This window comes from Chiloscyllium punctatum, chromosome 12, assembly GCF_047496795.1.
Source record: "Chiloscyllium punctatum isolate Juve2018m chromosome 12, sChiPun1.3, whole genome shotgun sequence".
Lineage (NCBI taxonomy): Eukaryota > Metazoa > Chordata > Chondrichthyes > Orectolobiformes > Hemiscylliidae > Chiloscyllium > Chiloscyllium punctatum.
Genome location: NC_092750.1, coordinates 64,582,497 through 64,870,854, shown reverse-complemented (window position 1 = coordinate 64,870,854; position 288,358 = coordinate 64,582,497). Strand labels below are relative to the sequence as shown.

The 288,358-nt window shown below is 44.4% G+C and overlaps 3 protein-coding genes across 4 annotated transcripts; all 3 read right to left on the bottom strand.

Moving 5' to 3' along the window:
- Positions 1–59,212: 59,212 nt before the first annotated feature.
- LOC140483882 (tumor suppressor candidate 2-like) lies at positions 59,213–70,993 on the bottom strand. The gene is made up of 3 exons (XM_072582674.1): positions 70,727–70,993; positions 62,001–62,121; positions 59,213–59,796 (listed from the first exon to the last, which is right to left on the bottom strand). Exons 1-3 carry the CDS (start codon positions 70,873–70,875, stop codon positions 59,731–59,733), a joined length of 336 nt encoding a protein of 111 aa, XP_072438775.1. The 5' UTR covers positions 70,876–70,993; the 3' UTR covers positions 59,213–59,730.
- A 16,474-nt stretch (positions 70,994–87,467) lies between these two features.
- rassf1 (Ras association domain family member 1) lies at positions 87,468–174,244 on the bottom strand. 2 transcript variants are annotated; one of them, XM_072582672.1, is made up of 7 exons: positions 173,614–174,241; positions 121,187–121,302; positions 107,398–107,511; positions 96,648–96,752; positions 94,318–94,621; positions 92,039–92,154; positions 87,468–90,038 (listed from the first exon to the last, which is right to left on the bottom strand). In XM_072582672.1, the coding sequence occupies exons 1-7, from the start codon at positions 173,945–173,947 to the stop codon at positions 89,892–89,894; spliced, it is 1,236 nt and encodes a 411-aa protein (XP_072438773.1). In that variant the 5' UTR covers positions 173,948–174,241; the 3' UTR covers positions 87,468–89,891. The 2 variants fall into 2 exon arrangements, with proteins under 2 accessions (XP_072438773.1, XP_072438774.1); XM_072582673.1 differs by lacking the exon at positions 107,398–107,511 and having other exon boundaries at positions 173,614–174,244.
- Positions 174,245–199,814: 25,570 nt separating this feature from the next.
- zmynd10 (zinc finger, MYND-type containing 10) lies at positions 199,815–287,544 on the bottom strand. The gene is made up of 12 exons (XM_072582671.1): positions 287,409–287,544; positions 253,680–253,788; positions 251,960–252,076; positions 250,142–250,195; positions 241,930–242,064; positions 224,177–224,265; positions 220,640–220,743; positions 210,643–210,815; positions 206,744–206,869; positions 205,321–205,442; positions 202,875–203,000; positions 199,815–201,266 (listed from the first exon to the last, which is right to left on the bottom strand). Exons 1-12 carry the CDS (start codon positions 287,519–287,521, stop codon positions 201,188–201,190), a joined length of 1,347 nt encoding a protein of 448 aa, XP_072438772.1. The 5' UTR covers positions 287,522–287,544; the 3' UTR covers positions 199,815–201,187.
- Between the last annotated feature and the right edge of the window lie 814 nt (positions 287,545–288,358).

The window sequence follows — 288,358 nt, the reverse complement described above, 5'->3', positions numbered from 1 at the left end:
CCCAAAAAGGGTCTCTGCACCTACCGTCTATGTCTCCTCTCTCCTCACCCCCACCCCCCCCCCAACCTTAGTCTTGCAACAGGGCACTTCTGTGTCCTCCGTGAGACAGCAGACCAACGCTGGCTGCCCTTCTCAGTGAGACAAGACAAACCTGTCCCCTGGGGCAGCCTTTCTCTGGCATTTCAGAGTTTCAGCCCAGCGTACTGTAAGCAGACAAACCAGAAACAAAGAACACACAACAACACAAAACCCACACAGACAGCACTAAACACTGGCACACTGGTCAATTGTTTTAATGCAATCGCAATTAAAAGTCATAGTTTTGGAATCAATTCACCATTTAAATGAAAGCTTTCACCACACATACTATCGCAATCACTCAAAATATTCAAACTGGATATCCTTTAATTTGTATATGAAAATTTAGCAAAATGACCAATCTCTGAGGGGCCTAAAATCCCTATAACCAATATCCTGATCAGGTATTTTCTCACAGATTGTCCCCCTTCCCAATTACATGGAGGGACTGTCCCATTTTAACCTTATGATTCCTTGCTCTGATATAAACAATTTCCACTGGCCATATCAATACTGAGGGGTGAAGAATTTACCGAGCCTGCCCTCTTTCCTTATTATACATTAATTTCCACCGGCCACATCTGAAAGAGGCAGCTCCCTGAACCAAATCCGTCAGGTAGTGACCGGGGTCCCCTGTCCTGATCTTTTTTCCTACAGGAACAATACAGAGGAGCCAATGTCACCCCGCAGCAATACAGAACAATCTGACAAAACTTTCCTACCTTACAAGCTGGGTCCGGGTGGTTCATTCAACCTCTTCAAGGTACCAGTTCCACTGAGCGAGGGACAGATTGTCTGGCTGAACACAAGGAACAATCTGGAGTAAAATACCCCGGGACACCCTTCAATTCAGACATTCGTGTCACTTACTCAGCCCAGTGGGACATTCCCTATGTTGAGGTCCAAGTCACAGTACCAAATGTTGGTATATATTTTGTTCCACAAATCCGGACGACACAAGTATCTATACAATGGCAGATGCTTTATTATTGGACAGCCAGCGAGAGAGTCTCAATGTCCCCAAAGTAGCCGTGTGTCTACTTGTGGTGGCACGTCTCCACGAATCTCTGCCCTACACACAGAGACAGTGTATTTTATAGGAATTAAACAAAAGGTTTATCAGTCAAATGGGCTATTGTCATCACATCGTTTAAAGTAGGTAATTATAAATTTACAAAGCCTGATGAATGTTGATGCCCTGTGATAATATGTAAATGGTTACAGAAACTGATTATCGTACTCTTCATTATTATGTATTGATGGGAAGAGATTAAGGCAGAAGGGTTTTGCCTGCTGTAAATGAGGGATTCACATACTTATGCTATAATATGGAGGAGAGATTAAACATGAGGCAGTTTAACAGGGTTGTGGCCAAGGCTATTAGTATTGTCTGGAAAGGCAATACCCCTGTCTGGAGCTACAGGGGGAATCCACATGTGTGGGTCCAATAGGCTCTATTTCTGAGATACAGTCAGCCTCCCCCTATTGAGATGTTCTGTCTGTATTGTAAGAGTACAGGCTTAAAGTTGATACCGCGATAAGTCCTTTGGTAGTGGAATGTTTAACCTTTGAGTCCGCAATGTGTCCCGAAAGAGAAGCAAAGCATGGAACTGCTCCTTCTGTGTCATTTTAACTTCCTCACTGGGATTGGAATGTTGCAAATGTGACAGCCTTGTTTTAAAAGGGTGTCAGGGCCTTTCTGATAACTGCAGTTTAACATCAGTGGTGGGTAACAGAGTCATAGAGTCAGCTAGATGTACAGCATAGAAACAGACCCTTCGGTCCAACCCGTCCATGCCGACCAGATATACCAACCCAATCTAGTCCCACCTGCCAGCACCCAGCCCATATCCCTCCAAACCCTTCCTATTCATATACCCATCCAAATGCTTCTTAAATGTTGCAATTGTACCAGCCTCCACTACATCCTCTGGCAGCTCATTCCATACACGTACCACTCTCTGCATTTAAAAAGTTGCCCCTTAGGTCTCTTTTATATCTTTTCCCTCTCACCCTAAACCTATGCCCTCTAGTTCTGGACTCCCTGACCCCAGGGAAAAGACTTTGCCCTATTTATCCTATCCATGCCCCTCATAATTTTGTAAACCTCTATAAGGTCACCCCTCAGCCTCCGACGCTGCAGGGAAAACAGTCCCAACCTGTTCAGCCTCTCCCTGTAGCTCAAATCCCCCAAACCTGGCAAGATCCTTGTAAATCTTTTCTGAACCCTTTCAAGTTTCACAACATCTTTCCGATAGGAAGGAGACCAGAATTGCACACAATATTCCAACAGTGGCCTAATGAATGTCCTGTAAAGTCGCAACATGACCTCGCAACTCCTGTACTCCATACTCTGACCAATAAAGGAAAGCATATCAAACGCCTTCTTCGTTTAGCCGAACTGGTCCTCACCCTTAACAACTTCTCCTTTGAATCCTCCCACTTCCTCCAGACCAAAGGGGTAGCCATGGGCACACGTATGGGCCCCAGCTATGCCTGTCTCTTTGTTGGCTACGTAGAGCAGTTGATCTTCCGTAATTACACCAGCACCACTCCCCACCTCTTCCTCCGCTACATTGATGACTGCATTGGCGCCACCTCGTGCCCCCGCGAGGAGGGTGACCAATTCATCAACTTCACTAACACATTCCACCCTGACCTTAAATTTACTTGGACCATCTCTGATACCTCCCTCCCCTTCCTGGACCTCTCCATCTCCATTAATGACGACTGACTTGACACTGACATTTTTTACAAACCCACCGACTCCCACAGCTACCTGGATTACACTTCTTCCCACCCTACCTCTTGCAAAAATGCCATCCCGTATTCCCAATTCCTCCGCCTCCGCCGTATCTGCTCCTAGGAGGACCAGTTCCACCACAGAACACACCAGATGGCCTCCTTCTTTAGAGACTGCAATTTCACTTCCCACGTGGTTAAAGATGCCCTCCAATGCATCTCGTCCACATCCCGCACCTCCGCCCTCAGACCCCACCCCTCCAACCGTAACAAGGACAGAATGCCCCTGGTGCTCACCTTCCACCCTACCAACCTTCGCATAAACCAAATCATCCGCCGACATTTCCACCACCTCCAAACAGACCCCACCACCAGGGATATATTTCCCTCCCCACCCCTTACCGCCTTCCGCAAAGACCGTTCCCTCCGTGACTACCTGGTCAGGTCCACGCCCCCCTACAACCCACCTTCCCATCCTGGCACTTTCCCCTGCCACCGCAGGAACTGTAAAACCTGGACCCACACCTCCTCCCTCACCTCTATCCAAGGCCCTAAAGGAGCCTTCCACATCCATCAAAGTTTTACTTGCACATCCACTAATATCATTTATTGTATCCATTGCTCCCGATACGGTCTCCTCTACATTGGGGAGACTGGGCGCCTCCTAGCAGAGCGCTTTAGGGAACATCTCCGGGACACCCGCACCAATCAACCACACCGCCCCGTGGCCCAACATTTCAACTCCCCCTCCAACTCTGCCGAGGGCATGGAGGTCCTGGGCCTCCTTCACTGCCGCTCCCTCACCACCAGACGCCTGGAGGAAGAACGCCTCATCTTCCGCCTCGGAACACTTCAACCCCAGGGCATCAATGTGGACTTCAACAGTTTCCTCATTTCCCCTTCCCCCACCTCACCCTAGTTCTAAACTTGCAGCTCAGCACTGTCCCCATGACTTGTCCGGACTTGTCCTACCTGCCTATCTCCTTTTCCACCTATCCACTCCACCCTCTCCTCCTTGACCTATCACCTTCATCCCCTCCCCCACTCACCCATTGTACTGTATGCTACTGTCTCCCCACCCCCACCCTCCTCGAGCTTATCTCTCCACGCTTCAGGCTCACTGCCTTTATTCCTGATGAAGGGCTTTTGCCCGAAACGTCGATTTCGAAGCTACCTGGATGCTGCCTGAACTGCTGTGCTCTTCCAACACCACTAATCCAGAATCTGGTTTCCAGCATCTGCAGTCATTGTTTTTGCCTTCCTCACTATCCTATCTACCTGCGACTTCAATTTCAAGGAGCTATCAACCTGCACTCCAAGGTCTCTTTGTTCAGCAACACTCCCTAGGACCTTACCATTACGTCCTGCTAAGAGTTGCTAAGAGTTGCTTTCCCAAAATGCAGCACCTCGCATTTATCTGAAGTAAACTCCATCTGCCACTTCTCAGCCCATTGGCATGTGGGAAAAAAAATGAACAGTCACTTGGAGAAGTTGGAGTAAATTCAGGAGAGTCAGCACAGATTTGTAAAAGGTAGACATTCTTCTTAAAATGTTTACCAGGAGTATCGAAAGGCAAAATAGACTGCTAAACAACATCAGAGACACATTTTTTAAGGCAGCAGGATATATGGAGAGTGTAGTTAGCAAAGTATATCAGACCTTGGGCTCCATAAATAAACGTATTGAGTACAAAAGCAGGAAGATTTTACTGAAACTTTACAAAGTTCTGGTAATGCCAGAGGACAATTGAGAGTTAACCAAATTGCTGTGGGTCTGGAGTCACATGTAGGCCAGACCAGGTAGGGATGGCAGTTTCCTTCCCTGAAAGACATCAGTGAATCAGATGGGCTCTTCTGGCAATCGACACTAGTCATCATTCAAGTCCTAATTCCAGATTCCTACTAGAGTACTGCATCCAATTCTGGGCACCACAATTTATGATGGATGGGGTGGTTCTTGAAAGGGTGTAGAGGAGAATAACCTAAATACTTCCAGAAATGGAGGAATTTGACTGTAAGGTTGGTTGAGAGAAACTGTTGCCCTCCATGTTGCAAGCTGGAGAGCTGTTGGGTGTAAAAGATTGTGGTAAGTTTATGTTGCATAAGGGTCTGCAAGAGTTAATATTGACAGCAATACGTACTGCCCATTGTGACTATGTTATATGGATTTGTGGGCAGAGACAGCTTAGCACCTTAGAAAAGTGAGACCAGCGTGTGGTCCTGCTCCGTAACACCGTCTTTCACATCAATGTAACTATATAACATGTCAGCAACATGTTACATCTTGTTAACTACAAGAAATTCTTCTGTTTAGACTAGGAAGCGGTTTTCCCCTCGCACGCTTAGAATAAGGCAGCTCTTATAGGCAACGATTGCAGCAGATATAATACAGTGAGGTGCAGGCTTGATTTAACTGCACAGACAGCACGAAGTGAACAAAGAAAATCTGTCCTCAGTGTCTTATGATAGAAGGATTAGGGGCAAGGATTTAGGAATAAAGATGCAGGGAGATGTGAGGGAGAATATCTTTCCACAGTGAGTGACAATGATGAGGAACTCACTGCCCACACGACAGGTGGAAGTGGAGATGTGAACCATTTCAAAAGGGCCCTTACGTGAAGTAGACCCACACAGCTGTGGGATAGAGCAGGAGAACAGGACAGAAAGCTACAGAAAACTGACATGGAATTGATAGGCCGAATGGTTTCTTGTAAGCTATGAAAACACATTAATTGATTGAGTTTCTGTGGATTGCTGATTTTGTGACTGGTAACTTCATTCACTCATAGACAAATTATGCAAATCAGTAAGGCATATTTGACAGATAAGAATTATTCAAGACAAATGGATGGAATTATGCATGCGTAACATTTTGAATGATATTATAAAATAATGCATCCTCATACAATATAGGTGTGCATTAGGTACAAGCTTTCTAATTATACTTGTGTATATATAGATGTAGTGAAAACAGTGGTGACTAATCTTTCAGTGCTCCTGGTGCTAATATACCATACACAGAGTGCATTCAGACCTCTGGTGCTGGCTAGCGCAATGGAGAGAAGGCAGATTGTATCACCGGTCAGGAGGTGACACTGGTTTGATACCAGCACTGTTCTTTCGGAGCTCAACACTCCAGGTGACTTCCTACCCCATGTAGTTCAAGATACAGAAGGAAGGATCCCACAGTAAGGTTTAACAATTTTGTTGGTTAGATGTTCATTGATTTCTGCCTGTCCTTATTAGTTAGATGTTTGGTCCTTTTTCGAGCTATCTTTTGAAGTTGCAGGGAATGACGTGGCACATACAGACAACTTCAGCTCTTACCTTAAGGACTTGCTCAGTGCTCTTGCTTCCAGGCAAGGGGATATAGTTGTTGTGGTTCTGTTTGCCGAGCTGGGAATTTGTCTTGCAAACGTTTCGTTCCCTGTCTAGGTGACATCCTCAGTGCTTGGGAGCCTCCTGTGAAGCGCTTCTGTGCTGTTTCCTCCGGCATTTATAGTGGCCACTATAAATGCCGGAGGAAACAGCACAGAAGCACTTCACAGGAGGCTCCCAAGCACTGAGGATGTCACCTAGACAGGGAACGAAACGTTTGCAAGACAAATTCCCAGCTCGGCAAACAGAACCACAACAACGAGCACCCGAGCTACAAATCTTCTCCCAAACTTTGAAGGGGATATAGTATCTTATATTGCCCCAGTATAGCAGAGGGGACTGAGGAGGACAAGTTCTTCAAAGAGGGAGTGAAGGGAACCATATTGTATTTTAGCCTCACTGATGAACAGTGTGTTGGAGGCCTCTGTTACACCAAGGAGATAGTCAATGAAATCTGCCCCCTTTTGTAGATAGACCTAAATGCTTTCCACAGGATGAGGATGGCAGTGTCCCTGACTGTGATGGTGGCCTTTACCTTTCTTTCATTTGGCTGGACCTGGAATTATTTTGTAACTTCTCCCAGTTCTCCATCCATCCACAGCTGCATAAGGAAGACCATTATTAACTCTCCCTGCAGTACGAGCTGCAAACATTTAATCTTCTCTTGCCAAAGAGAACCAGGCAGATAGGCACATAGCTTTGTGAGGGTGGAAGGCATCTCTCTGGTACTGGGTGCCACTGAATGTACACATATGATGCCTCACTGGTACCACCTTCCCAATCTGAGATGTGCCAGAATGTGATGGGTTTCTGAGCCTTACTGTCCAGTAGATTCAGCACACTATGAAGCTCAGCACCATATATCCTGGCAGCAGTCTCACTGCCTTCATATGACAGCAGACTACTGCACCATCTGCAATTGAATCAATGCAACAAAACAAAGCAAAACTCTTGGACTGGAAGGACTATCAGCTAATCACAGAGCTGTAGTACCAGTGTGCAACTCGCGCGCACATGGGGAGGAGGACATATCTCAAACCATGCTACTACACAAAATGCCATTGAGCAGACCATTGGTGTGTCTAAACATTGCTTCTGCTCTCTGGTTTACACAAGAGGAGACCTGCAGTGGAGGGGAGGCTGCAGCCCTGTGGTGGAGGAGAGGCTGTGGTCTCACAGTGGAGGAGAGGCTGTAGCCCTGTGGTGGAGGAGAGGCTGTGGCCTCACAGTGGAGGAGAGGCTGCAGCCCTGTGGTGGAGGAGAGGTTGTGGCCTCACAGTGGAGGAGAGGCTGCAGCCCTGTGGTGGAGGAGAGGCTGTGGCCTCACAGTGGAGGAGAGGCTGCAGCCCTGTGGTGGAGGAGAGGCTGTGGCCTCACAGTGGAGGAGAGGCTGCAGCCCAGTGATGGAGGTGAGGCTGTGGTCCTGCAGTGGAGAAGAGTTTGCAGCCCAGTGATGGAGGAGAGGCTGTGGATGTGTAGGCTAAGTGGGTTAGCCATGGGGGAATGCAGAGTTACAGGGATACGGGATCGGTTTGGGTGGGATGCTCTTCGGAAGGTGGGTATGGACTCGATGGGCCGTATGGCCTGCTTCCACAGTGTAGGGATCCTATAATGAAAAATAAATGGTCAGTGACTGTGCATCACAGTTCCTTGTGGTCTACTGAATGACATCCTGAAGCACAGTCTTTGACATCAGGTACGTGGCAAACAGAGTTGTCCTGGACAATTGTCCAGTACCGGTGAATACAACCTCAAATCCTCCATTCACTGACAGTCCCACAACCTCCCCCCCTTATTAAGTACTCCAGTCTCGATGCAGAAATCAAATCCAACACCAACAAGATATTCCAAACCAACCTAAATTAGTTCTTAATAAAAACCAAAACAGCTGCAAGATGCTGGAAATCAGGAACAAAACCAGAATTTACTAGAAAACTCAGCAGGTCTGGCAGCATCTGTGGAGAGAAATCAGAGTTAACATTTTGGGTCCAGTGACCCTTCCTCAGAACTGAGCTAGCTAGGAAACGGTTGTTTTTTTATGGAGAAGATAAGGTCGGGGAGAGGGGGTAAGGAGAAAATTCCAGGGCAGTTGTGAAGCAGTGAAGAGTTTGAGATATAAAATAGATCACTGTAAACATTGGAACTGTAAAAGAATAACATAGATTGACCTGACCCTCGAAGGAGGCAGAACACAGAGTTCCAGTGACTGCCGAAATCAATCCTCAAGTATGTAACTTAATTCAGACTGATTAAGAGCCAAATTTAAACTCATGAAGGATCTCTTATTAGGGACTATATGAAAGTTCATCATTATTTGTTTACTTCATCATTCACTGGTTAAATGTACATTTCACAGACTATGAAATGCGTATTTCATAGGGAATAAGTCACTTTTGACTTTCTCCCTGTCATACGCTGCGATTAAAACTGAAGCAGGATTATCACTGTGAGTTAGTCTGTGATGGAGCATAATTTACTCCCTATTTTTGAGCTTGGTTTGCTTGACTTCGTAAGATGCTAAAATGAGCCATATGCCCCACAAAACTTGAGGAAGTTCTACTGGAGGTGAACGAGTATGAGGCAGGAGACTGAGCGCTGATAGGGAAATATGAGGAAGATGAAGAAGCAGGGTTTTCAAAGCCGATTAGTGAATTATCTGAGTAGAGTGAAGATTCTCTTCAACATGGAATTTGGCGAAATCAGGACAGGAGCTTAAGTAAGTTGGCTAATGACAAAGAAGACAATGGCTGATGGATAATGGAGCACCATCTCCCACATGGTGATTCAATGCTATTCAAGTTTTTTTTTCCAAATCTCAGGGGGGCAGCCTATGTATTTTGGACATAAATGCTTCATCGTCCTCCGTCATTAAAACAATGGTTCTAACTGCGGGCAACATTGATTAGTCTTTAGTATTTCACACTGATACCCATTTCCCACAGTGAGAGTCTAGGTGGCTGTCCAATGATGCAGTAGCATCATATTAAAGTAAATTTACTTGTATTTTCTATCAGAGGCTTCTGACGGAATTCCCCTTTCCAAACATGAGCTGAATTTCCCAATTTTTCAGGCCCCAACATTGTTTTTGTTTCAAATGAGATTCATGGTGCCCGGTCCAGCTGTGGCCCAATGTGACTTTTCTCATGCAGTCTTCCAACCTTCCTCTCAGTTAATACTCAGCCATCCTCTTCAGCCCCTACCTCATAGTGGTTAGAGTCCAAAATGGCTCTTCTTCAAATGAAGAATCATATGAAACTCAAAACATTTCTCTCTCCACCAGATTCTGCTTGACCTGCTGAGTATCTTTGTTCTACATCTATCTCAGCATTTCTTAAAGGTGGCATCAGCCTTGTTTTGGAGGGAGTAACATAAAAGCATAGGGCCTAGAAGCAGAAGTTAGCTATACTGCTCTTCAGTAAGATCATCACTGATCTGGTCATTGTCTCAACTCCACTTTCCCGACCATATCTCAGAAACTCTTGATTCCCATCTCTATCATAAATCTAACTCCACCTTGAACGAGTGTACAAATCCAGTCTCCACTATCTTCAGGCAAGAAAATTCCATGTTCAAATGACCCTCAGAGAAAAAAAAAACTCCTCTTAGTTTCATAATGAGGTCTTCCCTTTCAGACAGTGTCCCCTAGTCTTAGTCTAACTCCTACAAAAGGAACCATCCATCTGCTAACCACCCCTATACAGTACCCTCAAGATTAAGATACTTCCAATCTCTACTGGTTATAGACGTAAGCTGCTCAACAGGTAAGTCCCTCATCCCAGTACTACGTCAAATCAACCTTCTCTGAACTTCTCCAGCACTTTGTGTTTTAATTTCACAATTTTCATAGAAGTTTGTTACTGATTTGAAAATGTGGATTTCATCCGATTTTATGTTTTAACAACAAAAAATGGATTTAAAAAAGACTAGTATTCTAAAATCCACAGCAAATTCAGTGAAGTTTAAGAAAAACAATTTATTTAATGGGGAATGTCATTAATGCTGAAAAAAAAACAATCAAGGGACTAACAGGCACAGTTTAGCTAAATGGATCATTAAAGAATCATCAAAGACATGGATGAAGAATAAGTTTAAATGCTCATATTTATTCGGGCTTTAATGCATGTAGAATTGGATTTTACAAAATGAATCCTTTAACCTAAATGTCCACAATCTGTGAGACCATAACTCTACTCTTGGGGCTTGCAGCAAGTGATTCCAGACAACAGGTTGGTGATGTCTGTGCCACCAATATTCAGTGTGTGATTTGTAAAAGAAGACAACAGTTCTGAATTTGTTGTATTGGAAAAAACTGACTCAATGTTAGTCAGAAAGATCATTGTTGGACTGCAGCATCAGTACTAGCAGGAGGGTGTGATTACAGCATGGTATTTCCGTTATGAATATGGAGGTAGGAATTTATAATGGAGACATTGACAGCAAGTGTAGCAGACATAAATTCTAAATATATAATAATTAGGAAGCAGAGGAAACAGGCTCTGCAGTCCATGAGGAAACAGACTCATAGCCATTTGCATATGTAGCTGGAGTCCAGATACAAATTCTTTCTCAACCAAGATCAGCCAAAGCAGAAAGCCCTCCCAATGGACCAACAGGAGCTTAGAAACAAATTAGGTTACTCAGTGGAATGTGGGCTATGTCAGCGATGCACAAAATCATGACACATCTCCTGATGCTGCATCTAGTTATTGATAACAGAATGCAATGTCAATACTGGATAGAGCAGGGTCAGGAATGGATGTTGCAGGTTCCAGGGTTTAGATCTTTCATTAAGATCAGGGAAAGTGGTCAAAGAGGGGGAGGCGTGGCTTTGTTTGTCAAGGACATTTTAACGGTGGCTGAAAGAACTTTTGACGAAGACTCGTCTACTGAGGTGGCATGGGCTGAGGTTAAAACAGGAGAAGAGAGGTCACACTGATGGGAGTTTTTTTATGGGCCTCCATAAAGTTCCAGGGATGTGGAGGAGACGATTGGCAAAATGATTCTGGGTAGGAGTGAAAGGAACAGGGTAGTCATTAGGGGGGCTTTGACTGGAAATGCTATAACTCTAGTAGATCGGATGGATCAGTTTTTGTCCAATGTATGCAGGAGGGTTTCCTGACACAGTATACCATAGGGCTGACAAAAGGGGAGGTCATACTGGATCTGGTACTTGGTAACGAGCCAGACCAGGTGTTTGATTTTAGTGGTAGTTGAGCACTTTGGAGAGAGTGACCATAATTCAGTTACGTTTAATTTAGCGATGGAAAGGAATAGGTACGAGCCACAGGGCAATAGTTATGGATGGGGGAAGGGCAATTATAATGCGATTGGGCAAGACTTAGGAGGCATAGAATGGAGCAGCAAAATGCAGAGGATGGGGACAATTGAAATGTGGAGCTGGTTTAAGAAACAGATATTGCGTGTCCTTGATAAGTATGTCCTTGTCAGGCAGGGAGGAAGTGATAAGGTCAGGGAACCGTGGTGTACTAAAGAAATTGTATCTCTTGCTAAGCGGAAGAGGGGGTCTTATGTGATGTCGAGATGAGATGGTTCAGATGAGGCGATGGGGAGTTACAGATTAGCTAGGAAGGACTTAAAGAGAGAGTTAAGAAGAGCAAAGAGAGGACCTAAGCAAAATGTAGAATGAAGGAGAACCCTAATGCTTTCTATAGATACTTGAGGAATAAAAGGATGACTAGGGTAGGAATAGGGCCAGTCAAAAACAGAAATGGGAAGTTGTGTGTGGAACCCGTGGAGATTGGAGAGGTGCTAAATGAGCATTTTTCAACTGTTTTCACTCAAGAAAAGGAGAATATTGTAGAAGGGAAGACTGAGATATGGGCTTTTAGACTTGAAAGGATTGAGGTTAGTACGGAGGAGGTATTATCAATTCTAGAATGTGTGAAAGTAGGTAAGTCCCTTGGGTCGGATGGGATTTTTCCGAGGATTCTCTGGGAAGCTAGGGAAGAGATGGTGGAGCCTTTGGCCTTGATCTTTGAGTCATCATTGTCTGCAGGTTTAGTACCAGAGGACTGGAGGATTGCAAATGTTGTGCCCTTGTTCAAGAAGGACAGCAGAGATGACCCTGGTAATTATAGACCAGTAAGCATGACATCTGTTGTAAGAAAAGTTTTGGAAAGGATTATAAGAAATAGGATTTATAATCATCTAGCAAGCAACAATTTGATTGGAGATAGTCAACATGGTTTTGTCAAGGGCAGGTCGTGCCTCCCAAACCTCATTGAAGTTTTTGAGAAGGTGACCAAGCATGTGGATGAGGGTAGGACAGTTGACATGGTATACATGGACTTCAGTAAAGCCTTTGATAGGCAATTGGAGAAAATGCGGAGGCATGGGATTGAGGGTGATTTAGCAGTTTGGATCAGAAACTGGCTTTCTGTAAGAAGGCAACGAGTGGAAAATACTCAGCCTGAAGTCCGGTTGCTAGTGGTGTGCCACAAGGATCTGTTTTAAGAACACTGCTGTTTATCATTTTTATAAATGGCTTGGACACAGGCATAGGTGGATGGGTCAGTAAGTTTGTTGATGACACTAAAGTCGGTGGAGTAGTGGACAATGTGGAAGAATGTTGCAGGTTGCAGGGGGACTTGGATAAACTGCAGAATTGGGCTGAGAGGTGGCAAATGGAGTTCAATGCAGATAAATGTGAGGTGATGCACTTTGGGAAGAATAACAGAAAGATGGAATACTGGGTTAATGGAAAGATTCTTGGTTGTGTGGATGTGCAGAGGGATCTTGGTGTCCATGTACATAGATCCCTGAAAGTTGCCATGCAGGTTGATAGAGCTGTTAACAAGATATATGGTGTGTTAGGTTTTATTAATAGAGGGATTGAGTTCCGGAGCTGTGATGTCATGCTGCAACTGTACAAAATGCTTGTGTGGCCTCACATGGAATATTGTGTACAGTTCTGGTTGCCCCATTACAGGAAGGATGTGGAAGCATTGGAAAAGTTGCAGAGGAGATTTACCAGGATGTTGCCTGGTCTGGAGTGAAGGTCTTATGAGGAAAGGCTGAGGGACTTGGGTCTGTACTCATTGGAAAGAAGAAGGCTACTAGGGGATTTAATAAAGACATGCAAGATGATCGGAGGATTAGATAGGGCGGACAGTGAGAGTCTTTTTTTTCCGAGGATAATTATGTCGGCTTGTATGAGGAGGCATAGCTGCAAATTGAGGGGCGGTAGATTTAAGACTGATGTCAGAGGCAGGTTCTTTATTCAGAGAGTAGTAAGGGGGTGTAATGACCTGCCTGCCAATGTCGTTAACTGAACCACATTAGGGGCATTGGATATAAATGAGAATGGGATAGTGTGGGGGATGGGCTTAGATTAGTTCGCAAGTCGATGCAACATCGAGGGCCTGTTTTGCGCTGTATTGTTCTATGTTCTATCAGTTCAATTCTAGGTGAATCAGGGCATCTCACGTTAGCAAGACCTTTGGCTGTGTGGAATGCTCTGCCCCAGAGGGCAGTGGAGGCCCAGTCTCTGGATTCATTTAAGAAAGAGTTGGATAGAGCTCTCAAAGATAGTGGAATCAAGGGTTATGGAGATAAGGCAGGAAGAGGATACTGATTAGGAATGATCAGCCATGATCATATTGAATGGCGGTGCAGGCTCGAAGGGCTGAATGGCCTACTCCTGCACCTATTGTCTATTGTCTTTTTTTTCTGCAATGCACAGCTTAAATACAATTTGTAACATAATTTGCTGGATGCATGACCTGATAATGGCATGGTGAGGGCAATTGAGCAATTGGCATCTTAGTCAATGATGGAACTAACAGTGTGACTCCTTTACAAATGGGATTTAAGGACTAGAGGCAGAAATAGGGAGTGGTGGAAAAGGGGTGAATCAAAATTTCAATCAATTCAGATGCAGAGAGAGTAATAAAGAGGGAGAAAAGTTTGACAGGAAATGTGGGGTTCAAAACACTAAGAGATCATATTGAATGGTTGAGCAGATTCAAAGGGTTCTGATTGGACTAATGTGTATATTTGGAGGAACTGAAATAGAGAGAGGAAATTAGAAAGAAAGCAAATTTGGCATTTTAAATCCTCTAACAGCTATTTCCTATGGACAGAAATGTGATTGAATAACTGAAACCAACAATTATCACCAGTTACAAGCCCAGCTAATTTAATGGCCAAATAGTGTGCAAATCTGGAAGATTATTTAAATGAATGGAGAAGCTAAGATGATGTATATAATAGGGGTAAATCAAACAGCAAATTCTGGAGATTCACATCTCAGAGCAATGATGGTATAGTTCTTCACTCACTGAACCTTCTGGTCATTCCTCCATCAATAACAGTGTGGGCTGTTAAGTTTTTTTTTCTAGAAATAATTTGACCATTATTTCTGTATTGATTTTTTGATACCCAAGGACTTTCGTAAAATCGGCCTTTTCTTTATATTCAAAATGCTCATGGCAACTGATTGTGCTTTAGTTCAGCAATGCATCAGGTATTAATCTAACAATCCATCAATGACTTTCAAACAGTGAGAATGCAAAATGCGTTTACTTTGGTGTGAATGGGGTCGTAGCTTTGATATGAAATCTTCCTAACTAATAGGATATAATCTTGAGGTTCCCCCTGTAGTTTCTCCATCTATTCTATCGGAGGGTAAGAATATCTAGCCCTCCCAAAATAACATTTCCTTGTTTACCAAACAAATACAGAAAATGTTGGAGAAACTCAGGTCTGGTAGCACCTGTGGAGAGAAAACAGAGTTGATGTTTCAAGATCGTCAGGTACTGGATTTGAAATGTTAACTGCTTTTCTCTCTCTACAGGTGTTGCCAGACCTGCTGAGTTTCTCCAACATTTTCTGTATTTGTTTCAGAATTACAGCGTCCGCAGTATTTTGCTTTGATTTAAATCCTAGCGTCTTCCCGACTTCTGTTCGAGGGAGTGAAAACATCCTTAAATCAGGACTGATTAATGTTGCTAGAGAACGTCGGCAGTCTGGGAATTTCAATTAGTCAGCCACTGGCTGCTTCAATGCAGATTGACAGCAGCGGCTGCAGTATTAATGTATTAGACAGTGATGAGGATAGTACCTGTCGGACAAAGTCAACCCAATGGATCAGAGACCACAAATGAGGATCGTGGTGAAACTGACAAGTGGTTTGTTAAACAAAGCAATATCGTGGAAGAGAAATTGACCACACTGACACAGAATTGATTCTCTGCAGAGATGGCCAGAAAGCTCTTCTCAGAACAGAAAGTGCAGACATGTTTTGTAGGGGTACAACACAAAGGTGATCATTGTAAAGCAGTTACAGTACATTGGTGAAAATTGTAAAGTGATTAAAACAAGAACAAATTGAATAGCAGTAGCAATTCATTTGTAATTGACACAGGAGATTACAGCCATCTCAGTTGAGTGGGTGAGAATGTCTTTTAGAAGATTTTTCATTGCATTTTCCATCCACGTGAAATATGTGCAAATGTCCCTTCTCCTGGCATTCAGGTGTGTCCATTGTGTTCCTCCTGCGAGCGAAGCCTTCCGGGTCTCTTGGTCTGCCTCTTTTTTTATGCAGTATCGATTTCAATAGGAAACCTTAGGGTGTTGGGACGGCAGTGCTAATCAGGGCTGGAAGCTTTAGTGTGAAAATTGTTTGTTTGGGAAGTGTATTTTCTGGTCTGGGAATAGCTTGGCCATGTCTGGTTTCTTTGTTAGCCTATTTGGCCAAGACTGGGGCATTGTGGGTGCGTTCTGTATGTGTCGGCAGGCTTGATCTCTGTGTTTGAGCTGAAAATGTGTTGCTGGAAAAGCGCAGCAGGTCAGGCAGCATCCAAGGAGCAGGAGAATTGACGTTTCGGGCATGAGCCCTTCTTCAGGAATGAGGAAAGTGTGTCCAGCAGGCGAAGATAAAAGGGAGGGAGGAAGGACTTGGGGGAGGTGTGTTGGAAATTGGAAAAGGTGGAAGGAGGTCAAGGTGAGGGTGATAGGCCGGAGTGGGGGTGGGGGCGGAGAGGTCAGGAAGAAGATTGCAGGTTAGGAAGGCGGTGCTGAGTTCGAGGGATTTGACTGAGACAAGGTGGGGGGAGGGGAAATGAGGAAACTGGAGAAATCTGAGTTCATCCCTTGTGGTTGGAGGGTTCCTAGGCGGAAGATGAGGCGCTCTTCCTCCAACCGTCGTGTTGCTATGGTCTGGCTATGGAGGAGTCCAAGGACCTGCATGTCCTTGGTGGAGTGGGAGGGGGAGTTGAAGTGTTGAGCCACGGGGTGGTTGGGTTGGTTGGTGCGGGTGTCCCAGAGGTGTTCTCTGAAACGTTCCGCAAGTAGGCAGCCTGTCTCCCCAATATAGAGGAGGGCATATCGGGTGTAGCGGATGCAATAAATGATGTGTGTGGAGGTGCAGGTGAATTTGTGGCGGATATGGAAGGATCCCTTGGGGCCTTGGAGGGAAGTAAGGGGGGAGGTATGGGCGCAAGTTTTGCATTTCTTGCAGTTGCAGGGGAAGGTGCCGGGAGTGGAGGTTGGGTTGGTGGGGGGATCTCTGTGTTTTGCAGGCCAGCTTCTGTGTTTCTTATGTGGCCATACTGTGGGTGGGCAGGGTGGCAGATCTTTTTGCCACAAGTACCAGACATCAGGAGGACCTGGATGATGAATCGGCCAATATCATTTAATTCGGGGAAAGGTGAATTGATGCACTTTGGCAGGAAGGGCTCCAGGAACAAACGAATCTGTGAATGGACTTAAACAAATCCTTGAAGGTTGCGGAGACAATGTGGCAGTGGGATCAGAGTAACCGGAAAACATAACTCAAAGTAAAACAAAGAACTGAATAATCTGGAGACTTGAAACTAAAACAGAAATTGCTGGAGAAGCTCAGCAGGTCTGGCAGCATCTATAGGGAGAAAACAATGTTAATGTTTCCGGTCCAATGACTGTTCATCAGAATTGCTACTTTAGATTTAAAGTATTTTGAACAGAAACTGGATGTGAAAAAAATTGCAATGTGTTTTTACGACCTGGAATAGGTGATGGAAGCAGATTCAATAGCCGCATTTTAAAGGGTGAATACTTGAGAATTTTACAGGTTTATGGAGAAAGAGCTGGGGAGTGGGTGACACAGTGGCTCAGCTTATAGCAGTGCTGCCAGGGACCCAGGCTCAATCCCAGCCAGTCTGTGTGTGGAGTCTGCGCATTCTCCCCATGTCTACATGAGTTTTGTCTGGGTACTCCAGTTTCCTCCCATAGGTCAAAGATGTGCAGCTTAGGTGGATTGGCCAGGCTAAATTGTCGATAGGTCCAGATTGATGCAGGCTAAATGCCATGGGGAATGCAGGGTTGGGTCTGAGTGGGATGCTCTGAGGGTCGATGTGGACTTGATGGGCCGGATGACCTACTTCCACACTATAGAGATTCTATGTGTGAGGCTAAATGGATAACTTTCAAAGAACTAGCACAGTCATAATAAGCCCATCTAATGTGCTGTATGGTCAGAAGACTCGCTGTAAGAATATTTACCAAAGACACAATCAAGTTGCCTTTGATTCACATCATTGGGGAGATAATGGGTATTCAGACTTTTGCAGAATGTGTACATAGTAACACTGGAAATCCAAATGAAATTTAACTGGTGTGTGTAGGTTCAAAATCAGGATAGTATTGGACAACAGTCGGGAATGAGGAATTTCATCATGATGACGTCACAGGTTAACAGAAAGAAAAGCAACTTTCATGACCTCATCGTATCTCCGAGCATTTAACTAATTAAATATTTCTATTGTGAGGGAAGTGCTTTCCTTTCGATAGGATAGATTCTGAATTTGCCTCTCCCCATACCTACAATTTTTTTAAAATGGGAAAGCTAACATTGCAAAATTGATATAAATATTGTCGATGCCTTCTGATCAGTAGATCTGAGTAAACGCATTGTCATGGGATTGAATTGGAATGAGGGTACCAATGTAAAACGAGCATCCGTCAAATGCAGGAAATCCCTGCTGGTAAACTTTTAAAAATCCCTTGCTAAAATGTCTAAAAGATAAAAATTACTTTATTGTTACACCATTATTAATTTGCGAATCATTATAATCATTGTCTCATTGTGTACATTGGCATTAGGAGTATCAATGTTAAATGTATTTTACTGCATGCTTTGAATTCACCTCCACTATAGCATTCTTTCCAAAAAAGGATTTATTGTTAAAGTAAGGATTTAAGAGGGAGCTCAGAGTTCAAACCACAATTAGTCATAGCAATCCAATCCTTGGATCCATCTCACTATTGCATTGTTCCTTCAGCAGTCTTCAATAATTACTTGATTCCCCTGTGAGCGGGGGAACTGTTCCAACATCCATCACATTCCTTTCTAGAAGACCATAAAGTGACATTCTCATAAAGTTGCCTGTGTCCATTCTCATGACGTCAGATTGAATATTGTTCTGTCCCAAGTTGGCTGGGTGAAAGAAATCCAATGTTTTAACAAATGAACATCCATAATGCAGATTTTGAAAACTCTTCACACCAAAGGCCAATCATCCTCTGACTATGGGATCTGTTTCCCCAAAATACAGTCTTTCTACTTTATACTTGTTCAGCTCCCCCTTGGCATAGTAAGTGAGAGTGACAGGAGGTGACCCACTGCACAATTTTCACCAGCTATTCGGAAGCTGGCAATATGGTGGGGGAAGGTAAGACCAGCATCTTTCCATCACCACAGGGTATTTCTGAAAGCAGGAAAAGCTGTGGCCTAGCTCCCTGCCAACTGAAATGGGTGCTAATTAATCCCATTCCCTATTTTTAAAATTATGTCTCTGGGCCACACTGACAGGGCCATCATTTATTGCTGATCCTTCATTGTCGTTGAGAAGGTGTCGGTGAGCTGCCTTCTTGAACCATTGTTTTCCGTGTAATGCAGGAGCTTCCGCAATGCCATTAGGGAAGGAATTCCAGGATTTTCGCCCAGCGACACTGAAGGAATGGTGATATATTTCCAAGTCCGGATGGTGGGTGGCTTGGAGGGGAATTTGAAAGTTGGTAATGATGCCAAGTATCCGTTGCCTCTGTCCTTGTAGATGGTAAAGGTCATGAGTTTGGAAGATGCTGTTGGAGGAGCCTTGGTGAATTTCTACTCTGCATCTTGTGAAAGGTCCACATTGCTGCAACTCTGCGGCAGTAGTGAAGAGAGAAAATGTGTAACCTGGAAGATAGCGTGCCACTCAGTAAGTGGTTTTGTCCTGAATTTTATTGACCTTCATGAATAGTGTTGGAGTTGTACCCATCGATGTAAATGAGGAGTATTCCCTCACACTCCTGACTTGTGCCTTTCATATAGTGGACAGGCTTTAGGAAGACAGGAGGTGACCCACTGCACAATTCCCAGTCTCTAAAATGCTGTTGTGGCTACAGAATTGAAATGGCCAGTCCCAGTTTGAGTTACTGGTAACCCCTGGGATGTTGATACTGAGGGACTCACTGATAATGCCATTGAGAGTCACTGGGTGATAGTTAGATTCACTTCTGTTGGAGTGCTATTGTCTGCTATTTGTGTGGCACGAATATTACTTACCACTATCACCCCAAGTCTGGATGTTGTCCAGTATTGCTGCATATGTACAAAGACTACATCAGTTTGAGGAGAACTTTCCTGTTCTGATCCTGTGATGGAGGGAAGCTGATTGCTTGAGCAGCTGAAGATGGTTGGGAATCCAAAGGTATGAATTAAGAGCATGATTATGGCATGTTGCCCGTCGAATAAGATCATGGCTGTCTTGCTTACTCCAAAATTCTGCCTACCCCTAATAATCTTGCAACCCATTGAGACACTACCCCAAGGAACTCCTTCAATGAAAACCCAGGAATAAGAACTAATCTCCAACAACTATATGTCTGCCTTTGTACTAGGTATAACTCCCACCATTGGAGTTTTCCCCATGCTTCCTATGGATTCCAGTTATGCCAAGGCTCCTTGAATAAGGCAGACATATTATGCTTTTATTCCTGATGAAGGGCTTTTGCCCGAAGCGTCGATTTCGCTGCTCGTTGGATGCTGCCTGAACTGCTGTGCTCTTCCAGCACCACTAATCCAGTATATTGTTTACCTTGCCAACTGCTTGCTGCACCCACATACTGGCTTTCAGTGACTGGTGCATCAGTAGCATTTACTCAGCAATAATCCCTTGGGGAATTTAGAGCAAAGGGCTATGGTCTTGGAATACAGGGTGAGCCATTGAGAACTGAGATTTGGAGAAATTTCTTCACTTAATGGGTGGTGAACTGATGGAATTCTCTGCCACTCATGGCTCAGGAGGCCAATTCACTGAACATATTTAAAACAGAAATTGATAGGTTTCTAGATACTAAATGTATCAATGGGTAAGAGGAAGGATTGGGCAAATGGTTTTGAGATAGAGGATCATCTGTGTTTCCATTGAATGGTGAAGTAGGATCAATGGGCTGATTGGCTTACTCCTATGTTCTATGTTCCCAAACTTACCTCACTTTTCTGAACCATTTTATTGCCCTGTCACTTGAAGGTACTTGCTCATACTGTGCTATGATTCCACAAATGCTACTCCGCCTCCAAAATCTCAGTCAGTTCTCTGATCTTCTGATATTAAATGGCAAGTTCAACACTACCAGAAAGGATCAAAATTTGATGGGAGAGCTGATCCAAAGATGAATGCCTATCGACCGGCTGATAGCAAGTCTAGACGAGTGGACTCTGATCCTGTCCTCACTAGAAACCTACGCAGCGTGACTCCATAATTAAAAAGTTGGCATCATGACCATGAGCATAGAGTGTCACAAAAGCACAACTATTTCACTGATGTTCCTGGCAAAGGGAAATCTGTTGTATTTACCCGGTCTGGTCTACATGTGACTTCAGTCCCACAGAAGGTTGCCTCATAATAGCCACCTGAAATGCCCGAGCAAGATATTCCTTAAGGATAGACATTAAATGCTGGCTTTGAAACCCAAATGAATTGAATAAAAGAACAAATACTTTCAGCCAGTGACTGTGAATAGCAGTCCAGAGTAGGTTCATGATTTTGCCTTCTCTAAACTAACAGTGCAACAGCCAACTGTGATCATGTTAATCTGTGCTCAGGATGAAAACAATGGTTCAGGCTCCTTTTCTCCTCCCCACTGTCGTCGTGCTCTTTGTGTGTAAAACAATGAGAAGACGTTAACTTCATCTGTCCCAGTCTAGCATCAGTCTATTCAAGTGAGGCAGATCTTTTCCTTCCATTGCTTTAAGTCTAAACAATTGTGGTATGGTCACTCTGTAAAAAGAAGTCTACCAGACACCAGTCCTAAACATGCCAATTACCAGTTTGTATCAATGGACCTTTATCTTGCTATTAGAACAGTTTTCCATTTTATTATTTTACTTAGTTTCTCATTTAATGGTAACTCCTGGGATGTTGATAATGAGGGACTCACTGCTGATAATGGTTTAATTTATTTATTGTCATGTGTATTTTATTATAAAATTTGGTGAAAAGCCTTGTATAGTGTCACTACTCTCCGGCACCACTTTAAAACAGAGAAATAGACTAAAACATAGTCTGTAAAGGCAGAAAAATAAACAAGTAAAGAAAAAAGTGTTCAATTCTACAGTTCTTCTTGCTAAGTGCTTCGCCATGGGCCATGGGCCTGGTGAACAGGCATAAGTCCCTTTCACCGTACTGCTGCTGCTGGAACAAAAGTCATCACTCTTCAGCACCATCTCACCTCCACCGATACCCTCGCCACTATGAGTCCTTGCTCGACCTCACCAGTGCAGACACCACTGATCTAAACTCAACTCCACGCCATGAGTCCATTTCAGGCCCACCTCACCAATGCAGGCACTGTTGATGCTGCCAGGTTTCATACTGGACCCAAACTCAACCTCCATCACCACCTCCTACATGAAAATGCACTAGACGCAGCCACCACCAGAAACCTAAACTCATCTCCACTGCAGCAGCCATGAGTCAGCACTGGCCACCACCAATGCCATCACTGCAACCAAGGTCAAGAGTCACAGGATGATTGTTGGAAATGGAACATTGCCCTTTCATTCTCTTTCATTCACATGTGAAGATTTTTATATAACCTTTCCACAAAGGTTAAAGAAAAGGAAAGATCTTCCAATTATTCAGCACACTTCACCACCTCAGAATGTCTCCAAGTGTTTTGCAACCGATTAATTTTTTTTCAAATATAGCCGCTATTGCAACATAGGAAATATGGCAGCCAGTTTGCATAGAGTATCATGAACAACAGTGTGATAGGAACTAGCTATTCTAATTCCAGGAGTTTCTTGGGAGATCAGTACTGGATCATATACTGGGGAAAGGGAGTGCCATGAAATCTTTTAGGCTTACCTCTGCTGTGTTACAACACAGGGTAAACCCCTCTGCTAATTTAAACCAACACAGAGAAGCTCATCTCGTGCTGTAATTTGTTAAATTTTGACAGGCAAAGAACTATCCCAGAGGTCACTATTTAAAGTAAAAATCAACCATTTTATTCTTTAAGTCCAATAGAGAATATTAAAACCAACAACTATTTATAACTAATTTCTCTTAAACCTATTGTTTACCTCCCACTGTACAATACTGGTCTGATTTAAAAAAAACCCTGATTAAGATTTACAAAATAAATTCAAATTTCAAACCAGCCAGCTGTCAAATCTTCTCTTTTGTACCTTCCTTTGTAGATTTTCCTCGTTTGTCCTTTCTTCAGTATTCTGCTTCATAGGTCTTCCATATTAGAGAGCTTTTTAGAGAGCTATTCGGATAGCAGTCTATACTTATAGAGTCATAGAGTCATAGAGATGTACGGCATGGAAACAGACCCTTCGGTCCAACTCGTCCATGCCGACCAGATATCCCAACCCAATCTAGTCCCACCTGCCAGCACCCGGCCCATATCCCTCCAAACCCTTCCTATTCATATACCCATCCAAATGCCTCTTAAATGTTTCAATTGTACCAGTCTCCACCACATCCTCTGGCAACTCATTCCATACACATACCACCCTCTGCGTGAAAAAGTTGCGCCTTAGGTCTCTTTTATATCTTTTATATCTTTCCCCTCTCACCCTAAACCTATGCCCTCTAGTTCTGGACTCCCCAACCCCAGGGAAAAAACTTTGCCTATTTATCCTATCCATGCCCCTCATAATTTTGTAAACCTCCATAAGCCTCTGACGCTCCAGGGAAAACAGCCCCAGCCTGTTCAACCTCTCCCTGTAGCTTAGATTCCCCAACCCTGGCAACACCCTTGTAAATCTTTTCTGAACCCTTTCAAGTTTCACAACATCTTTCCGATAGGAAGGAGACCAGAATTGCACGCAATATTCCAACAATGGCCTAACCAATGTCCTGTACAGCCGCAACATGACCTCCCAACTCCTGTAGTCAATACTCTGACTAATAAAGGAAAGCATACCAAACGCCGCCTTCACTATCCTATCTACCTGCGACACAACTTTCAAGGAGCTATGAACCTGCACTCCAAGGTCTCTTTGTTCAGCCACACTCCCTAGGACCTTACCATTAAGTGTATAAGTCCTGCTAAGATTTGCTTGTTGGTTTTCTTGGTAGTTCTCCCCCTAACTGTTTAAATGTCTGGTTTTATACCCCAAAAACATCTGATCACTTCATTGGTTTGATGTCATCGAAATACTAAATTCAAATTTGATTGGATTTTGGTATCTGGAGCATAATTTAAACTGATTGGCTGAACTTGAATTTGTTTTTGTTCCATGGCAACGCAAGTCCAGGTATTTCTTTCAGCTAAGTGTTACATTTTTACCTTGTTCAGGACACTCTGTGCTTTCAGTCAGTCCTTGCTAGCTTCCTCTCTCTCTCTTGAAGGTACAGTACACCTCTTCACCTTCATCACATTTCTTTTTCAGAATCATTACCATTTTCTGAAATTAGAATCAATAAGCTGCTGCCATTAAGATATAAAAAGGCCAGAGTACCTCATATTTGCTGCCCTAAACCTAGCAGCATACTTCCCTCAGCATGTCATGCTTCACCTGGGCCAAGTGAGGACGGAGACTGAGATCTTTATACCCTGGGGTCACATGCAATGGGATGGTGACTGTATCATTAGTATATGTCTTAAAGATATACTGCATTCTAGCTATGAGATATATCACAAAAACCTTTAATCAATTGTTTATCTTCCTCCTGATTTATCTTTATCATTGGCTTTTTGGAAGTCTGGGTACACCACATCGTAAAAATTTCCAGGTGGTTGCTTGGGATGAAATGTTTATTTGTATCTTTCTTCCTGCCCTCATTAATCTATCTCCCTCTCTCACTCACTATGTTTCCCTCCGTCTCACAGCTGCCTTCGTGCACTATGCCCCTTATTTATGTCTTTCTCTCTCTAATGTTCAACTCTTCCCAATGTGACCTAATTCCTTTAATACCTGATCTTTCTGCGCTTTCTAAAGGATTTTCACAAATGGGATCTGACTCTACTCACAGTGACACCAATCCCACAGTTTCTCTGCTTGCCTCACAATAACTGAAACGAAGACACCCATTATCTCTGAAGCTAAATGGGAATCTGGATAAGCCAGTTTCTTCCTAAATTCCCCATGGATTCCCATCTTCTGACCAAATATGGCCCCAAGTGAAGTTTCTTATGCATTTCTATTGAAATCTTTTCCCAGGGAATAGAGCTGGGTCAGATGTTGTGGTGTCACACTCTGTGGACTTGATCCTATCATCTATGCTAATTCTCTAATGCAATACCTAGAGAGTACTGCGCTATTAGAGGTGCTATCTTCTGCTGAATCTTTAAACCAAGATCACGTTTACCTTATAAAGGTGAAGGTAAAAAGTCCACTGACACTGTGTCTAGGAAGAGCTGACTGACTGACTTATCTCCCAACCAACACCAGTAAAATAAATCATCTGTTGTTTTATTTCATGATTGTTTGAGGAGACTCCGTGTGCACAAATTTACCATCAATTTTCTTTGAATTTTAATCGTGACAGTCCTTCAAAAATAATTAATTGACTTTCAAGTTCTTTAGATTGTCTTAAGGCTGTTATATAAATATTATAGTTCTGATTAGGACTGGATAATCACAATTAATCTGGACAAAGAGAGGTGAGGAAGATACAAGTGGTTCAATACATGAAGGATAACTCTTAAATGAAGATCCCTGAATAGTTTCTCAGGACTGAATCTAATTCCTATGAAATAAAGTAAAGAGATAACAGTCTGGTTTGAAGATGGTCCACCCCATGTCCAACACCAGCACCTCCTGATCATGGTTTGAAGATGGCAGACAGCACAATGTGAGCTGGCCTTTTAATTTAGACTGTGCATGTAGAAACAAAGAGCACAAATCTAAAAGCACCAATCAACCACACAGCCCTGTGGCCCAACATTTCAACTCCCCCTCCCACTCTGCCGAGGACATGGAGGTCCTGGGCCTCCTTCACCGCCGCTCCCTCACCACCAGACGCCTGGAGGAAGAACGCCTCATCTTCCGCCTTGGAACACTTCAACCCCAGGGCATCAATGTGGACTTCAACAGTTTCCTCATTTCCCCTTCCCCCACCTCACCCCACTTCCAAACTTCCAACTCAGCACTGTCCCTATGACTTGTCCTACCTTCCTATCTTCTTTTCCACCTATCCACTTCACCCTCCCCCCCACCCCCCACCCCCGATCTATCACCTTCATCCCCTCCCCCACTCACCTATTGTACTCTATGCTACTTTCTCCCCATCCCCACCCTCCTCTAGCTTATCTCTCCCCCCTTCAGGCTCTCTGCCTGTATTCCTGATGAAGGGCTTTTGCCCGAAACGCCGATTTTACTGCTCCTCGGATGCTGCCTGAACTGCTGTGCTCTTCCAGCACCACTAATCCAGAATCTGGGTTCCAGCATCTGCAGTCATTGTTTTTACCTAAAAGGAACAAGCCTTGAGTGCAGGATTAAGCCTTTTGCTTGGAATAACAGTTACTGGAATAAATTCCCAGCACACTAGTTGGTGTCATGTCACACTGACTCCTTCAAGAAGTTGCTGGACAACTTTGTAGATGGGATTAGAATTGGAGGATGTAAAGATAAATTGTGGTGATTGATATAACTCTGAGAAAGATTGTGCACTGCTGGGATGGAGGCACTATCCTTGTGAGGAATGCAGGCTTAATCAGGAGGATATGAGGGCTGATGAATATTCTACAGATTTGAACAAATCTGGGGTTAGGGTTAACCTAGATTAGTTTAGGGGAGCAGGGAGCATCGATGCAGAACATTACCTCAGGAAACTAAATGGGGTAGACTCCACAATCAGCTGGTTGCATTTAGTTATTGGAAGCAACAGGGAGCCAAACCGTCCTTTTGTCTTCTATGGTTTCTTGATACGATAGATTGGAACAAAGATGAATGAGAAAGAAAATGAAAGGATTGATTTAATGTCAATTTGAGAATGACTGAAAGCATTTTACAAACAAGGCAGAACTGCTGTGGGCACTGTAGGAAAAGTAGCAATCAATAGAGACAAAGCAAGTTTCCAAAACAGCAATATGATCATAATCTGTTTTTGGTTGAGGACATGAATATTGAACAGGACATCTGAAAGAGATGCACTATCCCAATTGGAGTATCATTGTGTTCCTTCTACCGTTACTCAATTTGTGTGAATGTATAACTCACAGAGTTCAGCAAGATAAATGACACCTTAATGTACTTCTTATAAGGTTACAATTACAGTGTTACATTTTGATTTTCAGGCTCTGCTCCTTCCCCCCTACTAAATGTATTGACCATTTCTATATTTATACAACCAGTCGGATGTGGAGGCCTTGGAGAGGGTACAGTTTAACAGGATGTTGCCTAGTTTGGAGGGTATTAGCTATGAGGAGAGATTGGACAAATTTGGTTTGTCCAATCTCTGAGGCTGAGGGGCGACCTGGCAGAAGTTTACAAAGTTATGAGAGGCATGGATAGATTGGAAAGTCGGAGTCTTTTTCCCAGGTTAGAAATATCATTTATTAGAGGACAGAGGTTTAAGATGAAAGGGGAAGTTTAAAGGAGGTAAAAGGGACAAGTTCTTTACACAGAGGTGGTGAACTGCTGGAATGCATTGTCAGAGGAAGTGATAGGAGCAGATACATTAGCAACATTCAAGAGGCATCTTGACAGATTTAAGAACAGGCAGGGAATTGTGGGATATGGACCATGTGGAGGTGTCATGTGTCAGCACAGGCTTGGTGGGCCGAAGGGCCTGTTCGGTGTTGCATTATTCTTTCTTTCTTTGTTCTTCTTTCTCACATTTAAGTGTGGAATTGAACACAGGGCAAAAAAAAAACCCTCAGCAGAAACATGGATGGGTTACACCACTGTACCATGAATAGCCTGCCCTATCAGAATTCAACAGAGAAGTAAACACACAAACAATCCTGAAAAATAAAGATTAAAGCAATACATCTGCATAAATCAATCCCAAATATGAATTCATCTTTCAGAACAGTTAGACCAACCAGGGGATAATGGAATTCAGTACAAAGGGACAGAGAACGAGTGATTATAATCACTCTTCAAATAATCAGACCTGCATTTGTGTTAAATCAGTTCTTATGAGTTTAGACAGAATTGGGATTTATTCCCTCTGCTGATATGGAAATGGATATCCTTCTCCACATGGTCCCAGTAACTTAGAAAAATGGCAATTAAAAAGGACTGGGGGCAGCAGATCTGATCAAGACATCCCAGATGGTATCCGTAACTTTACAATACTCTGCTGATTACACTTACACCTGTCTAATCGAGAAACACGTTGAATAACACTAATGTCATTGCTGTTGAACAGATTAGTTAGGGTTGTCATTTAACATAAGTCTGATCACTACTCTCAAGGTCAACGGTCCTTAGACATGTTCTTTGTCATCATCAACTTCCATATTATTCTGGGTAAAGATTAGCCAAGGGAAAGCCACCTTTAAAGGAGCATTCATTATGAATGGTGAATGTGTTTTTTGCACTGAATACAGATAAATGTTGGCATACAGAATGATTGCCTAAAGTAATAAATCTATTGCCTCTCTGCTGCTTTAAGCCCTTTGGTACTATAAACTGTGGTGCTTTGCATCATTCCATGTGGTTTCTAAGGTCTGTTAGAAGCTCTCTCCTGCTCTTCCAAGTTTTTAAAAGCTTTTCAAAATAGGGAAAGATCTTTTGACCCAACAGTCTGTTCCTTTTCAATAAAAATGTAACGCTGTTCATTGTGGGCTGGGAGTCTCATTGGCTAGGCTACCACTTAATTCCCAAGACTAATTACCCTGGGGAAGGTGGTATGAGCTTCAGTATTCAATTATGACAACAAGGGCCAAGTTTATCTTAAGAACCAACATCCAGTTGAACCATGTAAGTTTGTTCAATTAGATTTTGTACCTTTTAGCTGGGGAAGGCTTGCTGTAAAATAATGCTCATTGTGTCTTTCCAACCCGGTTACACAACCACTTATTGACTCAAAGCTTTTTACAGCTTCACTTTCCTGCCTGTCTCCAAGGTTACAAATCCTATTTCTCCACCTGAATGAGCTCAGAGAAGAGTTAATAACATAACAACAATAACATGATCACCAGCATCACTTCAGACCAATACAATTATTAGTGTAGGTGGGTCAAGCATAGTAACAGTGACTTGCCTTTCTACAGCACTTTTACTGAGAAACATGGCCCCTAGAAGAATATAATCAGACAAAAATTGACTCTGATCCAAGGATGGGGGCATCAGGAAAAGGTGAGGATTTTCAGTAAAGTCTGTAAAGCAGGAAGCTGAGTTGGATATGGGACAGGAGCAGGCAGGTGGGACTAGTTTAGTTTGGGATTATTTTCAGTATGGACTGGTTGGGCCGAATGGTCTGTTTCCATTCTTCATGCCTCTATGACTCGATGGTGAGTCATCAATGTTTAAGGAAGGCATTCCAAACAATGGAACCTTGATGATAAAAGAGATAGGAAGCAATGAAGCCATAAATGTACTCCAATACAATTAGATTTTTAAGTTAGAGGTATTAAGGAACTATGAAGGGTCAATGCAGGTTCAACAAGGACAGAAGTCCAAAGATGTGCAGGTTGGGTGGATCAGCCATACTTAATTACCCATCATGCTAAGGGATGTGCAGGCTAGGTGGGTTAGCCATGGGAAATATAGGCTAGGGGAATGGGTCTGAGTGGGATGCTCTTTGGAGGGTTGGTTTGGACCAGTTGGGTCAAATGGTCTGTTTCCACAGTGTTGGGAGTCTATGATTCTCTGACTCTGTGAATTGGAATGGGTGAGGAGTTCGATGTAGGCACTGGATGTTTGGATCAGATGAAGCTTACAGGTTGGCAAGTAACCACAGTAATAGTCTGAAAATATGTTATAATCATGTTAGTGCTTCTAATTACAGCCCTTTAAAAGTATGACTCATTTCTGAAATGAGCAATTAAAAGTGATTGCTTAAGATGCTTAACTTTGGCCTGATCTGCATATAGCCAAGTGACAGTAAACAATTCTGAGTGTGATAGTTTAGTAATTATAAGGCTTGATTGATTGATTATTCAGAGAGATGTTCAAATTACACTAAGTCAACTGGGACATTTGAATTCTGTTAGTTAAGAAATCTGAAACAAAAGCTTGATTCAAGTAATGGTGGTTTTGAAATGACTGTCACAAAAAGCCCATTGATTCATTAATGTCCATGAGGGAAGGATATCCGTCACCCTTCCCTGGTCAGGTCTACATGTGACTCCAGAATCCCAGAATTGCAGTTGGCACGTATATACCCTATGTGATGGTCTAGCAATTGCAATAAAAAAGTTGAATAAGACCAACATTGTCTTGAGTATGCACAAAACACAACAAAGGCACATCCAATTGACTCTATAAAATCCTTCTGATTAACATCAGATAATGTCCCAAAATTGGGAGAGAACTGTCCTACAGACTCATCAAGCATTAGCTTGGCTTAGTCATACTCACCAACTCTGATTTCACAGACAAAATCTCACCAACCACATGACCCTACATGCTCCGTCAGCCCTACCTCGCAGTGGCACTGTGATATATAAAAGAAAGGCTGTACTCATATTGTGTCTGTCATAACCATTTGACAGCCCAGAGAGTTTTGCAGCCACGAAGTACCTTTTAAAGTGAAGTCATTGTTGTGATGCAGGAATATCACAGTAGCCAGTTTACACAAAGCAATATACCCCACATTCTGCAAAGTGATAGCAACAAGTGTTGATGAAATCCTAAATATTGGCCAAGACACTGGGGACAAATCCCCTCCCTTTCTTCAAAAGAGTGGCACGTGTTCTTTATTTCTTCCCAACAGGGCCTCAAATTGAAGTCCCTCTGAATAGACAGCTTGGACCTTTGTGCTTGTGCAGCTGTGTGGCAGTTGAATCCATGATCTTCTGACTCTTGGGCAACAGCGCCAACTGAGCAATGGGTGACAATGGAGACAAAACTGTGATGGCACTACACTGGGCAGGAAAGTAGAGGTGGCGACAGGCAGGCGTAGAGTTTCCTGGTGCCAGTTTGTTGGGCTCTCTGTCACATTCTTCACTCCTGACTATTGCTGTGGAAGGAACAGCAAGGAACACTCGGCTCCCGCAAAAAGCAGGTACCCATTAAAACCATGAAGAAACTAATTAAGGCTGTTGATCATAGATCAATGGGAGGTTTCCTGATGGTCCAAGGACCCCCTGAGGGGCAAGAAACTTGGCAGGTACCTGAAGATTGCCTCCTGACGGCAAAGGAAGGGGTCCACTGCACCAGGATGACCCTGCTGTTCACCCTCCCATCCCTCTGCCCTTCCATACCTCACTCTTGCAGTAGCCAGAGCTTGCCCCTTGGAAGGCTTTACCCTCTATCCCCAGTATCCATTGAGCATGTCCCAATTCAACAAAGTTGCAAAGCAAACCTCAGAATTACCATGGAAACGACACTGGCAATGGCAATGCGAAAACATTGAGGGCCAAGACAGTGCTGAGGTCACTAAGTTCCAGGAATGATTTTAATTCAATAAATTTAAATAGGAACAAACTGCCCAAAAATATTCTTGCCAACAACAGCACAAAAAATATCTCACAGGAACATCATTAATTAATAACTTAACCAATAACGTCCAACTGAACATCAGACTTCACAAAACTATAATGTGTCCAATCCAGATTTTCAAGTATTCAAGGCTGCAGGCTTATTTGTGACCAATTAGTTGAAAACCTGTTTGCTTAGAATTAATTTTTCTCTTCCAATTCTGGTCGCCCTTCTATAGGAAAGATGTTGTTAAACTTGAGAGGGGTGCAGAAAGGCTTTACAAGGATATTGCTGGGACTGGAAGGTTTGAGTTATAGGGAGAGGCTGAATAAGCTTTTTACCCTGGAAAGTCAGAGGCCGTAGGGTGACGTTATAGAGGTTTATAAAATCATGAGGGGCATAGATAGGGTAAATAGCCAAGGTCTTTTTCTGAGAATGGGGGAGTTCAAAGATAGAGGGCATAGCTTTAAGTTGAGAGGGGAAAGGTCTAAAAGGGACCTGAGGAGCAACTTTTTCACACAGAGGGTGGTGCGTGTATTGAACAAGCTGCCAGTAGAAGTGGTGGAGGCTAGTACAATTACAACATTTAAAAGGCACTGGATGGGTAAATGAATAGAAAGGGTTTAGAGGGATATGGGACTAGATTAGATTAGGATATCTGGTCGGCATGGATGAATTGGACCGAAGGATCTTTTTCCGTGTTGTGTGAATCCATGACATTGTATTTATACTTGCCTTTATACTTTGTTTCAGTTCCACATAGGGACAATTTCTCAGTCCTTCAAATGTTTTGCCATATAACCCCCAAGTCACCGTCCTCTGCTCTGCCACTGTTTTTCTCAGTGTGATGAGCATTAAAATCTGGTGAATTGTGCCAAAAATGCACCTTTGCCAACAACCCAAGAGGCTGGAACTGTTTTGAAACCAAAGCCTCAATTTGAACTTCAGAACCGCCTGGCAACATAGTTGTCCAAGAGCAGCTTGTCGCGTTCATCACGGTGAGGTATGATTTGGCCTGACAGCAAGGTTAGGTATTATGTCAAGCTCCAATGCAGGGTCAGAGCACTGTCAGAGGTCATACCCTCTCTGTTAGTTGAGACTTTAATCCATGACCTCCCTGCAAAGCCAAGCAAGATTTGTACAGTTTTCTCTCAACCAATCCAAACAAAACAAATGGATTGTCTTTTATTTTGGATTAGTGGTGCTGGAAGAGCACAGCAGTTCAGGCAGCATCCAAGGAGCAGCAAAATCAACGTTTCGGGCAAAAGCCCTTCATCGAAATGTCGATTTTGCTGTTCCTTGGATGCTGCCTGAAGAGCACCACTAATCCAGAATCTGATTTCCAGCATCTGCAGTCATTGTTTTTACCTTGTCTTTTATTGTGTCTATTGTTCATGCTGAATAGTGATGGCACCTCGGAATAAATTAATTTTCTCTTTCACACTTCCAGAGGAAATGATAAATTCTTGTATAAATATAAACTCTTGCATCCCTTCTGTATTTTTCTGTCTCCTGTGGCTGTTCTGATTCATTTTAAAATCAAGTTTCTGGCTACCAGGAAACTCTGGCTCACCAAAATGCTCCACGTTCTGTTTTAAAAACAGAGAAAAACATTGCAACGGACAAGGTGTAGAGAACAGTGAAAGAAGGAAGAGGAAAAAAAATTTAAGAATCGATGGATAATCTGATCAGGCATCAGCAAGGTAAGACCTGGAATCCGTAGCAAATGCTTTTCAACGGAAGGAATAAGGCTGGATATGTCATGTTGCACTTATTTCATAATTACTAGGTTGGCTTGATTTATATGCAGGTTCCTGGAGAGAAGTGGGATAATTGAAAGTGGAGAAACCACTGGGCGAAATAATTTCAACTATTAGATTAATCGGCATCTTTGAATGAACACGGCCAGCGAATTAACAGTGACAGGGTCTAATGAGGAATGAAAGGTCAATTATAGGGTAGGGTGAGCAAACAGCGCACTGTGCCCCTCAAACTAATCCTGGAGACTTACAATCTCCAACAGTTGCAGAACAAGGCAGTGCCAGAGCTGTGGCTCAAAGCCTGAGATCTTTTGCTGAAAATTCATCGAAAGAATTTGACTTCTGCTCTTTTTAAAGATTGAATTGTGGTATTCAATTTTTGGATTTCCACATGGCACATCCTGAAATGTCCAATTTTCATCAGTTTTTCTCAGCGTGCAGGTGTTGCTGGAAGGTCGACCAATAAGCGTCAGCCCATTATTCATCTGATGGGGTGGTTTGGCTCGGTCATTTCAGAGGATAGAATGGCATTGGTGAGAGATGCAGATCATCTATAGTCTAGACCATGTTAGTGAATCACCTGGTTCTTCACAATAATCCAACAATTTCACGGATACATTGTTGGTGTCACACACAGTGGATTCAAAATTCTCAGACTGCTGACTTCTGAATGACTAGATTTGCGATTGCTATGTAACCACTCCATTACTGTACTTGGCTGTTGGAGGTAGTACAGGCAATCAATTCCAATGCATCAATAAGCAAGACTACCAGAATCAAGAGTAGAGTGGTGCTGGAAAAGCACAGCAGGTCAAGCAGCATCCGAGGAACAGGAAAAGTCAACGTTTCGGGCAAAAGCAATTTGTCAGGATGCTGCCTGACCTGCTGTGCTTTTCCAGCACCACTCTAATCTTGACTCTGATCTCCAGCATCTACGGTCCCACTCCTGCCTATTTAAGTTGCCTATGGGACAGGGAGGAAATGAAGAAGCACAACAGCAGCAACATGTGCTGACATAGAAATTGCTGGAGGAACTCAGTAAGTCTGGCAGATTTTCAGAGAGAAAACAATCTTGGTCATGGAAACTCAATTACTGAGCATATTTAATCCAGAAATTGATAGAGTTCTGGAGGCTAACATTGTCTAAGGATGTGGAGCTAGTGGGAGGAAAGTGGAATTGAGGTAAATGATGTAATTGATGGATGGAGCATCCTCAATGAGTTGAACGCCTACTGTAGGCATAATGTTCCAGTGTACTGCGATTACATGAGTGCAGGTATCTAAGACATCAGATGTAGGGAATGATGAGTTCATGGATAGATTTGAAACAAAGGCGGGATTTTTAATGTCAAGGTGAGCCAAGGGGTGATGGTGACAAGGAAATGGGGGATTTGGTTTGAGTGAGGACACCGTGGCAGGGTTTTGGACAACCTGGAGTTTACACAAGGTAGAATCTGGGAGACTTGCCAGAATAGTCAAGTCAAGACATAACAAATACCTGGATGAGTGTTGCGGGGAAGGTGAACTGAGGCAGACATGGAGTCAGGTGATGGTACGAGCATGGAAATATGCTGTCTTAGTCTTGGAGGTATTAAATATCAGTCTGGGCTTGTGAACCAACTGGTCCCATCTCTAACAGTTGTCAGGGAATGGGATGAATTTACTAGAAAGGAAACAGATTTGGATTGGAGGATAGAAACAATGTCTTCTGTCTTCCCACCATTTAATTGGAGGAAAGATCTGTCTAGCCAATTACTGGACATTTACAAACTTACAAATGATGCGTAATAGGAGAAAAAGTAGCCAGTTCCACCATTCGATAATGCCTCAGAGTAGTCTGACAAAACTTACCAAGTCAGAGCATCATGAGAAGTGGTGAACCATCTAATGAGAAAACGACCAATCATCCTATGAAGACCCAGATATCAAGATCTTCAACTTCTTCCAGATCAAAGTGCAGACATGTTTTCTTTTAATTTGATCAAATTAGCCAGGACAAAATGTATTTAATATCAATCATAATGACCATAACAAGTTGACAATTTTATCAGCAGCTCTCTGAACACAGCCTTTTTGAATATGCAGCCAACCTCCCCATCCTCATCCTTATGGAGTCACTGCTGCACCTTCCTACATCCTCGTCTTTAAGCATCCTTGCAGCTCCATCAAGCCTAATCTTTGCACAGACCAAAGACAATCGTCCCCTCTTGACTCCTGGGAGAATATTCCTGGGAGAACTTCCTATTGTTAAGAGATTATCAGGAAAAGATTAGATTTCCTACAGTGTGGAAACAGGCCCTTCGGCCCAACAAGTCCACGCTGACTCTCCGAAGAGCAACCCACCCAGACCCATTCCCCTATACCTAACATTGTGGACAATTTAGCATGGCCAATTCACCTTACCTGCACATCTTTGGACTGTGAGAGGAAACCGGAGCACCCAGAGGAAACCCATGCAGACATGGGGAGAACATGCAAACTCCACACAGACAGTTGCCCAAGGCAGGAATTGAACCCGGGTCCCTGTCATTGTGAGGCAGCAGTGCTAACCACTGAGCCAAACTTCATCATAGTTCCAGATCTCCACCACCCAAGTTTCCACTGCCCTCAAAATTCAAGCACCGCCATTTGGCAGTGCAGGAGCAATTGTACTCCCACACTAACATTTCAAACCACATTTTTGTCTAATTCTGGAACTAGTGCAGGGTGAACTGTTGATGAAGGAAAAATCCTTCCAATCTCTCATCTCAACCGAATGTAGCTTGAAGCAAGTCCTTCCAGCATGAAGATTCTAAGCCATAAAAACAGAAGTTGCTCAAAAAGCTCAGCAGGTCTGGCAGCATAGAACATCAAACATTGAACATAGAACATAGAACAGTACAAGCCCTTCGGCCCTCAATGTTGTGCCGGCCTTCTGTCCTACTCTAAGATCAGAGTTACATCCCCTTCGCTGTAAACTTCCAGGTGCCTATCCAAGAGTCACTTAAATGTCCCTAATGCATCTGACTCTACTGCCACTGCTGGCAGTGCGTTCCACGCACTCACCACTCTCTGAGTAAGCATCTATGGAGTGAAATCAGTTAATCTTTCAGGTCCGATGACCCTTCCCAGAACCCAAAATCTAAGTCCTGCCACAAAGCTTACATACACGTTTGTTACCAATGTGTCCTTTGCCGTGGTCCAGTTGCTATCACTGAGCCAAGGGTTCAAATCCCATTCCAGGACTCAGGTTATACGTATCAAGGCTAAAACTCCAGCATAGTTCTGAAGGAGGGTTATGCAGATGGGGCTATTGTCTTGTGGATGAGAAATTAATCTGGGCCCCAACCTGTCACTCAGACACATGTAAAAGATCCGATAGCCCTATTTTGAAGAAGGCCTGGGAAATTGCCCTGTCTTTCCACAAAAGACTTGTCTAGTCATTCTCAGTCTAGTCCTGTTTGCAAAAGGTTACCCCGCACAAATTGGTTACTGCTTTTCTCACATTGCAAAGAATGACCGCACTTCAAAAGTTCTGTACTGGCTGTAAAATGTTTTGAGATGCCTGGTGCTTGTCAAAAGTGCGATACAAATGCATGTCTTTTACTGTATTTTCTTTCGTTGGTGTTTACTGGAGTTCCAAGCTGTATTAAATGCAGCTAGAAATCACACAACACCAGGTTATAGTCCAACAGATTTAATTGGAAGCAGACTAGCTTTCGGAGCGACGCTCCTTCATCAGGTAATTGTCGCTCCGAAAGCTACTGTGCTTCCAATTAAACCTGTTGGACTATAGCCTGGTGTTGTGTGATTTTTAACTTTGTACACCCCAGTCCAACGCCGGCATCTCCAAATCATAAATGCAGCTATGATGCCATCTACTGGAAAAGCTGAGATTTAAAACTTTAAATTAATCAGCTGCATTCAAGTAGTCACCCTGTACCTGCGGGGGAAACGTTCCAAGACCTACAGCAGAAACCAAAAACCGCGGATAGGAGAGAACTCATTCATTTAAATCGGAAATTTACCTTCCTGGCAGCCCCCTGGTCCCAGGTGCTGGAACGTTCTCTATAATATGTTTGGGCCGTGGGTAACTGAGACCGTGGAAAACAATTCTGCAGATACGGCAGTCAGCCTGCAATTCATTTGTAGCTGTTATAAAAGAAAGGCTAAGGTTTTTTTTAAGACTTGGTTTTATATTGCAGTGTTCACAACCTCAGGAAATCTCAAAGCACTTTATAGCAAATAAGGTGCTTTGGAAGTGTTGATGGACACTCCCGTCACTGAGTGTTCTGTGAGAAAGGCAACTGCTCATTATTAAGGCTGCCATCTTCTTGGTGATGTTATATAGGGCTCTTGTCCCTACCTCTGAGGACAAGAGGCCTGGGCACCGAAGGGTCTGTTTCCTTGCTGCATGACTCAATACCTCTATGTCCCACCAACTCTGAATAGATTAATTTAAAAAGTCAAGAAAGCTAGGCGTAATGATGACCATAAAAGTTATGAGGGCTCTTGAGGTGCAGTGGTAGTGTCCCTGCCTCTGAGACAGGAGACCTGAGTTCAAGTCCCACCTGCTTCAGATGTGTCTACACAGGTTGACTTTAAAATATCTGTATTTGATGTTAAGACAAATCTTGATTCTCAGATCCAGCTACAAGTGTCATTGCTGAAGAGCTGGATGACAGCATTGACTTTGTGATGTGCTTGTGTGTCCTGTTGGGATCTGACTCTTTTCCCCATAAACATTGCTCTGACGACAAAGGTTCCTCCACTTGAGTCTATCCTGGGTTTTTTCTCTCCATATAATTGGGTCCAACTGACAGGGACTGAGACTGGTTTTCAGAAAGTCTTTGTATCTGAGTCTGGGACATTCTATTTTGTGCTCAGCTGGCTGTACAATACAGCCTCAGTGAAGCTGAGCACCAATGTACTCTTGACACTTAATATACGGCACTTTGCAAGAACTTCAGTTTTAGTGACATGTGACAACGCTGCTCTTTTAACAAGATTTCTTTTCAAAAGGGGTTGTAAAAAGCAGAGGTTCCAATTTGGCGAAAGTGGGGACTGCAGATGCTAGAGATTAGGGTCAAGAGTGTGGTGCTGGAAAAGTGCAGCAGGTCAGGCAGCATCCGAGGAGCAGGAAAGTCGACAAAAATGAATGGATTCCAATTTGTCTGGGGTTAGGGTTTTTCAAATAAAACACGTGTACATTGAAAGTTCTCAGGGTTCAGGGATCGTTCTAGTTTGGTTTTGATTTTAGCTGGGACCTAGTGAAAACTGCTGCTATGGGAAGAGGTTCCATGTTTCAGCAAATGATCCCTGGCTGATCTTCTCTCTCTCTCTCTGACATCTCTCCTGGAAGATCCTGTGTTTGAACTGCTTTTTTTGCCAAAGGGCGTGTTTATGGAATGTTGCAGGAAATTGGAACACCTCTATGTTAAGTTGTGGGGATATCATGTCGGTCGGGTTTTCAAATAGTTGTTTTTAAAAATTCTTTTGCTTGTTTCATTCAATAGTCTGTAAATAAATTCTGTTTTGTTTAAATGTGAGTGGTTTGACCAGCTGCATCACTCCTGGGATATTCACCTTAAGCCTGCTTAAAACAGCGAGAAAAGTTAGAGTCTGGGCTACCTTCTTGAAATGCTTTGAGAGGGTTCTGGACTGTCCCATAACAGACATCAAATTCAGGAAAAATCCCTTGAACATAAAAGGGCTTGGATAAATGTGAGATATTGCATTTTGGTAAAACAAACAAAGGCAAGACTTATACAATTAAAAGTAAGGCCTTGGGCAGTGTGCTGGAACAGAGAGACCTAAGGGTTCAAGTACATAATTCTTTGAAGTTTGTATCACAAACAGATAAGGTGGTTAGGAAGGCATTTAGCATGCTTGTCTTCATTGCTCAGACCATTGAGTATAGGAGTTGAGACATTATATTGAGATTGTACAGGACGTTGGTGAAGCCTCTTCTGCAGTACTGTGTCCAGTTTTGGCCACCCTGTTATAGGAAGGATATTATTAACCAGGAGAGGGTTCAGAGAGTACCCCAGGATGTTGCCAGAAATGGAGGGTTTGAGTTATAAGGAAAGGCCATTTTTCATTGGAACATAGGAGTTTGAGAGGTTACATTGAAGTGGTTTATAAAATAGTGAGGGGTATAGATAAGGTGAATGGCAGGTGTCTTTTCCCTAAGGTAGGGATTTCAAAACTAGGGATCATATTTTTTAAGGTGAGAGGAGAAAAGATTTAAAAAGACATGAGGGGGCAATATTTTTACACAGAGTGGTTCATGTGTGGAATGAACTTCCAGAGGAAGTGTTGGATCTGGGTATAGTTACAACCTTTAAAAACATTCAGGTAAGTACATGAATAAGAAATGTTTGGAGGGATATGGGCCAAGTGCAGGCAGGTGGGACCAGGGTAGTTTGGGATGATGGTGGGTGTAGACTAGTTGAACCGAAAGATCTTTTTCTGTGCTGTATGACTCTATGACTACACGGTGTTTGTTTTGAAGCATAAACACTATTGCAAGAACTTCAGTTTTAGTGACATGTGACAACGCTGCTCTTTTAACAAGATTTGTAGGAAATGTAGCAATCAATTTGTGTGGATGGCAAGGTCAATAAACAATAATGAAACAGAGACAATTCCTGATAATAACCTATTTCCATCATGTTTGAAAAGAGACAAATATTATCCCAGATTCCCCTATTCCATATTGCAATATTACCACGTGATCTTCTATGTGTACCTGGGAGGGCAGCTTACCTGAAAGACAGCAGCACTGGTAGTGATGCATAGCACTCACTCAGTATGGTTTTGAAAGAGTTAACCTGGTTAAGATTGGAATATTGCATGTAATTCTGGTCTCTTTCTTATCTGAAGGATGTTGTGAAACTTGAAAGGTTTCAGAAAAGGATGTTGCCAGGGTTGGAGGATTTGAGGCAAAGGGAGAGGTTGAATGGACTGGAGCTGTTTTCCCTGAAGTGTCAGAGGCTGAGGGGTTTATAAAATCATGAGGGGCATGGATAGGATAAATAGGCAAGGTCCTGTCCCTGGGGTAGGGAAGTCCAGAACTAGAGGGCATAGGTTCAGTGCTAGAGTGGAAAGATATAAAAGGAACCTAAGGGGCAACTTTTTCACGTAGAGCTGCCAGACGAAGTAATGGAAGCTGATGCAATTGCAGCATTTAAAAGGCATCTGGATGGGTACATGAATAGGAAGGGTTTAAAGGGATATGGGCCAAGTGCTGGCAAATGGGACTAGATTAGGTTAGGATATCTGGTCGGCATGGAAGAGATGGACTGAAGGGTCTGTTTCCGTGCTATACATCTCTATAACTCTATGACTCTAAGTGGTTGACACAAAAAATAGATGGGAAGGCAAATATTCAGGATGACACCAAGAGTCTGCAGAGGAATATAGACAGGTTAAGCAAATGAGCAAAACCCTGACAGACATAACATAATGTGGTGAAGTGTTGGGTTATACACCTTGGCAGCAAGATTAAAGAAACTGTATATCTAAATGGAGAGGGACTGGGGGAAACTTCAGAACAGAGAGATTTCGGAGCCCGCATCAATGAGTCACAAAATGTTAGCATCCAAATTCAGTGGGTAGTAGGGAAGGCAAGTGGAATGTTGGCCTTAATTTCAAAGGGATTGGAGTATGAAAGGAGGGAGATTTTGCTAAAGGTTTTGCTTACAATATAAATAACTCATTAAACTACAACTGGAATACTGTGAACAGTTTTGGCCCCCTAATCCAAAGCAAGATACAATAGCAGAGGAAGCAGCCCGGAGAATATTTACTCAGCGAATTAATGCCAGGTATAGACGAACTGTTTTATAAGAAGAAATTAAGTAGATTAGGTCTGTATTTGATGGAATATAAATGATTGGGAGGCAGTGCTTTTGAAATATACTAAATTCTTCGGGGACTTCCCAGGGTAAATGCACAAAGGTAGTTTCTCCGTGCGCAAGGGTCTAAGACCAGAAGACATAATCTTAGAGTAAGGGGTTGTACATTATAAAAAGGAGATGAGGAGGGATTTCTTCTCGCAAAAGGCAGTGAATCTATGGAATTCTTTACCACAGAGGGGCAGCATGGTGACTCAGTGGTGACTGTCTGTAGAGTTTGCACATTCTCCCTGTGTCTGCGTGCGTTTCCTCTGGGTGCTCCGGTTTCCTCCCACAATCCAAAGATGTGCAGTTTAGGTGAATTGGCCATGCTAAATTGCCCATAGGTATAGGTTAGGTGCATTAGTCAGGGGGAAATGCAGTAGGAGAAATGAGTCTGGGTGGGTTACTCTTCAGAGGGTTGGTGTGGACTTGCTGGGCCGAAGGGTCTGTTTCCACACTGTAGGGATTCCAATTCTAATTCAAGGGCTGCCAAAGTTGAGTTATTAAATATACTCAAGGCAGGGACAGACAGATTATTAACTAGGAAGGGAATAAAGAGTTATAGGGAAAAGGCAGGAAAGTGGAGTTGAGGGTTATCAGATCAGCCATGATTTCGCTGAATGGCAGAGCAGGCTCGATGGGCTGAATGGCCTGTTGTGAACTGCTTTTCCCCTGGAACGAGAGAGAGGAGGCATTAAGGGAGATGAAAGTGGTTGGGACAGCTATCGCTGTCCTTGGGTATGGGCAGATATCCTAAGCGAGTGGGCAGGCAGTGCAGAGGACATGCAGGATTAATGATGTCCGGGGCTAGAGTGGGTTTGAGTGAGTGAAGGTAGATGGTGAGGGGAAGAGAGAGAGTGGCTGAACATAAGGCTTGGAGGGAACTGGGTACAGCAGCAAAGGTAGAGTGAGAGTAAGGTATCCGAGAGCAAATGGTGCCATTTTTGCTGGCAGAGTGGAGAAAGTCATTCATCATCTTCTTACAATGCTGGACATTCGTCGAGACATCTGAGCCTGCTCTAATCTGGGTGGTACTATGATCAGATGCCAAGGCTTCCTCTGTTGGTCCTGGAAGAAGAAATGCCAGGAACACTGCGGGGCAGCTCTGGACTGACAGTACTTGTCTGAGTACTGCTGTCAGTCCTTTGGACACTTTGACCAATTTTTACGTAAACTCCTTTTCCTCAGATACTATAGTTTGTGAGATGAACAAAAGGGTCAGAGTCGACTTACAATTCAACATTATTTTATTTACAAAATATACTAAAGATACAAAGAGGGCTGTGTGCCCCAATATTATCTAAAATGTCTCTCTTTTGTAATAAAACTCCTGCTTCTTGTATTCATTACACTAACATCATAATGTTAAACCTGTGCTGCAATCCTTGGCTCCACTGGGTCAAGTAAAGTCTTCACTTAGGGAATGGCCACCAAAGTTCCTTCTTATTCATCCCTGCTGCATCCTTCCAGAATGTTCTCTGGCCAATTGATCTTCCAGGTCAAGGCCACAGTGTCCAATTGTACCCCCGATGTCATGTATGTACGACATTAGGGCTACATTGGGCAGCTATCCTCTGATGTGTCAATATCATAGCCACCCTCTCCATGGCGGTACCAGTGCGCATGCTCCCCATTCTCCAGTGCACAAACCAGCCTTGTTTTCCAGGGCATGTCCAGGCTTCTCCTCATCCGCCTTTGTCTTGTGTGGATGCTTTGTGCTTGAGTTGTCCTCAATATCCCATTGGGCCTGAATGCTCAAGGGTAGCTCATTTTGGCTAACGGGCCTAGTCGTTCAGGCCCTGGGCTATCTGGCCAGAGGTGCCAGTCCATTCTGACAAGTGGTGAGTTCTTCTAGGTACAGCAAGTGGTAACACAGGGCTAGTATTGGACAAGAGCAGTATCGCCACTGGGGCAGGGTAAGTACTTAATGAGTCGTGTTTGTTAAGATTCAGTGAGAAAATGCATTAGGCCTTGCAGAGAGAAATCCACCATGAAACTCAACTAAACATAAGATTCAGCCCAGCGGATTGTTATGCTTCAATGATTTTTCACCTGGTCTCCTGGTAGCTGACTGCGTTCTTCTTTCTCTTTAAATTCTGGAGACTCCCCAACAATCCTGTCTGCTTACCCATTCCTGACTGAGATTGAGGTAGGAAGTTGGGAGAGAGGCACATCTTGAGAGGTCGTTGTTGGTGGAAGTTTCTGCACAGCTGATGGGTTTGGAGATGGCTAGGCTGATGACATTGAGGAACCTTAGGAAAACCACTGCCTTCCCACCCAATCTCCAATGACAGCGTTCATGGAGAAAACTTCACAATGTTTCGTGAACAGTGCTCAGCCCTGTCATATTATGTGATCAGAAGAGGGTGCAAGACTGGGTCCATAATACCAGAAGACAATGGGAAATTGGATGTCGGCCATTCAGCCCCTCGAGCCTGCTCTACTATTCAATAGGAACGTGGCTGATCTGACATTCCTCATGTTCACTTTCCTGCCTTTTCCCCATAATCCTTGATTCTCAGTCTCAGCCTTAAATATACACATGGATCTTCTCCCACAGTTCTGTGTGGCAAGGAATTTCAAAGACATTCAACCCTCTTAGAGAAGAAGTTCTTCCTCATCTGTCTTAACTTGATGCCCCTTTATTTTGAGACTATGTCCTCTGGTCTGGTACACTCTCATCAGTGGAAACATCCTCTTAGCATTTACCTCGTCAAGCCCCAAATAATCGTTTCCAATTGAGTCAGGCCAGCTTGGAGCTCAAAACCAAGGGACTTGTACATGAATCCCTGCACATCACCACAAAACAACTAGTTTGCATTTATGTAGCACCTAAAACATCCCAGGTTGCATCATAGAGTGTTGACTGATGATATTTGACAAGAAACTTCATTTGGAGATAGTTGAGTAGATGGCTGAAGGTGGGTATTAACCAGTGTCATCAAGGAGGACAGCAGTGGACATGTGGAACACTCTGAGGGGGAAAGGCAAACCCAATGGTCCAAATAATTCTGTTACCTATCTCCTTCGACGCACTCCTCTGAAGGTTTGATATCATTATCCACGATGAGGTTGAACATTTCATCAACTTCACCAACACATTCCACCCCGACCTTAAGTTCATGTGGACCATTTCTGACACTTCTCTCCCCTTCCTGGACCTCTCCATCTCCATCAACGGTGACCAACTCAACACGGACATTTTCTACAAACCCGCCGATTCCCACAGCTACCTGGATTACACCTCCCCCCACCCTGCCTCTTGTAAAAATGCTATCCAGTATTCCCAATTCCTCTGCCTCTGCCGCATCTGCTCCCAAGAGGACCAGTTCCATCACAGAACACACCAGATAGCCTCCTTCTTTAAAGACCGCAATTTCCCCTCCCACATAGTTGAGGATGCCCTCCAACGCATCTCATCCATGTCCCGCACCTCTGCTGTCAAACCTCACCCCTCCAACTGCAACAAGGACGGAATCCCCCTGGTCCTCACCTTCCACCCCACCAACCTCTGTATACATCGCTTCATCCACCGACATTTCCACCATCTACAAACGGACTCCACCACCAGGATGTATTTCCCTCCCCACCCCTATCCGCTTTCTGTAAAGACCATTCCCTCCATGACTACCTGGTCAGGTCCACACCCCCTAAAAAGCCACCCTTCCCTCCTGGCACCTTCCACTGTTACCGCAGGAATTGCAAAACCTGGCCCACACTTTCCCCCTCACCACCATCCAAGGCCCCAAAGGAGCCTTCCACATCCATCAAAGTTTCACCTGCACACCCACCAATGTCATTTATTGTATCCGTTGTTCCCGATGCAGTCTCCTCTACATTGGGGAGACTGGACGCCTTCTCGCAGAACGCTTCAGAGAACATCTCCGGCACACCCGCGCCAATCAACCCACAAACCTGAAGCCGAACATTTCAACTCCCCCTCTCACTCTGCCGAGGACATGCAGGTCCTGGGCCTCCTCCATCGCCACTCGACGGCTGGAGAAAGAAAGCCTCATCTTCAGCGTTGGAAGCCTTTAACCCCAGGGCATCAATGTGGACTTCATCAGTTTCCTCATTTCCCCTCCCCCCACCTTACCCCAGTTCCAACCTTCCATCTCAGCACCGTCCTCACAACCCGTCCCACCTGTCCATCCTTCTTCCCACCAATCCGCTCCACCCTCCTCTCCGACCTACCACCTTTACCCCCACCTCCATCCACCTATTGCACTTTCAGCTACCTTTACCCCAGCCCCACCCCTTCCCATTTATCTCTCCACTCCCAAGGCTCCCAGTCTCATTCCTGATGAAGGGCGTTTGCCCGAAAAGTCAATTTTTCTGCTCCTCGGATGCTGCCTGACCTGCTGTGCTTTTCCAGCACCACTCTAATCTAGACTCTAATCTCCAGTACCCACTTTTGCCATCATTATCCCTGTGGTGCAGCAGACACTTTTCTGTGAGTAACCTGCAAATCCTTTCCACTTTCTGCAGAAAGCTGTCATTTGCTCCAACAGGGCCATCCCTGCCACAAATTGAATTTCCACATTGTGGAGTCCAAGCGAACACTTGGTTCCCAGTTACCATGAAGCAGAAAGAGGGTGAAGATAAGTAAGACTATGTCCCTTCTAGACCAGCTACTACACGCAAGGATGCTCTGGTTCAGAATTATCCCAGGTCCAGTACAAAGTGTGGGTGCATGCCCAAAGCTCCTGTTCACTTGGGCATTGAAATCCAAATCCAAAGCCAGAGAGAAAAAGCAAGAAGGCAAGTATTGGGCGATGTGCTGAGACCTCCACACGGTGTGTGGGCAGCTCAGAGGAGAGGGGTCAACGAAGATTAGAACTGGAAAATTGGCTCTTCCAAATGAATGTTAATCCTTTCACATGTCCTATAACTTAAAGAGGTATCTTGTGCAGACCCTGCTCAGAAACATTCAGCTTGTCACGTGACGAAGCAGTTTACAATAAACATTCCTCCTTCAACATTGCAAAGTGCAGATTATCTGGTGCAGAGAACATTTCTTTTTACTTTCCTGTTATGGACTGAAGTGGGAAATAATCTGTTTTAATACCAAGGACCGGGGGAGGCGTTACTGCACTTTTAAAAACAAGTTACGGGAACTCATTGTGAGTTGTGTTTACTGTGTTGTTTTGTAAACAGTAAGGGAGGAGAGATAAGATGGCATGATAGCTCAGTGGTTAGGACTGTGGCCTCAGAGCACTGGGGAGCAATTTCACTCTTAGGTGACTGTGTGGAGTTTGCACATTCTCTGTGGGTTCCTCTGTGTTTCCTCCCACCGTCCAAGAATGTGCACTTAGGTGGATTGATCGTGCTGAATTGTCCATAGTGGGTGCTGGAAAAACACAGCAGGTCAGGCAGCATCTGAGGAGCAGGAAAATCGATGTTTCAGGCAAAAGCCCTTTATCAGGAATGATGATGAAGGGCTTTTGCCTGAAACATCAATTTTCCTGCTCCTTGGTTGCTGCCTGACCTGCTGTGCTTTTCCAGCACCCACTTTAAAATTGCCCATGCGTTAGCCATGGGAAATGCAGGGTTACAAGAATAGGGTAGGGAGGAATGGGACTGGGTGGCATGTTCTTCAGAAGGTTGTGCAGACTCAATGGGCCAAATGGCCTGCTTCCACACTGTACACTGTAGAGATTCTATGGTGATGAAGACAGCATGGTATTGGGTTGTGTGCACACAGAGTGAGATTTGACTGGCAATAGGTCACTGATTAGTTTGCACAAATCTGATGAGTTGTGGATTAGCCTGATGACAACTGTTCCACTTGTTCATAGGTAGTTGAACAGCTTGTGTGTGTGAACAATAGAGTGGGAGAAGCTTCTAGACTGCTGGAAGAGCAGCCTCTGTGCCTATAGCTCTCTGTAGTAAAAACACCTGAAGCCTGGATCGGCTCAGGCTTGGGGGGCTGAAGGGCCTATTCCTTTCTTATTCTGTAGAACACCAATTATGTTCTCCCATCTGTTACTGTAAGCTATTGGCTTTAACCAGTAACCAAGAGACTTTGCAATTAGTGTGCTAATTACCCCGTGCCTCCCAAGAAGAAGTGAAAGAACCTTGGGAAAGTAGGTCGTAGAACAGAAGATTTTAATGTTATCACTATCTGTAAAGGACGTTGTTTAGGCCCTTTTGGAATTCCGGTCTCCCTGCGACAGGAAAGATGTTGTGAAACTTGAAAGGATTCAGATATGATTTACAAGGATGTTGCCAGGTCTGGAGGGTTTGAGCTATCGGTAGAGCCTGAATAGGATGGGGCTATTTTCTCTGGAGCATTGGAGGCCGAGGGGTGACATTATAAAGGATTACAAAATCATGAAGGGCATGGATAGGGTGAATAGTCAAGGTTGTTGCCCCAGGGTAAGGGAGTCCAAAACTAGAGGGCATAGGTTTAAGATAAGAGGGGCAACTTTTTCACGCGTATATGGAATGAGCTGCTAGAAGAGACAATTTCAACATTTAAAAGGTATCTGGATGGGTACAAATGCTGGAAAATGGACTAGATTAATTGTGGATATCTGGTCGGTGTGGACAAATTGCACCGAAGGGTCTGTTTCCATGCTGTACATCTCTATGACTCTATGTCTTGCGAAGTAAAAGGAACATTTAATCAAATCCTGCTATCGAACTGTGTTGCCCCAATAATATTCCCTTCACCCACAGCAGTTATTAAACCATGCAGTATCCTGGACTTTATCAATTGATGAAAAGTTTATATAAAAAAAGGAATTTCTGTTAATTCTGAATAAAACTTTGAACTGACTTCAAGTGGAGAATTGTGTTCAGCTCTGGGCACCACACTTTGTAAAGGCATTAGAGAGGGTTAAAAAAAAAATTCAAGAGAATGATTGTAGGGATAAGGCACATCAGTTGCGTGGAAAGATTGAAGATGTTGGGATCAGTCTACATGGAGAAAGTAGAGAGGAAATTCGATAGAGGTGTTCAAAATCATGAGAGGCCCAGGCAAAAGAGAAAAGGAACAACTGTTCTTGTTGATGGAAGGATTGAGATCGGGAAGGCTCGGTTTTATAGCAGTCGAGGAAGGGAGCAATGGAGACACAAGAAAAATCCTTTTTCACACAATGGGTGGTTAGGATCTAAAATGTGCTGTCTGACACTGTGGTACAGACAGGTTCAATTTAGACCTTCAAAAGTGATTGGATCAGTATCTGAAAAGGAAAGTATTTCAGGGTTGTAGAGAAAAGGTGGGTGAATGGCACTAGTCAATTAGTCCTTCAGGACGTTAGCATTGTCACAATGTGTTGAAACCATTCTGTGAAGTACAACTATTAAATTATAATGATTGACTTGTGCAGAGAAAATTTTGAAACACCTGTTTCACTTCAACAAAATGCAATTCTTTCCTGTAATTAAAAATTCACTAATCACCCACTCAATTTCACTACTGGAATTGTTCACAAATGGTTAACATTTAATTTTCCTAGTTGCTTTTCAGAAGGTGGTGGTAGAATGCCTTCTTGAACCACTACAGTCAAGTGCTGTACATAGGCCCATATTACGGTTAGGGAGGAACATCCAGGATTTTGACCCAGCAACATCGAAGGAATGGTGATATATTTTCAAGTCAGGATGGTGAGTGGCTTGGAAGGGAACTGGCAGTTGGTGTGATTCGCAGCTATCTTCTGTCCTTGACCTTCTAGATTGTAGAAGTCAGGCGTTTGGAAGACGCTGGCTAAGGAACCTTGCATGTTATAGATGGTACGCACCCCAGGCACAGTTACAATGTTTAAAAGACATTTAGATAAGTTCATGAACAAGAAATGTTTGGAGGGATATGGCCAAACGCAGGCAAGAGGACTAATTTACTTTGGGATTATAGTCAGCATGGACTGGTTAGACCAAAGGGTCTGATTCCATGCTGTATAACTCTAGATGATAATTCTTGATTAGTACAGAAACCCAGTCTGTGATTTCATAGAAGATCATAGAATCCCTACGGTGTGGAAACAGGCCATTTGGCCTAACAAGTCCACAAGACTCTCCGAATACCATCCCACCTAAACCCATTCTTCTACCCTATTACTTTACATTTACCCCGACCAATACACCTTGCCTACACATTCCTGAATACTAAGGGCAATTTAGCATGTCCAATTCACCTGACCTGCACATCTTTGGATTGTGGGAGGAAACCGGAGCACCTGAAGGAAACTCATGCAGACACGGGGTCAAAGTGCAAACTACACACAGTCACCTGAGGCTGGAATCAAACCTGGGTCGCTGGCACTGTGAGGCAGTAGTACTAAGCCCTGAGCCCCAATTCGATCAACCTTGTTCTGAAAGTCAGGTATATTGGGGTACTGTGCATTCCTGAAAAAACAACTTCAATGTTTGGTATGACCGTGGTAACAGTGAGGCTCAATTTATGATGCACCCAGTGTGTCATAACATCAGTATGCCCTTGTTAAACATTTTGTCCTCTGTAACTTCACGGGTGTAACTGAGGGATCTTAAATTTGTTGACCTCAGCTAGTTATGTTGTTTACGTGATCAATAATCCAAGTTGTTTTGGTTTTTTCCCCAGACAGTCCACCAGGACTTAAATCTGAACACTAAACGGGCTCATTGATGTTTGTTCATTTGTCACATACCTTGGATCGCAGCTTATAAAATCCATGAACAAAGTGTTTAATAAAGGATGGTACTTAGATATCATAAAGCATATCACATACTCAGCTCCCATCCAACCCAACTCTTCTCCATTGCACAGCTCAGTGGAAACACTTCTGTGATTAAGTGGATTGGAATCCTAGGTCCACCTATTTGAGCGCAAAATTGAGGTCAACACTGCAAAGGAGAACTGTAATGTCAGAGGGTGATCCAGTGGCTCAGTGTTTAGCTCTGCCTCTTCATTGCACCATGGACCCAGGTTCAATTCCAACACTGAGCAACTGGCTGTGTGAAGTTTGCATGTCCTTGCCATTTGCTTCCCTTGCCTTCTTTTAGAGAAGGTTGAGGGAATTCTCCATAATGCCCCGATCAATATTTGTCTCTCAATCAACACTGCATGAACAGATTATCATAGTTGGGATACTGTTTGGAGGGTTGGTGTGGATTTGTTGGGCTGAAGGGCCTGTTTCCACAATGAAGGGATTTTATGTTCTGAGTAATTTTGGGGATCTAACAGAATCCTGGTATTCAGAGGGTTCTCTGTTAGTTAAAATAGTATTGTGCACTCAGCTTATGTTACCTTCTGAAGCAATTTGAGGTAGACTGCTCTGTGCAATTTCACATAACAGATGCTCTGGATCCAATCAGGGAATGACCATTTTAGACCTGATAATATGATTGATTAATGAGCTCAAAATGAGAGACCCTTTTGGTAAGATGCAATGCAGCATGACAGAATTTAGCTTTAGGGTGAGGAATTTGGTTCTTCAACTAGTATCTAAACTTCAAGGCAGTCACAAGAGGATAAAGTAATAGTTAGCTAAACTGGAATGGGACTATAGTTAGAATGTTTAAAGCAGAAGAATATATTCAGTTATTTGTGGGAGCTTGCTTTGCACAAATGATCTGTCAAGTTTCCTACATTACAACAGTGGCTACACTTCAATGTGTATTTCATTAACTGCAAAGTGTTCATCAACTGTTTTGGGACATCCTGAGGTCCTGGAAGTTTCTATAGAAATGCAGGCCTTTGTTTTATCTTGCTGGTAAAATCAAACTCTTTATATCTCCCTGCACTTGACCTTTATCCACCAGTGCTCCAGCAACAGAGCCATCCATGATCACAACTTTGGTTATCACTCAGTGCAGCGGTGAGGAAATATTGCTTTATCAGACATGTTTGATTTAAAATGCTTCAGTCCAGTTCCTCCTTTGCTGGTCTTTCCATGAGCCCTGTCTGCAGGCTGTTTGACTCTTCATCTCTGCAGCTGCCAACTGCATGAGTATTTCTTAAAGCCATAAAGTCTTTCAAACTGTAAGTGTCTATGTTTCACTGAAATTCCCACCTTGTGGCTTGAAGCAACAACGTTGAGTCAAAGAGTCATACAGCACGGAAGCAGATGCTTTGGTCCAACCAGTTCATATTGAACATAATGCCAAACTAAACTAGTCCCATCTGCCTGGCCTATATCCCTCCAAACCTTTCCTGTTAAAGTATCTATTAAAATGTCTTTTAAACATTGTAATTGTACCCTCATCTACCACTTTCTCAGGAAGTTCATTCCACATGACCACCTTCTGTGTAAATAAATTGCCTTTTATGTCTTTTTGAAATTTCTCTCCTCTCAAAAATGTGCCCCCTAGTCTTGAAATCCCCCATCCTAGGGAAAAGACAACTATCGTTAACTCTATCTATACCTCTCATTATTTTATAAACTTCCATTAGATCGCCCCTCAATCTCCTACCCTCCAGTGAAAAATGGTCCCAGCCCATCTGGCCTTTCTCTATAACTCAAACCTTCTATACCCAGCAACATCCTGGTAAATCTTCTCTGAACCTCGTCCAGCTGAATAATGTTCTTCCTATCACTGGGTGACCAGAACTGGACACAATATTCCAGAAGAGGCCTCACAAATGTCCTGTACAACCTCAACATGACTTCCCAACTCCCATACTCAAAGGATTGAGCAATGAAGGCAACCATGCTGAATAGCCTTACTTCCACTCCTATGTCTTATGGTCTTATGATGAATGCCTTTTTAACCATCCTGTCTAAATGTGACGTAAACTTCAAACATTCTGTATATGCACCCCTCGGTCCCTCTGTTCTACAACACTACCCAGACTCCAGGGCATGGTGAATCTGAAAGTCACTTTTGTTGCCTTGAGCTATGAGTGGTCAGATCTTGGAAGCTTGGAGCACTGGTCTGCATGGCACTTAACCAATATTAAAATACTTACTTGTATGATTCTCTTCAGCAGCTGCAGGTCTTTCCATTTTGTGCATTAACGCTATAAATTGTAGGAGACCATTGCCACTCACAGCAAAATATGGCTTAAGCAGTACTCTACTGGAAGGGGGAAAGCAGCATGAATGCCAGGAGTCTGCATTAAAGATACAATTGTCCAGTGTTAGAATGGACCCAATCAGAACCAAAGTCAAAATTCATGACTGATTTGAGACCAAATGCTGTGGTTATAAATATTGCATGCAACTGTCACATGAATTATTTGCATGTTTCTAAAACAAAGGTCGAACACTGCTGTTACTGCTACCGTTGCTCCTATTTGAGACAACCGAAATTCTATTCAGAATGAGTTAGTGGTGTAGACAATCTATGCTTAACATGAGTGAGTAAAAGGCAAAAAAAACGTAGAAAGTGTTGGAAATAATTAGCAGATTTGGCAGAGTTTGATGAAAAGAAATCAATTGTTAACTCTGTTTTTCCCTCCTTAGATGTTACCAGATCTGCTAAGAGTTTCCATATTTTCTTTTATATTTAAAGCATTTGCAGTATTTTGTCTTTGTATAAAATATGTTGATTGGGGATAATTTAACAGTGGCTTATTTCGTTACATTGTTTCCAGATAAAGAAAATGCTGTCAATGTCCTATCAGACCTGCTGGTAGGGCTGCTGTCTCATCTGAAGAGAGATGGCCACCATCCCTCAGATAAGGGGGAGAGGTTGAGAATGAGATTCCTCCATGGTAATCCTCAGTCAATACAGAAATAGAACCAGTGCTGTTAGTGACAGTCTGCATGGCAAACCAGCATCCAGCAAAATCACACCATTCATGAATTCACTTTCTCCGTGCAAAACGTTATGCACACTATTTCACCCAGTGCGATTCCAGTGTTCACTTATCCGCAATTTTCAGACAAAAAAGTAGAAGCATCAGAGAAAATATCATTAGAGTTAAAATATCTCCAAAGTTAATGTATAAAAGGAGATAGAGAGGGTATCTATTGCACTGTATTTCCTGGACTAGAACATGTACACTCCACATGCATGATTTGCCATCTTGCTTACTGCAGTACTTTCTCATGGCTGTTCATTGTGGTCAGAATCATTACATTCTGCTGGATAGCCTGATTAGTGATGAAAGTTTTACATTTTTTAAAAGTTATTAAACAATTGTTCATGTAGGGCATCTTTATATGTTTTAGAAATATAGTTCTTATTGTTTTTTTATCTTTCATTGTATATTATAGATATTATATTTTTGAAACACTGGAAGCTACTCAATTAACTCCCACTATAAAGTATATCCACCATTTGCACATTAGTTATTTGCAACATTTTCCAAAACCTAAAGCCCTGCAAGCAATGAGATTTACTATATTTAAGAGACAGTTGCACAGTTGAATTGGAATTGTTAAGTAGTGTACTTTTGTATTTCTCAATGTGATTTTAACTTTATCCCAATTGAAAAGTTGATCAATTAAGACACTCTTAAAATGATCTGGCTGGCATTCATCTGGGAATTCAATTTGTAAATAAAGTAATCAGTCTTCTGCACGGAGTTTGCACATTCTCCCTGTGTCTGGGAGGGTTTCCTCCAGGTGCTCCAGTTTCCTCCCACAGTCCAAAGATGTGCAAGTCAGGTGAATTGCCCATAGTGTTAGGTGCATTCGTCAGAAGGGAAATGGGTCTGGGTGGGTTACTCTTCAGAGGGTCAGTGTGGACTGGTTGGGCCGAAGAGTCTGTTTCCACACTGTAGGGAATCTAATCTAATCTAATCTTATAGGAGCCTGATATAAATTATGTTCACTTGTACAATTGCACTGAAATATATGAAGGTAATTCAAGAATTAATAATTAAAATGAAGAATAGTGATCAGTTGTATCAAATAGAAAGCCAGAAGTGTTTTTAGAGTTATAGAGCATGGAAACAGACCCTTCAGTCTAAGTCCATGTAAACCATAATCCCAAACTAAATTCATCTCACCCACCTATACTTGGCTCATATCCTTTCAAATATTTCTTATTCACGTCCTTATCCAAATGTCTTTTAAATGTTGTAACTGTACCTGACTGTTATTATTGAAAGCAGGACAGATTTATGAAGTGAGGTACAGATAAAATCTAGATAAACAGATCATTTCTCCATTTGAGCAAGTCAGTTTTGGACAAGGGTCAGTTGACCATCATGGATGCTGTGATTTTTCTCTGAGGCAATTCCTCGGGAATGAGAATGATTTGCCTCCACTTTGAAACAGTTGGTAAGTAAAATGTGTGATAAGTCACATAATGGCCTGTATAAAGGTCCTAAAGGAAGTACTGCAAAGCTGGTGAGCACAGTGGTTATAATCTTTTCCCTTTAGCATAAAAGGATAAATGAGCTCTTGGAGGCAATGTTCAAGTGGTTACAAATGTCTAAAACAAAACTGACACACCAGGTTATAGTCCAAAGGTTTATTTGGAAGCACTAGCTTACGAAGCGCAGCTCCTTTATCAGCTTCCTGATGAAGGTGCAGTGCTCCGAAAGCTTGTGCTTCCAAATAAACCCGTTGAAGTGTAACCTAACGTTGTGTGATTTTTAACTTTGTCCACCCCAGTCCAACACTAACTCCGCCATATCATAAAACAAAACTGGAGTGAGAAGGGCCTGTACTGTTCTATGTTTTAATAGTTCAGAGATGCTAGAGGTCTGGCATTTTCCCATAAATTGCCAAGCCATTAAATGGTGTTGGATAGTTGAAAATAAACTCTGACAAGCTATCTTATCAGAACAATTATGACCCAAGGAGGATTGGGTCTGTACAAGTATATTTTGCTGATGAAAATGGGAACCTGAAACTTAGGTAAAAACTTTTATTGGAAAGGATTCCTTACTTACCCTACATGAATAAAAAACAACATATTAGATACAGGTCATCAGATCCAAGGGGCTTATTAGACAGTTAATGTTCCTAGTGCTTTTTCTGTAGTTATCATCATCGTTTTTAATTTTCTTATTCCATTTTAGTCACGACCTTTCTACAATTCTTTAGGATACTCTTTGTGTCATTTTCTGTAGACAGTTATAAAATAGCTGTTTAAAATTATTGGGATAAAATAATTGTAAATACAGAGTAACACATTTGTGCCAGAAATGACACAAATGCTTGAGATTGCAAATATATGTTTGCCTTATAGGCTCCTGTGACACAATGGTAATGTCCATATCTCTGAGCTAGAAGCTGCTCCAGAGGTGTGTCATAATGTCTGAACAGGTTGATTATGTAACAAGTGTATATGTTAAATGGGTCTTTGTGGTGTACCTACCTCTGAAACACAAACCCTGAGGTCACATCACACCTCCTCCAGTGGTCTGTACTGACATCTTTGAACAGGTTAATTAGAAAATATATTTGTTGTATTGACTATTTAAATTGAAGTATAACTTTTTAATTAATATATTGTTAACTTACTAGTTCTTGAAATTCAAAAGGCCCTTAAAGTTGAGATTTTTCTGTCAAAAGAATGGTGAGACCAATGTTTTTTTTATTTATGCAACATGCAAATTACAGCAACTTCAGGAGAGGGGTTGTTATATTTTATATCCAAAAAGCCAAGTTACCTATCACTGTGTTGTGAGCCCACTGTCAGCCTCAATTTTCATTGCATTGAGCAGTATGATCTCACATTTACACACAAAATATGAAGTAAACAGATAATAAGATCTAGTAATTACCACTATTTCCCTGCAGTGACAGAGTATGAAATCATATTCTTTCAGGTGTATCACTTTTTCCTCTCGACCTAATCTTACTATTTCATCCGCTGTTTATTTTTCAATTAGTCAAAAACGTACAGCATGGAAATGGACCCTTCCGTCCAACTCTTCCATACCAACCAGATATCCCACCCAAATCTAGCCCCACCTGCCATCACCTGACCCATATCCCTCCAAACCCTTCCTATTCATATACCCATCCAGATGCCTTTTAAATGTTGCAATTGTACTAGCCTCCACCATTCCCTCTAGCTGCCCATTCCACACACGTACCACCCTCTGCGTGAAAAAGTTGTCCCTTAAGTTTCTTTCCTATCTTATTTTTGGTAATCAATAGAATAGCTCCTTTACGAAAGTGATCAAGACAATCAGATGCTCCATTTTCTTCACAGGGTTATAATCCCCTCGCTTTCAGAAACTTAGTGAGCAAAACATTGGAGCTAAAGACTGAAGGGATCAAGGGAAACCTAACTGCAGCAGTATTAGACACCCAATGCATCAAAATCAGGCCTGTTAAATTTCACTTGACTACCAGTCAAGATTGGTAGAAAGTGAGGACTGCAGATGCTGGAGATCAGAGCTTAAAAATGTGTTGCTGGAAAAACACAGCAGGTCAGGCAGCATCAAAGGAACAGAAGAATTGATGTTTTGGGCATAAGCCCTTCTTCAGGAATGAGGGTGTGCCAAGCAGGCTAAGATAAAAGGTAGGGAGGAGGTGCATTGGGAATACGATAGGTGGAAGGAGGTTAAGGTGAGGGTGATAGGCTGGAGAGGGGGTGGGGGGTGGACAGGTTGGGAAGAAGATTGCAGGTCAAGAAGGCAGTGCTGAGTCGGAGGGTTGGGACTGAGAAAAGGTGGGGGGAGGGGAAATGAGAAAGCTGGAGAAATCTGCATTCATCCCTTGTAGTTGGAGGGTTCCTAGGCATAAGATGAGGTGTTCTTCCTCCAGGCATCATGTTGCCATGGTCTGGTGATGAAGGAGGCCAAGGACCTGCATGTCCTTGGCAGAGTAGGAGAGAGGAGTTAAAGAGCTCAGCCACAGGGCATTTGGGTTGGTTGATGCAGGCATCTCAGAAGTGTTCTCTGAAACGTTCCGCAAGTAGGCGGCCTGTCTCCCCAATGTATAGGAGGCCACATCGGGTGCAGCGGATGCAGTAAATGATGTAAACCAGTCAAAATTATAGATATCAGTAGGCATTGAACCTATAGCTTGTTGATTTGAATATACAGTCAACTGAGTCAAGCTGACAGGTACAAAAGATGTGATACCTTGGAGATCCAGTTATCAAAAGTCTGACAACCCAAAAACCTTGATTTTGTTCTAATTACTCATTCTATCAAAATTGCAACCAAATAGAAGCAGCACAGGTTAGTGGGCCTATTAGTATGTGTGCTATTGCATTGTTTAAAATGTTTAATGGCAGGCTGTTTAAACTTCCTTTGATTAAAAAGAACTACAGCACACATTTTCAATAAGAACATTTTATTTTTAATATGGGTTAGTAATTTGCTCCAGAGTCAATATATCCTTAAAGAACGGGTATGAAGCACAGCACATAAAGACCATTTTTTTCTCTTCCCCCTCCACCCCCCCAAGCATTCCTGACTAACCTCAGGCAGTTAGGGCTCAACCCAAAACAACTATTTATTAAGTCTTATCTCAGAGCTTTATAGAAGCCCAGCCAACATTTCTCAATCTTTTGTTGCCTTAACATTCACATGAAGCACAATCAACAGCTTAGCCCAAAAAGACCTATTAAGTTTTCATTGATCCAGACTTCACTTCTGGCCAGGAGAAAGTGAGGACTGCAGATGCTGGAGCTCAGAGTCAGGAGTCTGGTGCTGGAAAAGCACAGCAGGTCAGACAGCATTTGAGGAACAGGAGAATCGATGAAAATAGATCACCTATTTTCATCAGGAATGAAGGAGGGCTTATGCCCGAAATGTCAATTCTCCTGTTCCTCAGACACTGCCTGACCTGCTGTGCTTTCCCAGCACCACACTCTTCATTTCTGGCCAGAAATATTATAGCCCTCCCGTTTTCTTGTACTTCAATTAATGTTGTGCCACCTACCTTCGAAGTTTCATACACAAGTTGGAAAGTAAATAATTATCCTTTTCAAAATGAGTATTTTAACTCCTTGAGCTCAATATCACATGAGCAAAATGTTATCATAGTGAAATAGAAGAAATCTTCTTCAGTATCTTTAGGAAAAGGCATGCTCAAAAAGATCTTGTTGCATGCTCAGACTTAAACATGTTAATTGGGAATCATTTTGAAAACCTAATATTCTTTTAATGCATTTAGTGAACCTGAAGCAGATATAACATTCTGCAATGATTTGTCAAAGACTATCTAATTCTATATATTTGACTATTTGTGCTGTTACAGGTAGTGACGTTTAATTTCAGTACATAAGATATGGCACATTCTCAGTCCAAATAATAATGAACCACATGCTAGCTAAATCCATGTGTGTAAATTATAACCTTAATCTCATGTCAATCATCCAGTTTCCACCACCTTTTCCTTTCTGTATGAACTATGCTCAGCTCCTACTTCCTTATCTCTCTCCCAACCACATGCTGAAACAAAAACACCCTGGATGGTGTGGATTTCAGCTTCTCTTGGTAGTCTTATTTTTCATTAAAATAGCCAATTCTTCAATTAGCAATATTTAAAGACCATGTCATTAAAGATTAATTCTGAGGAAAATTGCATTTCATTTGCTTTACGACAACATCCATTTGATGTACAAATATTTCAGCTATCATGCTTACACATGTGCATTGAACAGTTTAAGAATAGCCAGGCTTGAACATTGATCAACAACTTTAACTATAAAAGCATCTTTTGCCTGTAGTAAAAAGGGTTGCCTGACAGTTCCTGGACTCGACCAAATGAATTGACAGGTATCCAATAGATCACCTATTTTCCTCATTTCCCCATCTAAACTTGAAGACAGCAAACAACACCATTACATATTTGGCTTAGAATTAAATGCTTTTAGGATTAAAAAAAACACTTAGTTGTGAACAGAAGTTAAACCTTGTAGCCAATGTTGAGTTTTGCAACTGTTTATCCAGTTTGGATAAATGCGCAACTATTTCGTTACCTGGATAAAGCAGTTACCAGTTTCAGCAAACAATTTAGTGACAGGGGCTCCACCAGTTCTTTTTAGATTAGATCAGTTAGAGTCACAAATAGTCCGTTAAGTCAACTGTGAAAATGCAATCTGATGAGCATACTCAAATTATGCCAGATTTCAGCTGATAATTATTCAGCACAGGACTCTCCTGCTGCTCAGTAAATCTTTCCCAATGTTTGATGATCTGCACAAAATGAACATTGTGAATAGATGAGCTAAATTGGTTTAAAGCAGCCAGGCCAGATGTAGATGCTACTAAGGCACTAGCATGGAGAGGGAGGAAAACCCATCTCCCTGACCAAGATTCTGTAGTCAAATATTGGATGTGTTATAACACCTGTGATGATGCAGCTCTTTTAACAAGGTTAAGCTGTCATTGCTATCTATTTTTCTCCATGTTTTCATTATGCTTTTGCTATTCAGTTCATGTATGGGATTGCTTCCTTAAATAAAGCTTACACTTTTGGTACAGGAAACAGTTTAAACTCCGGTTTCAGAAATATTTGTCCTCATGACAATCAAGAGTCAGTAAAAAAATTTCAAGAGACTCGCTGGGAATTTTATTACACAATGAGAAAATTAAAACATTCTCGAACAAAAAAAGTCATTGATAAATAACAAACTTTGTAACTAATCAACTTTCATGGATATGCCATTATATTTACTGCTGAACACTGTGCAGATGCATATATACAGACTCAATGTTTAAATATCCCTGATGACTGCATTAAATTAAAGCTATTTACACTGTTCGAGTACCAGTCTTAGTCATCTAGCACAATTACTTGAAACAGCACAAAAGTTCTTAGTGTATATCTGTACTGTGACTAGATTTAATTGAATTAGGATAATCTCAGATTACTCTATTGATATTCATAGAAGGGAAATGTTTGAGAGTTTGGCCTGTAGCAGAAAAAAACTACACGCAAATGAAACAGATGCCATGTGCTCACTGGGCCAGTCTCCACCACTGAAACGAAGGTCCAAGGAGAATTCAGCATCTGGCAGTCATCTATAGTGCACAAGTCTTAATCTGATGAAAACTTGCATTTCAGTCACACCTCACATAAAACCACTGGGAAATCAACATGGATTCGTGGATGGTCCAGTTTAACCATCCCCTGTAGAGAAAAAAAGATAGGTCAGGTAATTCAGGGAGTTAAAAAAAAGTGATCAGCTTGCATTTATGGGCTATTTAACATATTGCTAACAATTCTATGGTGAATGTTCTACTAAGCAGCTCCTATGATGAATAGCAAAAATTATAAATTACCCATCATAACCCACATTTGTGACTGAACAACTCAATGTCTCAATTGAACAGTTCTTTTAAACAGCTAGTACAATGGTTCAAGTGACCTTTAGCTGTATTGTATGATTTCTCAAAAGTGTTAAGATGGATAATAAAGGTTGGGTTTTCCAGTAGCACACACACCTTAATGTAGTACCCAGTGGTTTCAGTACACATAAGGAAAACTCAAGGTATCCTGATGGCCATAATGCTACTTGGGGATAGAGATACAAGACAATCAAATATTGAAACCATAGGAAGACAAAGTAGTTTCTAATGCTGACCTTTCATACTTTGCTGCTGCAGAGAAACAAATCTGTATTAAATGATTGTCCAAACTAACTTGAAAAATGATAAGCTGCATTGTTTTAGTGAAAGTTTTCACTGTAAATGTCCACTAAATTTTTTGGATGATTCAAAATATCTATTAAAACCAGCCTCTAATCTCTTTAAGAAATTGGTACATGCTGCTATTTCAGTTGAACTGCAATCAGATTTATTGGTCTTTAACCAAAGTGGTTTGGATATAATTGTGTCAAGTTTGTCTATGTTTTACATCTGAATAACAGCCAGTGACTGCTGCTTTAAGTTCACAATTTGGATGGATGGATGAAAGGAATTTGCCTGCTACTGTTCCAGATTATTTAGTGTCTCAATCTCATCCCTATTACAAGTTTACTCAATCCTTTCTGCAGCTTCCCTCTGACCGTAACATGTTTTTGCCTGAACTCTAACATTTACTGATCCATACTTATCCAAGGAGTTGTTGGTTTGGTACCATGAAGGCCATTGCAGACGCAATGGCCCAGATCTTGTAAAAGAAAAATCATTGCTGCAGCAGTTTAAATAAGGAGGGCATGACAGGATCACAGTGATGTTCTTCCACAGCTGATATCACAGAAATTGTCTAGGAAGTTGAAACTGCTAATAGGCAACTACATGACATCTGGGCCCCTGTGGGAAAGTCCACGACAGAGTTAGACTTGGAAATTTTATCAGATGGAACTAACTTTTGCTTAAGTTACTGAGGAAAGATCAGAAAATTAAAATCTATCCTGAGTAAAATACCAAAATCCAACATGCCATGGACCCCACTGCACCCTTCTACCCTGGAGAAAGCATTTTCTTTGTTTCTCCCCTCTCTTTCAACAGCATTTAATCCACCATATATCTATGCCCCTTCAGTTCTGAAAGGTTATATTTAACCCATAACATTAACTGTTTCATCCTCCACAGATACAGACTGACAGATATCAGACCTCCTGAATATTTTCAACATTGTTTTCTTATGGATTTATAGCATCTGAGTTATTTTGCTTTTAAATTGGTACTTGTTCTGTCATAGAAATTCCTTAATGAGTCATACTAGTGGCAATCCCTGGTTTTTAATGTGGGCAAGGCTCTTGCTGCCTCAGCTATCACTTACACCTAATGTGCACCAGCCAGCATACCCTGGTGCCTCATCACATCCAATAAGCTGAAATAAACAAGTGTATCAGCTTCACCTGGTGCAGAGATAAGACATCACCACTCAGAACAACAGATGAATTAGATGATCCCAGCAAGAGGGCAGAGGCTTTGGAGGCAAACAGACAGCAAACTTGTGTCCAATCACCTTGGAATATTTTAGGGACCTTGAAGAACATCACCCTCTAGTGAGCAATACAGCAAAGTCGCAAAAGTTGGTGTGGTGCAGAAGTAACCAGTATGACATTGCATTCAATCTGTGGCAATAGTAAGGAACTTGAAGGATAAGGTATGGAAATTAAGCAATAGCATTTTGCGTCCCTCATTCTCAAATGGGAACAGGTTGGAAAAAAAACTCAGGCGGACGCTCACTTATAACAAATGCTGCAGTTGAACCACTTGCACAGAATGGCTGCAGTATTTGGGTTTATAATAGGTCACTATACAATTGTTTGAAGGGTTTGCTGCTTTTGAACAGACTACATAAATGCATAATCTTTACTGGAACTCGATCCAGAGAAAACAAAAAGGATACACTAATTACAAGGCAGTATATTTGCTTCTCACCTGAGGTATTAAATTTTTATGAATTCTTTTCAGTTTAGCCTTTTTCCTTCCATTCTTTGTGACAAATGTTTCTTCATAGAATTCATGAGCCAAATCACCATCTTCATCATAATACATCGAGCTGCAAAGGCAAAAAAAACCAAAAAATGTAGTCTGTCACAAAACGGATATACAACATTAAAATGAAACTTTGTTGCCAGCTGAAAATCTAGAAAGTCTCCACAATGTATTCACAATAATTTAATGAAAAATTTAAGTGTTGTTAGGTATATTTATGAAAGTGGCTTTATATTAAAAAAAGGGCAAGGCTTTTATATATGGACATACTCTTACCAAAATTTAAACCTCCTGACCAGATTGGCCTCTGAATGCTTTAGAAAGCTTACAACCAAAAAAAAAGTGAAAAATGACTAAGCTGGCTTTAGTATTTAATGATCACTTCAAAGTCCTGTTAATTATCGTCCTTTCCCTGTACACAATCATACTTGGGGAAACCACATACTCTGCTAAATTTATGGCACACAGTCCACAGTTGCTAGTGTCAATATTTAATTTTGTCCTGCAATTGTAAGATTTTATTAGGCCACCCAGAACTTTTTCAGGGCCACTGAATGAGTTCAAAAAGTGACAGTTAGGGATTGAAGACAAGTATTTGTGGAGGCTCCATTTTTTTTTAGAATGGAACATGTGGCGGTTAACTGTATTGTTGGGAAGGCAACTGAACTACACTTATTGCTTGTGGGTGGAGTTATTGAGGGGTTAAGAGTAGGTAGATGGCTCTGTGCTGCAAGAAACTCAAGAAATTTTGGGGATTAGCTGGAGTCAAGTTTCAATCATGTTTCAGTCGAAGAAAACTAGGAAAATTACTGGTTCTGTGTCGGAGAAGTGGAAAGGGGCTTGAAAGAGGTCAGAGTAATATTTCAGTATGCATAAGAGAATGAGGTATGAACGTTTACAAGCAGTGTCTATAAATATTTCACAGTTGTGAATAATTTAGATTTCATGGAAAACATAAGAACATCAGGGTCAAGAAACAAACTATTAGCAAAAAAAAATTAGCTGCACCTGAGAAGTACTGGAGTGCAGTTTTCAGAATCCAGGACAGTGGACTCAAGACAGTTAGGTGCCAGAACAAGAATAGCCACTGAGGCAGTCTAAGATGCAGCATCTCTCAAGAAGGTGTTTCAAAGCCAGTCTCGGAAAAGTGAAGAACTGCAATTGAGTTGAATGAAATTTGATGACCCATCATGTCATTAACATCTGAATTGTGGGGGGGGGGAGCTTTACTGAGAAATCAGTTGGCTATGCCCGGACAGCATTTGTCATTAGGTATGCATTATGGGGTTTCCAATTACAGAATAATATCCATATATTCCACATGTTAACACTGGGTTAGAAATAAGTTGTACATGTTTATAGACTATAATACTGCATTAACCCTTAGTAACATGTTATTTGTATGAAATTAGAATTTTGTTGATTTGTTCAGTAAGTTACTTCACTGGAACTCATCCTTTGTTTTTAAAGTAGACAAAGATAACTGGCTCCAAACTAGATTAAGGCGAAAAGTTTTGATTTGGTTTGGGATCTAACAATACACTAGAGTTCTTGAGGTGAATACTGATGTTGAGTATAGTCCTGACCCCAAAGGAACATGACTATTTCTAAGCAGCCTTTCAGAGATGCCTGCTCCATTATAAACAAAATTTGATGTACTTGCCAGATGACTTCAAGAAGGACTTTACATTTCCAACCAGATCATCCATGAATTTTTGTGGAGGTGGTTGGTTTACTAACAGAACTTTGAATTTTATTGCAAATTTAGGTATTCTTAAAATCTAAATGCCTACTAAGTAAATAACTACCATATGCTGCTTAAGTACCTGTGCAGCAAATTTAAGTTCCCCTCTGCAACGCAAATATGGAAATGGAGGAATGAGTTACTTTGCATGAACTGAAATGTAACATGACTGTAACACATTATCCCTGTTGCCCAGCTGGATAGAACTACACTTTTTGTTCCATTCTCATCTGGTTAATCTTAATCTGATAAATACCTGCAATGGTTTCTCTTCCCACACCTGTGTTGATACCACCAGGGTCCCCAAAGAGAGTGTGCACTTGAGCAAAAGCAAGATGTCCCCTTCTCTGAAGTCATCAGCTTTGACACCAGCTGGCAGTTGGCAGAGTGGCCAGACAGCTTTCCAGTTTGGTGTAATATTTACCATTGTCTAAGTGTACCCTTCTGTTCCAAGATTTGCTTCTGAAACCCTCATCCACATCATCTGCCTCTAGATTTGACCGCTCCAATGCTCTCCTATGTCCTACCTTATATGAAAGGTGAGGTCACCTGTAACTCTGCTGCCCATGTCCTAGCATGCATTATGTTCCTTTCCACCAATATTCAAGGGCTCACTGACCCATAATTTTTAAAATTCTCAATTTCGTTTTCAACTGCTGTAGCTTCATTACATCCTCACTAATTTATTTGAGCTCCACAAGTGTCCAAAATATCTTCACTTTTCTTAATTCTGGCATCTACCTCAAAGTAGATAATTCAAATTACAGTCCTTTTAACTTGTTGCAACTCTAATTCTATAGATAAGCAGTCAACAATGTGCACTTTACTAGCATCTTTAACAAAAGGAAACATATCACAGCACTTCACAGGAATGAAAGTGATTAGCCAAGAATTGACAAGTGTAAAGAGATATGAGGACAATGGCTTGGCCAATGAGGAGAGCTGGAGACAAAATTCCAAACTTTAGGTCCAAGCTGTCTGAAGACAATTAACACCAGGATAAAGATGTGGAGTCACGAGGGGCCAAAATTGGAGGGCTGGAAGAGTCACAAAGTGGATGGGCAAAGTCATGCAGAGATTTGGACAAGAAAAAATGTTTTAGAGTCAAAGCACTGGATGGAAGGCAACATAGATAAATATAATTTAAATTATCTTAACTTAGTGGAGAGTGGAAACCCAGCTCGATCAGCTTTGGGACTAGAGGTAACACAGCAATGGATAAGGGCTCAAGTAGCAGAGGAGCTGTGACATGGGCAATACAATGGAAGTATAAGCAGAATGCTTCTGATAGAGAGGTGAAACGGTTATACTGTACTTAGGACTAGCTACAGAGGTTGTAAAGAGTTTAGCTCAGTCAAAGAATGACTGGAGACTAGCGTTTGGAGGGAGTGTACATTGTTGGAATTATAGTGAATAATTTTTGTTTGTTACCGATAGGAGGACCTGTTTGTACTGTGCAATCCATGTCTTTCAACACATTGCTTTAAATTCAGTTACAACTGAGTTCAACTTCCCTTCACTATTCTGTTGCTGCATCTCTCTCAACCATTAAAGGAATGTCACATTGATGGTGTAGTGATTCAAATGTACCCTTTTGTAAATTACAAAAGGATTAAAATAACTTGCACTCTGTATTCTAAGCTGCTAGTGATGTGGCTCACTTGACATCAACTAGGTATGTCCAAAACATGCCAGCATTAATTACATTGTATTGAACTGAGAACCCAGATACTGAGAATCACTTACAGGTTAGCATCAGAAAAAGGAAACCATTAAAGTAGTTGTGAAAATTTCAACTAACTTGCTAAATGTCAGAGAAGGAAAACTGTCACTCACATGCTGTCTGGTCAACATTTGATTCTGCTCCACTGAATGTTAGCCCTGAAGTGAGCCAGCAAGTTAATTCTTAAGCAGAGGAAGTAACCCACCATTTAATTTCAGGACAATCAGCAGGGCACGTTAAAATGTGCCTTCTCTACTGTCACCAATATTAGATAGTAATCAACAATTCACAAGCAATATGTAATGCCTATTTTTTATTTAGGTAAATCCAACTTAAAATATATACTATTAACAGTGGTGGCAGTGTGCTCTCAAGCATAAGAAACAAAAGAATAAATCAGTGTAAATAACTGCTGCTCCAATGCTCCTTGTCCTCTGTCACTGATTGAGAAATTGTGCAAGGACGCATGAATATCATGAATCAAGCCCTGGGAACTCAAAATAATGTGAATACATTTCAACATTGGAGTAATTTCATTCACTACTATTTCTTACACCCGAGCCTAAAATGCTTCATTTTAAAATGGATTCGGTAAATGATTAATAATGGAATTAACAACTAATAACCACTTTGATTGTTTATAAGTGCATTCAAGTTTGCCCTGGCAGTTAAGTATTTCTTCTTCACTTTAGAATGTTGTCAAATTATGCTCCAGCATTTGGAATGTTTCCCAACTTTGCCTACAAAATAAATGGAATCCTATATCTTAAACTATACCAGCATAATCAGATGGCTCAACAGTGCACAAAAAAAAATTACATTATATCACTGCTTCTGACAATTATCACCAACAACTTTCAAAAATGGAAACAATATTCAGAAGATGCACCTTCCAGATCCACCTAGTGCAGAAACCAAATACTAGAAGACCAAAATCTGTGCTGAGTTCTGACTTCAGCTCAGGCAGAACGCTCCAAGCACCATCCCAAGTAACTGAGAAAGTGATAGTGTTCTAGAGTGGCCAAACTGTAGAAATCCTCACTGTAGAAATGGTTACTGGGTAAAAGAGATCAGATTCAAATTCCTTCTACAGACAAATTGTCTAGGTGCATACTTTAGAATGTCCACTACAATAATGTACTCGCAGATTGCTCATGTCAATGGAACCCACCTCAGCAGAATCTGCTCTTCCAAACAAAGGGTCATTTGTTACCCTCACCTTTCCAGACAAGATCCACTTACTGTAACTATTTTCCAGGTTTTAAACTCTACTTAAAACTGGAAATTGCTTCAAATCTCATTGCTGAAACTGTCATTACTAACATTTATGGACTCCGAAATTTAAAGCACAGATGTAGGCCATTTGGGCCATCATATCTGCACCAAAGTTATGACATTAATCTTATTTTCCAACTTTTGACCCATATCCCAGAGGCTATGGGAAAGCAAGTGAATATCTAAATACTGCTTAAAATGTTTAGATTGTGACAACCTGTGAATGATATGAGTTCCAGATTCTCACTACCTTCAAAGTGATAACATTTCAATTCTCCTTCTCAATAGTCACAGCCATGGATTTAGAAAGTGCTGTTTTTGGTGAAATTTCTACATTGCATCTTGTAGCTGGTAGTCACTGCTGCTATTGAGCATCAGTGGTGGAGTGACAATGTTGGTGATGTCACTTAAGCTGGCTGCTTTGTAATGAATGGTGTAAGGTTTGTGTTGTTGGTGCTGTACTCATCCAGGTAACTGATAAGCATTTAATCATACTCCTGACTTGTGCTTTGTAGATGGTGGATAGACTCTGGGGAGTGGAGGCGGCAAATTACTCACTGCAGTATTCCTAGTTTCTGAACAGCTCTTGTAGCATTTGCAGTTGCATGGTTAATATATTTGTTTTTGGTCAATGGTCACTTCCAGGATGTTTATAGTTAGGGGATTCAGTGATGGTAATGCCACTGAATATCACAGGCCAGTGGTTAGATCGTTTTGTTGGAAATAATCACTGCCCAACATTTGTGACGCAATTGTTAATCATCCCTTTCCTGCCCAAACCAGGCTATTGTCCAGATCTTGTTGCATTTGGACATGGATTGCTTTAGTACAAAAGAAAAAGTTGTAAATGATGCCCAACTTTGTGCAAAACAGCAGTAAATACCCACACTTCTGACTTTATGAAGGGAAGGTCATTGCTGAAATAGCTGAAGATGGTTCAATTTGAACAGTATACAGATGAACTCCTGCAGCAGTGATGTCCTGGAGAGGAGCTGACCGACTAACAACTATAACCATCTTCCTACATGCAAAGTATGACTTCATTGACTCCAATTTTGCTCGGGCTTCTTGATGCCACACTCAAACACTCAGTATTTCAGGCTGAATTCCAGATGCCATTGCTGTTCCCAGCTAAGATCTTCCAGGTTACAGCAATTCCCCTCCCTAGTTGCCATGCTATCAAATTTTGTACTATGTGCAAACTTCGTAAACATATCCCTTAACTACAAGTCCAATTATTATGGACTCTAACAGGGAGAGGTTGGCATCCTGATCAATGACATCTACTCAAGTATAAAAGGCAAAGTCCATATTTTTTTAAAAAATCACAAGTGCCTGCAAATACAAAGACTGCAGAAGAATAAACCTCTTCAATATAAAATAAAATACATAAACTTAGCAGCTCACTGCCAAAAGCAGCATTATTTAGGCAGTTTACATTATACAAACATCTGCCAAGCCAGCAGAGGATACCATTCCCATTCTTCTAGTCTCGTTTGAGGTTGACCTTTCCCCCATTACAGTAAGTGATCGAAAAGGAGACTCAAAATTCAGTAAAGAGAAGAATCCATCCTTTCCCATCTGCATTATAAAGTAACAGAACTGACAGCAGATATAACCAACATACTGCACCAGGGAAAAGCAGGTTGTTGTTTGCTGCTTATGATTCCCATGACAATTTCTCAATCTTAGCTAAGTTGTAAACTACACATGCCAAGGGACACTAGTGCAGATGTGTACAGGGGTGTAGCAGCACGTAGAAACAAGAGATTAGAATTTGTCAGCCGCACAATACTGATAACCTGCTCTCAATTATGGGATTACTGTGGCTAGATACATGCCCTGAAATAGATCCCTTTCCCAAATTCTTAAAAGGTGGAATAGTGTAAATTAAATGGGGCATACAGAACATAAGAAAAAAACATTTTAAAATAAGGCTTAAAGAGAGGAAGATGCTAAACTTCAAAACCAATTAAATTTTTTAAATTTATGAATAATTTGATCTCATTAATGCAAACTTTGCCTTATATTACTGATCAAATTCAAAACATTAACGACATATCAAAGGAAGTCCATTGCAAATATCTGAGAATGTAGCTTAGTACAGCACCCAACATGAACAAATAGTGGTAAGTTATGAAAAATAAAAAAGCAAAACTATGGATGCTGGAGATCAAATGAAAACAGAAACTGCTGGAAAAATTCAGCAGGTCTAGCAGTATCTGCACAGAGAAAGCAGACTTAACGTCTAGGGTCCAGAGAGCTTTCTTCAGTTCTGATGCTACAAGGCCTGGCAGCAAGTTACTTGTTAGTCTAACTTCTCAAAGTAGCTTCATGGCATTTAACAGGTATCTGAAGTCTCAACTGCATACCATCACAATCCCTGGGATGAAACAATCCAATGATTTGTGATAATATGTTGCCCTGGAAAAGGCCCTAAGAACCTTCTCTAGAGTTTCTACACTGGCACTAAAATTCAAACTCTTATGAGAAAAAAAACTAAGCACGCCCAAGACACTTTTCTTTATATGTCAAGAGGGTTCAGCACCAGAACTTTCACCTTAAATATTACATGGGCCATCCTTAGCTCAAAAGTAGTACTGCTGAGTTAGTTAAGAGATGTGGAATTAAGCCCCACTGAAGACATGGTCACATTGCTGATCTGTAATTTGACAATACTTGGGCATGCTCTCATGTCAAAGTGCTGGAGAAACTCAGCATCTGTAGACAAAGAAACAGAATGCTTTCAACTAACTATGACATCCTCCAATGAAGATGGCAGTATGATGGGTTGATGCTAAAGGAGGAGGGAGGACAACAAACTATACTTTCAAAGTAATTTACTAGCTGCAACATGCAAGTCACAAGAGATGTTCTATTAAATGGAAGTTTTTTAAATTGATAAATATTCAAGAACCTATCAAAACTTTGCTCATTTCAGGAAAAATCTCCAGATAGTATATTTAATGGTCTGCTTGTTTATGAAATATTGACATCTTAGACCACCTTGAAATACATCATCAGTAATTACTAATGATATACTATTCAATCCACAACAATCATTCCTCTGTCATTTGCCCTAGCAGATGTGACAGTTCTGAAGTGAAGACCCACAGAGGCCTTTTTGCACAGCTAGGCATGCTCACAATTTTAAATAGAAAAATAAAAACCATTACATGAAGTGCAAGAGGAAAGTCTTTACTTGGCAGTTTGGTTGGATGCAAAGGATCTCATGAAAGAATAGCGGGGGGTTTAAGATAAATTGGCCACCTTGGTAAATATAAATGGGATAAGTCAACATACTTGCACCATAGCAAGGGATACTGAAGGAGAATGTCCGGGTCCTATTCAAATAGAACTTCCACCCCCCCCCCAGAGTGGAAACTCAGGCCCAGTCCTGTGGAGGAAAATAGACTTAACTTTGAACCTGATGTGACTCTTCTTTATGAGACATGCTTCAATTCTAAGAGTTGTACCAAACTCAAAACATTAACCATTTCTCTCCACATATGTCGCTTGATCTGCTGAACTTCTCCAGCACACTCTGCTGCACTTCAGATTTCCAGAATCTGCAGGAGCTTGCTTTTAAACAGCAATAAACTTACACAAGAGTTAAGGTGAAAAGCCAAGCCATTTCAAAAGCAGTAATGTCCTTAATCTGCACCAACCCTCCCCTGGATCTCTGCCACACACCCCCAGCCCAAACTACACCATCCCTCTCCTGGATCCCAGTTCACCTCCCTCCCTCCCCCATCCATCCCTCCCCAGGATCCCAGCTTACCTCCCACCCCCCTCATCTCTGTTTCCAAACCCCCCAACCATCCCTCCCCAGGATCCCTGTCCCCTCTCCTCAACACCCCACAGTCTGGCTGCTGCCAACTCTTCCTCCATAACCTGCCCTGAACCGCCCCATTCCCACCCTCTAACCTTCGGCGGCTGAAGACGAAAGGAGTAGCCCCGAGCCGGCCGCCTTTGTATCGCGCCAGGCTCTGCTCGCCGACGCCGTTCGCCGAGTCGCTGACGGCGCCCGACCCGAAGGGCCAAAAGGTGCGGCCTTTGGAACTGCTGCCGCCCATTATCAGCCGGAGACCATCTCCGAGCGGCGGCTCTCGGAGGGAGGTGAAAGGGGAAGGGAGTGAGGGTGGGAAGAGGGAGGCGAAGGGGGGGGGGGGGGGTGCGGTTGGTGGCGAGGCAGGGGGTGGGAGAGGGCTAGGCCTGAAGCCTGGGTCTCGCGTACCCACGCTCGAGCTGCTCAGTGACCGTTAGGAGCTGCAAATGATAAGGACCCCGCCCACGGCCGGAGTCTGTCCACACAGCCGCCTGTTTGTAACCACTTTCACGTCAGTGGCCGGGGCCAGCGGATATGACGTCGAGGAGAGGCGGCGGCAGCAGGTCGTTGGGCTGTCAGGTCAGGTGATGAGGTGTGTTAATTTGTTAGTTTAATTTGCGGCATCCTTGGTGTAAAATACCCCCCCTCTATTTTATAATTACTGTAAAAAACGTATAAATGGATGTGTGAGCAATATAGTATACAACAGAATGTTAGGTTCAACCTCAACATCGCCTTCTGCAGGAGGACCCGTGTGTTCTTTGTTGAGTCATTTACCTTGGGACAGGTGGGCTCCAACCCCCTGACACCGTTTCCAAGGTCCTGCGGACCACATTGAGGGTCGCCAGCAACCAGTTGGATGCATTCCTGGAGGTTTTTTATTTTTTTTCTCTTTTTCCCCAGCACCCATGGCGTGTGTGTGTGCAGGTGTAAAACACAGTGAAGGACACAAAGTGCACGAATCTTTATTCAATTTCCACCACCAGGAAGATATGAAAAACACCCGAGTGGCTAGTGACAAGCACTACCCTTCAAACCACAGGGCAATGCTGTGTGATCAAAACAGTGAAGGGGGGTAGGGACTAAATCACCTGGAGGTTTTTATGAAACCTCCGTCAAGCCCTTTGTCCAGTCAAACGCCTTGCCCCCACTTTTCAACCAATTAACTATCCCAAGGAATATTTGCAGTGAATTTCATTTTCTTTTCCTTGCATTTCTGTTGGGTTCCTTATGGCTGATTCATCTCCCAGTTCCAGGAAAGCGCAGGGCAATTCTACAGCAGCTTCTTCCCAAATGTTATCAGACTTATGAAAGGACCTCTCATATATCAGAGTTGATCTTTCTGTGCACCTTCTCTGGAGCTGTAATACTATATTCTGCATTCTATTCTATCATCTTGATGGATTTATGTAAGGTATGATTTGTCTGGATAGCATGCAAAACAATACTTCTCATAGTATTTCTATACAGGTGATAATAATAAATCAAATCAAATCAAATTAAGAGGGGCATGGATAGGATAAATAGAGAAAGTCTTTTTCCTGGGGTTGGGGAAGTCCAGAACTAAAGGACATAGGTTTAGGGTGAGAGAGGAAAGATATAAAAGAGACCTAAGGAGCAACCTTTTCACAGAGGGTGGCACGTATATGGAATGAGCTGCCAGAGGAAGTGGTGGAAGCTGGTACATTTGCAACATTTAAAAGGCATCTGGATGGGTATCTGAATAGGAAGGGTTTGGAGGGATATAGGCTGGGTGCTGGGAGGTGGGACTAGATTGGGTTGGGATAACTGGTCGGCATGGGCCGGGTTGCTCCTTGGCACTCATCCACAGACTCTAACAACAAACACATCGACCTGGACCCAATATACCGGCCACTACAGCGGACAGCTGGAACTGACAACCGGAAGCGGCAGAGACAGGCCACTATAAATGCCGGAGGAAACAGCACAGAAGCGCTTCACAGGAGGTTCCCAAGCACTGAGGATGTCACCTAGACAGGGGACGAAACGTTTGCAAGACAAATTCCCAGCTCGGCGAACAGAACCACAACAATGAGCACCCGAGCTACAAATCTTCTCCCAAACTTATAACATAGATACCTAAAAGCCGGGCTTGAGCTAAAATTCTAAAACCATTAGCAGAGTAGCAGCGCCAGCTCTTACTCCTGAGAGCTCTCTCAGGCTACTCCCCTTATTGCTGAAAACAAGCTGTCGTTATACAGAATTTGGTATTAAAACTACAAAAATGCCACACGCCCTTAAGCAGATAAGCAGTAACAAAATGGCAAAAGTTTGCAGAGGAAGTGAAACTCAGTGACATGTCTATGTAAGCTACATGCACAGCAAAGTGGGAAACCTTGATCCAGCCAGGCCAAATAGTCAATTTGCTTTGGCTAATACATTATTACGAGACTAGTGAAAAGGTCATGAGGTAACCTTGCTCAGGCACAGTGGTTAGCACTGCTGCCTCACAGCGCCAGAGACCTGGGTTCAATTCCCGCCTTAGGCGACTGCATGTGTGGAGTTTGCACATTCTCCCCGTGTTTGCATGGGTTTCCTCCGGGTGCTCCGGTTTCCTCCCACAGTCCAAAGATGTGCAGGTCAGGTGAATTGGCCATGCTAAATTGCCTGTAGTGTTAGGTATGGGTGGGTTGCGCTTCGGCAGGTCAGTGTGGACTTGTTGGGCCGAAGGGCCTGTTTCCACACTGTAAGTAATCTAATCTAATGTTCAGTATCATTGTCCTACAAAATGGCTTTTTCTTTTAAAATCATCTTAGATTCCCAGAATGCAAATTAAATTCATAACATTCCCGGATCTTGAGCTCCCAGGAACCACACACAAACATTCAATCCATGACAAGCCAGTGTTCACTCAAATCAGACCATAAAGGGTTAATTTTCCATCAGCTTCCGTCCTTCTCCCACCCCTCTCTCTGTCTTTTGAACTCTTCAGTCAGTAAATGTAATTTATAGAAGAATGTTTTCTTTCTCTCACTCGCACATAAACATCTTCCAACTTCCTTACTATGTCAGTTTTTTCCTAGCTGTAATGAGACATTCACATAACAGCAGTCAAGATGAGGGAACTGAGCTTCACAAATTCAAATCTGCTTAGTGTGTTATACATGAACATGTATCAGGATTGATCTATTACATGCATATTCTACTCAGCTTATTAAATTACAAGTTCTTTTCCTGTTGAGTATTGAGTTTTGTTAAGAATCAGTTTAGTTACTCTGCATCCTGTTGTAAAATATCTGCCTCCGGCGTGAACAAGTAAACATATTTTATCACCTTATTTACACTGATCCATTGACACTAAGAACAGATGTCCCCAATTCCTCTGAACAAGCACTTTCCCGCATTCTCTATAGCAAATTTGTCACATTTACATGCTTTCACATGTCACATGTGAAAGCATGTCACATGCTTTCTCAGCATGATTAGTCAGTTTGCAGATGACACTAAAATAGGCCGTGTCATGGACAATGAGGAATGTTCTCAGAAATTGTGGTAGGACCTTGATCCCCTGGGGAAGTGGGCTGAGAAATAGCAAATGGAGTTTGACATAGATGAGTGTGAGGTCTTGCATTTAGAAAGTCAAACCAAGGTAGGAGTTTCATGGTGATTGGTCGGGCCTTAAGGAATGAAGTGGAACAGAGGGACATTGGAGTTCAAGTGCACGGTTCTCTGAAAGTGGAGTCACAAGTAGACAGGGCAGTGAAGAAGGCTTTTGGGACATTGGCCTTCATCAGTCAGGGCACCATATACAGAAGTTGGGAAGACATTTACAAGGATGTTGCCAGGACTCAAAGGTCTGAGTTATATGGAGAAGTTGGACAAGCTAGGACTTTTTTCTTTAGAGCGTACGAGACTGAAGGGGGGAATCTTATAGAAGTGTATAAGATCATGAGAAGCACGGATTGGGTGAATGCACTCAGCCTTTTACCCAATGTTGGGGAATCGAGGACTCGAGGGCATCAGTTTGACATAAGAGGGAAAAGAATCAAAGGGAACCCGACGGGTAACCTTTTTACATAGAGGGTGGTCCGCACATGGAATGAGCTGTCAACGGAAGTGGTTCAAGCTCCATCAGGGTGTCTGTTGATTTACTCCCTTTGTACTTGTTAAATGCCTCTCTTTAACTTCTTATCTAATCCTGACTATTCCTAGACATCCAGGATTCTCTGTGCTTATTGCTCCTACATTTTACACTAAAGTGAAAATGTTGGGCTATACTTTCCCAATTCCTTATTGAACTCCCCCGAGTGTTCTGCTGTAGATATACTTGCAAGCAGAAGTTTGCAGTCTAATGTGGCCAAATCCTGCCTTATAATCTGCCTTATCGCAATCCAAAACACTTTTTCCTTCTCTCTGACAAACTTAAAATATACAGTTGAAAGTGTGGTGCTGGAAAAGCACAGCAGATCAGGCAGCATCCAAGAAGCAGGAGAATCAACGTTTCAGGCAGAAGCCCTTCATTAGGAATGATGCTGCCTGACCTGCTGTGCTTTTCCAGCATCTGCAGTCCTCACTTTTGCCTTAAAACATATGGTGTTGTAGCCACTAACACTAAAATGCTCCCCCACTGTCACCTTTAATACCTGTTGTGGTTCTGTTCGCCGAGCAACATGAATTCGACTGGGACAACACTACTATTATAGGGCAAGCCAAACAGAGAACAGTCAGGGAATTCCTAGAGGCATGGCACTCATCCACAGACTCTATCAACAAACACATCGACCTGGACCCAATATACCGGCCACTACAGCGGACAGCTGGAACTGACAACCGGAAGCGGCAGAGACAGGCCACTATAAATGCCGGAGGAAACAGCACAGAAGCGCTTCACAGGAGGCTCCCAAGCACTGAGGATGTCACCTAGACAGGGGACGAAACGTTTGCAAGACAAATTCCCAGCTCGTCGAACAGAACCACAACAATGAGCACCCGAGCTACGAATCTTCTCCCAAACTTTGAACTTTTAATACCTGTCTGACTTCACTTCCCAGAATTAGTCTTTTGTTGGATCATCAACATATGGATATAAAGGTTCACCTGAATACATTTCAAGAAATCTGCTCCTTCTAAGCCATTTACATCATGGCTGTCCCAGTTAATGTTGGGGAAGTCAAAATCTCCTGGTATATTTACCCTATCATTATTTTTTTACATAACTCAACAAATTGACTATAATTCCTTAATTGCTAGCTGACCGTTTGGGTAATATACTCCAAGCAATGTGATCTTTTTTGTTCCTAAGCTCAACTCATAAAGCCTCATTTGAAGACCCTTGCATTAACTGACTCCCTAATTAGTTTGACACCACCTCCACTTTTACAAACCTCATTGTCTTGCCTGAAGAGCTTATATTCCTAGAATGTTGATTTGCCAGTACTGCCCCTCTATCAACCCATGTCTCTGTGATGTCAATAGTATCATAATTCCATGTGTCAATCCTCATCCTTAAATCATCTGTTTTACATATAATATTCCTTGCATTAACATAGATGCCACAAGCCTTGCCTTACTCCCCGAAAGTCAACATGTTTGAACTCTGTCTGCCTTAATTCCTTTAATAAAGTATGTTGCATGTCATTTGAACTAACAACCTGTGTCCCTCCCCTACTGAACTATTTTAAACTACTCCTAATAGCACAAGCAAACCCACCCACAGAAATGTTGGTTCCATTCTGGTTCAGGTACAGACCGGCCTGCTTGTACATGGGAGAGGCTGGGGGTGTTTTCCTTGCTGCGTCGAAGGCTGAGGGGTGACCTTATAGAGGTTTAGAAAATGATGAGGGGCATGGATAGGATAAATGGACAAAGTCTTTTCCCCTGAGGTGGGGGAGTCCAGAACTAGAAGGCATAGGTTTAGGGTGACAGGGGAAAGATCTAAGGGGCAACTTTTTCATGCAGAGGGGTGTACGTGTATGGAATGAGCTGCCAGAGGAAGTGGTGGAGGCTAGTACAATTGCAACATTTAAAAAGCATTTGGATGGGTATATGAATAGGAATGGTGCTAGCAGGTGGGAGTAGATTGGGTTGGGATATCTGGTCGGCATAGTCGGGTTGGACCGAAGGGTTTGTTTCTGTGCTGTACATCTCTATGACTCTACAACTCTACATGTTCCACCTTCCCAGAAATGATCCAGGAATCCACTTAAACCCCCTCCTGCATTAATTCTTGAGTCTTCCCTGTTCTCCAGTCTAGTTCTAATCCTATTTCGTGATCATGTAGATTGTTGACACCACAGTGGTGTCAATTCAGAACCTTCCAACACATATAAACTATGGAACGCTGTGTGGGCCACACCAAGAGTTGCTAATGCTGCATTTCACTTTGGCAAGACAGTTGAAATTCCATACCACTTGCCATCCAATAATACAAACCCATGTTCCTGTATTGTTGGATTCCTGCTGCTGGGTGTCATGGTTTTCGAGATTTTGATGAGTAATCCGGTAGTACTGATGACTACCAGCAGGTGGCAAATTCAGTCTTGTATACCTAATAGGGCTCAGTGTGTAAAACAAGACGTAAAGTATCTAACTCAAATGCGGAAATAGTGCTCAATACTGAAAACAGCAAAAATTCATTTATTATATTTTTTATAAGTGCAAGGTGCAGTTATGTAAACATACATACCAACATAGGATTTGCGATCAGGAGTAGGTCATTCAGTCCTTGAGCCTGCCCTGCTATTTGATGAGAAAATGGATGATATAACTGAGGCCTAACTCTACTTTCTTGACTATCGCTACAATCTTTGACTCCCTTGTTAATCAAGAATTTATCAAATTAACCTTAAAAATATTCAGCAACCCTGCCTACACTGGTTTCTAAGGAAGAGAATTCCACAGACCAATGACAGAGAGAAAAAAATTATCGTCTCCATATTAAATGTGAAACTCCTTATTTTTAAACTGTGTCCATAGTTCTTATATTTCTCACAAGGGGAATCATTCCTCATTATCTACACTCTCCAGTCCCTTTAGGGTTTCATATGTCTCAATAAGATCACCTCTCATTCTTCTAAATTCTACTCTTATATCCATTCGTCATAAGATAACCCATTTGTTCCAATCGAGTGAACTTTCTCTGAACTGTTTCCAATGTTATTACATCTTTATTTAAATAAGGAAACCAAAATTGTACACAGTGCACTCCAGATGCAGTTTCACTCTTTTTACTTTCTAATCACAAGCTGAACCTGCATACCACTTTTTGAGATTCATGTACCAGCACAATCAGGTTCCTCCAATATCAGAGTTTTGCAATATTTCTCCATTTGAATAATATGCTGTTTTTCTATTCTTTCTGCCAAAGGGAATGTGTTCATAATTCCCACATTGTACTACATTTGCTAAATTTTGCCCACACACTTAAATCATTTATGTAATTTTGTAGTCCATCTGCCAAATTTTTGCCCACACACTTAACCTATCTATATCCCTTTGTAGACTCCTTGTGTACTCTTCACAATCTACTCCTATCTATCTTTGTGTCATTGGTAAACTTAGTAACAATACATTCTGTCATCAATGTATATTGTAAATACTTGAAGCCCCCAGTATTAATCGCAGTGGTATTTCTCAAATTACAATTTACCAACCTGAAAATTACCCAATTATCCCTCTTCTCTGCTTCCTGTTAAATAACTAATCCTCTGTCCATGCTAATGTTATCCTTTGCATCATAAGCTCTCCTTTTAATGATATGGATGTGTCTGTGTTGGACAGGCGTGTACAAAGTTAAAATTCACGCAGTACTAAGTTATAGTCCAACGGGTTTATTTGGAAGCACTAGTTTTTGGAGTGCTGCTCAACTGCCTGATGAAGGAGCAGTGCTCCGAAAGCTAGTGCTTCCAAATAAACCTGTTGGACTATAACTTTGTGTGCTGTGTGATTTCCAACTTCTTTTAAAGTAACTTTTGAGGTGGCACCTCATCAAATGCCTTTTTTGAAATCAAGGTTCAGTACTTCCCCCTATTGACATGCTTTTTACTTCAAAGAGTTCTAACAAATTAGTCAAGAATGATTTCCTTCAACAAAACCCACACTGACTCTGATGGATTGAATTGTGATTTTCTAAGTATCCTGCTATAACTTTCTTAATAATGGTTTCCATCATTTCCCTAAGAGAGAGATTGGATTAAATGGTCTGTAGATTCCTCCTTTCTGACTCCCTCTTTTCCTGAATGGAGGAGTCATCTTTGCTATTTTTCCAACAGCTGGGAACTTTGTAGAATCTACGGAATTTTGTAAAATTACAACCCATGCATATGCTATTTTCACAGCCAAATCTTATAAAACCCTAAAGGATGCAAACCATCAGGCCTTAGAGACTTGTCAGCCTTTAAGACCAATCATTTTCTCAGTTTCCTTTCCATGTTGATTGTAATTGTTTTTAGTGCCCTTCCCTATCTCTTAGTTATTTCTGGAATTTAGTTTTGCCTTCTCCACTAAAGGTGAAGCACAAAATATTAATGCTTTCACCACTTCCTTTATTTTCCATTATCAATTCACTGCTGCCTCACAGCGCCAGGGACCCGGGTTCAATTCCCGCCTCGGGCAACTGTCTGTGTGGAATTTGCACATTCTGCCCGTGTCTGTGTGTGTTTCCTCCAAGTGCTCCGGTTTCCCCCCACAGTCCAAAGATGTGCAGGTTAGGTGAATTGGTCATGCTAAATTGCCCATAGTGTTAGGTGCATTAGTCAGCGGTAAATGGGTCTGGGTGAGTTGCTCTTTGGAGGGTCCATGTGGACTTGTTGTGCCGAAGGGCCTGTTTCCTCATTGTAGGGAATTAATCTAATCTAAAAAAATTCCACAGACCTGTGCGCTAGAAAATCCATACTCACATTATCTATTCTTTTCCCTGTAAATAAATATGTGTAACCTTATAAACTCATCCTATCTGCTTTTATATTTCTAGCTATCTTTCCCTTATTTTCTAATTTTTCTTCCTTATTCTTATTTAGTAGTTCCTTGCTTCTTTTAAATTCTGTCCAATATCCTGACCTGCCACTAATCCTCACAATTTTAAAAAATTTGATAGAATCTTCACGTCTTTAGTTAGCCATGGATGGTATATTCCCTACAGTCCTTCTCTCCTTATAATGCATCTTTGCTGAGTGTTAGGAAATAGCTTCTTATATTTGTGAAATAGCTTCTTATATTTCTGCCACAACATCTCTACTATCCTACCCCTTAACTTTAGTTAATTTTAGTTAATTTTAACTAGGTCTGATACCATTGTAATGGCCTTTATTTAAGTATAAAACATTAGTTTGAGACATGCGCTTCTCAGCCTCAAATTGAATGTGAAATTCAATCATATTATGATCTCTTCTATTATCCTGAAGCTCCTTCATTATAAGGTTGTTAATTAATTCCAATGCACATTTGCCAGATCTGGTCTAGCCTGCTGTCTAGTTGGCACTAGAATGTGTAGTTCTATGAACTCCTTTTTAAGACTACCTTTGCCAATCTATTTCATTAAGCAACTACTGTAATGTTGGAGTTGACATCTCTCAGATGAGATATAAAATGGAGGTCCTGCCTGTCCCCTAAGATGAATGCAACATATCACTTGCTACTATTTGAAGATGATCTCTGGTGTTTTATCCAATGTTTATCCCTGAACCAACATCAGTTATTAAAAGATTATCTGGTCATTTTCACATTGTGGACAGAGTATCTATTGTGACAACTGTGTAAGCCAATAAGTTGGTGGCAGGGATGGACTTAGAGCTAAACAGTTTATTTTCCAGAAAACAAACAGCAAGTTCTATTTTGACATATTTTCTACAAAATAGCAAACTGAAAAAACATAGAAATGAAGCCTAGCCATTCCAGAGATAGTTTACAAAGGAATCACCCAATTATCTTCATTCTGTGCAGAAATGATGCCACGACTAAAATTCCTGTGGAATTTTAAACAGGCACAGGGGATGCTGGAAAAACTCGGCAGGTCTGGCTGCATCTGTGGACAGAGAAATAGAGTTAATGTTTCGAGTCAGGTTTGACAATTTTAGAAATGAAACTTGCTGTGTACAAAATGGCTGTTGTTTTTTGCTAAGTTAAAACAGCACTACAGAAAGTATATGAGGTATGTTCGGACATTCTGTGGTCATGAAAGATTAAAGTATTGCAGAAATGCACGTTCTTCTCTTTACTGCCACTGCTCCTACTTACCACCTTTAATTCTGCCCTGCCAGTGCAATGTATTATTACTGCCTAATATTGGTGCTACAGTAAGGAATAGGAACAGGAGGTCATTCAAGGAAATCATGGCTGATCTGAGGCCAAACCCCATATGCTTGTCTTTGGCCCATATCCCAAAATACTTTTTCTTAGCAAACATTTATCTATCTCAGATTTTCTATTAAGAACTGACCTAGCATCAATTCCTGTTTGTGGAAGAGAGTTGCAAACCTTCATCACCCTTTGTGTGCAGAATTGCTTCTTGACATTTCTCCTGAAAATTTTGGCCCTAATTTTTAAACTGTGTTCCCTAATTCTAGAACCACTGGAAATAGTTCATAGTTTTCTTCACTGTCTTTTCCTCTTCATGTCTAGAATACTTTGATTAGGTCACCACTTAAGCTTCTAAATTCGAGAGAAACAAACCTAATTTGTATAATTTCTCCTCATAACTTAACCACTGAAGTCCAGAGATCATCTTTGTAAACATATGTTGTATTCCTTCCAATGTCAAAATATCCTTCCTAAATTTTGATGCCAAGATCTACTCACAAAACTCAGTGGTTTTAACCAAGGTTTTGTATAACTGCAGCATAACTTCTGCATCCTTGTACTCTAGTCCTCCAGACATAAAGGCCAGCATTCCATTACCTTTCTTTATTATTTCTTGATTATTGTTTGTGCCATTTTAAAGGTGAATACGCCTAAACCTCCAATTGTCTGTGTGTGTCCACTGTATTTAATTTCATACCATCTAGAAAGTATCCTGATCTATTCTTTTCTGTCCAAAATGGATAACCTCTCACTTGCTTACAATTGAAATCCATCTGCCACCATTTTGCCCAATAACCTAGTCTATCCATAACCCTTTGTAATCTTATGCTATCTTCTGAACTCCCTACAATTTGCCTAAATTTGTGTCATCAGAAAATGTGCATATATGACTTTCTGGGTCAATATCCAAGCTGTTAATAAATAATGTGAATAACTGAGGCCCTAACATACATCCTTGTGGGACACCACTAGTCACATCCTGCTATTTGAGTACTTACCCGTATTACTCCTACTTTCTTTTGCCTTCCATTCAACCAAATTCCTAGCTATATCAGTAACTTTGCCCTCAATTCTTTGGGTTTCAACCTTAATTAACAGTCTCTTATGTGGGACTTTATCAAGTCCCTTCTGGAAGTCTGTATAAACAACCACCATAGACATTCCTCTCGGTAAAAACAATGACTGCAGATGCTGGAAACCAGATTCTGGATTAGATTGGTGCTGGAAAAGCTTTTGCCCGAAACGTCGATTTTCCTGCTCCTCGGATGCTGCCTGAACTGCTGTGCTTTTCCAGCACCACTCTAATCCATAGATATTCCTCTGTCTACTACCCAAATTCTCTCTTCAGAGGCATGGTGGCTCAGTGATTAGCACTGCTGTCTTACAGCATCAGGGACCCAGGTTCAATTCCTGCTTTGGGGACTGCCTGTGAGGAGTTTGCACATTTTCCTCTGGATGCTCTGGTTTCTTCCCATAGTGCAAAGATGTGCAGGTTAAGTAGATTGGCCATGAGAAATGCAGGATTATAGGGTTAGAGTAGAGGGCTGGAGCTGGCTCTTGATCTTAGTGGAATGCTGTTTGAGGGTAGGTGTCAACATGATGGGCTGAATGGCCTACTTCCATGATGTAGGGATTTTATGATTCTAATCTTTCCTTAACTTCAACATTCACTCTCAATGTGTCTAGTTTTTGAGCACACTGTGCAAGTAATTGTTTTAAACCAACACATTAGGGTGATGATTTTTTTTCCACATTGAAAAGATGAGTTTTTGTTTTGCTCTTCTTCTTTTCTGCAAAATCTTTTATGGCTTTCCATACATGGCATTTACCGTGTCTGACCCTCCCTGCGTAAGTATAGTTCCTGTCACACGTGGTTCAGCTCTCATTACCAATGTCTTCCCTTGAGTTGAGATTGCATGGTCCGCTACCACAAAATATCAAGCTCACCCTCAGCACTCATCTGCTGACCGACATTGATTTTTGAACCACATGATGAAGGACCAGAGCCATGCTTATAATGAATACCTGTTAAGCAAGCTAAAGAGCTGCTTATATAGACAGGTAGGAGGGTGGAAGAACACAGCAAGCCAAGCAGCATCAGGAGGTGGAGAAGTCGGTGTTCCGGGTGTAATCCTTCAGGACTATTGGTGGGTGTAGGGGGAAGCTGCAGATAAAGGGAGAGGCGGGAGTCAGGGGTTAGGGAGGGAAGTTGTTTCAATTAACCTCCCTCCCCAACCCTGACTCCCTTCCTAGCTCCTCCCTATTCCATCCACTGCTTCCTACCAGCAACCGAATTCATTCCTCCCATTGACAATAGCCTGCAATTCAAGTGTATCATAATCGGCTGCTTTGTGAATAATTGGGAAATTCGATACTGTACAGTATCACACCAACTCAGTCAAACTAAAGGGATGAGATGGCAGTGAAAATTGCCAAAATAATCAAAAAAGTCAAGCAGATTCTGCACAGACTTGTACAGAAGTTATCCTCGAGTGGAGAAATACACCTAAAAGCATAGAAATGAGTCGAGTCTAAAGACTAATGTCACAGCACTCCTGAAACTATTCACCCAACAATGAAAAAACTATTGAAACCAGAAGTAGTGACAGGCATGAGGGACAAACCAAAGGTGAGATGACAAAAAAGCAAATGTCAGTTCAGACAAACTTACAAACTCTGGCAACCACTGCCAGCATTGAGAACTGGAGAGCCTGTCAGAGTGCGAACATTTAATGCTGTCAACAAGAGTCAGCTCATGTGGCAGCTTGGGATCTATGCAGAACAATTTGGAGAAAAGAATTTGTATGTTGTGTAATGGCTGACTTATCATAGTCAAGTGACTGCTACATCTGCTGCAAGTGCTTTCTCTTTGTAGCAGCCCTTAAAAGTTTACACAAAAAAGTTATCTGAGTGGGCACTATCTGTTATCAACTGTAACATTAGCACTTACACAGCACTACCACTGGGCTGCGAAGTATGTTCTCTGAACTCTGGAATTTTTCTGAAATTGGTAGTATTAGTCCTGTTCATTATTCACATTCTGTATATGTGATAAACGTTAGTGGGAGTCAGTGGAGTTACCATGTGCGTGTTTGAACTTTTAAGTGTTCACCCTTTCTGTTTTCTTTAAAACAAGGATTTCTCATTTAAGATGAAGATGAGAATCTTTGTTCTCTTGGATGGTTGAGAGTTTGTGGAATTCTCCAGAGAATATGGAAGCTTGGTCAATGAATATTTGTAAGGGTGACAGGTAGATAAGCAGGAGGCTGGAAGAACACAGCAAGCCATGCAGCATCAGGAAGTGCAGAAGTCAACGATTCCAGCATCTATAACTGTGGAGATAAATTCCTGGCTAACAAGGGGGATAATGAGCAGGTTAGACCAAGGAGAGCCAATGGATATTATCTACCTGGATTTCCAGAAAGCCTTTGATAAGGTGCCACGCAGGAGACTGCTGAGCAAGATAAGAGCCCATGGTGTTAGAGGCAAGATACTGGTAATAGAAAGAAGATTGTCTGGCAAGAAGGCAGAATGTGGGGATAAGAGTCCTTCTCAGGATGGAAACCAGTGACTAGTAGTGTTCCATAAGGATCAGTGTTGGGACCATAATTTTTCACCTTATATGTTAAATGATCTGGATGAAGGAACTGCGGGCATTCTGGCCAAGTTTGCAAACGATACAAAGGTAGGCAGGAGGGCGACTGAAAGATTTAGACAGGTTAGGACAGTGGAGAAAAGTGGTAGATGAAATACAATGTGGGAAAGCGTGAGGTCATGCACTTTGGTTCTAAATGGGGAGAAAATTCAGAAATCTAGAGTGCCAAGGGACTTGAGAGTGCTAGTTCAGGATTCTCTTAAATTTGCAGTCGGCAGTTAGGAAGGTAAATTCAATGTTGTCATTCATCTCGTGAGGACTACAATATAAAAGCAGGGATGCACTTCTGAGGCTTTATAGGGCTGTGGTCAGACCATATTTAGAGAATTGTCATCAATTTTGGGCCCCATATATTAGTCCAGGAGCAGGGGCAGAGGAGGTCCACGAGAATGATCTCAGGAATGAAAGGCTTAACATGTGAGGAATGTTTGAGGACTCTGGGACTATACTTGATGGAGTTTAGAAGAATGATGGGAGATCTGATTGAAACTTACAGAATACTGAATGGCCTAGAGAGTGGACGTTTTCCATTGGCTGGGGAGACGAGGACCTGAGGGCACAGCCTGAGTAAAAGGAAGACCCTTTAGAACAGAGATAAGGAGAAACGTCTTTAGCCAGAGAGTGGTGAATCTGTGGAATTCATTGCCATAGAAGGCTGTGGAGGCCAGGTCATTGAGTATATTTAAAACAGAAATAGATGAGTTCTTGATTGCCAAGGGAATTAAAGGTTATGGGAAAAAAAGCAGGAAAATGGGGTTGAAAATCTTATCAGCCATGATCGAATGGTGGAGTAGATCCAATGGGCCGAATGGCCTAATTTCTGTTTCTTTTGTCTTATGGGGTCAAAGGGTATAAAAGAAAGGCAGGAATATTGTTGAAGCCACAGTCAAGTAGCCATGTTATTGTTAAGGGGTACAGCAGGCTAGAAAGGCCAAGCTTTCTAGCCCTGCTCGAAATACACTGCAGTGAATTGCAGATGTCAATGTGTTGGAATTAGCTTCCCAATCCACTGCAGACCTGCACTGGATTTAGCACTGTGTCAAGTATGCATACAATTCCAGATTAAAATGCATAGTGTTCAGAACCATACTAGTTACTGCAAGCAAACAAATGAAAAGATTCAAAAGATTCAAAAATATTTAAGCAAAGACTTCTGAAAAGGTTTGTAATTCTTTATAAATATTAATATAAGAAGACAGACATGTTTATTGTTTTTGAAATATGCATACATTGAAAGACTCTCATGGGACCATGGACCAGTAAAGGGAGCACTGGATATTTACAAACTAAAGAATTGAGATAAAAGGAAAATCCACCAGTTTGGAAATGTAGTCAAGGGAAGGAGAATTTGAGGTTCATTGGGACATTTTATTATGTTAAAGGGGATGCACAAACTCAAATTATTGGTGTAGGTCAAAGGCAGAGGTAAAGACAATGGACAAGTTAAGCAAAGAAACAAACAGGATTGTCAAACAGCCTGGCAGAAATTTCAAACCAATGTAGATAACGTAGGCTATGAAGAGGGATAATGCCTCCTGAACTGCTGGGCCCATTATAAGGAGTTGTTTAAGGAAGGCAATTGGCCAAGAAGACTAGCGTAAGGTTAGGGTGTTGTTGCAGAGTTTTACTTGTTTGGGTTAGGAAGGGAGATTTTTCCCTCTGGTTGTTCAGTTGACTTGGATTTACAATAGAGTGGATTTGCCTTGAACAGTCTTGATGAGGCCAAACAGCTTTTCTTGTTCTGTGCACCATTTATTTTAAACATCTATAATGCTTATTCCATTTGTGAATGTACCTACAAGAGAAGAAAGAACACATAACCTTCTGTAATAAGGCAGAGGTGTCAAATGGTGGAGCACTTTGTGGCAAGTGATCACAATTCTATTAGTCTTAAAATAATTATGGGTCAAAAAGGTAAAGTTCTAAATTGGAGTAAGACCAATTTTGACTGAATTCCAAATGTTGATTGGAGGAAGTTACTCACAGGTAAAGGGACAGTCAGGAAGCCTTTAAAAAAGAAATAACAGGAGTTCAGAGACAGTATGTTCTTGCTAGTGTAAGAGGCAAGGGTATTAGGTAGGTGTAGGAAATGCTGGATGACTAGAGAAATTGAGGCTCTGGTCAGGAAATAGGAGTAAGCATATATCAGTTATAGACAGCTGGAATTGAAGAAATCTCTAGAGGAGTATAAGGGCAACAGGAGTATACTTAAGAGGGAAATCAGGAAGGCAGAAAAGGGACATGAGAGCGCTTTGGCAAATGCTGGAGCCGTTTCAGGTTCCTTTTCTTGAAGACCTGAAGAATAGTAAGTTGGTGAATAATCTTGTTACTTATCCTATTTAATATCCCTCAAATATTTTCATTAGCTCAAAGTACTGGTTAGTGCTCACGCATTTGCCATTGTCCTGCGAAGGATGTCACAATGAACTAAAACTATAAAGTAACTCTTTGGCCAAACCATTTGATGAAAACTTCAAACCAACAGAAATTGATCTTATGCCTTCCATAGCAATGCTCATGATGATGGTCTTTTGACTGTGTTTTTGTAACTGACTTAGAGAGGCTACAGTGCTAAAGGAAATGTGAATAGACATACCAGCAGGACATTACAGATGTACACTTTTAAGATGGTAATTAGCACACTTCTCAAAATGTTGCCCTAGTGCATTTTCCTCCTTTGCTGTGTGAAGATGGCAGTTTGGAAATTCAATCTACACAACCACTTCGTGGCCAAAGTCTGAAACAGCAGTTTGACAACTATCAAGGCAGAACATAAATAGCATGTCAACATTTCCCACTTAAATGGTGAGTGTTGACAGAAACATAATTACAAACTCATGATAAATGGAAATGAGGGTTGCAGTGAGAAAATGGGTTTCACATTACAAACTGGACGATTGGTAATACAAAATCACTCAAAACAAAAAGGAATCCATCTTAGTTTATTGAATAAAACTTGAAGTACAAATATAAATTATGAACTGCTTTGATCAGGAGGCAAGCTCGACTCATGTCGTAGGGTAGGCTAAAGTCCATTTCTCTTCACTTTGCCCCTGCCAGTCCACAAGTCATAATTTTGCTACTTTCCATTCTACGGCATTCACTCAGGGCTGGGGGAGGAGAGGTGGGGTGAATAGAGAAAACTATGCAGCTCCACATTGCAACCACTCGTAGCATTATGCCTCTTCTCGTGGTCACAGTAACATAGGGGCACTCATTTTCCACGAGACCAGGTCGCTAGAGCCAGCAGGCTATTTAACACATAAGTGCATCACAGCTGAGTCTGACCCCTATCTCACCCAATGCTCACACAGATCTACTTGCCAGCAGAAGACACAAGCCTGCAATCAGGAGCACGGCCTCTGCTTAATATTCACCTCCCCAGCTCGAATGCTGAAAAGGTGTCCTTAGTCTCTGTGATAGAGTTGGGTTAAATCAAATCAGACTGGGGATCAAAGCTCTGATCTATAAATTTAAACCTGAGCTTTCAGTGTCTTCACTAGCAAGGCTTTCCATTCCATGAGATACTTCTCCAAATGATGCAAGCTTTAAAATTCATGTCCAAGATCTATCAGCCCAAACAGACAGAACAACACAACTTCTATTAGCTCACTTTTAGAGCAGATAGTTCACTTATAATGCACACAGATCTGAGCCTAGATCTGAACCACACCAAACCCAGCCTACCTTGTACCCACTTCAAGCTCAGCTGATGCCAAGACTGGCCCACCCTGTACCCACACCAGACCAAACAAAGCTCCATTCTTTAAATCTGGATACATTCCATTATAAAACTTAAACTGTCCCTCTTTCTTTCTTTCTCTCCCTCAATTTCTCCTCATTATCCTGACAGATAAGAAGAACTGGTGACTTGATCCCACAATATTTTTCACATGGAGTCAAAGCGCTTTTGGCAAGGCAAGTATGTTGTTGCCTTTTCTCAATTGCCATTTAAATTGAGTGGCTTAAAGCAACCATATTGTTCAGATTTGGTGTCATGTGAAGGCTGGTAAGTACAGCAGATTTTCTTCCCTGAACACCATTAGTGAATCAGATTTTTTTTTCATGACAATCTGGTAGTTTCAAAATCATTAGTACACTAGTTGATTTTTAATTCCAGATTTATTAACTTATTACATTTACACTTCTTTCAGTTTGCACGGTTAAATTCAAACTCTTGTCTTCAGAGTATTAGCCCTGGTTTGCTGATTCATAGTCCATTAACATTACCGTTTCGCTGTCATGCACGATTTTTGCTACTGCTTTCAGTCATTGTTCTGCGCAGGTGGAGAGGGCAAGTGGATAAAAGGTGGAGGACAAACTGAGCAAGGGAGCTCTGCTTCTCTTATCATACCCAGTAAAATTCAGGTTATCTTGCACCCCACTAACTGGAATCTCTGACATTCTCCCCAGCACACCCTCTGCAACTCCCCAGTTCACTGTTACTGTACAAGATACTGATGTTATCAGTCTGAAGTGATTGTAAAGGAAATTTCTGGACTATTTTTTCCTCTGTATGTACAGTGAAAAGAATTCAAGTGGAGAGGATGTAAGTCACTACAGGTTGCTGTTTATGTCAAGGCATGTTTTTGTTTGATTTTTTTACTATAAGCACAAACCTCAATGAAATAGCCAGCATTACTGATGTATGGTTCTTGCCAGATAATACAAATTTTACTGCAGTTAGTACCTTGATCTCAGCTGATCGACCTTGCTCCGGTAGCCAGGCTAAGATTATGAAATCTCTGACGAAGGAATTCCACAAGTTCTGAAATGACGTGTCTTTAAAGTTGAACTCTGAGATATGCTAACCCCTCCCATCCATAATCATACCTAAATATTCTACAGTCCCGAAGGGTTAGCCAAAGTACCAGACAGACACCTAAAATCAGACTGCCACAACAACCGTTCCAATGACCCACTTTGTGCAGAAACAGTGAATGAACCAGCCGCCTACTTCAAGAAAAGAACAAAATGAAAACAAAACAATCAACTCTCTGTCCTCTCGTCCATGTTGGTGCCTCCCGGCAAAACGTCAGTCACTGTGACAGAGGGATTTGACCCTGCAGGTCAGCACTTTCCCGCATTTAATAGTTCTGTTCAGTAACGGTTTCTCAGTCGCACTCAATAATGTCAGGAAGAGGCTGTATACCTTCCCCCTTAATATCCCACTCCATTCGCAGTAACCCCACTCATAACTTGTATTCTCCACAGTTCACACTCTGTCGCTGGCTGGCCAGCCAGGTAACATTGGTTTTAAGACCTTCTCACCGTTCATACATGTGCGCGTGCGCGTGTATTTTATGTCCCACCCTTTCTCTCTCGCGTCACAGGGTGGCGCGGGATCCCGGTCAACCCGGGGACCTGTTGGCAAGCTCCTCTTGCATTTTTTGCCTGCAGCGGGCATACTTCCCAAACATCTGTCTGACATGCTCCTCCTCCTCACGTTGAAGGATTCTCAAGAAGTTCTGCAGCTCAGGCACAGTGAAGGCATCCCACTGGAAAGGAAAAGGAGAGTTAACAGAAATGCTGAGGGACTCATTCATCTGAAACTCAACCTAACGGTCTAGCTTAATTCTTCAACTCTGAGTTCAAGTGTAATCAGCTTGGAGAGGACTAGAGTGCCAGCAAACTTTAATATTCCAAGGTCTTGAGCCTGATGGTAACCAGCCTAACTGCTCTTGTTCTCGCGATTAGACTGGAGGAAGGAACATCAACATCTTGTAAAAAAAGTCACCAGCTGCCAAAATATTGTGTGTTAAGGTACTATCATAAAGAATAAAAAAAAAGACTTTCATTTATATCAAGCGTTTCCTAACCTCAGGATGCTTTACCTTGCTTTATAACCAATAAAGTACGCTGCAATGTAATAATTGTTGAAAAGTTAGAAGTTATTTTTTGTGGAACGATTTCCCACAAGTCGTTTTGAAATAATGACCAGCCATTCTGTTCTGGCAATGTTGGTCCAGGAAAAAATATCAGGACACTGAGGAAAACTCTGTTTATTCTTTGGAATACTGTGATGGGATATGGGAGAGAGCAGACAGGAGTCCCAACTGAAATTTCAAACAAAAGACAGCACTTTCACTGGTGTGACACTCCTTCAGTACTGCGCAGGAGTACGTTAAATTTCATGAAGCACTCCACGTTGTGCAATGAGTTTGAACCCATGGCACTCTGACTCACTGGAATAATTGTTACCACTTACTCAAGGATGAAGTGGTTTTTACTGCCTGAGTCACAACACAGGGAGAATCATCAATATGAGGAGACAGTGGCAAGAAAAAACTTGAAAAATTGTAAACAGCATCCTGTCTGGTTTAAGATTATCCTAGCTGAAAATATGCTACATTAGTGAGCATTACTCAGATGGAAGTCAGAAGCCTGCAGGAGGTAAGTGGCCTGGCAGTCATCTATCCCAGAATGAAATCCTGAATTTCAGAGATAAAGATCATGATTTGTTCTCATGGTGTGGTCATTGCTGATGTTTATTGTCAGTTCCTAATTAACGTTGGTTTGACACATTTGACTATCTCATCAAGCTACTTAGAGAACATTTAAATGATCATCAAGTTGTTGTGGGACAGGAGTCATGTTTGTACCAGACTGGGAAAGGATGACAACAATGATAAAAATAATATTTTGGACAATTTCTCAATTGTGAATTCACAGTGCAGCTGATACTGGACTGTCCTGCAGGACTCTAATGTAGAATCCATGGGTGAAGTGCAACAGATGGGAGAATTACAACTGGCAGACCTTTACTCAAATTAAGATTCTATGTATTCAATTTATGGATTTGGAAGAAAAAAATCTTTCTCCCCATCCATATGTTCACTAATCTGTTAAAACACAGGAGACCTTTTTGGTTGATAAGTTTGCCTCTTTGATCTCAGCTCTCAATTTCATGACCTTTATTTACACACAATAAAGAGCTTTCAAGTGCTTATGGTTTCTTCTATTAATACTTAAAAGAGTACGGAGGAATGAGACTTTTATTGGTTTGTAATAAAAATGCTTTTAAGAAAAGTGGGAAGTAATGAATGGATGTTTTGTTTTAACAAGTTAATGTAGTCTTTTGTTATTACAAGATTCACTGGTTCTATACCATATACAGGGTCAGAGTGCATGGACGATGTCATGGAGGTGTGGATGGGATTATTGTCTGGCATGGGAGCATGAGGAGAATCTTTTAATCCTGCCTTTCAAAAGGTTCGTTCATTTAGACTATAGTTCGTAACATTTATGAAGTGCCACAAACCACGGGTCCTTAAAAGTCCAGCATGAATCCATAAAGATTATGAAAGCTAGGATATATATACTGTATATCCCTGCAATGGAACCAACAAGACCCAAACCAGCCCACATTCTTCACCATACTGGTAAAAACCCGAAAATCAGGAATGGGATAGGGAATCTCAGAATCCGGTCCTATACTTCTCTGCCTGGCATGTTACAACCAAAACAGCAGGAACCACTCAAAAATATTCCTACTTACATTCACTTCTCCTGTCTCATTCTCTTTGAGGACAAGGCTTAGCATTTTGTCATCAGGTCCAGCCAACAGTCGCAGGTATAAGGGATGCTCGTCATCGGAAATCTTACGCGTGTAAACTGTGAAAGAAATAACAAGTCTGAATTTTGAGATATTGAACTCAATTTTAATGTCTCCAAGGTTAGGCATTGAGGGAATAATCCTACTTAAGTTCTCAGTGAACCTTCTCTTCCATGGTGAGCAGTACAAGATTCTGAACCCATAACCCTGTGATTAGTGAATCAATGCTCTGAAGTGGGTGCTGGTTATGTTTTAATTTGATTAAATATTTTCGAAAAACCTAATGAAAGCAAACATTCTGTTAAACCAGAGATATTTATGCTTCAAACATACAATTCCCCGCACCTTAAAATCCATGCCACAAGTCACGGAAACTCAAGTCCTTTCAGACTATGGAGACCAATACGTACTTGGATATTTCTCCTCACATCAGCGATCATTGCTGAACTCAGCATCAGCAGCTTCATAATTGCAGGCTCAATTCCCACAGTTTGGGAGATTCAAATTTGATCCCCATAACCACACAGTCATGGAATTGGTAGTCACCAGTGTGATCTCGACTCCAGGCAGTGTCACCCAGTCGAGAGATATACTTTTAGTCCCCAAAGATGAGTGCCCCACAACTGTGACACGGAGTTTCATTTCCTGTTTAGCTCAGAGGCATTGGGAGCTGCAGGCTGCGAGTCACTAAACTGAGATTGTGACATCTCTCAGGCATAATTAATTAAATTGACCATAAGAGTAGGACTTGAGTCAGCGCTCAGAACATGCTGATTACAGGGATAGTGCTGAATGTCAGTTTGTGAAGGCCAAGTATATTTAAAAGATAATAAAAGTTGCCACAGCATTGTTTTTGTAAATTATCCACAAATAAAATCACTTGTCTGGCACATTTCGAATGCAACTTTATGAGAAAAAGCTCTACATGTTTTTCCTATAACAGAGCTTTTGAATGATTTGACAGAAATAGCTGGTAACCAGCTGGGAAAGTACAAGGCTCACACTTCCCGAGTCTGGTTGAGCTGCTTTTATTGAATGCCATTTACAAGGGAAGGGACAGGAAGCAGGACCCAGCCAAGTCCCGGGTGAGGCAGCAGATGGGACAAAAATTCACATCCTCCCATTACGGGGTTTGGCAGCAAGTGGTAAAGTGTTTATCTCAGGATTTCCTCACTGTGCAACTGATTGCGAGGGCCTCATCGCATCAGCAAACTGGATGTGGTTGATCATTCCCTGCATTATAGAACTCGAGCATTTTAAGGAACAGGAAAAGGCCCCCAAACAGGCAAGTCCTTTTTCAACTGATGAAATGCATCTAATTATCTCCTACAATCTTAGTCTACAAGTTCCATTAAAAATAAATGCTCTGTCTGCCCCACAGTCTTTCACATTAGAAAAGTTCAAAGTTCTCTCCTGCAGTTTCCTTGGCCATGGGAACACAAGTTAGAGAATGGAGCGTCTGTCTCAGCAGCACTCACGAATGTCTGGCTAATGAGTGGAAAGCTTGGCACAATTCACAAGAGTTAAGCTCTGGACATGCTTCTCCAGTTGACAGAATTCTATGCATGGAAGTGGCTAGTTACAACTTTGGGTCTTTAACTATCTCAATTATTTTATGTTTTCTGCTTGTGTCACGATAGCATTTCTCCATGGCAGATCATTTGCCTGGCTCTTGGGTCTCAGCCTTTCAAAACTTATTCTCTTTGTTAGGCCAGGACTGAGGATTAGCTGTGCCTTAAGTGGGCAGCAGTCTTTCTTTTTGGGTCTGAAGAAGACTCCCACTCCCACAACATGAGCCCTGATCTCAATAGGTCCTCTAATTTTGTATCGAGGGACAGCTGTTCTGTTGGAGGTGTGGACATTTGGTTGAGGTGTCAAAATGTGATCAACCTGCCTTCTTGGCAGATGCAAAATAATCCATATCATGATTTGAAAAACAGCAGGAGAATTCTCCCAAGTGCCCTTGCTAAATTTTAATCCCCCAAATCAACATCAAATGGGTGTAATGGTCATTGTCGTGTTGCTGTTTCTGGCAGCTTGCTGGCCATAAATACACTGCCACGTATCCTACACTAATGTGTAGGATGACTACATAACCATGACTACAATTTATGCTTTGTAGGGTGCAAAATACTTTGTGCCATCTTGAGTTAAGTTTAATATAAACGCAAGCTCTTTCTTTTTGACCCAAGAGCAGCAGTGCCTTTTTGCATTGGATTTACCTTGGTCATCTTTCTCAACCCGTTCAAACAAAGCAAACTTGCGGGGATTGTCCACCACCATGAATTTGTTGAGCAGTGCTTTGATCACCTCACTGGCCTTCGTGTGACTGCTGATGTGCAAATGCTTCACTGTGTCTTTCGGGAGGTAGAAGGATGTGCGCCGTTTTATTGGCTGCGCGCGGGGCGGTCCCATTGCTTTCTTGGCATCGTAGATTGATTGAGGCTTCATGTTTGCAGACACGGAGATAGGTCTCACCAACTTCAGCTGAACCTTAATGAACCCGGTGTACGTTCCGTCACTGTTCTGTGGAGATGGGGAAGAGACAAGTGAGAGTTGGTATTCTGCAGTCATTGTGAACACATTTACATTGGCAAAGGTAGGCCCATTTAACTCAAAGGCATTCACTGGCTGCTTGACATGTAATGTAGCTGCTTTTTATGGACGTTCCTGCTGCACACAAGCAATGGATCCATCGAAAAAAAGTCATGAAACCAGGAATAACTGATTCCCAACCCATGATTTCTACAGGGGAAATCCCAACTGTGTTGACAGAGAGAATGCCAAGAAATCCTGAGTTAAAAATCACACAATAGCAGGTTATAGTCCAACAGGTTTAATTGGAAGCACACTAGCTTTCGGAGTGTCGTTCCTTTGCAGTCCAACACCGGCATCTCCAAATCAAGAAATCCTGAGGCTGTGCAATGAGGGTGGGGGGACTTGGGGGCACTATCCTAGACTTGGGGAATGGCAGTTCCTAGCAAATAGAGGTGAGCAATCCCTCCTGATCTTGTTAACAATCGCAAGAGATATATTTATTGATTAAACAAAGTATGCTCAAATAGTGAAAAAGAATTATTCAAGGTGGGCAAAGTAAGGGACGTCTAGCTCATGTATACAGTAATGCAGCATCTGATTTCCTATATTTATTTCACGACTCTCAGTCATGCAACAGTCAACAGAAAGTTTGTATGCTGATCAACCAGCCTTGAAACAGATATTCTGTCAAAATATGGTAATAGGTAACATATAGCATTGTATTTATTCAATCTTAAAAATGTTATCGAGGATATCAACATCATTAAGAAAACTTGCATTTATTACCCAACCTTAATTACCCTTCAGAAAGCAGTAATGGGTTGCAGTCCATAATAACAGTGGGGAGACAGTAGCGACATCCATAGTGCTATTCCAACTACAGAGAGTTGTAAACACAGCCCAGTCCATCACGCAAGCCAACCTTTCATTCATTGACTCCATCTACCACTTCTTCCTGCCTCGGAAAGGCAACCAACATCAAAGACCCCTCCCATCCTGGTTACAATCTCTTCCAACCACTTCCGTCAGGCAGAAGATACAAAAGCTTAAGTACACGTATCAACAGGCTCAAGAACAGCTCTTTCCACACTGTTATTAGACTTCTGAATGGACCTCAGAAGTTTCAAGTCTAACGTTGGTCTTGCCTTTTGTGCACCTTCTCTGCAGTCATAACATTGTATTCCTTGCCTTGTTCTATGACCCTATGAATTTTGTATGGTATGATCTGCCTGTACTGCATGCAAAACAAAGCCTTTCACTGTACTGAGGTATATGTGACAATAATAAATCAGAATCGAAAAGTGTGGTGCTGGAAAAGCACAGCAGGTCAAGCAGCATCCAAGGAGCAGTAGAAGTTGGGGGTGGGGGGGGGGGGGGGGATGTTGGGGGAAAGGGGCTGAGAGCTAAATAGGAGGATAGGGGTTGGGGAAGAGTTGCTGGGAAAGCATGGTGGCACAGTGGTTCACACTACTGCTTCACAGCGCCAGGAGCCCAGGTTTGATTCCAACCTCGGGCGACTGTCTGTGTGGAGTTTGCACATTCTCCCAGAGTCTACATGGGTTCCCTCCGGGTGCTCCGGTTTCCTCTGACAGTCCACCCATAGGTCAGGTGAATTGGCCATGCTAAATTGCCCATAGTTTTCAGGGATGTGTAGATTAGGTGTGTTAGTCAGGAGTAAGTATAGGATAGAGGAATGGGTCTGAGTAGGTTACTCTTTGGAGGGTCAGTGTGGACTTGTTGGGCCAAAGGGCCTGTTTCCAGATTTTCAGGCAGTGCATTTCAGGTCCTAACCACACTGAGTATAAAAGCCAACTGGTTACCTCACTATTGCATTCCTGGTTGCTGCCACACTGGTGGAGTGAATTGTTATGGTAGTGAATAGGCTACCAAATAGGCTACTTTGCCCTGATGATATTGGGTTTTTCAAAACTTTCTGACTAAATCCATTTTATGATAAGATGTTAATGAGAGGGTCCATTACCATAACCCTCCACCATTTGGGTCTGCTACTCACCAGCGTCATCAAGAGATCATTATTGATCTGAGAGTTGTACTCTCGAATCTTGGGTTCAATTTCATCTCGTGAAAGAACTTGCTTCTTCCAATCAACGCACTCATCCTGCAAAGCAACAAAAATGTTGATAAGTACCCTTAGCAATGACCCACAGAGCTTCTAAGAGTTTGTCTTGGGATGTTGAATGGTAGCAGACACACACAGCTGGTGAGGGTCAGATGTTTCTTTATTTTCCACTTTACAATACCAATTTTCTCCAACTGCTACTTGATCCTATTGGTTCAAAGTCTTTGCCAGTATAAACTCGGGCACTTTGCTCAGGTGGCCAATTCCAAGAATGAGACGATCAGAAGATTAGATTAGATTACATTACATTACAGTGTGGAAACAGGCCCTTCGGCCCAACAAGTACACACTGACCCGCTGAAGCGCAACCCACCCATACCCCTACATTTGCCCCTTACCTAACACTACGGGCAATTTAGCATGGCCAATTCACCTGACCTGCACATCTTTGGACTGTGGGAGGAAACCGGAGCACCCAGAGGAAACCCACGCAGACACGGGGAGAATGTGCAAACTCCACACAGAGAGTCGCCTGAGGCAGGAATTGAACCCAGGTCTCTGGCGCTGCGAGGCAGCAGTGCTAACCACTGTGCCACCGTGCCACCCTGAAAGTAGTCTGAAAAGCCTTGAGTGATTCTAAAGCAAAGGCTGATCCTGTCCATAACCTGAACCCACCACTATATGGTGATTAGAAGCAGGAGCATCAGCAAATTCTATCACATTTTACTGAAATCAGTTCATTCAACAGAGACAGGGGATTGACGCTGGGCCAGTGTGTTCTATGGTTGTGCACCAGATCACATAATACCCTGCAGGGAGCTTTCTTTTTCCTCACTTTTAACATGCACTTTGGTAAGCGTTTTCTATCTAAATTCAATATTTACTGAAAGATGTTTGTTTTACTTTGTATGTCTATTGTCAACAAAAACTTGCATTTATATAGCATCTTTAACATGATAAAACATTCCAAGATCCTTCACAGCATTGTCATCAGACAAACACCAACCTGAGCCAAAGTACAAGACATGAGGGTGTGCAACCAGAAGCTTGAAAAATGTGGTGCTAGAAAAACACAGCAGGCCAGGCAGCATCCGAGGAGCTGGAGAATTAACGTTTCGGGCATAAGCCCTTCTTCAGGAATGAGGCTCATTCCTGAAGAAGGGCTTATGCCCGAAATGTTGATTCTCCTGCTCCTCGGATGCTGCCTGGCCTGCTGTGTTTTTCCAGCACATTTTTCAACTCTGGTCTCCAATATCTGCAGTCTTCACTTTCTCCAACCAGAAGCTTGGTCAAATAGTTAAATCTTAAAGGAGAAGAGAGAGAGGTGGAAAGTCAAAGAGGCTTGAGGAGTGAATTCTAAAGCCTCTTCTGTCTTAGAATGTCACAGAGTGATTTGCACATAGTCCTCTCCAATGACCACTATCACAGTATCAGGCTTATAGGAGGCTTGGAGGTGGAGGGGAGGAATGTGAAGACAGAGAAGGCGTGACAAGCCCTTTCATAAAGACTCCACTGATTTGCGCCCAAGAGATACTAACTCATGGCAGTGGCATCAGTAGAGGCTGCGTCACCGGATCATCCACATGGTTCACAGACTAACAACAGGACAATGTGGAACAGGAAGACAGTTTAGCTACTTTCTGGTCGCTTTGTTAATGTTGTAGAAAAGCCAGATTTAAACTGCATGCGCTCAATATCTGGTGAGGGGTTCAGGAACGAAAAGGGGCTCTTGAAGGTTTCTATCAATGTCTTCAGGATGTGTCAAACATCTCTCAGAGGAACCTTCAATGACAGGAAAAGCTATGTCCTGTTCATCTAATACATACATCATGTGGTTTTATAGCCCTCCTTTCATTACCCTTACAGAACACAGCATCTGAATGTTTCTGTGATTTATGGCACTGGAATAATGAAATCTTAGTACAGAGGCTTACCAAACCTACATTTCTGAAATTGCACAGCCATCCAGTCAAAGGTCTATAGCACAGAAAAAAGACGCTTTGGCCCATCAAGTTTGCACCAGTCAAAAACAACCTAACTATTCTAATTCCATTTCCCAGCAGTTGGTCTGCTGTTTGTAGTGTAACTATTCCCTGGCACAGCTGTTCAGACAGAGGCTCAGAGAGGTTGCCTTTAACCAACAACTTGCACTATTTAGCACTGCCAATGTAGTAATCCATCCAAAAGTACTTCATAAGATGATTATGAAACAAAATCTGATAGCGATCCATGTAGACATCAGATCCCTCCCCTTCACTGTTTGATCATGCAGCAGTGCCCTCTGGCCCTCCAAGAAGGGCACTGCTTGTCACTAGCCACCCTGGTATTTCCTTTCTTCCTGGTGGTGGAAATTGAATAAAAATTTGTACACCTGTTGTCTTTCACTGTGTCTCAGACCTGCGCGCACACAACATGGGTGGTGGGGAAAATGTAAGCAGTTAGGCGGTAGTGTGGCGGTTTGAAAAAAAAAGAAAAATAATATATAAGCAGGAGATTTAGAATCTCCTCAGTTTAGGGCACTGCCTCGGTTTAAAAAAAATAGACAGCAGATTATGTGACAAGAGACAAGATTTAAAGAACATCTGAAAAAGATGAGGTCATTGAATATGGTATAGTTATATACTATAGATTCTTAGTAAGCAAGGGAATCAGAGGCTATTGATCATAGATGGTAATGTGAAATTGCAAACACAACAGCTGTGATCTTATTCAATGGTGGAGTCGGGCCAAATGGTATAATCCAGCTAATCTGTAAATTCGTGGCTGCAGAATTTGAGCCCTCGCCAGTTAAAGAAACTGCAGTAGGTGAAAGTGCAACAAAAATCAGGGACATTCAAGGGGTCAGATCACGGGAATGGGTGGGATAGCAACAATGTCGTTGGACAGCAATTTAGAACCTCAGGCTAATGTTCTGGGAATGTGGGTTCAAATCTCACCATGGCAAATGGTGAAATGCAATTGCAGTAAAAAAATCTGGAACTAAAAACTAGTCTAATGATGACCATGTTGTAAAACCACATCTGGTTCACTAGTGTTCTTTAGAAAGGAAATTTGCTGTTTTTAAATGGTTTGGCCTACATGTGACTCCAGACCCATTGCGATGTGGGTAGCACTGCCTTACTCTTAACTGCCCCACCAGGCAATTAGGGCAATAATTTCTGACCAAGCCACTAAGGCCCACATTCAACCAACAAAACAAAAAGCATAAAATATTGAGTCAGGTTGACGGTCCAGAAGCAGCTACCTTTTGTTATTATATTTTGGATTCAGTCGAATGCATTTCTGGAACATGGACATGGGAAATAGGAGTACGAGTCGGCCATTCGACCCTTCAGCTCTCCTCCGTCATTAAATATGACCATGACTGATCATCCAGTTCAGTAGAGAAAGGAGGGAGAACTTCTTCAAGGTAGACATCCTTGTAAGAGGATTCTGTTCCCACTTTCACCCCATATCCTCTGATCACTTTAGCCCGAAGAACTATATCCAACAAAAAGTAAATTAGTCACTGAGCAGGAAGCCAAGACATAGAAATCACCCATAACACAGTAATAAGTACTGTTATAGATTCTGCCGTATTTTCACTCTCATTCTAACATTCACTCGGCATAATGAACCTACTTCTTCCACTGGGACGGGCCAAATGATCTCTTCCATCGCTCGTGCTGCCGCAGGGCAAAAGACAGACCACAAAGGACAACTGATGAACAAAATGCCCCAGAACAAGAGAAAGCCATGCAGGTCCTCGGGTCTGCCTATTAATTATTCCATCATGGAAATACCTATTTTAGGAAGCGTAGAAGTCCATCTCACGCCCCACCATCTCAAATTAGAGCATACGAACATATGGCACTGGACTGTATCAGAATGCAGCACAACACAAATCTGCAGCAAGTCATGCTTAAATGATATATTGCTCTTGGCATAGGAATTTCTGGCCTTTGGTTTAGTCTGAGCCAAATGATTATAGAGTAAATTTCCATTTAGTCATTAGTCATCCTGGTGTTACACAGCTGAAGATTACCTTCTACTTTGATATATAAGAGTAAACTCAGTTGGAACAGGCAGATTTCCAACACTTTAAAGAAGCATGTTTGTAGAAACAGGACTGCTTCCACCTGATTCTCCTGCCTAGATAAATCTCCTGCACCAATTATAGACAGCTATTGCACCAAATATGGTGAGAAAAATTACCTCCTCTCTTGTTTATGTACAGCTACTCCTTCAAATATAAAGTCTAGACTAGAACATGTTTTTAAAGAGAACACGGGTCAGGGAGATGGGTGTGACGGAGAGAGCATGATGTTAATACCAGCAGCATTTGTTAAATCAATTTGAAATTTTCTGATGTCATTAATCATTAAATGCTAAAGTTGCCATAGCCTTAGCAGGCCTAGGCAGGGGAACAGGAGAATGTTTCATGGTTAACTTCAAGTCTGGTTAAACTTCAGAGAATGAACTGTATGGGTATTATTTATGATCCCACTGATAATCCAGATTTGAAGGCTGCTATTTGCTTTATATTTTTCAAAGCTCTTGAATAATGGTATATGCAGCTGAGGTACAAATCAGCTACATCCTAAATAAATGGCAAAAATATTGGAACATGTGAAGGTCATTGAGCCTTTCGAGTCTGTACTGTCTTTCAGTTAGATCACAGCTGATCTGTATTTTTTCTCCATCCATTCTTTCTTAATTCAATGTCTCCTTTATTGAGCAAAGATCTGCCAAGACTATACTTATGAAAGGTGAAGATCATTAGGAGGACAAATGGAGAGTAGTTGAAGTCCAACAAAACAATAAATTGGTTTGTAAAAATGAATCTACCAATCAAATTTTGACAATTATAATAATTCACAGCCAATATATCCTTCCTGATATGTAGAGCACAGGATTAAATGGACTGGGTGGTGGGTGCTGAAGGCCTACTCCTGTTCTTAAATATGTTAATTTCAAAAGCTTAAAAAAAACTACATGACACCTTTCACATCTTCAACACATTGTTAAACATTTTGTAGCAAATTACTGTTAATGTACTGTAGCCAAAATTGCAGACAACACAAAAGTAGCTAAAAAGGACAATTAGAAGAGGGATAGAGACACTTTACAGAGAGATTAAGTGGGCAAAAAGTTAGCAAATGGAATATAATTTTGGTAGGGAGAACAAAAGAACAGATTATTATTTAAATGGAGAAAATGGTAGAAAGCTACATATTGGAGATAGTTGCACATGAGACAAAGTTTGCACAGGTGCAGCAGGTAATCAGGAAGGCTAATGGAATGTTCGCCCTTATTTCAAGGGGTTTGGAGTATAAGAGTTGGGACGTTTTACTGCAACTGTATAGACATGGGTGAGACCACACCTGGGAGTACTGTGAGCAGTTTTAGATCCTTTATTTAAGGAAAGCTATAATTTAATTGGAGGCATTTCAGAGAAGATTCACTAGGATGATTCCAGGTATGGAGGGTATGTCTTATGAGCAAGGACTAAACAGATTGGGACTTAACTCAATGGAGTTTAGAAGAATGAGAGGTGGCCTCGTTGAAACATATAGGAGTCTTAAGAAGCTTGACAGGGTAAACGCTGAGAGGATGTTTCCCCTCATAGGAGAGTTTAGGACCAGAAGGCAGTCTCAAAATAAACAGGTACCAATTTAAGACTGAGGTGAAGAGGAATTTCCTATCTAAGAGGGTTGAGAGTTAGCAAGGATAGCTATGGGACAGAGTCCTTTCTATACATTTAAGGCAGAGATAGATTTTTGGTCAGTAGGGGAATCAAGGGTTACGGGGAAATGGCAGGAAAGTGTATATAAAGAATGTTATACCAGCTATGATTCTACTGAATGGCAGAACAGACTCAAAATGGCCTACTCCTGTTCTTTCTTATGGACTTACATTTTCCAAATGTGGTCACTATTGCTTAATGGATAAATGCAGAACACATCTTTGATTATCTGCAACCGGCAACAGTTTGAATATTGGGTTAATCTGGTTTTGTACTAGTAATTGTCAGGGAATGATTAATGGTCAGGACGTTAGATTTCCCTACACTTAAAAAAAAATGCATTTTGTCTATCTGAACAGGCATTGTTTTACATTGCCTCTGACAATGTACCACTCTCTCAGCATTGGAGTGAATTGTCAGCTTAGAGAATAGGTTCAAGTATTTGATTATCCACAAGGATTTAGCAGCACTGAGTCCAGTGTATGTTTCAGGTTCATGCATTGCATTTATACCATGTAACCTCCCAAAGGAGAGAATTTGACAACCCATGAAGGAAAGTTCATCTGATTCATTCTTTCCAAGAAACTAAAGGAAAAATAAAAGCAACATTCTGAAATCAGTAGCTGTTCCAGTTCTCTTCTAAGTATTTCATTGTTCAGAGGTTTGCCTTTTTCAGCTTTACAAATTATTTTTAATTTAACTCATGGCCTTAACTTGGAGGAATGTGATGGTTACCCTTGGAATGCTAACCTGAATGTCCTCTTTAGACTCTAAATGATCTGACAAGTACTTTCAGTTTTGAAACTGACTTGGAAGTCTCTTTTTCTGCACAAAAGGGAGTATTTCTGATTTTGGGTGACGGTGTAAAAAGGGCAGTAGTGGATCAGCTGCTCATTGTACATCTCTTCTAATCAGGTCAAAATTCCTCCCAAACAGCGATCCCACGTGCAATGGACTTCTGGAGAGTTTCTCTCTCGTGGCTGGTATCTAGGACCCCTGTGGGTCTTTGTATGGATGTACACAATACAGGATCAAGCTCAAAATGATATCCTTCATGGTGGAACTGTGTGTTAGCCTTCAGTCTAGGCTGATGTGAAGAGAAGCCACCTGGACTCAGCACCAGATTGCTAGAGAGGCAGGAAATGTATCAGATTTAGAGGTGCAAATGGTCAGAACTGCTATGATTGGAAAGAGACCAGAACACCATTATGTGTATGAGAGAGGCCATTGATGCTAGATGTGAAAAATCCATAACTCAAGTGTTACACAAGAAAGAAATCGAGACTCTTTGAATGCTACACGTGAGGAAGGTTCACAATCCGTCAACATAATTACAGTACATAATTAATACGATATGCCAGACCTCCATTTACAATTAATACTACCCTGCGAGATCTCAATTTACAATCAAGAGGGAAGCAATAACCACATCCCACAAATGAATAACAAAAAAAAAGACGGTCAGAAGAGAAAGGAAGTAAGCCAAAAGTTTATTAACAAGAAAGCACATCAATTCCTATAGCACGGAATTGTGTGTTTCTGTGAATCAGTCAGGAAGCTTCCCACACTTACTGACTTATCTGCTGACTGCCTGTGTTCAGTCAGCCCCCGGAGCACATTTTTGACTTCCTTCATACAACTGCGAAGCATTAGGTCATTGCATTCCAAGCTGAGAAAGGAGAGTGGGGGGTGTGGGGTTGGGCAGTCCACGTGGAACACCCTCCATGTTGCCTGGCATCTCATACTTTGCGTAACGTTCAACAATCCTGTTCATCCTGTCCGCCCTACTTCTCAAACTGAACTGTAACTGAACTGGGTTGTGGCCAAAATAGAAACAGGAAGAGGTTGCTCAAGAAAAAGAACTAAACATTTCAGATGGACCTACTTGTCCCAGTGGTCTTTCCCTGGACCATTACTATAATGACAGTGTGTTTAGCTTTACTGAAGGGCTAATAACGCAAGAGAAAGCATGTCATGCACAATAAGAGGACTTTTTTTGTTGAGAGAGCTAGCGAAAGCGGAGTGCGGGGGGACATACACCACTTTTTGTCATACACGTAACATCCATCGCAGTTTAATCTGTCACAAGGCTTCTTCACCATTATCATGACGTTTTGACATATTCAGTATGTCAAATACACCCTAGATAGAGGATGATATACATTTTAAATCTCTTCTTCCTCCTCCATGGTGACAGTACAACACGATGGAGGTTGAGTACATGAGTTCAGTGCAAGAACTTGCCTCAGGTCCGCCATGACCTGATGCCTCAGTGAACCACGTGGATCAGAAAGTCCCAGGCTTCAGTGCTGCCCTCTGCAATGCTAGCTCATCTCACTAGCTCCCACTATCCATAGCTGCAGTGCTCTTGCTCTTCTGAGAGACCAAGTAAATAAATCACCCTGGCTTCCTACTTTGCTTATTCACATTGTAAAGTATCAGCTAAAAACAGAATGTAGCTCAGCTGCACAGTGGAGTGACTGCCAGGAAATGTACTTACCCAGTAAATCACCCAAAACTACCAAACCTTTGTAACTTCCTGTCTCTGCCATTGGCTCGGTTTCTCTCTGAGACTAGCTACTGCTCACTCTACGTCTTGCTTCAACCTTCTACTGCTCAGTTATCTTCTGCCCTGCATTGTGTAACACTGGCTGTCCCTCAAAATGTGAAGCACCTTAGGATGGTTTATTAAATTGGGGATGCTTTATAAATGCAAGTTATTGGTTTGGGTTGAGGACAGTATTCTTTTTGATTGTGATCACCTGCAGTTGGCTGTCCCTAATATTTCTATTCTACAAATGTAACTACATGGACAAGGTCTTGGAGCAGTACCAAAGGGTCAATTGTCCTACATGATTGGAGAGGTCAGGGATAAAGATGAAAGGGAGAACTGGAGCCAGTGTTAAGCAACAAAACCTATATGTAATAAGGCCTCAACTCCCACTGCATTGTTCCTGGACCTCCCTGCAATTTATCTTGAAACAAAAGCCTTGAGTAGCACTGTCTGTGAGGACAGTGTGTCGTAGGTCAGAGAGGTTACTGAGTAACTTACTTTCTCAATCCCTAGTAAGTTGGCCGAGAGAATACTATGTGAGAACTCTCATTTGATTTTTGAAATTTTTGCCACATTTTGAGAAAACAAAATGCTAAATGCAGAGACAATTTACCCTACGGTTATGTGGATGGGGGAAGGGGCACAGGCATCGTGAGACAACTTGGATCTCACAATGAATCTGAGGAAGACCACTGGGTAATTCACCTAAAGCCAGGGAAGTCAGCAGCCTTTTTCTGGGATAATCTCCAAAGCACTAGAGAGGGGTCAAGGGTCAGGGCATGTCAATCTCTCCAGTTATATATTCTGAAACAATTTCATTTTACCACTGCACCTGCCCCCAACTGTCTTTCCTGAGGCAAGGTTTCTTCACATCCTGGCTGCTCACAGTCACAAGAACATGGGATGAAACACTCCCTCTGACCACCCATACCTCTCCATGCCCTGACCGCCTTTCACCCAACCTTCCCAAAGCTATCCACTCTGTTATACTTCCACTCCCTCTCCTTTGTCTTACTTCACCCTTCAATATTCTCTTTTCCTTAATCCCTTCCCCTTCAGACATCCTCTTCCCGAATGCCCCTTCAGACTCCTCCAACTTTCCTTTTCATCCTTCACCCCAATCTCACATCGCCATTCCCCTCCACATCTCCAACTCTCCCCACTAACCCCCTCGCCCCAGCTCTCTTCCCCACGAACACCCCCCACCCCGACTCTCTTCCCCACAACCACCCCCCACCCCGACTCTCTTCCCCACAACCACCCCCCACCCCGACTCTCTTCCCCACAACCACCCCCCACCCCGACTCTCTTCCCCACAACCACCCCCCACCCCGACTCTCTTCCCCACAACCACCCCCCACCCCGACTCTCTTCCCCACAACCACCCCCCACCCCGACTCTCTTCCCCACAAACACCCCCCACCCCGACTCTCTTCCCCACAAACACCCCCCACCCCGACTCTCTTCCCCACAAACACCCCCCACCCCGACTCTCTTCCCCACAAACACCCCCCACCCCGACTCTCTTCCCCACAAACACCCCCCACCCCGACTCTCTTCCCCACAAACACCCCCCACCCCGACTCTCTTCCCCACAAACACCCCCCACCCCGACTCTCTTCCCCACAAACACCCCCCACCCCGACTCTCTTCCCCACAAACACCCCCCACCCCGACTCTCTTCCCCACAAACACCCCCCACCCCGACTCTCTTCCCCACAAACACCCCCCACCCCGACTCTCTTCCCCACAAACACCCCCCACCCCGACTCTCTTCCCCACAAACACCCCCCACCCCGACTCTCTTCCCCACAAACACCCCCCACCCCGACTCTCTTCCCCACAAACAATGCCCCCCGACCAGATTCTTCCCCACCAACACTCTCCTGCCCCGATTCTTCCCCACCAACACTCTCCCGCCCCGATTCTTCCCCACCAACACTCTCCCGCCCCGATTCTTCCCCAACAACACTCTCCCGTCCCGATTCTTCCCCAACAACACTCTCCCGTCCCGATTCTTCCCCAACAACACTCTCCCGTCCCGATTCTTCCCCAACAACACTCTCCCGCCCCGATTCTTCCCCACCAACACTCTCCCGCCCCGATTCTTCCCCACCATTCTCCTGCCCCGACTCTTCCCCACAAACCCCCACCCAAACTCTTTTCCCCACACCCCTACCCCAACTCTCTTCCCCACAACTCACCCAGACTCTCTTTTTCACAACCCCTCAACCCCGCTCTTTTCCACAACCCCCCCCCACCCAGCTCCAACTCTCTTCAGTGTAAACCCCCTCCTCAAGTCTCTCAACATCCCCCTCCGAAATAATCTGCCCCCCCGCCCACCCAAAACACCCGTTGAGCCTTTCTCTCTTCCTCAGCCCTTGCCTGAGCCCTGTCTAACTCACCTTGTACTTCCTGGGTTTCTTGATGAAGGAGGTCCTGGCAGTGAAGAACTGTTCAAACTCTGAATCTTCTTCCTGACTGCAGTAACCACTGCTGCTAGTGCTGGTCCACGTCATCTGGAGTAACGAAGAGAGGAAGGTGGGGGGGGGGAAGCAAATGGAAAATTGGAAAGAAAAAAAAAGCAATAACCCACTGAAAGTGGAGAAAAGCTGGCCTCAGCAGCCTGTGAAAGATCCCACACACAAAGCCCTGGACTTGATGTGGGTAGATATGCTGTGCTGTTACTCTCTCTCTCTTTCTTTCTCTCTCTGCTTTGCCTCTGTATTGTCTCAGCTCAGCACTGGGGGCTTCTGTCTCTCTCTTTCTCAGTAGCCGTTGAAATTGGAATGTACACACGCTGCTGATTCCCAGAGCTGATTTGCTGCAGGAAAGGGCTGGGAATGTGTGATCTAATCTGGATCCGCCTCCTTCCTGCCTTTTACGTGCAATCCCACTGATTTCATTCTCAAACTATTCCAACTGCTAAATATAGCGGCTTTAACCCCTGACATGCCAAGTCACTGTAAAAGTCTCAGGAAATAAAAACTGTATGAGGCTTGAACAGGGCTTTGGGTATACAGTGGAAAGAGAGTGAGAAGCATCATCAAGGGAGGGAAGAGGTAACAATGAGAGAGGGTGGGGTGGAGTGGGAGGTAGGAGAAGGCGGTGAGGTGGAACTAGGGAGGAAATAGGGAGGGGAAAGGACAGGGCAAATGGAGAACATGGGAATGCAGAAAGGGGAATAGGGGAGGGTGGATTCAGCTGTGATGGGGACAGAGAAAGGGAGGAACGGCAAAGACAAAGAGAAGGAGAAAGTCAGAGGGAGGAAGATGGAGAAACAGGGAGAAGTGAATGGAGTCAAGGGAGGAGGGAATGAAAGGAAGGAAGGGATATAAGGTTCAAATGGAACAGGGCTACTGAAAGGGAGGGAACAGGGAGGAAGAGGATATAGCAGGAAGGTTAAGGAAAGTAAGGCAAAAGAAGGCTGTTGGGAGAGGAGGACAGAAGATTGAAAGGGAAGAGGGTGGAATAAAGGGAGAATGGAGGGGAAAGGGAAATTGAAGGGCGAGAGAGGCAAAAGTGAAAGGAGAGGTGGAAGTGGGAAGAGGGTTAAAATGAATAAGCAGACAGCATCAGCTCACGCAGTAATTCAGGCGGAACTCTACATTTCCTGTACAAACTCCCAATCTCTGGGAACAGTTTGCACCATAACTCAGTCCCCAGCAGTGAGACATAAGGAGATAAAAACGTTCAGCACACAGACTTACCATGTGTACCAAGCAACACCCCTAATCTGTGCTTTTTTCCAATGTCCCTGACCTGTACCCTCAAGTTGAGCTGTGAAATCACTGAAGGAATCATCAGAGAGAGTAGAAATAATTTCATCCTGGCAATTGGCTATAAAGTACTCAGTGCTTTTCTTGAACAAGATTGAGGGAAGGGAAAGTTGTACAGCATCAAAAAGAGTTCTGATTATTGGTTTCCTATTAGTTTTTGCCTTTGTGAAATTCTATGTCCTAGTCAACAGATTTACCTCGATCAATCAGACCAAATCTAATAAACTGGTCAAAATCACATATTGGCAGCCTGCTGTGCTGAGCTTCTGTAATCCCTACATTCTTTATTTCTTTTTAGTCTTTGGAAACCAGAGCCTTAAGTTTGGCAAATTCATTCTAGAAGTTTGTTATTGCTAAAAGCTGGACTTTCTCTATCAGAACCCAATGACTCAAGATGCACAGATCCCCTATAAATCCTAATGGACTGGACTCAGAACATTTACACACAATTTTGCTGACCATCTCTGTGAATTGGAGATGGGGTAAGGGTAGTTAGGATAGGTCAACAAAGCAGCAAATTTATCATTTTGACCTTCTGCACCCCTATTCTCCCAACTGCAACCCCTTGTCAAGTGAAGCCTTGCCAGAAGTCACCAGATTTGCAAGGTAATGCCATTAAAGGAACACAGACAGCCACTTTTGTCATTCGCTGTTGGATAAACAAGAGTGCCTCAGTGGAGGAGTCCCTCAGTCTGACTTAAGGATTGGATGGGCTTGGGTAAGCATATTCATTTCAAACTTGTGTCGACTGCTTGCCTTGCCAGTCAGAACAGGCTAGGTGGGTTTCGCAGCAATTTACAGCGGCAAGTGGAAGCCATTTTGCTCCAAGTATGTTGGGCCAATGTCTCTGTTTATCTTTTAATCATCCCTTAAACCAATTTCCCTTGGATTCCATGTATTGTTGCCATGATAGGTCCTAATCAGTCTCACACAAGAACGTCTTGGGTCACTTAAAAAAGAATAGTTGAGGGCATGTTCCATTGTCCTGCTCACAGTTTTTGCCTTGTACTTAGATTGGAACCAATGTTGTACATTTCCACCCACCCTCACAAATGGAGTATACGGCCCATCCATCTACAATTAGCTATACTCCATGACTGGCCGTGGGTATAACCCTATTCACTACAATTCTGCATGCTGCTGTCATCCCTCCCATCTCACTGATACATTACTGAATGTAACAGTAGATCATAACTGGTCCCTCCACTCATCACCTTTCCCCAGCTTCCCATTCTCTCAAATATCACTCCCCCATTTATCTGTGGGCAGGGCACTTTTTTTTTAAAATGGCTCATCTCGAAGGCTAATTGTTAATTTTCGGGGAACTGGTGTTTTTCGTTCTTACTGACTTCTTTGTTAATATTTTGTGTGTTTGTGAGTCCAAACACTCCATAAGTAAACAAAGCAGAATAAGAATAATTCAACACCATCCTCAATAATTTCCAAATATCTATTACATTTATAACCACAACCCAAGCATTGGTTTCCTAGGCACCACAGTATTTAAATTGGCATAAGACAACATGTATATGTTAACATATTTTGTCTCCAAAATAACTGACATACACTTCTGCACAAAAAGCCACAGCCCCAGATGGATGGTCACAATTAAGACATTTTCATCATATTTTCACAAAGTTGGAATATTTTAATCAGGCAATTATAATCCTTACTATATTGCAAATCTTAGATTAAAATAGTTACAAAGTAGTTGCAATGTTCATTCCAATAGCAACTACTGCATTTTTTCCCCATGCAGTTCCTAAACATACGCAACCTTAAGCCTGAGTTACCACATTCGTTTGCAAGTCAGTTACTCCTCAAGTGACTTCAAGCTTTCCTAATTTCCAAGTAACTAAGTGCTCCTTTGCTGACAGGTTTGAAACTGTTTTCACCCCACCACCCTTTTCTCCCCTTTTTGCAGTCACCTATCCCTCCTTATAGTCTCCCTCCCTCTCTCTCTCTCCTCCATCCAGTCTCCCTCTCTGTTACCCTTCCTTCTAGTCCTCCTCCTCTCTCTCTCACACACCCTTCCTTCCAGTCACTCTCTCCCTCTCATCCCTCCTTCTGGTCATTCCCTCTCTCAACCCTCCTTCCACTTTCCCTCTCCCACACTACTTTCCAGTCAGAATTAGGCCCTGTTCTTTCATGTGAACTAGCAGTGGATGTGTTAAAGAGATACATGTATACTTCAGTGCTAACTGACTAACCTGGGACAAGGGCACAAAACCTAATATATCCTCTACCGTTCCCTCACTTAATTCCTAAACTTTCTCACTCCTCCAGCAACTCCTGGCTGGTAACACGTTGTCTCACACTTACTTCATATTAATGACTGTTAATAATGTTTCTAGTCCATTCATCTGCAGATCTGTGTGAAGAACTGTTTCAAAGCTGGTTCAGGAAGAAGAACCCCCTCTCCACTTTCCACTTCAGAGTTACCAGGATACATTTCTGCATTATTCTGACCTCCTCCTCTTCATGAGGTGATGGGGAAATGGTTCAAGGTATCTGAGAACATGCTTACCCTAGCTCCGCAGCTTCCTATCACAGACTCCATTCCTGTAATTTTTGGTGATTTTAACCCATTTCACCAATTTCAGCAAGCATTTCATGGCTACCTAATCTGATGAATTATTCACCTCCTCTTTGCACAGCCACTGTGCAACTGAGCTACATTGAAGACTGACATAGGACGTTGACGGTGTCTTCCACAAGTATTGCCAAAATCCAGATTGGGAAGTAGGAGCTAGATGACAGTTTGGGTTCTGGGGCACAATTTTCATGTATGGATTGGTGCTCCATTGCTGGGAACAATGGGGTCATCAGCCAGCATCACATGGGAAACAATCATTTCCCCCAAAAAGAGACAGATGATAGCTGTATAATGATGTTGGGTGATTCTCATGATGCTGGAAGGCCAGTAGGAAGCACCAATGAAGAGAGAGAGAGAGCGAGAGAGTGTGTGTGTGTGTCTGTCTCTCTGGGGTGGTACTCCTGCAAAAGCCCTATCACCAGGATGGGTGATCGGGCTTAAGCCTATTTGGGCTGCCAGTCTTTTGGTTTTGCCAGGGAGATTCCGGTCTGGTTCCTGACTCTTGGAAGGCTTTGGAAATTCCAAAATCAGCCTCTGACCCCAAGTCAGCCTGGCATTAACCGGATACCGAGGGCAAGGAGGTTAGCTGCCTCCCACTGCTATTTCCAGACGAATGGCCTGCGGTGGAATCATCCTGTGTGAACATCCGTACCCATACCTCTTTCAGCTCATTCCTGTCAGGGAAGGGGGAGCTGGAAAATCTAGACCCCTGTTGCTCGTTTTAGCCACAGAGCAAATGAAGTGAATATCCTTATGAGTTAATTGTAAAACCCAGAATTAAACTGGAAGTGGGTCTGTGGAATGAGTGTTTTTTTTTAGACTCACTGTACAGAAGCTCTGGAGATGTAAAATATCAGGAACCATATTTCAATCAGTTCAAGGCCTCAGCCCTGAGGGGAATAAACTGTGTATTAAAAAGAAGAATGTGACTCCTGTTTATTGCAGCCGTTTTCAATTAATCCACGCAAGTGGGAGGGGGGTAGGGGGCAGCCATTCCCTATTTAAGACTAGTCTCTTTGATTGCTCTGCACCTCACTCCTCACCAACCTCTGCCAAATTCCCAGTGGTTCAGAATCCATTACAAGCAAAGAGGGATTGTTGACTCAGTGAAGGCTGATTTCTTCTGTGTCAGCCCTGCGTTTTCTGTGGCATGTTACTGGCATGCCCAACAAACCATTAATATGCCCCTCCTCCTGCAGTGCCACGTCCCCAAGAGTACACTGCACAGTGAAAGAAAGAAAGAGAGTCCCAGATACAACATGCATGAACACAGATGGGGCTGCATCAGCCTCAGGCTATCTAATGAGGTAATGTAACAGCATCATTGCACAGATGGCAGGCATTTCAGTGCTTCCCCCACTCCCCACCCCCTATCATCCCTGTAGGAATATCAACCAAGTTGAATCCTAGCCTCTCTTGACTCCAACCAGGCTCTGCCTCTCAGGCTCCTTGCTGCTACAGTCTATTTAAAGTGACAGGCCTTGGAGGCCATATGACTCATCAGCTTTTTCCAACATCCAGCATGTTAAAGCAATTTTGTTAATAATCGGAACCTAGGTTCAAATATCTTGCTGATTTCATCCAGAACCCTGCTGCGCGTCTCTTAACTTGCACCAGGTCCTGTTCTCCCTTCACCCCTGTGCTCACTGACCCTCCACAGGAACCATTTCAAATTTTCTCACTTATCAGTGGCCTTTCCTCCCCTCATCTCTGAAAAAGTATTCTAGCTCTTTCAACCATAAGGCGTTTGCGCAGAAGTAGGCCATTCAGCCCATTATGTCTGCTCCACCTTCAATGAGATCACGGCTGATTTGATAATCCTCCACTCCCATTTTTCTGCCTTTTCCCTGTAGACCTCGGTTCTCTTAATGATTAAAGATCATAACCTTTAATATACTTAATGACCCAGCTGACAGCCCTCTGCAGTAAAGAATTCTACACATTGACTACCCATTGACAGAACAAATTCCCCTCCTCATTTCTGTCTTAAATTTGTGATCCTTAATTCTCAGATTATGCCCTCTGGTCATGGACCTCTCCCTCAAGGGAGGCAATATTTCTCACCTACCCTGTTAAGTCTCCTAAGAATCTTGTGTGTTTCAATAAGGTTGCCTGACATTCATTTAATTTCCAAAGAATACAAGCCCAACGTACTTAATGTCTCCCATTAGACAACCTCTCCATATCTGGAAGAGCCTAGTGAACATTCTCTGGACTGCCTCCAATGCCAGTTTTTTTTTCCTTCGATAAGGGGTCCAAATTTTTTCCACAGTATTCTAGTTGTGTTCTGTCTAATGCCGCATTTAGTTTTAACAGAGCCTCCCTAGATTTATACTCCATTCCTTTGAAATAAAGGCCAACATTCCATTTGCCTTGCCTACCACCCAGTGAACTTGGATGCTAGCTGTTTGTGATTCATGGATGAGGACACCCAAATCCCTTTACTCCATAGCTTTCTACAGTCTTTCTCCATTTAAATGATATTCATCTCCTCTTCTTCCTGCCAAGAGCAAAACCTCACATTTTTCCACATTATAGTTGACCTGTTAGGTTTTTGTCCTCTCACCTAATCTCCCTGTACCGTTCTGCACACTTTTTGTATTTTCCTCAGTAGTCACCTTCTCACCTATTGATGCATCATCTGCAAACTCTGAGATTTTGGTGATCCTTCTACTCTGGCATTCTGAACAACCCTGATTTCAATAGTTTTAGATTAGATTAGATTAGATTAGATTAGACTCCCTACAGTGTGGAAACAGGCCCTTCGGCCCAACCAGTCCACACCTACCCTCCGAAGAGTAACCCACCCTGACCCATTTCCCTCTGACTAAATGACCCAACACTATGGGGCAATTTAGCACGACCAATTCACCTGATCTGCACATCCTTGGACTGTGGGAGGAAACCGGAGCACCCGGAGGAAACCCTCCCAGACACAGGGAGAATGTGCAAACTCCACACAGACAGTCACCCGAGGCTGGAATTAAACCTGGTACACTGGTGCTGTGAGGCAGCCGTGCTAACCACTGAGCCACTGTGCCGCAACTATTTCTCTGTTGTTTCCACCAGCTGAGTTCTGAAATTTCTTCCATAAATCTCTCTCCCTTAAAAGATGATCCTTAAAATCTGCCTAAAATCAGGGTTTTTTTGGTCATCTGTCTTGATCTTTCTTCAGGTGGCTCAGTGTTGTTTTTTCTTAGTAATTTGAAATAAAGATGGCCCTGTTCATCTTCTGCAGTATTTGGTAATTCATCCCAAACTCAGTCATCGGCTGTATCCTCTCTTATTAAGCGACTCTTGGATAGACACATGGATTATAGTCAAATGTAGGGTATGTAGGTTAGTTTGATCTTAGAGTAGGATAAAAGGTTGGCACAACATTGAGGACTGAAGGGCCTATACTGTGCTGTCATGTTCTATGTTCTATTATGTGCTGTGATCAGTCTCAGCAGAAGTAGGAATCTGCTGAGACTAATTAGAGCCCAGAAGAAGAGGATACAGCCGAATACTGAGTTTAGAATGAGTTATTAGCTCAGGATTTCCTGATCCTATGTTTTATTTTCCTCCTACTCTGCCTCTTCAGAGCATCTTTGCCAGATTCCTTTGACTGCCCACCACAGACTCAGACTCTTCAGAAACAGTTCATTTTGGCAAGTGAATGTCACAAAATCAGGTCATGAGTAGCCCAACTGAGTGATGACGGAGCCAACATGTGGTGGATACTCAACATGCCAGCCCACATGAATCCAGTGCAATAATGAACAGACTTTTCATATATTAAAAAGACTCTAAATGAATGAAAGGTTGCTGTTAATTAACTGCCTGAGGACTGTACTGGACACCCAGCATAATGGTTACAATAATCATTATGCAGACTGGTCTGAGGTGCTAGTCATGGAACAAGTTAGATAGCTTCACTGGCCACCCCTACCTGAGAGAAACTAATATTAAAAGGCACATTTAAAACTAGAGGACTGATGATGTACTGAGTTGACAGACCTTCACCCCCTTCATCTGAATCTATTTCCAATCACAATGTCACAAAGTATTTACAGCACAGAAACAGGCTATTCATTCCAAGAAGTCCATGTCAGTGTTTTTGCTCCACATGAACTTCCCATCTACTTATTTTCACTCTAACAGCATATCCTTCTCTTTCCTTCCCCTTATCACACTTCCCTTAAATAGACAAATGCTATTTATCTCATTTGCTATATCTATTCCACATTCCAAGGTCCTTTTGATGAAGACGTTTCTCTGAATTCCTCAGATTATGATTTATTAATGACAGTCTTCATTTGTGGTCACTATTTCTGGTCTTGCTAACAAATAGAAGCATCTTCCCTACCAAACTCTTTTCTAATCTTAAAGCTCATCTACTAAGATCTGATGGGATGGGTTGAAATTATCCTTTGTCTCACACCATTAGAATTCAGCATGAAATAGTTGGGCAGTTTCAAAACAGCTCCTATCTCATGCAGCCACAGCAGAAAACAATTTATTATGCCACTATAAATGCTGGAAGAAACAGCACAGAAGCGCTTCACAGGAGGCTCCCAAGCACTGAGGATGTCACCTAGACAGGGGACGAAACATTTGCAAGACAAATTCCCAGCTCGGCGAACAGAAACACAACAACGAGCACCCGAGCTACAAATCTTCTCCCAAACTTTGAACAATTTATTATTTAGCAGTCTCATTCTCAAGCTTTCTTTATATAGTAGGTACTGAATTGGGTTCAGCCAGAGATGCCCCTTTTGCTTGGGCTGGATCCACCTGCTTACATAATGGGAGTGGATTTGACAAGAGCAGCAAGCTGTGAGCTTCCTTAATGTAAGATCATGGGCACAGTCCCATCTGGCCAGAAACAACCCCTTCACTCCTGAGAGAGCAGCCTACTGTAGGTAGCCAAGCACCAGTGAGCCGATCCCACTGAGCATTGCTTTTCCAGCAAGCCCTCTTCCCATCAGAGGCACTGGATGGAAAGCCTACCTTCTAGGAAGGACTCAGTGCCTCAGACACCAAGTGGGTTTGAGTTACTTATACAAAAGGCTGTGATGCTTAATCATAGAGATATCATATTGTCTGTAAATAGGAAGACTGTCACATTTACTCCATTACAATAGAAAGATCTTTATTTTCTGGAAAACACTAAGTTTCCCCATGGTAGGTTATTGCACAAAATACGGAGGCACAGGATTGAGGGTGATTTAGCAGTTTGGATCAGAAGTTGGCTAGCTGAAAGAAAACAGAGGGTGGCGGTTGATGGGAAATATTCATCCTGGTGTTCAGTTGCTAGTGGGGTACCGCAAGGAACTGTTTTGGGGCCACTGTTGTTAGTTAATTTTATAAATGACCTGGATGAGGGCATAGAAGGATGGGTTAGTAAATATCCGGAGGACACCAAGGACACGAGAGTTGTGGATAGTGCCAAAGGATGTTGTAGGTTACAGAGAGACATAGATAAGCTGCAGAGTTGGGCTGAGAGGTGGCAAATGGAGTTTAATGCAGAAAAGTGCGAGGTGATTCACTTTGGAAGGATCAACAGGAATAAAGAGTACTGGGCTAATGGTAAGATTCTTGCTATGTAGATGAGCAGAGAGATCTCTGTGTCCAGGTACGTAGATCCTTAAAAGTTGCCACCCAGGTTGATAGCATTGTTAAGAAGGCATAGGTGTATTTGCTTTTATTGGTAGAGGGATTGAGTTTCAGAACCATGAGATCATGCTGCAGCTGTACAAAACTCTGGTGCGGCTACATGTGGAGTATTACGTACAGTTCTGGTCACCATATTATAGGAAGGATGTGAAAGCTTTGGAAAGGGTTCAGAGAAGATTTTCTAGGATGTTGCCTGGTGTGGAGGGAAGGTCTTACAAGGAAAGGCTGAGGGACTTGAAGAAGTAACAAAGAGGATTGATGAGGGCAGAGTGATAGATGTGATCTATATGAACTCCAGTAAGGTGATCGACAAGATTCCCCATGGGAGACTGGTTAGCATGGTTAGATCTCACAGAGTACAGGGAGAACTAGCCATTTGGATATAGAACTGGCTCAAAGGTAAAAGACAGAGGGTGGTGGTGGAGGGTTGTTTTTCAGACTGGAGGCCTGTGACCAGTGGAGTGCCACAAGGATCGGTGCTGGGCCCTCTGCTTTTTATCATTTACATAAATGATTTGGATGCAAGCATAGGAGGTATAGTAGTTGCAGATGACACCAAAATTGAAGATGTAGTGGACAGCGAAGGTTACCTCAGATTACAACAGGATCTTGATCAGATGGGCCAATGGGCTGAGAAGTGGCAGATGGAGTTTAATTCAGATAAATGCGAGGTGCTGCATTTTGGGAAAGCAAATCTTAGCAGGACTTCTACACTTAATGGTAAGGTCCTAGGGAGTGTTGCTGAACAAAGAGACCTTGGAATGCAGGTTCATAGCTCCTTGAAAGTGGAGTCGCAAGTAGATGGGATAGGGAAGAAGGCATTTGGTATGCTTTCCTTTATTGGTCAGAGTATTGAGTACAGGAGTTGGGAGGTCATGTTATGGCTGTACAGGACATTGGTTAGGCCACTGTTGGAATATTGCTTGCAATTCTGGTCTTCTTCCTATCGGAAAGATGTGAAACTTGAAAAGGTTCAGAAAGGATTTACAAAGATGTGGCCAAGGTTAGAGGATTTGAGCTATACGGAGAGGCTGAACAGGCTGAGGCTGTTTTCCTTGGAGCGCGGAGGCTGAGGGGTGACTTTATAGAGGTTTACAAAAATTATGAGGGGCATGGATAGGATGAATAGACAATGACTTTTCCCTGGGGTCAGAGAGTCCAGAACTTGAGGGCATAGGTTTAGGATGAGAGGGGAAAGATATAAAAGAGACCTTAAGGGTGACCTAAAGGGTGGTATGGTTATGGAATAAGCTGCCAGAGGATGTGGTGGAGGCTGGTTCAACTACAACATTTAAGAGGCATTTGCATGGGTATATGAATAGGAAGGGTTTGGAGGGATATGGGCTGAGTGCTGGCAGGTGGGACTAGATTGGGTTGAGATATCTGGTCGGCATGGATGAGTTGGACCAAAGGGTCTGTTTCCATGCTATACAGCTCTATACTCAATACTCTATGACTTAATTGAGACATATAAGATGATCAGTGGACAGTGAGAGCCTTTTTCTCGGATGGCAATGGTTAGCATGAGGGGGCATAGCTTTAAATTGAGGGGTGATATATATAGGACATATGTCAGAAGTAGTTTATTATTTCAGAGAGTAATAGGGGCGTGGGACACACTGCATGCAACAGTAGTAGACTTGCAAACTTTAATGGCATTTAAATGGTCATTGGATAGGTATATGGACAAGAATGGAATAGTGTAGGTTAGATGGGCTTCATATTGGTTCCACAGGTCGGCGCAACATTGAGGTCCGAAGGGCCTGTACTGCGCTGTAATGTTCTATGTTCTATGAGTTATTGTTAAAAGCACTATATAAATGGAATCCGTGCTTTTCTTTAATGTCTCCTTATGTAGCTTAGAATCAAATTTGCTGCTGTTGCTGGTTTGTACTTGTTTTGAGGTGCTTTATAAAGGCATGGTGCTGTGATTGGACATGTCAAGTCTTGGTACATCAACTAAAGAAATGACAAAACCTTGACAAAATAGAGTTGTATGCAACTCTGTACGTTTGCAATACAGAGAAGGGAGGAGGTAGTGCTGAATAGTGGTCTTCGGTTTGGTGTTAGAAGGGCTGGGTAATAAATTGATTCCCAATGGGGACGGATCTGGCAGCCCTGAGTGAAACATTCACTTAACGAGTGCATCTTCCCAGGGCAGTATTTCCCTCCAATGTGGCTGCTGGGTCTGTAGCACATAAGGATATATAGGAAAGGTTGCAGTAGTCTAACCAGATCATAGCGCTGTTCTCTCATGAGAGAGAATTAACTGGTGATGGTTTAACCTGAGGTCACCATGCCTCTGGTAAGGGGAGAGGTTGAGGAGGAGAGTGGTAACTTCAGCTGGTGTGGGAATTGAACCCATACTGATGGCATTAGTCTGCATAGCAAACCAACCATCTGAGCTAACTGACCTCCCATCATAGGGATATAGTGACAGGCCACTCACCATAAACATTGGAACAATTTGGACAGGAAGAAATCTACTGGTCCATAGTCACGACGTGTCGTGCAACATGAGCACTCGGCACACTGTCTGAAAAACATCTCCTGGGGGAAGCAAGAAATTAGGGCCTGCAGGCAGTTCTACTGAGGACTGAAACCTGACAGAGGTCAAAGTGTATGCGTAAGCTTGGACTAGTGGGCACGCCCAGTTTGCATCAGTTTTATCTGACTGCAGTCTCTGCCTAAATTAGCCAAGTTCTTGCTCAGAATGGGTTTGTAAAACAATAACAAAACCCAGTCATCTCTCAGATTCTAGCTATGGAAACTATGTGGCAGGAAGTCAAAAACCCATCCATGCATGCCTAAAAATAATTATGGTTCTTTGTTTCCTTTCTCTTTACTGGCTTACAGTGCTCTCAGAGAAGCTTCAGTATCAGGTGCTCAGCACTTCAATGAAAAAATCTTGAGTGAAATAAAAAAAGAACAGATCACTAGAATTCTTGCTTTTTCTCATCCTCTCACAAGCCCTCAACAGCACTTAGGAGACAGCCACTGTGGGTCTGGAGTCAAACATTAGCTGTACCAAGTAAGGACAGCAGATTGCTTCACAGTCACCAAGGCTGCAATTCCAGCATTATGGTGGGACTTAAAACTATAGCCTGACCGCCGTATCCACGGTTTGGTTACGGCGGTTTCAGTTACCCACGGTTTACCGTGGCTCAAACGGATTACAGGGAATGTTCCAGAACTAGAGACCGGGGGCTGCCAGGAAGGTATATTCCTCATTTAAGTGAATGGGTTTGTGACTATCCTTGGTTTCAGGCTTCCATGGTAGGTCTTGGAACGTATACCCCGTAGCTATGGTGCGGGGGGGAGCCACTATTTATCACCAGCAAATTAGCATGGGTTTCTGCTTTACTAGGCTTATAATATTATCACAATGCCACCATATCCCTATTCCTGCATGTGATCATCAAATACAGTTAAACAAGAATCCCCAATGTTGACAACCACCAAACAAAGTGGGAACAAGCCAGGAGGTTAAAATATCCTCAGCTTTGCATTCACTGAAATTGTGCTTCTCCCACATCCGCTGGGAATTTAGTGAGCATCGTCAGGGCCTCACTGTAAGATTCTCTCACCAGGTAAGCAAGGACCTAATTCAGGTTCAAAGGTCAAGCTCTGATGACCTCATTCAGAACCTGTGACTACATGATTGCTGTGCAGGATATGGGTTACTGTGCACAGTTTATCTTTATTCAGTAGGGTAACAGGTTCAGACTTACATATAAATCATACCTTATCGATCGAATTTGGATCCTAGTAAAGTGCACAATCCTCAGAGTGTTGAATAGTGCAAGAGTGATTTCCCTGTCCTGACAGGCTCATTGTCTGAAACTGGGGGCCTCTGAGAAATAGTTGCAACTGAAACTGGCAAATGGATAAGGCTGAGGCCTGTCCCAGCTGTTATGCAATGTGAATGTGATGGGCTGACTGATATGTCTCATTGCACAGTTTTGAAACATGAGATAAATTATGACCAGCTGCCTCAATACCATTTAGCACTTAACATTAAATCACTACTCTATTGACTTTGTGTCAGCTGTCCTATTAGAACTGTTTAGGCTGTGCATTCACCTTTCTCCTTCCATCCACACCTCCTCCCAACTTCATGCTTCAAACTTTGAGTTACCAGGCAGATTCACAATGACTTACCACATTTGTGTCTTGTTCCAGTGTGTTTTCTGTGACGTCCGATCTCTTAGTCTTTGGCCGGTTACAGTCCAACTGAATCAGGGGTCGGCAGCGGTAGTGACAACGGAATCTACAATCTGTCAGAAAAGCAAAAAGAGACTCAGGGTTATTTTCCTGCCCAGGCATAAATCCAGAACAGGGGCTGATTGTTTAATCCACTTATTTATCTTGAATACCTCAGTTATTCAATAGGAAAGTTGGCCCTTCTGTCTCCACTGCAAGTCCATGGCCACAGGTTACCTGCCTCTATTCTGTGCTGACTTTACCATTACACCATTGGCTGACCGATACATCAATTGGTCAATGATGGCTGCTTCAATATCCACAATCCTCTGCACTCTGGAAGTGGCTCTATCCCTGGTCTGAATGCAGCAAGGGGTCTTAATCACCCTGTGCCTGGCAGAGAGTAGGGTATCATGGCAACATTACGAGATTAGTTGTCCAGCAGCCCAAACTAATGCTCTGGAGCAAATTAGATCACATCCTACTTCAGCATCTGATGGAATCTAGAATGGAAAGCTAGTAATGGTGAGCATGACAGGTATCATTAGTTCAACACAACTAGAACATAGAACATTACGCACAGTACAGGTCCTTCAGCCCTTGATGTGGCACCGATCCTGTGGAACCGATCTGAAGCCTATCTATCCTTCTCTATTCCATTTTCATCCATATGCTGATCCAACGACCATTTAAATGCTCTTAAAGTTGGAGAGTCTACTACTGTTGCAAGCAGGGTGTTCCACACACCCAGTACTCTCGGAGTGAAGAAACTACCTCTGACGTCTGTCCTATACCTATCACCACTCAATTTAAAGCTATGTCCCCTCATGCTCGCCATCACCTTCCGAGGAAAAAGGTTCTCACTGTCCACCCTGTCTAACCCTCTGATTATCTTATATATCTCAATTAAGTCACCTCTCAATCTTCTTCTCTCTAATGAAAACAGCCAAGTCCCTCAGCCTTTCCTCATAAGACCTTAGCTCCACACCAAGCAACGTCCTAGTAAATCGCCTCTGAACCCTTTCCAAACCTTCCACATCCTTCCTATAATGCAGTGACCATACTGTATGCAATATTCCAAGTGCGGCCGCACCAGAGTTTTGTACAGCTGCAACATGACCTTGTGGCTCCAAAACTCAATACCTCTACCAATAAAAGCTAACACACTATATGCCTTCTTAGCAATCCTATCAACCTGGGTGGCAACTTTCAGGGATCTCTGTACATGGACAGCAAGAGCTCTCTGCTCATCTAGAATCTTACCACTAACCCAGTACTCTGCATTCCTGTTTCTCGTTCCAAAGTGAATCACCTCACACTTTTCCGCATTAAACTCCGTTTGACACCTCTCAGCCCAGCTCTGCAGCTCTATGTCCCTCTGTAACCTGCAATGTCCTTTGGCACTATCAACAACTCTAGTGTCCTTAGTGTCATCTGCAAATTTACTAACTCATCCTTCTATGCCCTCATCCAGGTCATTTATAAAAATGACAAACAGCAGTGGCCCCAAAACAGATCCTTGTGGTACACCACTAGTAAGTGAACTCCAGGATGAATATTTACCGTCAACCACTACCCTCTGTTTCCTTTCAGCTAGCCAATTTCTGATCCAAACCACTAAATCACCCTCAATCCCATGCTTCTGTATTTCGTGCAATAACCTACCATGGGGAACTTTACTGAAATTTAGATATCCCACATCAACCACTTTACCCTCATCCACTTGTTTAGTCAACATCTCAAAGAACTCAATAGGGCTTGTGAGACACAACCTACCCTTCACAAAACTGTGTTGACTATTCTGATCAACTTATTTCTTTCTAGATTATTATAAATCCTATCTCTTTTCAACACTTTATTCACAATCGAAGTAAGATTCACTGGTCTATAACTTACCAGGGTTGTCTCTACACCCCTTCTTGAACAAGGGGACAACATTTGCTCTTCTCCAGTCTTTTGGCACTATTCCTGTTGACAATGACGACATAAAGATCAAAGCCAAAGGCTCTGCAATCTCTTCCCTGGCTTCCCAGAGAATCCGAGGATAAATCCCATCTGCCCAGGGGACTTATCTATTTTAACACTTTCCAGAATTGCTAACACCTCCTCCTTGTAAACCTCAATCCCGTCTAGTCAATTAGCCTGTGTCTCAGTATTCTCCTCAATAACATTGTATTTTTCTTGTGTGAAAACTGACAAAAAGTATTCATTTAGGGCTTCTCCTATCTCCTCGGACTCCGTACACAATTTCCCACTATTTTCCTTGACTGGCCCTAATCTTATTCTTGTTATTCTTTTATCCTGATATACCTATAGAATGCTTTAGGGTTTTCCTTGATCCTATCTGCCAACAACTTCACATGTCCCCTCCTGGCTCTTCTTAGTTCTCTCTTTAGGTCTTTCCTGGCTAATGTGTAACTGTCAAGCTCCTTCACATCTCATCCTAATATAAGCCTTGTTCTTCCTCTTGACAAGAGATTCAACCTCTTTAGTAAACTCACTCGCTCGACCACCTCCTCCCTGCCTGACAGGTACAAACTTATCAAGGACACACAATAGCCGTTCCTTAAATAAGCTCCACATTTCAATTGTGTCCATCCTCTGAGGTTTTTCTTCCCCATCAGATACACCCTAAATCTTTCCTAATTGCATCATAATTGCCTTTCCCCCAGCTATAATTCTTGCCCTGCAGTGTTTACCCATCCCTTTCCATCACTAAAGTAAACATAACCGAACTGTGCTCACTATCACCAAAGTGCTCACCTACCTCCCAATCCAACAGCTGGCGGGGTTCATTACCCAGTACCAAATCCAATGTGGCCTCACCCCTTGTTGGCCTGTCTACATACTGTGTCAGGAAACTCTCCTGCACACATTGGACAAAAACTGACCCATCTAAACAATCTGACCCATAGTATTTCAAGTCACTATTTAGAAAGTTAAAGACCACTATAACAGCTACCCTATTACTCTTGCTCCTATCCAGAATCATCTTTGTTATGCTTCCCTCTGCATCTCTAGAACTATTCGGAGGCCACTCCGAATAGAAAACTCCCAACAGGGTGACCTCTCCTTTCCTGTTTCTAACTTCAGCTCATACTACCTCAGTAGACAAGTCCTCAAACGTCCATTCTGCCACCGTAATACTGTCCTTGACTAACAATGCCACACTACCCCCTCTTTTACCGTCTTCTTTGTTCTTACTGAAACATCTAAATCCTGGAACCTGCAACAACCATTCACCTCCCTGCTCTATCCATGTCTCCGAAATGGCCACGACATCGAAGTCCCAGGTTACAACCCATGCTGCAAGTTCACCCACCTTATCCCGGATGCTCCTGGCATCATTATTGTGTTTCATTACTGTTCTTTAGAGAAGGATAGCTGCCATCCTTATGTAGTCTGACCAATTCCAAAACCACAATAATGTGGTTACCTTTTAACAATGCTCTAAAGTTGCTTCGCAAGCTACTCAGTTTAAGATGAGCAACAAACATTGTCCTTGCCAATTACACCCACATCTCATTAAAGGATTTCAAAAGTAAATTGTGTATTGTGGCCCGGTTTTCTTTAATCAGTGCAGTAAGACAAAAGAACATGACCTTGTCATTTTTTTCCTCAGTAACTCTCAGGAGTATTTCTCAGGAGTAACCAATAGACTCCAGGTAAACCCAGCAAGGTTGGCAGCTCCAATAGCTATCAGACATTTATAGATTCAAGACCGAGTGCAGATCTATTGTAGGAGAAAGTGAGGACTGCAGATGCTGGAGATCAGAGCTGAAAGTGTGTTGCTGGAAAAGCGCAGCAGGTCATGCAGCATCCAAGGAGCAGGAGAATCGACATTTCGGGCATGAGCCCTTCTTCAGGGCTGAAGATTCCTGAAGAAGGGCTCATGCCCGAAACGTCGATTCTCCTGCTCCTTGGATGCTGCTTGATCTGCTGCGCTTTTCCAGCAGATCTATTGTACACAACCTCAACTAATACACTACATTGGACTTACAAATATTCCTCAGCACTAAACAAGGAAGAACACCGAATTCCCTGTATTGCTGGCCACGTTCTTCCTTCAAATCCAAACCATCAAAACAGATTAAATGGTTATAATTGCTTTTAGTGTGACCTGGCAGTCACACCTCTAAATCGGATAATCCAAAGGAGATCTCGAGGTCCCAACAGAAACATTACATCAAAGAGGTGTTTCCAACAGAGACTGCGTCTTTTGTTTACAGTGATTAAACAGGCACCATCTCTAAACAGACCTTCCGCCCTCTCTCTCTCTCTCCCCACACTTTCCCTGGTGTTCTGTGTGTGTTATTTGGAGACTTACCCCACAAAGTCAGTAGCAGCAGCAGCAGCAGTCTTGTTGTTGGTGTGCAGTCCAGCTGCCCTGGAGAGGGGGCAGGGGTGGACGGACTTTGGGGGGGGTTCGTGGGGGTGGTGTTGGACAGAGTTGGGGGAACGGGGGGGGGGTCGCAGTGTTGGATGGTGTTGGACGGGTTCAGGAGGGCAGTGGTGTTGGGCAGAGTTGGGGGCGGGGTTGAGGGCGGGGAGGTGGGCAGTTTTGGAAGGGGTTGAGGGCAGGATGGGGCGGTGTTGGGGAGGGGGAGGCGGGGGGCGGCAATGTTGGACTGGGTTGAGGGCGGGAGGGGGATGGTGTTGGATGGGGGCGATGTTGGGGGCAGGGATCCCGCACTGTGTGTTGCTGTAGTCTCCCGAACATTGAGCAGACTTTAAATGTCTTTCCTCTGGGGCTCGGAGTTTTTAATCAATTAACCGAATAATCGATTATCCGAACGAAATAGTGCCCACCCATCCCTTTTGAATAATCAAGGTTCCCTGTAGATGTGGGAGGTTTTACGATGTCCTACCTAGGATGTGTGCCCTTTCCCCTCAAATATTTCTCCCTGTACTGTTTTTGATAGTCTATTCTCTACTTAATTCCTAGAAGTTTCCTCCAGCTCCGTCTTTTCTTGTTTTTTTGTCTTCAATACATGATCTCCATGTATTGGATAGAGATCTTAAGGATAGTGGAATCAAGGGTTATGGGGATGAACTATGAAAGCAACCACCCCAACACACACAAAAGAAGTTGCATCAAGACACTATTCAAAAGGGCCACAACACACTGCAGCACACCAGAACTGCAAAAAGAGGAAGAAGAACACCTATACAATGTATTCGCCAAAAACGATTACCCACGCAATTTCATCAACAGATGCCTCAGGGAAAGACAACAGAACAAGGACATGCCGCAACCCAAAGGACTAGCCACACTACCATATATCAAGAGCATTTCCGAACTGGCAGCCAGACTACTGCGACCACTAGGACTCATAACAGCACACAAACCAACAGCCCCTCTCAGACAACAACTCACCAGAACGAAGGACCCGATACCCAGCATGAGCAAAACCAATGTAGTGTACAAAATCCCATGCAAGGACTGCATAAAACACTACATAAGACAAACAGGAAGAAAGCTAACGATCCTCATCCATGAACACCAACTAGCCACGAAGCGACACGACCAGCTATCCTTAGTAGCCACACACGCAGATGACAAGTAACATGAATTCGACTGGGACAACACTACTATTATAGGACAAGCCAAACAGAGAACAGCCAGGGAATTCCTAGAGGCATGGCACTCATCCACAGATTCAAATCAATAAGCACATCAACCTGGACCCAATATACCGACTACTGCAACGGACAGCTGGAACTGACAACTGGAAGCGGCAGATTCAAACCACTATAAATGACGGAGGAAACATCACAGAAGTGCTTCACAAGCACTGAGGATGTCACCTAGACAGGGACGAAACGTCTGCAATACAAATTCCCAGCTCGGCGAATAGGTTTTAATCTTGCATGACTATGCTCAGGAGCCTAAAGAGTCAAGCATTGCTGTATCCAGTAGACAGATGCCTTTGCAGTACTATATATGGGCTAAGAGGAGGAGTAAAATATCCCCATCTGCACAACATCAGGCTCCTAAGCTTCCATGAAGCTTCCTAAGCTTGCCCAGTGGGCTGAAATCTCCCACCTCTCTGTCTCACACACATTCAAACCATAATCTTCAAGGGAACTGCCATTTCTGATCTCTCCCTTCACCTCCAGTCTCTCACCTTAGTCTATAACACCCCTCTCTCCTAATCCATGCCACTCTATCTTTTACAATCCCTCTCTGCCAAAATATCCAAGCAGTCACCTCTCAAATTACATTAGAGTAATAGAACTAATATGATCATATGAAGGCATTCTCAATTTGAGATGACATTGTGACCTCCTGTGATTTGAGATGGTGCTTCATTTACGTGTTTAGTATATCACTTTGGGGAGTCTGGAAATGAAGACTTGCGTGCTTACTCCTTCAACGTCACGTGGAACCACTGAGGAGAGGCTCCAGGCAAAGTCAGAGCAAGATGAGGCAGCGCAAGCTTGTAATGAGACTGGTGAAGGCTATTGCTCAGTTTAGATCCAGACAGTGCAGTCTTCCGAAGAGGAGAGCTTTGGAAGATGATAAACAATACAGAGAGCAAAGTAGTACACATTGCACTTCCAGGATGAGAGTGAATCTTCCAACTTTGAAACTCAGGCATGTATGAGCAGAATTATTTGACCAGTATAACAATAAGACACCGCTGTTGTGGGATTGTCCCTTCATGAGGTACTATATCCCCATTTTAACATTGTTCCTGAGAGAGTAGCCGGTTCACAAAACTCACCCTTGAAAATATTAATTTTTAATATGTTCAATACATAAACAAAGCACAGTGTAGAGCATGTGGTTTAAATCACCGTAGATAACAGTGTCTGCTAAACGTCTAAATAATAATGATTATATGAATTTTAAACAAGCGTTATCTTTGCTGTCGGGTTTGGCATACATTGCACAGTACTATTGCAGTTGCCTGTAGCTATGGTGCCCAATGATGTCATTTGATCTAAAACATAAGCAATATTTGGGATTCAGTGTAAAATAATAATAGTGTTTCCAAAGATGTACAACTATTGTTTTACTGATCAGCTACCAAAGGATTTTTCACATTTACAACCAACATGAAGAGAAACACCTCACACACCAGTCACCAGTGGGGATTTTCTGATCAGATGGGAAGAAATTTGCAGTCCAACCCATGGGTACCAGCAAGCATAAAACAGCTCTTACAACAAGTGAGTCCTAATTCTAGTCTCAGTACTTTTCACAAACCAGAGTTCACGCACACTAGGCCATAGAGACAATATGCCAGAGAAACTGATGTTTCTGTACTGAAATTTGTATGGTTTTTAAATCCACTTTAATACTGCAGGGCCATATTCATGGTACTAATATACACATTTGCTGGGTACCTCTGGCAATGTGTGTGTAAATATTCTCATTGGCCGCTGAATCATTTTGCTTTACTCCTTCACGCAACCTAAATTTTCCATCCTTTTCTAAACTTCACCTGTTTGTCCCCAGAATTAGTTTAGGAAAGATGGCCTTCCAGTCAGTGTACCCAGGCTTTTGAAAACAGCGCTATTTCAACAAGGAGGGAAGGATCCAAACAGGGAAAGTTACATCAGGCTGGATCTACAGTAGTGAACTCTGAAAGATTAGATGGATAGTGCACAGAAGGAAACCATTTGGCACACAAGATCTACACTGGCTCTCAGCAACTGCAGTTTGGCACAGTTGGAGTCCTGAAAGCAGAGAGTCTGAACAGGGAACGCTGGGAATCGGCTGGCAATCTTTACAAAAACCGAAAATGTGTTGCTGGAAAAGCGCAGCAGGTCAGGCAGCATCCAAGGAACAGGAGAATCGACGTTTCGGGCATCAGCCCTTCTTCAGGAATGAGGAAAGTGTGTCCTGCAGGCTAAGATAAAAGGTAGGGAGGAGGGACTTGGGGGAGGGGCGTTGGAAATGCGATAGGTGGAAGGAGGTCAAGGTGAGGGTGATAGGCCAGAGTGGGGTGGGGGCGGAGAGGTCAGGAAGAAGATTGCAGGTTAGGAAGGCGGTGCTGAATTCGAGGGATTTGACTGAGACAAGGTGGGGGGAGGGGAAATGTGGAAACTGGAGAAATCTGAGTTCATCCCTTGTGGTTGGAGGGTTCCCAGGCGGAAGATGAGGCGCTCTTCCTCCAACCTAGGCAAGACTAGGGTGGAGGACCTGTTTGGGCATTACGAAGCACTAGGCAGGAAATTGAAGCACAGGTCCTCAAGGGTCATAATCTCCGGATTACTGCCCGAGCCACGTGCCAATTGGCATAGGGACAAGAAAATTAGGCAAGTAAACACGTGGCTAAGGGATTGGTGTGGGAAAGAGGGATTCCACTTCATGGGGCATTGGCATCAGTTTTGGAACAGGGGGGATCTGTACCGTTGGGACGGTCTCCACCTGAACCGATCAGGTACCAATGTTCTGGCGAAGAGGATAAATAGGGTGGTCAGTAGGACTTTAAACTTCTGAGTTGGGGGGAAGGGAAAGTGAAAGCGACAGGGAGTATGGAGGTAAATGGAAAGATAAGCAGCAGGATAGCATGTTTCCAGGCGGATTTAAAATTGAGGCAGACTGAGAATGCAGAAAAAAGCAAGGATAACTTAGGACATATGACTTACAACATCTCTAATAAGGAAGTTAGCATTAAGGCACTTTACCTGAATGCTCGTAGCATTCATAACAAAGCCGATGAATTAATGGCACAGATAATAGTGAATGATTATGATGTAGTAGGCATCACAGAGACTTGGTTACAGGGGGGTCAGGACTGGCAGTTAAACCTCCATGGTTTTTCGACTTATCGAAAAGACAGAGAGGTGGGCAGAGGGGGTGGGGTTGCCTTGTTAGTTAAGAACAAAATTAAATCTATGGTATTGAATGACATAGCGTCGGATGATGTGGAGTCTGTGTGGGTGGAATTGAGGAACCACAAAGGCAAAAAAACCATAATTGGAGTTGTGTACAGACCTCCTAACAGTGGTCAGGACCAGGGACGCAACATGTACCGGGAAATAGAGAAGGCATGTCAGAAAGGCAAGGTTACATTGATCATGGGTGACTTCAATATGCAGGTGGACTGGGTAAATAATGTTGCTAGTGGATCTAAAGAAAGGGAATTCATGGAATGCTTATAGGATGGCTTTTTGGAACAGCTAGTCATGGAGCCCACAAGAGAGCAGGCTATTCTGGACCTAGTGCTTTGCAATGAACCAGACTCTATAAAAGATCTTAAAGTAAGGGAACCCTTAGGAAGTAGCGACCATAATATGGTAGAGTTCAGTCTGGAGTTTGAAAGGGAGAAGGCGAAATCTGATGTAATGGTGTTACAGTTGAATAAAGGTAATTATGAGGGCATGAGAGAGGAACTGACTAAAATAGACTGGAAGCAGAGGCTAACCGGGAAGACACTAGAGCAAAAATGGCAGGAGTTTGTAGGTATAATTGAGGACACTGTACAGAGGTTCATTCCCAAGAAAAGAAAGATTAACCGGGGAGGGATTAGACAACCTTGGCTGACAAAGGAAGTCAGGAAATGTATTAAAGAAAAAGAGAGATCCTATAAAGTGGCTAAGAACAGTGGGAAATCAGAAGATTGGGAAGGATACAAAAGCAAACAGAGGATAACAAAGAGTGTAATAAGAAATGAGAGGATCAAATATGAAGGTAGGCTAGCCAGTAATATTAGAAATAATAGTAAAAGTTTCTTTCAGTACATAAGAAACAAACGACAGGCAAAAGTAGACATTGGGCCACTTCAAACTGATGCAGGGAGCCTAGTGATGGGAGATAAGGAAATAGCAGGAGAACTTAACAAGTACTTTGCGTCAGTTTTCACAGTGGAAGACAGGAGTAATATCCCAAAAATTAAAGGGTGTCACAGGGCTGAGTTGAGTATGGTTGCCATTACGAAAGAGATAGTGCTAGAAAAGTTAAAAAGTCTTAAAATTGATAAATCTCCTGGCCCCGATGGGATACACCCTAGAGTTCTGAGAGAGGTTGCTGAGGAAATAGCAGAGGCATTGGTTGAGATCTTTCAAGAGTCACTGGAGTCAGGAAAGGTCCCGGACGATTGGAAGATGGCTGTAGTAACCCCCTTGTTCAAGAAAGGATCAAGGCAAAAGATGGAAAATTATAGGCCAATCAGCTTAACCTCGGTTGTTGGTAAAATTCTAGAATCCATCATTAAGGATGAGGTTTCTAAATTCTTGGAAGAGCAGAGTCTGATTAGAACAAGTCAACATGGATTTAGTAAAGGGAGGTCATGCCTGACAAACCTGTTGGAATTTTTTGAAGAGGTAACAAGTAGGTTAGACCAGGGGAACCCAGTGGATGTGGTCTATCTGGACTTTCAAAAGGCCTTTGATAAGGTGCCACACGGGAGACTGCTGAGCAAGGTGAGGGCCCATGGTGTTCGAGGTGAGCTGCTGGGATGGATTGAGGATTGGCTATCTAACAGAAGGCAGAGAGTTGGGATAAAAGGTTCTTTTTCAGAATGGCAGCCGGTGACGAGCGGTGTCCCGCAGGGTTCGGTGCTGGGGCCACAGCTGTTCGCATTATATATTAATGATTTGGATGAGGGAACCGGGGGCATTCTAGCGAAGTTTGCCGATGATACAAAGTTAGGTAGACAGGCAGGTAGTACTGAGGAAGTGGGGAGGCTACAGAAGGATCTAGACAGGTTGGGAGAGTGGTCCAGGAAATGGCTGATGGAATTTAACGTGAGCAAGTGCGAGGTCTTGCACTTTGGCAAAAAGAATATAGGAATGGACTACTTTCTAAATGGTGAGAAACTTAATAAAGCCAAAGCACAAAGGGATCTGGGAGTGCTAGTCGAGGATTCTCTAAAGGTAAACATGCAGGTTGAGTCTGTGATTAAGAAAGCGAATGCAATGTTGTCTCTTATCTCAAGAGGGTTGGAATATAAAAGCAGAGATGTACTACTAAGACTTTATAAAGCTCTGGTTAGGCCCCATTTGGAGTACTGTGTCCAGTTTTGGTCCCCACACCTCAGGAAGGACATACTGGCACTGGAACGTGTCCAGCGGAGATTCACACGGATGATCCCTGGAATGACAGGTCTAGCATATGAGGAACGGCTGAGGATACTGGGATTGTATTCGTTGGAGTTTAGAAGATTAAGGGGAGATCTAATAGAGACGTACAAAATAATACATGGCTTTGAAAAGGTGGATGCTAGAAAATTGTTTCTGTTAGACGAGGAGACTAGGACCCGTGGACACAGCCTTAGAATTAGAGGGGGTCATTTCAGAACGGAAATGCGGAGACATTTCTTCAGCCAGAGAGTGGTGGGCCTGTGGAATTCATTGCCACGGAGTGCAGTGGAAGCCGGGACGCTAAATGTCTTCAAGGCCGAGATTGATAGGTTCTTGTTGTCTAGAGGAATTAAGGGCTACGGGGAGAACGCTGGCAAGTGGAGCTGAAATGCGCATCAGCCATGATTGAATGGCGGAGTGGACTCGATGGGCCGAATGGCCTTACTTCCACTCCTATGTCTTATGGTCTTATGGTCTAACCGTCGTGTTGCTATGGTCTGGCGATGGAGGAGTCCAAGGACCTGCATGTCCTTGGTGGAGTGGGAGGGGGAGTTGAAGTGTTGAGCCACGGGGTAGTTGGGTTGGTTGGTGCGGGTGTCCCAGAGGTGTTCTCTGAAATGTTCCGCAAGTAGGCGGCCTGTCTCCCTAATGTAGAGGAGGCCACATCTGGTGCAGCGGATGCAATAAATGATGTGTGTGGAGGTGCAGGTGAATTTGTGGCGGATATGGAAGTATCCCTTGGGGCCTCATCTTCCGTCTAGGAACCCTCCAACCATAAGGGATGAACTCAGATTTCTCCAGTTTCCTCATTTCCCCTCCCCCCACCTTGTCTCAGTCAAATCCCTTGAACTCAGCACCGCCTTCCTAACCTGCAATCTTCTTCCTGACCTCTCCGCCCCCACCCCACTCCGGCCTATCACCTTCACCTTGACCTCCTTCCACCTATCGCATTTCCAACGCCCGTCCCCCAATTCCCTCCTCCCTACCTGTTATCTTAGCCTGCTGGACACGCTTTCCTCATTCCTGAAGAAGGGCTTATGCCCGAAATGTCGATTCTCCTGCTCCTTGGATGCTGCCTGACCTGTTGCGCTTTTCCAGCAACACATTTTCAGCTCTGATCTCCAGCATCTGCAGTCCTCGCTTTCTCCTTGAATCTTTACAAAAAGGATGACTATACACAGCAAGAAATGTCTGCAACACAATGAGTCATTCATAACCTCCCCACCGACTGTAATTTTATCTGACACACATGCACAAACATTTGCCTTCACAGACAAAAGTTTCAGTGGAATACATTTTGTATCATGAGATTGGGATGACAGCCAGTCCAGAACTTCTCACTTGCAGAGGAAATTACATAATTGAGATCCAATGGCAGCAGCACAGCCTCTCTCGTAGCCCTGGTGACTCACTGAGAGAATCTTTCTCACAGCCACCTCACTGCAAAGTACATCAGAAGGAGCTCAGTTTCACCCAACAACCACTGATCTTTGAAAGAATTTGATGCTCAACTCTTTCCTCCTCTTTTTCCTACCCACAAGGTTCTCTCACTGGAATTAAAAATTCTATGGCACTATTTTGAACAAAAAACGGTCTTGGGTGCCCTAACCAATAATTATCCTTCAGTCATGACCACTGAAGCAAATCTCATTGCTGTTTGTGGGACCTTGCTGTGTACACACTGGCTGCTACGTTTCCTACATTACAGCAGTGCCCACAATTCAAAACAACTTCACATAAACACTTCAAAATATCCTGTGGTTGCAAAAGCAGCATTAATGAATGCTAGCTCCAGTCCTTTTCAGACTGACCACCAAAATCAGTTTGGAGAGTTGAAGACCGCTGGGCCAATCTGCTGGAAGGAGCACTGACTGAAATAAAGCATAAAAGATAGGAAAGAAACATAGCATGCACTACCTCAATGAAACAGATCCACCCCGAGTTGGCTTGGCTCTCCATATGACTGGCCAAGTGCAGTTCGCTCACTTGCTGTGTTAGGTTAGACCACAAGTTATTGAAGGCCATGCTGATCTGCCACATTCTCACTGATTACCTCATGACACAATGTATCCTGTCTGTCCAATCGTGAGGATCTAAAATTTGAATTTAGGTAACAAGTATATGTAGATTTTTATTCACCACAAAATGGTTTCTCACTTTAAAAGAATACTATAAAATGGCTGAGAATACTGATTGAACCCTGGGAACCTGTACTGCTAATTTGCAGAATTAAGCTGAAATTCAAAGATAAGAGGACAATAGAGTTTTCATAAAATGAATACTGACACATTAATTGACCATTCAAACTAACCTCAAACAAATACTTGGCATGACAATTTACGTAAATAAGATTTCTTTTTCAAGGAATACCATTGGATTAGCCTGTTGTCAATTGTGTCACCATATTACAGTTGATTGGACTTTTCTTGTAATTAAGAACCCTTTCCCAGGAAATATCATTGGATTAACTTGCTGTAAATCATGTCACCTTAGTGTATGTGATTGATCTTTCTTGTAATTAAGGCTGTACTATCTCTTAAAAAAATATAAATAATGTGTAGTTTTCAAATGTAATTGTGCAACTTCACCAAAGAACACATGAGCTTTGACCTCAGTATTGCTGGATAGAATTGTGTCAAGGTACCTTAATTCAATAAATTAATGACTTTTGCTTTTTGAACAGACTGTGTTTGTTGATTCTTTTGACTGATCTTGAACCAAGAGGCCCCTCTTGAGGGGTCATAGATCTTCACTCACACCTTATGGTCACTCACACCATCATGGGACCAAGTGATGCTGTTCCACACACTCCTGCCCATTATTATTCCTTTCTTGCCAGTTATATTCTTTCATTCAATACATTTACACTCTACATCTGCCACTCATCCTGCCTGTTAAGCTTTGCCTCTCCATCTGCCTCTGTGTCACACCACCTTGCATCTTCTCACACTCCAACTGGACACAGCTACAAGCTAATTGTCTCTGGTTGCTGCAGCTAGTCCATCAGTTGCTGTGTAGCTCAAGTTCTGGAGACCAGTACTGCTTTGAAACACTGAAATCCATGATACACAAGGCCTTTGCATTGAACAATAAATGGAATGGGTTCTTGGAGGATTGGGTGGAGGAAGGTAGAGGGATAAAAGTCTTCATTTAGGAACTGCACCCAATGCTCATTCTTTCCAGAGAGAATGAAACATCACTATTCATCTCTACTGGAAAAGCGAGTGAGGAGATGGGAGAACAACCTTACACGTAAACTAGAGGGAAGCAGCAGTCACACTGTATCAAACAGAAGCAGTGAACAGATTGTAGTTACTCAAATGGAATATCACAAACATGAAATGGTACATTAATGGAAAAGGCTCTCAGTCCACCAAGGCCATGGGAGATGGTGGCACAGGGTAATGTCATTTGATTAACAATGTAGATGGCCAGGCTAGTGCTCTGGTTTAAATCCTTCCACAGCATTTAAATTCAACTAATAAAACGTGGAAATTAAAGCCAATCTTAGTAATAGCAACTGTGAAATAATGAGCAATTGCTCTAAAAATCCATCAAGTTCGCTCGTGCCCTCTACAGAAGGAAATCTGGCCTACGTAACTCATGACCCACAGCAATATGGTTGATTTTCAACAGAACTCTAAAATGGCTAATAGTTCAAGGGCAACTGGAGATTGACAACAGATGTTAGCCTAGTCAGAGAGACACATGGCTTGAAAAAAATAAAAAACACTGTGCCAGTCCAGTTACAGGTTTCAAGTGCCAGAGTATGGTTTATTAGCTACTGGGTTAATGCCAGTCAAATATTCCAGCTGCTAAGCAATTGCCATTTACTGACAAACACTGGCCTACTGCCAGCTAACCATTGCAAGACTACTGGTAGCTACCACTGCCAATCGATGGACTACTGGCAACTACTGACTGAGACACACTGGACTGCTGTCAAGTCATTCACTGTCAGACACTTAACTCCCAGCTGCAGGATTTTCCATGAAATTCATCATTTATTTCTTTAGCGTTTCACCATTTCCGTATAATTTTAGGGATAGACGATCAAAGCCTCAGTTGTTTTACATGTGGAACAAGGGATTCCTGGAGGGCTGCAATCTAACTGAGAACTCATGTAGTCGATATATCAAGTGACAGATGCTCTCAAATCCAGTAGCCTGCAGAAAACTGATTTACAAAACCTGTTTAAATTAATAAAGCCATATAATCCATCATTATCCTTGCAGGTTTTGTTCAGGCTGTATATTGGAGTGAACCTGAAGACAGAGGCATTACACTATTAAAAGATACTCTTAGGTCACTTGGGGCGGGACCTCCCTGTTCCTGCAGCGATAAGTTTGAATCAAGATTAGGAAATCTCTGACTGGCTTTTTCAGAGGAGAAAGTGAAGACTGCAGATGCTGGAGATCAGAGCTGAAGAGTGTGGTGTTGTAAAAGCACAGCCGGTCAGGCAGCCGGTGGGTTGTGCTTTTCCAGTACCATGCTCTTCGACTCTGGTTTTTCATAGAGTCAGGAGTTCCCAGCGCCCCCAAATTTCGCTAGCGCCAGTTAAGATTTAGGCCAGTTGGGGGTCATGAATGTTGCACCCTGTACTTCCTGACCTAATGTGTCCCACTGTGGGAACAGACGTGTCCAAGTCCTCCACAATCTTATCGAATTGGACCAGCTTTTCAAGGCCTCTTGGCTAGGAACGGGTTAGTGCGTGGAATACACCTCCTGGACATGTAGGCAGGTTCAACAGGGGCATTCAAGAAGGCCTGGGATGATTATTTGGATTGAAGTAGTGTGCAGGAATACAGGGGAAAGACAGGAAATTGGCACTGGGGATTAGAACCAGTGCAGGTATGATGGGCTAAATGACACTGTAATAATTTTGCTGTTATAATTCACAACACCTCAGTGATGTTCCCCTGCCCTTCTTCAAATTAGTGACATGGAGCTTTTTACATTACTGTGAGAGGGTAGATAATGCCTCTCCTTACCATCTCCTTCAGTAATACAATCCTGGAATTCCCTTCTTAACAGCATCGTGTATTTACTTACACCAATTGGGCATTGGTGGTTTACAAAGACAGCTCACCCACCAGCTTCTCAACGGTGATTACAAACAGGCAATAAATGCTGGCCCAACGTATGACACCCACCAAAGAATTTTTTTAAAAAGCTACAAATTAGATTTCTTTCAATTAATTCCAAAACTGATGGATGTCAGGAATCTTCCACATTAGTGCAGTGGATGGATGGGTCACGGGACATTTCCAGCAGGGTAAGGAGTTCTGTGTTCCCAGCTCGTAGGTCTAGAGCTTGGATTTTGGAGTGATGCCCACCCCTCTGTCCCCCTCCCAATATAACCATAGAGTCCACATGTTAACTAGGGGTGTTCCTAGGGTCTGGTGCATGTCCAGACAAGTGGGGAGGGTCTGATAGAGTGTGCAGAAATAGAAGGACGTGAAGTGCCTATTAGCAGACTCGAAGCTCTCACATACAGGTGTGAACACTGCCCTCCAGTGGAAATGTTGATTAACCATGGATAATCACAGCATTAACACAGAGGGCAAGTCTTTCATTTCAATTGTTTCACAGGATGTGGACATCATGTGCAAAGCCAGATGTTCGCAGCTCGTCTCACGAGGTGGCAGCGATAAATCACTTATTTTCAACCGCTATAGTCCAGGGATGAAGTTACTCCCTTGGCACTGCCAGAATGTGGGGGTGGTCCAGGATTTTGACCCAGGACACTTTGATTTAGAAGGGAACCAAAGGCCGAGGCGACCCCATAATAGGTTAAATTGCTCACTTCTCAAGATCCTAGCAGCCAATTGACAACTCAGTGTCAACTGAATAAAAATACATGCACAATGCTCTTGGAACAGTGAACTGATTGCTAAGTGCACACAGCTAAGTTGGTGGTCACAGTAAGACACAAAGTCCTCTTTGCTTGGCAAGACTGAGCCACAATTACCCTTTGGTTTTCCAAGATTATTTGGGTGATGAATGAGGTTCCTGTTGAAGTGGTATAGACTATTTCACGACTGTTGTAGACCAACAGGATCCTAGTTGCTGGAGAAAGTCATTGAATTTCTACAGTGTGGAAGCAGGACATTTGGACCATTGAGTCCACACTCATCCTCCAAAGAGCATCTAACTCACACCAAACGCCTACCCTATAACCCTGTATTTCCCATGGCTAATCCACCTAACATGCACACCTTTGGACTATGGGAGGAAACAAGAGCACCATACAGAAATCCACACAGATACGGGGAGAACGCGCAAACTCCACACAGATAGAAATCAGGTGCTAAAATTGAAACTGAGTCCCTGGCATGGTGAGGCAGCAGTGCTAACCACTGAGCTACAGTGCCGCCACAAAGTCTCGCATCCTTTCCAGGATTCTTTAATTCAAAAACACAGAGTGAGGTTTTTGTGAATTGTGTTTGTGTCTCTATTCCCAGAGAGTTTTATTTAGTCTCCTCTCTGCCGCCTTCACACACCCCCTTCAAACCACAATTCTTCCCTCATTCCCCAGCTGTTCGCAACTGTTTCACAACTCAACAAGCTCAACTGCAGAATGCTAGAGGATCAATGTGAGGACATGGTCATTTCAAATCAATCTTCCCTTTTTTTAATCAATAATCATCAGCTACCAAGAAGCAAAAAAAAAAAGATGGTGACAACACTGGAGCAGGCTGAAGTCCTTCGGCCACTATTAGGCCTGAACTTTAGGTACACACTGGGAATGCCAGAAGTAAAATGGATGCTCACAATGCAAGACTTAAATAGGTTTCACTGGCTTAGTGGTGCATAGTCCTCTGATTCCAAACACATTTCAGTTTGGAAGAAACCCAAAACTACAGTGTTATTGTGAGTGGAGAAGATGGCATAAAGAACTGTGTCCCCCGAGACTAAAGCATGCTCCCTATCCAGAGTACTTGGGAGTGAGTCTAGATAGGAATTTGTCCTTCTGGGCACATTGTAACAATATTGCAGCAAAAGATAAAAGTGAGAAACACCTAATTTTTGGGAGGCAATGGCCTAGTGGTATTATCGCTGGACTGTTAATCCAGAGACCCAGGTAATATTGTGGAGACTTGGGTTCAAATCCTGCCAAGGCAGATGATGGAATCTTAATTCAACAAAAGCCGGGATTAAGAGTCCCATGTCAAATGTTCAAACAACCCATCTGGTTGACTAATGTCCTTTAGGGAACGAAATTGCCATCCTTAACTGGTCTGGACTACATGTGACTCCAGACCCTCAGCAATCGCCCCTTCTGGGCAATTAGGGATGGGCAATAAATGCTGGCCTAGTTGGTGACACCCTTTACCCCATGAATGAATTAAAAACAAATCAAAATTGCTGTATCTTCAAGGAGTGCTAGTGCGTCAATACTCCACACCTCAGCTCTTGCCCTTTCATTTCTCCAACAATGTACAGTTGCCTGACAGAAGGTGATTGTATATACATCTTTTTAACACTCAACTGAATGCATCAATCCACATCATAACTGGAACCCTCTGCTCAGCACCTCTCCCCTGGCTTCATGTCCTCCAAAAGGGAAAGAGAGAAAAAAAAGTTTTCAAAACAAAACATTACTTGGAAATGTATTCACTTTTGTATTGGCCCTCCATTTTGAAGTTGACAAGATGAATTGGACCAGCATGTTTTGTTGGCCTTCTGTATTGGCTTTCCTTGCTGTGCGATCAAATGTCAGCCCCCACAGGTCCACTGCCAACTGCAGGAAGTCCAAAGGATGGTTGAAACTCCACCTACTCATTGCTCTCTGTTCCACTTCAGAAGATTGAGATTAGGTTCTACAGTGGAGATTTGAGATAAGATTGCCTCTCACCACAAACCACAGGACCCTGCAGGAAGGCTAAATGAGTATTAAATTTGTGCACTGTGAGGGAAGGGGGTTGTGCTTTCCCCCAATTGGCCAACTGAAGGCCACAGGTCAAGCTTGCTGCCTAATTAAGGAGAGTAATTAGCTGGACTGCCAACAGAAATCCCTCCAGTACTTAAGTACCAGCTGTTACAAGACGTGTGTGTGAGTGAAAGTGAGAGAGAGAGAGAAACAGAGACGGAGACACACACACACACACACACACACACACACACACACACACAAAGATGGAGACACACCCACCCCAATTCAGCTGGGTCACCATGGTAAAGGGGATTCTCTCAGTAGGATGGCTCTCAGCTCCCCCCACCCCACAACCCTTGCAGGAACGTGGGGACTGACTGGAAGTGCCTGGTTGATGCTGGAAAAAATGCCTGATCAACAAACTGAGTTGGCATTTTTGCAGGTGGGATGGCAACTGGGAACTGGTATATCAGTTGGCCAGCAAAGTGACTTTATGTACCGCCTACCTCCATTTACACTTGTTCCCAGCATGGCCTAAAAGTTCAGCTTCTCCTCGGAGGGTCAGTGTGGATGCGAGAGGCCAATGGCCTGCTTCCACATTGTAGGGATTCTATGATTAAAGCAGGTGTCTGTTCCTGACTGTAGCCTACTCCAGTAAGTTGCTTCAAGTCTGTGGATACTGTGTGGAACAGCAAGGGTTAACGATCTAGCTAAAATGTGTTTACCACATGTCACCCAACTTGCACTAAAGCTAAGAGTGATCTGCTCTCTCAGGTATGACTGACAGTGTTCTGGAAACATTCTAGCCACATTTCTCAACCACACTGGTGCACAAACCGAGCAAGTCACGTTGTGCTGGTATATCCCACTTCATACCGAGAGGCAAAGAAACCGCATCCTGTTATACGCTCTGGCAGTCACAAGCCTGGACTCCCTCCCTGAACACACTCTGGTTTCTCAGCTGAAGAAACATAGGAATGAACATATCAGTTAGGAACAGGCCATACAGTCTCTTCAGACTGCTCCACCATACAATAAGATCATAACTGATCTAATTAATCCAAATCCCTGCTTCCCACCCCCACCAATTCTTGGTTATCAAGAGTTGATCCTAATCTGCCTGAAAAATATCCAAGGATTCACTGCTTCCACACCTTTTCAAGAAGACAGCTCTCAGAATAAATTTCTCCTCAGCACTCCTTAAACAGGCAATACTTTTGTTTTTAAATGATTGTCCCATAAGAGGAACCTCCTTACTATATTGATTATAATCAATCCCCTCAGGATCTTATGCATTTCAGTCAAATCACTAATTACTCTTCCAAACTTGAGCAGATACAGCTTAGACTGTCCTACCTTTCCTTATAGGATAACCCACCCATTCTAGGTTTGAGTCTAATAACTGTTTCCAACAAGTTATATGCTTCCTTAAATAAGGAGACAAATGCTATGCACAGTATGACAGATATGGTCTCACTGACACCGTGTGTAACTGAAGCATATCTTTCCCACTTTTGAATTTGATTTTTCTTGAGATAAATGATAACATTCTATTAGCTTTTTTAATTACTTGCTGTACCTGCGTTGTGACATTTTGTGATTCATGCACTGGGATAGCCAGATCTCTCTGCATCTCAGAGCCCTGCAGTCTCTCATCATTTAGATAATATGCTTCTTCTTTTATTCCTCTGTCAAAATGGACAATTTCTCATTTTACTACAGGCACCATTTGCCAAGATCTTTGTCCACTCATTTAACCTGTGTCACTTTGTAGCCTCTTTTTGTCCTCTTCACAACATACTTTCCTAGCTTTCTGTGTCTCATCAGAAAATTTGGCAATCATGCCATTGACCTTCATCTAATTTATTTATATGCTGTGAAAACAGTTCTTGTCCCAGCAATGATCCCTGTGGCACACTACTTATTACATCTTGCCAAATAGAAAAAAGAAGCATTTATGCTTATTCTCAAATTCCTATGGGCGATCAATCTTCTATCCATGCCAACATATCAGTCCCTACCCTGGGAACTTTTACTTTACTGAATAACCTTTCAGACGGCACCTTATTAACTACCTGCTGAAAACCCAAGTAAATCGACCAGTTCCTCTTTATCCACAGCTCAATACATCTCAATACACTGGTTAGACATGACTTCCCTTTCATAAATCTTTGTGACTCTGCCTGATCATAACTGGGGAAGAATATTATATTTAAACAGAGAACAGAAGTTGGCTATGGCAATGGGTTCCAGCAAGTTTGGAAAAGACCCTAACTCAAGCAGATTAGCAGAGGTTGAACGGTAACTGGGACCTTGTGGAGGAGATGACCAGTATCTCAGGGGTGGTCAGAGTTTGAATTTAGTTTTGGACTGTGTTTTCTGAAAACAAAACAGAATTAGCTATGATGCTACAGCACGAAGATTTGAAAGCTTTCTGCTTAACCTCCCACTGGCAGCTCAGAGAAAAGAAAACTAAGTAAATGGCTTTCTCAGAGTGAACTGTAAAGGTGACCCTGATTGACATCTTCAGCAAATCAACCAAAATACCATAATCTCTGCTTGTGGGACAATGCAATGTTAAAACCACTTTCTGGTCAGTTTTGTTATCTTCTTTTATTTATCCCTAAACTGTGTTTGTCTGTCTGTCTTTTGGCGCATTGGTCTGAAAACAAAGACTGTTGGGTTTAAAGCACTGACCAATAAATGACTTTGTAAATATATTTATTAGCAACTTTTTTTTTTAACTTTACAAACAAGTAAAATTATTGAAAAATACAATAACAAATATCAGTACAAGAAAAAATACACAATTACAATACAACCACTGTCTACTAACTACTAACCTACCCTATTATACAAAACAAACCCTAACACCGTGCAAAGCAACACCAAAAAAAGAAAGAAAAGCAAACAAACACAAAAAAAACCACAAAATACAGAACAGCTATGCTTGGCGCAACACTCCCAAACAAAGGAATGGGAACATTGTATCTATACCTGTATTAACTCAGGAGACCCCCTCCAGGGCCCAGGGCTTGACAAATCTAACCATCCTGGTTAAACAACCGCCCTAGTTAAGATAACTGATAAATCTATATCCAAATAACTCAAGTAGGGCTGCCATATCTTATAAAAATTGTCTGTTGTTTGGTGCACCATGTTTGTAAAGAAGTCCAAGAGAATGTGCTCCATAATTAATTTCTGCCATCCCACCAAGCCTGGCGGTTCTCAGACACCCAGTTCATCAGAATATTCTTCCGTGCACAGTATGCAAGAATATTAAATAGTTTCTTCCCATGCCCGCCTAAAGATGGTAAATTCGGTAGACCTAAGAGGAGAGATATCGGGTCTACTTTCACTTCAGTCCTCAATACCCTCCCTATCTCTCCCACCACAGCGCTCCAATAAACACGGAGCCTGTGGCATATCCAGAAGCAATGGGTACCTACACTTATTTTACATTTGGAGCACATTGGAGATGCCCCTTTTTTTAAACTTCGCCAGATGGTCTGGTGCCAGATGAGCCCTTTGCAGAACTTTTAACTGCGTAGCATATGTCCTATTACAGATTGAGATCTTTTGAGTATTCTCCCATATTTCAGAAGACATCTCCACTCCTAGCTCTTGCTCCCAGACCTAACAACTGGTTAATATCCTGCCAGGCCCTGCCACCCAGCAGGCGATAAAGGGCACTAACCAAAAGGATGCTTGTGGAACGTAGCAACAGTCTCTGTGTATTGGGCTTATAGAGCTTAGTGAGAAACATAGTCTTCTTCTGGATGAAATCCCTAACCTGAAAAAAATGGAAAAGGGCTCTGCTGGGAAACCCTTATTTGCGGCTCAGTTGCTCAAAAGACATCATAACCTTCCCCTCAAACAAGTCTCCCAAACTAGAAACTCCTCTCACTGCCCATAGTTTGAACCCTGAGTCCATCATCCCTGGTCGGAACCCTGGCATGCTAACTATAGGTGTAAGTGGTGAAGTCTTGGATAAACAACCCTCACTCTGACGCATCACCCTCCACGGCTTGACTGTACTAATGACAATAGGGTTCTGACAGTGGTCCATAACTGTCCTCATCTTCTCCATGTTCAACAGGTTAATAAGAGGGCACTTTGCTCGGGAGGCCTCAATACCAAGCCATATTGAGTTAGGATCGTAACCTACCCAATCGCAGACAAAGGACAGCAGGGAACTCAATTGATACCTCCTGATGTCTGGGAAATCAACTCCTCCCCCTCCTTGAGGCAACTGCAATTTACTAAGTTTGATGAGGGGCCGCCCATGATGTCAGACAAAGGAACCAAACCACCCCGGAAACATTACAGGGAGCATACACATGAGATAAAGCAAACAAGGAAGAACATTCATCTTAATGAGAGATATTCGGCCTAGCCATGAAATTGGAAGAGCCTCCCATCTCTGGAGATCTCGCCTAATATTGTCGAGCAAATGAGCAAAGTTAATCCAAAATAACAGATCAAACTTGGGAGTAATAAAAATGCCTAGGTATCGGAACCCCACCCGTGACCACTTAAAAGGGAACTTAGGGTCACCTTCAACTTCTGACACACCCTTAAGGTTCCCCAAAGGCATAGCCTCTGATTTTGCAAAGTTAATCTTATATCCTGAAATAGCCTCAAATGAATTGATACGTTATATCAAATGGGAAACGGAAGTCATCGGGTTTGATAAAAACAGAAGGACATCATCCACATACAATGTAATGTCGTGTGCACTCGATCCCACTTCCGGAGCGGTTATGTGGACGTTCTGACGAATGGCCTCTGCCAGCGGCTCTATCACCAACGTAAACAACAACGGTGAGAGGGGGGCAGCCTTGCCGACTACCCTGACCAATCGTAAAATTCTCAGACTTCACCCTGTTGGTGATGACTGCGGCCAGAGGGTGGCGATATAAAACCTGCACCCACCTCACAAAGACTCTAACCAACCCAAACTGCTCTAAGACATAAAAAAGATACAGCCATTCTACCCGGTCAAATGCTTTCTCTGCATCTAAGGAAATCACCAACCCCTGAATCGATCGTTGCTGACAAACGTGGACCATATTCAGCAACCTTCTAATATTATTAGAGGAACTACAGCCCCTTATAAAGCCTGTCTGGTCCTCTTTAATAATATGGGGCAACACCCTTTCCAATCTCAGCGCCGGGATCTTGGACAGAATCTTGAAGTCTGAACTTAACAGAGAGATGGGCCTGTATGAGGCACAATCCTCAGGAACCTTCCCCTTCTTAAGAATTAAGGAAATATTAGCTTCTCTCAAGGATGGTGGTAGGCATTCATGCATATAGGGGTGATTGTACATCTCCAACATCGGCCCTGACAGAATCCCTATAAACTCCTTATAAAACTCACCTGGAAGACCATCAGGGCCAGGCGCTTTCTCACTCTGAAGTTGCCTCGCTGCCTCCTATATTTCCTGAGCTGTCAAGGGGGCATTAAGGAGAGGGGCCTGTTCCAAGATTACCCCTGGGAATCCACTTCCCCAATGACTGTAATTTTCTTGAGTTCATCCCTTCCAACTGTTTCATGATTTGCAACCCATATGGGATGTTACTTACATCTCTAAGGTGAAGACCAATACAAATGCTTGTTCAATTCATTTGCCATCTGCCAACTCACGATCTAGAGCACCAATGCTTACATTGTTCGCTCTTTACGTTTTAAAGTAACTGTAGAAACTCTTACATTGTTTTTTCTTGCTAGCTTTCTCTCATATTCTAATTTTTTAAAATAATTCTTTTCTGTCTTTAATTCTGTCAAATATTCTGACATACTTGAGATTTTTTGCATAATCATATGCTTTTCCTTAAGTCTGATACTATCTTTAACTCTTCTAGCTAATCTCAGATGGTGGGTCCTCTCCTTGAATTTTGTTTTCATGTTAGAATGTATCTATTTTGTGTATTCTGAAATAGTTCCTGAAATGTCTGCCACTGCATCTCTGTTGACCAATCCCTTAATCTAATTTGTTAGTTCACTTTATCTAACTCTGTTCTCGTGCACTCATAATTGTTTTTATTTAAGTTTAAAATACTAGGCTTGGACCCATTTTTTCTCACTCTCAAGCTGAATGTAAAATGCAATCAAGGAGGTACAGTCTGAAAATTATGGCCACTCGGATATTCGGAACACTTCCACACACAAAGGGTGGTAGATGTTTGGAACTTGCTTCCACAAATGCTGGATCAGTTGTTAATTTTAAATCTAAGATTCGTAGATGTTTGTTAAACAAAATTATTAAGGCGTATAGGCCAAAGGCAGTACAGAGGAACCTTGATTATCTGAATTTCGGATTATCTGAAAAAGCTTGCAAGGTCCCAACACTTGGCTAAACTGCGTTATCCAGCACTCCATTATCCGAACAAAATACTCCCCACCCGTGTCATTCAGATAATCAAGGTTCCTCTGTATACGAGGTTAGGCCACACATCAGCCATGAATGGCAAAATAGGCTCGAGGGGCCAAATGGCCTACTCCAGTTCTTATGTCCTATCATATGGTTGCTGCTACCTAGGGCTGCCTACTCTCTTTGCACAATACCTGCTCTAACTGATACCAAAAAACATTGAGGAACTCCTTTGCTTATGTAACATCTATCAAATTAAAAATTCCCCGTAATTATTACAATGCCTTTCTGGAAAGCTCCCTTTAATTCTTCCTTTAAGTTCCATAGTTATCATTATTGGCCTGTACACCACTCCCACAAATTACTTCTTCCCTTCATCATTTATTTCTACCCAAACTACTTCCTTATTCTGATTTCCTGAATTCAGGTAATCTGCCTCTGGAGGGAGAATACTGTTATTAAATTACCAGAGCCACCCCTCTACCTCTTGTTGCTGGCTGTCCTTCCAAAATATAAAATATCCTTCAATATTCAACTCCCAAACTATGCCATCCAGAGCCATGTCTCTGCAATGGCTATAAAACCAAACATTTTTATTTGCATAATTAGTTCATTTAGTTTATTCCATTCAGACACAGAGCATTTAATTTTGCCTTTTTTTTTTAACTTGTAGTCTTAACTATTGAGCTACTCTTTGATTCAAACTCTCTATCCCTTCCTGTCATGATCTATCATTTTCCATTTATCGCATCTTCCCAAATTTGACCCTTTTCCACCACCATTTACTTTAAACTCCTCTTTACTTCTCCAGTTACATATTGGTCCCAGTACAGATATGGTGTACACCATTCCAAAGATACAGTTCCCACTTTATCCACTACTTCTTTCACCTAATTCTTTGAGCCACATATCCAGTTCTGACATCTTTTCTTAATCTGATTTGCACGTGGCTCAGATAATAATGCAGGGGTTATTATTTTGGAGGTTCTGCTGAATTTGCTGCCTCTTGTTCATACTAACTATGCAGAAGCTCTTCCCTAGTCTTGCCAATGTTCTGGTACCACAAGGACCTATTCCTTCCACTGTAAATTCCTCTCCAGCCTTAAACACCGTTCCCAGGCAAACCACACAGCCATCTGGATCACTGCTCTTTGCTGTAGGGAACAGCATCGTTCCCCTCACTGTGCTGTTCTCAACTAATGGACTCAATTTTTTCTCAAACTCTAGCATCTTGTGCCTTTGAGTCTCCTGATCTATGACTCCTACTTGAGCATAGTGTCCAATGTTGCTTAATAATGTGTTTGTGAAGCATCTTTCGGGCATTTTATTGTGTCTGAGATGTTAAATAAAATCAATTTGACTTGTTCAAAGGCTTAATTAGCTACAAATAGATACCTTGGTTTGTGTCAGACACTAAGCATCATGCACACTACCTTCTATAACTCCTTGTTTTATACTGAATGGGCACAGAGATTCTTGAACGCTTAGCAGTGTCTCCACCCTCTTATCCTTGTATTCCAATAATACCAACAACTTTCATTTATACAATGCCTTTAAATAACTATCCCAAGGCACTTAACAAGATGATTAAATACAACTTGATCCTGCATAAAGATATTGGACCGAAGCCAAAAACATACAAAGAGGATGACAGTAATTAGCATATTAAAATGAGGAGAGAAAAGTATAGAGAGATGGCAAGGTATCTAGATTGAATTCCAGAGCCTAGGACCACAAATTGGCCTAACGCATAGAGGGAAGGCAGTCAAGGATACCCAATATAAGCATTTTGGAAGTTTCTGGGCTGCAGGAGATTAGAGGGGGAGGGAGAGGCAGAACAGGCATGGAGAGATTTGAACATCATGATACTACTTATACAATTAGGATGATGCCAGTCTGGGCAACGTAAGTGACTCAACACAAGATGATTACTAATTACTGAAGAGATAGTAACTCAGACTCTGAATACTCTGGAGTGAGTGCAGTAATTTAAAGGAGCGTCAGAAAGACTGCCCAGCTTGTTACATGGTGTCAGACACTCAGTTAGTGAAGGAAGAGTTAACTGGTCCTCCCAGGTAATGTTGAATAAATTTCCAATAAAACTAGTGGCCAAAAGGCCCTCTTAGGAATGGAGGTTCGAGGAGGTGTGAAGAGCTGTATGTGAGTTCAAGTGATCGAGACCCAGTGCAGAGTGGGTGAAGGAAAACAAACATCACATATACTTCCAGATAAAAATGGTTTTCTACCCTGCTGTGCATAATAAGTGTATTAGGGTGGAATTCCTCTTCTGTCTATTTGTTGATCTCTGTGTAGTTCCCGGGGAGAGCAAAATTTCATTGTGTTGGAACGGACAGGCCAGCGGAGAAAGCAGTGCTTCAAATTCAATACAGTCTTCATGGGATCGCCACTCCTTGGAAAACCCGGCCCAATGTGCTGGAAAGATCACTCCAAAAGATTTTTAAAATTCCAACAGGAGGAGGAATAAACCCAACAAGGTCCTAGTGAGTTGGCAGGTGAAGCTTGATATGTTACGTGAGCAGTTGGACCAACTCCAGCAGCTTATGAGGAACATGCCTCCAACCTCACAATTACTCCCCCTTGGTATTGGCATGCATAAATATTATATGGATGTAATCATATTTAAGTGGAAAATTTGACCGTGTGAAAAATAAATATCTCTATTGTTGCTGTAAAAAGGTAGCAAACACTGCAGTAGCTGGGAAAGAAATGATGGTTCTGGGGGTTTGGAGGAAAAACTGATGATTGAATACTCAAAGAGTTTGGGTCAAGGTGGAGTAGGGACAGTGATAGAGTGGGAATTGGAGATTTGAACGTTGAGAGGATTTGGCAGAAAGAAAAAGGGAAATGTTTACTTTTGCGGGAAGGTTTTCACAGCCTTTGCCTTGCTGATTCAGTAAGAATACTGCCTTTTTATAATAACCCTCTCCTCAAGGTCAGTGGTGAACAGATACTGCATTATGGAGTGTTCCAGCATTTGTACCATCGATGACTCCACTGTATACTGTCCAATTTGATAGTTGCTTAAAACCAGCCAGTTGCAGGAGCCCTAACCAATCTTCCCTGCTCTCTAATCCACGGACTTTTTAAAGCACCGTTAACTCTGAGATCTGCTTGATCAGCAAAGCATGCCTACCAAAACTGGGACCTGCCAAATTTGCGTGGCTCAGAACTAAACAACATGACACACTTCCCGGAGCTCACGAGAAGGACTGATTTAACCACACACTAACAACAATCAGCATTTCCACTGTTTGCGATCCTTGCAGCGTGCATCATTTCTGTCTTTAATGCAGAAATGCATGACCAAAAATGCCTCAGAGAGACCCGATTAAAGAGAAGAGAGGGTGGAACAGGAGAACTAACCAATGGTTTGGTCGATGAGATGAGAATAGATTACTTAGTGTGGAAACAGGCCCAACAAGTCCACACCGACCCACCCAGACCCCTACCTCATGATGAGAGGTCATAAAAGATGGACAGGGTTCAGAATCAAGGCGAGGAGTGTAAAGGACGAAATTCTAGAGTGTATAGTCGCAGCAGTAGAGATGAGATATTAAACTGATCCTGTCTGCCATCTTGGGGGGGGGGAGAAAGGGGGGCACAAAGTGACACTATTTCAAAAGAGTCACGGTGAGTCGGGGAGTGGGAGCGGGGGTTGGCAGTGTTCTCCCCAGTATCCTCACCAACGTCACTAATGCAAATTGCCCAACCAATATCTTAATGCTGTTTGTGGGATCTTGCTCCGCTCAAAATTGCCCCGAGGTTGTGAAATCTAGGTCTTGCTTTCTTTCTTGCACAGGCAACTCAACTGTGCCGTGAACTATAAACCGCAGCGGGGACACGGGCCAGAAATCTCCCCAGGAACTACACGGAGAATAACGAGTAGACAGAAGAGAAATTCCACCCCATCACACTTTTCAAACACAGCAAGGGCAGAGATATTTCACAACCTCTCATCAGCATGGAGCAACTGGAAATCTGCAACAGTAAAGTTTAGTGGAAAGGAAACAATTATCATAATTGAGGAGTGTGTATTCTCTTTAGATTTCCTGTAGGATGTTGACCTCTGAACTCCAACCATTCGCTCAGCCTAGATACTTCCTGTAGCAGTGTGAGCAGACCCTGCATTTTTCCTTTCCCTAATAGAATACAGACCTGCTTCCCACACACTAAATGGCACGTGTGCAATAGTCAGTTTACGATGTAGATGTGGCAGCCACACACACATGGGGACCCTATAGCATTTCAGACATTATGGTCCAATAACCATTCAGCTGCGAAGGCAGCTGGGACAAGGAGGGGGGGATCAAGGAGAACCTCAAGGGGAAAGGCTCCTTCCCCTGTGCAGCAATAGGCCCCTGGTTATTTTAACGTCATTTGGTGATTTGTTGGATGTCACAGTTCAGTGCTCAGTACACTGTTACTCCTGAAGCTAAGCTTCAAGATGTTTTTTGAATAAAAAGCAAGCAGCTTTTTACAATGTCTGACTCAGGTCCACTTTCCAGCATCATCATTTCAAAAAGGTTTGGACAGTTGGGGCTGGGCTGCAAAATGAGAGTGAGTGAATGACTGTAGGAGAGAGAGAGAAAGAAAGAAAGAGGGAATGAGGGAAAGATAGGGAGTGTGAAGGTGAGAGAAAACTAGAAAGAGAAAGTTTGAGAAACAGGCTGAGAGCCAGAGACTGCGAGGGAGGGAGAGAGAGAGAGAGAGAGAGAATGTGAGAGATAGCTAAAGAGAGAGAGAGAGAGCGAGAGCAAGCTAGGTAGGTAGAGAACAAGTCAGAGAGAGAGAGACAGACAGACAGAGAGAAAGAACTACACTGAGAGGGAGAGGTGATGGGATATAGAGAGGGAGCTAAAGAGAGAGAGAGAGAAGTACAGGTTGTTCTGTTATAATGCACATTTCATTAATGCAAATTCTTTGTAACATGATTGATGAATAGGGACACTGTTTCTAAAGCACAAACTTTTAAGTATTTATTGGTTGTAACATGATTCCAGCCCCATTAGTTTAAATGGTGGTGCTACTATGCGATTTTCTTATAATATGGGGTTGCATGAGAACGGAACTATTGCGTTTTAACAGAGTCAACTGTAGGTGAATATCCTAAAATCCAATCCAGTGACTACAGAACTTGGTGTCCATAGAATGCTACTTGTATAATTATCAGATGGTAGAAAATTGTTACCTCAGTCTGTGGCTTCTATGTTTGGCCACAGGGCGGGAGGCAGGCGTCCTGATTAATGACCAGTCACCTCCAACATTTGAAGGCAGCAGATCTACGGACCTTATGAGGTACCCATCATGTGGACTGAATAATGACATGGTCATATTTGGCAGATGGAAGCCAATGGCTACTGAAGGTCCTTAACAGTCACTGGGTACCTGATGAACAAAAGAAACGTACCATCGCCATATCCAAGAGATGCCAAACAAAACTCGAATTTCTGTTCATCCCCTGAAATACAGGAGAGCAGCAGAAACGCAGGCATTTTAAAACAAGACAGGAAAAAGTGTGGGCATTGAACACAGTGGAAAGAAGAAAAGCAGCATTCAGAAGTTGGGATGGTCTGGGTGGGGAACTGAAGAGACATAATCAAAGTGAAGGGGTTTGAGAATGATTTTGAAAACGGAAGGAGGTAGAAAGGCACGTGGGGACATAATTAATTATCCAGAATGAGAAATGTTTGGTCAAGACTCAATAGTATCAAGATTGAGCTTAAATTTAACCAACTGATCTGTGTAACACACCCTAACACAGCTCTGTAAGCTTCCTGATACTTGTTCCAAACCAAACCTTCCTCTACTGATTTGCTGAGCCACTTGGCACAAAGTGAGAAGAATCCTAGCCTATTAACAGATCTCTCTCCCTCTCCAGGATCCACAGTGAGCAAGGCGAGTTTGCCAATTCTCCACAATTCCCAAGAATAAAATGAACCTACCTGCTCAAGCATCAGAATACAGAAGGTAGCACAGACAGCTGACTACTGACAAATGTGTCACTTTGAAGCTAAGCTAAGCTTTGAATCTAAGATTCCAAAACACTTTAGGTTAGGGTTCTGCATCAAGTAGGCACATTAGTAAGAGTTTCTTCCTGATTTCTTGCTCCTCTGTCCTTTGGGAGGATCTTGGAGCTAGATTACACATCCTAACAAAACCCAAACTTGGCTACATTCTCCAAAGCTTTCAATCTCATCACAACAGCAAAGTCTGAGACCAAATTAATTGCCTGTGGTAGACCCTGTTCTATCTGATACCTGAAGCAGGTAGACCATTATTATTTCAACACCCAGTTGAGAGAACAAACAAAAAGCCCTGTACATTCTTTGTGAGAACAAAATCCAACCCACTCTGTTCTGTCTGGGTTTCAATTATGCAGGAGATTATGGTGGGCCCCTACAAAAAGAGTGCTCACTCCATATTAGACAAACAAAAACACTATTGTATAGGTTTCTTGGTAACAAACCAAGAGGCTTCTGTGCTTGACAGCCAACCAGCTGAATGGTACAGAGTTCAAGTCCTGCTCCAGTATTAGCTCTGGCTCGAGATTCATTTAGAATGGATGGTCTTGTCCTGCTCGTTCCACAACTATCCACTCCCATCTCTCCACCTCCAATTATGTTGGCTTTCAGGAGATTCTAAAGTTCTCCCTCTCACTGCATAGGACTGGTGCCACCCGATGGACTGGCATAAAGACTCTACATTAGTAATGTTCACATCGCATCCTGTGAAACCATGTGTGTTCATACACAACTGCACACATCTATCCCTGTCCTTTCATGAATTCCTTATCGTTCTCCAAATCAGTTATACCTTGAAAGGAATTCCTACTCTGTCCACTATGCGTTCCACAATAATCAGTTGAGTAAGAGAGTTGGAAGCAAGAGTTGGTGCATTAAAAAGTAATCACAAGCCAACACAGCAGCAGAACATGATGCATGATAAAAATCACAGATGGAATTCTGCGAATAATGGTGAAAAGAGGGTAAACCAACTCTGTCAGGCCTGGTCATTCAGCACGTAGCTGAGCGGAGGATGGGGTGTAAACTCCACTAAACTCTGGATGTATATGCAGATGATTTCAGTCTTTAGTAAGGATTCATTTTAAACTTCCCTTTTTGGCACAATCAGTGCAGGGCTCTCCTAATATCTTGTATGGAACAGCCTCATCACCCATCCACCCTCCCAGCAAAATAGCACAGATGGGCACTTGCGTTCTTTCTCCAGGGCTAATGTGTCAGTCTTCCATTAGAATCACACCAACAGGAGATGGGAAGAGGCCCATGGAAATTCTGCCCAGTGTGGTTTAAAGTGGACTCATGTGGTGCATCTTTGTGAGGGTACAAACAAACGCCAAAGCATGAGCTGAGATGTCAGTGCTTCAGTGAGGTGTGGATATTTAGCTAACTGGCTCCCCGCCAGCTTTCTGAAGTCAATTAAATCAGAAACGCCTTTGGTGTCACGGAAATGTTAATGTGTGGAAAATTGTTAGCTGATAGAAAAGACAAAGCCTGTTATTTTTAAGTGTTGAGCCATCAGAAGAGTTTCATACCAGTTAAATGTAGCTTGGTACCTTGGTTAGGTAACATGAACAAATGACGACCCAGGGGTTGTTGTTCATATTGTAACTCACTGAAATGATTCAGCTCATGCTTGTCTGACCACTGACTGACTGAAGAATCTTTTTGATCTTTGAAGCAACCTGTCAATAGATTTGGGGCTTTCCCCAGGGAAATTTAGTTCCTTGTTTGACTAAGGTTCTGATGAAAATGTTTTGTCACCTAACAATCTTCAGAGATGCAAAAGGTTTTGGAACCAGAATATGGATTTTTTTTTCCATCCATGTCATCATTTTTTTTTTACAAAGAGGTACAATCATTATTCCTGACTTGAATGCAATACAGGTATTTACAAGGTAATGCTCAGTTTTAAATAGTGGATGGGAGAATCTGGTGAGTGTCCTACAATACTGTCAAGTACAAAACACCACAGTAACAAGGGCAATTATGCATTCACATCTTGCATGAGTGAAAGGTGAAATTACATTTATAAAGTGCTTTTCACAATCTTTGAACATCTCAAAGAACTTCACAGTTAATTGAGTAGTTTTTGAAGTGTAGTCATGTTGAAACACAGGAGACGTGGCAGTCAATGTGCGTGCAAATTTCCAGACAGCAATGAGAAATAACTGGATCATGTGTGTTATTGGCATTGTAAAAAGGCATAAATGTTGGCCAAAGCTTTGAATCTGCTCTGTATTATAAACCCACTTTAATCTGCCTTATATTACAACCCTCTTTAATCAACTCGGTTTAAATTTGTATTCAGCTCGGAGGGATATGAAACTATCCACAGCAAGAGATTTGTAATTGCGTGTAAATCACAACTGCTGCTATTCTGGGACTTAGTTGATGTGCTCTTTGTGTTTCCAAGCTAAAAACATGTGGTGGTCTTACCATCTGACACAGGCAGTGATGCAGACGGAACAAATCAGTAGGGAATCACCTCAGATGTTAGCCAGGGTGTTACCTCTAAGTGAATTAACACTGAGAAGTTGGAAGTTACATATCCAATCCAAGGTCAATGCAAGGAAAAGCAGATTGACTGCAGTCAGCCTTCTGAATACCCGAAAAGCCATCAATCAGTGAGGAAGACCACAGCCGGAGGAGTGTTAATGACTGCCATGCTTCCCTGTGCAGAACTGCAGTATTTCATCATTGGCTGTGAAATGCTTTGGGAAATTTGGATTCATGAAAGGCATTATATAAATGTGACATCTTTTGTTCTGAGATGAATTTATGACAAAGCTGAATTCATACATGGGGTGGAAAGGACTGGGAGGATTTGCCAAGATGCACAATGCTCGGGAGGAGGACAAACACTAGCAGAGACCAAGTCGACTGAATGGTCTGTTTCTGTGTCATAAATTCCAGTTATATGACATTCTGTGGGGGGACTGGTGATCATCTTGTTGACAATAACCTTGCATCATCATTCCATGGCTACGTTTCTTTGTCGTGCAGGGCTGCTTTAAACAGAAGTGGTTCCAGAATGCATGTAGCTTTAGGATTCTACACTTCAGTCCTTTGGTGTCAGTGTGGCTTCAATGGTTAACACTCATCTCTGTGTACTACTGGAGGACCTCGAAACCGCAGCAGACAGATCATGCAGTTTTGGTCCTCTTACCCATAAAAGTGTTCTCTGTCCCTAAAAATTGTGGAGGCTAGGTCATTGAACACGCAAAGATGGTTTGAATGGCTTTATTATCTAGAAATCTAAGATATGGGATAGTGGCATTGAACTGGGTGATCAGCCATTATCTAGGTAAATGGCGGAGAAGATTCAAGGGGTCAAATGCTTCACTCCTGCTCCTATATCCCAATATTCTATGCTGCTGCAAACAACTTCATCATTGAAGCTATTATTGAGCCTAAACCATGGGATAACCAAACAAATGTGACTCAGCGACACTGAAGGAATTATGTATTTCCAAATCTTGGTGGTGAATGGCTTGGAGGGGAACTTAAATATGATGGTAGTCCCATGTATCTGCTGCCCTTGCCCTTCTAGGTAGTGGATGTTGTGGTTTGGAAGGTGCTGTCCAAAGAGCCTTGGTCAGTTGCTGGAGTGCATCTCATAGATGGCACACTCTACTGCCTTATGTGTTGACAATGACAGGTGTGAATTTTGAAGAGCGTGATTGGGTGACAATCAGGTGAGCCTTTTTGACCTGCATGGCAGCAAACCTTTTGAGTTTGCACTCATGCAAGCAAGTGGGGAGTATTCCATCACACTCCATTACAAATGACTTGTGTATTATAGAAAATGTACAGACTTTGGGAAGACAAAGGAACAGGATGTACATGTATTTGGAAAGGCAAAGACTGATTCAGGATAGTCAACATGTCTTTGTGCGTGGGAAATCATGTCTCATAAACTTGATTGAGTTTTTTTAAGAAGTAACAAAGAAGATTGATGAGGGCACAGAAGTAAATATGATCTATATTGAAAGCCATGTGCAGGGATCATGACTCACAATTAACCTGTGTCCACAGCTTGCTATGCAGGTCAGGTAACAGCATGTCAACTTTGTAATGCTCCCTCATTGTAACAAAGTCTGCATGCAGTCGACACCATTCCAATTTTACACTTTCCCTCATTGTAATGTTATATCCCTGCTGATATTATCACTGGACAAGTCAAATCCCAGACAGAAACCTAGCTTAATAGGTCACATTTTGATTTAAGAAGTGGTCTCTCAATGAAATGTAAGCGCACACCAAGCTGCAGATTTTGCTTTAGCAATACAACATAAGTTTATTAACAAAAGAAATTAAGACAAAATAGAATAAACCAAACTAGTGACTTATTCAAAGATTTTTAAACCTACAGTAAAAGTACAATCCAATTACTCTGTAATCTCAAAATACTCCTTCATAAAATGAAAGGTTTTTGTAAAACACACCTTGGTAGAAGACACCATAAGACCATAAGACATAGGAGTGGAAGTAAGGCCATTCGGCCCATCGAGTCCTCTCTGCCATTCAATCATGGCTGATGCGCATTTCAGCTCCACTTACCATTCATATAGTAAACAAAACACCATTTGTACAATATTCATATCAGAGTCCCTATTTCTAATAGCATCTTAGGAATTCCTGGATATCAATCCAGTAATGAAACTGGAACATTAATAGAATTCCAGGTCAGGAGGATGGTTTACATCACTCATGATTTTTACTCATTAGGCAGAAACTGCAGACAGCTTCTTCCTGGAGTTACTACACAGCTAATGTTAAACATTCTCACCTTTAAGTATCCTCTTCAGGATAATATCCTGATATTTCTAGTCTGGGCCTATTATTAACTCTTTACTCAAAAGGTAATGTAATTACAGTGTATCTTTCTCTTCTCGGATGTATGGGGCAAGCATCTTAAACAAAAACATCACAGGACTGCTCTGTACTCAAAGTAAAACTAGAAAACAAATTTAAAACCTTCTCCTGACCTTCCAATGTAGCTTGTTTCATCTTGTTTGGTCATAAAGTCCTACCTATGTCTACCAAAAAAAATTTAACATTAAATCCTCAAAAATTGTTTTAAAAGAAAATCACCATGACTACAGAAAAACTGACAACTTTCAGACACACAGAAAACCCATATTTTCTTTTCTCAAAAAACAAAAATTCAAGCTTACAACAAATTATTTTAAAATATGCATTCCAATCATACAGTCTACATCACACTAGTGCCAAATGTTCTCTTAAAACTCATTTCACCTGAATCATTTCCTTATTTAACAATTTGAACTGTCGTTCCAGATAAAAACTTAAACATGGTAAACGGCAGCTGTGTGGATTAAATGTGCTTTATGTTTAACAAAAGCACTCCTTACTCCCGCTATCATTTTCTTGTCTGAAGGCTGTTATTTGAGCTCTCCCGGATAATGTGGCTGGCTCAAAGATTGCTGTCTTCACCATTATTCTAAACGTCTTCAGCTGATCAGATAATATCACGAAGTGCATTCGAGCCACAAACCACTGTCGTTGCCATGACAAAAATACAATACAGATGAGATCTGAGCAGGACATCCTGTTTTACAAAATGCAAACATATTCGTTTCTGCAAAAGACAGAGGCTAGAGTAGCAGGCAAATTATATGTCCTCTCTCTCTCTCTCTCTCTCTCGCTCTCTCTCTCTGTGTAATTAGATTGTTTCTCTGAAGGTCCAACAAATGTTATTTCTGGAATACAATAATTCCAAGGAGGGCAAAGATCCACTTATATATCCCAGCATCCTCCCATCCCACCAGCCTCCATCAATACATGATAAATTGTGCTTTCACAAACGGTGTGCTGTCAGGAGCTCCTTGTCTGCCCAGTGATCCAGAGTGGAGGGGGTGCTGCCTGTTTATGTGCATCCTCATAACATCTGCTAGGTGATTGGAGAATGCCAAAATCTCAGATTGAGGGAAAGGAAGCACAGGGTGCAAACACAGTTCAAAACATTCAAGGTTGTTTGTACAGTGAGACGACTTTGAGTAAGGTCACTTGAGTAAGGCATCTTGAGATACTAGTTGTTCTGCATTATATTGGAACAGCGCCATAACCCTGACCTTCAGTGTGGGAGCTGCTTGACAGGAGAGTCACATGGCATAGGGTGGTGGCTCAGATGCTGTTATCTGGGGCACAGTGTTTGGTTTTGTTCAGCATAGGAAGTGTTACAGATTAAAGTCACAGGGTGGGATCTTGTAGGCATCTGAGTGATGTTGGCTAAGTCAACATCTCCAACAGAGTCAGGCAACAAGTATGGTGAGGCTCAACTCAATTTCCAGAGAAACCTGCTCCATCTTTTATGCTTTTCACAAGTGATGTGGTGAGATTCTCGCTAGGCAGCAGTGCAATGCTAATTGACAGAGATTGTTGCTCAGTAAGCATCTTGTTAACAGCCCGACTCACCCATTAATATTCAGCCTCTCAACAGACCAAAATGGACAAACAAGCTCGACATCAGGAAAAGTCACGGAAACCACAGCAGGTACTGTGTGAATTCAGCTCACTGCTTAATCCAAATAACATTCGTGTTGGACACTGGGCACTAAATCTCAAGGCACACACCATTGGCACCAGCCATATGCTCCCCAACATATACCAGTCTCCAGGAACCCTCATGGCACGTCCACAAGCCACTTACAGGAGGCTTCAGCACTTCAGTACTGCATCTCAGGGTGCACTAGTTTCTCTCATTGTAATGCTGCAGCAAGGGACACTATGCACTCAGGGACACACACCCAGCTCATCGAATCGACCAGACTGCAGCTTCAGGCTCTTCACTCACTGTCATAGCACTCTCTCGCTCTGAGCCTGCCTGGATGCTCACAGCATCTCTGTTCTGCTCTGCACTGCCTTGCCAATTTTCACTTCACCCCTCAGCCAGAGAGTCCAGGCACATATTACTGCTGGCTTGCCATGTAGCGCAGACAGAGAGTCATAGTTGTCAGCAGATTTCTGTAAAGTCAGAGAAGATAGCTTTTGCTCAGGGGGTCTTGGTACAGTAAGTCAAGGGCAGCCTCCAATATTAGTCCAAGCCCTGCTCGGGGCAGTCAGAGACAGAGTCCTCCCCTTAAAAAGGAGAGAGGAGCTGAATGTTGATCAGCACACCACCTGCCTTGAGTCTTTCTGCCCTACTGTGGGCTTGTTTACTTCCTGAAATGAGAGAGAAGCAGATACTGAGGAAAATGCAAGTGAGTGGCATAGTTATTACCTGTCCGAGTGAGTAGGTAATGCAGAAAGCATGCAGTGTTAGTGGTATTCTGAGCTGGAGTGGGTGAGAGCCAGTGGGGAAGATGTTGCAGACAATAGTGAAAGTGGCAGAGCATGTGTAGAGAGGCAGAGATAGAATAAGTGTGAAGTAGTAGAGATACAGAGGTGACATTTACAGTGTTGGAGTGAAAAAGAACGTTGATCTTCTTCCTACTTTGCTGTGTATTCCTCCTGATGGCGGAGGCTGCTCTATCCCAGGTTGGCAACCATGAACCAACTAGGATAGTCTGCCATCATGGCCTCCACTGCAGGTGCTGAGGGAAAAGGGAGACTCTTCTGTGCGCCATCTTGCCTAGCGGAATCTCCAGGACCTTGTCTGCAAACCCCAAGTGCCATTTCCAAGGTACGCGCCAGGAACCATGCAGATGTTTAAAATGTGACACAGGTGCTAGGTTTGCCAGTGAATTCTGCGATCACTGCTGAGTAGCAAGTTGTTCCTGGATTGGCAGATGGTAGGATGTGATGGAAGTTGGACGTGAGAGATACCATTGGAGTGCAGTAGATAATTTGGCAGGATAATGATGAGAGAACTTGCTAGACGTCACGTCGGAAAACGCTCCAAAAGACTCAAAGCAACTCGGACTTAGCCAAAATAACATAAAGAGATTCAGCTCTGAGAGTCTGACAGTGTGGCACACAGTGGTAATGCTCAAATCAGAAGGTTGTGGGTTCAAGTCTCACTCCAAAGAAATGTGCGTGTAATCTCAGCTGACATTCCAGTACAGTCCTGAAGGAAAGCTACTGATGGGAAGTGCTGATGTTGCCTTTTGGATTGTTAAATAGAAGCACCATTTGTCCATTCAGATGGACATTAAATACTCTTGGACACTACTTAAAAGAGGACTGAGGGAGTTCTTATGTCCTAACCAATATTCATTAACACTAAACACATTACTTGATCCTCATTGGGTGGCTCAGTGGTTAGCATAGCTGCCTTACAGTACCAGGGTACAATTCCATGCTCAGAAAACTGTCTGTGTGGGGTTTGCACATTCTCCCCGTGTCTGCGTAGGTTTCTTCCATGTGCTCCGGTTTCCTCCCACAATCCAAAGATGTGCAGGTTAGGTGAATTGGCTGTGCTAAACTACCCATAGTGTTTAGGGATGTGCAGGCTATGTGGATTATCCATGGGAAATGCAGGGTTACAGGGTTAGGCTGGAGAGGTGGGTTTGGGATGGGTTGCTTTTTGGAGGGTTGGTGTGGACTTAATGGGCCGAATGGCTTGTTTCCACACTGTAGGGATTCTATGATTCTATTATCTCATTGCCTTCCGATGACCATATAATCATGACTACACACCAAAAGTGTATCACTGGCTGCCTGAAAGTTGTGAAAGGTGCTATCTAAAGTTCTTCTCTTTACTTCAGAGTTGAAGAAAAATTATAACATCTCTAATTTGTCTAACATTATTCATCGAAAAACAAAAAGCAATCAAAAAGCAATGTATTTTTCCTCCTGCGTTTGGGGTGTGTGCGCCGATTTGAATGTTGCTGTGAGTTTTGTGCTCAACATGGAAAGTGATGGTGAAGCTACGCTTTCGAAGAACAAAAGGAACAGGCTCTTCAGCCCACCAAGACAGCATCAACACATAACACCTTTCTAAACTGAAAACCTTCTGCTTCTACACAGCTCATATTCCTCTATTCCCAGCTTATTCATGTATCTATTAAGATTCCTCAATAACGTTGCTATTGTGTCTGCTTTTACCACCTCTTCGAACAGCACATTCTAGGCATTCACCACTCTAAAAAAACATGTTCCTCACATCTCCTTTAAATTTCCTTCCTTTCATCTTAAATGTATGTTCCCTAGGAACAAGACTCCAGCTATCCATCCTATCCACAACCCTCATAATTGTATATATTTCTACCAGTTAGCCCTCAGCATCTGACAGTCAAGTGAAAGCAAACCAAGTGTGTTTAATCTCTCATCAAATCTAAATATCCGCCAGACATGGCAACATCCTAGTAAACCTTTTCTGTAGCCTCTCCAAAGCCTCCACATCCTTCTGTATGCAGTTAAAGTTCCATACGGCTACAAAATCATTTGCCAGTTTGTATACTCTGTGCCTTGACTGATGAAGGCAAGCATACCGTACCGATGAAGGGAGTTTCAAAGAATGAGAAGTGATCTCAATACAATTCTGAAGGAGCTTGACAGAAGTTGAGAAATGTTGCCACTGGATGGGGAATGTAAAATACAGGGGCACAATCACACGAAAAATAATTTGACAAGGTTCCCCAGGGTAGACTAGTTTGTAATCCAGGGAGGGCTGGCTAATTAATATAAAATTGGCTTGAAGGGAAGAGACAGGGGATGGTGGTAGATGGTTGTTGTTCAGGCTGGAGGCCTGTGAGCAGTGGTATGCCACAAGGATCAGTGCTGGGTCCTCTGTTTTTCTTTATTTATAGAAATGATTTGGATGTGAATATAGGAAGTATGGTTAGTAAGTTTGCAGATGACGCCAAAATAGGTGGTATAGTGGACAGTGAAGAAGATTATAAAACTATAATGGGACCTTGATCAGATGGGCAAATGTACCCAGGATTAGCAGATGGAGTTTAATTTAGATAAATGTGAAGTGTTGCATTTTGTTAAGGTAAACCAGGGTAAGACTTATATAGTTAATGGGAGGAGTGTTGCCCAAACAGACATAGGACTGGAGGTGCATAGTTACTTGAAAGTGGAATTGTAGGTAGATAAGGTGATGAAGGCAACATTTAGCATGCTTCCCTTCTTTGGTCAATACATTGAATATTGGAACTGGGAGTCATGCTGAGGTTTTAAGGAATATTGTGTACAATTCTGGTTGCTCGTCTATAGAAAGGATGTTGTTAAACTTGAGAGGATGCAGAAAAGATTTATAAATATATTGCTGGGGTTGGAGGTTTGGTTTATAGGGAGAAGCTAAATAGGCAGGGGCTGTTTTCTCTGGAGGGTCAGAGACTGAATGGTGACCTTATCGAGGTTTAGAAAATCACAAGAGATAAATAGGGTGAACAGGTAAGGTCTTTTTCCCAGAGCAGGGGAGTCCAAAACTAGAGGGCAAAGCTTTAAGGTGAGAAGGGTAAGTTCTTTCTGCAGATGCTGGTGTGTATATGGAATGAACTTGCAGAGGAAGTGATGCCGATTTTGAGGTGGTGAGATGTTAAAGGGTTAATTTATTCCGTTAACATGCGGAAATTGGATGTCCCAGTGAGAGGGTGGTATGTTTCTCTGACTTGCAGCTAGAATGTAAAAATTTTATATAGCCATTTTGTGCAATTCAGAATCAATTTAATCACATTTGATTATTTCCAGAAAATCACTACATTGTGTCGAGTGGCATGTGACTATAGGGGGAAGTGGCTGGGGGATGTCTTGTGGGCATTACTGACTGTGATGTAAAATCTTGTATAAAGGAGAGGACTGGTCCCTTTGTTCAGGCAGCTTTGCTTGACACACTTCGCATGGCAAAGAGTGTGAAGTGATCCTTCAAAAGCTTGCACTTGCTTAATAAATTTTGGCTGCTCACAAAGGTTGGCATATTGCAATTGCATCCAGCGTGCAAGAATCTCAAGAAGGGAACCTAATATTTGGCAACATGAGTGGGATTCCAACATATATGGAGCTTCTAGGCAGATTGAGTATGTGATCGCCTGCGCAATGGTACCTAGTGGGCCCACTAAGTAAGCGTTACCTTGACCTCTCTCATTAACCTATCACTTAGTCGACCCTTCGTCCCCTAGGCTCTGTAGTGATGGAATCTCTGAGATAACTTATGAACTTGAATGCTGACGAATTCATCCCACCAAGGTTCAATTTCCCCCTTGAAATTGGAGGTTAGAGTCCTCAGAACTATAAATTCTCAGAAAAGGAGATTAGAGTCCCCCTGGAATTCGGAGATAAAGCATGCCTTCGGACCACTGTCTGCCCCTCCACAACCTCATCCAAGTTCCACTCCATTTATCCAACCCTCCTGGAAATGTTACCCATTCACACTCAGCGCCAAGTCACATTCCTGGGAACCTTGCTCAGCGCTTCTGATAGACAATAGAATTGCACCCGTTCTGGTGACCCCTCCTGCTCTCCCAGTACCAGCACTGCCTGCCCGGGGTAGGGGGACATAACAAATTCAATCGGCTCTCCAGTCCTGAGCATGAAAAGTGAAGAAACTAACAACAGTGAAGAGGAAGTCCATACACTTTTTGTCAGTGGCCTTCCTATGTATATTAAGCCACGTGAGCTTTACCTTGTCTTTTGATCATTTAAGAGATATGAAGGTTCACTGATCAAGCTAACATCACAACAGCCAGTTGGCTTTATTACATTTAACAGCAGAGTGGGAGCAGAAACAGCAAAGAATGCTGTGTTCACCTACCCTGCTGCTGCAGCTGCCACACTTCACACTCAGATGCGCTGGTATCCTCCGTCAGAAGCATCCCTGCAAGGACGGAAGTATTAACTACCCTTATCCAAGAGTTCAGATTTCTCCATGGAGTCATGTGCAAGGACAAACTGGATTTTGTTTTCAGGTTGGAGTTTACTGAAGATTTTGGATAACTGGCTTGTTTCCATTCAACTTGGAGGGAATGGAGTCGTCACTGATGACTGTGGATTTAAGAACTTTACTAGTGAACTTTTTTTCCCACATGGGAGGATCACATCTACTGCACGGACTAGTAATTTTTGTTGTTATAATCATTGTATGTTGTATGTCAATAACTTGTTTACGTACTGGCTGTAAGATTCTAATGAATAAGTTGATAACGCCTTTTTCGGCTTCCATTTTTGTTATCATGGAATGATAAAAGGAGAGAAAGAGATGTTAAAAGGTTAATTTGTTCTGCTTACCTGCAAGAAACTGGATGTCCCAGGGAAGACGGTGGTATGTTTCTCTGTCTTACAGTTAAACGTAAAAAATTTACATTGCCATCTCCTGCTATTCAGAATCAATACTTCTGGGTTGATACCCAGAAATAATGGCCTGACGTTAGAATGGCCAACAAGATGACTCTCCTATCAGGGAGTTATTTTGGAAGTCGCTCATGCTTTGCTCAGGATAGACCTTCACATTGACATGATACATACTAGTTTCTAATCTAGTTCCTCTACTTTGTTGTCTCTGAGAGAATCCAGTGGGTTTTTTTCCCCTCAGATTGGATCAGGAGCCCAAATGGCCAGTGTGTGGTCAGATTCTTGACAACATTATTTTGCAGCTCAGAAAACGCACTGTAACAGAGAGAGACTACCTGAAGGTCATTGTCTCCATCCTCCAATACAGTTGGACGTTGTGACCTCTTGGTGGTGGGACAAATGATCCAACCTTGACAGGAGGATCTAACACAAATATGAAGACAGCCTTGTTGACAATATCACAACCTTGAACTCTAGCCCCAGTGAGAAATGGTTTTACTTCACCAGCAGATTGTTCATTAAACAATTGGCTATCAAATTGATAAACAGCCCTTCAATGTGAGACTGTTTATAAGTACAGCTGCATCTTCTACCTATTTTTATCCTTCCTTTGCAACACTAAAGAAAAAAAGATGCTTAGAGGAGGTTGAGCCAGTTTTAGGACGTTAGTGACGGGTGCAAAAAGAGAGAATGAAGATGGACAGATCTGTGGTGCCGTGACATTTGCTTCCCAACCTTGCGGCAAGATGTGCAGCCACATACTGACGAGTCTCTCAGAATATCCACCGAACCCACTTGTCTGAAGTGGACACTTGCCTCTAGAAGCAGTATAGTAGATGGGCCCCAATGAGAGGTTATTAGATAAAAGACTATCATCAGTAGATCCAGTAGGTAGCTGACAATGCTGCCTGTAAGAGAGCACTGCACAGGGCCTTCCATTCTTACAGAGTTCTTTACAGAACTTCGCAATCTGGAAGGAATTAGAAATATAAAAATTGGGTGGCACAGTGGGTCAGTGGTAAGCACTGCTGCCTCCCAGCGCCAGAGACCCAGGTTTGATTCCAGCCTCAGGTGACTGTGTGTGGAGTTTGCACATTCTCCCCATGTTTGCGTGGGTTTCCTCTGGGTGCTTCAGATTCTTCCCACAGTCCAAAGAAGTGCAGGTCAGGTGAATTAGCCATGCTAAATTGTCCATAGTGTTAGGTACATTAGTCAGGGGTAAGTATAGGGCAGGGGAATGGGTCTGGATGGGTTACTCTTTGGAGGGTTGATGTGGACCTGTTGGGCCAAATGGCCTGTTTCTATACTGTAGGAAATCTAAAACAAATATGACATGAAAAATCTGGATATCCTTGCAGCAGAGGTGCACTTAGGGAGAGTTCAGAATTTGGCTAATATTCTCTGATCTCTCAATATTGACAAGTCAACAACCTAGGGCCCAATGTAACCAATTATATCTCAACATTAAAAACTACCAAACTCTCCCAGGCCCCTTCTGGAGGTCTTCACTCGCTAAATCTATTCTCTTCATCTTCGCCTCCAGGTTTTCAGATAGCCTGTGTTACTCTAACTCAGTAAACGAGGCACTACCTTCATGAGAGAAAAAGGCAGAAAATTGGAAAAGATGGAAAGGATGTTTACCTTTTAAAATATTAGCTCTTTCAGCATAAATGATAGATTTGGGGGCGATGTAATGTCACTGGATGAGTAATCTGAAGGGTTTAAATCCCATCATAACAACTGGTGCACTTTAAATTTAATTAATGGAAATCTGGAATGGAAAACTAGACGCTAACGGTATAATTAAACAGTCATCGACTGTTGTAAAAACCCTCCTCATTCCTGAAGAAGGGCTTATGCCTGAAACGTCAATTCTCCTGCTCCTTGGATGCTGCCTGACCTGCTGTGCTTTTCCAGCAACACATTTTTCAGCTCTGATCTCCAACATCTGCAGTCCTCACTTTCTCCCTGTTGTAAAAACCTATCTGATTCATTGACGACTTTACCGAGTCTGGCCTACATGTGACTCCAGTCCCACTTCATTGTCGTTGGATGTTAACTACTTTCTGAATTGGCCTCAAAAACCACTCAGTTCAAGGGCAACTAGAGATGGGTAACATCTTGCTAGTGACATAACCCATCCCATGAACAAGTGAAGAAAAATACAGACATAAGCCAGAGAAAAAAAATACTGAGTGTGACATTTTAGACACTCAATTGAAACTGGGTGAAGGGAAATTGTTTTAAAGCAGCTCTTTTTAAAATTGAAAACACACACATTTTGAAAGGCACTCATTTCTTCTTTGCAATGACCATATTCTATAGGGAAAATTACTCATTCCACAGCTGTTACTTGTTCAGCAATACTCTCTGCCAACTCAACGGAACAATTAACAGAATGAAAGATAGCATTTAAACCAGAAGGAGTAGTTTTAGCTGTTAAAGCAAAGTACAATGTTGTGTCCATGAAGGGTTTTTTCATAAACGTATCGGGTACAGCTAGTCACCCTATACCACAATCATCTATGCTACACAATGGAGACTGTCTTAAGAAACATAACAGGTTAGTTCTATAACCTATTAAACAAATGAAAAACACAGGGACTGGATGGCACTGGACTGCAGGATGGGCAGTGACATTTTACTCTGTCAGGCTGGCAGTCTTAGCTAGTCACATGTCACCCCCAAACACAGTGCCAATCCAAGATCTAGCAGACACACAGTATCAAGTGTACTACACTGCATTAATACACAGGATCTTCCATCATAAACAGCAAAACCAAGTGACAGAAAATCAACCCAAGATTTATGCTGTACTGATGCTCTAACTAAAAGCTCAATAAAGTACAAATCAATGAACTTAACAATTCAAAAACTAATATCAGTATTTGTTTTCTATTTTGAGGCCTATATCGTCACTAGCCCCAATGTGGTGCCCTGACAAAACATTCAACAAAAGGAGAATGTATCGGTAGCACAGTCAAAAAATGCAGCGCTGGAAAAGCACAGATCAGCCAGCATCTGAGAAGCAGGAGGGTCGTTTTATCGGGTTTCTGATGAAGAGTTCATGCCCGAAACATCAACTCTCCTACTTCTCGGATGCTGCCTGACCTGCTGTGCTTTTCTAGCACACACTTTAACTCTGACTCTCCAGCACCTGCAGTTCACACACTGTGTTCTATGTCAGGAGGCATGTCAAAGACACCGGTCTTAAAGAAGGAGACAGAGATAGGTTTAGGCGGGTAATTTCACAATATTGGATCTCTGCAGTAGATAGGACCCAACGAAAGGTTATTTGATAACAGACTATCATCAGTAGATCCAGTAAGTAACAGAAGATACTAGCTGGGCTGAATTACCATTCAGCTATTCTAACGTAACATTTTAATTTTCAACCCTGCAACGTAACCTTGTTTAGGTCCCCTTCTAGAACTGTCCAGGGATAGTGGCAGAAGTCACATGACACCAGATTTATTTGAAATCATAAGCTTTCGGAGCACTGTCCCTTTGTCATATGAAGTGGACTTCACCTGATGAAGGAGAGCACTCTGAAAGCTTGTGATTTTAAATAAACCTGTTGGATTCTAACCTGGTGTTGTGTGACTTCTGACTTTGTCCACCTCAGTCCAATACTGGCAATTCCACATCAGGAATATTGGCACAGGGCACATTGGAAGTGTGTTCCACGAGAAAATGTGGGACTTGAACCTGTTCTCCAGTTGCACTAAAATAAACAGAGTTCCACACAAATGGTCTTGTGGGAATATTGGCTACAGTGAACGGTCATCTGAATACTTTGTTGGCCTTAATGGTACCAGAAAGAGGGGAGACCACTGTTCTACTTCCAGAGAGAGAGAGAGAGAGAGCAGTGGGACAGAATTTTTATAGCTTTCATTCATTTGACAGAGAGGTGTAATGTCAGCTTTGGGGAGGGCTGGGAAGCAAGAAGAGTCATTGCTAAAGTACGGTGGGGAAGCAAGTCCTCAGGAAACAAGACTCCAGCAGCTATCCTGAATGTTATGTACTGTCCAAAAGGGCCGTGATCAGTATATGTGACCTCTATCGCTTCGCATAAAGCATTAACAGTTGTCTGTAACAAGTCCAGCAGCACAGCAATTTGTATCTGTAGTCAAATATTAAAACTTTTCTTCTGAATGCCTGCTACAAATAGCAGCTCCGAGTTTAGTAGCCTGAGGTTTTTCTGAGAAACAGCTTACCTTATGTAGAACCGGTGCTATCAGAGGAAGTCTGAGGGCAGAGGCCTCTGGCATCCATTCTCATGAAAATATATGTTAGACAGAAATCAGAAAAAACATCAGGGGCAATGTTTTATAAGCGCTGTTCAGCAATAAAGGAAGTGTCCATTTTACCTCTGCACAGTTTCTGGTTTTTGGTCATACTTTGCCAAAGGGCCCTCCAGGACTTTCCTGGTGTCTGACAGAAAAGTCATTGGGACATAAAATATAAAATTTCTGTTTTCTTCCATTTTGAAAGAGTATTAAAAATGGTATGAAAACATAATAAATCACAGCTAAAAATCACACAACACCAGGTTATAGTCCAACAGGTTTAATTGGAAGCACTAGCTTTCGGAGCGACCCTCCTTCATCAGGTGACAGTCGCTCCGAAAGGTCGTGTGCTTCCAATTAAACCTGTTGGACTATAACCGGGTGTTATGTGATTTTTAACTGTGTACACCCCAGTCCAACACCAGCATCTCCAAATCATAATAAATCACAGCAGGCAGAATCCATAGACTCTTCTAACGTGGTCTGTCATTAGCTCACAGCTCAAATTTCATCCTCAACTTCATTTTCTTCCCTATTCTCTCAAAATAGAGTCAGAGTCACAGTCACAGAGATGTACAGCAAAGATACAGACCCTTCATTCCAATCTGTCCATGATGACCAGAAGTCTTGAATATATTTAATTGACTGAAGATCCCTTGAGAGAGAATTTTGAAGATTTATAACTCCCTGACTGAAGAAATTTCTCTTCACGACAATCCAAAACGTGAGCCTTAGCAAAATGACTTCTAATTTTCAGAATCACTAGCCATGGGAAACAACCAATCAAGAGTCATCCAACTGGACAAATCTGAGCCCGTTTCCTTTCCAAACTAGGAAGGTAGAAACTGTGTTTGCGAACGTGCAAGGCGACGAGTACTGAGGGGTCATGTGATGGATCACCTTCACAGTTGGCCAAGCAGTACAGGTTATCGGAACACAACGTCAGATTTAGCTATTGAAAGATTATACCATTGTTTACAAAGGGAATTAAATGAATAATTGATAGAGAAAAAGATGACGGAATCAGAGTAGATGGTTGTGACCAATGAGTGTGCATTGGCAGATATGCAAAGGTGAAAATGTGGCCTTCTGTGTATGCTGTTATTTCCATGTAATTTCTTCTTGTTAAAGGCAGAGAGATGACAAGATCCACTATCACTTACAATGTGCCAGGTCAGCCTTTAACTGATTCGGAGTCGAGAGTGGGGTGCTGGAAAAGCACAGCAGGCCAGGCAGCATTCAAGGAGCAGGAGAATTGAAGTTTCGGGCATAAGCCCTTCATCAGGGACTGATTAACTGATTCGAGGATCTGGATCACAAACCCAAAATGAAGCTTACAGTTTATCAGACAGCACTGAGCCCTGTGTTCCTTTATGCTTCAGAGACTGAGATAATCCAAAGCAGGCACATTTAGATTACTTGAATACCACCACCAAACCTCACAAGCTCCTCCCAATACGGTTTCAGTTCAACAGCAGCAACCCTTCCCAAGCCAACATGTTCCACACAGAAATGTTAATCACTCAGAGCTGGTTCTGTTTGACAGGACACCTCCCAAAGCAACTGTTCAACTGTGAACTCATTCGGGGCTGGAGGCTCTAAGGGATCTGCTTTAGGAACGTCCTAAAATTATTCCTGAAAAGGAGAAGCATCCCTGCTGACTCATGGGAGACCCTCAGAACCAAATGGAGAAGGTTCATTTGGGGAGACAATGGAAGACTTCAACAGTAGCGTGTAGAGGTGAAATCCAAGTGCACAAAGGGAGTGCCCTTCAAGGACTATCTGCCCCACACATGGGGGAATCTGCAACATGTGTATTGGATTTCTTAAGATATTTCCAGAACCATCAAAGCGGAGTGGTAGCATAACCATCCCTGATCCTGAGGGATTGCCTCAGGTGAAGAAGAACACTTAAAATTCCATGTGGTATGGAGGAGTTTGGCAGTGCTGGAGCTGCGTTCCGTCCATACAGATATAGTCAATGATACAGGAACACTACTGGTAGAAACTAGACTGTAGACTCAGCAAGACAGGGAGAATTGACCCAGCCCAATTTTGTGCATGAATTGATCAAACTCAACCATGAAAGATGACGTTAAAAATCACACAACACCAGGTTATAGTCCAACAGGTTCAATTGGAAGCACACTAGCTTTTGGAGTGACACTCCTTCATGAGGTGGTAGTGTTGGTTGGACTATAACCTGGAGCAGCATCCAAGGAGCAGGAGAATCGACGTTTCGGGCATAAGCCCTTCTTCAGGTTTCATTCTTCAGCATGCTGCCTGACCTGCTGCGCTTTTCCAGCAACACATTTTTCAGTTCTGATCCCCAGCATCTGCAGTCCTCACTTTCTCCTATAACCTGGTGTTGTGTGATTTTTAAACTTTGTACACCCCAGTCCAACACCGGCATCTCCAAATCATGAAAGATAACAGTTCCAACTGGGATGAACTTTCTATGTGCGGAAAGTTCTCAGTGTGGTCTCAAACCACTAGCTTAAACAATAAGAACAAGATTAGGCCATTTGATCCCTTCAGTGTTCAGTGTCAATTACGCTAATCAGTCCTCAAATCCACTTCTTGGTCATAAAGTATTTCCTACTTGTCAGGCCGAGATGTCCATTTATCACTTCTTCATTGACATCAGTGATTGTAAAACCTTTGGCTCCCTTTCAGCTGCCTAATATTCCCAACCATGCAGGCAGATGAAGCTTCTTTACACCCAGTTACAGAAAGAAAATGAATATTCACATTCCAATAGGGGATTTTAATTATTTAAAACTCCATCCAACTAACACAGGATGTATCTAGCACCAAGCCAAGAAACTTGGTCATATGCCAAAATCTGCTGAAAACATTACCACAGTGATGACACTACAAAAATACGTCACCAGCTGAGAAGAGGAGAGACCTCCAGAGTTTGTGAAAGACACCATTTAAGTACACATCCTTTTCTTCCTTCAACAAGCGCTTTCCAGTGGGCAGTCTTGCCCATCAGCTTCAGCACTGCTGGTGCTTGTCCACAACTTTCCAACCATTTGTTTTAAATCCCCGGTGAGCACAGCTGGTGGGCAAAGATGGCCATTGCCTACTGATAAAAATCACTGCCAAAATTTCTGAATCACAGGGTGCTGTTGAACTGAAGCTGAACACAAATATCAGACAGAGCAAGGTAGGTTCAGGGAGATTTCTCATTCTGACAGTCAGCCAGCCTTATTGTCAGCAGGGCCACCAATGAGGAGATGTCACTCTGTGGATGTAGGTCCACTCGCTGAGCTGGAAGGTTCATTTTCAGACGTTTCATCACCATACTAGGTAACATCTTCAGAGGCTCACTGTGGATGTTACCTTGTATGGTGACAAAACATCAGGAAATGGACCTTCCAGCTCAGCGTGCAGACCTACATCCAGAACCTCAACCTAAGTTACAAATCTTCTCAAACTTGCTGATGTCACTCTGTGACAATTGGCATCACTCTGGGATGACACAGACAAGAGCTGAAAAATATGTTGCTGGAAAAGCGCAGCAGGTCAGGCAGCATCCAAGGAGCAGGAGAATTGACGTTTTGGGCATAAGATCTTCTTCAGGAAGCCCTTATGCCCGAAACGTCGATTCTCCTGCTCCTTGGATGTTGCCTGACCTGCTGCGCTTTTCCAGCAATACATTTTTCAGCTCTGATCTCCAGCATCTGCAGTCCTCACTTCCTCCTAGTTGACACAGACAAGATGCTTGGTACCCAGTCAGGTCTTTTTATTGAGTTCATACAGAACTGCATCAAGAGTTTAGCAACAACTTAAATAAGAAAAGTTTCAAAAGCATGTAATTGTGATGACAGTGGCCCCTTTCATGTTGCTTTCATCAGTTTCAGTGCCTTTTCCACCTACTCAGAGTTGACAATCTAACCTGGAAGGTTTACAGTGCATTTTGAATACACTTTTTCTGTTTGGTCTTGCAAAGCTAATTCCTTTTGTTAAACCGACTATTTGGAAGATTGAGAAAGCCTCAGTGTTAATCTATTACCATATATAGCCTGACAGCAAACCCAGAATACTGTACAGTGTACTGTGTGTGATAGCATGCATTTAAATATAGCAAATCTGACAGGATGCAGCAAGAGCTTAGTAATATGGAGAAAATATTGAGTTTGATAGTATAATATGTACATTAAGATTTACATAGAATATGTTTGATATGATGGACAATACAATAAATTGTAACATAAAAAAGTAATAAAATGTATCCAATCCATTTAACATACACTGCGAAATCTTTCCTGAATTTTGGAATTGATCCCCGAACTGTATTCCCTAAAGTAGACAGTCACACCCCAGTGTGATAAGTCGCCTTCTTACTAAAGATAAAAAAGCAGAGGAAGGGTCACTCGACCGGAAACGCTAACTCAGATTTCCACGGTAACCACAGATGCTGCCTGACCTGCTGAGCTTTTCCAGCAATTTCTGTTTTTACTAATGATGCGGGTTTTCTGTTTCTTTCGCATTTCAGATTAACTCGGCTTTTTAAAAAAATGCATGTTTGCACATGTGTGTGTGAGAGAGAGAGACTTACTCGCGCACTGTAGACTCTGTTTGTAAAGTCCCCAGATGAAGTCTCCGCACAGGTCACACCAGCTGGGCTGAGTCTGGGTGCAAGGATTGAAATCGTGTCCCTCCCCCAGTTTCTCGGTCTGTCTCGGCTCCTGGTCCATCACCAGCAGTTGCTGCTTGCTCCTACGCTCTTGCCTGGCCGCCTTACCCGGGCTCTGGACGCTGGAAGCCCGGCTCCTGGGACTGATCCTCATGGCGTTGGTCCTCTCCAGGCCGGACGAGCGGTACACCGAGCGGCTGCTGCCGGGGATCAGCGTGTCCTCTCTCAGGTCTCGCAGCTCGATCAGCTCCGCCATCGGGAGGAGAAGAGTTTACACTGCGCAGGGAAAACTCAGTCTCAACCTCAGAGACTGGGGGTTGGGGGGGGGGGGGGTGTGCAAAATTAAACGATCCGAAAAAATCTTCGATACGAAAACATTTCAGTCGATGGTGTTTTTATTCATCCAAGCCTCACAGGCAAGTGAAGCCAGAAACGGGGACAAATCCTGAGACCAGTTGATTAGTCCCGCTCCAGGTCAAAATTCCAGTGTCAGCTTCTCTCCCGCTGCTCACAAATCTCCAACTCAGCCCCTAACTCCGACCACAGCTTCGGTCAGGATCCGCCCATCAGCCAACCAACACACAGCAACAACCCTTTAGTTTTGAAGTGACTGTGTGTGTGTGTGTGTGTGTGTGTATGGGGGTGTGACCCCCCTGAAGTTATAATGTAACTTGGATGAAGAATCCAGTGGGTGGGGCTGCTGTCCAAGTTTCTTCTGTGAGAATGTTCGGATCGCAGCTTTTCGCTCGAAAAGGAGATTTCTCCCCCCCCCCCCACCCCTGGCCTGGCCAGGCCACTCGACTTTGATGGACCCACTCTATGTGTGTGGTAAGAACTGTCACAGAACCGTCCCCAGTTCAAGGGCCAATTCCAAGTGACCAAGTCACAATCAAGTGGCTGTGTTGGCTAATGGTATCCACTAAACGTAAACTCACTCTTACAAGTGTAATCCTTCCAACTGTCTCTGAGCTAGACCACACGGGTTCAAGCCCCACTGGCTCTAGCAGTGTGTACTGGTTCTGAACTGGTTAATTACAAATAGGGAAGTGCATCGCTGGTTGACTACTCGCATAATTCAACTGGGCTTGGTTATGAGAAACAACCGGACGAGCGCTGCTGGCATCACTATGTTTTACTGTCCATTAGTCCACGGCAGGACTCCCCATACTGGGAGTCACCACTCCCAATCAAGTTGATTATACAAGATTTGGGGCTCCTCTGCTCACAGGCAGCAATGTGGAATCCAGGCTTTACAGCGTGATATGGGGAATGGGGAAGATGGTAACCCACAGTTGCCTGTAGTGAGGAAAAATTATTTCACCTTGGGAAGTTATTGTAAGTGATCACCACATTATCAGCACAGTTAAGATACAATCTATGGGTGCCCAGGATTCAGTGTCGTTGGCCGATTTGCCTCATTTTCAATACCTGTGCATTTATACAGCTGGGTTTTACCTTTTGGGGACTGGATTTTGCAATCTATCTCCTCACCAATCCACTAGCCCCTCCCTCTTCTTGGCCTATCTGCACTACTACCAGACCCAGTCATCTTGTTACAAGTGTGGTGTCCATCACTGTTTCTTCTCACTGAGTGCAGTTCAACAATGACCATCACTCCCAGTTGTGCCCTTGGGATTGAAAAGCAACCAGTCCCTCACTGCCTGGCATTTCCCAGTGGTGGTATGTCATCTTTTAAAGAGATGGGAAACCTAACGCTCAAAATTAACTGCTAGATAGATGTAGAATCATAGAGTCACAAAGCACAGACTTTCAGTCTGACTCATCTGTGCTGACCAAACGTCCCAATCTGACCTAATCCCATTTGCCAGCATTTGGCCCATATCCCTCTAAACCCCTGTTATTCATATACCCATCCAGATGCCTCTTAAATGTTGCAATTGTACCAGTCTCCACTACTGGTAGCTCATTCCATACACACACCACTCTGTGCGTGAAAAAGTTACCACCTCAGGTTCTTTTAAAATCCTTCACCTCTCACCTTAAACCTATGCCCTTTAGTTTTGGAATCCCCTGTATTGGGAAAAAGACTTTGTCTAATCACCCTATCCATGTCTGTCATGATTTTATAACTTCTATAAGGTCATCCCTTAGCCTCCGACGCTCCAGGGAAAACAGCCCCAACCTATTCAGCCCCTCCCTACAACTCAAACCCTCCAGTCCCAGCAACATCCTTGTAAACTTTTTCTGCACCTTCTCAAGTTTAATAACATCCTTCCTACAGAAGGGCGACCAGAATTGTACACAGTATTCTAAAAGTGGCCTCACCGTTGGCCTGTACAATCACAACATGACATCCAAACTCTAACATCAATGTCCTGACCAATGAAGGCAAGCATACCAATTACCTTCTTCACCATCCTGTCTATCTGTGACTCCATATATGACAACTGAGGATTCTAAAAATAGCTGAGGTAGGGATCCTCATACCTTTCCAGCCTGTGGTCAGGATCCCCTTGTAGTGTTTGATTGTCCAATGTTTGACTCCAATCGCTGATCACTGTGCTTGATTGGTTAAGCTTGGCTGTGGACTCTGAGAAAAGTACATAAGCTGCAGAAAGAGCTGGAAGCCAGAACTGAAGCACTGAGCAGACATTTTGAAATGCTATCAATGAAACCTATTAAATATAGAAGCTGGTGTGTCATCTTGGTGTTGAGCAGAGAGATTAAAATATACAACAATGTGGAATGAGGATGATGCAGGAAGGTTTACAGTTACTCACTCTTGTATCTTTTTCTTTGCTGGTAGGCAGCCTATACCAGGGGGACAATGGATTTCAAGGTTCACCACCCACTTGCTCGCTATAGGATCGCACATTACAGATGGGGTTTCAAGAAAATGATACTTCTACTGCCTTAGAACAGAAGGCTAGTGAATATTCCAGCAGCTCATAAAAGACACATTTGCATTTGATACATAAGCAAGTAGCTCTTGAAAAATACTTTGGCCAAAGACAAGTATAATATTTGAATGCTATACATTTCGTTATACCTTTATACCATTGCATTATAATAGCAAACCCATCAAACAATAGACTACATGATTGCAGCCATTGGCTTCTACGTTAAATTTGGTTCATTAACCAATTAACTAGTCCATGGCCCATTTCAATTCTACAAACTAACGACATATCCCCTCATAAATGATTACCTTACTTTATAAGATAGCCACAATCTTGCCAATTCAAAGTAAATCCACCATGTTACCTAGAATCATAGAATCCCTACAGTGTGGAAAGAATCCATTTGGCCCGTTGAATCTGCACCGACTCTCTGAAGAGCATTCCATCCAGATACAGACCACCACACTCCCCAACCTATCCCTGTAAACCCTCCAATTTCCATGATCAATCCACCTAACCTGCACATCTTTGGACTGTGGGAGGAAACTGGAGCACATGGCAGGGTGGAATTGAACCCGGGTCTCTGATGCTGTGAGGCAGCAGTGTTACATTCAAGGAGATTACATACTTGTGCACCCTCAGCTTTCCCAACCAGCTCAATTAAAAGGGTTAAGCAGGAAGAGACTTTGCAATCTCATCAACACATGCCCATCATGGTTAGCTACCTTCAAAACTATGCCCAATCTGTGGAAATGATCACTGACTCACAAAGGAAAGCCTGCAACCTCTGTTCAAAAGGGAGTTGTTTTGCAAAGATGTGCAGTTCACCGAAGAGGAGGACATTATAGATTTGACATACCTCTTTGCAACAGTGACGCACTGTGTGTAGACAATCATTTTGCTTCTGTATAGAACTTTGGTTAAGCCGCATTTGGAATATTGTGTACAGTTCTGGCTACCACACTTTCAGAAGGGTGTGGCAGCTTTGGAGAGGGTATAGAAATGGTTTAGCAGGATGTTTGGATTGCATTAGCAATGAAGAGAGATTGGATAAACTTGACTTGTTTTCATTTGAACGTCGAGGGATGAGGAACAACATGAAAAAAATTATGAGAGACATGGATAGAATGGATAGTCAGAAACTTTTTGCAGGTTAGAAATGTCAATTACTGGGCACATATGTTTAAGATAAGAGGATAAGTTTCAAGGCAGACATTTTACACAGAAGATGTTAATGCCTGAAATGTGCTGTCAGAGGACGTGGTGGAGGCAGGAATAGCAACATTTAAGAGGCATCTTGACAGATACACGAATAGGCAAGAAATTGAGGGATACAGACCACATATTGGCAAAAGGGTTTTAGTTTAGTAAAGCATCACATGTTGGCACAGTCTGGGTGGACTGAAGGGCCTGTTTCTGTGCTGTACTGTTCTTTGTCCTTTGCAAAGCACCAGATTACTTTAAGGATTGTTTCATTGAGATCTTAGGCATCCTGGGGTTTCTGCTCATCAATGTTAGGGTGAAACTATTTACTTTGAGCAACAGAGTCAAAATCAGTGTTCTATGCAACTTTCTTGCCTCACCGCAACAGGCACTTTTCAAGCTCACAATGATTGTCCTTTCTGTAAAGATCACTCTTTCCAAATGTTACAAAAATGTCACCCTAAGTAGCTTTGTTTTCAATGTAGCTTAGGAGTCTTGGGGGTGAACCTCTCAGTACGCCTGGCTTCAAAGTTGCAGGCTTCACCATAGCACTCATTGATATTACCAATAACACAGGTGACTATCCTTCCTTATTCACTATATTTGGAGAGATGAAGGAGATACTGTCATGCTCTTCATATTGACGCCTTCACATCGATTATACCAGTTTCACAAAATTTGAGGAGTTGCCATTTGCAATCTAAGCTGAAGTGTCACAGGAGTTGCAATGATTAGAAATGGATGGTATTATTGATTGAATCAGCTCAAATCTAGTCAATATTAATGTATTTAACAAGACAAGCATCCACTTTGGACAATCCAACAGCTACTTAGAAATAAGAATGGGAATAGGCCATTTAACCCCTTGAGCTTGCTCTGCCATTCAATTGGATCATGACTAATCTGACATTCCTTACATTTACTTTCTGTTGGTGTTCATGGAAGGGACAAAGCAGGGCACAACAAGTGGCTATCAGCAGTGCTCACTTGAATTTCACATCGCAGTTTGCTCAAAAAGGACAAATGCACACTCACAGCATGGAAGATTGACTTTCTAGACTACAGGGTGACAACAACTGGATAAAGCCTGCACAGGAAAATGTCAAAGCCATTTGTGTGATCCCAACATGATAGAGTTGGCATTGTGTCTAGGTATTACGAACGCTATCACAAATCCCTCGCAAGCATGCAAAGATTACAAAGCCTCATCCTAAATTACTGTACAAAGATGCCCAATGGGAAGAAACAATCACACTGCAACTGACATGATAAAGATGAAGATAGCATCTCTGCCAAAGCTGCATGTAAAAATATATGTCACAGCAGATGCATCAGGAAATGCAATTGAATCTATATTCTCACATTACATTCTGTTATCAGAAACTCATCATAAATAGTGGGGAGCAGAAAGCAACAGTCTGCATGTCTGCATTACAGCATTGGCACATGTATCTGATTAACTGATTGATTTATTGTTGTCACATTTACTGAGACACAGTGAAAACTGCTGTTTTCCATGGTGTGTAGGCAGATTGCACCATATAAAGGGTATCATGACAGCAGAACAGAGTTCAGAGTACAGTGTTATAGCTACAAAGAAGATGCTGAGAGAGAGAGATCAGAATTCACATTTAAGAAGTCCATTCAAAAGTCTCATAACAGTGGGGAGAAAAGCTGTTCTTGAATGTATTCTTTTATATAGTCTGTCTGGTGGAAGAGGGTGGAAGAGCGTATAACCAGGGTGGGAGTGGTCTTTGATTATAGAACATAGAACAATACAGCAAAGAACAGGCCCTTCAGCCCTCAATGTTGCACCAACCTGTGAACTATTCTCAGCTTGTCCCCCCACACTATCCCATCATCATCCATGTGCTTATCTAAGGATTGTTTAAATCTCCCTAATGTGGCTGAGCTGACTACATTAACAGGTAGGGCATTCCACACCCTTACCACACTCTGTGCGTAAAGAACCTGCCTCTGACATCTGTCTTAAATCTATCACACTTCAATTTGTAGTCATGTCCCCTTGTACAAGCTGACGTCATCATCCTAGGAAAAAGACTTTCACTGTCTACCCTATCTAATCCTCTGATCATCTTGTATGTCTCTATCAAATCCCCTCTTAGCCTTCTTCTTTCCAATGAGAACAGATCCAAGTCTCTCAGCCTTTCCTCATAAGACCTTCCCTCCAGACCAGGCAACATCCTGGTAAATCTCCTTTGTACCTTTTCCAATGCTTCCACATCCTTCCCAAAATATGGGGACCAGAACTGTACACAATATTCCAAGTGTGGCCGCACTAGTGTTTTGTAGAGTTGCAGCATGATATTGTGGCTGCGGAACTCAATCCCTCTACCAATGAAACCTCATACACTGTATGCCTTTTTAACAGCACTATCAACCTGGGTGGCAACTTTCAAGGATTATGTTGGTTTCTTTCCTAAGGCAGCAGAAAGTATAGTTGAAGTTAGTGGATAGAAGGTTTGTTTGTGCGATGTACTGAGCTGTGTTCACGCCTCTCTGAAGTTTCTTACAGTTTTGGGAAGAGCTGTTACCAAGCCACATTGTAATGCATCCAGATAGGATGCTTTCTATGATGCTTCAAGAAAAATGGTAATTGGTATCTCTACAGTAGACAAACACACTCTCCGTATCAACACTGACTCTTAGCCACCTCAGGATCAGGTCACGAACCTCTCTGCACACAGAAGTGGTCAGACCATTTTCATTAGGACAACTTTAAAGTTTAGCATCCAACATGTTTGTGCATCTGAGTGGATCACATAGGATCACAAACTCAAATTTGCCAATCTCAGCGTAGCCATGGGAGACTTTTGTACCTCAAAGACTATTTCCTTACTGATTAAAAGTGAATAAGTTGAACTCTCACTTGTGATTTGATATGCATACATTTGTTTTTTTTCAGATAATTTAATTAAAAATTATATCTTTGTGATCTTTCCTTCCTTAAAAACGAATGTACAATCATTCTGCATTTGATTATATGAATCACTTTATAGTGATCACGGTGCTTGACTGGTTAAACTTGGATGTGGACTCCAGGAAAGATAAATAAACCGTAGAAAGAGTTTAAAGTCAGAACTAAGAGCATACATTTTAAAGCACTATCAATAAAATATATTATTTACATAAAAGCTGGTGTCATCTTGGCATAGATTGGAGATATGTTAAAAAATAAAAGATACAACACCCAGCCTTCGCAACAAAATCCAGTCTATAACGTATTTCTAACAAAGTGAAATGTCCCAGTGAGCTTGACAGATCAAAGGAGACAAACTGATGGATGACCAGAAACATCGCCTTCGAGTTAAATTTTAGTGGGGGTTCTTAAAGGAAAAGAGGGAAAGCGATTGATTAAGGGAATTCCCAACCTTAGTTCTAGTTGGCTGAAGGCATGGCTGCAAGAGGAGGGGGAAAGGAATACAGAGGTCAACATGAGACAAGACTGAGAGGAACCCAGAGTTCTCAGGGTGTTGTATGGTTAGACATGGTTAAAGTCATAAAGAAATTATGTTTGCCCTCAAACTGAACAATGCAATCAAAAATAAAGTCTAATAATGCAGTGATTGTAATGAGCTCAACCAGGTGGACATTTTAGAATATGATTTCCCTAATTGAGGCTGTTAACCTGATCTTATCTGGGAGCCCTGGCTGACAGCTAAGAACAGGACTGTCAGAGGTACTGTTTATTCTGACAGCTGGCTCTGAGGAAGTTGGATCAGAGTCAAGGACTTTCCTTGAGTAAATGAAAGGTGACTTGGTGACGGGATACCAGCTTCTGTGGAGTTATTTCAAATTATACAAAAAGAAGGATGCAATTTAAATCACAGAATTATTACTGATATAGTCATTGATCATGGAAGGCCCAAAGTCTACCTGTGGGCTTCTCACTGCAAAGCAAAACATTCCTTTGAGGGTAGGGTTTGGTGGGGTGGTTCCTATAACAACGCAGACCCTGTAGCATGAAGTATAACCATTGCATTGGACTCACTCTAGCCTATACTTGGCCATTGTAGACAGCAGGCTAGTGTTCTGATAGTGAGCTGGAGCAGCTGAAACATGCACAACAGAACCTACACCAAAAGATTAACAAGTTACATGGCAGCTGCTGCAAATGTATCCAATTACACAAACTGCCCATTATTGTGAAATAACCGGAGACAATTCAGTCACCTGATCCCTGGATTCAATAGAACACTAGGTTAGAAAGAAACAGGCTCATTGATACAGTTCAGAGAAAGGCATGGAAGCTGATCCCCAATATCAGAGACTGAAATGGGAAGGTAGATTTAATGGAAAGACATTGGAAGTACAACAAAAACAGGCTCTTTGGCCCAACTGAGCCATGTAGCTTGCAAGTGAACTCTCAGATAAATCTGTGCGTCCATTCTGTTCCCACATTCCTTTAGACACCATGTCCTTCAACCATCTATCCAACCTTCTCTTGAATACTGACACAGCCTCAGCCTCCATTACTGACTCTGGTACTAAATTCTACAGTCTCACAGTCCTCTGTATAAAAAGATTTTCCCAAATCTCTATCTTAAATCTCTTTCATTTATATTTACGGCCTCTATTTCTGACCCCTCAACCTACATTAACTGTCTGTTCCTATCTGCTTCATTCTATCCCTTCAATATCTTAACCCTGATCCATTACTCTATAGTATCCTCTGTTTCAGTGAAGGTTTTAAAATATCGTTGTGCCTGTATTCCCTCAAAACAGACAGCATTCGAATGCATCTTTGCTTTCTCCTCTCTATTGCTTCAAAATCTTTCCGAAAATATGAAGGTCAAAGCTGCACACAATATTCCAAAAATGTAACAAAGGTTTTATAAAGATTCATCATTAGGTCCCAATGTTATTAGTCTATATTTCTTCCTGTAGAACCCAGTACAGAATTAGCTTTATGTTTTACAGCCTCAGCCTCTTGAGGTATTGATTTTTCTGTCTTATTTATCTGAATCTCCTTTATTCCTCAGTATCATCCACTAGCCCCTGACCAAAGTGTAATTGCAGCTTTTATTTTAATTCTGATGTACCATTTTATAGTTACTAAATGTATTTAATCATTTTCTTTGTTCATTCCACCATCTCATCAATATTTCCTTGTAGCTCCTATTGATGGTCCAAAGAATTAACTATTCTTCCTGTTTTAGATTTGGCATGCCTTCAGTCCCTTGGCACACGGCCATTGTCTGTAGAATCCTGAATGTAACGTCTAGGATTTTTGCTATTTCCTCCCCAGTTCCATTGGGATGTGTGAATTCTACAAAGACCAGTGCTCGCCTCCCTTCACCATTATTGCCATTTTGCCTCCTTTCTTAAGCACTCTGCCGCTTCCTGTTTATTTTGCTCAACTGCCATGAATTTGCTACACTTTCCCCACAGTTTGAACATTGCAAAACATTTTTCTTAACTACATTAAATGTTGTTCCTCTTTTTTGTCACTGCAACTGAGCTAACATCCTGTTTCTTCATTTGTTTTTCTTGCTTCTATCTAGATTTTTTTTCTGTTAAAAATCACACAACACCAGGTTATAGTCCAACAGGTTTATTTGGAAATACTAGCTTTCAGAGCGCTGCTCCTTCATCAGGTAGCTTGAGATTTTTCTTGTTTGATCTGGATGCTATCTTTATTCTTTATAAATTTATCTAACATATTTCTATCATCCCTATTTCACCTTTATAATAGTTTTTGTTTTCTCTGCTCTCATTCTCCCTACTTTAAATGATCTCTTACTAACCTGATGATCCATTTTTGTCATTCTACCAGCTCCCCCCACCCTTCCGATCAGGGCAACACATCCTCCATCTCCCCAAATACCACTTCTAAAAGAAGCCCTCTCCTTAATATCACCTCTTTTGCTACATACAATGTTATAGAGTCATACAGCACAGAAACAGACCCTTCGGTCCAACCAGTGCATGCCGAACATACTCCCAAACTAAACCAGTCCCAACTGCTTGTCCCGTTTCCCTCTAAACCTTTCCTATTCATGGACTTATCTAAGCGTCTTTTAAACTTTATAACTTTGCCCGCACCCTCCAGACACTCAGGAGTTCATTCCACACGCAAACCACCCTCTGTGTAAAGAATTTGCCCCTTATGTCTGTTTTAAATCTCTCTCCTCTCAGCTTAAAAATGTAGCCCCCAAACTTGAAATCCCCCATCCTAGAGAAAAGACACCTACCATTAACTCTATGTATACCCTCATGATTAATTAAGCCTCTATAAGGTCACCACTCAACCTCCTACCCTCCAGTGAAAAAAAGTCCCAGCCTATTCAGCCTTTCTTTACAACTCAAACTTTCCACACCTGGCAACATCCTGGTAAACCTCTTCTGAACCCCCCCCCTAGTTTAAAGTAATATTCTTCCTATAACAGGGACACCAGAACTGTCTAACTGTTCCCTCTGCTATCACTGCTTGGAGGATTTACCTGAAAACAACACCCACCCTAGGATTGGGAACTAGGATTGTGATTCAAATGAGTCCTGCAGGTTTTGTTACATGGCTTGCCCCAAGCTCCAGCCATTAATTGCCCAACACATCTATCCTTGCAACACTATCTTCCTAAGCCAATTAGAAAGCAAAAGGATTCTACCAAATTGGATGATCAATGATTGGTTGTCAATGACACAGCCAATCTTCCCTTCCTTATAAAGTAGTTTCCTATCCAGTGAAGAAAAACAAAAACAAAAACAAAAGGACTCCTTATAATTTTTCCTCAGCATTGTTTCCAGAGCACTGACCTTTAATTTCTGAAGACTCCAGGCCAATCCTTGAAGACTAGCTCATTAACCACACCCCTGCGCCCCAAGTCCCGCTCATTCCAAACAGATTCTAACTATACACCTCAGCTTAAAGCAAACATATGTTATCCTTTAGTACAGGATTGCTGGATTGATTCCAGAGCTGATTCCAGCCCTATGAAGAATGAGAGGAGACCTAATTGAGGTATATAGGGTGCTAAAGGGGATTGACAAATCTAGAATGAGAGGTCATAGTTTTAGGATAAAGGGTGGCAGAGTTAAAACAAAGATGGCTGAAATTACTTCTCTCAAGGGGTCGTGAATCTGTGGAATTCACTACCTTGTGTGTGATGGATGCTGGGACATTGAGTGAATTTAAAGAAGAGATTTTTAGTTAGTAATGGTTGAAGAGTTACGGAGAGCGGGCAGGAAAGTGGAATTGAGACCAAGATGAGATCAGCCATAATTGTTTTAAATGGGTGGAGCAATTTCAAGTGGCTGAATTGCCTACTCCTGCTCCTAGTCATTATGTATGATTTGGGTTATTTATTGTCACATGTATCTTGTTACAACATACAGTGAAAAGTGTTATATGGTGTTGTCATGCTCTGGCATTGTCTTAAAACACAGAAAAATAAACCAAAATATAGAATATAAAGGCAGAAAAATGAAGAAATAAAGTGCTCAACTTTGCAATCCTTTCTGTTAAGTGCTCTATCATGGGCCTGGTGACCAGGCACAGGTCCCTATCGCTACACTGTCCACTGCCGGAATGCCATTTGCCATTCCTCAGCACATCTCACCTCCATCAATGCCCTCGTCACTATGAGTCTTTGCTGAATGTTGCCAATCCAGGTGCCACCAATACTGCTGGGTACCAGACTGGCCCAAACTCTAATCCATCACCACGTGTCTGCTTTGGACCCACCTCATCAATGCAGCTGCTGCTGACGCTACCGAAACTCATACTTTGCTGCCATGAAGCTGAGCCAAAGCTGATGCTATCACCACAGCCGAGCTCTTCACCAACAGGTAAGTAAAATAAAATAGAAGAGAAATACAATCAAGAATAGAGAGCAAAAAAAGAATAGCAATGAAAAGTGGACAGAGCAGATAAGCCCTAGGCTCAGAAGCCCTACTCTATTACCACCTTATTGGTCCTTAAATATTTATGTACAGTAAAGCTTTGACAGTGGACTAAGATCCAAATATCATATCACCTGTTCTCTTTACGGATGCTAATAAACTTTCTGCCCATCACTAACTTGCACTTTCTTTGCACAAATTTAGCATTGTCTGTTACAGTCAGTTGATGTTTCAGACTTTCACTCACTGCAGCTTGTTTTTAATTTGTGTAGATACATTATAAGTATTTGCTCTTATCAATGAACATATTGCACTGGAAGTAGATGGCAGGAATTCTGAATGATTGCATAATGCTAATTCAGCACCATTCTTTGATGACTGGATTTCAGTATTCGTGTTGGAACACAGTACTCGCAGGATTCTGTACTCTCTCCAAGAACTCCCAGATGCGGGCTTTCAACAAGTTTCCATTAAGATGCTTGGAAATCAGATTAACTGCATATTAAAGTCTTTTTATGTAAGAAGGCCTTCCTAATCCTACATCTTTCTGCAAATATAGTTATAGCATCATACAGCCTGGAAATAAACCTATTGGTCCAACTCTTCCATCCTGACCAAGTTTCCTACACTAAACTAGTCCCATTTGCCTGCATTTGGTCCATTTCCCTCTTCACCTTTCCTGTTCATGTACTTGCCCAAATGTCTTTTAAATATTGTAAATGCTGTACCTGAATCTACCACTTCCTTTGGCAGTTCATTCTGCATACGAACCACCCTCTTTGTGAAAAAGTTGTCCTTCAGGTCTCTTTTAAATACTTTTCCTTTCACCTTAAATTTATGCCCTCTAATTTTGAACTCCCCTACCCTTTGCTATTCACATTACCTATGCCTCTCATGATTTCATAAACTTCTATAAAGTCACCCCTCAACCTCCTAAGTTCCAGTGAAAAATGTCCCAGTCTATCCAGCCTCTCCTTATAACTGAAAGCTCTCAGTCCTGGAAACATCCTTTTCTATACCCTCTCTGATTTAATAATATCCTTCCCATAGCATTTCAAACAGAACTGTATACAGTAGTCCAAAAGTGGTCTCCCCAATGTCTTGTACAACCGCAACATGACATCCCAACTCCTGTACTCAATGGTCTGAGTTTAGTTAGCTGTATTCTAACACCATAGATAACATGGATTAATAGTAGTCATGATTTGGAGATTTGGTGTTGGACTGGGGTGTACAAAGTTAAAAATCACACAACACCAGGTAATAATCCAACAGGTTTAATTGGAAGCACACCAGCTTTCAGAGCGACGCTTACTATCACCTGGTGAAGGAGCGTCGCTCCGAAAGCTAGTGTGCTTCCAATTAAACCTGTTGGACTACAACCTGGTGTTGTGTGATTTTTAACTTTGGATTAATAGTGTTACTCAAATAATTTAATACATTATTGGAGTCCCAGACTTTGGTAATGAGGTAACCTAACAGGACACTCAACAGTTGTGTTGTGTTGCCTTAAAAAATCTTTTAATTCTCTGATCACAAGATAATTTCTGCACTTTGTAATTACAAATTAATGATTCTAGAATAATATGTAACATGCAGTTAGAGAGTTTAATTATTAAATTAATACTGACTCATTTATTCTGGAACAAGGCAGGACATTGCTCATGGGTAAAAACAATGACTGCAGATGCTGGAAACCAGATTCTGGATTAGTGGTGCTGGAAGAGCACAGCAGTTCAGGCAGCATCCGAGGAGCAGTAAAATTGACGTTTCGGGCAAAAGCCCTTCATCAGGAATACAGGGAGAGTGCCTGAAGGGTGGAGAGATAAGTGAGGGGAGGGTGGGGGTGGGGAGAAAGTAGCATAGAGTACAATAGGTGAGGGGATGAAGGTGATAGGTCGGGGGGGGGGGGTGAGGGTGGAGTGGATAGGTGGAAAAGAAGATAGGCAAGTAGGACAAGTCATGGGGACAGTGCTGAGGTGGAAGTTTGGAATTGGGGTGAGGTGGGGGAGGGGGAAATGAGGAAACTGTTGAAGTCCACATTGATGTCCTGGGATTGAAGTGTTCCGAGGCGGAAGATGAGGCGTTCTTCCTCCAGGCGTCTGGTGGTGAGGGAGTGGCGGTGAAGGAGGTCCAGGACCTCCATGTCCTCGGCAGAGTGGGAGGGGGAGTTGAAATGTTGGGCCACAGGGCGGTGTGGTTGATTGGTGCGGGTGGCCCGGAGATGTTCCCTAAAGCGCTCTGCTAGGAGGCATCCAGTCTCCCCAATGTAGAGGAGACCGCATCGGGAGCAACGGATACAATAAATGATATTGGTGGATGTGCAGGTAAAACTTTGATGGATGTGGAAGGCTCCTTTAGGGCCTTGGATGGAGGTGAGGGAGGAGGTGTGGGTGCAGGTTTTGCAATTCCTGCGGTGGCAGGGGAAGGTGCCAGGATGGGAGGGTGGGTTGTAGGGGGACGTGGACCTGACCAGGTAGTCACGGAGGGAACGGTCTTTGCGGAAGGCGGAAAGGGGTGGGGAGGGAAATAGATCCCTGGTGGTGGGGTCTGTTTGGAGGTGGCGGAAATGTCGGCAGATGATTTGGTTCAGGTGAAGGTTGGTAGGGTGGAAGGTGAGCACCAGGGGCGTTCTATTCTTGTTACGGTTGGAAGGGTGGGGTCTGAGGGCGGAGGTGCGGGATGTGGACAAGATGCGTTGGAGGGCATCTTTAACCAAGTGGGAAGGGAAATTATGGTCTCTAAAGAAGGAGGCCATCTGGTGTGTTCCGGGACATTGCTCATATCAGTCTACTTTCATCATTTATTCCAAGTTATACATCATGGCCTCTCCTTGCTCGTATGTGCATATCAACATTTTTCATTTGAACAGCTCATTAGAGATATCAGTTTCTAGAGATGGAAATAATTTCTAAACCCCCCCCCCTCAGTGGCACATGTAACAGGCTAAGTATTCTTTTCTGCCTTGTTAGATTTTACAAATGTATATTATTGCATTCAAAAAACTGTTTGGTAATACCAAACTTAAACACTGCTAAAGGAGACATGAAGTTAATGCTTTTCCTCTTGCATTTATCAGGACTGAGATTCAAGAAACAACACTTTGAAAGGCACACCACTTTATCAGTGCTGACTGGGTGAATCATAACTGGATGCATTAGAGACACAGTAGAGTCAAATAACTGCCAATCTGACTAATGTTAGATCAGGCAGGTAGACCTTTTGGTCAGGGCCTTGCCGTAGGACTGTAGCAGGGATTGGCCATGTCCATTTTCTCAATGAAAACGATACAACATATGGATAAATTCCTTTTTGTGTACAAAGAACACGGTACTAGCACAGGCACATGAGACACAATGTGAGCCCAACTGATAGTCTTAAATTTGTTTTCAACATAATTATGAGCATACTTTTGATTATATTAAATTATTGCACAGTCAAAAATGAAATTAAAAATATAAACATAAAAGTAAGCTAAAATAGGATAACTAGAGGAAGTTACAAAATGAGAATAAGCTATAAATCGGGAAAGTGTAAGGAACAGTTTTATCACCCCATCAGCAGGCAGACACTAGAATCTTGGCATTCCAGAAGAGATCTTTGTTGTTAGCAAAAACATAGGTAATAAACAGTTTCCAGTATCTGGAAGAAGGAAAATGTGCAAGACAATGAATACATAAGAAATAGAAAACTTTATTTCATCTTATGAATATCCCAACATTTGCCATTGGTAAGAAAATGTTTTAAAGTATAGTCACTGCTGTTAAGCAAATTTACAATAAACAATGCAGTCGAGTTTGCTTGTACAACAATGTCAACGTGTAGGAAAAAGTGACAACTGCAGATGCTGGCGATTGGAGTCAAAACACGTGGTGCTGGAAAAGCACAGCCAGTCAGGCAGCATCTGAGGGGCAGGAGAGTCGACGTTTCGAGCATAAGCTCTTCATCAGGAATGTGGTGGGGACCCCAATGCGGGGGGTGGGGGGGGGGGGGGGGGGTGGAAGTGAGGCTGGGACGAAGGTAGCTAGGAATGTGATGGATGAAGGTGGGGGATGATGCTTCAAAGCATTAACATGTTAACATGGATACAATTTCTTTGCCTGTAGCTTCCCATTAGTATCTCAATACTCAATTAGAACTCTTTACAGCCAAACGTAGACTCACATTCAAGGCTATTCATAGACAACAGGTATATAGGACCTTTACTAAAATCAAATAATTCTCAACGGACAGGCTGAATGTAGACTTGCTACCTTCAGTGACATATTGCTCAGTGTTACCACTGACTGCATTGTGGTAACTTATGTGCATGTAAAAACTCATTTTCTCTGCCACTTTTACAATGGTTATAAAGTGGAGTTACAAACTTTCTACGCTGTGAAAGAGCAGAGAATACCGATTAAGGCATGGGAATAGGCCTGAGTTCTTGTGCAGACATTATTTGCATTAGCAGATTGGAATGTGCATTGTGAAATTCAAAATTATATTCTTAGCATTGGGAGCTGCATGATTCATATCTTCCCCATGCTAACATAATTACCAGATTTCATCAACCATAATTTGGTCAAAACCTGAAAATACGTTGTGGTTAATTTTGTGCTCTCCCTCAGGATTCTATGTATTCGTGTTTTGCAAACTGAAGGAAGTTGAATGATCTTGTCCAGACTTCAGCTGATTGTGCACTGGGTGATGATGGAAGAGCTGGGTTTTTTTTTCTTCTTTTGGCTGTCATAGTCACATTTGCAATACTGCATTCAATTCTGGTCTGCCTGCCATAGAAAAGATGTTGAAAGGGTGCAGAAAAGATTTATTTGCATGTCGCCGAAGTTTGAGGCTTTGAGCGATAGGAAGTGGCTGAATGCAATGGGGCTATTTCCCGTGGAGCGTCGGAGTTTACGGGATAACCTTAGATAGGTTTATAAAATCATGAGGGACACGGATAGGGTGAATAGCTAAGGTCTTTTTCTCAGTGTAGGGGAGTCCAAGACTGAAGGGCATAGACCATAAGACCATAAGACATAAGACATAGGAGTGGAAGTAAGGCCATTCGGCCCATCAAGTCCACTCCGCCATTCAATCATGGCTGATGCGCATTTCAGCTCCACTTGCTCGCATTCTCCCCGTAGCCCTTAATCCCTCTAGACAACAAGAACCTATCAATCTCGGCCTTGAAGACATTTAGCGTCCCGGCTTCCACTGCACTCCGTGGCAATGAATTCCACAGGCCCACCACTCTCTGGCTGAAGAAATGTCTCCGCATTTCTGTTCTGAAATGACCCCCTCTAATTCTAAGGCTGTGTCCACGGGTCCTAGTCTCCTCGCCTAACAGAAACAATTTTCTAGCATCCACCTTTTCAAAGCCATGTATTATTTTGTACGTCTCTATTAGATCTCCCCTTAATCTTCTAAACTCCAACGAATACAATCCCAGTATCCTCAGCCGTTCCTCATATGCTAGACCTGTCATTCCAGGGATCATCCGTGTGAATCTCCGCTGGACACGTTCCAGTGCCAGTATGTCCTTCCTGAGGTGTGGGGACCAAAACTGGACACAGTACTCCAAATGGGGCCTAACCAGAGCTTTATAAAGTCTTAGTAGTACATCTCTGCTTTTATATTCCAACCCTCTTGAGATAAGAGACAACATTGCATTCGCTTTCTTAATCACAGACTCAACCTGCATGTTTACCTTTAGAGAATCCTCGACTAGCACTCCCAGATCCCTTTGTGCTTTGGCTTTATTAATTTTCTCACCATTTAGAAAGTAGTCCATGCTTTTATTCTTTTTGCCAAAGTGCAAGACCTCGCACTTGCTCACGTTAAATTCCATCAGCCATTTCCTGGACCACTCTCCCAACCTGTCTAGATCCTTCTGTAGCCTCCCCACTTCCTCAGTACTACCTGCCTGTCCACCTAATAGGTTTAAGGTGAGAGGGCAAAGATATGAAAGGGACCCAAAGTGCAACATTTTCACGCAGAGGGTGGTGCCTGTTTGGAATGAGCTGCTGGTGAAGTGGTAGAAGTGGGTACAATTACAAGATTTAAAAGGCATCTGAATGGTGTATGGACCAGGCCAGACACCTTCAAAATATTTTAAGAAAGTAGCCTAGACTCTAACTTTTTCTTATTTTAAAGACAGAATGTGAAGTGAATATTCCAGGTGTGATACAGCTGGTCAAACAGTCGGATTTAAGCAAACGGAGTTTATTTAAACACAAACAAAATAAAACAGAATTTAGAATAACTTAACTACTGGAAAACTTAACAGACACAGGAGCTGTTCTAATTCCCATAACATCCCAGAAACACACCTCTTAGTAAAAGGTAAATTCAAACACAGGTTCTTACAGGCAGGAGGGATTTCAGAGAGAGAAGTCAGTCAGGGATCATCTGCTGAAGCATGAAACCTTTTTGCACAGCAGCAAGTTTCAGCTACAGCTATCCCAGCAGCTTCCCAACTAAACCAAACTAGGAAAAACCTGAACAGGGAGAACTGGCAATTGTTAAAGTGGATATTTTGGCACATCTGCCTTTATGACCACTCTGAAAAAAAAACCAAGGACAAAATAACCTTTTTAAAATGGCAGCATCGTCATAATGGGTACATGAATAGAAAGGATATAGAGGGATATGGACCAACTGCTGGCAAATGGGACGAAATTAATTTAGGATATCTGGTCAGCAAGGGTGAGTTGGACCGAAGGGTCTGTTTCTGTAACTGGACATTCCACTCTCATATTTCCAGGCAATCGCATTTGATGCCAGAAGTCACATTTGAAGCATTATAGCAGGAGAATATGGATTGAGTCCTAAAGATTGACCATGAAATGTCAAACAATCGATTTCAGTGGAATGACGTTGCCAGCATTGATCCTGATGACTCAATTGGTTCTTGATAGTAGCATAAGCCACAGCATTGGACCATATTACTATCAAGATTTAGTCATCAGGATCAATGCGAGCAAAATCACTCCATGGAAAGTGTTAAGAGTATCCATGCAGTGATAATCAAATACATGACCAAATCCAGGCCCGAAGTAGACTGAATTGAGTTTATTGTTGCTGCTGAGCGAGCAGATCATGAGTAGCAGTAATACACAACAAAATATCTTTTTAAAAATCTTGGCATGGCATATGGTAGCACGTTAGTAGACCAATCAGAGCTCTGGAAAGTTCAAACACAATGTGGGAGCAGGAGAAACTTTAGTTCAATGAAATAAATCTGGAATAAAAGCCTATATTAGTGATGGTTACCACAAAACTATTGGACTGTCATAAAAACCAAAGAAATCCACTAATGTCCTTCACTGTTCTTACCCAATCTGGCTCTGGTTGACTCTTAATTGCCCGCTCAAAATGGCGAGACAAGACATTCATTTATATTGGGGTGGCACGGTGGCTCAGTGATTAGTACTGCCGCCTCACAGTGCCAGGGACTTGGGTTTGATTCCAGCCTCATGCAATTGTCTGTGCAGAGTTTATGCTTTCTCCCTGTTTCTGCGTGAGGTTCTTCTGGGTGCTCCGGTTTCTTCCCACATCACGGGTTACAGGAATGGGACAGGTCTGGGTGGGCTCCTCTTCAGAGGGTTCATGTGGACTCAATGGGCTGAATGACCTGCAGCCACACTGTAGGGAGTCTATGATATTCAAGTAGGTGGCTCACCATTATGGACTTTATGAGTATTCAGAGATGGGTGGTAAAAACAGCTCATGCCAGAGATGTCCCATCTCAAGAATAAATATGGTAAAATAGGTATGACAATTAGGTTATATTTTCTATTTTTGCATGAAGAACCTGCATGGGGTATGAAAGGATCCGGTTTGCAAAGAATTACTGCTTCCCATGCGATAGATTTCCTTAGAAATTATTCTGCATCACCTCCTCCAAGACTTATCCATCCCTAAGATTCTCTCATATATGGATGTAGGTTTGCTCGCTGAGCTGTAAGAAAAAACAAACCTTCCAGCTCAGCGAGCAAACCTATTTCCAGAACCTCAACCTGAGCTACAAATCTTCTCAAAACTAGTCTCATATATCTTAAGAAATCTTTGCCTGAGAGTCTAGGTCCCCACCCACAGATCTCGTTAATGCAGTTTCCCAGGCCTCTGCATCCACTTTTCCATTCCATTCTACTTAGTCCAGATGGAAGAGATGAAGTGTGATTCTGCGATTTAAATTCTCATCTTCTAAATGGTGGTAGAATCATATAGTCTCATTTATTCATGCACCCTGCATTAACATAGCACTTTCCAAATTTTCTGTGTTCTGCTTTTACAAGTGTAATTACAATTGTTGGAAAATGCCAAAATTCCTCCAAACAGGTAAATAATCCTATTACCTGTTAAGGTCATATCAGTTGTGAGAAGAATGCTGATGCATAAGTCATGAGATTCGAGCTATCACGTTCCAAGTGAGGACCTCAGGTCAGTGTCTCATCGAAAGGATTGTTGCTCCAACACAGACTGAAGTGTAAGCCTCAGTCAGCGCTTCCCATTGTGTTAACCTCAAAGTGAGAACTGTGAGATGCAGGAAGTGGTACTGCAACTGTACGCTAGGTTTTGGTGGAGGGATGTGTAGAGAAGTGCAACGGTGTATAAAGAAGGCAAAAGTATTTCATCTTCTGGGTATTGTTTTTAAAGGACCTGCTTGTGTTATATCTCACAGTGGGTATGTCAAAATAACTTTAATACATTAAATGATATTGTCACTGTATCATATATAAATACCAGATACCCAACCTTAAGAGATCACATGAAGCTTGACACTCTATGAGAAGTGTGCTTAATAGCTTAATGAAAAGGAGAAAGTGAGGACTGCAGATGCTGGAGATTAGAGGTGAGAGAGTGGTGCTGGAAAAGCACAGCAGGTCAGGCAGCATCCGCGGAGCAGGACAATCGATGTTTTGGGTTTCCCGAAACGTCAATTTTCCTGCTCCACCGATGCTGCCTGACGTGCTGTGCTTTTCCAGCACCACACTCTTGACCTTAATAGCTTAATATCAGCCCAGACACATATGCACCAAGGTCCTGTTATACTCCGATACAATATTCGTGGCTGTCCATTACACCACCAATTTTGGTGTCATCTGCAAACTTACTAACCATTCCTCCCATATTTACATCTAAATCATTTATATAAATGACAAAAAGCAGTGAATCCAGCACCCATCCTTCCTGCTGGTCACTGGCCTCCAGTCCGAAAATCAACCGGTGCAAGATGGCAGCAGAGTAACAGGGCCACATGCGGGCTCTTGCCAGTGACCCATCTGATTTCTGTCTTTGCTCTCTTCGTGTGCTTTATTTTTATTTTCTTTTGCTTTTTTTTCCTGTGGCAGGTTGGTTGGCAGCACTGGAGCAGCAGTGATGAAATTTTCCAGGCTTCTCCTGGCAATATGAGGCGGAAGCAGCAGTAGTGAGGATGTTCTCAGCGCGATCAGAGGCAATGGCAGCGAGTACATTCTCCCGCCATTTCAGGCCTATGGCTGTTTGGGACCTATGGCAGTGGGGAGGTCATTCTCACAGAGTTTGGGGCCTATGACAGTGGGGAGGTCATACTCGTGGTGTTTGGGGCCTATGGCAGTGGGGAGGTCATTCTCACAGAGTTTGGGGTCTATGACAGTGGGGAGGTCATACTCATGGTGTTTGGGGCCTATAGCAGTGGGAAGGTCGTTCTGCCAGTGTTTAGGGCTGGTGGTAGCAAAGCTCCTTTAGCGATTGGGGATGGTGGCACCGGAGTCTTCAAGATGGCGGTGCCAACAAGTTGACATCTGCAGCTGAAGTGAGGACTCGTGGCCCAGTGGCAGCCTGGCTTGGCAGCAGAACCTGGGATTCTTGTTTGTGGGTCAAGTCTAGGTACCGCATTGTCAGCAAATTGGGCCCAGCGGCAATCAGATGGCACCTAAAGTTCAGCAATTCCTACACTGGTGACTCCAGTGCAAGTAGAACTGGAGGTCACACTTGAGGCGAGGTGGACTGGGCTGGAAAGACTGATGATCTGAACTTTTTACTTTCTTATTTTTCTAATTTATTCCTATGACTTATAATTCTAGACTACTTATTTCTTTACTTTTCTAATTTTTTTTGCTTCTAAAGAATTTGATCTTAAATATTTGTACCTAGGTACTTTTGTACCTATGGTGGTACTGTAATGCGGCAACTGTAAACTTTTCACTGTACTCAAGTGCATGTGACAATAAAGCTAATACAATTTATCCTCGATCTCTACCTTCTGTCTCCCACCTTCAAGCTAATTTTGTATCCAAATAGCTATCTCTCCCTAGATTTATGTGATCTAACCTTGCAAATCAGTCTACCATGCGGAGACTTGTCAAATGCCTTGCTGAAGTCCATATAGACAATATCCACCACTCTGCCTTCATCAATATTGTTTGTCATTTCTTCACAAAACTATAACAAATTAGTGAGACACGATTTCCCACATGTTCAGCCCTCTCTCATTGTTGTCACCTACTGTTGGAGATTCAGTTACAACTTTGATGCAACTTGCTTTCATTACAGTAGCAACAGTATCAACTTGACCTGAGGTAATGAGGGAAAAGAAAGTGGGAAGGTTCTGCAGTTGTCCATGATCCAGTAATGTTCCTGGAAAGGACACGCCAGATAAGATTAAGTAATGATTTGGACATGGTGCCTTCTACAAGTGAACATCCTGTGCTGGCGCATATATGAATAAAGATCACCAATACAAAATATTAGAGGGTTGTAATTTGTTCCAGCAAAAGTCAGAATGTGGGCAGGAAGGGGAGGAAGTTGTCACAAAGCTAGTCCCTTTTTTTCTAAAAGCTGTTCCTTGGCTCAAGGAGACTCTGTCCTTGATTTTTTCCAGAGGGGCAATAAACGGGGTCGGACTCTGATCAGTTTTGTTTGTTAGAGAGATGAAAAGGATTTTGAGAGGCTGTTTGTTTATATTGTAAACACATGAGACTTCAGGCCAAAGTGGTCATGCTTTAGAAGTGATCTGTATAGTGAAAGGGGAGTGGTCAGCTCTTTAGCTAAGCTGAGCTGTTTTTAGTTCAGTCTTGAACTGGGAAATTCAACAGGAAGCTGTGTGGAAACTCTCTCTCTTTTCTTCCCTTCAGCTTCAGCTTGTAAGCATGTGTTCCATTTACACTGGTTTTTAAAGGGAGTTTGCTTATTGGGACTGTTGTGTGTATTCGGAACAGCATAACTAAGTCTGGCTGGATAGGTTGAGTTCTGTAGGGGTTCTTTATTCTATTCTTTGTGTTTCATTGTGTAATCTTGCAATAAATTTGTTTATTTTAAAATCTAGTAGTCAACCTAGCTATCTTACTCTGGATAATTTTCACTGTATGTTTACCAAAACAAATTGCAAAGTTAGGTCTAGGGCTGCCTGCTTAACAATGTTATGAGTGGTCTGGCCAGTCCATAACAAAGTTGAAAAGGAAACTAGCCTTTTTACATAGATTAAATTTAATTTTCACAAGTTAATAATTGTTTCGATGTTGCACATTCTGCAGTTGATACTGAACACAACATGGTCTCAGAAATTACTTATCGACAATTTATGCCCAGTCACCTTCACAAGCAGCTGTTAAGCAGCTCAGTCCATATTACTACTTGAATTTGTTAAAAGTAGTCTCACTGGTAATTTGAATATAGTTGTTTTCCTGCAAAAATCCTTTTTATCTCAGAATTCTTGGGGGTTCCTCAATAATCATTACAGCAATTGATAATGGAATCAGAAAGCAGGACAACCAACACTATTCAATTCACAGTGACAACAGACAGGACAGTTGTAGATGGAGGGTATTCATAAGTTTATGCATGACATTTCTGTTTTATCTGTTCTGCGTTCCTTTGATCACTTTTGTACTGTCTTTTCCTCATTCCCCTTTTACTACCTCTTTTTCTTTTCTGTAGGATATTTAGTTTTATATTTATTTGGCCCCTATCCCCAGCATCTGCAACTTCTCCAGCATTCTTTTTTCCATCCAACATCTCAAGAGTATTTGGGCTGCCAACAGATTTTTGAAGGAAGAGTAAAATTATATATACATATTGAACGACTCATTATATCATAGTTTAAACAGAGACCATAAATTCAAATAAGATCCAAACGGAACATTGCAGTGACATAATGCAGTGACTAGAGGATGGGTGGGGTGAATGTTAGTCAATTTAATTTGCAATCTTGCTTAAAGTGGTTCTATGCCTTAAGTGATGGATTTGGGTAGTCTGCCAAAATGCAGTCCCTTACATTCTCTTTTCTTTCCTGGTTTTCTCCCCTTCCTGGGCCTCATGAAAACAGAGACCATCCTATGTATGGGTGGAAAGGTCAATTTCTGTGCCAAGGTCTTCTCTGCAATCATCATCAGGCCTGGGCCCTGACTGGCCAGAACTTTGTGGAATCAGGCTTCAGCTCAGTAGTTGACTGGGAAACACAGGGAATTGAGCAAGGCAGAGGCCCAGTATCTGGTCAGTTTACTTAATCACCGTCACACAAGAGTAGTGGAACTCTGACTGACGCTATCAATAAAACAAAGGATCAATGTAAAAAGTCTGAGCAACTGCATCAAAAAGTATGTGCCAACTGTAGTTATCCAAGATATGGAGGGCTCCCAGCATGCTGGCCCCATTTGGGTTGATTGCACACAGATATTACATTGTTAAAAGCCAAACTTGAATCTCCAAAAGTAGTGCTACACTGCTGTAACTTCCAAAGCTTCCTGAAATGCAGTCCAGAATAAGTAATGACAAGCAGAATAACAAAATATTTTTGAGAGGGACATTTATTTTCATGAAGAAACAGTTGTGTGATTCTGACCTACAAAACTCTCAAAGTGAAAGGTGATCCTATGGTTTTCTAGTTTTCCTTACCTTTGATCATGAACATACGAATGAAGAAAATATCAATCCAGACTTATTAACCAATGCTTTAACAACAGATGGGAAGTACTGAGTACAGTACTTTCAGTTTGTGGTAAGAAAACCGACATGTTCTAGCATAGATATCAGAGTTTTGGTTTTATTTCAAAAGGATATTGGAAGTCGAAACTGTGCAAATTGTTGACCTGATTTATGAGCTCCTGTCTTCACCATGATTTGGAGATGCTGGTGTTGGGACTGGGGTGTACAAAGTTAAAAATCACAGAACACCAGGTTATAGTCCAACAGGTTTAATTGGAAGCACACTAGCTTTCGGAGCGCTGCTCCTTCATCAGGTGGTTGCGTTCCGAAAGCTAGTGTGCTTCCAATTAAACCTGTTGGACTATAACCTGGTGTTCTGTGATTTTTAACTGTCTTCACCAGACCAACTTTCTATTTTCTGGGTGGCATGGTGATCTGAAGCCCAAGTGAGTCTTAGATCTCAAATTTCCCTGAACTTCCATGATCTAAGTTAAACACACACACACACACACACACAAACACTTACCTAGATCGTGACATCAAGTGCATTTAATGAAGGAAAACTGCACATTACTGGATCCTTGTAAATAACTGGTTCCAAGTGAAATTGTAATCTGTCACCAAAACTAGAAATGGCCCTTCACTTGATGTCATCACAAAATTTTTGAAATGGGGACAGAATTTAATGTTGACCCACTGGCATGTTTGCAGGCTGTTTGTTGGTTGGGGGCTGGTTTGACATTTAAAATACCTTGGTTAGCCTTCCCAGTAATCTCCCAACTAGGCTGACCAGTTTGTCCTTGACCCAATTAATGCTCTTGCCTGGCCAAAGGACTGCTTCAAAGCTCTTTCCCATGTGGCTGTAATTGCCAGGCCAGCAGGAGGAATTCAGAAGCAGGGTGAAGCCCAGAAACATTAGTGAGGTTTTAGGTGAAATGGCAGGGGATGCCTTCATCCTCCTTCTCCCCACTCCTTTTCAGTAAACTCTCCCTAATCTTTTCTCCCTGCCCCAAGATATCTACATTTACTTGCTTCTGGACTTTGGGATTTAGATGTCTGTAATCACTTGTCTTCCCAGTCCTATCCACTACAGCTTTTGGAATTTGTGGCCAATCAGATTGGTGAGAAGTAGAAGTCCCATATCCAGTCAGTGAAAGTTCCTTAGCACTTGAAATTGTTGTGGGGCAGCGAGAATCAAAGGTGATGCATTCTCTGTTGGCTTCTTGCATGCCAGGCCAGGAAACAAACACTGTGATTAGAAATCTTTGGATGGCGGTGTGTGATGGACAACATAAAAAAACTTGACAATTAAGAAATAGACTCATTTTTATCCAGTCCATTTTTGTTAAGTTTACACAACAGACAGTAAGACAGCGCAGAATTAAAGGCCATCGTCAGCAAGGCTAACTACAGGTGACCAAATTCAAAAGCAAAGTTTTCTCTGAAGCACATTGCCATTAAACAATTGAAACTTTAAGGATCTGTAAATTCCTTTCTATTGCAAAGTCAAAACTTGAATAAACAACATTCAAAATAAAAATAGTAACACTCTAATTAAAAAAAAAGTAATGCTGATATCTGGAACTGCAACATGCACCATTCAACCTTTTATAAGCACACAAAGCAATGGTTCAAGTCTTGTATTTAGTCTGGGCGGTGAGAGATTTGCCTGTCGACACTTTCAGAAAAATATGGGAAGCTTGTGTCCAAATTTTCAAAAGCAGCTCTTGGTGAGCATAGCCCTTACTTGGGGGCATTGAACAAAAAGACTCATCCACACTGTCTGTTACAAGCATGTTTCTCTAGAGGGACTAAAGACAAAGATACTAGGGTCATCTCAGTAAAATGCATGATTGTTACATTAAAAATCAAGCTTACTGTCTATGAATTGCATCTTTGTTACTGAAGGTCTTTTAAAAAAAAACTCAGTAGTAGCTGGTGAATACATTCAGCATGCCTTTGTTTTCTTCACTCTGACTCAGTGACAGTCAAACTTGCAATCAGGCAGGCTTTTAAAGACACTGAGTATCTCACATGGTTTCTTAAGATGCTGATGTTTGGAAGAAGCTGAATCGATCAGATCTCCACAGTATTTCTGCACAAATACTGTGCATTTCAGTATGAGCTCCATTTTCTTGATCCCACTGTGCTAACAGCAGGTGGTATGACCCCAATCCAGGTCATGATAAAAGGCTGCAAATGGTACTTTATAAAAACAGCAGTTCATCACCGGAGCATGCGGCTTCACAAGGTAAACACAAAAAGAATTCCAAAAAAGAAAAGGGAATACTTTCCCAAGAGCAACTTTTCAGTTAGTTCAACAAGCTTTCTTGTAACAGCAATAAATTCAAGGTTTGAGTTAGGATACTCTCCTACATTCACACTGACAAATAGCATTTAAAGTATGACAATGGGAGATTACATATTTCAGATGTTTCAAAAATTATATTTTAAAAATAATCCCTATGAGAAAGCCTGTACTTAATTATAGCCTCCTGAGCAAATAGAAGTTCTGTATGGTTAGGCCATTCAAAATGTCACACATTGCAATGTTAACTGGAGTGCTGAGTACACATCAATGCAGTGTGTCACGATCAGGATTGTATCACTCGGCTCAGTGCCCAGTAGCAGAGTAGCCAGGTGCTCACCAGTTTGGTTTCCACCAACTGATTTCTAATTCCTCATTCAGTTTTGTTTTGCGCAACAGCCAGCAGGTCACAGGCTTTCTTGTGTTTTGACCAGTGCTTCACCTGGCACTCCCTACAAAAGAAAAGAATTAAATGGTGATCATCAATACACGTAGGCATTGCACAGCTCAGATTTAGAACTCTATTATCCCATGTATCAGGATTTCATGGCTGGTAAACATCCAAGAGATTGTCATCATACCTTGCCCTCTGAAGCACTCACTCTCCATATCATCCTGACCTCCCACTTCACCTCCATCTCACTGTGCTCTTCAATTAAATGTTGGGGAGACTGAAGCTATTTTCTATCTCAATTATAAACTCTGCTCCTTAGCTACCAACTCTATCCCTTTCCCTGACATCTGTGTGAAATTAAACCAGCCTGTTCACAGCCGATGTTATATATGATTTCTTATTACCATTATCATTAAACCCACCTATTTCCACCAATGTTACACTGCCTGGCTTTGTGCCTGCTTTAGCTCATCTCTTGCTGAAACTCTCTTTCTTATTCTTGTTACCTCTAGATTGGACTTGTCACAATACAACACTTTCTAAGCTTCATAAACTTGAGGTCATCCAAAATTCAGCTGCCTGCATCCAGACAAGGCACCAAATCCAATTCATCCGTCACCATTGTTCTCACTGACCTACTGGTGAGCAGAAGACCAAATAAGCAATGTCTTGATTTTAAGATTTTCAACATCGATTACAAATTCCTCAGTGTCCTTGACTGTCCCTATTTGTGTTTTTTCCTCAAGCCCTTCATCCCTGAGAAAACATTATTCGTCTAATTTTGGTCTCTTGAGCATCCACGATTTGATTTGCTCAACCATTGGTGTCTGTGTCCTCAGTTCCCTTAAACCTAAACCTCTGGAACTCCCCTGCTTAACCTCAACACCTCAACTTCCTGCTAAGGAGGCACCTTGAAACATACTTTTTTGTCCAGGCTTTTGGTAATCTTTACTGATATTTCTCTGAGTGGTTTTGCACCAAATTTTGGTTTATACACCTATTCCAGAAAAGGATATTGGAACATTTTACATGGAACAGGTACTATATAAATACAAGTAGTTGTCACAGAAAGGTGGGGTGGAACATAGATTCAAAGCAACATAATTTTTACTTAAGGCTTAGCAATGGCTTTCTCAAATGATCCTATCACAAATATGCCTTGAATAAAGCAACTTTTCTATTTCTCCAAACTAGTTTCCAATCCATGAAGTTGAGCTGAAGGAGCTCTTAACAGAGCCTGGATTGGTCCTGCAATCATATACACAGGATAGCATTTGATTAGTTGAATTTAGGTGACGATTTAATGAAACAAATGGGAAGTGGGGGTATACCAACAAGTTTAATTTACATCCAAACATCCTGTTGGGCTAGGGAAGAGGTAGCTTTACTTTGCACCTAAATCACACTGCACTTGAACTGGGGATGCTGGTTTCCCACTTTAAGTGCTTACAATGTGATTTTTGTGTAGTGTATTTGCTAAAATGTCAACCCTCATCTCAGTGAGAAACAAAATTGATTTAAAAGGAAAAGGAGAGTTGGCAGATTGCATGAAAATGACATTTAGTTTTCAATAAAAAGGGACGTTTAATTAATTTTCAGTTGCTGATTTTCTTATAGTGATAGGCTTTACAAGGATAAGAATCCACCAAAGCTTTTAGTTGCGTACCTCCGACAGTACCGCTCAACCTGGCACCGGGAACACCGTTTTGTTGCCTCTGCTCCGCAAAATCCACACTTTGGGCGATCAGGAATCAGATTCTCCATCACATCCAGATTGTAAGTTTCTGTCAATCTATACAAGGAAATGGGCAGTCAAGAGAGAGACTATAGTTGATGTATGCACACTGACTTCAAAGCCATTAATTAACAATTCTCAGATCCTCAGTTAAGCAGAATTTGAAATCCCCACAGCTCAATGTTGCAATGTTCTTTATAGTTATAACCCTTCAGTCATGTCTGACCTCTATATTTTATGACATAATACTGATGAGTGGCTGGTTTTGTTGGGATGTTGTAAATGGGACATGCTGTCTATTTACAGGTGGCCAGATACAAACAGAACTTCAATTAGCAGAAGAGATTTATTTTTTCCCTGGCTGGCACAGATCAGTGGTTATAAATGTCAGGGGGAAGCAAAGAGTTTTCACATTTTAATTTTGATTCTCAGGGGAATGTAGCATGAACAGTCAAGTTTCTGGTATTGAGACTGGCTCTAATGCAACGAGGGGTACGTCGGCTTCCAAGAGATCAATTGTGTTAGGGGATTCTGTAGTCAGAGGTACAAACAGATGATTCTGTGGCCAACAGAGAAAAAGCAGAATGGTGTGTTGTTTCCCTGGTGCCAGGATCAAGGATGTCTCAGAGAGGATGCAGAATGTTCTCATGGGGGAGAGGGGCCAGCAAGAGGTCATTGTCCACATTGGAACCAACAACATAGGAAGGGGAAAGGTTGAGACTCTAAAGGGAGATTACAGAGAGTTAGGCAGAAATTTAAAAAGGAGGTCCTCAAGAATAGTAATATCTGGATTACTCCCAGTGCTACGAGCTAGTGAGGGCAGGAATAGGGCGATAGAGCAGATGAACGCATGGCTGAGGAGCTGGTGTATGGGAGAAGGATTCACATTTTTGGATCATTGGAATCTCTTTTGGGGTAGAAGTGACCTGTGCAAGAAGTACGGTTTGCACCTAAATTGGAAGGGGACTAATATACTGGCAAGGGAAATTTGCTAGAACTGCTTGGAAGGATTTAAACTAGTAAGGTGGTGGTGGTGGTGGGGGGGGGGGGGGGCAGGGAGATAGCGAGGATGGAGGGATATGGGCTGGGTGCTGGCAGGTGGGACTAGATTGGGTTGGGATGTCTGGTCGGCATGGATGGGTTGGACCGAAGGGTCTGTTTCCATGCTGTACATCTCTATGACTCATGTGCAAATTCAATCTAAACTTAACACTTTGGTGAATATCAGACTCTTGTGATAAGTGAGCTTTAGGGATTCAGCCCAGCTACTGGTCAGCATGAGCCTGTGTATCATTCCTTGGTGCTGGTCTGGTCAGATGAGTGCAGCTCCAACAACACAAGAAGTTGACACCATCGAGGACAAAACAGCCTGCTTGGTTGACGCCTCATCCACAAAGATTCACTCCCTACAAGCACTGATTATCAGTTGCAACACTGTGCACTACCTAGGTACAATGCAGAAATTCACTACAGCTACTTAGATAGTGCGTTTGAAAGGTACTATCATTAACACGTAAAAGGACAAAGGCAGAAATTACATGGGAACACCACCTACAAATTCCCCTTTAAGCCATTCAGCACTCTGTCTTGGAAATATATCACCGTTCCTTCTGTGTCACTGGGCCAAAATTGTAGAAGTCCTTCTCTAAAAACATTGTACCTCCATCAAAGACTGCAGTGGTTCAAGAAGGTAGCTCACCATCACTTTCTCAAAGGCAACTAGTGACAGGCAATAAATGCTGTTCCAGCCTGTGATGCCGATGTGAAAACTTTTTAAAAATTGCTCTCGGGACGACACAGGAATGGCTAGTGTGAAAATAAACATGCTATGTTGCATTAGAGAGTGCTCTTGAGACTGCATGTAAGGCATTGTTAGACTAGGATAGAAAGAGTATCAAATCATTTTGCATTTAACCTAAACTGTACCTGAATTGGGACTGGCAAATTCCAACTTTGTGTAGTTACAATGACAGAACAGCACATTTTCTAAGTAATATCATCACCTCAGTGAGAAACAAAAGTTCTTAAAAGGAAGAAGAGAGTTTACAGAATACATTCAAGGTGCTTAATTACTTAAAATTTTATACAGAAGGTAAAACAAATCCCCTCATGTGTGGCTTGTATGAACCAAAAGATGGCTGCCTGCCTTCGTGAGACTTATTCACAATTTGGCATACATACATCTAAAACAACTCTTTAATACCACTTTACTGACATAATGTATTAGTATGTATTTGTTTTCATTATGGACATTCATACTACTTCTGGCTCTTCTTAGTATAATCCCTAGTATTTCTCCAAGTCAGTCTTTTTGCGGTTCAACTGAAACCAATTTTTTGTCTTGAATTTACAAGTGAGAAAACAAGCACTCATTCACCTCTGGGCTTGTTCACGTAAATCCTGCTCAGAAGGGTTAAATACTGTTTTCACTTGGTGCTTTGCAAGGGCTTTCCATTTGTTAGAATTCTCTCGAATGATCCTATCCCGGATATCAGGGACCTAATATTGGAATGAAGAAAGAGACACAAATAAAATTTGTAGCAGAGCAGGAAAAGACTATTTACATATCCTCTATTAATGAACAACAATTATTCAATACCATTTTTCACTCATCGCCCTTTTTAAGGCAGCATCCAAAATTCACTAAACAAAACGGTACTTTAACTATGGACACATCACAGAGACAGGTGCCTCGCATTTGGGATGAACGCTGATCTCCTTCCAAACTATTGCTTCTTTATGGACAGACATTCACTTATTAACAGAGTAGGTTATTGCAGAGAGTGTATTCATTTTAAATTAACCTGGAGCTTCTCTAGTACTGTATGTATAATGGAACAATTCTTGGGTGGATTTCCTGATTTATTGCACAATGCCACCCTGTGGAAGATCACAATCATTACATAAAAACTGGAGGATGGATGGAAACAATTCAACCAAGGATTGGGAAGTGCATGTCACAACTTTAATTCTTGAGCCTCAAAACTCTAAAGATGGTGTCTTATGTTTTTAAAATTAATTTATTATTAAAGGTCCATTGCTTTTGCCAATTTAATAACTTTGGTCTTTTTGACTTTCAGGTTCTATATTCAATGCTGAAAACAGAGACAATATCAGGAGGAAGAATATTGGGTTCAGAACGATTCAGGCAAATGGGACAAATTCAGAAAAAATCAATTGTGTTTGCAACAGACTAAAACTGAAGTGCAGGAAAATGGGGTTAGAGTCGACCGACATTTGGTCAGCATGGACCAGATTGGGCCAAAGGGCCTGTCTCCGTGCTGTAGGACTCTTATGTCTCTAAAACAGAGAAGAGGACAAAAAACGCACAGTTCAGCTAAACAACATCCCGATGTCGTTTGCAATGGGAATTTTAAGATTTGTTGTGAGTTGGGTGCAATGTTTCTGCGCTCAAGAACTTCTAATTTAGGACATGCATTCTTTACAGACTGCCCAAGGGCATCCTGTCCCCACTTTTCTTGTTTGGACAAAATTTTAAGGTTGTGATTCTCCACATCCTATTCTTTAAATAAAGAGAAAGAAAGGATTGAGGTATCTTTTGCAAAATTCAGGAGTAAATCTGTTTAACAATTTTTTTTTCATGTGGCGAATCATGAACTGTGCCAAGAATTTGGTAAAATGAAGACTAAGTGGGTTCTCAGGCATTATTAAGTAATTTTTATACAACAACTGCTCATGAAGCTGCCTTTGGGAGATTATTTGTGTGAACTAACACAATTCAATGCTTTATATTTTCGGGAGATCGGGATGTCCCTGTAATTGCAGTGAATGCAACTGACCTGTTCTAAAATTAAATCTTTCTTTGCTGGAGGTGGGTCTGTCATTGCAAGGTGGCCCAGGAAACGTTGTAACTCCACCAAGTTGGGTATTTGGTCAATGATGACTTCGGTCAGGAAGCTTTGCAGCTAGTGAACAAAAAGAATTATCACACAGTTATTTAATACACAAACATTGAAGCATGCTGTCAGAATATCAAAACCTATTGAAATTGGACTCTTCATAAATAGTGGCTACCAGTGAAGATGGCAGCTCACCAATATCTTGTCCATCTGTAATTGTCTTTGACAATAAACGCTGGACCAGTCAGCAATGTTTATTTTCTGACGGAATTTTAAAGAAGAAACTACAGTTCTACTGTGACTACTCCTATGTAGTATTTTGATAATAGCCCTTCTGGAGTATTCTGGGCTTCTGAAATGTGGTCTGAGCACCCCTGCTAAGGAGAGAGAAGATTCACTAAGCTGATTCCTGAGAAGAAGGAGCTGTCTTACAGTCAAGCAGATTGGCTTAAAATCACTGGAATTTAGAAGAATATAAGGTGACTGCATTGAAACATTCAAGATTCTAAGATGGCTTCCTATTATGGGGGAAACTTGAAGTGGGCAACAGGTTAAAATAAAGGGTCTCCCTTTTAAAATGGGATTCTTCCTCAACTTTTCCTCTCAGAATTGTTACTTTTTAGAATTCTCTTTCCCCAGCAAAGATAGTCAAGGCTGAGTTATGACAGATATTTGACCTATAAAGGGAGACAAGGGTTATGAGGATTGGCAGTGTAACTGAGGCCATGGTTAGATTAGCCATGATCTTATTGAATGGTGGAACAGACCTGATGGGCCTAATTGTCTACCTTGCTCCTATTTCTTATGATTATGTGTTATGGTTATATTTGATAGAAATTTCATTTACTTTTTTAATATAAGGAAGTGGATGTAATGACAATATGTAATATCACAATATAGTTTTTTAAAAATTGGTACAAATAATTAAAATAAAGTCATAGCCACTGCAGCATAAGCAAATAAAAGAGCTTTTTTTAAAAGGAAAATCAATCTGTCAGACAACACAGTCTAGGCAACACCATACATGAGCACAGCTGACAAGAGGTGCCAACGTCTCCATCTGCTGTCAGCTAGAGCTCACTGCAAATATGAAATTTGCAGAGAATTTTTGGCATTTCTAGTTAGCCATCTTAAATTCATTAAAAATGCAATATTAACATAAACAAGGATAACCCATTCAGCCTCTATGTTGGTTCCACTATTCAAGTCGACCTTAACAAAATTCAATTACTTTGCTGTTTTGGAAGTTTCAACAGTTCCTTCAACTCTTTGCATGTATGTATGTCTGTGTGTAGGTGTGTGGTGGTTGGAGGGGGAAGAAAGGGAGGGAGGGGGTGTGATATTAAAGAGGTAACTTGCTCATCTGCCTTGCAGGAAATTGGATGTCCCGAGGCTAGGGTGGGATGCCTCTGACTTACAGACAGATTGTAAGAAATTTACATTATCATCACCTATTATTCAGAGCCATTTACATGACCATTTCCATGCCATTCACAGCGATTTACATTGTCATCTACTACTATTTACATTTTCATCCCCTATTCAGAAATCAATAAGAATATTACAGTTTGAATTTGACTCCTCCCCTATAGTTACAAAATGAAAGATAATTTGCTACAGATTTGAGCATTAAGGGATGATTTTCATTACATTGTTTCTGGAGATGATCAGGTCTTGAGTGGCCTGTGACTGTGGGGGGGGATGGCTAGAGGTTGTCTTGTGGGCATTACTAACTGTGATGTAAAGCTTTTATATAAAGGAAGGACATCTTCTTTTGTTCAGGAAGAGATTCACTGGACATGCTTCGCAAGCATGGCGAAGAGTGTTTACGGTTTCTCCAAAGCTTGTTGGTGCTGTATTTGCTTAATAAAATTTTGGTTGTTCACAGAACAAATAATTGCAGGAGAAAAAGAATTTAACAGGGGGAAGAAAGGAAGGGAGGGAGAGGAAGAAACGTGGCGGGGGGGGGAGAGAGAAGGGGGGAAGAAAGGAGTTTGGGAAGGGAGGGGGTGGGGGAGGGAGGAAGAAAGGGAGGGGGAGAAAAAAAGGGAGGGGAGAAAGATGGGGGATGAGGGTAGGGAAGAAAGGGGTTGTGGGAAAGGGAGGGGAAGAAAGATAAGGGGAAGAAAGGGGTTGTGGGAAACGGAGGGGAAGAAAGACAAAGGGAAGAAAGGGGAAATGGAGAAGAAAGGGGGGTGGGGAAGAAAGGGAGTGGGGAAGAAAGGGGAAGTGGGGAAGAAAGGGGTGGGGAAGAAAGGGGGTGGGGAGGAAAGGGGGTGAGAAAGAAAGGGGGTGAGAAAGAAAGGGGGTGAGAAAGAAAGGGGCTGAGAAAGAAAGGGGCTGAGGAAGAAAAGGGGCTGAGGAAGAAAAGGGGTGAGGAAGAAAGGGGGTGGGGAAGAAAGGGGGTGGGGAAGAAAGGGGGGTGGGGAAGAAAGGGGGGTGGGGAAGAAAGTGGGTGGGGAAGAAAGTGGGTGGGGAAGAAAGGGGGGTGGGGATGAAAGGGGGTGAGGAAGAGAGGGGGATGGGGAAGAGAGGGGGTGGGGAAGAAAGGGGGTGGGGAAGAAAGGGGCTGGGGTGGGGATGGGGGGTGGGGAAGAAAGGTGTGGGGTGGGGAAGGGGGAAGAAAGGGGGTGGGGAAGAAAGGGGGTGGGGTGGGAAGAAGGGTGGTGGGGAAGAAAGGGGGGGTGGGGAAGAGAGGGGTGGGGAAGAAAGGGGGGTGGGGAAGAGAGGGATGGGGAAGAGAGGGGGATGGGGAAGAAAGGGGTGGGAAAGAAAGCAGGGTGGGAAAGAAAGGGGGATGGGGAAGAAAAGGGGAGTGGGAAGGAAGGGGAGAAAGAAAGGGAGGGGGAGAAAAAAAGTGGGGGCAGAAAGAAGGGGGGAAGAAAGGGAGGGGGGTAAGAAAGGGATGGGGTAAGAAAGGGAGAGGTGGAAGGGAGGGAGGAAGAAAAGGTGTGGGGATGAAAGGGAAGAGGGGGATGAAAAGGAAGGGGGATGAAAGGGAATAGAGAAGAAAGGGAGGTGGAAGAGAGGGAAGATAAGGAGAGAGATGTTTCAGATTTCTGCTACCCTTATGCAAAAAATGTGCTTCCTGTTTTCACTCCTGAGCAATCCTAAATTCCTGTGCAGAGATGTTATGGCACACATCTGGAGCAGATGAAACTTGAACCTGGGACTCCCATCTTAGAAGCAGGAACATTACCACTGTAGCACAGAGCCTCATTGTTCTCTTTAGAAAACATTAACCAAATGTCTTCTGATGGTGCATGTAGGTAACATCCATTGGTGCTCCCTTAACCATTTAGCTATCACAAAATTCATGTGGACGCTCTTTGATTAGTGCAATCGTTTCTAATTGTTCTCCCTCTGATGACAGGGTTCTAATAAGTTGCCCACAAGTTGCACTATGTTGGTCTATAAATGATTTCCCTCACCATACTCCTCCTTCCTGCCTTTCCTTCGAATGTGGACTCATTGGTAGAGTACATTTTACTTTATTATTGGAAGCAAAAAACTTTGCACATTTTCTTTCCTGGTTCAGGGCTACTGAGGCAATTTTTATGACCTCTACCGATCTTCTGACTTGGGTGAACTAATTCAGCACAAATTATAGATTAAACATCTAAGGTCTACAGCTTTAGGGCTGAAAATCTCAAAATAAACATCCTGACTCCAATGTTCATGTACAGGAAGAGCCTAGGAGTGGATGAAAGTGGACAGGAATGAAATTGCAAAGATCTTTTAAAAATGCTAAATTAGCTCAGTAATTCTTTATTCAGGAAAATGTAATCTGTTCATCAACTGAAACTGCCAAATAGAAAAGACTGTCTGAAAACTTGTACCTTTAGCAACTGGCTCTTGTTGAAGTTGTTGAAGTCATACCTCTGCTGGCAGGCAGGCTTCAGAATCAGATTGTACAATGCAATCCAAACCTGGCCATCCACCTTGGTTATTTTCAGCCTGTCCTCTACAGGAACTGTATGCCACTTGCCATCAGTGTACTTCTGCAGTTCACCTGTTGAAGTGCAAACAGATGTGAAGAAGACTGATCTGACACATCCAGACTTTATCCAGCATTTACAAATTCATTAGCAAATAACATTAGAAAAAAAGCTTTGAGGTCCATTTCTTAACTGATTTCAGTTTGCAGAGGAACTAAAAGAATCACAACACTGATTTTAAAAAAAACTTATCACAGGTCACTGTGCAAGATAGCATAGCAGAATGGCTTATGATAAATTCAAATTTATCAAAACTTAACCACCATGTCAGTGGAATAAAGAATATTCTCCTTATGATGGCATATTTATGCTAATAAATGAAACCCAAGAGTGACTGTGTGTTTGGCTCTCAGTTAGTTTGGGTCAAATAAATAACAGGCAATCTTCAAATCCAGTCATAAAACTGTTATTGTTTCAACTGCCTCTTTAAAAGGTATTACTTCCAGTTCAATTGTAGGCCACAATGAATTTGTGAAGTCAACTTCAAAGTAGAACAATTTCAGAATGTAATTTTGTGGTTCAGTCTGCGACTGACCCATTGAACCAGTATTAATAATCCTGGTCCTAATGGTTCAATAGGTGAAACTAACAGGAATACATGTGTTACAATAAGATAAAAGAATCAATTATCTATACAATATTAGTATAATTAACAATCAATATTGTTTCAGAAGAGGCGATTATCCTTGAACCTTTTCGGCTCAAAGGAATTTAAACAAAATATATTGGTATGGTCTTGTAATTTAATCCTATAAGGACTCTGCTCAACTGAAGGATCACTTCCACAATTTGGAAGTGCTACCTCTTTGAGATAAAGACCAACATCCTAACAGATTATTTAATTATATGGCTTTAAATCATGCACTCTACTTAACGACATATGCCCAATCCCTTTGCTTTGCCAAGGTTCCTCATTTCACCATGAAGAAAATACTTTAAGTTGTTCTCTGATCAAAAATGAATTACCTCACATTTCAACCATACTGAATTCCACCTCAGTTTTGCCTACTCACTTAATTGTTTACCACTTTTCAACATGTTGTTCCAATCTAGACAATTTAGTGTCTTGCTTACTAGTGCCTACAAACACTCAATTCCTGTGTCTCTATCTTCGAGATGATAGATTTAAAACTATAAACAGGAAGTTTTATTTTATACAGAAAGTGAATCCCTTGAGGGCTCCATCACTTTGGCTGCCAGTTTTCTGCCAATTTAATTTGCTCCATGTAATGTCAAGAAACAGCTGTAGGCGCTGGATATTGCAAAGGTTTTGGCCCTGACAACATCTTAGCAGTAGTGCTCAAGATTTGTATTCCAGTACTAGCCTCACCCCCACCAAGCTGTGCTAGAATAGCTACAATGCCAGCATCTACCCAACAAATTGGAAGATTGTTCAGGTATAAGTTGTCCACAAGAAGCAGGACAAATCCATGCCAGCCAACAAAAGCCCCAATGATGGAAAGCTTCGCTGCCACTGCTATCAAGCAGCACTTATACAGTTGTAACTTGTTCACTGAGACCCAGTTTAGGTTTTGCCAGGACCGCTTGATTCCTGACTTCATTATACACACACATGGACGTATAGGTGAACTCAAGGTGAAGTAAGAAGTGAGAATGTCTGCCTTCAGCAACCAGGCAGCATCTAACCTAATGTGGCGACAAAGAGGCTTGATAAAACTGAAGTCAAATGACAGTAAAAGGGAAACCTCAGTGCTGGCTGATGTCATATCTAATACAAAGAAAGATGGCTGTGCTTTAAAGGCAAATCATCTCAGTTCCACAAGATGCACTGGAGCAACTTGCTAAGCATCCTTCAATTATCACTTTCCAAATCTTCAAGCCCTACCACCTAGAAGGATAAAAGGTAGCAGATACATAGGAAGAGCACCACTTTCAGGGTTTCTTTCAACAATTTAAAATGGGATGTAGGAGCAGAAAGACGAGGCTATTTCTATGCACAGATCATTGAAAGTGGCAGGACAGGTAGTAATTAATAAAGAATACAGTAAATTCAGCTTTATCAATAGGAGCACAGAATACAACAGCAAGGTGATATTGAACTTGTATAATAACATTTTGTTAGAACTAAACTGGAGTACTCTGTACATTGTGAGTGCCACATTGTAGGAGGGATGTGAATGCATTTAGATGGCACTGTTACCCAGTGGCTAGCACTGCTGCCTCACAGCACCAAGGACCCAGGTTTGGTTCCAGCCTTGGGGACTGTGTGGAGTTTGCATATTCTCCCAGTGTCTGCATGGGTTTCATCCAGGTACTCTAGTCTGGTCTAGTCTTCCCACAGTCCAAAGATATGCAGATTAGGTGAATTTGCCATGCTAAATTGCCCATAATGTTCAGGGATGTATAGGTTAGGTGCATTAGTCAGGGGAAATGTAAAGTGGGGAATGGTACTACACAGTTATACTACACATAACTATATTGTAGAGCTTTTAGCTTTTTTCCTTAGTTCTCTATTTTTGCATCTAATCAATTTTAGTTCCAAAGAATTTTAATGAGATACTTTGTACCTACGATGGTTTGATGTGTGTGGTGATATTATACACTTTTGTGTATACTAAATGCTCCCAAACTTTTGTAGTTGAGTATGTGTCAATAAAACCTAATTCTAAGAGATAAAGCTGTTCTTGCTTGCAAAAGAAACAAGAATCAGATAGCATACATTAAAAGTGACATCTAAATGAACTAAGTGTGATATGAGAAAAAAACCCAACTTTTTCACAGCGAGTAGTTTGAGTATGGAATGCATTGCCTGGGAATATGGGGAAGGCAATTCAACTGAACATGCAAGACAGTATTGATGATCATTTGGATAGAAAAGGTTTCCAAGACTATGGAGAAAAAGCAGGAGGTTGGTACTAGGTAATCACAATGTTTGAAGAGCCAATGCAGGCACAATGAGCTGAATGGCCTTCTTCTGTTCCATAACAATTCTGTGAAGTCTTACACTTTGCTAACTGGGAACTAGATCACCATTCCATCACTATCACCAGGTTAAAATGCTAGAACACCATTTCTGACAGGTCTGTAGGTATACTTACACAATGTCAACTGCAGCAATTCAAGATGACAGCTTATCACCATCTTATGGACAATTAGGAATAGAGAGTAATTCTTTGCCTTACATGGAAGCAGTGAAAGACTCTCAGTTACTGGTGCAAGCAAGACATCATGCATCAGTGCTGGTCTGCAGGTTGGCTCGACGGGGAGTCATAGAGTGTTACAGCACAAAAACAGACCCTACAATCCAACTTGTCTCCACCATTCATCCCAATCTGAAACAGTCCGGTTTGCCAGCATTTGGCCCATATCCTTCTAAATCTTTCTTATTCAGATCCCTTTAAATGTTGTAATTGTACATGCCTTCACCACTTCCTCTGGCAGCTCATTCCATACAACCACCACCTCTGTGTGACAAAGTTACCCTTCAGGTCCTTTTTAAATATTTACCCTCTTTGTCCTTTAGTTTTTGACTTCCGCACCCTGAGAAAAAGACCTTGGATATTCACTCTATCCAGGTTCTTCATTATTTTATAAACCTCTATAAGGTTACCTCTCAACCTCTGACACACCAGGAAAAAAATGCCCAGCTTATTCAGCCTCTCCCTATAACTTAAACCCTCCAGACTCTATAACTTAAACCCTCCACTACCAGCAACATCCTTGTAAATCTTTTCTGCACCCTGTCAATTTAATAGCATCTTTCCTACAGTTGCAGTAAGGGCATCAAACTATAAAAAACACCCATTAAGTTCATACCTGATAGTTGACATGAAGGGTGATCAACTAGTATTGTGGCAACTCATGTAACATGGGAAAAGCAGAGTTCTCTGCTGACAACTACTGGAAATATGTTTTTGGAGAACATGTGATTGCTCCTCACCCATGGGCCTTGTGGGCGGCATGGTGGCACAGTGGTTAGCACTGCTGCCTCACAGCGCCAGAGATCCGGGTTCAATTCCCGCCTCAGGCGACTAACTGTGTGGAGTTTGCACGTTCTCCCCGTGTCTGCGTGGGTTTCCTCCGGGTGCTCCGGTTTCCTCCCACAGTCCAAAAGATGTGCAGGTCAGGTGAATTGGCCATGCTAAATTGCCCGTAGTGTTAGGTAAGGGGTAAAGGTAGGAGTATGGGTGGGTTGCGCTTCGGCGGGGCGGTGTGGACTTGTTGGGCCGAAGGGCCTGTTTCCACACTGTAAGTAATCTAATCTAATCTAATAAGAAGAAAAGAAATTGAAAGTAATGCATCAAAACCCACAGCTGTCTAACATCATCTGCTCATGCTGACTTAATTTGCTGATTCCTTATGAACAGTCCACCTGTTTGCTGATCAGAGGTGATCTTTGTGCAAAATGAATCTGAGTCTCGTAAAGTGTTCTCAGGCCACATGATTTATGTATAGGTAGTTGTTCTCCCATACTGCGCATTTATTAAACGCAATTTGTGAATTGTTGACCTTTTGTTTAACGCAATTCTCATCCCAGGCACTAGGTGTCACGGTGCATGGAGGACTGGATTCCACATCAGCTCGAAGAGCTTCAGGAAAGGTATTGTGAAATGTTTGTGCTAGTGGACTTGGAAAAGCATCATAAAAATGGCATTACAACTGGAGGACAAGAACTGGGAGCAAACTGTTAATTTCAAAATTAACGAGTTGAAATAAGAGTAAAATTTCACTGGAATAGATTAACAGTAATAGGACAGTGTAGAAGGTAGTTTGAAACATGCCTTTATATTGAGCTTTTATTCCCCTTTTAAAAAAATGTTTAGATGTTAAAGAATATCTGTGGACTCATGTGAATCTGTTTCAGTGACTAATCACTATGGTAAACAACTACAAAAAAAACCCAGTAGATGGGCTTGGACATGGTCAGTCCGCTTTTCAGGTTGGTCAGAGTCAGAAACTGCACATAATGGGTGAGGGACAGAAAGGTGGTTGGCACAGTGTTATTTTTGATGCACATGTGGAGATGTCAGATGTTAACAAGGATAAGAGTGAGTGGGGAAGATCAACTAGTAGACGACACCTCCTCCTAACGCCCCCTCAACCATGACCCCACCCCCCCCCCATCACCAAACCATCATCTTCCAGACCATACAGAACCTCATCACCTCAGGAGATCTCTCACCCACAGCTTCCAACCTCATAGCCCGGGAACCGCCATATTCTACCTCCTTCCCAAGATCTACAAGCCTGTCCACCCTGGCCGACCCATTGTCTCAGAATGCTCCTGCCCCACTGAACTCATCTCCACCTACCTCAACACTGTCCTATCCCCCGTAGTCCAGGAACTCCCCACATACGTTCGAGACACCACCCATGCCCTCCATCTCCTCTAAGACTTCAGTTTCCCTAGCCCCCAATGCCTCATCTTCACCATGGATATCCAATCCGTCAGGGCCAGGGCCTCCAAGCCCTCCATTTCTTCCTCTCCCAACGTCCCCAACAGTACCCTTCCACCAACACTCTCATTAGTTTGGCTGAACTGATCCTCACCCTTAACAATTTCTCCTTCGAATCCTCCCACTTCCTCCAGACCAAAGGGGTAACCATGGGCACCCGTATGGGCCCCAGTTATGCCTGTCTCTTTGTTGGTTACGTAGAACAGTCCATCTTCTGTAGTTACACCGGCACCACTCCCCACCTCTTCCTCCGCTGCATTGTCGCCATCTCGTGCTCTCCCGAGGAGGTTGATCAATTCATCATCTTCACCGACACATTCCACCCCGACCTTAAATTCACCTGGACCATCTCTGACACCTCCCTCCCCTTTCTGGACCTCTCCATCTCCATTAATGACAACCGACTTGACACTGATATTTTTTACAAACCCACCGACTCTGACAGCTACCTGGATTACACCTCTTCCCACCCTACCTCCTGCAAAAATGCCATCCCGTATTCCCAATTCCTCCGCCTCTGCCGTATCTGCTCCCAGGAGAGGACCAGTTCCACCACAGAACACACCAGATGACCTACTTCTTTAGAGACCGCAATTTCCCTTCCCATGTGATTAAAGATGCCCTCCAATGCTCTCATCCACATCCTGCACCTCCGCCCTCAGACCCCACCCCTCCAACCGCCCCTGGTGCTCACCTTCCACCCTACCAACCTTCGCATAAACCAAATCATCTGACAACATTTCTGCCACCTCCAAACAGACCCCACCACCAGGGTATATATTTCCCTCCCCACCCATATCCGCTTTCCACAAAGACCGTTCCCTCCGTGACTACCTGGTCAAGTCCACGCCCCCCAACAACCCACCATCCCTTCCTGGTACCCTCCCCTGCCACCGCAGGAACTGTAAAACCTGCGTCCACACTTCCTCCCTGACCACCATCCAAGGCCCCAAAGGAACCTTCCACATCCATCAAAGTTTTACCTGCACATCCACCAATATAATTTATTGTATCCGTTGTTCCCGATGCGGTCTCCTCTACATTGGGGAGACTGGACGCCTCCTAACAATGCACTTTAGGGAACATCTCCGGGACACCTGCACCAATCAACTCCACTGCTCTATGGCCCAACATTTCAACTCCCCCTCCCACTCTGCCGAGGACATTTAGGTTCTGGGCCTCCTCAACACCTGACGCCTGGAGGAAGAACGCCTCATCTTCTGCCTCGGAACACTTCAACCCCAGGGCATCAATGTGAACTTCACCAGTTTCCTCATTTTCCCTTCCCCCACCTCACCCCAGTTCCAACCTTCCAGCTCCCCATGACCTGTCCTACCTGCCTACCTTCCTTTCCACCTATCCACTCCACCCTCCTCCCTGACCTATCACCTTCATCCCCACCCCCATTCACCCACTGTACACTTTGCTACCTTCCCCCAGCCTGCTCTTTGACCTATCACCTCCATCCCCACCCCGATTCACCTATTGTACTCTATGCTACTTTCTCCCCACCCCCACCCCTCTCTCATTTATCTCTCCGCTCTGCAGGCACCCTGCCTCTACTCCTGATGAAGGGCTTTTGCTCGAAACGTCGATTTTTTCCAACACCACTCTAATCTAGACTCTGAGTGGGGAAGATGTTGCAGGAAATGATGAGTACAGTCGCAGAGAGAGAGTGAGTATGAGGTATCAACGAAAAGATGGTGGCACATTCACTGGCAGAGTGGAGAAGGTCATTGATGATCTTCCTACATTCTGTGCACTCCTTCAGAGGTTAAGATTGTACTGGTCTGGACAGTATCTCTGGTCCAGGTTGGTGTGGTTACAGTAGAATGGCATCCTCTGTTGTCCTAAGAGAAGAGGATATCCTGCTTCTGCATCACCCCATCCCCATCAGCAGCACCCTCATGTTCCTGCCCACAAAGACAGGCATCAATTTTCCATTGTCTGCCATGTCCAGGGTCAATGTCAGGAACCACGCAGGGCAGCTCCGGACTGACAGCTCTTGTCTTGACGCACAATATCTTTTTAAAGATGGTGCTGCACCACAGATGTTGGTCAATTCTGGGAGATCCAGGAAAGGGTGAGTTGTTTTGGAAATAGCACATGGTATGATGGTGCTAGAATGTTAGAAAGGGCCACCAAAGGATGGCGTAGGCAATAAAATTAGGCAGGTTTTGTAAAACAAGGTGATAGATGTCCCCAAGCATCACAAAGTGAATCCCTCCAAAAGCCTTGACAAAACTGACAGTGAAAGAAATTAAGATTCAGCCCTTGATATATTAAGGCAGGTTCCATTCTGGGATCTGACTTGTGCAATGGTACCACTGGATGGGATCAGAAGACTGGCTAGAATGTAGTGCAGCCAGCAGGTATATGATGCCAACTGAGAGTAATCAGTTGAAGTTTCTGATGAATTACACTAATCATGACAGTTACAACAGGTCAAAGTTTACTTAGACTGTGCTGTTGTTTGAGTTAGGGTAACTACTATTTTTATTTCAATTTTTACTGGTATTTTTGGTGGTTTGCCTCTAACTCTGTTTTTCCCCAAGGCCCCATTATTTCTATTGCACAATTTTCTATAATATGGCGTTGCACAGGAACACAACGACAGCATTACAGGAAAACTACCTATATCACAGGTACTAATAAAAGGTTGGGCATCTCATTGGAAATACATCTTTTTGTGCATGTGTAACCTTACAGAAAAAATTTGAAATTAGTCACTTATCTCTAAAAATAAATCAAACTTGAATTAATTAATACCTTGCATCTATTTGATTGGTTACAGTCTGCAATAATTTTAGCTATCAAGAAAATCATGACTGCAACTGCGTTTTCCACAGACTCTAATTGAACAATCTAGTGACAGTGTGGTATTAAATTGTCTTTCTCTACAATTTGCTCAGACAACCATCCTAAGAAAAGGAGCAGGCATCGGTCATTCAGCTCATTGAGTCAGCTCTGGCATTCAATACAATCATGGTAAATTTACCTCAATTCACATACCACCAGGTCTTTAAATAATTGCCTTTGTGAAAAGCCTCAAAATATTAAATTATCTGAGAAATATATTTTATGGCATACTAATACTATTTTTTCCATGCATCATTAAATGTTCGTTTAGCTTTGTCTTGCTGCTCCTGTGTATCATGGATTATTAATGTGTCATTTGGTCTTAGTCTATGCAAATGACCTGACAATGTGGTATTTTCCCCTTTTCAAAAGGGACAGAAGGATGTTCGCATTCAATGTGATTTCCAATGCATGGCATACTAAAAAAGTAGGCGAATAGGCAGCAAGATATTGCCCATCATTACGGGAATAATAATCAAGATTTCAAACAACTGCAAAAAATCACAAACTAGCACTGAGAACTGGAATGTGACCCAACCTAATTTTATCAATCTTACCCTTCCCTTTATGTTCATGATGGGAAGAATGCACAGATAATCAAGCTGCTTTACTCTACAAATTGAACTCTCAGTCTATATGTTCAAATTCAAATCACTAAAATTGTTTCCCATTGGCCCTGCTGTCCAGAATAAAAAAGACTTTCATTAGTCTTCTTCAATAAACTCAAATGATCTGTTTATAATAATAGTTTATTCTTAGAACAGGTGGCAAAATTGATTAATGTTGAAGTTAAAATCCAAAATTCAAACTAAATTTCCTTCTAATCCCAAATACACGAGTGGCTCAGCAGAATTGATTGTTTTTATTCCTGAAAAACTCTCTTATTGACCAATAGTCTGTAAAACAAAGGATAGAGGTTGATGACTCCTTGCAGTCCACTGATCTTGTTGTTGACAATATCAAATTACTGGTAGCCATATTCCAATGGAAGATCTTTTAAACAATCTTTCAGTTTGTTGGAAATCAAGTTGGTTCCAAGCCTTTGACAAGTGGCCACAGCTGAACATTTGCCAGGGTATAAAATAGTAGAAGATTTTCAATGTTTGTTATCAGGTTCTCAGATTTCAAGCACAATAAAGAGAGGGGGTGGGGTGGGGGGTGGGAAGACAGAGAGAGAGAGAGAGAGAGAGATCGATCGATCCTGCAGCTACCTGATCTTTATTGCTGTTTCTCTTTCTCTGACTCCCTGGTGTTTTAAGCATCCTGAGCCATGGTTACTAGGTCAACAATCAACAATATCAAGGCAGGTGTACTCACATTAAAGGCGATGAAAATTTTTTTAACTTCAGAAAATGTCCAAACAAATTAATACCTTCCAGTTCTCCACATAGTTCTTAAGTATGTATGCAATCCCAACAGTTACCCTTTACTTCTAACAAAGATCAGACCTGCCTTTGTGCTAAGTCGTCTCCAGAATGACTAGTAATTAATGCCAAATGATAAGAAAAAATGATGTTTCAAAGTGAGCCATACTTGCGGCAACCAATGTCAGGGACACATACCGTTTGGACCGTATCGGCTCCAGGGACAGTATTCCAGCAGATGAACCAGCACACAGGGGATATTATGTGTATTCAGGAGACGTGTCTGAACACTCAATGGCAGGCTATGGATAAAGACAATGCATAGTAAAACACAACATGACAAAAAGTAAACAAACAGATGTGAGCATCTAGTTGTCTAAGTTACTGGGTAAGTACAGTTAAAATTGGGTTATACTATTCAAATGAAAAGAAAACAAATTGCATTGGAAGACTTGTATCTACAGTATATCTAAACAGTCAATTAAATGTTGTCAGATACTTAGTCAGTGTTGTACTATGGTGAAAGTAGCTGCCATTTTGCATACAAAAATCTCCCACAAACATCATATGGATCATTGACATCAATAATCTGTTAGTGGTACAACACATTATACAACTGCTGGATCTCCCAACATGAGACACACCAAAAGTGTCTTCCATGTGTAGTCGTTACTGTAGATATATTAAACATCCAATTTGTAGATAGTTTATTTTTCTTCTGTTTGTCGGACTTCTCCATCAGATAACCTATTTCAGCAAGACAGCACTTTGTTAAAAGTAAAACTTCTCAAAATATGACCCATCAGGCCTAGTTCCTGTCTGGAACCTGACTTATTCGGTAATAACATCAATTAAGAATTTAACAGAATGGATACTAAGTTAACATTTTATTCAAACGTACTAACAATGTAATTAGTGTATTAAATCATACTTTTTCACTGTTGAAGAACTTAAACAAATATTGGGGTCAGAAAAATATTGAATGCACTATTCCAAAGTTAAACACTTGGCGTGCTTCCATCCAAAATATGGTATGCATTCATTTGAGTATTAACATGCCTGACGCAACATGTACCGGGAAATAGAGAAGGCATGTCAGAAAGGCAAGGTTACATTGATCATGGGTGACTTCAATATGCAGGTGGACTGGGTAAATAATGTTGCTAGTGGATCTAAAGAAAGGGAATTCATGGAATGCTTACAGGATGGCTTTTTGGAACAGCTAGTCATGAAGCCCACAAGAGAGCAGGCTATTCTGGACCTAGTGCTTTGCAATGAACCAGACTCTATAAAAGATCTTAAAGTAAGGGAACCCTTAGGAAGTAGCGACCATAATATGGTAGAGTTCAGTCTGGAGTTTGAAAGGGAGAAGGCGAAATCTGATGTAATGGTGTTACAGTTGAATAAAGGTAATTATGAGGGCATGAGAGAGGAACTGACTAAAATAGACTGGAAGCAGAGGCTAACCGGGAAGACACTAGAGCAAAAATGGCAGGAGTTTGTAGGTATAATTGAGGACACTGTACAGAGGTTCATTCCCAAGAAAAGAAAGATTAACCGGGGAGGGATTAGACAACCTTGGCTGACAAAGGAAGTCAGGAAATGTATTAAAGAAAAAGAGAGATCCTATAAAGTGGCTAAGAACAGTGGGAAATCAGAAGATTGGGAAGGATACAAAAGCAAACAGAGGATAACAAAGAGTGTAATAAGAAATGAGAGGATCAAATATGAAGGTAGGCTAGCCAGTAATATTAGAAATAATAGTAAAAGTTTCTTTCAGTACATAAGAAACAAACGACAGGCAAAAGTAGACATTGGGCCACTTCAAACTGATGCAGGGAGCCTAGTGATGGGAGATAAGGAAATAGCAGGAGAACTTAACAAGTACTTTGCGTCAGTTTTCACAGTGGAAGACAGGAGTAATATCCCAAAAATTAAAGGGTGTCACGGGGCTGAGTTGAGTATGGTTGCCATTACGAAAGAGATAGTGCTAGAAAAGTTAAAAAGTCTTAAAATTGATAAATCTCCTGGCCCCGATGGGATACACCCTAGAGTTCTCAGAGAGGTTGCTGAGGAAATAGCAGAGGCATTGGTTGAGAACTTTCAAGAGTCACTGGAGTCAGGAAAGGTCCCGGACGATTGGAAGATGGCTGTAGTAACCCCCTTGTTCAAGAAAGGATCAAGGCAAAAGATGGAAAATTATAGGCCAATCAGCTTAACCTCGGTTGTTGGTAAAATTCTAGAATCCATCATTAAGGATGAGGTTTCTAAATTCTTGGAAGAGCAGAGTCTGATTAGAACAAGTCAACATGGATTTAGTAAAGGGAGGTCATGCCTGACAAACCTGTTGGAATTTTTTGAAGAGGTAACAAGTAGGTTAGACCAGGGGAACCCAGTGGATGTGGTCTATCTGGACTTTCAAAAGGCCTTTGATAAGGTGCCACACGGGAGACTGCTGAGCAAGGTGAGGGCCCATGGTGTTCGAGGTGAGCTGCTGGGAGGGATTGAGGATTGGCTATCTAACAGAAGGCAGAGAGTTGGGATAAAAGGTTCTTTTTCAGAATGGCAGCTGGTGACGAGCGGTGTCCCGCAGGGTTCGGTGCTGGGGCCACAGCTGTTCGCATTATATATTAATGATTTGGATGAGGGAACCGGGGGCATTCTAGCGAAGTTTGCCGATGATACAAAGTTAGGTAGACAGGCAGGTAGTACTGAGGAAGTGGGGAGGCTACAGAAGGATCTAGACAGGTTGGGAGAGTGGTCCAGGAAATGGCTGATGGAATTTAACGTGAGCAAGTGCGAGGTCTTGCACTTTGGCAAAAAGAATATAGGAATGGACTACTTTCTAAATGGTGAGAAACTTAATAAAGCCAAAGCACAAAGGGATCTGGGAGTGCTAGTCGAGGATTCTCTAAAGGTAAACATGCAGGTTGAGTCTGTGATTAAGAAAGCGAATGCAATGTTGTCTCTTATCTCAAGAGGGTTGGAATATAAAAGCAGAGATGTACTACTAAGACTTTATAAAGCTCTGGTTAGGCCCCATTTGGAGTACTGTGTCCAGTTTTGGTCCCCACACCTCAGGAAGGACATACTGGCACTGGAACGTGTCCAGCGGAGATTCACACGGATGATCCCTGGAATGACAGGTCTAGCATATGAGGAACGGCTGAGGATACTGGGATTGTATTCGTTGGAGTTTAGAAGATTAAGGGGAGATCTAATAGAGACGTACAAAATAATACATGGCTTTGAAAAGGTGGATGCTAGAAAATTGTTTCTGTTAGGCGAGGAGACTAGGACCCGTGGACACAGCCTTAGAATTAGAGGGGGTCATTTCAGAACGGAAATGCGGAGACATTTCTTCAGCCAGAGAGTGGTGGGCCTGTGGAATTCATTGCCACGGAGTGCAGTGGAAGCCGGGACGCTAAATGTCTTCAAGGCCGAGATTGATAGGTTCTTGTTGTCTAGAGGAATTAAGGGCTACGGGGAGAACGCTGGCAAGTGGAGCTGAAATGCGCATCAGCCATGATTGAATGGCGGAGTGGACTCGATGGGCCGAATGGCCTTACTTCCACTCCTATGTCTTATGGTCTTATGGACCTTAATGAGCATGAAATTAATGTACTTAAAAAAGACTTCACAATTTCTCAATCAGCCTTGTGCCACCTAAATAATAAAATGTGTTCCTTCTTTAATATTGCATCTGCTACATTCAGCAGTAATCCTGTTACACACCTGTCAATGTGATCAGTTATGTAGCGGAGAATAGAGAGTGCCTTCAGGGAGATATCAAATTCCAGCTGTTGATTCTGCTTCTGCAACTCCTTTATAAAACAAAATACATGCATCTTGCACTTTAACAATACAAGCACCACAATTTTTCTTTTAAGCAGAAAGCCCCACAATAATTGTAGGAATAGTTCCAAGTAATTTAATTCACTTTTGCTTTGTCTAGAGTACATCTGGATTATGCTACATCATTCATTTTTTTTGCAGTTTAAAGTGAATGTTGAGGGACAAAATCTGCAGCAAAGCTACCTTTGCTCGATCTGGGTTTATCAGATAATTACAATGATCAATAATAATCGTATTAGTGTATAGGATTGAGTTACTTTTCAATAATTCATCGTTTTGACTCAAGAAAGTGAGATATTTAATATTATCCTGTTTATATGTGATTAGTCATAAATCTAATTTCTGTAAGGCACAGAATAAAAGGTGAGGTCATGGTCTACAATTCAATTGTTTTTATGGCCTGGATTATGTGCAATCTTAAATTAGCACCTGTGAGAATGTGTCGAGATAAAATGCATTGCTTGAGGACATAGCCATGTTTTAAATGGCTTTGTTTTGTAACTTTAAGTATGTAAGGCATTACTTGGAGAAGCAGAGAACCTGATATGGTCTTTGGAAAATAACTTCAGTTAATTTATTTTAGGCAATAGTTATTGTGAAGTCACATTTTTTTTGTTAAGAAATGTAGATATATTTTTCAAGGATACTGAGATGCATCAGTTGGGACTGTGAGATATTGTATTATAGGTCTCTTTACGAAACCTCTTCACAAACACCCTATATTTAATAACACCGTGTTTCAGGTTCATTCATAATTCCTTATTATAGTATGGTTTCATTCATTCATTAAACTGCAGTTCTGTAGCATATTTTACTATTACTAGATGCGAATTAAAGCAGCCCTTTCAACTCATAACTGCTTTTTCACACCTTCAATCCTTATCAGCTGTTGCTATAAGAAGTGTTTAGGCCTATTTACATCAAAAGCTATCTCTGAATAAGTGTCAACATATCCACAACAATACCAACCGTGCCATCATGTCTCAACGCAAGATTATAATTTGAATAAGCCCTTACCAACTGTCTCTTGGGACCTGCATAGATGTAGAATATCAAACTGTTTCCCCAACTAACAGCCATTATTCCCTTTAAGAAACTTACTGTCAAAACAGAGCTTCCAAGACATTGGATGAATGAATGAAACTCCGTCGGCAAACAGTAAACAAATCTCACAAACCAGCTGCTGTAATCAGTTTAATATCCTTTATTAAGTACAGGTGTAATTTCTAACTTATTTAGAGCATATAGCCAGAGTAATTTTACCAGCAGTTACTAACTTAAAAGACAAAAGGACTAACACCTCTTAAACATGCAAGCAGACCAGACCCTTAATCCCATCAGAAGTAACAGCCACCATTTAACAGATGTTTAAACCATCTCCTGTTTCCCCTGGACAGAGGTCACCCAAACCTTTGTGTACTATAGATAAAACAATGTAACACCAAAGTGATAAAATTTTAATGTATGTCAGAACTATGTATAAAGAGACTACTGTAAGAACTGTATTTCAGGATTCTATCGCCACATCAAACTTGTGCTATTGTGGTTACTGAATACAGAGGCTATTTTCTCCACTCACTGACTTCAGTCGTTATTTGAACACTATCCCACAGACACTTGGGATGATACCACATATTCTAATCAGATGATTAAATTGTTCTGCTGGTGCCAACTTATCTTGGCAAAGATTTATGGAGTTGGTACGGTAACAGGCGATCTTAAAAAATGTCAAAGAATGAATCAGGAAACTGTAGAAAGCGTTATCATTAAAGTAATCACTACCTTTAAAAGAAACCAATCAGTAAATGAGCAAATGCTTCCTAGCCACTCCAACATAGCGCATGAATAGCTCATGATCAGTTCATGATCAAATGAGCCAAAGAATTCAGGATGCCTCTGATCACAATTCTTAGTGGTTCAGTGTACAAGAAAGGAAGACTGAAGAAATAAAAGAATATCAGACAACGGCATAACAGAAGAAGTATGGCCCCAAGCAATCAATGTTGGAAACCAGTATCCTGAAGGGAGTCAATCAAAAATATGCTTTTATTAAGCGTTTATTTTGTATTTGTTGTTGAACTTAATACATTGTGTAAACCTATAAAAAAACTTAAATCTAGAATGGATTTTATAACAAATCAGGGACTCATAAAATTTTAGATCAATTCTTTCAATTCAGTCACAGAGGTTCTTGTGGGACTATGATGGCATACATACCTCTGAGCCAAGAGACTCAGGTTCACGTCCCAACTGAACAGGGTGATTGGAAAATACCTATAAATTTAAATTGACTTAACTCTATTTAAATTAACTGAATCCAAAAATCTTCCCTGGGCTTTACTTTATCATGTATCACAATTTATAATCAGAATAGTTAGAGGACCAACAGAAGGATTCAGTTATGCTACTTAATGCATAATATGATGATTGCAGTCCTGAATGCTTTTACAGTTGGAAATTTTGCTCTTTTAAATTTTCATATGCAGTCCACATTGAAATAGCTTGTAATATTTAAATCTGTCTTGAGAGCTGTCACTGTACACTGCCTGGAATCAAGGTGCTGTAAATTTGGACTTGGCAGATGTATTTGAAAAAAACACAGCTTGCTAATTCCAGTAAGGAATGTTCCATTTGTAAAATATTCAACATTGGTTTGAACGAGTCTTGAAGCAGAGGGAGACAAGTGGCTGTCCTTTATTATGTCCTTTCTTGCCAGATTTAGAAAACTGTGAAATTAGTATTAAGGGATTGAAAATAATCTGTGTTCTGCAACTAGATAGAGAGTACATAAGGTAGGCTCCTGGCAAAAGCAGTTCATACCATTTAAATTCATTCCAAACCAAAAAGATGGATAGATATCTGGAACCGTGAAGAGGTTTACAACTAGAAATACAAGTGCAGTACAGAACAACAAACACTTAGTTCATGGAACACAATACAGAGGAACCTTGATTATCCGAAGGACACGGGTGGCGAATATTTCATTCGATTAATCAAATGCCGAATAACATAGTTAGACACACATCAGGACCTTGCGATCTTGTTCAGGTCATCTGAAATTCAGTTAAATCAAATGCTGGATAATCAAGGTTCCTCTGTACTTGCTGAAATAAAAACAGAAGTTGCTGAAAAAGTTGAACAGGTCTGGAGCATCTGTGAAGAGAAATCAAAGTTAACGTTTCAGGTCCAGTGACCCTTGCTCAGAACCATACAATACTTGCTGAGTTTATCTGTATGTGGAAACACCTTTATGCTGTAATGTACCAATCTAGTGGAGGTTGGTTAGTTCAGTTGGCTGGATGGGTGGTTTGAGCTTAAAAATGTGTTGCTGGAAAAGCGCTGCGCTTTTCCAGCAACACATTTTTAAGCTCTGATCTCCAGCATCTGCAGTCCTCACTTTCTCCTGGATGGGTGGTTTGCGGTGCAGATTGATGCCAACAGTATGGGCTCAATTCCTGCACCAGCTGAGGTTACCATAAAGGAGTCTCCTTCTCAATCTCTCCCTTCACCTGTGGATTGGTAAACCTCAGGTTAAACCACCACCAGTTGTCCCTCTCTGAGACAGCAGCTCTATGGTCCAGTAGAACTATGGTGACTTTATCATGTGAAAATGGATTGTCAATATTCAACTTTCATCATTTGACTTTAGTACCCAAACAAGATAACCCACATGGAGTATATAAACCTGGCTACATCTGAATTACCATCTAATCAAGAGACATAAATTCAGTAAGGCATCAAGAAATTTTCGCCTCACGTTTTGCTCATGGTTGCATAATTTCACATATTGATAAACGAAGGGCTCCCCTGTCAATGAGCGAGCTTACAGAAACAATGAGTAGGTTCAGGAATATACATATTAATTTATGTTAATAGCTGCTTGAGCAGAAAAGAAGTCACAATGAAACATGAATATGTAAGCAAGAACTGGAAGACAATCTCTCATTTCTCTTGCATGCTCTGCCTGTCTCTCAATCTTAGAAACCAGTGCTGGTGAAAAACCACTGTTCAGTGGGAAGTCAAGTTATCTGCAAGCTTCACCATCAAGAAAACAGGACTACAGTCTGGTGACGTCAATTTCTACATTGGGAGCATCTCACTCCATTTTTTATATGCTTCATAAATTGTGTGGTGTATTTCTTGCTAGGTAGCAGGGTATTGTCAATTAAGGGGATAATTGTTTATTAAGCATCTTATTGACAGCTCTCTCATACAAGGGACGAGGAGTCGCATGTTTTGGCAGCCAATATCCCATCTGGATTCTTTCAGCCCTAATGTAGGCTGTTTTCCTCCTGGAATGAGAAAGAGACAGGTATTAACGGAGATAGATATGGGTGGTACAGCTGCTACTTTTGTGGAAGGTGTGTAGATACCCCAGGTGAGTAAGTAAGCAAAGCAGAGGCAGTACAGAGTTCATGGCACTAGGGGTTGGATGGGTAACAATGAGGCGAGGGATGATGTGGGTACTGTGTATTAGTTTCAAGAGAGTAGTTACCTACATAGATAACTAAACTGCTTTGTTTTGGAACAAGAGTGTTTTTGCAGTCAGGTGGGATACATTGGAACAGGTTAAAGGCATTGTCCCTAATTAACAAAAAATAATGGTTCGACAATTTGGTGATGGAATTGAGACCAATATCTAAGAAACAAGTAATTCTAAAAGTAGTGTTCTGGGCATTTAATTAGTTAGGACAGAAGAGGTGGTGACTGGAATTTCAAAGGAAAGGACAGCAAACAGAAAAGGCATTGCTTTTCTTTTCAAACAGGAATGAGAAATAACAGTGTCAAAGAGTTATATAGCATCAGAAAAGACCCTTCGGTCCAAGCAGTCCATGCCAAATGTAACCCCAAACTAAACCAATGCCAGCTCCTGACCCATTTCCCTTCAAACCTTTCCTATTCATGCATCTATCCAAATGTCTTTTAAATATTGTAATTGTATCCACATTCACCACTTCCACAAGCTAACCACCCTCTGTGTAAAAAAGGACTCTCGTTTTTTTTAAATCTCTTTCCTCCCACCTTAAAAATGTGCCTCCTAGTCTTGAAATTCCCCATCCTAGGGAAGAGATAACTATCTATACCTCAATATTTTATCAGGTCACCTGTCAACCTCCTATGCTCAGTGCAAAAAGTCCCAGCCTTACTTGATAACTCAAAACCTCCATACATGGTAATATCCTGGTAAATCTGTTCTAAAGCCTCCCTGGTAATATCCTTTCTATAATTGGGTGACCAGAACTGGACTCAGAGAGAGATCCAGGTATTTCAATTAAAAAAGCTTTGAAATGGGGGACCCAAGATGGCAGCGATCTAGGAGGATTGTGTTACAGAGCTCTGCACTGCAGCACAGGCGGGACGAACTTCTAACCTGCCCAACTTGGACCACTGTGATATCCTGGGACTCTGGAAAGGTCATGGAGTCCCAGGAAATTGTGAAAAATTTACTTACCTGCATTTTCGCCATCCAGGGATACTGACGAAGGGAGGAGGAGCATCCAAGACCAGGCCCACGGCCCAGCCTGTAGGATCCTTGGACTCAATTACTTACCAGGCCCTGGTGAAGGAGCTCGTGAAATCTCACGAGATGTTGGGGAATCAGATAGAGGAGAAGCTAGCTCCGATCTCTTATCATGCTGCAGAAGCACGAACAGCAGCTAGGAGACCTGGAAAAGAGGACAGATGAGGTTGAACACAGAGTCACCGTTGTGGAAACCGATACCAGTTCCTTCAAGGATAGGATCCAAGCCCTGGAGAGGCAGGTCCGTAATCTGCACGACCAAGTGAATGATCTTGAGAACAGGGGCAGGAGAAAAAGTATTCGGATCATCGGTCTGCCGGAGGGTAGGAGAGGTGAGCCACCGGCAGAATCTATGAGGACTGGTTGTCGAAATTTCTTAACTTGGAGGCTGGAATGAGAGGCTTGAGGCTCAAGAGGGATCACCGGGTCATGGCACAGAGGTTAGGTCTGGGTCAACGTCCTCGTCTCTCTTGGTGCAGTTTCATCATTATAGAGATAAGGAGAAAATCGTGGAAGCTAGCAGAATCCAGGGAAGGACCCGAAGACTCTAATTTATGAGGACTCTCAGATCATGTTCTTCCGGGACTTTTCAGAGGCGATGATCAAGAAAAGAAAATCCTATGACGGTGTCAAGAGAAGACTGAGGGAGCTTGGGATCCAGTACTTTTAGGTATTCGGCGGTGCTTCTGATCACCTCAGATGGATCCGTACATCTCTTTGACATGTCAGAGAAGGCAAGAGACTTTGTGGACAAATTAACCTCATCTGAACAAATTGTTGGTAGATGCATTATCGAAACTGATCAGTCTCCAGTCCCAGCATACCATTATCGGGGAAATTTTAACTGTCTCATGGATCTCAAAGGAGACAGGTTGCCCAAATGCCCCGATACCCACTGCTCAAACTAAACAATTAGTAGAGCTGTGTGTAGAATTAGGGTTGGTGGACGCCTGGAGGCGTCTCCACCAAACAGGCATGGATTGATTTTTTTTTTCTGACCCCTGTGGCAACCCTGGAATTGGTGGCATCTTATATGATTGGTAATATTACTGTCTCCGATCATGCTCCAGCGTACCTGTTTGTTAAGATGAAGGATGTTACAGTGGGTTCGAGGCACTGGTGAGTGAATCCCTTTATCCTCAAGGATAATAAGTTTGGGGAGTACTTCTCCATGGAATTTTGGGCGTTCTTAGCCGTTAACTCAGGCTTGGTTAGTCGCCCATCCGTCCTTTGGGAAACTGCCAAAGCCTATGCCAGGGGGTTAGTTATCACCTACTCTGTAAGTAGGAAGTGGCAGAAGGGCGAACTGCAACGTCTCCTCGAAGCACAGTTGAAGGCATCCAAGAAGGCTTACTTTGACAGGTCCTCATTGGTCAAGCTCAAGAGGACTATGGCGCTGTGGTCTGCGTTGAATTCCGTGCTCACGCAGACAGCAAAAATGGAGCTTACTTTTACAAAGCAAAGGTTATATGAGCATGGTGACAGGCCAGGCAAATACTTAGCATATCTTGCCAGGAAAAGGAGCACCCCTCAACCCATTACGGTGATTAGGGAAGGGTCTGGCAACCTAACATGTGACTCCAAAAAGATTCATGTGGCATTCCAGAGATTTTACTCTAAGTTATACCAATCTGAGGGTTGTGAGGAGGAGCGGACCAAAAAGGGAATCTTTTTTTAAGGATCTGGAGCTCCTGGCATGACCCCCAACAAGAGTCTTTTCTCAATGCCCCCTTATCAGAGCAAGAGGTGCAGGATGCTGTGAAGCAGCTTCAGAGTGGAGAGGTCCTGGTCCTGACGGACTTCCCAGCGAATTCCATAAGGAATTTATAAGCATATTATCAGGCCTGATGCTCAACATGTTTAATGACTCATACAGCCATGACTGTCTCCCTCCATTTCTGAGAGAGGGCAATATTTCACTTATTCTTAAAAAAGGAAGGTCCCGGAGGACTGTGCTTCGTACAGGCCCATTTCACTCTTAAATGTAGACTTCAAAATCCTCTCTAAGACTCTTGCATTAAGGCTGGAGACTGTGTTACTTTCTGTTGTTAAAGAGGACCAGACGGGCTTCATAAAGGGCTGCAGATCCTCCAATAATGTTAGGAGGCTACTTAATGGAATTCAGTACAGGGATTGGTGATTTCTCAAGATGCAGAGAAGGCATTTGAGTGGCCGTATCTTTTCTATACTCTGGAGCAGTTTGGTTTGGGTGAAGCCTTGGTAAGATGTAAGAAAAATAGAGTGGTTATGTTAGGAGATTTTAACTTTCCAAACACAGACTGGGACTGCCATAGTTTAAAGGTTGAGATGGAGAGGAATTTGTTAAGTGTGTACAAGAAAATTTTCTGATTCAGTATGTGGATGCATCTAGAGAAGATGCAAAACTTCACCTACACTTGGGAAATAAGGTGACTGAGGTGTCAGCGGGCCAATGACCATAATTCTATTAGATTTAAAATATTGATGGAAAAGGATAGACCAGATCTAAAAATCAAAGTTCTAAATTGGAGAAATGCCAATTTTGACGGTATTAGGCAAGAACTTTCAAAAGCTGATTGGGGACAGATGTTCGCAGGTAAAGGGACGGCTAGAAAATGGGAAGCCTTCAGAAATGAGATAATGAGAATCCAGAGAAAGTATATTCTTGTTAAAGTGAAAGGAAAGGCTGGTTGGTATAGCAAATGCTGGATGACTAAAGAAATTGAGGGTTTGGTTAAGAAAAAGAAGGAAGCATATGTCAGGTATAGACAGGATAGATCAAGTAAAATCAAATTATAAAAGCAAATTACTGCGGATGCCGGAATCTGAAACCAAAAGAGAAAATGCTGGAAAATCTCAGCAGGTCTGGCAGCATCTGTAAGGAGAGAAAAGAGCTGACGTTTGTTAAACTAGAAACATCAGCTCTTTCCTCTCCTTACAGATGCTGCTAGACTTGCTGAGATTTTCCAGGATAGATCGAGTGATTCCTTAGAAGAGTATAAATGCAATAGGAGTATACATAAGAGGGAAATCAGGAGGGCAAAAAGGGGACATGAGATAACTTTGGCAAATAGAGTTAAGGAGAATCCAAAGGGTTTTTACAAATACATTAAGGACAAAAGGGTAACTAGGGGGAGAATAGGGCTCCTCAAAGATCAGCAAGGAGGCCTTTGTTTGGAGCCGCAGACAATGGGGGAGATACTAAATGAGTATTTTGCATCAATATTTACTGTGGAAAAGAACATGGAAGATACAGAATGTAGGGAAATAGATGGTGAAAAATCTATCTTGAAAAATGTCCATATTACAGAAGAGGAAGTGCTGGATGTCTTGAAACACATAAAGGTGAATAAATCCCCAGGACCTGATCAGGTGTATCCTAGAACTTTGTGGGAAGCTAGAGAAATGATTGCTGGGCCTCTTGCTCAGATATTTATTTATGTCATCGATAGTTACATTTGAGGTGCCGTAAAACTAGAGGTAGGCTAACGTGGTGCCACTGTTCAAGAAGGGTGGTAAGGACAAGCCAGGGAACTATAGATTAGTGAGCCTGACGTCGGTGGTGGGCAAGTTGTTGGAGGGAATCCTGAGCGACAGGATGTACATGTATTTGGAAAGGCAAGGACTAATTATGTATTACTAACTTGATTGAGTTTTTTGAAGAAGTAACAAAGAGGATGGATGAGGGCAGAGCCATAGGTGTGATCTATATGGACTTCAGTATGGTGTTCGACAAGGTTCCCCATGTGAGACTGGTTAGCAAGGTTAGATCTCAAGGAATATGGGAGAACTAGCCATTTGGATACAACTGGCTCAAAGGTAGAAAACAGAGGGTGGTGGAGGAGAGTTGTTTTTCAGACTGGAGGCCTGTGACCAGTGGAGTGCCACAAGGATGGGTCCTCTACTTTTTGTCATTTATGTAAATGATTTGGATGCGACATTAGAGGTATAGTTAGTAAGTTTGCAGATGACACCAAAATTTGGAGATGGACAGCGAAGAAGGTTACGTCAGGTTACAACAGGATCTTGATCAGATGGGCCAATGGGCTAAGAAGTGGCAGATGGAGTTTAATTTAGATAAATGCGAGGTGCTGCATTTTGGGAAAGCAAATCTTAGCAGGACTTATACACATAAAGGTATGGTCCTAGGCAGTGTTGCTGAACAAAGAGACCTTGGAGTGCGGGTTCATAGCTCCTTGAAAGTGGAGTTGCAGATGGACAGAATAGTAAAGAAGGTGCTTGGTATGTTTTCCTTCATTGGTCAGAGTATTGAGTACAGGAGTTGGGAGGTCATGTTGCGGCTGTACAGGACATTGGTTAGGCCACTGTTGGAATATTGCATGCAATTCTGGTCTCCTTCCTATCGGAAAGATGCTGTGAAACTTGAAAGGGTTCAGAAAAGATTTATAAGGATGTTGCCAGGGTTGGAGGATTTGAGCTATAGGGAGAGGCTGAACAGGCTGGGGCTGTTTTCCTTGGAGCGTCGGAGGCTGAGGGGTGACCTTATAGAGGTTTACAAAAATTATGACTGGCATGGATAGCATAAATAGAGAAAGTCTTTCCCTGGGGTGGGGGAGTCCAGAATTAAAGGGCATAGGTTTAGGGTGAGAGGGGAAAAATATAAGAGAGACCTAAGGGGTAACTTTTTCACAGAGGGTGGTGCGTGTATGGAATGAGCTGCCAGAGGAAATGGTGGAGGCTAGTACAAATGCAACATTTAAAAGGGATTTGGATAGGTATATGAATAGGAAGGGTTTGGAGGGATATGGGCCAGAAGCTGGCAGGTGGGACTAGATTGGATTAGGATATCTGGTCAGCATGGACAGGTTGGACCGATGGGTTTGTTTCTATGCTTTACATTTCTATGCATCTATGATGGGTAAAGGTTCTCCACAAAGACCCTTTCGCTGCAGTCATCACCAATGGGGTGCGATCAAACAATTTTAACATTTTTAGGGGCAGCCGGCAGGGCTGTCCCTCTTTCGCCACTGGTTTTTACATTGGTGATTGAACTATTGGCAAAGGTCATTCGTAGGGATCCCAATATACCAGCTCCAGAAATGAGGTCAAAATCACATAATATTTCACTGTATGTGGACGATGGGCTTTTTTTTGTCAAATCCAGCAGTTTTGGTGCATTGTCTGATGGAATGCATCAGTGTATTTGGCGCCTTTTTGGGGTACAAGATTAATCGTGCAAAATCAGAGGCTATGCCTATGGGTGGTCTTACAAAGGTGTTAGGTCTTAAGGGCGAATATTGATTTCCATTTACGTGGTCATGGGGGGTTGTCTGTATTCATGGTTCAGTTCTGGATTGGCTGTTCAAAGCTAATTTTGTTCAATTATTTGACAAAAGCAAACAAGACCTTCAAAGATGGGAGGCGCGTCCGGTCTCGTGGTTGGGTCGGATAGCGCTTATTAAGATGAATATTTTCCCCGTTTGTTATACCCTATATGAATGCTCCCCCTGATTTTCGATAAGCAAACATTCAGGAGATTGAATGTCTGGTTCAGCCCTTTTATTTGGCATCATAAGCTAAATTAGCTAAACTGCAATTGCCTCAGATTGGGGGGAGTGGATCTCCCAGACATTAAACGCTACCAACTAAGCTCGCTTTTATCCTACGTGAGTGATTGGGCCTGTGAGGGCCCTCTTTCAATATGTTTAGATATCAAAATCTCTCAGGCAAGGTGCCCCCTTACTAGCTTGGTGTTTTTGGACAAAATGAGGACTGTTAGGGAATATTGCCATAACCCAATAGTTACCAATACTGTTAAAGCATGGAGGGCAATTTGGCAGAGGGAAGGCAATATTGGCAAAACATCTTCTCTTACACCTATTGTGGGTATGCCGGGTTTTCAACCTGGGTTGATAGATTCATGATTCAAACATTGGGAAGCTAGGGGTGTGTCTGCCAGAGGTGATTTATTTGAGGGAAACACCTTTTGATCAGTTAGCAAGGAAACATGAGCAGGGACCTCTTTCATTTTTTTTCAAGTTAGGGATTTTATTTAAAAAATTACTTTTGAATGTTCCCTACAAATCTGATTTAGAGAGGAGGGTGCTCAGTGCTAAGAGTACACTTTCTGTTAGCACATTATATCATCAACTGGGGGCTACCCCCTCAGATGAGTTCGATCGACTCTGCAGGGTGTGGGAGAGAGAGCTAGGCATTGAAGTCTCCTCAGAGGCATGGGAAGATATTTGGGAAAACACAAGGAAGCTATCAATTTGCAATAGGACCCATGCTTTACAGTTAAAGATTCTACACAGGGTCCACTTGCCCCTGGACCGTTTGCCAAAATTTAAACCAGGGGTATCTTCAATGTGTCCCAAGTACAAGGTCGGTACGGGGATTCTGACTCACTGTCTCTGGTCCTGTGGTAGGGTTCAAACATACTGGAGCGCTGTGGCAGGTACAATGGAGAGGATTTTGGGTGCAAGGGTGGAGAAGGACCCGATCTCTCTTCTTCTTGGTCTGCTCAGCGTATTCCCTGTAGATGCGCGTAAGAAAAAATGTCCTCACTTTGTGCACAAGAAAGAACAACCCCCTGGGCCTGTCAGGTTGGCGGAAGATTGTTATGGAGCATTTTCTCTCAAGTTTTGTGCATCACAAAACTGAGAATTTTTATAAGATACGATGGCCCTTTTTGGACTACCTGAATCCAGATTTATCTGCCGTACTAGTAAGGGCTTTTATATATCCGTAACGATTGTGCTTTAAGGGTCCAATATCCAGGAAGAAGGAACTGTTAATGTATGAATATCTTGTTTGGCCGAGTTAAGTTATTACTATTTATTAGTTTGTTGTTGGTTATTATTTATTTAGTTAAATAGTTAGTTGGGTTTTTTAACATATATTTTTCTTTGTGTATATATATTTATACATGAGGGCAGGTTGGGTTTTTAAAATATTTTCTTGTGTTCTTTCCTTGTATTGCTTTGAATTGTATTGTTTTGTATTTGTTAAAATATTTTTAAAAATCTATTTTTCAATAAAAATATATTTAAGAAAAAAGCTTGAATGAAGATAGTATTCGAGACAAATCTGCCAACAACTCAGGAGCAATGACAGAGCTGTTTGAATTTGTACAAGCAAATCCAACATTTAAACAATGATATGTAGAGACATTTTCATTTGACTTGAAAAATACTGCAAAACAAGTGAAGTGACCCACAGAAAATTGTTTGTACAGAGCAGACTAATTGGAAAAGTTCATGAAGTTTATGCCATGTTTTCAGAGATTTCCACAGATGAGATGGACAAACGTGTATCCTCTGTGCATATAAGGTTTTTTTAAAAATTCACTCAAGATTGTCCATACTTTACCAGTGGATAGGGTCTATCTGGTCATAGGAAATGACTTGGTGGGCTGGAAGTGTGAGGTTTAGGACGTGGTAGTGACTTCCCAGTAGTCTCAGAAAGATCAAGTGAGGTAAAGGAGACAGACCAATTACAGGAAACGTTTCCTGTCATGATGCCCATCAGTATAGTGAACCAGTCAATGGTCAAATATGCCCAAAATTTGAATCACAGATAGATGGCTCTAAATCTGAAAACCTAGATGGTAAACAATCAGAATTAAGTTATAAGAAAGCTTTCCCTGATCATGGCTCAACAAGTTGAGCTGGAGCTAAACAAAATGACACAAACTGTCCAAACTGCAGCTGAATCTACTATTTTAAAATGATGCGATGAGAAAAGAGACACTTGGTCACAGACCTGCAGAAGAAAAGAGGATGGTGGTGCTATCCATGTACTCTTTGGAGATAATGAAATTGAGTGTTTGAACTTCTCATGGCTGACCAAGCAAATATTTGGAAGGCCCAAGCTAAGTATAAGCCAGCATTTTTACTGGCAATGCCTCCAAAAGAACATAGCATAGTTCTGAAAAATATGCCATATATGCCCGATTGTGGGAAAGCCCCAGTCTGTAAAAAAATGGAAAAAAAACACCACCCCTTCATTCCCATACTAGTTCCTGTGGAACCATTTAGCAGGGTGATGGTTGACTGTGTAGGATACCTGTCAAAAACCAAATTGGCCACCAGTATATCCTCAATATTGTGGGTGTGGCTTCCTGGTTCCCAGAGACCATGCCTCAAAGAACTATTTCTGCCAAAGGAGCACATTAAAACCTCACCTAACCTTAGTTACACAGGATGTGGATACAGTCAGAATTTCCAATCAAACAATATTTGTGCCTACGTCTTGAGCAGCAAGCCTAAGTGACAGCAGAAATCTAATCCACAAGCACACAAGGCTGTTTTGGGACATCTGCTCAGGCCGAAGAAGAACTTGCCATGAAAGGGGGAGGATCCAATCATCATGATCCATCTAAGTGTCGATGAAATAGGCAGAATTAGAAACTAGGCACAAAATTAAGCAGACTTTCAAAGGTAATATTGTCTAGGGAAGCCAATGGTATAGACCAAGTAAGATTACAAAATTAATGTATGGCTGAAAGACTGGTGCAGACGAAATGTGTTCTAATTTGTGGAGCTCTGGCACCAATATAGAGGGAAGTGAGAGCAGTGCTACTGGTCCCATCTGAACTGTGACAGGACCATTATTGTGAACTTCTGAGATTCAAAATGTTTTGAGTTTCAAAGATTTGATTTAATATTTCATTCCCAAAGATGGCAGCTTCAACAGATGCAATACTCCTCTGTACTGCATTGAAATATTACTGAGTTATTTGCTCGACTGCCGGAAAGGAGCTTCAATCTACAATTTTATGCCTTAGTAGCTACAATAACAACATTCAGCCAAGTCTGAAATCTAGCGATGCTAATAAAATGAGAGAAACTCAAGAGAAATAATATGGTCATATTAAAACCTAAGACTGACAAATGGTCAATTATGCCCATCAAAATTAAATGCCTGTCTACACCAGCCAGTGGTACACTGAATGTCATTCATGTTTTTGTCTCTAAGGCCCTAACTGTCAATTAGTTCAAGATACTAAGTTAAAAATCACACAACACCAGATTACAGGTCCAACAGGTGGTTGAGCAGCACTCTGAAAGCTACTGCTTCCAATTAAACCTGTTGGTCTATAACCTGGTGTTGTGTGATTTTTAACTTTGTACACCCCAGTCCAACACTGGCAGCTCCATATCATTCAAAATACCAATTAGTAAAGGAATAATTGATGAAAGGTTAATATTATTTGAATCTGAAATACTAACATAATGTGTACATAATGATCTCTTTAAGACATTCCTCTGCATTGTCGTGTCCTGTACCAATTCTTAAAAGGGACTGATCACAGGGTACTAAGTTTGCAATCATGACAACAACTATCTTAATATTATTAGTGGTACATTATGTTACATTGCTTTATTCAAAGATACATTTAAGGACAACTGTCAAAGAAATTGCATGAATACTGGACTTCATAAACTGCTTTTTAATTCAAGATAAGATTCAGTAGTTTGGAGACGAGAATGGCCTCTCATATGGGATCTGCCCAGAGACAAGTGCATGTGACCTTATATTGAATCGATCCTGGAAACAAATTCATATGACTGCCTTATTGTGGAGATAGAAACTCAAATTGAAATTATTCAAAATCAAGTGCAAATTTTAACACCTCAACAGAAAGGAGAAAAACAGCTGGCCTTGCTGTATACAGACTCTCAGGACAAGTCAGGCAGACAGATATGTGGAAGACCACCAACCAGTTAATACTATGCCAGCTAGAAGAAAATGACTGTTTTAGGATAATCACAAAGCAGAGTACTGGTGAGCGCAGAACTCCTGTTAGAGGGAACATGAGTGACAGAGTGTTAAAACCAAGAAATCATCATTTGCATCTTGCTACTGCAAATCCATTTAATGCTACTGTGAAAATTGAGTAAGGGCACTTTGTCTAAAAGAGTCAAAGTGTGGTGCTGGAAAAGCACAGCCAGTCAGGCAGCATTCAAGGAGCAGGGGAGTCGATGTTTTGAGCATAAGCATTTCACATCCTATTCCTGATAAAGAGCTTATGCTCAAAACATCGACTCTCCTGCTCCTTGGATGCTGCCAGACTGGCTGTGCTTTTCCAGCCCTACACCTTTCTCTGATCTCCAGCATCTGCAGTCCTCACTTTCTCCACTTTGTTTAAAAGGGCAATAGAAGATTCAACCTGGTGAAGCATAGACAATAGACCCTGTTAAAGCCAAGATGAACATATTTTAACACAAGACTACACTTCTGCCATCAGTACACTACAATATAGACATGTTGTATGTGAGATATTGTGTTATGAGATATGGTGTTATATCTTTATTAACTCACCCCCAGCTTGCTTTATTAATACCGGGTTCCTGATAATTCATTCATAACTCTTTATTAACCCATTATTCACTATAACACTGTTGCAATCATTCATAAAATTGCTGTTCTATAGTATATTTTACTATCCAAATTTAAAACAACCCTTTCTAATCAAAGCTACCCTTTCAAACCCATTACTGCATTTTCACATGTTATCCGGCCTTGTTACAAGCAGTGTTTACCTCTGAATAAGTGTAGCATACAGAACAATCAAGTCTGCACAAAACATTATAATATTTATCAGTCCTTACCAACCATCTTCTAGACTGGAATAGATTTCCCAAGTAATAAGTAAATGTTAAATACCTTTTAACTGGGTCATTATCCCTTTAAGAAACTAACTGACAAAACAGCGCTTTCGTGAAGTTACATGAATGAATTAAATTCAAACTGACAAATAGTAAATAAATCTCACAACCCAGCAGCAGTAATCAGTTTAATATCCTTTATTCTTTTATTAAGTAAAGCTAAAATTTCGAACTTATTTAGGGCATATGGACCTAGTATTTTTACTAACATTTACTAATGGGTGGCACGGTGGCACAGTGGTTAGCACTGCTGCCTCACAGTGCCAGAGACCTGTCTCGGGCAACTGTCTGTGTGGAGTTTGCACGTTCTCCCTGTGTCTGTGTGGGTTTCCTCTGGGTGCTCCGGTTTCCTCCCACAGACCAAAGATATGCAGGTTAGGTGAATTGGCCATGCTAAATTGCCTGTAGTGTCAGGTGAAGGGGTAAACGTAAGGGAATGGGTCTGGGTGGGTTGCTCTTCAGAGGGTCGGTGTGGATTTGTGGGCCGAAGGGCCTGTTTCCACACTGGAAGTAATCTAATCTAATTTAAAAGACAAAAAGGACTCATACTTCTCATTTATGCAAGCAAAGCAGACAGGCACACTTAATCCCATCAAAAGTAGCAGCCAGCATTTAGCACATATTTTAACCCATCTCCTTTCTCCCAGGACAGAAGCACTTCAAACCTTTGTGTACTATGGATAAAAAATCTAACACCATAGTCATGGAATTTTAATATAAGTAAGAACTGTGTATAAAGGGGCTCTTATAAGAACTGCATTTTGGGATTCTATTGCCACCCCAAACTGAACAGTGATTGCTGAATAAAAGAGGCTATTTTCGCCACACACCAATTCCAGTTGTTATTTGAACATGATCCCACATGTATTAAGAAGCTAATAATAGTGCTAAGAAGTTAAAGATAAATGCTGTTCCTATGTCCAACATTTGTTTCCTTGGTAATGTTTAGTCTATGTTGATTTTAATGCATTTGTTGGAGTAAAAGTTCTAAAACATGAAATCATGCCATGTTTTCCTTTGAATTGCTTATTGAATTGTTCACTTCTTTTTTAAAACATTTACTAATTTTACAGGGTACATAAAATAAACTCCATTCAGACTGTTGAAATACATTAATACAATCTAGACACCAATTCACCAAAGATCCTTAGGCAGCACTTTCAAAGTCAATGACTTCCACCAGCTCGGAGAACAAAGGCAGCTGATACATGGGAACAACACCATGTGCAAGTTCTTCTCCAAACTACTCCCCATCCTGATTTGGAAATAAATCATTGTCCCTTCACTGTTGCTGAATCAAAATCCTGGAATTCCCTAACGACATGGTAGGTCTGTCTACAGTACATGGACAGCATGGTTATAGAAGGCTGCACACCACCACCTTCTCAAGGCCAACCATGGACGTTTAATAAATACCGGCCAGCCAGCAATGCCCATATCACAATAAAGAATAAATAAAAGTTAAATGTCATATCATCAGTAGTGTAACTCTATCATACCTGTAGGGATGCTGGTGATGATTTGTTCTGTTCCTGATTTTCAGGGTCATCATTCCGTGCAGCAAGAAGGGTCAACTTTCTATGACAATAATCAGCAAGGTCCAGAATTGCCTCATCTGCAGAATCACACACGTCCTGCATGCAAGAAATTAAAAAGAAACTTTTTGTTAGTTGTGGCCTTGAAAACAGAGCTCAGTGGATGAATATCTCACCCATCACCATGCTAGGATCAAACAGATCAATTTTCACAAGAAGATTTGAAAGTCCATTGCTTTCACAGTTACATCACTCGTTATGGTGCGGTTTCCAAAAAGATAATATTGCATCACTTGACAAACCAGACCTTTGGAATGCTGTTACTGAGTAAATGGAATTACTAATTTTCTTACAGCATCAAGGAATTGGAAGTATAACGAGAATGGGTCATGAAGGGATTCATTCCTCTTTGCAGAAATGTTCCCACTTTCAGAAGATGTATTTGGTGATCAACAGTAACTATGGTTGAACAATATGTTATTATAGTAAAAAAGCAAAAGAAGAAATATTTATTAAATGTTCCAATCAGTTTGCCTTAGGGTGAAAAGTTTGCAGAGATGGCAGATTTCATAGATACTCACCTCCATGATGGAGTGACAGCTTCAAGTATGTTTTGGGATAGATCTACTTCATCTGAATTGAACCTTGTGAAGTAGATGCTCCATTTTGTTGCTACTACTGTCCTTTAAAAAAAAGCTAAGATTTTTTTTTGATTTAATGAAAATCTCCTTAACAACAACATACTGGATCCAAGGTAGATGCCTAACTTGGATGTATTCTGGGTGACAAAAGCAAAAGAGGGGAAGTCAAAATTCAGGTAGGCTGATACTTTCTCATTTTTTAAAAATAATATTTTTATTGAAAAGTAGATTTTTTAAATATTACAACAAATACTAAACAATACAAAGAAAGAACATTAAAAAATTTAAAAACCCATACCACCCTCATTGTACAAATGTATAAACATATATAAAAATATATTTAAAAACTCCAACTAACTACTTAACTAAATATATAATAACGGGAACAACAAACTACTGAATAATAATACAGCTCAGCAAAACAAACCCTAACTCTTGAATAGCGAGAGCATTAATTTTCACATATTGATACGTTAGCAGTTTCCCCCTTACTGGATACTGGACCTGTAAAGCACAATCGTTACTTCTATATAAAAGCACTTATTAATGTGGCAGACAAATCTGTGTCCAGGTAGTCCAAAAAGGGCCACCATGTCTTACAGAAATTCTCAGTTTTGTGGTGTACCATACTTGTAAGAAAATCCAAGGGGATATGCTCCGTAACAATCTTATGTCACCCCAACAGGCCCAAGTGATTTTTGGACATCCAACCTAACAAGATATTCTTTCTTGCACAGAAAGTAAGGATGTTGAAAAGTTTCTTCTTATGCGCATCTACAGGGAATTCACTGGGCAGGCCAAGAAGAGGAGAGATCGGGTCCTTCTCCACCCTTACACCCAAAAATCCTCTCCGTTGTACCTGGCACAGCGTTCCAGTATGTTTGAAGCCTAACACAGGACCAGACACAATGGGTAAGAATGCCCATACCGACCTCGCACTTGGGACATGTTGAAGATACCCCTGGTTTAAATTTTGACAAACGATCCGGAGCCAAGTGGGCCCTGTGGAGGATCTTCAACTGTAAAGCATGGGCCCTATTGCAAATTGATATATTTCTTGCATTTTTCCAGATATTAAACTGATTACTGCTGCTGGGTTGTGAGATTTATTTACTATTTGTCAGTCTGAATTTAATTCATTCATGCAACTTCACGAAAGCGCTGTTTTGTCAGTTAGTTTCTTAAAGGGATAATGACCCAGTTAAAAGGTATTTAACATTTACTTATTACTTGGGAAATCTATTCCAGTCTAGAAGATGGTTGGTAAGGACTGATAAATATTATAATGTTTTGTGCAGACTTGACTGTTCTGTATGCTACACTTATTCAGAGGTAAACACTGCTTGTAACAAGGCCAGATAACATGTGAAAATGCAGTAATGGGTTTGAAAGGGTAGCTTTGATTAGAAAGGGTTGTTTTAAATTTGGATAGTAGGGGTATGGGTGGGTGTGCTTCGGTGGGTCGGTGTGGACTTGTTGGGCTGAAGGGCCTGTTTCCACGCTGTAAGTAATCTAATCTTCCCATGCCTCTGAGGAGACCTCAACGCCTAGCTCTCTCTCCCTCACCCTGCAAAGCCGATTGAACTCATCTGAGGGGACACCCCCCAACTGATGATATAATGTGTACTCTTAGTACTGAGTACCCTCCTCTCTATGTCGGATTTGTAGGGATCAGTCAAAAGTGAAAGATTTTTAAAAAATAAAATCCCTAACTTGAAAAAAAACGAAAGAGGTCTCTGCTAGATAGCTCATATTTCCGCGCTAACTTATCAAAAGACAGCATTGTGTCTCCCTCAAGTAAGACAAACCCCTAGCTGCCCAATGCTTGAATCTTGAATCCATCATCCCCGGTTGAAAACCCGGCATACCCACTATAGGTATAAAAGAAGATGTTTTGCCAATACTGCATTCCCTCTGCCGAATTGCCCTCCATGCTTTAACAGTACTGATAACTATTGGGTTATAGTAATATTCCTTAACTGTCCTCATTTTGTCCAAAAACAGCACTTTGCTTGGGAGGTTTTGATATCTAACCATATTAAAAGAGGGTCCCTACAGGCCCAGTCACTCACATAGGATAAAAATGAGCTTAGTTGGTAGCTTTTAATGTCCAGAAGGTCCACTCCCCCACAATCTGTGAGGCAATTGTAGTTTAGCTAATTTAATAAGGGGCCGCTTACGATGCCAAATTAAAAAGGTGAACAAGCTGTGCAGTCTCCTGAATGTTTTCTTCTCGAAAATCAGGGGGAGCATTCGTTTAGGGTACCATATTCATCTTAATAAGAGCTATCCAATCTAACCATGAGACAGGAAGGGCCTCCTATCTTTGAAGGTCTTGTTTGATTTTGTTGAATAATTGGAGTGATGAAGATGCCCAATTACACAAATCCCTACTGTGACCACTTAAATGGGAATAGAGATTCACCCTCAAGATCTAGCACCCTCGTAAGACCACCCATAGGCATATCCTCTGATTTTGAAAAACTAATCTTGTACCCTGAAAAGGTGCCAAAGGAGCTGCTACATTGTATCAGGAGAGGCACTGAAACTGCTGGATTTGACAAAAAAAATGAGGACATCCATCCACGTATAATGAAGGTTTACTTTGACAGGCCCTCGTTGGCCAAGCTCTGGGACACCCGGACCAACCAACCCAACCACCCCGTAGCCCAACACTTCAACTCCCCCTCCCACTCCACCAAGGATATGCAGGTCCTTGGATTCTGCCATCGCCAGACCATGGCAACACAACGGTTAGAGGAAGAGTGCCTCATCTTCCGCCTGGGAACCCTCCAACCACAAGGGATGAACTCAGATTTCTCCAGTTTCCTCATTTCCCCTCCCCCCACCTTGTCTCAGCCAAATCTCTCGAACTCAGCACTGCCTTCCTAACCTGCAATCTTCTTCCTGACCCCTCCGCCCCCACCCCACTCCAGCCTATCACCCTCACCTTGACCTCCCAACGCCCCTCCCCCAAGTCCCTCCTCCCTACCTTTTATCTTAGCCTGCTGGACACACTTTCCTCATTCCTGAAGAAGGGCTGATGCCTGAAACGTCGATTCTCCTGTTCCTTGGATGCTGCCTGACCTGCTACGCTTTTCCAGCAACACATTTTCAGCTCTCTTAGAGATGGCATGGGATGCTCATGACTGTACGAGTCATTGAACATGTTGAGCATCAGGCCTGACAATATGCTTATAAATTCCTTACAAAATTTGCTTAGAAGTCCATCAGGACCAATTGCTTTTCCACTCTGAAGCTGCTTCACAGTTTCCTGCACCTCTGAAGAAGACTCTTGTTCGGGGGTCATATCCAGAAGCTCCAGATCCTTGAACAAGGACTCTATCTTGGCCTGCGCCTTCTCACAACCCTCAGATTGGTATAATTCAGAGGAGAATCTCTGAAATGCTGCATTAATCTTTTTGAAATCACATGTTAGGCTCCGGACCCCTTCCCTAATCGACATAATGGCTTGAGGGGCTCTCCCTTTCCTGGCACGATATGCTAGGTACTGCCTGGTTTGTCACCATACTTGTACAATCTTTGTTTTGTGAAAGTAAGCTCCTTCTTTGCTGTTTGTGTGAGTCAATGCAGACCGCAGTGCTGTAATCCTCTGTAGCTTGGCCAACGAGGGCCTGTCAAAGTAAGCCTTCTCGGCTGCCTTCAACTGTGCTTCGAGAAGATGTTGCTGCTCGTCCTGCTGCCACTTCCCCCTGGCATAGGTTTTGGCAGTTTCCCAAAGGACAGATGGGCTACTAACCGAGCCTGAAATAATGTCTCGGAACACCCTAAATTCTTAGAAACGTACTCCACAAACTTACTATCCTTAAGGAAAAAGGGATTCATTCACCAGTGCCTTGGGCCCAGTATAGCATCCTTAATCTTAACTAACAGATACACTGGGGCGTGATCGGATATGGTAATATTACCAAACATATAAGATGCCATGATGTCCAGGATTGCTACAGGGGTCAGAAAAAAAAAATCAATCCTGATGTGACATCTCTGTGGATTGGAAAAAAATTAAAATCCCTGCCTGTAGGGTAGATATGCCTCTAGATGTCCACCCACCTAAATTCCACATACAGGTCCACTAATTGTTTAGTTTGTGCAGAGGGTATTGGGGGGGCTTTGGACAACTTGACTATCATGGGATCCATAAGACAATGAAAATCTTCCCCTATGATGATATGCCAAGATTCGAGACTGATCAACTTAGAGAACGGATCTACCAGAAACTTGAGGGGTTGGGCCAGAGGGCAATAAATATTTAAAACATCATATTCTTCCCCATTTGTCAAGGCTTTGAGGATTACAAACCTCCCGTGTGTGTCTTTAACACAGTCTAGTAACTTAAATGGGAGATTCCTCCTAACCAATAGATCCACTCCCCTACTTCTGGTTTTAAAAGATGAAAAGTAAACCCAATCAAAGCCATTCTGCTGTAGTTTCAAATGCTCCCTATCATCTATAATAAAGCAATATCCACCTTTTTCTTTCTCAGACTCGAGAGTCTCTTCTTCCTCTTAATTAGCGAGTGACTCCTCTTGATGTTCCAGGTACACCACTTAATCAAGTCATTAGCCATAACTTTCTGCAGTAACATTTAGATTCCAGAGTGGAGGAACTCGAATTACAAATCGCCGAGCCTCAGTGTTGCAAAATCCATTGAACATAAAAACTATATAAACTAAAACCAATACATTTAACAAACCTGCAAAGCTATTAAAGATTCTATACAACAAAAACCAAAAAGCAAACCAACATATGAAGCGCCAATGGCACTGAATAGAGGAACTCTCCCCCAGCCATAAAGGGGCATCTACAAATCCCAAAACCCAACTTCCCATCCCGCTGCCAATACAGCAGCCCATAAGTAGGCATCTAGCCATCCCAACCATTTTCTCTCCTCCTAGCTAGAGCCGCACCACAAACACAAGCAGCAAAGAAAGAAAATACACCATGGAATAACAATGTGTACAAAGAAATTTTGAAAAAAATAAGTACCCTACCCATCCTTTGGTATAACCTAACTTAGAAATTGAAAATAAACATCCCAGTCGCCCTTGAGCCTAGTTTATACTAGATTATTACCAATAATAAATAGGAAAAGGTGGCCCCAACTGGGCTTCCTTTTTTTTTAAAAAAGAAAAGTAGAGACATATCCAAACAACATTACTATTTGTACATATTAAATTGTTCAGATTAAGTTAATTTGTCGACAAAGTCTCTAGCCTTCTCTGATGTGTCAGAGATGTACAGATCCACTAAGGTGATCCGAAGCACCGCCAGATACCTCAGAGAATACTGGATCCTGAGCTCCTTCAGTCTTTTCTTGATGCCATCATAAGACATTTTTTTCTGGATCACTGCCACTGAGAAGTCCTGGAAGAACATAATCCCTCGTAAATTAGGGATTCTGGAAGCTTTGATGATTCTCTCCTTATCTCTGTAGAGATGAAACTGCACCAAAATAGGACGAGGATGTTGGTCCAGACCTGACCTGCATGCCATGACCCGGTGAGCCCTCTCAATCTTCAAGCTTCCCATTCCAGCCTCCAAGTTAAGGAATTTTGGCAACCAGTCTTCAATGAATTCCACTGGTTGCTCACCTTCCTCACCCTCTGGCAGATCGACGATCCAAATGTTTTTTCTCCTGCCCCTGTTCTCGAGGTCATCAACCTGGTCAAGAAAATTACAGACCTGTGTCTCCAGGGCCTGGATCCTATCCTTGGAGGAACCGATATCAGCTCCCACCACTGTGACTCTGTGTTCTACCTCATCCATCTTTTTCTCAAGGTCTCCCAGCTGCTGTTCATGCTTCTGCAGCTTTATAGAGATTGGGGCCAGCTTGACTCCTACCTGCTTCCAACATCTCACGAGATTTCACGAGCTCTGTTAACAGGACCTGGTAGAAAATACAGCCAGAGGATCCTGCATGCTGAGCCACTGGCCCAGCCTCAGACGTACCTGCTCCCTTCTTCGACATCCTTGGAAGGCGAAAACTGAGGTAAGTTGTTTTATAACAGTTTCCTGGGACTCCACGACATTTCCAGAGTCCCAGGATATTGTGTGGTCTGGGTAGGGTGGGTTAGGACTTCATCCCGCTTGCAATGTGGCATGGAGCTCTGCAATGCGATCTTTCTAGATCACTGCCATCTAGGATCCCCTGATACTTTCTCTTAAGCGTCCAAGACAATGAAATGATTGGACTTCAGGGATCAGAGAAAAATATTCGTATTTTCAGAAGAGTGCGATTAGTAACAGTGAGGTAGTAGGATCAGGAATTGTGTAAGAGTTCTCTTCCTTCTTCATGCTACACAGTGCAGAACAAAGAATCAGATTGTCTATGAGAACTGCAAAGGTTAATTGATTTGGAAATTATGCAAAACAATGAGTAATTAGTTCAGATATATTTGGAGTTTTCCAGGGCCATAGTTAGCATTTGGAACTGAGATGATGACTCTGTGCAGTAAACCCAAGTAAACATACAAGATTCTGAGGAGAATAAAACAAAGAGTCACAGGACTTGAAATGTTAACCTTTTTTTCCCTCGACAGGCATTGCCAGACCTGCTGAGTTTCTCGAGCAACTTCTAATTTTGCTTAAGATTCTAAGAGGGCTTGACAGAGTAGGTATTGAGATGTTTCTATTAGTGGGAGAAACATGAATCTCTGGTAGGAATATAATTAGAAAATAAGGGGAAGACCTAATTAAAATGGAGATGCAAAAGAATTTCTTCTCCCAGAAGGCAGTGATTGTCTGTAATTCTCTATGCCAAAGTTGTGAAAGTTGGATCACAAAGTATTTAAAAGAGGAGCTAGATACATTTTGGATACATTAAGGAGTTAAAGGCTATGAAGAGCTGGCACAAATGAGAGTGAGGCCTGAGGCAGATCCGCTATGATGTTACTGAGTAGCAGGGCAAGGTTGAATGGCCAAATGGCTGAATCTTGCTCGTGTTTCTTATGTTGTTATGCTATTTGCATTGTGTTTTGGTTGATGGTAACTCATACCATTGTTTACAGAGACTGATAAAACATTACATGGGTTAAAGTGGTTCCTGCCAGCAGTGCAAAATAGATAGCATATTTCATTGGCAGCCAGTTTTTCACCACATCCAATTTTCTTTTTGTTTTGAAGTTTACAGAATGTTATTTCAAAGTCTTCTTAGAGACTCATTTCTTAGTGTCACTGTTGCTTTTACTTAGGTTGAAGTTGTAATGTTTGGTAATATTTTCAAAATAAATGGAAAATTAAAACTGGAATAGTGAAAAGTTAATCGCTGATCACTGTGAGCCCACTGCACGGAGCTGGCACAGACTCATTTTATCTCTATCAATACTCCTGCATTTCTCAAATCCATTAAGTGCATTTTTCGAAAACCAAAATTATATTGACATTCAGACTTTGATGACCTTTAAAGTAAAAGAATGATGAGTATTTTTGTGAGGAAAATGAACAATTGAACACTCAAGATTATTAAAATTTGTTATTGGAACAGTTAGTTTAATTAAAATGTTTAATATACTCACCTTATGGTAAAGAATAGTTTCTAGGAGGTTAATGATGGTTGCTTCATGATGAATCTACATAACAAATAGGGTAAAAAAATTAAGAGATAGAGAGCTAACAAGAATATTCTGTCCGTGAGAAGTATTACATGATATTGAAACCATTCTCTGTATGAAGAATTGAATACATTAATAGCTCAAACATTGACAAATGACATCTGAGAAGTTGTCTGTGCTGTGTATAAACGTCAACACATCAAGACCCAAAACACTGCAATCACCATGCTGTAATGGTTGAAAGTCAGTTTCCATTCAGGGTTGCACTCACACAATGCACACTAAATAGCAACATCTAACTCTTTGGTTCATGAGTGGAAAGCTGAATTGCACTGGCTTCACAACTTCTGGGGTTTTATTACAAAGTTCAAATGACAGACTGTGTAATGGATATTTATAATGGAGGAAAAATTATTGTTAAAGTAGCTTAAGTCGGTCAAGGCTATGGCTAAAATTAGGTTTCCAATATCAGTGACCATTTTCTTTTGTGTTCGGTATGACTGCAGCCATTAGTGCACTGCTCTACCACCCACCCGCAATCATTTCAAATTTACTCAGTCCCCTTGGTGCCAGAGTATGATTACTGATTATCTTTAATAATAAAATTGTATCTCACCTACTTTGCATCGTGGCATTTCACATGATGTATTAAACAGCAAAAGTATAATAAATTTGTTTTGATATAGAAAAAATAATTACATAGAAAGAGGCCATTCTTCCAATCATGCCTATGCCAGCTTAGAAAGAACTATTCAACTCAATCTTACTTTCCAGTTCTTGGTTTGTTCCCTACAACACTTCAAGAGTATGCTCACATCTTATATTTAAAGTCTCTACTCCCCATTCAGTTGAGTTTCAGACCTTTGTCATCCTTTGGATGAAATAAATTCTCAACCCCTCTTTATTCTTATAGTGATTTACATAGGATTTCCTGATTGGGGCTGTTACTCTGATCCAATGAGGGAGCCTTGGCTGACTGATAAGGAATGTCAGACATCCTGTTCACTCAGAGCTGGCCTTGAGGAAGCTGAATCAATGTCAAGGACTATCCATGTGTGAATAAAGGGTGACCTTGTGGAGTTATTTCAATCCTAGGCCAATTAATTTAAATCTATATTCCCAAGACCTTGCTGCTAACCAAAATCATAGGGCCTTATTATTCAAACTATCTAGTTTCAAATTAATTTTAAACCTCAATTAAATGTCCTCTCAGCCTCCTGTGTTCCCAAGAAAATATTCTTAGGCTTATATACTCTTTCTTCATAGCTGTTATTCTCCATATCTGGCAATATCCTGGTAAATTCTGGTTAGTGTAGAGGGATGAGCTGAGAATAGTTCACAGGTTGGTATTGATCTACGTTCTATGTTCTAAATGTTTGTTCGCTCTTTAATGCAATCATATCCTTTGTAGTAAGTTTATCTGCACCTCGTGGAGTAAGAGAATGTCTTACACCTCTCTCCTGCTGTCAATCAAATATGGAGTTCTACAACTGTCATTGAGTCATCAGATAGACTTTATCCTTCAGACATTCAGGATCCTGTCACTATTAATGCATAGTTAGAAATGAGGTCTTAGGTCTTATGTGATGAAGAGTTACATCATCCATGGAAGAACTTCATCCTTCTCCCTTTAATTGTTTTACTCAAGTGAAATGTACTAGTGTTTGGTATACTGCCAAATTTTCTGACAGCAGTTTTGGATAGTTAGTTCGAAATTAACACTGGCAGAATTCAATTAATTGACTCCGATTGTGAAGACATTCAGTGGACTCTTTCACTCACCACAATATATATGGGGAAAGTGCCCTTTGGGTTGAAATCCTGGAGCTGACACAATATAGGAAACACTTTTTGTTTCCAGACCTCTACAGCAAGGAGTTCATGAATCAGTGTGGGGACCTGCAATGAAATCAATATATAAATGACAGCTATAAAATCTCATAGCAACACAAATCAATGGAAGGATTAGGCAGCAAGAAGGCTTTGTATCAAAGAGGCTATCCAACAGGTCAGCAACCTGGAATTTTAATATAGGATCAGGCCTTTTTCCTTGATACCGGTTAGTTTAATCCTCTCTATTTTCAGCACTGATAAGAAAGCTTGAGCATATAAAACATTCACTGCTCATGATATTTACGATTTTAGTCCCTGAAGTACCCTCAGTGTAGATGACAGCAAGAGTCGGTGTCAATCCAGGATTGAGCAAACCAGCATTGCTTTGGAAAGAAGGAACAACATGACAGAATGGATCAGACTGTGGCATTTGCAAATCAGCTGGTCATTAATCCTGATCTCTTTCAATCTAGATGCCTGCATAAGCATTTCTCTGTGGAACCATTACTTACTCCAAACATTTCCTGAGTTACCTGTGCTGCATTAGTTTGATAGGGAACTGTGGGCTGAATTCTCTGACCCTTTTATGGGCAGGAATGGAGGTACAAATGTATTTTTGAGACTGTCTCAATTTAAAAGCATGATCCCTACACTGGCAATAAGCATCAGGATGAGGGGAAGGCAGGGCAGGATTGTTGCAATCCTCTGCATGGATATTGATTAAACTTGTTAAAAACCTTATTTCGAAAGGCTGAGAATGGTATATTTAAAAGGGTGTATGTGATTCAGAAGCTGACGGTTTCTAAACATGCAAGTGGAGACTACACAATAGAGTACAGTCAGTCAAGGCATCATTCAGTCTCACAAGAGGGAAAACAGGATTTGGAAACCTGGTAAAGAGATGCCTCTCGTGCTGCACAAAAAGCACAGAGACAGGCAAAATGAAGTTGGCAGCCTTTAGCATCACATGAGCAGAAAGGCAAGGATAAGGCTGCCAAGGACAACTGGGCAGTCACTCACTCAAAAAGTAATCCTGCCCTGCCCTCAGTGGGGATACTATTGTCAGACTTTGGGCTTAATGGCAATGAGTGCAATACTCTCCACAGAAAAGGGAGTTCCTTGGATCAGGTGGTACATGAGGGAAAGGAGGAACAGGAAGCAGAGGAGACCATGCCTTCATCACAGGATTTAAAGACAGAGTTACTTGGAGATTATCAAGAAACAGCTTCACAAGAGATCACAACTCTTCAGGTAGAAAGTATTCACTCCAACACCGACTGTGCATAGATGGATCCTAGGGACAAGGCAAAACCCTAAAGACTTGGTTACCGACTCCTTTATGGGAGATCTAGACACTGACAATACCACCAGTTTAACACTGAATAGGAAAATTGCAGGAACTTCTGTTTCTGTGTAGTTAAGGCTAGATATCTGAAATTGTTGGAAAGACAGTAAAAGCCCATCAACATCTAAAACAAGAATGGAAAGATTTGGTTTTCAGATGCAAATTGTCTAATAACCTGCATGCATATGAGTCCATGGAAAAGATATAAAGTTGCACATGACAATGGAATTTAAAAGGAATCATTGGTGCACAGCTGTTGTCAGAATTTGATGGCTAGTCAGACATGCAAAATATTACTTGTGTTTTTTGCTTAACAAACTCTACCTTCCCATGAGAATAAATAGTTTCCTTGACAAATTCGTCCTGGTCAGCAGTGGCATTGATGATGGCCTGCATATTCAGCTTCTCGATGTATTCATGCTGTCTGAACCATCTGTGAACAATCGGCACATTTAGAAAACAAAGCAAACAATGAACATTCTTGTGGAGCAGTGATAGTGTCCCTACCTCTAAGCCAAGAGGCTCCGTTTCAAATCTCACCTGCTCCAGAGATGCGTCATTACATATATGGACATTTGGATTAAATTAAAAACAAAAAAAAATCAGGCAAGCAAACCAAGGTAATCCCACCAATCCTCTTTGAAATATCCACCTGAGAGGCAGACAGAACCACAGTTCAGCACCTAAACTGAAAGACCCACTTAGTACAGTATTGGAGTCCCAGGTTTATGTGCTCGAGTCCTGGAGTAGGTTTTATACTAAGAACATTCTGATTCAGGAACAAGTTTGCTATCAAGTAAGCAGTGGTTCACACAGTAGTCAGAAGCTCATAGAGTCATAGAGATGTACAGCACGGAAACAGACCCTTCGGTCCAACTCATTCATGTTATCTTGAAGTTAAATGTAGGATTAGTTTGGTTCAGCTCAGAAAATTGCCGTAGAGGTGGATGGAATTGGTGGCTCGGCAATGCAGCTTGTGGATTATGGCTTACATCTCCCCAATAGTTGGTTGCGGGAAATCTCTAACATCCAGCACTGGATGTTGAATAGATACCTGGCAACTTATAGGAGGTCTTGAGATGGATGTTGATGAGCTGGAGAATAACTTGACATTAGTTTTTGGATGATGCATTATGTACATGAGAGATTGATCGGAGCCAAGGTTAGACCCTTGGAGAACTCCAGTGGGTAAAAAATCAGGGAATGGAAATGGAAGACTTGAGATTGATTCTCCATTAATATAAGATAAGAATGGAACCAGGTGTGTGCAGTTCCAGATGGATAACATATGAGGGTCATTAGAAGATGGTTCATTCTGTCAAAGGCGGTCAAGGCTATGGCTAAAATTAGGTTTCCAATATCAGTGACCATTTTCTTTTGTGTTCGGTATGACTGCAGCCATTAGTGAACTGCTCTACCACCCACCCACAATCATTTGGGGAGGTTGGCAGGGGGAGATGGGAAATTGGCGGGAGAGGTGGGGTGATTGGCAGGGGGAGATGGCGAGATTGGCGGGGGAAATGGGGAGATTGGCAGGGGGAGATGGGAGGTTGGCGGGGGGAGATGGGGAGATTGGCAGGGAGATGGGAAATTGGCAGGAGAGGTGGGTAGATTGGCAGGGGGAGATGTGGAGATTGGCGGGGGAGATGGGGAGATTGGCAGGGGGAGATGGGGAGATTGGCAGGGGGAGATGGGGAGATTGGCAGGGAGATGGGAAATTGGCAGGGGGAGATGGGGAGATTGGCAGGGAGATGGGAAATTGGCAGGAGAGGTGGGTAGATTGGCAGGGGGAGATGTGGAGATTGGCGGGGCAGATGGGGAGATTGGCAGGGGGAGATGGGGAGATTGGCAGGGGGAGATGGGGAGATTGGCAGGGGGAGATGGGGAGATTGGCAGGGGGAGATGGGGAGATTGGCAGGGGCGATTGGCAGGGGAGTTGGGAAAATTGGTGGGGGAGATGGGGAGATTGACGGCGGAGATAGGGGGATGGGGAGATTGGCAGGGGGAGAAGGGGAGACTGGCAGGGGGAGATGGGGTGATGGGGGAATGGGGAAATTGGCGGGGGGAGATGGGGAGATTGGTGGGGGAAATGGTGAGATTGGTGGGGAGATGGGGAAATTGGCAGGGGCGATTAGCGAGGGAGTTGGGAAGATTGGTGGGGGAGATAGGGGGATGGGGAGATTAGCAGGGGGAGATGGGGAGATTGGCGGAGGAGATGGGGAGATAGGCAGTGAGAGAAGGGGAGATTGGCAGGGGGAGATGGGGAGACTGGCAGGGGGAGATGGGGTGATGGGGGAATGGGGAAATTGGCGGGGGGAGATGGGGAGATTGGCGGGGATATGGGGGGATGGAGAGATGGGGAGATTGGCGGGGGTAGATGGGGAGATTGACGGGGGAGATGGGGGATGGGGAGATGGTGATAAGGAGATTGGCAGGGGGGGGGTTGGGGAGATGGGGAGATATACAGGGGAGATGGGCAGAGAGATGGGGGGGTGGGGAGCTGAGGAGATTGGTGGGGGAGATGGAGGGAAGGGGGAGAAGGGGGGATAGGGAGATGGGGGGAATGGGGGGATGGGGAGATTGGCGGGGGAGATGGGCGGATAGGGCGATTGGCGGGGGAGATGGGGAGATGGGCAGGGGAAGATGGGTAGATGGGGGGATGGGTCGGTTGGCGGGGGAGATGGTGGGGATGGGGTGATTGGGGGATGGGAGATTGGCGGGGGAGATGGGGAGGTGGAGGGATGGGGAGGTGAGGAGATTGGCAGGGGAGATGGGGAGATTGGCGGGGGAGATGGGGAGGTGAGGAGATTGACGGGGGGAGAAGGGGAGATTGGTGGGGGAGATGGGGAGATTGGCGGGGAAGATGGGGAGATGGGGGGATGGAGAGATGGGGAGATGAGGAGATTGGCAGGGGAGATGGGGGATGGGGAGATGGTGATGGGGAGATTGGCGGGGGAGTTGGGGAGATTGGCAGTGGAGATGGGGAGATTGACGGGGAGATGGGGGGATGTGGAGATGAGGAGATTGGCGGGGGAGATGGGGAGATTGGCGGGAGAGATGGGATGGTGAGATTGGTGGGGAGATGGGGAGATTGGCGGGCGAGATGGAGAGTTTGGCGGGGGAGATGGGGAGATTGGCAGGGGGAGATGGGGAGATTGGCAGGGGGAGATGGGGAGATTGGCAGGGGGAAATGGGGAGATTGGCAGGGGGAAATGGGGAGATTGGCAGGGGGAAAATGGGGAGATTGGCAGGGGGAAAATGGGGAGATTGGCGGGAGAGGGGGGGGAGATTGGCGGGAGAGGGGGGGGAGATTGGCGGGAGAGGGGGGAGATTGGCGGGAGAGGGGGGAGATTGGCGGGAGAGGGGGGAGATTGGCGGGAGAGGGGGGCGGAGATTGGCGGGAGAAGGGGGGGAGATTGGCGGGAGAAGGGGGGGAGATTGGCGGGTGAGATGGGAAATTGGCAGGAGAGGTGGGGAGATTGGCAGGGGAGATGGGGAGATTGGCAGTGGGAGATGGGGAGATGGGCCGGGGAGATGGGGAGATTGGCGGGGGAGATGAGGAAATTGGGGGAGATGGAGGATGGGGAGATCGGCAGGGGGAGATGGGGAGATGGGGAGATGAGGAGATTGGTGGGGGAAATTGGGAAATGGGGAGATGAGGAGATTGGCGGGGGGAGATGGGGAGATTGGCTGGGGAGATGAGGAGATTGGCTGGGGAGATGAGGAGATTGGCTGGGGAGATGAGGAGATTGGCTGGGGAGATGAGGAGATTGGCTGGGGAGATGAGGAGATTGGCTGGGGAGATGGGGAGATTGGCTGGGGAGATGGGGAGATTGGCTGGGGAGATGGGGAGATTGGCTGGGGAGATGGGGAGATTGGCTGGGGAGATGGGGAGATTGGCTGGGGAGATGGGGAGATTGGCTGGGGAGATGGGGAGATTGGCTGGGGAGATGGGGAGATTGGCTGGGGAGATGGGGAGATTGGCTGGGGGAGATGGGGAGATTGGCGGGAGATATGGGGGGATGGGGAGATTGGCGGGGAGATGGGGAGATGAGGAGATTGGTGGTGGAGATGGGGTGATGGGGGGATGGGGAGATTGGCAGGCGCAGTTGGGGAGATGGTGGAAATGTGGAGGTTGGCAGGGGAGATGAGGAGATTGGCGGGGGAGATGGGCGGAAGGGGAGATGAGGAGATTGGCGGGAGGAGATGGGGAGATTGGCAGGGGGAGATTGGCAGGGGAGATGGGGAGATGGGGAAATGGGGGAAAGGGGGAGATGGGGAGGAAGGGGAGATGAGGAGATTGGCGGGGGGAGATGGGGAGATTGGCCGGGGAGATGGGGGGATGGGGAGATTGGCAGGGGAGATGGGGAGATGGGTAAATGGGGGGAAATGGGGAGATGGGGAGATGTGGAGATTGGTGGGGTAGATGGGGAAATGGGGAGATGAGAAGATTGGCGGGGGGTGATGGGGAGATTGGCGGGGGATATGGGGAGATGGAGGGATGGGGAGATTGGCAGGGGAGATGGGGAGATTGGCAGGGAAGTTGGGGGGATAGGGAGATCGGCGGGGGAGTTGGGGGGAATGGGGAGATTGGCAGGGAGATGGGGAGATTGGCGGGGGAGATGGCAAGATGAGGAGATTAGCGGGGGGAGATGGGGAGATTGGCAGATGGAGATGGGGAGATTGGCGGGGAGATGGGGAGACTGGCAGGAGGGGATGGGGAGATTGGCGGGGAAGATGGGGGGGATGTGGAGATTAGCAGGGGGAGATGGGGAGATTGGCGGGGGAGATGGGGAGATGAGAAGATTGGCGGGGGAAGATGGAGAGATTGGCGGGGAGATGGGGAGATTGGTGGGGGAGATGGGGGGATGGGGAGATGGGGGGATTGGCAGGGGAGATTGGTGGGGGAGATGGGGTGATAGGGAGATTGGCAGGGGAGATGGGGAGATGGGGAAATGGGGGGAGTGGGGAGATGGGGAGATTGGTGGGGGAGATGGGGGGATGGGGAGATGAGGAGATTGGTGGGGTAGATGGGGAAATGAGAAGATGGGCGGGGGGGTGATGGGGAGATTGGCGGGGGATATGGGGAGATGGGGGGATGGGGAGATTGGCAGGGGGAGTTGGGGAGATGGTGGAAATGGGGTGATTGGCAGGGGAGATGGGGAGATTGGCGGGGGAGATGGGGAGATTGGCGGGGGGAGATGGGGAGTTTGGCAGGGGAGATGGGGAATGGGGAGATTGGAAAATGGGAATGGGGAGAAGAGGAAATTGGCCGTGGAGATGGGGTGATGGGGGGATGGGGAGATTGGCGGGGGAGATGGGGGTAAGGTGGGATTGGCGGGGGAGATGGGTGATCGGATGGTGAGATTGGCGGGGAGATGGGGAGATTGGCGGGGGAGATGAGGAAATTGGGGGAGATGGAGGATGGGGAGATCAGCAGGGGGAGATGGGGGGATGGGGAGATGAGGAGATTGGTGGGGGAAATTGGGAAATGGGGAGATGAGGAGATTGGCGGGGGGAGATGGGGAGATTGGCTGGGGAGATGAGGAGATTGGCTGGGGAGATGAGGAGATTGGCTGGGGAGATGAGGAGATTGGCTGGGGAGATGAGGAGATTGGCTGGGGAGATGAGGAGATTGGCTGGGGAGATGAGGAGATTGGCTGGGGAGATGAGGAGATTGGCTGGGGAGATGAGGAGATTGGCTGGGGAGATGAGGAGATTGGCTGGGGAGATGAGGAGATTGGCTGGGGAGATGGGGAGATTGGCTGGGGAGATGGGGAGATTGGCTGGGGAGATGGGGAGATTGGCTGGGGAGATGGGGAGATTGGCTGGGGAGATGGGGAGATTGGCTGGGGAGATGGGGAGATTGGCTGGGGAGATGGGGAGATTGGCTGGGGAGATTGGCTGGGGAGATGGGGAGATTGGCTGGGGAGATGGGGAGATTGGCGGGGAGATGGGGAGATGAGGAGATTGGTGGTGGAGATGGGGTGATGGGGGGATGGGGAGATTGGCGGGGGAGATGGGGAGATTGGCGGGGGAGATGGGGAGATTGACGGGGGAGATGGGGAGATTGACGGGGGAGATGGGGAAATTGACGGGGGAGATGGGGAGATTGACGGGGGAGATGGGGAGATTGACGGGGGAGATGGGGAGATTGACGGGGGAGATGGGGAGATTAGTGGGAGAGATGAGGGGATGGGGAGATGGGGAGATTGGTGGGGGAGATGGGTGGATGGAGAGATGGGGGGATGGGAGATTGGTGGGGGAGATGGGGAGATTGGCGGGGCAGATGGAGAGATGGAGGGATGGGGAGTTGAGGAGATTGGCAGGGCAGATGGGGAGATTGGCGGGGGAGATGGGGAGATGGGGAGGTCAGGAGATTGGCGGGGGGAGAAGGGGAGATTGGCGGGGGAGATGGAGGGAATGGGGTGGATGGGGGGATGGGGAGATTGGCGGGGGAGATTTGGGCATGGGGAGACTGACGGAGGAGATGGGGGGATGGGGAGATTGGCAGGGAGATGGGGAGATTGGCGGGGGCGATTGGCAGGGGAGTTGGGAAGATTTGTTGCTGAGATGGGGAGATGGGGGGATGGGGAAATTGGCAGGGGAGATGGGGAGATTGGCGGAGGAGATGGGGAGATTGGCGGGGAGATGTGGGGATGGGGAGACTGGGAGGAGGAGATGGGGGATGGGGAGATTGGCAGGGAAGATGGGGGGGATGGGGAGATTGGCGGGGGAGATGGGGTGATGGGGGGATGGGGAGATGGGGAGATTGGCGGGGGAGATGGGGTGATTGGCGGGAGAGATGGGATGGTGAGATTGGTGTGGAGATGGGGAGATTGACGGGGGAGATGGGGAGATTGACGGGGGAGATGGGGAGATTGACGGGGGAGATGCGATGGTGAGATTGGTGTGGAGATGGGGAGATTGACGGGGGAGATGGGGAGATTGACGGGGGCGATGGGGAGATTGGTGGGGGCGATGGGGAGATTGGTGGGGGCGATGGGGGTTGGGGAGATTGGCGGGAGAGATGGGGAGATGGGGAGATTGGCAGGGGAGATGGGGAGATGGAGGGATGGGGAGATTGGCGAGGGAGATGAAGGGATGGGGAGATGGGAGGGATGGGGAGATTGGTGAGGGAGATGGGTGGATGGGGAGATGAGGAGATTGGCGGGGGGAGATGGGGAGATGAGGAGTTTGGCGGGTGAGATGGGGGGATGGGGAGATGAGGAGATTGGTGGAGTAGATGGGGAAATGGGGAAATGAGAAGATTGGCGGGGGGTGATGGGGAGATTGGCAGGGGATATGGGGAGATGGGGGACTGGGGAGATTGGCGGGGAGATGGGGAGATGGAGGGATGGGGAGACTGGCAGGGAGATGGGAAGATTGGCACAGGAGATGTGGAGATGGGGGGATGGGGAGATTGGCAGGCGCAGTTGGGGAGATGGTGGAAATGTGGAGGTTGGCAGGGGAGATGAGGAGATTGGCGGGGGAGATGGGCGGAAGGGGAGATGAGGAGATTGGCGGGAGGAGATGGGGAGATTGGCAGGGGGAGATTGGCAGGGGAGATGGGGAGATGGGGAAATGGGGGAAAGGGGGAGATGGGGAGGAAGGGGAGATGAGGAGATTGGCGGGGGGAGATGGGGAGATTGGCCGGGGAGATGGGGGGATGGGGAGATTGGCAGGGGAGATGGGGAGATGGGTAAATGGGGGGAAATGGGGAGATGGGGAGATGTGGAGATTGGTGGGGTAGATGGGGAAATGGGGAGATGAGAAGATTGGCGGGGGGTGATGGGGAGATTGGCGGGGGATATGGGGAGATGGAGGGATGGGGAGATTGGCAGGGGAGATGGGGAGATTGGCAGGGAAGTTGGGGGGATAGGGAGATCGGCGGGGGAGTTGGGGGGAATGGGGAGATTGGCAGGGAGATGGGGAGATTGGCGGGGGAGATGGCAAGATGAGGAGATTAGCGGGGGGAGATGGGGAGATTGGCAGATGGAGATGGGGAGATTGGCGGGGAGATGGGGAGACTGGCAGGAGGGGATGGGGAGATTGGCGGGGAAGATGGGGGGGATGTGGAGATTAGCAGGGGGAGATGGGGAGATTGGCGGGGGAGATGGGGAGATGAGAAGATTGGCGGGGGAAGATGGAGAGATTGGCGGGGAGATGGGGAGATTGGTGGGGGAGATGGGGGGATGGGGAGATGGGGGGATTGGCAGGGGAGATTGGTGGGGGAGATGGGGTGATAGGGAGATTGGCAGGGGAGATGGGGAGATGGGGAAATGGGGGGAGTGGGGAGATGGGGAGATTGGTGGGGGAGATGGGGGGATGGGGAGATGAGGAGATTGGTGGGGTAGATGGGGAAATGAGAAGATGGGCGGGGGGGTGATGGGGAGATTGGCGGGGGATATGGGGAGATGGGGGGATGGGGAGATTGGCAGGGGGAGTTGGGGAGATGGTGGAAATGGGGTGATTGGCAGGGGAGATGGGGAGATTGGCGGGGGAGATGGGGAGATTGGCGGGGGGAGATGGGGAGTTTGGCAGGGGAGATGGGGAATGGGGAGATTGGAAAATGGGAATGGGGAGAAGAGGAAATTGGCCGTGGAGATGGGGTGATGGGGGGATGGGGAGATTGGCGGGGGAGATGGGGGTAAGGTGGGATTGGCGGGGGAGATGGGTGATCGGATGGTGAGATTGGCGGGGAGATGGGGAGATTGGCGGGGGAGATGAGGAAATTGGGGGAGATGGAGGATGGGGAGATCAGCAGGGGGAGATGGGGGGATGGGGAGATGAGGAGATTGGTGGGGGAAATTGGGAAATGGGGAGATGAGGAGATTGGCGGGGGGAGATGGGGAGATTGGCTGGGGAGATGAGGAGATTGGCTGGGGAGATGAGGAGATTGGCTGGGGAGATGAGGAGATTGGCTGGGGAGATGAGGAGATTGGCTGGGGAGATGAGGAGATTGGCTGGGGAGATGAGGAGATTGGCTGGGGAGATGAGGAGATTGGCTGGGGAGATGAGGAGATTGGCTGGGGAGATGAGGAGATTGGCTGGGGAGATGAGGAGATTGGCTGGGGAGATGGGGAGATTGGCTGGGGAGATGGGGAGATTGGCTGGGGAGATGGGGAGATTGGCTGGGGAGATGGGGAGATTGGCTGGGGAGATGGGGAGATTGGCTGGGGAGATGGGGAGATTGGCTGGGGAGATTGGCTGGGGAGATGGGGAGATTGGCTGGGGAGATGGGGAGATTGGCGGGGAGATGGGGAGATGAGGAGATTGGTGGTGGAGATGGGGTGATGGGGGGATGGGGAGATTGGCGGGGGAGATGGGGAGATTGGCGGGGGAGATGGGGAGATTGACGGGGGAGATGGGGAGATTGACGGGGGAGATGGGGAAATTGACGGGGGAGATGGGGAGATTGACGGGGGAGATGGGGAGATTGACGGGGGAGATGGGGAGATTGACGGGGGAGATGGGGAGATTAGTGGGAGAGATGAGGGGATGGGGAGATGGGGAGATTGGTGGGGGAGATGGGTGGATGGAGAGATGGGGGGATGGGAGATTGGTGGGGGAGATGGGGAGATTGGCGGGGCAGATGGAGAGATGGAGGGATGGGGAGTTGAGGAGATTGGCAGGGCAGATGGGGAGATTGGCGGGGGAGATGGGGAGATGGGGAGGTCAGGAGATTGGCGGGGGGAGAAGGGGAGATTGGCGGGGGAGATGGAGGGAATGGGGTGGATGGGGGGATGGGGAGATTGGCGGGGGAGATTTGGGCATGGGGAGACTGACGGAGGAGATGGGGGGATGGGGAGATTGGCAGGGAGATGGGGAGATTGGCGGGGGCGATTGGCAGGGGAGTTGGGAAGATTTGTTGCTGAGATGGGGAGATGGGGGGATGGGGAAATTGGCAGGGGAGATGGGGAGATTGGCGGAGGAGATGGGGAGATTGGCGGGGAGATGTGGGGATGGGGAGACTGGGAGGAGGAGATGGGGGATGGGGAGATTGGCAGGGAAGATGGGGGGGATGGGGAGATTGGCGGGGGAGATGGGGTGATGGGGGGATGGGGAGATGGGGAGATTGGCGGGGGAGATGGGGTGATTGGCGGGAGAGATGGGATGGTGAGATTGGTGTGGAGATGGGGAGATTGACGGGGGAGATGGGGAGATTGACGGGGGAGATGGGGAGATTGACGGGGGAGATGCGATGGTGAGATTGGTGTGGAGATGGGGAGATTGACGGGGGAGATGGGGAGATTGACGGGGGCGATGGGGAGATTGGTGGGGGCGATGGGGAGATTGGTGGGGGCGATGGGGGTTGGGGAGATTGGCGGGAGAGATGGGGAGATGGGGAGATTGGCAGGGGAGATGGGGAGATGGAGGGATGGGGAGATTGGCGAGGGAGATGAAGGGATGGGGAGATGGGAGGGATGGGGAGATTGGTGAGGGAGATGGGTGGATGGGGAGATGAGGAGATTGGCGGGGGGAGATGGGGAGATGAGGAGTTTGGCGGGTGAGATGGGGGGATGGGGAGATGAGGAGATTGGTGGAGTAGATGGGGAAATGGGGAAATGAGAAGATTGGCGGGGGGTGATGGGGAGATTGGCAGGGGATATGGGGAGATGGGGGACTGGGGAGATTGGCGGGGAGATGGGGAGATGGAGGGATGGGGAGACTGGCAGGGAGATGGGAAGATTGGCACAGGAGATGTGGAGATGGGGGGATGGGGAGATTGGCAGGCGCAGTTGGGGAGATGGTGGAAATGTGGAGGTTGGCAGGGGAGATGAGGAGATTGGCGGGGGAGATGGGCGGAAGGGGAGATGAGGAGATTGGCGGGAGGAGATGGGGAGATTGGCAGGGGGAGATTGGCAGGGGAGATGGGGAGATGGGGAAATGGGGGAAAGGGGGAGATGGGGAGGAAGGGGAGATGAGGAGATTGGCGGGGGGAGATGGGGAGATTGGCCGGGGAGATGGGGGGATGGGGAGATTGGCAGGGGAGATGGGGAGATGGGGAAATGGGGGGAAATGGGGAGATGGGGAGATGTGGAGATTGGTGGGGTAGATGGGGAAATGGGGAGATGAGAAGATTGGCGGGGGGTGATGGGGAGATTGGCGGGGGATATGGGGAGATGGAGGGATGGGGAGATTGGCAGGGGAGATGGGGAGATTGGCAGGGAAGTTGGGGGGATAGGGAGATCGGCGGGGGAGTTGGGGGGAATGGGGAGATTGGCAGGGAGATGGGGAGATTGGCGGGGGAGATGGCAAGATGAGGAGATTAGCGGGGGGAGATGGGGAGATTGGCAGGGGGAGATGGGGAGATTGGCGGGGAGATGGGGAGACTGGCAGGAGGGGATGGGGAGATTGGCGGGGAAGATGGGGGGGATGTGGAGATTAGCAGGGGGAGATGGGGAGATTGGCGGGGGAGATGGGGAGATGAGAAGATTGGCGGGGGAAGATGGAGAGATTGGCGGGGAGATGGGGAGATTGGTGGGGGAGATGGGGGGATGGGGAGATGGGGGGATTGGCAGGGGAGATTGGTGGGGGAGATGGGGTGATAGGGAGATTGGCAGGGGAGATGGGGAGATGGGGAAATGGGGGGAGTGGGGAGATGGGGAGATTGGTGGGGGAGATGGGGGGATGGGGAGATGAGGAGATTGGTGGGGTAGATGGAGAAATGGGGAAATGAGAAGATGGGCGGGGGGGGGTGATGGGGAGATTGGCGGGGGATATGGGGAGATGGGGGGATGGGGAGATTGGCAGGGGGAGTTGGGGAGATGGTGGAAATGGGGTGATTGGCAGGGGAGATGGGGAGATTGGCGGGGGAGATGGGGAGATTGGCGGGGGGAGATGGGGAGTTTGGCAGGGGAGATGGGGGGATGGGGAGATTGACAGGAGAGATGGGGAGATGGGCAGTGGAGATGGGGAGATTGGCGAGGGAGATGAGGGGATGGGGACATGGGGAGATTGGTGGGGGAGATGGGTGGATGGGGAGATGGGGTGAAGGGGAGATGGGGGGATGTGGAGATGGAATGGGAGATTGGCAGGGGAGATGGGGAGGTGAGGAGATTGGCGGGGGGAGAAGGGGAGATTGTCGGGGGAGATGGAGAGATGGGGGGTAATGGGGGTGATGGAGAGATGGGGAGATTAGCGTGGGAGATGGGGGGGATAGGGAGATTGGCGGGGGAGATGGGGGATAGGGAGATCGGTGGGGGAGATGGGGGGATGGGGAGATTGGCAGGGAGATGGGGAGATTGGGCGGGGGAGATGGCGAGATGAGGAGATTAGCGGGGGGAGATGGGGAGATTGGCAGGGGGAGATGGGGAGACTGGCAGGAGGGGATGGGGAGATTGGCGGGGAAGATGGGGGGGATATGGAGATTAGCAGGGGGAGATGGGGAGATTGGCGGGGGAGATGGGGAGATGAGAAGATTGGCGGGGGGAGATGGGGAGATTAGCGGGGAGATGGAGGGATGGAGAGATTGGCAGGCAGATGGGGAGATTGGCAGGGAGATGGGAAGATTGGCACGGGAGATGGGGGGAAGATGGGGAGATTGGCGGGGGAGATGGGGTGATGGGGAGATTGGCGGGGGAGATGGGGGGATGGGGAGATGAGGAGATTGGTGGGGTAGATGGGGAAATGGGGAGATGAAAAGATTGGTGGGGGGTGATGGGGAGATTGGCGGGGGATATTGGGAGATTGGCAGGGAGATGGGGAGATGGACGGATGGGGAGATTGGCAGGGAAATGGGAAGATTGGCACAGGAGATGTGGAGATGGGGGGATGGGGAGATTGGCAGGGGGAGATGGGGAGATGGTGGAAATGGGGAGATTGGCAGGGCAGATGGGGAGATTGGCAGGGGGAGATGGGGGGATGGGGAGATTGGCAGGGGAGATGGGGAGATGGGGAAATGGGGGGATTAGGGAGATGGGGAGATGAGGAGATGAGGAGATTGGCGGTGGAGATGGGGTGATTGGCGGGAGAGATGGGATGGTGAGATTGGCGGGCGAGATGGGGAGATTGGCGGGCGAGATGGGGAGTTTGGCGGGCGAGATGGGGAGTTTGGCGGGGGAGATGGGGAGTTTGGCGGGGGAGATGGGGAGTTTGGCGGGGGAGATGGGGAAATTGGCAGGGGAAGATGGGGAAATTGGCAGGGGAAGATGGGGAAATTGGCAGGGGAAGATGGGGAAATTGGCAGGGGAAGATGGGGAAATTGGCAGGGGAAGATGGGGAGATTGGCAGGGGGAGATGGGGAGATTGGCAGGGGGAGATGGGGAGATTGGCAGGGGGAGATGGGGAGATTGGCAGGGGGAGATGGGGAGATTGGCAGGGGGAGATGGGGAGATTGGCAGGGGGAAATGGGGAGATTGGCAGGGGGAAAATGGGGAGATTGGCAGGGGGAAAATGGGGAGATTGGCAGGGGGAAAATGGGGAGATTGGCAGGGGGAAAATGGGGAGATTGGCAGGGGGAAAATGGGGAGATTGGCAGGGGGAAAATGGGGAGATTGGCAGGGGGAAAATGGGGAGATTGGCAGGGGGAAAATGGGAAGATTGGCAGGGGGAAAATGGGGAGATTGGCGGGAGAGGGGGGGAGATTGGCGGGAGAGGGGGGAGATTGGCGGGAGAGGGGGGAGATTGGCGGGGGAGATGGAAAATTGGCAGGAGAGGTGGGGAGATTAGCAGGGGTGATGGAGAGATTGGTGGGGCAGATGGGGAGATTGGCGGGGGGAGATGGGGAGATTGGCAGGGAAGATGGGCAGATTGGCAGTGGGAGATGGGGAGATGGGCCGGGGAGATGGGAAGATTGGCGGGGGAGATGAGGAAATTGGCGGAGATGGAGGATGGGGAGATCGGCAGGGGGAGATGGGGGGATGGGAAGATGAGGAGATTGGTGGGGGAAATTGGGAAATGGGGAGATGAGGAGATTGGCGGGGGGAGATGGGGAGATTGGCAGTGGTAGATGGGGAGATTGGCGGGGAGATGGAGAGATTGGCTGGGGAGATGAGGAGATTGGCTGGGGAGATGAGGAGATTGGCTGGGGAGATGGGGAGATTGGCGGGAGATGTGGGGGGGATGGGGAGATTGGCGGGGAGATGGGGAGATGGGGAAATGGGGGGATGGGGAGATTGGCGGGGGAGATGGGGAGATTGACGGGGGAGATGCGGAGATTGACGGGGGAGATGGGGAGATTGACGGGGGAGATGGGGAGATTGACGGGGGAGATGGGGAGATTGACGGGGGAGATGGGGAGATTGACGGGGGAGATGGGGAGATTGACGGGGGAGATGGGGAGATTGACGGGGGAGATGGGGAGATTGACGGGGAGATGGGGAGATTGACGGGGAGATGGGGAGATTGACGGGGGAGATGGGGAGATTAGTGGGAGAGATGAGGGGATGGGGAGATGGGGAGATTGGTGGGGGAGATGGGTGGATGGAGAGATGGGGGGATGGGAGATTGGTGGGGGAGATGGGGAGATTGGCGGGGCAGTTGGAGAGATGGAGGGATGGGGAGTTGAGGAGATTGGCTGGGCAGATGGGGAGATTGGCGGGGGAGATGGAGGGAAGGGAAAGATTGGCGGGGGAGATGGGGAGATGATGGATGGGGGAATGGGGGGATGGGGTATGGTGAGATGGGGAGATTGGCGGGGGAGATGGGGGGGATAGGGAGATTGCCGGGGGAGATGGGGAGATTGGTGGGGGAGATGGGGGGATGGGGAGATGAGGAGATTGGTGGGGGAAATGGAAATGGGGAGATGAGAAGATTGGCGGGGGGAGATTGGGAGATTGGCGGGGAGATGGAGGGACGGGGAGATTGGCAGGGAGATGGGAAGATTGGCACGGGAGATGTGGAGATGGGGGATGGGGAGATTGGCAGGGGAGTTGTTGAGATGGTGGAAATGGGGAGATGACGAGATGGGCGGGGGAGATGGGGAGATTGGCGGGGGAGATGGGGAGATTGGCGGGGGAGATGGGGAAATGGGGGGAATGGGGAGATGAGGAGATTGGCGGGGGAGATGGGGTGATGGGGAGATGAGGAGATTGGTGGGGTAGATGGGGAAATGGGGAGATGAGAAGATTGGCGAGGGGAGATGAGAAGATTGGCGGGGGGAGATGGGGGGATGGGGAGATTGGCGGGAGAGATGGGAAAATGGGGGGAACGGGGAGATGAGGAGATTGGCGGTGGAGATAGGGTGATGGGGGGATGAGGAGATTGGTGGGGTAGATGGGGAAATGGGGAGATGAGAAGATTGGCGAGGGGAGATGGGGAAATTGGCAGGGGGAGATGGGGGGATTGGCAGGGGGAGATGGGGAGATTGGCGGGGAGATGGAGAGATTGGCTGGGGAGATGAGGAGATTGGCTGGGGAGATGAGGAGATTGGCTGGGGAGATGGGGAGATTGGCGGGAGATGTGGGGGGGATGGGGAGATTGGCGGGGAGATGGGGAGATGGGGAAATGGGGGGATGGGGAGATTGGCGGGGGAGATGGGGAGATTGGCGGGGGAGATGGGGAGATTGACGGGGGAGATGGGGAGATTGACGGGGGAGATGGGGAGATTGACGGGGGAGATGGGGAGATTGACGGGGGAGATGGGGAGATTGACGGGGGAGATGGGGAGATTGACGGGGGAGATGGGGAGATTAGTGGGAGAGATGAGGGGATGGGGAGATGGGGAGATTGGTGGGGGAGATGGGTGGATGGAGAGATGGGGGGATGGGAGATTGGTGGGGGAGATGGGGAGATTGGCGGGGCAGTTGGAGAGATGGAGGGATGGGGAGTTGAGGAGATTGGCTGGGCAGATGGGGAGATTGGCGGGGGAGATGGAGGGAAGGGAAAGATTGGCGGGGGAGATGGGGAGATGATGGATGGGGGAATGGGGGGATGGGGTATGGTGAGATGGGGAGATTGGCGGGGGAGATGGGGGGGATAGGGAGATTGCCGGGGGAGATGGGGGTATGGGGAGATTGGCGGAGGAGATGGGGGGATGGGGAGACTGGCAAGAGGAGATGGGGAGATTGGTGGGGGAGATGGGGGGATGGGGAGATGAGGAGATTGGTGGGGGAAATGGAAATGGGGAGATGAGAAGATTGGCGGGGGGAGATTGGGAGATTGGCGGGGAGATGGAGGGACGGGGAGATTGGCAGGGAGATGGGAAGATTGGCACGGGAGATGTGGAGATGGGGGATGGGGAGATTGGCAGGGGAGTTGTTGAGATGGTGGAAATGGGGAGATGACGAGATGGGCGGGGGAGATGGGGAGATTGGCGGGGGAGATGGGGAGATTGGCGGGGGAGATGGGGAAATGGGGGGAATGGGGAGATGAGGAGATTGGCGGGGGAGATGGGGTGATGGGGAGATGAGGAGATTGGTGGGGTAGATGGGGAAATGGGGAGATGAGAAGATTGGCGAGGGGAGATGAGAAGATTGGCGGGGGGAGATGGGGGGATGGGGAGATTGGCGGGGGAGATGGGAAAATGGGGGGAATGGGGAGATGAGGAGATTGGCGGTGGAGATAGGGTGATGGGGGGATGAGGAGATTGGTGGGGTAGATGGGGAGATTGGCGGGGGCGATGGGGGTTGGGGAGATTGGCGGGAGAGATGGGGGTTGGGGAGATTGGCGGGAGAGATGGGGAGATGGGGAGATTGGCAGGGGAGATGGGGAGATGGAGGGATGGAGAGATTGGCGAGGGAGATGAAGGGATGGGGAGATGGGAGGGATGGGGAGATTGGTGGGGGAGATGGGTGGATGGGGAGATTGGCAGGGGAGATGGGGGGATGGGGAGATGGGGGGAATTGGCAGGGGAGATGGGGAGATTGGCGGGGGAGATGGAGGGAAGGGGAGATGAGGAGATTGGCGGGGGGAGATGGGGAGATTGGCGGGAGAGATGGGGAGATGGGGAGATTGGCAGGGGAGATGGGGAGATGGAGGGATGGGAGATTGGCGAGGGAGATGAAGGGATGGGGAGATGGGAGGGATGGGGAGATTGGTGGGGGAGATGGCTGGATGGGGAGATGAGGAGATTGGCGGGGGGAGATGGGGAGATGAGGAGATTGGCGGGTGAGATGGGGGGATGGGGAGATGAGGAGATTGGTGGAGTAGATGGGGAAATGGGGAGATGAGAAGATTGGCGGGGGGTGATGGGGAGATTGGCGGGGGATATGGGGAGATGGGGGAATGGGGAGATTGGCGGGGAGATGGGGAGATGGAGGGATGGGGAGACTGGCAGGGAGATGGGAAGATTGGTACGGGAGATGTGGAGATGGGGGATGGGGAGATTGGCAGGCGGAGTTGGGGAGATGGTGGAAATGTGGAGGTTGGCAGGGGAGATGGGGAGATTGGCGGGGGAGATGGGCAGAAGGGGAGATGAGGAGATTGGCGGGAGGAGATGGGGAGATTGGCAGGGGGAGATTGGCGGGGGAGATGGGGAGATGGGGAAATGGGGGAAAGGGGGAGATGGGGAGGAAGGGGAGATGAGGAGATTGGCGGGGGGAGATGGGGAGATTGGCAGGGGAGATGGGGGGATGGGGAGATTGGCAGGGGAGATGGGGAGATGGGGAGATGGGGAAATGGGGGGAAATGGGGAGATGGGGAGATGAGGAGATTGGTGGGGTAGATGGGGAAATGGGGAGATGAGAAGATTGGTGGGGGGTGATGGGGAGATTGGCGGGGGATATGGGGAGATTGGCAGGGGGAGTTGGGGAGATGGTGGAAATGGGGAGATTGGCTGGGGAGATGGGGAGATTGGCGGTGCAGATGGGGTGATGGGGAAATTAGCGTGGGAGATCGGGGGATGGGGAGATGGGGGAATGGGAGATTGGCAGGGGAGAAGGGGAGATTGGCAGGGAAGATGGGGAGATGGGGTGATGGGGGGGATGGGGAGATTAGCGTGGGAGATGGGGGATAGGGAGATTGGCGGGGGAGATGGGGAGATTGGCAAGGAAGATGGGGAGATGGGTTGATGGGGGGATGGGGAGATTAGCGTGGGAGATGGGGGGATAGGGAGATTGGCGGGGGAGATGGGGAGATTGGCAAGGAAGATGGGGAGATGGGTTGATGGGGGGATGGGGAGATTAGCGTGGGAGATGGGGGGATAGGGAGATTGGCGGGGGAGATGGGGAGATTGGCAGGGAAGATGGGGAGATGGGGTGATGGGGGGATGGGGAGATTAACGTGGGAGATGGGGGGATAGGGAGATCGGCGGGGGAGTTGGGGGGAATGGGGAGATTGGCAGGGAGATGGGGAGATTGGCGGGGGAGATGGCAAGATGAGGAGATTAGCGGGGGGAGATGGGGAGATTGGCAGGGGGAGATGGGGAGATTGGCGGGGAGATGGGGAGACTGGCAGGAGGGGATGGGGAGATTGGCGGGGAAGATGGGGGGGATATGGAGATTAGCAGGGGGAGATGGGGAGATTGGCGGGGGAGATGGGGAGATGAGAAGATTGGCGGGGGAAGATGGAGAGATTGGCGGGGAGATGGGGAGATTGGTGGGGGAGATGGGGGTTGGGGAGATTGGCGGGAGAGATGGGGAGATTGGCAGGGGAGATGGGGGGATGGGGAGATGCGGGGATTGGCAGGGGAGATGGGGAGATTGGTGGGGGAGATGGGGAGATTGGCAGGGGAGATGGGGGGAATGGGGAGATGGGGAGATTGGTGGGGGAGATGGGGGGATGGGGAGATGAGGAGATTGGTGGGGTAGATGGGGAAATGGGGAGAGGAGAAGATTGGCGGGGGGGCGTTGGGGAGATTGGCGGTGGATATGGGGAGATGGGGGGATGGGGAGATTGGCAGGGGGAGTTGGGGAGATTGGCGGGGGGAGATGGGGAGTTTGGCAGGGGAGATGGGGGGATGGGGAGATTGGCGGGGGAGATGGGGAATGGGGAGATTGGAAAATGGGAATGGGGAGAAGAGGAAATTGGCCGTGGAGATGGGGTGATGGGGGGATGGGGAGATTGGCGGGGGAGATGGGGAGATTGGCAGGGAAGATGGGGGTTGGGGAGATTGACAGGAGAGATGGGGAGATGGGCAGGGGAGATGGGGGGATGGGGAGATTGGCGAGGGAGATGAGGGGATGGGGACATGGGGAGATTGGTGGGGGAGATGGGTGGATGGGGAGATGGGGTGAAGGGGAGATGGGGGGATGGGTTGGTTGGCGGGGGAGATGGGGGGATGTGGAGATGGGGGAATGGGAGATTGGCAGGGGAGATGGGGAGGTGAGGAGATTGGCGGGGGGGAGAAGGGGAGATTGTCGGGGGAGATGGAGAGATGGGGGGGAATGGGGGTGATGGAGAGATGGGGAGATTAGCGTGGGAGATGGGGGGGATAGGGAGATCGGTGGGGGAGATGGAGGGATGGGGAGATTGGCAGGGAGATGGGGAGATTGGGCGGGGGAGATGGCGAGATGAGGAGATTAGCGGGGGGAGATGGGGAGACTGGCAGGAGGGGATGGGGAGATTGGCGGGGAAGATGGGGGGATGTGGAGATTAGCGGGGGAGATGGGGAGATTGGCGGGGGAGATGGGGGGATGGGGAGATAAGGAGATTGGTGGGGGAAATGGGGAAATGGGGAGATGAGAAGATTGGCGGGGGGAGATGGGGAGATTGGCGGGGAGATGGAGGGATGGAGAGATTGGCAGGGAGATGGGGAGATTGGCAGGGAGATGGGAAGATTGGCACGGGAGATGGGGGGAAGATGGGGAGATTGGCGGGGGAGATGGGGAGATGAGGAGATTGGTGGGGTAGACGGGGAAATGGGGAGATAAGAAGATTGGCAGGGGGTGATGGGGAGATTGGCGGGGGATATGGGGAGATGGGCGGGATGGGGAGATTGGCAGGGAGATGGGAAGGTTGGCATGGGTGATGTGGAGATGGGGAGATTGGGAAATTGGCAGGGGGAGTTGGGGAGATGGTGGAAATGGGGAGATTGGCAGGGGAGATTTGCGGGGGGAGATGGGGAGATTGGTGGGGGAGTTGGGGGGATGGGGAGATTGGCGGGGGGAGATGGGGAGATTGGCGGGGGAGATGGGGTGATGGGGAGATTGGCGGGGGAGATGGGGGGATGGGGAGATGAGGAGATTGGCGGGGGGTGATGGGGAGATTGGCGGGGGATATTGGGAGATTGGCAGGGAGATGGGGAGATGGAGGGATGGGGAGATTGGCAGGGAAATGGGAAGATTGGCACGGGAGATGTGGAGATGGGGGGATGGGGAGATTAGCAGGGGGAGATGGGGAGATGGTGGAAATGGGGAGATTGGCAGGGCAGATGGGGAGATGGTGGAAATGGGGAGATTGGCAGGGCAGATGGGGAGATTGGCAGGGGGAGATGGGGGGATGGGGAGATTGGCAGGGGAGATGGGGAGATGGGGAAATGGGGGGATTGGGGAGATGGGGAGATGAGGAGATTGGCGGTGGAGATGGGGTGATTGGCGGGAGAGATGGGATGGTGAGATTGGTGGGGAGATGGGGAGATTGGCGGGGGAGATGGGGAGATTGATGGGGGAGATGGGAAGATTAGTGGGAGAGATGAGGGGATGGGGAGATGGGGAGATTGGTGGGGGAGATGGGTGGATGGAGAGATGGGGGGATGGGAGATTGGTGGGGGAGATGGGGAGATTGGCGGGGCAGATGGAGAGATGAAGAGATGGGGAGTTGAGGAGATTGGCGGGGGAGATGGGGAGGTCAGGAGATTGGCGGGGGGAGAAGGGGAGATTGGCGGGGGAGATGGGGAGATGGAGGGAATGGGGTGGATGGGGGGATGGGGAGATTGGCGGGGGAGATTTGGGTATGGGGAGACTGACGGAGGAGATGGGGGGGATGGGGAGATTGGCAGGGAGATGGGGAGATTGGCGGGGGTGATTGGCAGGGGAGTTGGGAAGATTTGTTGCTGAGATGGGGAGATGGGGGGATGGGGAAATTGGCAGGGGAGATGGGGAGATTGACGGGGGAGATGGGGAGATTGACGGGGGAGATGGGGAGATTGACGGGGGCGATGGGGAGATTGGCGGGGGCGATGGGGGTTGGGGAGATTGGCGGGAGAGATGGGGGTTGGGGAGATTGGCGGGAGAGATGGGGAGATGGGGAGATTGGCAGGGGAGATGGGGAGATGGAGGGATGGGGAGACTGGCGAGGGAGATGAAGGGATGGGGAGATTGGTGGGGGAGATGGGTGGATGGGGAGATTGGCAGGGGAGATGGGGGGATGGGGAGATGGGGCGAATTGGCAGGGGAGATGGGGAGATTGGCGGGGGAGATGGAGGGAAGGGGAGATGAGGAGATTGGCGGGGGGAGATGGGGAGATTGGCGGGAGAGATGGGGAGATGGGGAGATTGGCAGGGGAGATGGGGAGATGGAGGGATGGGGAGATTGGCGAGGGAGATGAAGGGATGGGGAGATGGGAGGCATGGGGAGATTGGTGGGGGAGATGGGTGGATGGGGAGATGAGGAGATTTGCGGGGGGAGATGGGGAGATGAGGAGATTGGCGGGTGAGATGGGGGAATGGGGAGATGAGGAGATTGGTGGAGTAGATGGGGAAATGGGGAAATGAGAAGATTGGAGGGGGGTGATGGGGAGATTGGCGGGGGATATGGGGAGATGGGGGAATGGGGAGATTGGCGGGGAGATGGGGAGATGGAGGGATGGGGAGACTGGCAGGGAGATGGGAAGATTGGTACGGGAGATGTGGAGATGGGGGGATGGGGAGATTGGCAGGCGGAGTTGGGGAGATGGTGGAAATGTGGAGGTTGGCAGGGGAGATGGGGAGATTGGCGGGGGAGATGGGCGGAAGGGGAGATGAGGAGATTGGCGGGAGGAGATGGGGAGATTGGCAGGGGGAGATTGGCGGGGGAGATGGGGAGATGGGGAAATGGGGGAAAGGGGGAGATGGGGAGGAAGGGGAGATGAGGAGATTGGCGGGGGGAGATGGCGAGATTGGCAGGGGAGATAGGGGGATGGGGAGATGGGGAAATGGGGGGAAATGGGGAGATGGGGAGATGAGGAGATTGGTGGGGTAGATGGGGAAATGGGGAGATGAGAAGATTGGCGGGGGGTGATGGGGAGATTGGCGGGGGATATGGGGAGATGGGGGGATGGGGAGATTGGCGGGGGAGATGGGGAGATGGGGAGGTCAGGAGATTGGCGGGGGGAGAAGGGGAGATTGGCGGGGGAGATGGGGAGATGGGCGGGATGGGGAGATTGGCAGGGAGATGGGAAGGTTGGCACGGGTGATGTGGAGTTGGGGAGATTGGGAGATTGGCAGGGGGAGTTGGGGAGATGGTGGAAATGGGGAGATTGGCAGGGGAGATGGGGAGATTTGCGGGGGGAGATGGAGAGATTGGTGGGGGAGTTGGGGGGATGGGGAGATTGGCGGGGGGAGATGGGGAGATTGGCGGGGGAGATGGGGTGATGGGGAGATTGGCGGGGGAGATGGGGGGATGGGGAGATGAGGAGATTGGTGGGGTAGATGGGGAAATGGGGAGATGAAAATATTGGCGGGGGGTGATGGGGAGATTGGCGGGGAATATTGGGAGATTGGCAGGGAGATGGGGAGATGGAGGGATGGGGAGATTGGCATGGAAATGGGAAGATTGGCACGGGAGATGTGGAGATGGGGGGATGGGGAGATTGGCAGGGGGAGTTGGGGAGATGGTGGAAATGGGGAGATTGGCAGGGGAGATGGGGAGATTGGCGGGGGGAGATGGGGAGATTGGCGGGGGAGTTGGGGGGATGGGGAGATTGGCAGGGGGAGATGGGGAGATGGTGGAAATGGGGAGATTGGCAGGGCAGATGGGGAGATTGGCAGGGGGAGATGGGGGGATGGGGAGATTGGCAGGGGAGATGGGGAGATGAGGAGATTGGCGGTGGAGATGGGGTGATTGGTGGGAGAGATGGGATGGTGAGATTGGTGGGGAGATGGGGAGATTGGCGGGGGAGATGGGGAGATTGACGGGGGAGATGGGGAGATTGACGGGGGAGATGGGGTGTTTGGCGGGGGAGATTGCGAAATTGGCAGGGGGAGATGGGGAAATTGGCAGGGGGAGATGGGGAAATTGGCAGGGGGAGATTGGCAGGGGGAAATGGGGAGATTGGCAGGGGGAAATGGGGAGATTGGCAGGGGGAAAATGGGGAGATTGGCGGGAGAGGGGGGGAGATTGGCGGGAGAGGGGGGGAGATTGGCGGGAGAGGGGGGGGAGATTGGCGGGAGAGGGGGGGGAGATTGGCGGGAGAGGGGGGGGGGAGATTGGCGGGGGAGATGGGAAATTGGCAGGAGAGGTGGGGAGATTGGCAGGGGAGATGGAGAGATTGGTGGGGCAGATGGGGAGATTGGCGGGGGGAGATGGGGAAATTGGCAGGGAAGATGGGCAGATTGGCAGTGGGATATGGGGAGATGGGCCGGGGAGATGGGGAAATTGGCGGGGGAGATGAGGAAATTGGCGGAGATGGAGGATGGGGAGATCGGCAGGGGGAGATGGGGGGATGGGGAGATGAGGAGATTGGTGGGGGAAATTGGGAAATGGGGAGATGAGGAGATTGGCGGGGGGAGATGAGGAGATTGGCTGGGGAGATGAGGAGATTGGCTGGGGAGATGAGGAGATTGGCTGGGGAGATTGGCTGGGGAGATGGGGAGATTGGCTGGGGAGATGGGGAGATTGGCTGGGGGAGATGGGGAGATTGGCTGGGGGAGATGGGGAGATTGGCTGGGGGAGATGGGGAGATTGGCTGGGGGAGATGGGGAGATTGGCAGGAGATATGGGGGGGATGGGGAGATTGGCGGGGAGATGGGGAGATGGGGAAATGGGGAGATGAGGAGATTGGTGGTGGAGATGGGGTGATGGGGGGATGGGGAGATTGGCTGGGGAGATGGGGGGGATAGGGAGATTGGCGGGGGAGATGGGGGTATGGGGAGATTGGCGGAGGAGATGGGGGGATGGGGAGATTGGCAGGGAGATGGGGGGATGGGGAGACTGGCAAGAGGAGATGGGGAGATTGGTGGGGGAGATGGGGGGATGGGGAGATGAGGAGATTGGTGGGGGAAATGGAAATGGGGAGATGAGAAGATTGGCGGGGAGGTGGAGGGACGGGGAGATTGGCAGGGAGATGGGAAGATTGGCACGGGAGATGTGGAGATGGGGGGATGGGGAGATTGGTAGGGGAGTTGTGGAGATGGTGGAAATGGGGAGATTGGCAGGGGAGATGGGGAGATTGGCAGGGATATGGGGGGAGTTGGGGAGACTGACAGGAGGAGATGGGGGATGGGGAGACTGGCGGGGAAGATGGGTGGGATTGTGAGATTGGCAGGGGGAGATGTGGAGATTGGCGGGCGAGATGGGGGGATGAGGAGATTGGTGGGGGAGATGGGGAAATGGGGAGATGAGAAGATTAGCAGGGAGATGGAGGGATGGGGAGATTGGCAGGGAGATGGGAAGATTGGCACGGGAGATGTGGAGATGGGGGGGAATGGGGAGATTGGCAGGGGGAGTTGGGGAGATTGGCGGGGGAGATGGGGTGAAGGGGAGATGAGGAGATTGGCGGGGGGAGTTGGGGAGATTGGCGGGGGGAGATGGGGGGATGGGGAGATTAGCGGGGGAGATGGGGAAATGGGGAGAATGGGGAGATGAGGTGATTGGCGGTGGAGATGGGGTGATGGGGAGATTGGCAGGGGAGATGGGGGATGGGGAGATTGGCTGGGGGAGATGGGGGGAATGGGGTGATTGGCAGGAGACATGGGGAGATGGGATGGTGAGATTGGTGGGCAGATGGGGAGATTGGCGGGGGAGATGGGGAGATTGACGGGGGAGATGGGGAGATTGACGGGGGAGATGGGGAGATTGACGGGGGAGATTGGCAGGGTGATGGGAAAGTGGCGGGAGGGGTGGAGAGATTGGCAAGGGGAGATGGGGAGATTGGTGGGGCAGGTGGGGAGATTGGCAGGGGGAGATGGGGAAATTGGCAGGGAAGATGGGGAGATTGGCAATGGGAGATGGGGAAATTGGCGGGGTGATGGGGAGATGGGGAGATTGCGGGGGAGATGGGGGGAAGGGGAGATGAGGAGATTGGCGGGGTGAGATGGGAAGATTAGTGGGAGAGATGGGGGGATGGGGAGATTGGCGGGTGAGATGGGGAGATGGGGAGATGGGGAAATGGGGGGAATGGGGAGATGGGGAGATGAGGATATTGGCGGTGGAGATGTGGTGATGGGGAGATTGGCAGGGGGAGATGGATAGATTGGTTGAGGAGATAGGGGATGGGGAGATTGGCAGGGGGAGAAGGGGAGATTGGCAGGGGGAGATGGGGAGATTGGTGGGGTAGATGGTGGGGTGGGGAGATTGGCAGGGGAAATGAGGAGCTTAGCGGGGGGAGATGGGGAGATTGGCAGGGGGAGATGGGGAGATTGGCGGGGAGATGGGGCTTGCGGGGTGGGGAGATTGCCGGGGGAGATGGAGGGATGGGGAGATTGGCAGGGGGAGATGGGGAGATTGGGGGATGGGGAGATTGGCGGGGGGGGATTGGCAGGGGGAGATGGGGAGATTGGCGGGGAGGTGGGGAGATGGGGAGATGAGGAGATTTGCGGGGGGAGATGGGGAGATTGGCAGGGGAGATGGGTAGATTGGTGGGGAGATGTGGAGATTGGCCGGGCAGATTGGCAGGGGAGATGTGGAGATTGGCGGGGCAGATGGGGAGATTGGCGGGGGAGATGGAGAAATTAGCAGGGGGAGATGGGGAAATTGGCAGGGGGAGATGGGGGATCGGGAGATTGGCAGGGGGAGTTGGGGAGATGGGTAGATTGGCAGGGGAGATGGGGAGATGAGGAGATTGGCGGGAGAGATGGGGAGATTGGCGGGGGAGATGGGGAGATTGGCGGGGGCGATTGGCGGGGGAGTTGGGAAGATTGGTGGGTGAGATGGGCGAAGGGGAGATTGGCAGGGGGAGAAGGGGATATGAGGAAGTTGGCAGGTGGAGATGGGGAGATTGGCAGGGGGAGATTGGGAGATTGGCGGGGAGATGGGGGGGATGGGGAGACTGACAGGAGGAGATGGGGAGATGGGGGATGGGGAGATTGGCGGGGAAGATGGGGGGGATGGGGAGATTGGCAGGGGGAGATGTGGAGATGGGGGATGGGGAGATTGGCGGGGAAGATGGGGGGGAATGGGGAGACTGACAGGAGGAGATGGGGAGATGGGGGATGGGGAGATTGGCGGGGAAGATGGGGGGGATGGGTAGATTGGCAGGGGGAGATGTGGAGATTGGCGGGCGAGATGGGGGGATGAGGAGGTTGGTGGGGGAGATGGGGAAATGGGGAGATGAGAAGATTGGCAGGGAGATGGAGGGATGGGGAGATTGGCAGGGAGATGGGAAGATTGGCAGGGGAGATGTGGAGAAGGGGGGAATGGGGAGATTGGCAGGGGGAGTTGGGGAGATTGGCGGGGGAGATGGGGTGAAGGGGAGATGAGAAGATTGGCGGGGGGAGATGGGGAGATTGGCGGGGGAGATGGTGGGATGGGGAGATTGGCGGGGGAGATGGGGAAATGGGGAGATTGGCAGGGGAGATGGGGGATGGGGAGGTTGGTGGGGGAGATGGGGGGGAATGGGGTGATTGGGGGAGAGATGGGGAGATGGGATGGTGAGATTGGCGGGGGAGATGGGGAGATTGACGGGGGAGATGGGGAGATTGGCAGGGTGATGGGAAATTGGCGGGTGGGGTGGAGAGATTGGCAAGGGGAGATAGGGAGATTGGTGGGGCAGATGGGGAGATTGGCAGGGGGAGATGGGGAAATTGGCAGGGAAGATGGGGAGATTGGCAATGGGAGATGGGGAAGTTGGCGGGGAGATGGGGAAATTGGCGGGGAGATGGGGAAATTGGCGGGGAGATGGGGTGAAGGGGAGATGAGGAGATTGGCCGGGGGAGATGGGAAGATTAGTGGGAGAGATGGGGGGATGGGGAGATTGGCGGATGAGATGGGGAGATGGGGAAATGGGGGGAATGGGGAGATGAGGAGATTGGCGGTGGAGATGTGGTGATGGGGAGATTGGCAGGGGGAGATGGATAGATTGGTGGAGGAGATAGGGGATGGGGAGATTGGCAGGGGGAGATGGGGACATTGGCAGGGGGAGATGGGGAGATTGGTGGGGTAGATGGTGGGGTGGGGAGATTGGCAGGGGAGATGAGGAGCTTAGCAGGGGGAGATGGGGAGATTGGCAGGGGGAGATGGGGAGATTGGCGGGGAGATGGGGGTTGGGGGGTGGGGAGATTGGCGGGGGAGATGGAGGGATGGGGAGATTGGCGGGGGAGATGGAGGGATGGGGAGATTGGCGGGGGAGATGGGGAGATTGGAGGATGGGGTGATTGGCGGGGGGAGATTGGCAGGGAGAGATGGGGAGATTGGCGGGGAAGATGGGCAGATTGGCAGTGGAGATGGGGAGATGGGCCGGGGAGATGGGGAATTTGGCGGGGGAGAAGAGGAAATTAGCGGAGATGGAGGATGGGGAGATCGGCAGGGGGAGATGGGGGGATGGAGAGATGAGGAGATTGGCGGGGGGAGATGGGGAGATTGGTGGGGCAGATGGGGAGATTTGCAGGGGGAGATGGGGAGATTGGCAGTGGGAGATGGGGAGATTGGCTGTGGAGATGAGGAGATTGGCTGGGGGAGATGGGGAGATTGGCTGGGGGAGATGGGGAGATTGGCTGGGGGAGATGGGGAGATTGGCGGGAGATATGGGGGGGATGGGGAGATTGGCAGGGGAGATGGGGAGATGGTGAAATGGGGAGATGAGGAGATTGGTGGTGGAGATGGGGTGATGGGGGGATGGGGAGATTGGCGGGGGAGATGGGGAGATTGGCGGGGGAGAAGGGGAGATTGACGGGGGAGATGGGGAGGTGGGAGAGATGAGGGGATGGGGAGATGGGGAGATTGGTGGGGGAGATGGGTGGATGGAGAGATGGGGGGATGGGAGATTGGTGGGGGAGATGGGGAGATTGGCGGGGCAGATGGAGCGATGGAGGGATGGGGAGTTGAGTAGATTGGCAGGGCAGATGGGGAGATTGGCGGGGGAGATGGGGAGGTCAGGAGGTTGGCGGGAGGAGAAGGGGAGATTGGCGGGGGAGATGGAGGGAAGGGGGAGATTGGCGGGGGTGATGGAGGGAAGGGAAAGATTGGCGGGGGAGATGGGGAGATGATGGATGGGGGAATGGGGGGTATGGGGGATGGGGAGATGGGGAGATTGGTGGGGGAGACGGGGGGATAGGGAGATTGGCGGGGGAGATGGGGGTATGGGGAGATTGGCGGAGGAGATGGGGGGATGGGGAGATTGACAGGGAGATGGGGGGATGGGGAGACTGGCAAGAGGAGATGGGGAGATTGGCGGGGGAGATGGGGGGGGATGGGGAGATGAGGAGATTGTGGGGGAAATGGAAATGGGGAGATGAGAAGATTGGCGGGGGAGATTGGGAGATTGGCGGGGAGATGGAGGGACGGGGAGATTGGCAGGGAGATGGAAAGATTGGCACGGGAGATGTGGAGATGGGGGGGATGGGGAGATTGGCAGGGGGAGTTGGGGAGATTGGCGGGGGAGATGGGGTGAAGGGGAGATGGGGAGATTTGCGGGGGAGATGGGGAAATGGGGGGAATGGGGAGATGAGGAGATTGGCGGTGGAGATGGGGTGATGGGGAGATTGGCAGGGGAGATGGGGGATGGGGAGATTGGCGGGGGAGATGGGGGGAATGGGGTGATTGGCGGGAGAGATGGGGAGATGGGATAGTGAGATTGGCGGGGAGATGGTGAGATTGGCGGGGGAGATGGGGAGATTGACGGGGCAGATGGGGAGATTGACGGGGCAGATGGGGAGATTGGCGGGAGGGGTGGAGAGATTGGCAAGGGGAGATAGGGAGATTGGTGGGGCAGATGGGGAGATTGGCAGGGGGAGATGGGGAAATTGGCAGGGAAGATGGGGAGATTGGCAATGGGAGATGGGGAAATTGGCGGGGAGATGGGGAGATTGCGGGGGAGATGGGGGGAAGGGGAGATGCGGAGATTGGCGGGGAGATAGGGAGATTGGTGGGGCAGATGGGGAGATTGGCAGGGGGAGATGGGGAAATTGGCAGGGAAGATGGGGAGATTGGCAATGGGAGATGGGAAAATTGGCAGGGGGAGATGGGGAGATTGGCAGGGGAGATGGGAAGATTAGTGGGAGAGATGGGGGGATGGGGAGATTGGCGGGTGAGATGGGGAGATGTGGAAATGGGGGGAATGGGGAGATGGGGAGATGAGGAGATTGGCGGTGGAGATGTGGTGATGGGGAGATTGGCAGGGGGAGATGGATAGATTGGTGGAGGAGATAGGGGATGGGGAGATTGGCAGGGGGAGAAGGAGAGATTGGCAGGGGGAGATGGGGAGATTGGCAGGGGGAGATGGGGAGATTGGTGGGGTAGATGGTGGGGTGGGGAGATTGGCAGGGGAGATGAGGAGCTTAGCGGGGGGAGATGGGGAGATTGGCAGGGGGAGATGGGGAGATTGGCAGGGAGGTGGGGGTTGGGGGGTGGGGAGATTGGCGGGGGAGATGGAAGGATGGGGAGATTGGCAGGGGGAGATGGGGAGATTGGAGGATGGGGAGATTGGCAGGGGGAGATTGGCAGGGGGAGATGGGGAGATTGGCGGGGAGGTAGGGAGATGAGGAGATTTGCGGGGGGAGATGGGGAGATTGGCAGGGGAGATGGGTAGATTGGCGGGGAGATGTGGAGATTGGCGGGGCAGATGGGGAGATTGGCAGGGGAGATGGGGAGATTGGCGGGGGGGTGGGGAGATTGGCGGGGCAGATGGGGAGATTGGCAGGGGGAGATGGGGGATCGGGAGATTGGCAGGGGGAGTTGGGGAGATGGGTAGATTGGCGGGGGAGATGGGGAGATGAGGTGATTGGCGGGGGAGATGGGGAGATTGGCGGGGAAGATGGGGAGATTGGCAGGGGGAGATGGATAGATTGGTTGAGGAGATAGGGGATGGGGAGATTGGCAGGGGGAGAAGGGGAGATTGGCAGGGGGAGATGGGGAGATTGGTGGGGTAGATGGTGGGGTGGGGAGATTGGCAGGGGAAATGAGGAGCTTAGCGGGGGGAGATGGGGAGATTGGCGGGAGGGGTGGAGAGATTGGCAAGGGGAGATAGGGAGATTGGTGGGGCAGATGGGGAGATTGGCAGGGGGAGATGGGGAAATTGGCAGGGAAGATGGGGAGATTGGCAATGGGAGATGGGGAAATTGGCGGGGAGATGGGGAGATTGCGGGGGAGATGGGGGGAAGGGGAGATGCGGAGATTGGCGGGGAGATAGGGAGATTGGTGGGGCAGATGGGGAGATTGGCAGGGGGAGATGGGGAAATTGGCAGGGAAGATGGGGAGATTGGCAATGGGAGATGGGAAAATTGGCAGGGGGAGATGGGGAGATTGGCAGGGGAGATGGGGAGATTAGTGGGAGAGATGGGGGGATGGGGAGATTGGCGGGTGAGATGGGGAGATGTGGAAATGGGGGGAATGGGGAGATGGGGAGATGAGGAGATTGGCGGTGGAGATGTGGTGATGGGGAGATTGGCAGGGGGAGATGGATAGATTGGTGGAGGAGATAGGGGATGGGGAGATTGGCAGGGGGAGAAGGGGAGATTGGCAGGGGGAGATGGGGAGATTGGCAGGGGGAGATGGGGAGATTGGTGGGGTAGATGGTGGGGTGGGGAGATTGGCAGGGGAGATGAGGAGCTTAGCGGGGGGAGATGGGGAGATTGGCAGGGGGAGATGGGGAGATTGGCAGGGAGGTGGGGGTTGGGGGGTGGGGAGATTGGCGGGGGAGATGGAAGGATGGGGAGATTGGCAGGGGGAGATGGGGAGATTGAAGGATGGGGAGATTGGCGGGGGGAGATTGGCAGGGGGAGATGGGGAGATTGGCGGGGAGGTAGGGAGATGAGATTTGCGGGGGGAGATGGGGAGATTGGCAGGGGAGATGGGGAGATTGGCGGGGAGATGTGGAGATTGGCGGGGCAGATGGGGAGATTGGCAGGGGAGATGGGGAGATTGGCGGGGGAGATGGGGAGATTGGCGGGGGAGATGGGGAGATTGGCGGGGGAGATGGGGAGATTGGCGGGGGAGATGGGGAGATTGGCAGGGGGAGATGGGGGATCGGGAGATTGGCAGGGGGAGTTGGGGAGATGGGTAGATTGGCGGGGGAGATGGGGAGATGAGGTGATTGGCGGGGGAGATGGGGAGATTGGCGGGGAAGATGGGGAGATTGGCAGGGGGAGATGGATAGATTGGTTGAGGAGATAGGGGATGGGGAGATTGGCAGGGGGAGAAGGGGAGATTGGCAGGGGGAGATTGGTGGGGTAGATGGTGGGGTGGGGAGTTGGCAGGGGAAATGAGGAGCTTAGCGGGGGGAGATGGGGAGATTGGCGGGAGGGGTGGAGAGATTGGCAAGGGGAGATAGGGAGATTGGTGGGGCAGATGGGGAGATTGGCAGGGGGAGATGGGGAAATTGGCAGGGAAGATGGGGAGATTGGCAATGGGAGATGGGGAAATTGGCGGGGAGATGGGGAGATTGCGGGGGAGATGGGGGGAAGGGGAGATGCGGAGATTGGCGGGGAGATAGGGAGATTGGTGGGGCAGATGGGGAGATTGGCAGGGGGAGATGGGGAAATTGGCAGGGAAGATGGGGAGATTGGCAATGGGAGATGGGAAAATTGGCAGGGGGAGATGGGGAGATTGGCAGGGGAGATGGGAAGATTAGTGGGAGAGATGGGGGGATGGGGAGATTGGCGGGTGAGATGGGGAGATGTGGAAATGGGGGGAATGGGGAGATGGGGAGATGAGGAGATTGGCGGTGGAGATGTGGTGATGGGGAGATTGGCAGGGGGAGATGGATAGATTGGTGGAGGAGATAGGGGATGGGGAGATTGGCAGGGGGAGAAGGGGAGATTGGCAGGGGGAGATGGGGAGATTGGCAGGGGGAGATGGGGAGATTGGTGGGGTAGATGGTGGGGTGGGGAGATTGGCAGGGGAGATGAGGAGCTTAGCTGGGGGAGATGGGGAGATTGGCAGGGGGAGATGGGGAGATTGGCAGGGAGGTGGGGGTTGGGGGGTGGGGAGATTGGCAGGGGAGATGGAAGGATGGGGAGATTGGCAGGGGGAGATGGGGAGATTGGAGGATGGGCAGATTGGCGGGGGGAGATTGGCAGGGGGAGATGGGGAGATTGGCGGGGAGGTAGGGAGATGAGGAGATTTGCGGGGGGAGATGGGGAGATTGGCAGGGGAGATGGGTAGATTGGCGGGGAGATGTGGAGATTGGCGGGGCAGATGGGGAGATTGGCAGGGGAGCTGGGGAGATTGGCGGGGGGGTGGGGAGATTGGCGGGGCAGATGGGGAGATTGGCGGGGGAGATGGGGAGATTGGCAGGGGGAGATGGGGGATCGGGAGATTGGCAGGGGGAGTTGGGGAGATGGGTAGATTGGCGGGGGAGATGGGGAGATGAGGTGATTGGCGGGGGAGATGGGGAGATTGGCGGGGAAGATGGGGAGATTGGCAGGGGGAGATGGATAGATTGGTTGAGGAGATAGGGGATGGGGAGATTGGCAGGGGGAGAAGGGGAGATTGGCAGGGGGAGATGGGGAGATTGGTGGGGTAGATGGTCGGGTGGGGAGATTGGCAGGGGAAATGAGGAGCTTAGCGGGGGGAGATGGGGAGATTGGCAGGGGGAGATGGGGAGATTGGCGGGGAGATGGGGCTTGCGGGGTGGGGAGATTGCCGGGGGAGATGGAGGGATGGGGAGATTGGCAGGGGGAGATGGGGAGATTGGGGGATGGGGAGATTGGCGGGGGGGGATTGGCAGGGGGAGATGGGGAGATTGGCGGGGAGGTGGGGAGATGGGGAGATGAGGAGATTTGCGGGGGGAGATGGGGAGATTGGCAGGGGAGATGGGTAGATTGGTGGGGAGATGTGGAGATTGGCCGGGCAGATTGGCAGGGGAGATGTGGAGATTGGCGGGGCAGATGGGGAGATTGGCGGGGGAGATGGAGAAATTAGCAGGGGGAGATGGGGAAATTGGCAGGGGGAGATGGGGGATCGGGAGATTGGCAGGGGGAGTTGGGGAGATGGGTAGATTGGCAGGGGAGATGGGGAGATGAGGAGATTGGCGGGAGAGATGGGGAGATTGGCGGGGGCGATTGGCGGGGGAGTTGGGAAGATTGGTGGGTGAGATGGGCGAAGGGGAGATTGGCAGGGGGAGAAGGGGATATGAGGAAGTTGGCAGGTGGAGATGGGGAGATTGGCAGGGGGAGATTGGGAGATTGGCGGGGAGATGGGGGGGATGGGGAGACTGACAGGAGGAGATGGGGAGATGGGGGATGGGGAGATTGGCGGGGAAGATGGGGGGGATGGGGAGATTGGCAGGGGGAGATGTGGAGATGGGGGATGGGGAGATTGGCGGGGAAGATGGGGGGGAATGGGGAGACTGACAGGAGGAGATGGGGAGATGGGGGATGGGGAGATTGGCGGGGAAGATGGGGGGGATGGGGAGATTGGCAGGGGGAGATGTGGAGATTGGCGGGCGAGATGGGGGGATGAGGAGGTTGGTGGGGGAGATGGGGAAATGGGGAGATGAGAAGATTGGCAGGGAGATGGAGGGATGGGGAGATTGGCAGGGAGATGGGAAGATTGGCAGGGGAGATGTGGAGATGGGGGGGATGGGGAGATTGGCAGGGGGAGTTAGGGAGATTGGCGGGGGAGATGGGGTGAAGGGGAGATGAGGAGATTGGCGGGGAGATGGGGGTTGGGGGATGGGGAGATTGGCAGGGGGAGGTGGGGAGACTGGCGGGGAGATGGGGAGTTGGGGTGTTTGGCGGGGGAGATGGGGAGTTGGGGTGTTTGGCGGGGGAGATGGGGAGTTGGGGTGTTTGGCGGGGGAGATGGGGAGTTGGGGTGTTTGGCGGGGGAGATGGGGGGATGGGGTGTTATCCCTTTCCCAACACCCTCGCCACTCTAGCCCCGGTGGTCACTTCCCCGCAAACTCCCTGGGATTCCCTCTCCCCATCCCCCTCCTCACCGGGAGCTGCCGATCTCTTTCAGAGGGAACTCTTCGAGACTCTGCGCGTATCCTGCAGCCTCCACGGGGGGGAGGACCAGCGCCGAGCCCTGACAGCCGAACCCGTCCGCCATGGGCCCGCTCCAACCGCCGCAACGACTGTTCCCATAGCAACCGGTACGCAACCCGCGTTGCACATGTGCAGCAATGGGGGCGGGGCTGAGTTTCCAGTCAGCCAATGGGAAAAGGGAGCCGCCGCTCTATATCCGCGTCCAGGAATAATCACCGCCCATTTGATTTACGTCACCGTGGAGTCCCGCCCTATGTGGGTGGGGCTTGATATGTCCACGCCCCATTCAAGTTGTGTCCGAAAGGAGACCTACCTCAGTGGGTGTGTCCCACCAAAACCACGCCTACAGTGGGCGTGTCCCAGGGCAAAGATTCCCTCCCCTTGGCTGTGTCTTTCAGTCGAGCCCACCTGAAAAAGTGTCCAGATTCTAGGTTCAGGAAAGGAATATATTTTATTAATGGTTTCTATGTCTAGCTCTAGTTTTTGTCTCAGATTTCCCAAGTTCTTTGATTTTATTCTACTAATGTATTTGCTGATAATGTAATTATCAGGCCTGATTTTGATGGATATTTAGCACTGTCAGTCTTGCTTAGACTTGACCCTGCATCTGTCAACTCAAAGCATTTTTGACCAAAATGTTCTAAAACCTTTGTTAATAGGGCAAGGCAAAGGGGCACCTGAGGGAAAAGGGCAATCTGCTAGGTCAACCATGAGATTTAAATAAACGAAGGTGAACAACACATCACTTGAAATGGTGGTGAATTAGAATAATAGACGGTACAGAAAGAGAAATACAAAAATACTGGACCAACAGAGTCATTGAGTCATACAGCATGGAAACAGATCCTTTGGCCCAACACATCCATGCCACCCATGTTCCCTAAACTGAACTAGTCCTATT

Bases quoted from the DNA above. Each gene is read 5' to 3' on its own strand.
- LOC140483882 (XM_072582674.1), bottom strand. From the start codon at position 70,875: ATGGGCGGCAGCAGTTCCAAAGGCCGCACCTTTTGGCCCTTCGGGTCG. The intron at 62,122-70,726 runs GTTAGAGGGTGG...TTGCCTTTGCAG, and splicing joins TTCGTCTTCAGCCGCCGAAG to CTCGATGTATTATGATGAAG. The intron at 59,797-62,000 runs GTGAGAAGCAAA...TTTTCTCTACAG, and splicing joins ATAAAAATTTAATACCTCAG to GGGATGGTTAAACTGGACCA.
- rassf1 (XM_072582672.1), bottom strand. From the start codon at position 173,947: ATGGCGGAGCTGATCGAGCTGCGAGACCTGAGAGAGGACACGCTGATC. The intron at 107,512-121,186 runs GTAAGTCATTGT...TCGTTACTCCAG, and splicing joins TGGAACAAGACACAAATGTG to ATGACGTGGACCAGCACTAG. The intron at 90,039-92,038 runs GTAAGTAGGAAT...TTTCCTTTCCAG, and splicing joins ATGAGACAGGAGAAGTGAAT to TGGGATGCCTTCACTGTGCC.
- zmynd10 (XM_072582671.1), bottom strand. From the start codon at position 287,521: ATGGCGGACGGGTTCGGCTGTCAGGGCTCGGCGCTGGTCCTCCCCCCC. The intron at 242,065-250,141 runs GTGAGTATATTA...TCTTGCATGCAG, and splicing joins AAACTATTCTTTACCATAAG to GACGTGTGTGATTCTGCAGA. The intron at 220,744-224,176 runs GTGTGTAACAGG...CTTTATCCATAG, and splicing joins ATAACTGATCACATTGACAG to CCTGCCATTGAGTGTTCAGA.